Here is a 249,087-nt window from a genome sequence, read left to right as displayed (position 1 = left end):
TGAAGAGGATGATAGCGATGAAGATGATTCTGATGAAGATGATTCTGATGAAGATGATAGTGAAGGTCAGTCTGTAGGTGATGGTAGTGATATATTAATGATGTCATCACCACATATAACATGCTTAGTTGGTTGCTGTCTCTGTTTCATGAAAATATGTGAGCCTTAGATGTCCCATATTTTCATAGTTTATGTGTGGTTCTTATTCTGTTTGTGTGAGAATTTACACTATTGAAGTTAACTTCGAAAAAAAATGAGGAGTGAAATGATAGAAAAACAATGTTGGTGTCCAAGATTTATTACATATTTTTTTTTTTGCATTATCTATTATATGAAGTCACAATATATGAAGTCACAATAAAGATCTGTTGCCAGTTTCCATTTGATTTTTGTTTATGTGTGTGCGTGTGTTTTTTTCCCCCGGTTATTGCAGTTTTGTCCATTTTGTATGCATTGTTTTCTGATATTTTTGCCAGGTCACCTCCATCTACTATCATTCTAATGCATGTTCTAGTTGGGATTGGTGGTACTTCCATTTTTATCAATTCAGAGCAATGGATGATGATACCCTTAAGAAGAAGTCCTTGAGATTCCATAGCATATTTCTATGATACATGTGATAAATTGTCTGATACAAAATGTGTGGTTTATTTATACCTGTATATACAGGAGAGGAAGAAGAACACACACCACAGTATTCGCTTCGCCAACATCGCACTATTACTGACAGATATTCTGCACCTCTTTCAGGTGAGATAGTCTGCAGATGGTTCCATTATTTGTTGTAAAGGTATCAAACAACACATTGGGATGTTCTTTTGACAGTTTTTTTGAAAGGCAATTTAGAAAGGTATTTAATTGCCATACTGTTTATCAGCTTGTATTGTTTGTAGCTTTCCCGCACCCTGGCCTATACTCAGCTATAATTAACAATAGCAAGACATTGCAAAGGAATTCCATAACTTCCTCTTTTGGCCATTTTCACATGACAATGAAGCTTTTTCTTCAAATATCATAGAAAGATTAAATGAGAACTTACCTGTTTAAAATTTGATCTTTATTTACAAGAAGTTGTAGGAAGAGCATACATTGAGAGACCCACTTTTCACACATGCCATCATTTTTCAGAGCATCAAATACAACTGTATGGCTGGTGATAATTTTAAAGATTGTTGAGAACGTAACATCAAGTTTAAAAACTTTGGGAAAGAGGGAATGTATTCTATTTGTACAACTCCTTCATAAAATAAAGATCAAATCAAGCAGGTAAGTTGTCATGTAATCTTTGTATTTTACTTCTGGAGTCTCAAAAAGAGACTACATTGAGATTTTGAAGCCCAGCAATCATATTTGCTACAATAGAAGAAAGAAATGGCTCTTATGATTTGTCATTTACCAATTGGGTAAGTTGTCTACTGTAAAAGTGGTTTCTTTCGCGGTGGTTTTATTTTCCCACTTTTCGCGCTTTGAGGTTGAACCGCGAATTTAACATGTTTAAACATGTTAATGTTTTGAACTCGCCGCTTGTTATATGACAACGCTATTGCGCACATGCACACACGAAGATTATGGTTAACACACTCAGCGATACTGCACAATGTAGGTAAAAGCATGTTATAGGCCTAAAGTACTCGAGAGATGGGATTTCAGGTAAGCCTACATTTAATTTTAATTTCCATTTAATAAATAAAAGAATGACTGGATTATAGTTTGGGTTTTCATGCGCAAAATAAAACAGTTTTTGCTGACTGAATTCACAGATTTTGCCGACCGCGAATTTAAACACACGCGAAAAGTCGGCACCGATGGAAACCGCGAAAGTATCTGTACGCGAAAGAAACCACTTATACAGTACCTTGTCCGGTCATTTCTTTAAGAGAGCAGTTGTGAGATACTTGCTCCCATCATCATGCAAAGGTTTATTACAGAACTTTTTTATAGAACTACAAAGACATGTGGAGAGAGGAAAAAAAAGTAACCCATTTGAAGCTAGAATTAGAATTTTGAGTGTAACATCTGATGCACAAAAACATGCATAAATTAGCATAATTTGCATAATTAAGAGGAAACAACCATGTTTTTAGAAAATAAATGATTCATTTCTAGAGAGGGCAATGTGCATGTTGATTTTTGCCACGATCGCACAGTTGACGGCCGAGATCCAGGGGGAGGCCACTTGCTGTGTGGCTGCGTGCTGTGTCCCCCTGTAAGCGCTGGCCTTTAATTAACTAGGTCGGGCTATAGTAGGTAGATGATAGAGCTGGGGGCCTGGGAGGCCCCCCCTCCAGATCTTGGCAATCGAAGGTGTGATCGTGACAAAAATTGGCACACACATTGCCTAGATGACGTCATCTAAAGTACCATGAAGTTAATTTTTCAGAAAATTGTCATTTATGCTAAATTATGCTAATTTATGCATAATGATGCATTAAATCAGACAGTTTGGTATAAATCACTCAATAAACCTCAAAACAGGCACTTTTTTGTGTAAATATTCTTTTTAGTGTCCTTAGCAACTGTAAGAGAAAAAAATTGCCATCGGAAAAATTTATTAAGTATTTATTGTTTTTTAATTTCTTATGTATTTCTTTGGGGTTTTTTTTTACTTTATTTTTTCATTGTTTTTTTGTATTAAATTTGTCTGCGACATTGTTCCGAACAAGAAGATATGTTATGAATTGATTTTAATCAATAAAACCCCCAAATAATCATGCTTTTATGAAATATGCCTGTAAGCACAGTTTGCATTGAAATTGTACACAAATTCATGTTTTTGAGCAATTTTGGGTATGACATGCATGTACACATTTATGCGTAACTTCAGAACCGTGCGCCCGGGCATCGCAAATTTGGTGTCAAAAAGATGTGGGAGAAAGAAAAATGTCATTAAACATCGCAGCGATAGCTTTTTGCGATGGCGATACATCGCGCGGAACGTCGGCCTAGTTAGGGTTAAAAGGCCTGCTGCTACCGCCAACTGTTGGTCTGTGTGTTGAAGCCCCTGAACTTGCAGTCCAGAAAAGAGAAAGCTGCTGCCCTGTAAGGGTGGTAGGTCTGTGAACGTGACATGCTTTTGATTGGATTTCTCATCAAACCTGATGCGGCTTCTGTTCCTATTTCAGGTCTTTCATCTGCTTTCCCCAGTTCATCACTGAACAGGAATTTAGTAACTAGTGTGGTCGGCTTGCAAAGGTGAAAATAAGTAGCGGCCATGTCCGACTTGATGAGCTCTTTTCTCAACGAACCGAGTTCAAAATTAGCATTGCACAGCAACACCAGTGCATCGTGCTGTGTGTCAGTCAGCCAAGTTGATGGAAAGGAGTGGATTAGGGAACTAAGCCCCTTCATCAATGGCTTCTTCATGCGTCGTAATTTAGCATCTCTGCTGTGAGTGTGTTGCGGTAGATTATCCCATATCAGGCAGTTTACCCTCGGAGTAGCAAGGTAGACACAATTGCTGGGGCTGGGTACATACTTGTATATGCAATCTGTTCCAGCTCTTTTTCCTCTAGCAGATGGCTGATGAGGTAGGTAGAAGAGCTAGCTATGTCCTCATTGACTGGCTGCCCAGTGTCACTCTGCTTTGCAAACTTTGCTGCGAGGACAGGAATATCTAGTATGTCTGCCTTGTTGGTAGCAAATTTGCCTTCTTTCTTGCCAGCTTGGTCTATGACCATGTCGTGCTTGTGTGGCTCCCCGCACTGCTGAAATTTGTTTCCATAGGAAACATCACATGGCCCGGCGCTTTGCGCCTCTTCGTATGCCACAAAATGGCGTGATGCCAGTTTCCACGCATTGATCACTTGATGAGGGATTTTTCCATCTTAGTAAGTCTGTCCTGAACATCTTAGGACTTATTGGCCATCTTTGGGCCGTTCTTTAATACAGCAGATTGTGGCGCTTTACCTGCCCTGTTTGTACATATGTATTCGATTTCGTAGATTTCTTTCTCGGCTTGTCTTTTTGTCTGTCGTAGCTGCCGTTGCGGGAGTAGAATGCTGTGGTTCTTGGTGTACAGTGCTGATTTCCACTTTAGCCGTATGATGCAGTTGTTGTGCCTCCATCACGATTTAGACACCGCGTGACTACGTTGAATGCAACAAGTATAAAGAAGCTCTGCTTACACATTAGCTAAGCACCACGGAGATTGTAGCACGAATCCAGGGAGATTGTGTAAAAATAAATTCCTCTACTGCTAGATCCTTCATCCGTTGGTACCGCAAAAACGTGATAAACAAGCAGATAATTCGACTGCAATAGGGAAGTTACTTCTAATAACTAGCACAGAAAAGCGATATAACTGAGCGTGTGCAAAGCAGGTCTCTCAATGTAGTCTCTTTCGGAGACTCCAGAAGTAAAATGTGATATAACTCTTGAGACATTACATGCCTGAAGAAAAGATTTATGTGGGCAATATGTACCTAGCAACAGGGCCAGGAAAATGTCAGGGATCAATGGTAGTAAAATTATTCAGCTGGTAGCAGACGTCATCTTGTTGCAGGTTCGCGTCAGTTGGATTTTATCAGTGAGTTTGATTTTATCAGTGGTTGTGATGCCAACTTCTGGTATCACTCTGCTTTTCCATTCTAGCTAGCCCACACTACTTGGCCCATGTTCTAAATGATTTTGGAGACATAGTGGTAAGTTCATGATTGCCCTGATAGATTGACAAGATAGAATAAAAAAGGAATGGACAAAGAAGCCTTTAGGGTGCAAAATGATATTAATCTTTCTGTTACAGAGTCTCAAAGGAGGAGGCCCAAGAACTACGAAGAGTTCATCAACCCTCACTCCCCTCTAAGACGTCATAGACTCAAGCACAAGAAACACCTCACACCAGTCAGAAGCCCTCAACTCCAGAGAAGGTAGGGCTTTGTGGTTTAAACAGTTTATCAACTCATAACTGCCTACAATGCATTCAATACAACAACATCAGACCATCAGCATGTAATTTATGGAGTCTGTCTGTCTGTCTCTATATACTTGTACAATGTATAAACTGAATAGATAGGCCAATACATAACAGTGTGTACTATAGATAAACAAATAGAAAGAGAAAGAGCAAGGGGGGGGGGGTGGATAGAAAGATAAGTAAATCATATGATTTTAGACTTATATTCTGTTATTGGTGCTGTTCTAAGTGAGCGAATTGGAGACAGAATAGAAGGTCATAGAAGGTTGGGTACATCCTAAGAGTAGAGTTTTGTCTCCCTTAACCTTATGATGATGAAATAATACTTAGCAGCATCAGGCTAACTATTAAGTTTGCATTCCTGTCATTATCAGGAGAATTTTTGAAATTGGAGATGTTCACTATGATTAGGCCTATGTTAAAGAAAATCTGATCTGTCTCTTACTAGGCAATCATTCGACAAAAGTGAGTGAATATTCATGACCTGTTACCTCAGTACCTTGAAAGATTTGCAGACACGAAACCCACCTCCTCCATTCAAAATTGAGCCAATTTAAATTGTTAAAATGCATGTAATCTAACAAAACCTTAAAACTGATACCTTTCCTATCTGCTGTCTGACTTTCACACTCCAAAAATGTTTTGAAATAACTGTTTTTACAAGAAATGTTTCTTGGGTGTTCTGAATGACCTGTTGTGTTTGAATGCCAAATCCTCAACAAGCTTGAATTCGTCTCAAATCTGTCGTTTTTGTCTAGTGGCTTGGGTCTCGCGGTAGGTTGTTTTGAAGTAGATTGGGACAAATTTTATATCAATGGAACACTTTGGTCTAGAGAATTAGATATTGATGGCTGAAATCAGAAATTCATTGTTTGGTGACTTTTGTCAGGGTGTCATGGTGACTGGCCACATTAGAACTTTTATTGCTAGGAAGAAAAATGGTCAACCCTTTTGTTGATACGCATCTGAATGAAAAATGATATCCTGCAGATCTGAACAATATCATACAGTACTTTGTCAACTTAAGAGGAGTTGCATGAACCAAAGGTGTGAAGGTTGATAAACAGCAACCAATAAAATGGGTGCAGTTGATGACCCCCTCAATTTCTGGTATTTGTGAGCACAAAGGTATTTTGATCTGGTTAAAGTCCCATGCAATAGCAGTTTATTTTGACTGTGAGTTGGTAACGCTTCTGTTCATAATATTATTGTTATGTTTTTATTTCTGTTGTTTTATCTTCTTCTTTTTTTAGTTCATGCAATGCAGGTCAAAGTTGAAGTACAAGAAATCATCAATTTATAAGCATAAATGCATTTAACATATCAATCTCATTCAATATCAAACCCTTATTGATATTTTGTTCATACAGTTGTGCCTGCTTCTTAACTCTTTATGTGCTACGTTCGCACGCCCGACTCAGTCGACGGCGTGCCAACTTCGCATATTTTGCTCAACGCCCCAAACCCACCCAAACCAATCGATAAATCGCCAAAGGCCCCACTACGATGAAAGCGTTTCTCGGATTTCGTTCCTTTCACACATACCTTGCATTTTATATGGTGATTGACTGGCAAGCTGTGTTTCCTACTGAATTTCTGTGTAAATTCTAAGTTTCTGTTAGTATGTTGTGTGCAAAAGTCATTCCTTTTTACAACACAGTAATTCCTCGCATTTGAAAGAAAAGCAATAACAGATTAGTCATAAAATTTACACAAAAGCAAAGCTTGGCATTTTCTGTACAACTTTGTTAACTTCAGGTCCAGCTAAACAGATATGTATAAAAAGTTATATGGATTTGAAAAACAGAATGTCTTTACAAAGCATGACAACGTTGGTGTCTCAGAATAATGTGGCACGCAGGGATTTATACCATGGCACATAAAGAGTTAACCTGATTAACCTGTTGAGGACTAGTCCCAAGTATACTCTGGCAGGGGTCTATGGGAAATGCGTGTTGTAGCAAAATCAGTCCGTCCTCAACGGGTTAAGATTAGTCCTGATTGTACTCGGGCTAGTGTCTATGGAAATGTGTCTTACAGCAAAATCAGCCCCTCTTCAATGGGTTAAATAATAGGTTGCTGTCAGTTTTGTTTATCTTCCTCTGAACACATTTTGTTAGTGAGTTTATAATCACATGCATTATGCAGTATAACACTTTTCAATGCCAATCAAAAAGTACGATGTAAGAGTGAAAGAAGAGAAAGAGGGAGAGAGATGGATGGAAAAATAGATTGATAGATAAAAAATAGATATGCAGACAGACAGACAGAAAGAAAGATAGATAGATAGATGTAGATATATGTAGATATGTAGATATATGGATAGATAGATAGATGGATAGGTATAGATATACATTGTAGAATGATAAAGATGTATGGATAGATGTATGGATAAATGGATATATAGATAGATAGATAGTTAAATAGATAGATAGATGGATAAATGGATTTATATATATATATAGATAGATAGATGGATAAATGGATATATAGATAGATAGATAGATAGATAGATAGATGGATAGATAGATAAATAGATAGATGGATAAATGGATATATAGATAGATAGATGGATGGATAGATAAATAAAGAAAGAAAGAATGAAAGAGCAAGGGGGGGGGGGGGTGGAGACATGTGTATTGATCTATGATTGAAAACCCTCGGCTTATTCATTATTCAACGTCAATTTACGTGTTATAAATTGAACAGGATATCCAAGATAAACTATAGGCCCAAGAATGAATAACATTGTGGGGAGCCTTCTGTATGGCAGATGAATTACTGTAGTTAGTCAGGCTGGATGCAGTATTGATACAGGAATATTTTTGAACACTGTTTTATCATTTCAAAAGCAGAAAAGCCATAAAGGAATAAAATTCTGGTTGCATTAAAGTCTTTGATCACATGATACTGCATACAAGGTTTCAAAAATTGTCACTGATAGAATATCCAAGAGTTATCACAAATATTATTGAAAAGTTAGTCCTAAAAATACCAGCTGAGATTATATAGGTTGTTAACTATTTAGCTATATGGCACATGGTGGGTTGTGTTTACCTTTATTTGCCTGGATGCCATTAGCTCATTTGTGTAACCTTGTTCCCTCAAGAGGTTGGTGTAAACCTTGTGAAGATCAAGATAAACCCCACAACAATTGCCTTTGTCATCGACTGGATTGTGTGAGGTATTTAGCCCCTCTCATTTCCAGAGCCCAGAGTCTTTCACGAGTTTACATCCTGGGATTAATTTGGCTAACTGTTGAATGGATGAGTGGATTGGTGCAGTATTGATTTTACACCAAACTGTGATTGAATGGGAAGAATAACGTTTGACAAGTGCTTTCCTGTTGCGAAGATGAGGAAGAAGAGAAAAGGAGAGAGAGAAAACTCCTCTGTATCTCTTGTCTATCAATAAAAGTGTATAGGAACAATGCCAGTCCTATCAACCCTTCTTCTCTTTGTCTTTGTATTTTTTATCCCTTTCTTGTATACTCTTTTCTGTGCAAGCACTAGCACTAGATGTTTGAAAAGAGTAAAGGAATTTCCCCCTGCAAAGTGGCTAAATTGCTTGAAGATGATCTCGACAACTCTATTCAGTGGAAGTCAGTATTGAATAGCTTGTTACGGTTTATACAACAAATGCCTGGTACTAGATGATCCAGTATTCTGCTGTAACTAGTGCTACTTAAGTATCTAGTCCTGTGATTGATACTAATATACCTCCAGTTTCAGGCCGAGGATTGGATACTGTATCATAAGAACCAATGCATGCATCATGTGCTTATTGTCATGTCATTACTGGGTGAACAGTATTTTAAAGTGAGAACGCATCTTTCAGGAGTGTTTTCTCTATTGCATAGGCAAGAAAAGAGGAGATGTAGAACAGTGCTTCCAATACATATATACATGCATACTCTGTCTCAAAAAATTGTTAATATAGATCCTCTTTATAATGCGGTGCTCCTCCTCAATATTAAACAATATAGAAGGAATTCTTCAATTTGCAGAACTGCAAGACCCCATTTTTTGGCTGTTAATGTTGTGCTACAGTGTTTAAGCATAACATAGACCAGTGAGTAGTTCATACTACTATGTAAATCAAAATGATGCCTAGCCCCATACTGTAAAAGTGGATATTTTCGCTTGACTAAAATGTTTTGCATGTTTTTAATTCCGCGGAATCAAGACACCAAGTACAGGAACGTATGTCAAGCAAAAATATTCGTGTGCTTTTATTTTCGCGCTTCTGGTTGTGCGAAATGCGCGAAAATTTGAACACCGCGAACATTTCCACTTTTACAGTATTTGACGCAAGTAAAATATGGTGCCACCATGCAACAGAATTCCACTTGGATTCCTGCATACACTTTGCCTGTAATTTACCATGACCTTAGCAATTTTCCAGTAATGCGTTCTAGTAATAGAAGTTAGCAGTGCATTTACATGACCCCTGTGTGATTGAGTGGACTCAAGGTGTTGGTGAGAAAGAAATTGTGGTCAGGAAAGGGCACACCTGTGATGGAGGCGAGTTCCGACATCTTTCACAAAGACTTCTCTGCCTTCAAAATCTTTTTTCCATCTCCAGTGTTCCTTCTATACCATTCCCCCATCACCCCTAATTCTGGATTCGGTCACCCTGTAACCCCTTCCTTTCTTTTGCTGCCCCGTTCCTCTTTGCATTGTGCCAATCACTTTCTTCAGAAATGCCCCAAAATGTGTCACAGAAACAGGGGAGTTTCAGCCGTTATTGAAGACCCTTTACAATTTTGGTGCAGGTCATACCCAGGTAGACAGAGGGATAAAGATGTGTGTGATTCAGATCAGATTGTACACCTGTGATTTTGATAAAAGTTTCTTGTATATCCATGTGTTCACATTGATTTTTATAGTTAATAAAAGTATTCATGCTCTCATATTGATTTTGTTGATTCTTATTGCCAACCATGTAGTTTTGAATTTAACTTTGCTGAACTCATCTCTAATCTTCTGACGAACACTTTTGTATCTTTACCAATTTACTGCACAATTTCTTGAACATTTCTAGGTTCACTCTCCATCATTTCTATCATTAGCAAAATCATTAGCCCTATAGGGCCTAGACAATAACAGTTCACAATAATATCTGTGGGGAAAAAAATATGTGGTTAGTTTAGTGTTCCTCTGTAAACATGCTCTGTGAACATCTTTTAATCATTGTAGGTAATTTCCATGATAGAAAAGAATGACATCTAACAGATTTTTTTTTTTTTTTCGTGCATATGCCATAAAAATTGTCCATTTTGAAGCTGTTGGAATTGCCATGTTGCTGTGATCAAGGCAAGTGCCACTTTTAGATTTGAATTTAAGGACATTCTCACAAAAAGAAAAAAAAAAGAATGCTATTATGCCAGTCAAAAAGTTGAGGCAGGAAGTTCAAGTTGATTTAGTTCTAATGTTTGCCTAAAGTGTGGAACTAGTCCCACTAATCTGAGCCCTTTGTTTGTATAACTGTTTGCTGTTTGAGGTAACAGCCTGTGTCGCAGTTCACTCTACCAGGCTTGACAGTACATACACTGGGACTTGGCCGGCTTCAAAACTGAATTCAATTAGCATATAACTTTGTTGACCATTTGATTACTTGTTGGTTCTACACAGTGATCCTCCCCCCCCCCCCCCCCCCACACACACACACACACCAATTTGGTCCTCTCTGGAGCGTACAGAAAATCTATTAAGTGCAGAGTACTTATCCAAAGAATTTCATTCATTTTGTTTTTGTAGTTAACAATTACATATGCCCCAAGGGCAGACCTGTCAAAACCCATTCACCTGTACACAATCATTTTCATGCAGGTCAGACCCCTACAAAGTTCAATTTCTCTCCCTCCCCACTCTTCCATTTTTGTGGCCCCTTAAGGGCTTTTTACACTTGTAAAATTTTGCTTAGCCCCGGACCAACGGTGGGGCTAAGGGGGGGCCTTAGCCCCACCGTTGGTACGGGACTATCCTTAGCCCACTTTCTGTTTACACTCGTTTTTGCCAAAGTGGGCTAGCCCCACCGATAGTACGGTACTATCTGGCCCTGCAAAATAGCAGGGGTTAGCACCGCAATTGCGGTGCCAAGCAAGTGAGTGTAAACAGAACGAAAAAATAATCCTGGGCTAAGCGACGGAGACGAAGTCCGACCCTCACTGACCAATCAGAAACAAGGTAATCAAGTGCTGCCGGTGTGTGCGTGTACGTGTACAGTACACAGCGTAATTATGAATATTCATGTGGTTTGGAAAGTCCGGGGCTAAGAAATACGAGTGTAAAAAGGTCAGTTTTCTCCTTAGCCCCGGACAAGAGATAGTACGGGACTAATTGGCGAGTGTAAAAAGCTGAAAAAATTGGTACGGGACTAACGATAGTCCTGGGTCAGAGAAAGTCCGGGGTTAAGAAACACAAGTGTAAAAAGCCCTTACGAAATGCAATGCTGGATAAGTTTTTTTTTTCTTCTTTAACTAAAAAATGCAACTTTGTGAGAAACATAGTATGAAATGATAATGTTATATCGAGCAGTGATTTATTTTGCAAGAAAAAATATATACATATCGTCACTGGGGTGACAAGACCTTGTATCTGCAATTTTGGTGAAAATGACTTTTTTGGATTGATAGTCAAATAATGGGTTAAGTGATGTCCTGTCCTAATCCCAACTGTCTTACTCCAAAAATGAAGCCACCACGCCTTGTCAAAGGAAAGACTATCGCATTTGCTGTAGTGCTTTGGCCGCCATGTTTTTTGGCTCTCTTGAACATTTGACATTTTGTTTCTGTACAACGTCTTGTCGCCCCAGCGACGATATATATCTAGTGTAATGACATTCATAAAGTTATTCTTTTAGAGAAAAAAAATAGTTGATGACAGTATTTGTCATGAACCGGTAGGAGAATTGGCCTTTTGTTCCTTTTCTTTTCGAATTTGCTGATATTGTGATATTTTGTTTTATGGTAAGGTGTACATTTTGCTCTTTTTAGTATAGTCTTTCCCCAAGAGATGTTTGGGTTATGCCTACTTAGAAAGATTTTTGATTTCATTTTGTCTGGTAGCAACAGGAAAAAGAAAGAAAATAGAAAGAACAAGCAGACATTGATTATGATATCGGGGGAGAGAGTAGTAATAGTGGTAGAGTAGTAGTAACAGACCAAGGAATACTTTTGATTGTAACATCTACAGATCCACGATGTTTTAAATGATTTGTGACCCGCTACAACAAAAGGATACGAAAGTCGGGGGAGGACAATTTTCTAAAAATTGCATGACATTATTCCCTTACTCTTCTACTTTAATTTCATGTATAGCACAACTCATAAACGTACTCGGTTGCGGAGATATTGATGATTTTATTAGCGCAAGTCAAGTGGTTGGGGAAATCAGAGTTTCGAGAAAAACGCCTTCAAAGTTATCCTTCCGACGCTATCATGATCAAGGGGAGGCGATAGAGTTTTCACCGCTTGACAATAGAAGGTATGCTCCTAGCAACCTCTGCGATGTTCATTCAAGCTTGGCGCCAGTGGTCTACGCACGACCAATCAGTAATCAGGATGCCACGCACTGACCAATAAGATCATTCCCTCGTTGCTAGGGGCAGAGTCTAGCTGCGGCGCTAAATCCAAATCTTTGGACACGTTTCTGTTTCGTTGAAAGTCGGAAAATCATGGCCCAGAAAAACGCTGATTTCTTGCCTTTCCTTTGATCATTTAGCTTCGAAATTTCGGCAGATGATAGACGAAACATTAGAGTACAGAATTATGCCAAAAACAGAAATCTGACTGTTTTGACCAATTTTGATGATGTGACTTCAAACTCAATTTTCTCGGCTCAGCCATCAGCGACTTTAGGAACCCTTTGTTGTAGCGGGTCACATTTATCTACCATTGAGAGACTGGGGCATATCTGACATAACAGACATGGTGAGATCATTTTGCTGTGACAGAGGTCCATCAGCTTGCAAAGCCATCTTTCAGTTACTCTTGGAATCATGTTCGAGGAATGTGTTCTTGGAAATGCGGAGCGTTCACCTCTCAACTCCAGGGGACTGCACAGTTCTACACAGGGAGGTTCTGCATGAGCTACAGAGCATCATTGAATGGGTGGGTGTTAGTGGTGGGGGGGGGGGGGAGGGGGAGTAGCCCCCCTTACTGCCCCTGGTGGAGTCAAGAGGCGGGTTACTGGGAGACTAGTGAAGGAATGACATCATCACCTCTTCTACTGTGTATAGTAGGTGCATTCACACTGACAAAATAGCAGGATAACAATCGTGATTAAAAATAATACTGACATTTTTTGCGCATATTCAGTTGGGCAGAATGTTCCACTTATTGCTGACCATGATAATTAGTTTGACCAGACTGTGCATGCTCAAAATCTACTGACATGGTGATCCCTTGCCCTTGTGTCCACGAGCTGTTTAATCATGCATGTTTTGAGTGATGGTATTACAAATCTTGAGACATTTGTGACCCGCTACAACAAAAGGATCCTAAAGTCGCTGACGGGTGAGCCGAGAAAATCGAGTTTGAAGTCAGATCACCAAAATCTGTCAAAACGTTCGGATTTCTATTTTTACATAATTTTGTAGTCTAATGTATCTTCTATCATCTGCCGAAATTTCGAAACTAAATGATCAAAGAAAAGGCCTGAAAATAGAATCTTTCTGGGCCATGCTTGGCTCGCCCGTCAGCGACTTTAGGATCCTTTTGATGTAGCGGGTCACATTTTGTTCCAGTATTCGCACACGCACCGCAGTGCAAATTATTGCCCTATTTCTGAAATTGTCATGATAATTCGAAAATAGGCACAAGATTTCTTGGGATTTGGATCGAGAAGCTGATGATGCTTTTTAATGGGAGCTTAAAGTCCACACTCGTCAGGTAAAAACCTCAAGATGAGGATCGCGATTCAAATCTCAAGATTTGTATACTAATTCGCGTCAGTGTGAATCCCACCTCTGTGGTTTGGACCAGTAACTGCATAATTGAAACTATGTACATGGAAATGCCATGGCTTTATTTTATGTCCACATTTGATTGGCCCTCACTTTTCTGTTTGTCTGATTTAATATATTTCATTGATATAGTAATGGCAACTTGAATCTGAGATGGAATTACTGTATGGTGTATCAAAATCAGTCAACTCTCAAAGGATTATTTGAGATGCACAGAATGCAGCTGTTCAGGTTTCTAGGAAAGGCTTCCAGGTAATGCAATTGTCCCATTATCTCTCTGCATCATGTCTTCAAACTTTTCTCCTACCCTACTGATCACCACACAAGGAGAAAGAAACAGTGCAGACTCCAAGGTGATGTGAAATTTATATTCACACAGAAGTCTTAAGGGAATCCTGGACCAGTTAACTGTTAGAAAGAAAGAGTAAAAAGAAAGAGTAAAAATGCACAACAGTGAACATTTTACTGAAAATGAAATTCAAGGAAGTTATGAAATTATCAAGTTTTGCTAATTTTGGCAAAAAGGATCTCAAATCATTGATATGAATATTATAATAAATGAGCTGGTGATGTATGTCATCACCTCACAAATCTGAAATGATAATGTACAAAAAAAAAATACAACTGATGAAGATTCAATTTTCCTGCTATGAAAGAGTAAAACATAATAATGTTCCTGGCGGAATACTGTAAAACATCATAATTGAATCATATATTTGCGGCATGAAAGTATCGCGAATTTGAGCCGACAGCCTTTTTCATGGCATGAAATTTTCGCGAATTACCACTGGCGTTCAATGCATACAATGTAGACAAGGACTTTCGCATGCATTTTAATTTCGCGAATCTTGGCACTCGCAAAATTCGGGAAATTAAAATGCAAGCGAACTTTTTTTTTTTTTTTTACAGTAATTTCAAAATATGATTGGTCAGATATTAGGATTTGAGACTATGGCATAATTGCATTTGATGAAAGAAACTGGAGATTGACTGGAAGAACAAGAAAATTCCATGTGATACAAACTATATGCAAAGTTGTGAGGAGATTACATCATCAACTCTCTTATTTGCTTATTCATATTGATTATTCAACAACTGTTTTGTGAAAATTAGCAAAACTTCAGTTTCATAACTTCCCTAATTCTTATCAGATTTTTATCGCATTTTCACTGTTGTGCTTGTAGAATTTCCATTCTTCTTACGAGACTAATTTTTATCTAGTCCAGAATTTTCATCAGCCATATACATTCCAGGAAATGATGATGTGTCTGTCAATAATTTGCCTTGATTCTTTTTGATAGGGTCAGCTGAATGATACACCCCACTCCAATACCCTTCTGTTTTAAGGGCAGTATAGTACACATGATGGTCATTCACACTGGTAATGGAATATGTTTGGCATTTAAAAAAAAAATGAAGTATTAACGGGAGTTTACTGAATACTGTGATAGGAAACTTATAAAGTTTCTAATATCTCTTGGATTCTTGCACAGGTCCTTCCAAGACTGAAAGTTATATGTTGGTGCTATAGCATCTGAGAGGGTTCATGTGTCTTCTAATGATACATAATTTGTGTCTTGAATCAGACTGTATAGCTATTGATTTATATAGAAATGTGCTGGTGTCCCACCTGCAAGTTCCAGTTGGCTGTGAATTGGTAGTACGGTTTAAAATAGTGCTGTTCCCGTGAGTGCTTGCATGAAAAGGATATGGTGGTCTTCCGAACTGTGCAAGACTCAAGTAAACTTTATGTACAAGTGATCAGAAGTGATATCCAGTTGGACAAACTTTACTGCCCCCATCCAGGAAGTCTTATTCCTGAGGGCTGCCAGCTGATTTCCTCCTTCAAGTTCAAGGATGGAAATTGTGGTTTTGGTACAGTCATCTTTGATAACCTTTCTTTCTTTCTTTCTTTCTGTCTTTCTTTCTTTCTTTTTCTCCATCCCCCTCTCTCCCACACACTCAGTGCTTTCACACCTGCTAGGAACTAATTTCTAAACACGCTTAAACATGTTTCACGCAAATTAAAGCTTTATCAAATTTGTGTAAGTCTGAGTGTAGATTTCTATCACATTCTTCCAAACTGCATGGTCCCATTCATGTTTAGCCAGTCATGAGTTTGAGGTGTTTCCCACTTGTGTTACTATATAGTTCTACTATATAATTCAGGACATGATGTGTTTGTAATTTGGATGGTTTGACCCTGAAACACAGATTGTTTTTTTTTTAGCATATCGTTATCATGATTCATTTCCATTTTGATTCATATATCTGTGGTTTTGTATGTAATGTGTTTCAAGAGTTGCAGTATTTGTGGTACAGCTATTGTATGAAATGCAATTCACAGTTAGTGGTTAGCACTGAAACCCCATGTTCTATGTGACCTCTCAAAACTCTGAACACATTTGAATACTCATTTCTGACATACATACAACTAATTTATTTATAAGTTTGTATTGTTGTTTTAGTAGGACTTTGTTTATCTGTCTCCCTCTCCCTTTCTGCAGTGTTTCTCATTTTATCCAGGGAGGTGTCTTCTCACCTCCCTATTCTATCCCCTATACCTTTCATCTGGGAGAGTGACAATGCAAATTTCATATAGAAACAAGCAATTTAGTGATGTAAGGGCGATTTCCAGAGGCACAAATTGTGCTGTCCATGCTCCGGCCATGGCCAGGAAAACTTTCATTTGAAGCCTGTCAGCCTACTTCCTTCTCCAGCTTCATGGATGGTGATTGTGGTTTTCCAAAATGTGTCATTTGGGAATAAAGCTTCTCTTATCTCCCCCAATCTTCTCCTCTTGTGACTGTCCCTCTTTATACTTTTCCAACATAAAGATATACACTGTACATGCATATACAATGTATATACAGTAAATACATGTATATGCATGTATATATCTATAAACATACATGGATACATATACCTGCATACAGGCATACTCGGTATACAGGTGTATATGTATACATACGTAAACATACATACATTCATGCTTACATAAATACGCTTATACACATACATACCTACAAGTACATAATTATACAAAGAAACATACAGACATACAATCATACTGTATACACACAATCATATTGTATATGTACATACATAAGCTTACCAGGTACTTGTATACATAAATACCATACTGTAGTTCTCCCCCCCCCCTCCCCATTTGTGCCCCTGTCCGTTCTTTCTCACTGTTTTACTCCTTTTTCTTTCTTAAAGGACAAGTTCACCTTTATAAACATAAGGATTGAGAGAATGTAGCAATATTAGTAGAACACATCATTGAAAGTTTGAGGAAAATCAGACAATCCGTTCAAAAGTTATGAATTTTTAAAATTTTTGTGCAGCAACCGCTGGATGAGAAGACTACTGCAGTGTATGAATAACTTGCGTACAACAATATAAGGAAAATATAAAGAGAATTTCACAAAATTCCATCTTTTGAAAAAAGTACACATTCCCCTGACTCGTTACCGACAAATGTTATGGGCAATATTATTCCCCCTGCCTTTAGAAAGAGGCAAGTCAAGAGCTCTTTTATTATGCGAAAAAAGTGAAAATATGTTGAATTTTCTTTTACATTTTCTTTATACTGTTGTACGCATATGACTCACAAGCTGTAGTAGTCTCCTCATCCAGCGGTTCCAACACAAAAATTTTAACAATTCATAACTTTTGCATCGATTGTCCAATTTTCCTCAAACTTTCACTGATGTGTTCTACTAATATTGTTGCATTCTCTCAATCCTTATGTTTATGAAGGTGAACTTGTCCTTTAACTTCCTTCCCCATCTGTACTGATCAGCCAATATCCTGACAGGACATGTGTGGTTTCTTGATCAAAACCAGCAGAGAAAGGGGGAAATTGACCGGGGTGAATTTTGGAGAAAAAGAACATGTTAAAGATTCAGATTGAGATTAGGGAGAGTGAGAGGGAGGCGAATCCATTTGTATTGATAAAAAACAACAACAACAACAACAAATCTATAGGGGCCTGTAATGTAACTGAATTAAGTTAAAGCTTGAGGGACCATTGTAAAGGTCAGTAAAGGTAATAAAGAAACTCAAAACAAAAAAGGCAAAAAATTATCAAAAACCATACTGAGCAAATCACTAAGTGACACGCACGTATAAAAACACACAAAAAGCTAGAGAATACAAATGAAGGAGGAAAAGAGTTTCTGAAATGTACATGCTTAACCCGTTGAGGAAGAGTCCCAAGTATACTCGGGCAAGCGTCTATGGGAAATGCATGTTGTAGCAAAATCAAACCATCCTCAACGGATTATTTAAAGGATAGTATGAAAATGTAAATAATATCTAAAATACAGAAAACACGTAAGCAGTTAATAGTGATTTCCATATACAAGTAGGCCTACCCAGTACCTCACTTGATAAATCCTTAGTTTTGATTGGTCAAAGGTACAGTCACTTTTTCGTTATACTGTAAGGCAGTCATCTAGCATTTTCTCAAGATGTGCTTGTAATATATCTTGCATGGGTATCTATATTTGCACATTGTGAAATTATACTTCATGTTATTTCTGGGACTGATATCACCCAAATTTCATAGCCATGCCTTAATTGATATTGCATGAATATTGTATTTTAAGTAATATGTGGTATATATGAAACAAATATTGACTGCTTCTTTTCGGGTCATCGTTAAAACCATTTGCCCTTGATGATTTCTGAATACTGCCCCTTGAGGTAGTAGTAATACTTGTATTTATATATCCCATCATCTTTCCTCACTTGAGAATTGGGAAGGAAATTTCAGACAACATTTCTGGATGTCATTACCACAAGCTGAAGTCTATTCCCCGCCCCACCCCTCCGCTTCCCTATTCAGTATCAAGGTACAGGATTTGTTTGCCGTTACACCACATTATTCTGTGTACTGTCATGGTGTATAAGGGGTCTCTTTCTTTGAGTATCCTTCCTACTTTCTGCTATAGCCAATTGTGTTCCCTCACTTGATGTTTGGGAAGGAAAGTTCAGACAACATTTCTGGATGTCATTACCACAAGCTGAAGTGTATTCCCTGCTCCACCCCTCCGCTTCCTATTCAGTTTCAATAAGGAACAGGATTTGTTTGCTGTTACACCACATTATTCTGTGTACTGTCATGGTGTATAAGGGGTCTCTTTCCTTCAGTATCCTTCCTACTTCCAGCCATAGCCCATCGTGTTCCCTCACTAGAGGTTTTGGAAAGAAATTTCAGACAACATTTCTGGATGTCATTACCACAAGCTGAAGTGTATTCCCCGCCCCACCCCTCCGCTTCCCTATTCAGTATCAAGGAACAGGATTTGTTTGCCATTACACCACATTATTCTGTGTACTGTCATGGTGTATAAGGGGTCTCTTTCCTTGAGTATCCTTTCTACTTTCCGCCATAGCCCATCGTGTTCCCTCACTTGAGATTTGGGAAGGAAATTTCAGACAACATTTCTGGATGTCATTACCACAAGCCTGAAGTCTATTCCCTGCTCCACCCCTCAGCTTTCTATTTAGTGTCAAGGAACAGGATTTGTTTGCTGTTACACCATAATTCTCTGTGTACTGTCATGGTGTATAAGGTATCTCTTTCCTTGAGTATCCTTCCTACATAAAACTGTACTTTCTGCCACATTTGTTTACAATTTGTTACATAAATCTCAGATATAGATTTATGGTTCCTGTACCATAGAAACACAAATTAGTCATCATTATGTCTTCATGAAATTTCTGTAAAATTCAAGATTTAAAGAATTTGCTGAAGAGAAGTGATATAAATCAATCTGGTATCTACCTTTTTTTTTCAGTCACCTATTGAACTAGATATAAAGGGTTTTAACTCTTTATGTGCCACGGTGTAAACCCCCTGTGTGCCACATTATTCTGAGACAGCAATGTTGTCATGCTTTGGGAAAACATTCTGTTTCTGAAATCTATGTAACTTTTATAGACATTTGTTACCCTGGACATGTAATGAGCAGAGAAAATGCCCAATTTTGCTTTGATATAAAATTGTGTGACAAATCGATCATTGTTTTTCCGTCAAATGATCAGTAGCTACATTATTGTGGAAGCATGACTTTTGCACACAAAACAGTGACAGAAACATAGAATTTACTCACAAATCCAGTAGAGAGCACCGTTTGATAGACAATCACCTCATGAAATGCGAGCTACATTTAACAGCAATAGAAGAGCGACAATCGCTGTCATTGTACTGTGACATTTGGCAATTTATCGATCGGTTTGGGCAGGTTTGTGCTTTTGAGTACAATATGCGAAGTTGGCACACCGTTGACTGAGTCGGGCGTGCGAACGTGGCACGTAAAGAGTTAATCTGTAGATAGTTTATTATACTTTTGTAGAGAACGTACTGCCATCCACATACACCCGTGTCATGTGTGGCATGGTAATATTTGGAAGGCCCACATGGAAAAAAAAAATGGAGAACCAAACAAATTATAATTTTTTTTTTATACCTGTTGAAGACAGACTGAATTTCCCATGACATCATTTCTCATTCATCCCTGCCCAAGAATATTTGGGACTTGTCTTCAATGGGTTAAAGGGATAGCATAGTTTTGGTTGAGACCTAATTTCAGGTTTCTAACATTTTTTGGTGAGATAATGAGAAACCTCTTATGAAATATGAAAGAGCATGTAATTCTATGAGGAATTTAATGTTTATTTGATGAAAATTGGTTTTGAAATGGCTGAGATATCCAAAAAAAGAGTGATTCTAATAAAGTGTGGGACCCACACTTTATTACGATCGCTTTGTTTTACTTTGTTTTTGGATGTTTCAGTCATTCCAAACCCGATTTTCATCGAATAAACTTTGAATTCCTCTCAAGAGGGTGTGCTCTGTATTACACCATAAGTGTTTTCTTGGTACCTCGCAAAAAGTTAAAAGCCCAATTCTCATCTCCACCAATACTGTACCATCCACTTAAGGAGATGACTCCAATCGAAGGTGACTCAGTGTTGCATGAAATGACAGTAATGTTGCATACATTTTAGAATCAGATTTATGGTTCCTTTTGCAGGAACAACAGTCGGTCATCTTTGCTTCTCCACGAGATTTGAGTAAAATTCAAGATTTCAATACTTGGCTGAATAGAAATGCTATAAATCAAATCCACATTATTTTTTAATCTTTCCAGTCATCACGTAATGATGCAAAGCCGAAGAAGCATTTTCATCTGTTGTCAAAATCTGCCTTCAGCAGAGATCATTTAATGGAAGTGAGGATTGAATATAAAAATACTGTCATGCTTTTGATTCATTAATGTTTTTACTTCAACTTGTAGAGGGTGACACATTTTGCTCTTCTCAAAAGTCTTGTCAACCTTAAAGGAGACCACCACTCTTATATTCTGAAAGAAAAAGCACAAAACGAAATGAAACTCACAGTGATTCAGTGAACGTGAGCTCAGACGCAAATTGCTTAAATCACCAGGCCAAATGAAGGCTAAATGCAGTTTTCCTATGAAGCCAAACAGTGGTGATTATGCCTAATGGCTATGTCACCGAAATGTGCACTGTCAATCCTTTTTTTTTTTTTTTTGTAGCACAGTTAGTCTAACTATTTGAACCTGATATGATAAGAGCCATGCTGTGATGCAATTTGTATTGTGTTTTCTGCTGTAGTCCAATTTTCTCCTCCCTGCATATTGAATGAAGTGACTCAGTCATGCTGCATCGCATTCATCCCGTAATCAAAATCTTGGTAGTCCCGCATGGCTTGGCCCTCTTTAGAGGAGGCTGCCGGAGCCAATTATTGGATAATTCCACCCATAATTGGTGAGATTGGATGTCATCAAGTAATAGAGGGGCGAGACTCCCATCAGATGCCAACTGGAGTGCAAAAAAAAAAAAAGAGGACATGCAAGTCTTTCAGTTCATTATGTGTTTGTGAGTGTTATCTCAAAGGATAGACGCATAGAGCCGGGGTTGTACAATGACTTTGGTGTTGGTAGCAGTGGCAGCTTATTGAATCTCCTCAAGTCATGTCTGTCATGATGTATTCTGGCAGCAAAAATATTTTTATACTTGAACATTTTGCTTGTCAATTGGAACATATGGTGCTGCATGCTGAAAGGGTCTTCAGTAGGAACTAATTCATTGTAGTATAAAACAATGACTCGCATGGTAAGTCATGATTTTATTCAGTTTGAGGTTTTGTCAGTGCTGTGTCAGCCTGCTATTGGTAAGATTTTGTTTTCTCTATATCCAGGAGGGAATTTGAAGAATTCTGGCATTTTTTAGGGATATGCAAACACAAAGAGTGTACTGGTAAAAATATACAGTACATGTATGTAGGTGTCCTCACATAGTTTTGTCAGTTGCCAGTATTTACCAAACTTTGGTCCAACCCTTATATGCCTTCCCAAATAGGATCACAAAGGATAAACTCTAATATCGAAAAGCAACAGATTTTAAAGTTGTATTGATTTAAAAAATTGAAACAGAAATATACATTCAGATGATTTGCATTAGGTTAGATTCTAAGGGATAAGTTGAGAATATTACTAAGATTTAAGTCAATGACTTTGCATGACATCATATGCATCTAATGCAGAGTAGTGGCACTTTTAAACATCTTGAAGATTGTCATGAATGAAAAATAAGATATTAGTTACATATCATTTCCTGGAAAATGATGCGCATCCAGTTGAGTCAGAAAGTATGTAGCATGAGTAAGCGATGTGGGAGTGTGATAATTTTAGATTCCCTATGCTGACTCTTGGGTCCATAAACAGAGAAGTGAGATTAATCTGAGTAATACGACGACGCGGTAGATGAAGTGACCTCCAAAGCCAAGTCAGCACCAACTGTTCCAGCTTGCGCTGGAGCAAACAAAACATCCACCGCGGCCAGCGGGACATTTGCATAGATACGCTCCATCTTCCGTGCTGCCGTGGAAGAGACGGAGTGAAATATTGATCAGCTGACATCTATGGCCGGGAGAGGGATCAGGAGACTGAGTCATTGTTTATTCATCCATTTGTATCGTCGTGACAACGGTGGAGTCTGGTGTATGGGATGATGGCACGGGATGGAGAGAGCATTGTTAAAAACTCACCGGGCCGTTTCCGTGTGATTCCTGCTGTAAGGCATCTCTCTGGAGGGTATGTGTAATGGAAACTCATTGACACTAAGACAGCATTTTGGCCACTTTTGTTGACGGGAGAAACAAAATGTAATTGAAATGCAGGACAGATGGTACATCAGAAAGTGTCTTCTATCTACTCTGAAAAAGGTTTATCGTCCATGCATGGTTTTTATGTTAATGATGTGAATGTCTCTGCAATTTGCAATTTCGTTGTCTGCCATATAGTCGTCTTAATGAGAGTTTGTGTAATTATGTTTGTCTGCTGCTTTTGTTTCAATGCATTCTAAAATATTATGACTAATCGTGAGTACCACAGACATGCAAAGCAGTGGTTCCTCATGAAGGAACAGCTGCATTGTTAATATTGATGAACACTTTACACCTTTTACGGCATGCATGATTTTGGTCATTTTGGGGGTATTTTATATGTTTATTATTGCTAGATTTTGTCTTTATGTTGGTGCCATTTAACCCACTGAGGACGGACAGATTTTGCTACAACACGTATTTCCCATACACACCTGCCCGAGTATACCTGGGACTCGTCCTCAATGGGGTTAAGATGACATGTACAATAGTTTTAAGAGCAGCACTCTTCCGACCTAGAGTTCTATTAGAATATGCTGACCACACAACTATAAACAACACTGGAGCTTTCTTGTCTTTGAACCATAACACTGTACCTGGTACATAATATTTAGTTACTGATTAGCCTTTTATCAAGTTATCCAAATACAATCAGACAGTCAAAGGAGTCACAACCAGAAAACTATTAGTCCAGGTTATTAGTGCACGAGTCCAGTGTATGAGAAACGCATGGCATGTCACCAGGATTGCAGATCAAAACTGAAAACAGTTAGCACACAAAGGGAGGAAAAGCCTGTATTTACATTTTGCTGCCGTCGTCGTGGGATCTCCTAAGTTAAGCCGGTCAGGGATACGTTATGTATCCCTTTTATGAGAGGGAAAGTGTGAGTGATTATTCAGTATTTCCTCCTTTTTTTGTGAGTTCATGCACAGAGTAAAAAGCTAAAACAACAACAAAATAAAGCATAGCAAAACAAAACAAATCCATTACTGTCATGGCATGATTTGTGTGTGTGTGTTTTTTAAATTATTTAATACTCTTGTTTTAGTTGTATTCTTTTAGTTGTATACGTAGCTGTATAGCATTCTAAGAAAATCACGAAATATTTTATAATTTATTGTTAACTACAAAATTGATTGTGAAAGCATAATATGAGGCATATAGCGGCTGTTGTATTCATGTGTGATCTGATGAAAACTATGGCATGCCTCATACTGTACGTATGCTAAAAATATCATTGTTAAACCACTGAATATGAGTCCCGAGTACACTGGGGCAAGTGTCTATGGGAAATGCATGTTGTGGCAAAATCAGCATGTTCTCAACAGGTTAAAATGAGCATTTACTGCTTTCATTATTTATTAGAAGTTGTAAACCATATTTGAGTTGGGATACATCATACGTATATTAGTGTAGCAGGGCTTTGATAAAGTTTGTTTGATGTTATTTGATGTATCTTCATTTTTTTTATTTATTGTTTTATTTTTTGCTTCTTTCTCATTAGTGCACATACAACTGTAGGGTACATTGTAATTCCAAAGGAAGGTTGCTCTTAACCCATTGAGGACGAGACCCAAGTATACTCGGGCAAGTGCCTATGGGAAATGGTCGTTGTAGCAAAATCAGCCCATCCTCAACAGATTAAAGGGATTGTACAGTTCTTGTTGAGACCTATCTTCAGGTTTCTAACATTTTTGGTAGGATAATGAGAAACCTCTTGAGAAATATGAAAGAGCATGTAATTCTAAGAGGGATCCAACATTTATTTCATGAAAATTGGTCTTGAAATGGCCGAGATGTCCAAAACAGAGCAGTCCTCATAAAAGGTGGGACCCGCCTTTTATTGGGACCTCTTTGTTTTACTTTGTTTTTGGATGTCTCAGCTAATCCAAAACCGATTTTCATCTAATAAACTTTGAATTCCTCTTGGAATGGTATGATGTGTATCATTTCATAAGTGGTTTCTTGGTATCTCACAAAATGTTAAATGCCCAATCTTCATTTCAACCAATACTATACCATATCTTTAATGACTGAAATCCATGCTCATGCCATTTTCATACAAAAATTGTAATCATTTTAAAGGAAGGCATTTCCGCAAGGTTCTTAAGTGATGCCTATGGTCCGAGAGTGAGGGCTTTGTAGGATTGCTGCCCAATAGTATGACCCATTTTATTGACCCATCAGAGTGACCTATGGGAGTAAAAGATATAACAGGAAATCTTTGATGACCCCTGACCAAAATAACTGTATAACCATTCCGTGCAAAGCTCTGTGAAAGTCAATGGAGTGTACGGTACGATAAATGTCTGTGACTGAAAAACAACAAAAATCTCTATCTGCCCTTAAGTAGCATTTTCATATGCTTGATAGAGAGGACATTGTACTGTTGACTTACTGTGATAAGACTGAGCAGCGGGAGAGCAGGCTGTCGCCCGTTTTGGCCCTTTGATCCTGTTTTGGGCAAAACTTTGCACGTAATTTCCCCCAAAAGGAAACGACCAGGTTTGAAAGATGGACAGAGATCGTGTGAAGTCAGTGTGTCAAACACACATGTTTATGTTTAGATTGTAGCTGCTGTGTTGTGATTCCATTCCCCAAGCTGGTATATTTGGAATTATATGCATCGATCATCGTCTCAAGTGAGTTTCATTGTAGATAACGTATAGTGAGTAGTCATAAATGTTTCTACCATTTCTTTTTGGAGTGACCAAGATCATGAGGTAAGTGTCATTTTGGAATATCTGACTTGCAATCAAGGATCAGTTCATTATATGTTTGTATTGTTTTCACATATTTTTCTCTACAAAGCTGACTCAAAAAAATGCATTGAACAATGATGCCCAGTGAAGTGCTGTTGTAACTAACTGATTTCTGTAAAAAGTGATTATTGCTATGCATCATATGTCTAATCTCAAGCAGTGCAAGACCTTGGTGTGACACCTGTAAAACATGGTTATTCCTAGCTGCTTATATTAAAGTTTAATTGATATGTCCTCAGAAGGTCAACATCTTCCTCAACAAGCAAGTGAATAACGAAATGTTTTCAATGCAATTAAGGTAGATGATCCGTTTCACAGACAGTAGCCCAGCCGGCATGCAGGCCAAAACTAATAGGGGGTAATGAATCACTTCCAGTTACCCCCTCTGCACTGGTCCTAGGGGAACTCATCTTCCCCTCGGATCTGTATTCTGAGTCCTGGCCATGTACCCAGGGAGGTGGAAATACTCTTTCCTCCTCCCTGGTGTACCTTAAAGGGTGTGTACAGTTCTGGTCGAGGTGAGGATTTAGCTTTTAACGTTTTGTGAGATATTCAGAAATCACTCTATGAGATGTCAAAGAGCATGCAGTTCTAAGGGGTATCAAAAGTTTATTCGATGAAAATCGGTTTTGAAATGGCTGAGATATCCAAAAACAAGGTGAAACAAAGAGATCCTAATAAAGTTGTGGCATGTCGCCTTTCATTATTAGCACGTTTTTGGATATCTCAGCCATTTCAAAACCAATTTTCATCAAATAAACGTTGAATCCTTCTTAAAATTACATGCTCTTTCATATTTCACAAGAGGCTTTTCATTATCTCACTTAGGAATGTTCAAAACATGAATCCCCACCTCAACCAGCACTGTACAGTCCCTTTAAAGGAAACCAAAATCGAAATAAACATGTAGATTGAGTAAAAGTGGCAATATAAAAAAAGTTTGAAGAAAATCAGACAATCCGTTCAAAGTTAATAAATTTTGTAAGTTTTGGCACCATCATCAATGGATAAGGAGATTATCACATTTCATGACATCATTATGAACAACATTATAAAGAATATATTAAGAAAATTCAATGTATTTTCACCTTTCTAGCATAATGAAAGCGAATTTGACTATAATACCTCTGTCAGAAGGCAGAGAGAATAATATTAACCTTAACCTGTTGAGGACAGGCTGATTTTGCTACAACACTCATTTCCCATAGACACTTGCCCGAGTATACTCGGGACTCGTCTTTAACGGGTTAAGTATGTCAGTAACGAGTTGACAGAGACTCCAACCCAAAGCACCTTCTGATCTGGAGATTCTCCCACCTGAAACCCCTAGCAAATGGGGGACTCCAAGTTGATGTGTGCGAAGTGCGAAGTTCCTGGGGTGCTAGATGCTCTCTGGTGCTATCTAAGGCTTATTTTTTCAACATACGATAGCAATAAGTAATATATCCTTTCCAACGGGAGACACAGAGCCAGGGCGGGAGAAATTAAATCTCAAACGGGAGAACGGGATATTTTGCAAAAATGGGTTTTCGGCGGGAGATCTCCCGTCGAAAACGGGAGAGTTGGAGTCTCTGCAAGTTGATGGAATGTGTACTTTTCTTTTCTTTATATTGTTATCATAATGATGTCATGATGTGTTATAGTCTCCTTTATCCAGTGATGACAGCATCAAAACTTTAAAAATTCACCTCTTGCACTTTAATAGGAACCAATCATGTACACTCTACACAATGCCTGAAGTCATATGAATGGACTACTAATAGGTTAACCCGTTGACGACTAGTCCCGAGTATACTTGGGCAGATGTCTGTGGGAAATTTGTATTGTAGGAAAATCAGCCAGTCCTCAATCGGTTAAGAAGGAAGACAGATATTCTAAAACCCAGTAATTAGTATGAAAAAAAAAAATGTTATGGATGCATGTGCATACAGGTATCAGAGACTTAAACTCAACTTAAGGTGTGTGTGTGCTCCACATGTGTTGCTTTTAACCTGTTGAGGATGAATCCCGAGTATACTTGGGCCGGTGTCTATGGGAAATGCATGTTGTACACAGTAGTAAAATCAGCCCGTCCTCAACAGCTTAATTTGAAAGTCTGAATCCCAACTCTCTGTGGAGAATTACGACAATACGGACATTGTGAATAAACGAAACAAAACAAGAACAAACAAAAATGTCTTCACTTTCTCATAACTGCCACAGATAATATACTGCAGGATTGCAACAAAAATTCTGCTTTTAAGGACAGCCAATGATAGAAACAAGGCATGACAATATTTCACTCTCTGTTGCCAGAATGATACAAGCATGTATTTCAGATTTTACATGTAAAAAAAAAAGAGTATGATCATTGCTTTTGCAAAACTGAAGTGTTCAGACATAATATCTCACAAATTAACACACAGTATGCATCTTATTGGGCCATTGCATCACTTTGTGCAAAAGCCAGCATTCTGTACATTCAGTATGTGCTCCATATCAGCCATGTTGCATGTTTTGCTGTGAATCAATGTGGTAGTGCATTTCCTGTGCAAAAAGTAGGAAAACGGGGTGAATACCCTCTGATGTGGAATTGTACTTTGTATCTGATCTGACTAATATTCATTTGACCCTAGAAAGCATGATCTGTCCTAATGACCTTTGATGTCTCACTCAGTGCAAACCTCACTATCAGTGCTCATGAATATCCATTATCTCAAAACTTGGATAGTCAATGTACAATTGTAGGCCTACAGTGTACATGTAGGCCTATTATTCTGAACAAAGGTTAGGATACATATGTCTAGCATTTGATGCTTGGTGCAAATGTGAACTGTCATTGAGAATTGTTTTTTGTTTTTGTTTTTTATTGAGTGGCCATCAATGTCATCACTTCGGTGCTTCCAATATTTCTCAATCTAATATTTGTATACTACTGTAAAATGAGGAATGTTCGCGTGCATTTTAATTTTGCGAATTTCGCTAGAGCCAAGATTGATTAAAGTGCACGCAAAAGTTCATGTTTGCACCTTATGCATCGAATATTAGAGGCAACTCGAGAATATATCATGCCACGAAAAAGGCTGTCGACTCCAATTCGTGAAAATTTCATGCCGCGAAAATATTGTTTTACAGTATCTCAGAAAGATGGGTGCTGTCAGAAGAACACAATAATTAGAGAGTTAGCCTTTGAGTTCAGATACACGTTAAGCATGCAGGAGATAGGACATTTAGAATACAACAGGTTGACTCCAAACATCCTTGCAACACACATCAGAAAGCAAGAGAAACAAAATATTTAAGACATTTGTAGACTTTAAGACTCAGACCAGAAGTACTTGAAATGTCAGATATTTCATAGTTTTCAGCCAAATCATCATACTTGCTGTTTTATGGATGTTATGTCTATGGCCCTATCAAGGTATGCATGACAATGGATCACAAATACACTACAAATTCATGAATCAATTTTGATACAGTAATATGATGTCTGTTTCTTCAAGGTGAGTACTCCCTGTACGCAATTGTATAATTGGTGATGTTAGAATTGCAGTGATTAACTGTTTGATTCTGTTTTGACAGAGCTTTAAGGTAAAGACTAGTAGCCTCCTTTCCTATTAGAAAAATACATTAACCGGTTGAAGACTAGCTAGGCCCGAGTATACTCAGGCAGGTGTCTATGGGAAATGCGTGTTATACTATTGATCAACCAGTCTTCAACGGGTTAAAAAGAAAGTGTCATTGAAATCCATATCCAAAAATCTAAACCTATTGTTAACTGTTGCCCCTGTTTGACATGTTTCTATATAAAGTCCGAAATGAAAAGAGTGCTGGTGAAGTCAGCGTGCATTTTGTAGGATTTGGTGGGTCTAAAAATGGACCGTTCTTTCTGCAAGGGATAAACGATACCATGCACAGTCTGGATGAAAACCTAGTCTGTGATAGATTTGTATAGCATCTTGTAGAGCTGAAGTGTCTATTTCAAACATCAAATCCTCACTAGTGCTTAGATTTTTTAGAGTTCTCCATTGTACATGTACTTTCACTTTGTTAGCACACATGTGTATGTGTGCATTTGAAAGAGAGAAAGAAAAAAAGAGAAGTAGTGAAAGGCTTACAGGTTTTAAAGAAAAAACAGAGAGAGAGAGTTAGCGAAAGAGAAAGTCAAACTCCAGACAAGTCCATGCCTCAGCTCTTCTTAGGGTGATGTAGAATTACTGCTGAAGTGGATGGACTATCCACACCTACCACTGACCCACATTGACCAGTGCATTTCACTTCTTCAGGCTGACCACCACCCTTTGAAGGTCACTGAACCAAAAACCCACACACCTTTGAATAATGGGACATTTGATAGCTCAAGGACCCATTGACAATTGTATCTATATAGTGGCTTGATAGAAAGTAGGGTAGATGTTTGACTTGAAGCTTAGCACACCCGTGGGTGATTCCCCACTGTAAACCAGTTTTTACTCTACCTTTTGAGCAAACAAGTCAATCTCCCAAATGGGCATTCCTTTACAATTTTGTGCTCTGTGTTTGAGATTGTTAGCACTTGTACATAGAACAAGTTGTGAAGGTCTTTCTTTTTTTTGTCCTGATTTGTTTTGCGTTGTTTCTTTTTTGTATGTTCTTTGTCCAGGTTTGCATTTTGCTCCAATGAAAGGCACTTTATATCTTTATGTCATGGGGTGATTGGTAGTATAGTAGTGAAAACCAGGCCTTGCTTTTCAGCTGATCACATGAATCATTTTAAAACTAATCTATAGTGCCACTGACCTGTCTGGAAAGTCCAAATATCCTCTCCTTATCTGTTTTTCTTGTCAATATCTTTTTTTTTCTTTCACACAATGTACTACTTGTATGCAGTCATATTCAGGCTTTGATGATGGCTTGCCAGTTTCACAAAATGTGTTCAAATTTACGACATTGCACGAAATTGATAAATGACCATATGCCACCATGTATTGGAAATGTCATAGTCATAGCTTTTTCATGAAAATTACATGACGTATCATAGCTTGCAATTTTTGTCTATAACTTTGCTCTAGTGCATTTCTAGCATAAAGTTTCTACAAAGAGTAGCATGGTTTTGAAAAAACAGATGGTTCTATGAAAAGTGTCCATGGGTTGTGGTCTCGGAATAATGTGGCACACAAGGGGTTTGCACCATCGCAAACATAATGCTTTATAGTTCAAACAATTTTGTTTTATTTGTGACATGCTACAGCTGAGGGTCATGTCAGAGTCATAGATAACCCTTGTAAGACCACCATGTAAAAATGTCATTGGTAATGTATTCGTATAGGTGACTCATAGTTGTGAAATAGTTTGGAATATCACAATATTTTTTTTTTTCCGTCCATGAGCAGCTTTAGAAATTATGTATGGGTTTTAATGGTCTGTTAATCTTTTTTTTTGTGTGTAATGTAGATATATGACAAGTAAATCACTGAGTGTTTTTTTTTTTTTTGTATCCTCTATGTCACAAATAAGTTATCAGGGTACCAATGTTGATTAGATTTCTTTTGCATACTTTTAGGTAGTTTATCAAAGTATAAATGTGACCCTGCACCTCAAAGCAAACAAAAAGTCGCCAGACATGAATTTTTAGTATAGACCATATTCTGAAAGAGCAGACTTTAAGCTTTAAAATGATGTATAACTCAAATCAAATGGACTCTCCTAACCTATCTAAATATTGGAAAGAAAGCACAAACTCAGGAAAAGTGTGAACTGAGAAAAGGGGATATGAAGTAGGCCCTACAGTGTCTATTCTGAAAGCGCTTAATCTTTACCAAACCGTGCTGGCTGTGCGATGAATGGGACAAAAAATAGGAAGTAAACCACCAGAGTAACAACAATGAAGGGATTATCAGATTAAACTGAAATTAAGCATGCCCCATTAACACATTCTGTCCATAATTAATGCCAACTTTCAAAGCAGTAGCATTATTTTGTCAAAAGTTATTAGAGTTGAAAGTGAAGAATGTGGGCAAGGTTTTTCAGAAATGAAAAAGGGATTCTAAAGACACACCTAATCAAACTATTCTACCAAAAATGTTCGAGATAAACTGCTACAAAAACACACTTTCCTGCCTGTTTTATGATACCAAATTTTAGCATAATGTAAAAGAAGACCCGCTCTTTCAGAAAATATGAAAAAGTCAAGTTCGGCTAGGTTGACCCATTTCACTTATTTTCAGTCCTCACGCAAAATCAGTGTGAGCGAATTTATGTTCGTTTTGAGGTGCACAGTCACAATTATTTTTATACACAGTAAAGGGTATTTCTGTGTCAATCTTTGTAGCTGTTTAAGAGAGCAAATGCATAATGTGTAGATGTCATATGAAATCTTGTAAATTGTGGGAATATCATGTCATTGAAGCCTGACACAGGAAGAGCAAGTCATTGTGACTATGTAGATCAAACAAACTGAGCAGCAATATTTGGGAAATGACAGGAAATTGTTTCTAGGACAGGTCAATCTAATTGCTGGCTGTTTCTGTGTATATTTTTTCTCCTCTCAAGTTTTATTAATAACTTTGTTTGAAGTAGCACCAGCTATATTTAGGTTTTTAGATGACAAATGTATATGCTAGATTAAGACAAACAACTTTAGTCCAAGTTAGAGTAGAGAGCTCCACCTGCTATTTTCAGTTTGTGGACGATATGTCTCAGACTTTTCTTGCAGCCTCATAGAGTAGCAAGCTGATGGGTCTGAGAAACAGCAGATGGGATAAGATGATCTGGTTCATATTCTTGTTTTTTTTCTGTGATTACAGGAATGAGATGCATGTCATAAAAGGACAATTTGAGTATAGTGACCCCTCATTATAACAAGTCAGATACAGAGGACTCTCGTTGTAACGAAGTCCTCGAGACCGACTGTTATCTTTCATTATATCAAAATTTCATTATAACCCGAACAAATAAACAATAGAGATCCATAGAGTGAATAATGTTACTGCCTGAATTTTTACTTTGCTGTAACTGGAATTTCATTGTAACCCTGTTCGTTATAACAGGAGCACATTGTATAACGAAACCCTCGTATAACAAAGTGATCTTGCAGGTCCCAGTTTTGCAGGTTTGATAATCCAAACCGTTCATGTTTTGAACTTATGTGTAAAGGCCTTGTTTTGTGATAATGGATACCTACATGTACACATATTTGTGTGTGAGTGCATTATGTGTCAATGTGTTTTTCTGTTCTTTCTTTGGCAAAAATTTCACCTGATTTTTTTTTTTAATCAAATACACAATGCATGAATCTTGATGGCTTGATTGAAAAAAAAAACACACTTACAATGTATCTTATATGAAAGATGAGCAAATGAGAATCTGAACGGACGCGGAGACCTGTTACTGCAATTTTTGCATCCATAGTTGTGCCTCCAGATGATACGTGCTCACTGCAATACTGGCACATGTTTGTTTGAGAACGCTTGCTGAAGTGACAGAAGTATATCAAGTTGCTTTCTAGAGTCGCCCCTAACCCATTGCTTGAATATCCCAAATAGTCCGAGCCCTATCAAGTTTTTGCTTTACATGAGTGGTAGAGGGAAAGATATTGAAGCCAGAGGTACCCTTATCGTGTATGTGAAAGGCAACTTGATGGGGAAGACCGCTATCTCCATGTGGTTGTATATACCTCTCTGAAACGGCAGCATCAGTGATCAATCAGAGGACTGATCCATCGTCACTATTTTTCTGTGCCTTTGGAGCCTACCACAGCATCATGATTTTGAGTACTCCTCGAAGCACTGAATTGGGAGGTGTGGACAATCACTCTCGCTGTGATATACTGTGTTGTGAAGGAGTAAATAATGTCCATGCTGTTTGCATCCACTTCCATTGAGAGCAAAAAAAGAAAGTGTTTGAGGCATTCATCATAACGTCAGTTCTGTCATCATAGCCATTGATTTTTCTTTTGGAGGATTTGAATCATGGAGACACTTTTTTAGTACCAAGCTTCCAACCAGGTGGCTGTCACTTCGACATTGAAAACTTTGAGATCCTATTTTGAATACATTTTGTGACTCTGGTGGTGTCATTTGAAGGACCAATCAGAGATTAATTGATTTTTGTGATCAAGAAACTTTTTTTCTTGTCAAATGGAGAGGGTACAAAAAAATAAAAAAATGTTTGTGCCACTTGATAGATGTTTTGGATGTCCGACCAAACTGGATGTGTGTGCCCAAAGTATAAAATTCTTACCAAAGTTTCCGCATTTTGTTTGATTTGATTTACTCTCTTGAAGAGGAAACTACTTTTGACATGATAATGGTTACTTACTGTCTTCTGAGGAAGAGGGAGTTTCCTGCAACATCTTGAAACCAGAAGATAAAGACAGATGATGAGGAGATCGACTGCATCGCCAGGGTTGGAATCAATGTGGATATGAATGCAGCCGATTTTGTGCTCGTCAGCAGTGGGGTACCACAAGGATATTTTGCCCGTTCATAACACTACGTACATAATTGAAGAAAAGAGAAGATAATGCAGATGAGCAAAATAAAAAATATCAGTGTTTGGGATTTGACTGAGATCGATGCTGGAAGACTGTCCGTTACCATGACAACTGGGAAGAGAGCAAGATCGTCATTCATGTTTTCAGCCTCTGTAGATTGTGTAATGTGACTTTGACGCTCCCAATCATTTTGCATAAATGTCATGCCAGTGCACAAGGGATGATGCTTCTTTACGCAATTATGGCTCTTTCATAGGCGCCATTCCAGAAGGAATTCCTGAAATTATCATTTCCTTCTTCTTCCTAGTTCTCTTGTGAGGCTAAGCAACAGAGCGAAGTAGTGCATCAAGGTAGCTACCCCCACTCCACCTCATAAACTGAGGGGCGCTGATTTGAGGGGGAAGGGTAACATCAGTCTGCTCCCAATAAACCTCTCCATCATGTCCAATGATGCGAGGGAATCAAGGGAAGTAAGCGATTCCTGCGTAATTGGTTGTAGCTCAGCTACCTGGGCAACTTCTCAGCCCTATGTCTGTTTTAACCATTCTTCCTCCTTTTAGGCTCCTGACTGGGGAGATAAATGGTCTTATGGAGAAGCTCCAGTGCTGATTGAACTAATCAAAGAAGCCCTCACTATATGGGGGAGGAGGATAGTGTTTCCATGGATACCAGACATGTGTAAACAACACTCTCCACCAGGAATAGACATACATCATCATCTTGGGCAGATAGGGACGGAAGGAAGGCTGATGTCACTTAGGTTTTCTGTTTGATGTTTTCTCTCTTCCCCTGCACACCCTTCCCAGATGAAAAGCAAAGTAAACTCTGTATAGTTAGAGGAGATTAAACTGGAACATTGAGGAATACTGAGTTGTGTGTCACATGCTGAAGAAAAAGTACGCCACCACAAACTAAACTTGGAGTGTTCATGAAGTTCCCACTAATTAGGCTCCACACAGCGTTTCATATTTTCTATCTGTGTCAAGTCTAGAAGATGACAACAGACAACTGCATATCAAATATACGAGTTGCTCTGAAGCCAATCAGTGCATGTACTTTGATTTGCATGAGGAATAGCCACCAATGTCTATTAAAGTTGATCGATTGCATGGACGTTTCATTTGGGACTGGTCTTCAAGGCAGTCTTGGGTTCTCAAATTTTATGGGTATTCTTCATTACACTTTCTGAGAAGTATATTCTTTTTGGCAACATTGTGTGACTCATGCACTGCGCATCACAAAAGTATAGTTCTTGAGGTTGCGTGACGCTATGTATTATTAAAACGAGGATGCGTTCTTTTCATTGCTGGACTTTAAATAGCGTGACGTCACTCCGCTCATTTGCAATCGGGCACGATGGTCTCTGATTAATGTGAGTGGAGCGAGGGAGACAAACAGTCGCGTCTCTGGAGGTTGCGCCCACATTGATCAGTTCTTGTGGAGTTATTTTCAGTGCGACTCTCGAGTTTCACCGAGCGACATCGGCTGAGGGAAGAAGAAGTCTCATGAATCAGACAGATTCGCCTGCGGGGCACTGATTGCCCGATTCCCAAACCACAAACCTTAGCCTTTTTTCTTTCCCCTTCAAGAACCTCTAGTTTGCCAAAAAAGAAAAGGAGAAGAAACATGTGACCTGATTACAAATGATAGTAAAGCCTGGCTTTATGTGGCACAACATGATAACATTCGCCATACTCTCTAGATTACCGATAACAATCGTCAAGATGAGAGAGGGAATATCTACATAACCTGCCTGCATGCAAAGTGCAGAAATTCACTGTTTGTCCTTTTTTATGCTTGCTTTTGCTTGGTTATTGCTGTTGTTTTTGAGGGGTCCATGGCATCTACAGTGTGGCTGAAATTCTGAGATAAATCAGAGGTATACCTCCTTGGATAAATTCACATCCGTGATGAAATATATGCCGACTTAGAAATAGACTTTAGCTTGTTCTTTGCCATGAAACTTTGATAACATTCACGTTTCAGAAGTGAGTCATCGCTGTAAATAGATGTCACATGCAAGCATTACTAGGTCGGATGGAATTAAATGATTATTAGTGTATCAGATGTGGTAGGAATATGGGATCATGTGAAAACAATGCACAGGCAATAACAAAATATCACCTTTGTTATTTTGCCCTGTGTATTTACCTATATGCTCTGTAATCTTCAACATATGAATTGATACCACATTATTATCGTTAACATATATCATATTGTCTTTATATCATCTGTCTTTTCTTCTTTTTCATGCTGTGAATTGATTGTAACATGTGAATCGAATAACCAATATATGTACAGTTGTAGATCACAAGAGAAATGATTTTTATTTTGTCATTTCAGTCATTAACTTCTTTACAATATTTTGTTTCAACTGCTGATCAAGAACTGTCTTGTAAGAGCTTTGTTAGAAGGTTGCATGCCTGTTAGGTCTTACTTGATTTGTATGCAAAGACAATTCAAACAATATTACGTTGGTTCTTCATGTGACAGTTGAAGGTCTAGTTATTGCAGTTGTGTTATATTTTAGTATTACTAAATGAAGTGCTGTGTTATGATAACATGATACTTTATCAAACAGTCAAACATCTAATAATGTCAACTTGAGATATTTTGTGGTGTTGCAGAATGAGGTGCTGATAACAAAATATTACAATGCGAACATCAACCAAAGAGTACCCCAGTCACAACCATTAAGATTACACCATTACACCCTGTATGTTACTCAGTAACTAGAGATGCTGTGAAAGATGTTGCAGGGAGAGAGCTATGTTTTACTCGAAAGAGAGTACTGCTCAGCAGTGTACCAGCATTCACTCCCTCCCACATCAAAATACACAGACATGTAATCACCTGTGCTGTGGAAAAGTGACTCCCAGGTGATGAACATTTAAGCATAATATCCGTCCTCTGTTTCCGTGGATACTCAACTGTAGCATCTTAAATGCTGACATATGCAATCTTTCAGTCACTGTTATATGCCATTGGAATCGCATAGACTGCTTTATCTGTTTGGAGAAACTTCTTCTTTTCTTTTTGTTGTTGTTGACGCTGAAGCATTAATGAATATCAAGATGAGTGGAATTACTGTCCTCTGTTTCCATTGATACTCAACCATCACAGCTCTATGACATGTTGCTATGGACTGCCTCAAGAGCTAAAGATGCCTATTCAATTATTTGGAGAACATAAATTTCCTAAGGATGTTATATTTGATGCTGAGATGTTGTAGAGGAGATCCACTTACCAACATCTGTTTCCATGGATACTAAATCATCGCAGATGCTGAAGTCGAATTTTGAGTTTTACTGCAGCTGTCATTAATTTTTGGAACTAGAAACACATAAAGACAGTTCTACTCCTTTATATGAAGAATGGTACATGTAAACCTGATGGTTTGCTCTGATAGTTAATGATTAATGAGGAGACACAATTAAGGGCATCAAGAGAAAGTGTCAACTTGCACCATATGTTTAGCGGGCCTCTGTAATCTCTTGAGATGGGATTAAAAGATTTATGTCAAAAGACAAGTGTACTGAGAAATGTAGCTTCCCAGGAATAAGCTCATCATGTGTCTCAAGAAGAACAAACTACATCTCGGGCAAAAGCAATGAAGTGCTGCCTCATTGATGAAGAACTAATCAACTGCTCAGTGAAGAGAATGAAAAAAAAAAAATGTGCCCTGGCTCTGTGCTGTCTTCCTCATTGGATTAAAGGATTCTAAAAACAGTGACCAACAGCAACAAGATATCTAGCTTCCTTGCATTAACCCTTTCTGTACTGGGGACATTTGATGGTGTGCATAACACTGTGGGGTTTTCTGTGCCAATCGGTACTCAAAGCACACAAACAGTTAACCAGTGGAATGCAAGCTAGATGACATATGTATAGTAGCAATTGATTTTTGCTATCATGAGGTATAAATATGAGAACTGCAAAAAGAATGACTTTGCGCATATGCGAGTATAACAATAATTAATGCGTGACATTGATGAATGGCACAAGATTTCTCTGAGTGACATTCAATTAACTACATTGTAGACCATGGCCGTGCTTGCAATACTGGCCTACCTGTTCCTTTTAGCTTCATGGACCTGGATCTGCGTTCTCGTGCGTCACTTGTGGCAGCGTGGACGTGGTGAGTTGCACCACAGACCTTTCAGTGCTCTCATAATTATGTAGTGCGTCATCATGTCACTTGTATGCATGTAATGTTGGAGATCTTGGCAATCTTTGGCAATAATGCAGATTTCTAACTTCCAGTTTATATTTCGTCATATATTTTCCTTGCAATGAAGTGGGCCAATCGTGTATTGATTTCAAGTTAACCCGTTGAGGACGAGTCCCGAGTATACTCGGGCAGGTGTCTATGGGAAATGCGTGTTGTAGCAAAATCAAACCGTCCTCAACGGGTTAAGCATCTGGGGAATTCAAATCTGCCCAAAACCGAAAGATTATTTTCCTGACATTTTATGGCTTTCATGATGATGCATCACATGTAAGCTTAAAGTAGGGGAGGTATTTGATATACAAAGGTGTACAGTGGCACGTTTCACAGGATTGTCACATCATTCTAGTGTAAGTTTATTGCTTGTAATGGACAATGATCACAATGATGCTGTATTTGACTTTATTTTGTTGCTTTATTGAGAGATGAAAGGGTGTTATTGCAGGAACAAAGTCTGTTAGGATAACAGCCTTCAGACTGTTTGACGTATCATCTGCTCTTCTCTGAAGTGTGCAAACAAGAATGAATAAATTTCCTGTAATGAGAGTTTATCTAGAGATAGAAAAGCTTTTGTATGACAGAACTTCATCTTCGAAAAAAAAAAAGATCTTAACAGGTGCATGTCTATTCTTGTACTTCCTTTGTAGTCCATAAGATTTTCGTCAGTGCCATACACTACACCTGCTCTTTCTATAAGCACCCAATTGGCTGTTTGTGATACTATTTTGTATATCTTTGTATTTACTTTTTTATAAGATACTGCTTCCATTTTTTTTTGAAACTCAAAGTTGTTGATGGCAAGTATAATTCACTATTCTTCTTCCCGCCTTCCCTCACTTTGACCTCCTTGTTTTGCATAGAAATACATTACAAAAAGTGCGATGACATCCTCCATAGGAAACAAGCATTTTTAAATGCACCGCGCAGAGCGCACAATCAGGTATAGGACATTTACACAGACTCTCGACTTTACGAACTCATACGTGTACCTCCCAGAATATGTCTTTTTGCTTAAATGCAGTGGTTTTTATGAACATCTAGATTTCAAGCTTGCTCCACATACCTCATTTGTAGAGTTTTGTGAGAATTTGACATCGGTACCTTTCGAGTTGATAATTAGGTGTCATTTCTCACTCAAACGCAATCAGCTCTACAACAACATGGAATTTTACATTGATGGCGCGGTGTGCCAACTGTGAGCCTGAAGGCCATTTTGGGAGGGTCATTTTACTGCCATACCTGCTGTATTTGTACAATGCACCTGCCTAGCAAGTTGCAGCAAATACTCACGTGTATTCATACTGAGTTTGGAGGAATTTCGTGAAACTTCGCCATTGGTACCTTTTCAATATTCATAAATCATGTCAGTTTAGCCCCGAGTGAATAACCCACCAATATGTTCATACACTAAAGCAATTGCGTGCTTCTCACTTGAATACGCTACGCTGATTGAGTAAATGTCATTGGCCTTATGAGGTCGTATCGGGTCAACGCGTGATCGTGATCTAGCGCGTATGCAAATTCATGACGTGACAATAGGTGCGCGCGTCTTTATTACTATTTAGATTTCATTAATACATTAGCTCAACGTAGCATTTGCGGTGCGTGATTGCATCATGAATATGTATTATTCTTTAACGCTCAACGCACTGTGATAGGTGGTATGCAAATGACGGTTCTACGTCATAGCTCACTATCTGTTTGTCACCATTCGTGTGTAGACTTTTTGTAATGAACATAAAACAATATTAGTTTTAATTCTTGTTATTATGCCAAGCAAAGAACAAACGCCCATACCAGGGTATGAATATACATGTAAAGTACATTCTATGATTAGGATAATACAACAATAAAGTTCTTTTGAAGTATGCAGAGAGATTTCCGATCAAAGTGACGAATATGATTATGAAAGAGAGAGACTCGATAGCAGCTGTGTTTTTATTTTAATCATAAGATATTGATTATAAATCATATGAAATGGTTGGATGATTTACAATATTTGTGCGAATTTCACCAGAAGTTGCTGATGCATAGCAGCTCGTTGTGCTACCATTGCATATTTTTCTTTTTCTAGCTCAGTAGAAGATTTTCTTCTTCTCTTATTATTATAATTTACTTATTATTATCATTTATTTATTTATCTTTTTTTGGGGGGGGGGGGTTGTTTTGAAGTTATGAACACTGTGGAATTGAACTTACCCTAATTGATCGAGAGCAGGATTATTATGCACAAATTAATGTTTGTTGATCGATGCGTGTTCGTCCCATTAGTCACCTGTGTGGTGACCAGTGTCATGATGGATTGGGTAGGCTGGTTCTCAGAGGCGAATGCCCTCCGCTAAATACTTTTGATGCAAGATGGTTTCTTTCATGCTAAGTGTCTAACCCACCCTTCCCCAGGACTAGACTGACATTTAGACAGGCTAGTGTTACCAAGGAGGTACTAGGCGAGCTTAGTACCTCCTTGGTGAAACCATGGTAGCGACATGGCAGCAGCAGACGACACCAGGAATTGCTCTAGGTCCTCTTTTTTTTTTTGGGGGGGGGAACTATTTGTATTGCAGTTGTTTTAGTTATATTATATGCAACCCATTTTGTGCTGTCTGATCAGGGGTTAAATCAGGCTGTGTGGAAAGATCAGATACTGTAAGTTGTGCTGTGTACCGTGTAATGGGAGGGTTTCTGTGTAGGAAAAAAAGGCAATTTGTTCTGCATCGTTTGTCAAAATCTATGTTTAATGTATGGAACATAGATTACCCTCACGAAGTAGCAATTTACCCGATGAGGACGGGGTGATTTTGATGCAACACGCATTTCCCATAGACACCTGCCCAAGTATACTTGGAACTCGTCCTCAATGGGTTAAGGGTCCTTACAGTTTGCATGGTGAGAGGCACATGTTTCATTGTTGTGGTCTGATTCTTTGAAATATATTGTTTTTAAAACAAAGGATCTACCAGAATGAATAAAGGTAGAGTCTTGTTAGGACCAACATTCATCCATAAAAGAAATCTTCACAGAAGACCACAAATAAATGGAGCAAGGCACAGATTGACAGTATACATATGCATTTGATGACTAAGTGCAGAATAATGAAATCAGAAAAGGACTGTAAAATAGTTGTGTAATTTTGTTTTGATATGCATATATTAACTGAGGAAAGGCAATCTTTAATAACTTCCTTCTTGGTGGTTTTCTTAAAACCTGGAATAAATGTATTCAAATGTTGGGAAATTAATTGTAGCACTTGCTTCAAAATATTCTGTTGTTCTGAAATTAATCTTAAAATGCATTTAATGAAGACAGAAACAAACAAAAGTACATTGACTACAGCATCATTCTTCATTATTTTTATTTCACCATCAAGTTTGTTATACAGAATTAAGTGAATGATAAAAGACCAGTTTCAAATCAAGCTTGCTCCTCTTCAAATGGTACTTAAATCAGCTCCCACATCACTTGGATAATATATGTACCAGTAGCACATAGTCTTGCTGAATTGATTCATACAAAATGTTCATACTATTGATACTACTGTAAAAGTGGAAATTTTCACACATTTCGCTCAACTAGAAACTAGCACGAAAATAAAGGCATGCGAATATGTTTGCATGTCATATGTTTCTGTAGTTGATGTTTTGATTCCAAGGAATTGAAAACAAGCACAACTCATTTTAATCGGCCGAGTGCAAAAAAAAACAACAAAAAACAAACAGAATACAAAAACATCCACTTTTACGGTATCCCAATAGCTCACAATGAAAGAGGGACCAAGTGAAGGAATATCAGGGTGTTATACTTTAAGATATTCCTGTGTATCCTCAACTGCTAATTAGACCATTAAATTTGACACAGCTACAAAGGCACCGACTGTGAGCATCTGCGTCACTTTCTGGTGACTGACGTTTAGGCCGGAGTCTCTGCAGACTGTATCGACCTGCAATGTGAGAAGGTTATGAACTCATTAGATTAGCACTGGACTTGAGAAGAGTGTAGCAAGCGAAGGTCTCTGGAGTAGGGTTTCTGCAGGCACATGTCACCTTTGAATGCAGTGAAGTTCAGTACCAAGAAATTGTAGGTGGTACTATCTGCAATGCGGGTGAGATGCCATCAAGAAGAAAAACTTCCACATGGCTTTTAGCATACTGGAGGAAGTAAACTGTAGAGAGTATACAACATGGTAGAACATTAAAAAAAAAAGGAATTATAAGTTTCCAGATATCGGTTCTATTGAAAAGAAAAATATCACCAAACAAAATAAGAAAAGTAGATTGTTGAAATTCCCACTGGAAATAATATGCTTGAATTTTTCAGATCCCAAGAAAATTTTGCATTCCCTCCTTTTGATTCTCAAGTGTCAGTACTGTAAGTTTCCTTTAATAGTTCTTTTGTTGAGGTCACTGACCTTAGTAACTGGCAGTGCAATATTTATAGCCTATCATTTCCCCCTTCTCAATATAAGTATATCATAATAACAAATTTGAACATTAAGAATGTATTCAAGTTGAGTGGGTGTACATTTGTATCCAACATTTGTATTCCTACATATGACATTTGCCTCAAAAGAGGTTAGTAGGAAGTACCATTTGATTTCGAATGAATACCCAGAAAATCATAGAAATGGGTTGGTGTTTCCCTGAATAAACCCTTGCCACCTTTGCAGTTCATAGATGGGATACTCTGTATCTCTTTGAAAAATGAATAGATAAATAAATATAAGGATAAGATGATATAAATGAAAGAAAAATCTCTGATTACTCTCATTCACAAATTCATATCAAAGCATATAAACCTCACAATCTTTTACACACTCACACTCATTCCCACAATTGTGCTTTCCCTACACTCTATTATACATGTATTAACCTGTTGAGGACGGTTTAATTTTTCTACAATATGCATTTCCCATAGACACATGCGTGAGTATACTCAGGACGCGTCCTGAACGGGTTAATGATTATGATTACATTCTTTTTTCCATGATGGTTTACACTCAGCAATTGTCTTCATGCTATTTGTTTAAGTTGTCAGAGATATGATAATGACTTTCAAATTATTAGCTTCAAAAGGAAAAAACATTTGGTGTATCAAAGTGCAGTTTGCAAAGTTTGTCTTATATCTTTGTTAATCAGGACAAATGAATGCGATATGTGAAATCAAAGCTATGAATTCAATTTGTCTTCATAACTGTTCTCATCATCTTGCAGATCTTGAGGTTCCAGACCCCTCTGAACTCAAGTGGGAGACGCCCCTGTCCCACAGGTCGCTGTCTGCAGAGGGCACACTTCATGAAGAAACATCCCCGCAAGAACGATACATCTCACCGCGGTAAGCTGTGTGATACATTATGTGGAAAATGACAATTCCGGATCAGATGGAACCTGATTTAAAAACACAAATGATTTACAGTAGAAACAATAGAGAATACATCAAAATGGCATTACTAAAAAGAAAAAAGAAGTTAAGAACTGAAGGATTAAAGCTGTAATATCACTGATATTTCATATAGATTGAAAAGATTATAAGGTAAAAAGAGAGATAGGCATTTTATTAAAGAGATTTGAGCTAGTAGTGCATATCTTTTTTTTCAAGTTTGGAAGTGGATATGTAAAATCATTGTGTTTAAAAATATGTTGCAGGTGATCAGTTTATCCATTTAGAATCCTTTCACAAAAGACAATGTTTGAAGAAAGCTTTAAAGATACAGATATTCTCATTTCGGTTTCCTCTGTCACCTTAACCTTTTTGTATCGGTTTTATGTTGTCATACTGTACAACATGCTCTATGAAGTATAGTATGTATTTAACCCTCTGTGCACCACAGTAATTTCTTGTCTATATGTGTTTGTGTGTGTGTGTGAAATATGGGCGCATTTGAATCATTGGTGCAGAAAGAGTTAATGCTTATGTTTAGATCAAGCAAAAAACAAACAAATATACAAACAAACAAAAAAACCCTCTATTCTACATGAGGGATATAAATAGCTTAATATCCGTGTATGTGTTTATGACACACTTGCTGGTTTAAATGTATTACATGACTTTTTGTTTTGCTTCCCTAAACTGAAATCATTTTTTGCAAAACCAAATGTTATAAAAATGCATAATTACAATGTATGTGTACATGATATTTGGGAATGAATAGAATGATGCCTTCAAGTTCGCCAGTGAATAACATGGTATCTCCTGGAGCTGTATTTGTGAAGCTAATGACCCCACGTTGTCTGTCATTTAATGGCTTACATCTCCCTCATACCTTCGTCAATCTCTCTATCCCCCTCCTACCCTACCCACCTCCCACCCCAGGAGGTGGGGGAAGGATGCCTTCCCGCTTGATTCATGTCATGCATCCAGACAATGAGCAGGAATAACAGTCTGTTTACATTATGTGACAAATCTGCCATCCATGCACAGTATAATCTATCCAAGCTGGATCTCTCACATTGTGACATCTATTTCTCTCTCTCTCTCTCTCTCTCTCTCTCCTCTCTCACCCTGCATATATATCTATCTATCTTCTCTCTCTCTCTCCTCTCTCACCCTGCATATATATCTATCTATCTTCATCTCTTTCTCTATTCTGTCATTCTGTATGTGGGTGTGTATCTCTCTCTCTTCTTTCTCTCTTTCTATTCTGTCTCTTGCACTCTTTATCTCCCACACACGGTATTCGCTATATCTCTTCTCTCACTTCTGTCTACCCATCTGTTTCTATTTCTCATATCATCCCTCTCCCCTTCACTCAATTTCTCCTCATTTTCTCTTACTGGTAACAATCAGAGTAAGGATGTTTATTTGAAACATGAGCTGGAAAAACATACCATCAGACTATAGTTTCCATGCTGTGGATACATTTGTCAGTTGCTTTACATTTTGATTGTTATGCCTAATTGTGTGCATATGCCAAAGTAGGAATGGAATTTAAACACCACGACTGCCTATGTTTAACCAAGATCAAGAAAATACATTTCAGTTATACTTCATAGCCAGCGTGGAACCATTTTCAATCCCAGTGTTTATTGTATGAGGGATGTATATTGTGCTTTATCAAACCAATTCCTGACAATTCCTTCTGAATCTCCCCCCCCCCCAAAAAAAAGTATATTGCATAAAATTGAATAAAGCGTAGAATAAGCCTGTCTGTAGCTGGGGGGGGGGGGGGGGGAGGAATTATTGTAATCAATTCATAAAGCAGAATCAAGGAAAATATTTCTGTTTTTCTCACATTATTGTTCTTCTTTCAAATGACTTAGTGTTACCTGAGGGTATCACAGCGAAGGTAAAAATATTTACAATTATAGTGGAAGTTTGAGTGTTTAGAATATATCAAGTATCATATACATATGCATATATAACTGATGATATCCATCTATCTTCACCAGATCATTACCAACTGTAGACCTAAAACTTGTACCTTTTTTGTTTCTGGTACAATTATTAACCTGTTGAAGACTAGTCACAAGAATACTCGGACAGGTGCCCATGGGAAATGTGTTATAGCCAAATAAGCCAGTTCTCAATACGTTAAGCACCCTCTTCTTTTCTTGTACTTTTTTTTTTATCTTCCAAACAGCCATTCTCCTGTGATCACCTCAGAAGCCCAGTCGCACCACTTCTTTGGAGACCAAAGGCCAGATGCCACCATGTCAACGAGAGGGAATAGATCGGGTGAGTTCAGAATGGACACTGTGTTCAAAGGGAAAATATCTCTCCTATTCCTAACTTGTTTTCTCTAGATTGAGTTTGCTTTCCAGGGTGTATTGGTCTGTAGATGTTATTTTCATTTTGTGTGGGTGTAATTCCCTACATTTAATCAATTACAAACCATAATATTAAGAATGATGATGATGATGATGACAATGACGATGATGATGATGACGACGATGATGATGATGATGATGATGATGATGATGATAATGATTGGAATACATACAATGAAAAAGATGTAAACATCTTCATTATACTGGTGCTAAAATTCATATCAATAATAATTGATTATGGAAACGATAAATGTATTAATTTACACAATCAACCAGAAGAACCTTTGAAGAAAACACCTCTCTCTGAAGAAACTTTTGGGTAATATTCCAAGTAGATGAATAATATTGTAGAGCTTATTTTGTTCATAGTAATTTTTCAATTTAAGTCATCATGTTTTCAGTATTGCTTTCATTGTCACAATTGTTACTGTTTTTGCTAGTTTTGTTATCATGGTCTTTATGATTGCTTTTATCATTATTATTACAGTGATCATAATCATAAACACAGCTTCAGGAACGGCTATGATAGAATTTTGCCTCAGTAGAGTTCTACAAGATGTCATCCATGCACTACATCCAATTTATTAATCACATTAGTTAGTGGGATGGAGCAGGAAGATGTGAAAAAGAAAGAGATGAATATGAAAAAGAAAGGAGAATAAGAAATAGATAGAGAAGGAGAGAGAGAGAGAGAGATAGAGGTAGAGAAAGATACAGAAAGACATTAGAAAGTGGTAGTTCTCTCTTTAGATGGCAGAGATGTTTAATCTTGGTAATTAAGCAGGATATAATTGAATTAGCACTGCAATGTGTATGGAAGAGCATGCATACATAATCCAGAACGCCGTGATTAAAGTTTGCCCAAATCATTTTGGATATTTCTTGCAGGTTTGTGAGTATAATTAATGCTCTGTATAAAGCTTGCTATGACTCATGCTTCACCAATGCATGGGCTTGTAATGAAAGAGAGAGATTTTCTCATTACATGCATTTACTAAAAAATGTAACTGCCATTAGCACCCTCGAAGCTGATGATGTCATTTGTCATCATTATGATTCATCAATTTATTCATTATATTAACAGTGAAACCACCCTCTCTTCTTTGTTTCACACATCTCCCAATTTCATTTTCCTATATTTGTCGTATGTTCTCAAGTGCTGTAGGATATGAAGGGTTTGTTTGCAAAAACCGATAAGTCCATTTTTGAAGATTTTGAAGTACGATCTCTGTCATAATGTACAAAATAATACCTTTTAAATGATATATTGGTCACTACATGTAAAGGTATACTTTTGAAGTTATCGTCAAAAGAAGCACAAATTTTCTAATTATTCTCTTTATTTTTCTTGACCTTTAATCGCAAATATCTCCATTTGGCAAATATGGACTTATCAGTTTTTGCAAACAAACTCTTCATATGTGCCTGTGTTGATGACAGTTTTATCAGTTGCTGTGAATCTGGAAACACTTTTATCAACTGTGTAGGAATACTATTGAGAAAAGGATTGAGCATTTCTTAATGCTACATTTTGAATAAGATAATTATGGGCTGTCTTCAGATTTTTAATCTGTCATGAAAGGACATGGATATCACGATGCAAAAGCTATATTGTTACAATGAAAGTGTGTTTTTCCTTTTTTTATATTTCTCACTCCTTGAACACTTCTTCCAAGCCAAATATGAACATATGTTTGTAATTTCAAAATTCAACAAAGCATGTGTAAAGTGTGTGTTGGGTCTTTCTCCTGATTTAAAAAGAAGAAGCAAAGGCTAAATTAAACAAAATAATAACTATAAATAAAATCCAGTCACTACTTAATGAATCAGGCAAAATCTTGAGATGCGTGCAATCTGAAAATCTGCTCATAGAATCACCCCAGAATGTTGAAGAATTTAGCCGGAGATCTGCTGAGACTGTTGCATTTCTTTTCCTTTTCACACTGGTACATTATGTGACTAATATTTGCTGTTTGACATATTCAGGTCTTGGGGTGGTGGGTGGAATGTACGATGACAGTCTAATTGTTGTCATCCTCCCCTCCAATCACTATAGATTCACTTCTGATTGCCTCCAGTATTGGCAAGTGAGACGTTATGCCAAGAAACTTATTGGAGGGGGATAAAAATACACCCAGAAGAACAGGTGCCAGTATTCCCCAGTGATCCAGTCATATATTGCCCTATCCGGATCCCTGTCTTTAGTCCTCTGTAAGAGCCGAGGGGGGTAAATTTGGACCGCCTTCACTTGGAGAGCCTCTCCTTTAACCCATTGAGGACGTGTTGATTTTGCTACAAAACGCATTTCCCATAGACACTTGGCCGAGTATGCTCGAGACTGGTCTTCAATGAGTTAAGGGAGAGTATGAGGATGTCCCCATATACTTCCACACACTGTACAGTATAATCCAATGTACAGGGTGTAGCTGCAAGAAAATGTTTGTAAGAAGGGAGCTACAAGTGATATACAGATGATAAGTCTTAACAGAAATCTAATAAATTCACCAAACACTGATATGTTAGGTGAGATTGAAGATTACTAATAAGTACTAAAATTTCTATAGAATGTTGTCTGATTTCTTTCAACAACAACAACAACAACAGCAACAACAAAACTAGCACAAGAAGGAGAAGTCCTACATCCAGATGATATTCAGTTTCATGTTTTTGTTTTTGTTTTTAATTTGTCACGTGTGCTGGAGTTTAGGCATGGCATTGCTAAAGGTCAGTTAAAAACACAAACCAAATTTAGACTTACAATGTAGATTTACACTTACAATGTAAATAGTTGCAAGGGAGGTAATCAGTTTAAGACACATTTGTTGGCCGAACCATTTTTCAATTTTGTATGTCAGAAGAATCCTGAGATATTCTCTCTTCAAATTTATCAGATCCATGTGATGATGGGTATAATTATTACACGTATATTACTTATAATTTGTCAGACTTTGCAGTTTTTCTGGTGAACTAAACACATCAGGTCATTATTGAAAGCCAGAGATAAGCCGCGCTTAACAGAATTAACTCCCACATCGTGACCCGTGAAACAGGAATTGAACTTCTGCTTCATGATTTTGGCAAGGCAGCTGGCCAATATGTTTCCCAAGGTCAGTGGAATTCAATTCACTTCTCTTTGCCAGGCATCAAATAGAGGGAAGAGAATCTTTAAAATGATCAAGTACCTAAGATTATATCAATCCTCATAAAGTTGATACATCCACTCGATCTATGTTCCTGTTTGTTGGTAGTGGGTATACTGGAGATAACCACATAGCATCACCAATACCTTGCATCTCAAGTTGAATCAGGACTAGGTTAGAGGTTAGATATATTTTCTATTATATTCCACATACTAAAAATCTTGCTCTAGGATTCGTTAAGAGCTGATCACGTGATAAAGCGTAGTTTTGCTCGTCACATCACCTAAGAAGAAAAGTTTGTTACACTCTATGATGATAGTCATTTTTTGTTTCGCTGATCTTTTAGTCCACACTATCCTAACGCGTGATATATCTTATAATTTTGAGTACCCGGGAAATAAAAGTGTGTTTTTACCGTCAGTGAGATGATGCCGTGTTGTAATCACCAGCCTACATCTAAATTTGGCCCGTAAGTTAGCGTACTGTGCGTGCACGTTGTCTAGTTGCCTTGTTCATGTTTCAGAATGCTCAGCGTTTTCAGCAACAATTGGTAAGTGAACATAACGTAAACCCCTTAGGCTTGGTCTAACGATACCTAGATCTTTACCTACCTAGGATACGTCTAGACTCTCCGAGTCCTCAGACCTAACGTAGGCCCTACAGATCTGCAGTTTGAATAGTGTTTTTAGACTTGGAGTCTAGTCTAACTAGAGCTAGATAAAAAGTTAGATTTAGCTGTGTTGTTTGCTCCCCCCCTCCCCCCCTCCCCCCCCCCCCCCCCCCCCCCCCCCCCCCCCCCCCCCCCCCCCGCGCTTCCTGTCTTGTTCCCGACAGTTAAAATGATTTCAGATGTGGAATATAAAGCAAATGATAAACTTTTGATTTCAGGCAATACGACAAACTAAAACTTCCTTGGTGATCTGAATGTGTACGCTATCTTTCCTCAGCTGCGCTTTGGAAAGATAGCTACGTCCAGATTGCCTCGGAAGTGATAGTTTGTCCCATCACCTTCATCAACATTGATTATTTGTCTATTACCATCATTATTATTTTTTTATGTTTCTAAACAATTGAAAAGGAATGCTTTCTGGGAGGGAGAGAATGAATTTAAACAAAGGCTCAAACTTTGCTATTTTATTTAGTGATCCTCATGATGATACCCCCTAAGCTGTAGGAGTATAATTGCAAGTTGATTCTTTTCCATGGGCATGAATGTTAAACTTTCTCGTAAATTGTATGGCCAGACACTATATGCTTTAGATTGTAATCATCAAGTTTGGAGGCAACATTTCCAAAAGACGTCATATTTTTCAGAGTGATATATGATATATTTTTGTTTTGTGAAAAGTCTTATATCCCTAGAGAAAGAATGATACCAAAATAAACTGAGAGACAATTATTTTAAACAAACTGCGCTTGCGATACAATCAGCTGTTAGACTGCAGAGAAGACAGAAAAAATAAAAATAGTGTCGAAATGGCTGGAGATAATATCAGTCCTTTACTGGTGAAAGTGGGACTTGAACCAGAGCTAGCTGTCTCCTACCTGAGCCAGAGAAAGGGAAGTGGACAGCTGGCAAGTACTTCCTGTTTGGGCGGAGGTCGGGTCAAGTGAGCTTCCACAGAAATAAAGGACAAGGCTGTGTACTTTGGGGAAGGGAGGTGGAGGAGTTTGATGTTGATGGAAAGTTCAGGCAGACAGTTAAGAGGAAATGATGACACCATTGCTTGGGAGGTGTCTGCGCTTGATACTGTGTGAGGAAGACACAGGCACTTAACCTGTTGCCATGGGGAACCAGGTGTACCTTGTAGCAAGTGCATGAAATATAACCTTGTTTTGGAAGCAACCCCTTTAAAGGAGAATTCCAAACCTGCTTTAAGTTGGTATGATAAGAAAGAGCCAAGTTTTATAAGCACCACAGTGAAAATTTGCCTAAATTCAGATGCAAATTAAGGAAGTTATGGAGTTGTGAACTTTTGCTAATTAAAAAAAAACACTTCTCAAGCAGTCAATATTGACATGCAAATGAGTGAGTGAATGATGTCACTCTTTACTTCAACCATTCAGAATTCTTCTGCCAATTTAAGCCAGTTATTTGCAGTCACAGTTGCATCTACAGAACACTAGAGCAATAAGTGGTAAAAAACTGTTGCAAGTGTTAGTCAATTTTCAGCATTTTGAAGGAAGTCAAGTCACATAAACTGTCTGTTTCTGTGTCTTTACTAAAAGAAACAAGGGAAAAGTGCATTTGTAAAAGTGATTTTGACTTTTATGCAAGGCTGAATCTCCTTGTGACATTTTCCACCCTTGAACAAAAAGAATGAAGGATAGACAGAAAAAGAAAGAGAAAGGGAACAGGTTGCCCTTACTTCACATTTAGAGAGATGACTAACAGTAAGGAATATGCAGAGAGCTGGGGTAATTATATGACAGCTGTTGGCCAAATAGAGATTCAGTGTGAGTAGGAATATGAACAAGAATACAGTTTTGACATCATGTGTAGTTGCACTATTTTGAAAATGAAAAATAGGAACATGTTTTACATTCCAACTCTGATCAATACTAGTGATGCATTCGCCGATCTCTCATCACAGTGAATCAAAGGGTGGGGCACAATGAGGCAGGAAATATCCGTTTTGCACACATGCAACAAGGTTTCTTGCTTTTTTCTTTTAAAAGTTCATGTTCTCTTGGTATTTTTCTATCATCATGCTCATCTGAACATTAAAATGAGGTTATGATAATCATTTCAGCAATGACAGGGATGTTCTATTATTCAATAAAGCACAGCTGAGATGTTGACTTCATCACTTCAGTCTTTAAAAAAAAAGTTTTTTGAGGTAGACTCATGAAAGCCAGTCGTTATGAACATCATCTAGCATATGCCTCTTCTTTGCTTAGCCCGTTGAGGACGAGTCCCGAGTATGCTCAGGCAGGAGTCTATGGGAAATGTGTGTTGTAGCAAAATCAGTCTGTCCTCAACAGGTTAATCATAATTATTTTAGAGTTTTGTTTGTCTTTGTGTATTTTTGTTTCATGTTCTTTTCACTTAGAAAAATCAGATTTTAGCTAGACTAACAATCTCAGTATAAAATGGCTGAAAACACTGAAATTATTATCATTTCTTGGGGGGGGGGGGGGGCTAGAGTAAGAAAGGGCTACATCTACTTATGTAAATATATTCATTATCAATTCATATGAATTTTCTTTTACTACAGGGACCAGCACATTACATGAACTGCTTTTTAGAATAGGTCCCTCCATCCTTTGCTGAACATGTGTCTTAAAGTTACATTCATTGCTATGCCAATCATGATATTTGTCTTTAAAAAATGATATTATTTTGACAATTGATTATACTGTATCACCATCTCATTTGCATACATTTTTTAATTTGTGTTTTTTTCAAATGTGAATGAATTTTCAATGGAATTGAATTGAATTTAAGTGAGGGAGACTGCAGATATACTTGTATATCAAACTGTGGGCAAGGTAATGAAACTGAATGATGCTACAAGAGGAAGTGAATCATTTATCACAGTCCTCCTCCACAAGATTGTGCTTAGGGTATGACAGCTATATCTTTTCTGTTGGGAAGGAGACATGATATAGAGGAGTATGGGTAGGTTTGGAGAACAAGGGGGGAGGATTTGTAATTTGTTGAATAAGGCATTTGTGCCATGTGGCATATTTACTGTTTATATCATCATTGTTATCATCATCGTCATCATCATCGTCATCATCATCGTCATCATTGTCATCAGCGTCATCATCATCATCATCATCATCATCATCATCATCATCATAATCAATATTGTTATTAATTTATCATTGCTAAGTTTCTGCAACCAAGGTTTTTTTTTTTTCTGCTACTTTATTCTTCATTAGCAGTACATATAAAGTCACATCTTGCCTATCAGAAGGATACCGAATGGCTAGACATCAAACTTAACCTTGTACTGAACCCCTCCCCCCCCCCCCCCTTTCTGCCTCCTTCATCCTACCATGTAATCCCCTCCTTTTAATGCACCTGCAGTCACTTTGGTAATGAATCGTAGCTATCTGCAATGCTGGTGACGAGGGGGGGATGATCCAGAACCGTGTATAATTTGGGCAGTGCGAACGAGGTCGCTGACAAATCCCGTAACTCAGCGACCTTGTGCAGGGGACAACTCCCTTCCTGAAGTGCAAGGGATTCGGGGGAAGCCTCCTACAAGGGGGAAACCGTAGCCTCCTACGAGGGGGAAGTATCACGGCAAAAAGTCTAGAATTGCATGTCTCTCTTGGCGGCTAACTCCTCCGTAGCAGTGCAGAATAACCCTCCTTGACATCTGTGTATGATACAAGTCTTCAATCATTTATACCAAAGACTGCAAATCCGAAGCAGCACTTCGCCAAATTGTCATCACGCCCACAATGGATGGAGGGGGGGGGGGGGGGGGGGAGTGGTGGGATGTAGCTTTCTTGATGCTTGTTTTGTACTACCTAATCCACACATACAGTTGTTTAGCCAATTGTAATAGTGGAGTAGGGATAAGAATCATTATTGTACAACCTTTATTCTGGCTGCTGATTGAATGGTATCTTATCATTTATTTGGCACTTCTATGAAAACAAGATGCTAAAATCACTGTATTGGAAAAGAATACCATATTTTGTGTTTATTCCATACTGCTCAGGCTTGACTACAACTTGTGTAGATATAATATAACAAGATAACTGCAGCTTGTGTATAGATGTTTTCAAGCCAGAATGGTATAATTTCATTTGATTTGATTTGATTTAATTTGACTTGATACATGTATCTATCATATCTCATCAAGGATATCTGTCACTAGGATATCTGTCATCTTATTACAATCTTCAAACAAATTACCCCCTGGGAAATTACCCCGGACCCTTTACCTGGCCCTAATCTTTATCTTAATCCTGAACCTAATCCTAACCTGAACCCAACCTCTAACCCCAAACCCTAACCCTAACCCTAACCCTAACCCTAATCTTCACTCCAACCTTAACACTAACCAGTAGTATTTAGCCAGGGGGGTAATTGCCCTCGGGGAGTAATTGCCCAGATACAGATCACAGCAATCCAATCATATATTTGTTAGGGTTCATGACAAACTTAGTTCCTTATTGTGATAATACATTGCAATAATGATTTAGATGAAGGATTAACGAATGAAGTGAACATGTATAGGTACAACTGTTGTATGCTTTTCTTTTTCACTTCAAGAAACTTGTTATGGTTTGTTATCACTAGTACTGTTTTCAAGACTTCATTCTTGCACCCCGCATGTGCCATCTATTTCCATCATTCAGAAGAGTGGTTAATAGCTAACAACTAGAAATACAAATTTGAGGCATTGTTCGGTGTAACCTGAGATCCTACCTGGCTGTTAGTCAAGGGGAACTCAACTCAGTGAAATCATATCTCTCGATATTTGGATGTGACAGTTCCAGAAACACCACATACTCATTGATATGGTGTCATGTCCTTGTTTACACCGGGAAACATCAGGAAGTTATCAATGGATTGATTACTGTCCTTGTTTGTGTCCCAGTAAAGTCAAGTACAAGAGAGTTTGACATGTTATCCAATAGGATCTATTGCCTTTGTGGTATCTATGACATGCTATGATAGTGGGGAGCAAGTGGCTTGGAAGAGGAACAGGTTCTAGAGGGTGGAGGAGAATAGGAGGAAAGGTAGGGGCGATTTATCCGCCCCTAAGTTCCAGCGTTGCTTGGCAGGAAATGAGGTTTCAAAGTTCATTACCATTGTATGTGCAGTGTCACTGTTCTATCTGTGTAGAAAGTATATATGAGTTCTGTGTGTGAGTCGATCTGTGTGTCTGTGAGTGTCGGTGCATGTATTGACTGGAGAAAGTGTGTATGTCTGTGTGTATAAAAAGAGAGAGTGTGTGCATGGGGGAGTTGAGTGTGTGAACGCTTCCCTCCTTGATGCAATAGCCATGCGATGTGTCATTAATCTGACATGTTTGTCATTCTACCCCCTCCCTGCCGCTGCTGCTGCCACCACCAGTCGCCAAGCTGCAGGAGAAGTATGGCAGTGAACGACCTCTCTCCTTCGACTCATCCCACGACCGGCGCAGCGCATACGCCAGCTCGGCCAGTCGCTCCCTTAAAAGTCTAGATTCCGAGCCGGTGAGTAGCTTGCAGGCCCGGTACAGTCAGGACCGTGGTACGACCCACTCCAAGCGGTCTTCGGGTGATTTTCCGTCCTCTCGCCCGCTGACGGACAGCTACAGCTACTCAGCGTCCAGTGCAGTGCCGGACATGAAGCACTCTACTCACCTCTCGGGAATGTCCCACCTCCGACCGGGTTCGGCATCCTCTGACTCGCATCCTGCGGGACGGCAGCGTGGTTTCCAAGACGACCACCGTGGAAAATTAACTGGAGATATAAAGCGGGGCAGTACGGAGAGTGGATATGGAAGCCTTGAGCGGGAGAAAATTCGCCAGGGAACCTATGCGGCTGCACCTGGCAGTGCAGACTCTAACCCTGTGAATGCTATAAGAGACAAGTACCTTGCAAACCGTCCACTGTCTTCAAGTAATGGGGAGTCATCTAGGACAGGTCCCTATAGCAGTAAACCTCACGAGATGAGAGCCATACCAAATCCTCCACCATCTGTCAGTGATGGCCTGGCCAGGGCGCTTCACAGCGGCTCCGAATCGGAGGACTCTGAATCGAGGGCAGCGCGCATCGCCCGCTACAAGGAGCAGCGGAGACGGGAACTGGCCGAGAAGTACGGTCTGGGACCGTCTTCCAGCGAGAGCGACTCGGCGGTGACGCGACGGAAATATTCGACAAAGGAGGAGTTGTCGCCAACCTCCGAGAGGTTGCGGAAACTGTCAAACGCCAGTGACCGGAGTGCTGGCCTTGATGCCAGCCTGTTGCCACGGCGATACCCAAGCAGGGAGTCCCTTTCCAGTATCACAGGAGAAGTGGAATCTGTACATACTAATGGAAATACCTCCCAGGATACCTCTCCATCCACCACACCCAGGCTAAGGTAAGTTCCTCAATAATACAGTATGAGTCATAGTGTAGAAATTAATAGCAATTTTCCATCAGTATTAACCCAATATGCATGCCATTATATGTGCACTTTCATATCTGTGTTAATTTTCACTGAAATACAGCACAAAATCCACCATTAATTATTTCTGAAACTGTGTATCTCAGGCTGAGGAAAACAAAAACAAATGAAGAACATGTACAATGTACAAGACACCCTAAAGGTTAGGTGTACAGTAAGTACTCCATTGAAATGAACGATTAATACAGCTGTTACACAAGACTCCAAACACATTACACGAGCATGTAATGTGCTCACAGAAAGAAGAAGGGAAAGTAGTCTTGCAGAAGGAGAAAAGAATGTCTGGAGGGTGTTTCACAAAGAATTTATGTCGATCTTAAAAGTTAAAATCTACTTAAATTTATGGTATGCTGCATGTGTCTTCATTGTTCTAACTTCCTCAAGGAAATGGCAATTTTGGAGACTTTTTTTTTCCTGCAGCTGTTAATATACAAGTTAAATAAGTTACAGAGGATTTTTTCTGTAAACGTCAGTCATAATTTGAGTGTATCCTTAAAAGCTGATACATTGTGAAATGGAACAAGGAAACCAATGGCATACCATAATTCAAATCAACCTTAAATTTCAATATTGACTGAGCTTCTTTGTGAAACATCCCCCAGGGATATGAAAGACATGACATCTCAGAATGCCAAGATGACTCATATAGTGTCCACCATGTATTGTCACAGTGAATAATTATGATAATGAGGCAGTGGTAATCAACTTACTCTATCAGTGACGATTATTTTATTATCATGAGCTGCAGAGGGTGGAATTCAAACTAAAAAGATATTGAATGGTTTTACATTTACTAAGTCAAACTGGATAACACTCTTCGTGTGACAGCTCTGCTAAAAATATCTTGACATTTCTGTGACAGACAAATAGATAGACATCAATCCGAGAGAGAGGTCTGTGATCCAAAATTATATCATTAATTTGTATACCAAGGTGGTAAGTTCTAGTACCAATCAAAGTTGCCAGAAAATTGTTGAGGAATAGCCATGAATCAGGTAATAATTCAAACCCCTCTTCCCTAATAGAGCAATAACAATATTTCAGACAACAAGAAAGATTACAAGATTTCCTTCTGTTCAGGACAGCGATAGTTTCATTTTGTATCATGGTAATCTACAGTAATTCAGAAGCAATAGCAATCAAGCAAGGCACTCAGTTGAAGAAGAATGCTGTACAATTAAGATATATATTGACAATTTTCTATCATTTATTTCACAATGAAGCTGGCTGTTGGTAATTTTGCTACAATTTCCCATATCTATTTTTTAAAGAGAGCAAAAGCTCACAGCTTGGTTTGCTCTTTTAACTCCCCTAATATGGGTGTGGACCATTATCACAACACTGTAAGGCTGACATCATAGGCCAGCCATTCATGTCGCCTCCTTCTTGCACAAGAATCACTCCACACGATTTAGTTTCAGAATGGCAGGCAAGGGGTAGGGGTATCACCTCCCATCTAGAGCTTATATCAACACAAGTATTGATGACTGAGAGGAATGAAGCATCATCATATGCCCCCCTCCTCCTCCTCCTCCTCCCCCTCAAGCTTTCTTCATTTGCCAACACTTTGTTTTTTTACTTCAGTGATATTTGTTTGTTGATATCACAGCTTGAAATGATTTGAAATCTTTGAATGAAAGCATTAAAGATGTGTCAGTTTACCACAAAAGTGACACATCACTGAAAAAAAAAAATGAAATAACACCATTAACCCGTTGAGGATGGACTGATTTTGCTACAACACGCATTTCCCATAGACAGCTGCCCGAGTATACTCGGGACTCGTCCTCAACAGGTTAAAGTCAAATGGAAGCTCAGAAAAAATGAATCCTTCATTATGGCATTTTGCTAATTCACCAGGCTCTAACCTTTCCTCTGATATAATTTCCCTCTGTACATCTGAAATATCGGAAAGCTAGTCACAATTTTTTAAAAAAGAAATGGGTCTGAAGTGTACAGTGTAGATACAGTAAAGCATCCAGAGGACAGGGCATTTCAACTGGCCTTTTAATTAATGTCAATTAGTAACATGCTCCATAAAATCTGACATGCTTGAAATTCAAATAGGTAAAGAAAGAAAGAAAAAAAAATGCCCCAAAGTCTACAAGGGAAATGACCATCATAGTTTTAGGGAGGAAATGGGGGGGGGGCAAAAATTATAGATGTATGCATGCTGTTTGATTGATTGCTCTTCACAGCATCAAATTTCCATTCATTTGCCTACTATCAGAAATTACTGCGTTGAATATGTATGCATATTTTTGCCTGTCCATTTATTTAGGATACATGCTAGTATGACTTAAACAAAGTGCAAGGGAAAAAAAAACACCAAAATTGGAGTCTTGGACTTTTGAAAATAAAAAAGGGGCAAAAAACAACAACAACAACAGCAACAACAACTTGAGCTTCAAGGAATTACAGTGGGTAGAATCTTTGCTCGCCAAGTTATAAGGAGAGTTCACCCTATGTGGTCACAATATGTTTCTGTCATACTGCCCTCTTGTGATGAGAGTGAGCAAAACGAGTGTGCTTTGCTGTCTGCATTTTAGCCAAAATGGCCAAGACAATTCTCATATTAATCCTGCCTTACGTAGCCATTGTCCTCTCAGTGTTACTCAGATTTAATCTTCAGTGCACAACATAAGCTGTATTCATTTCTAATAATCCCTGATTTTCATTCTTTTCTTTTTGTTAATGCAGTAATGCAGTATTGTGTATAAGCAATACATGAAGCAAAAATGAGATAAGTGCGTGCAATTTTTAAACATTTCAAAGTACACATGTAAGTCCATCGTCAGATAAAATAAAATTAAACCTTTCCATAATACCTCACTTGCGACATAACAAGCATTATTCTAGAAGTTGTGATTGAAAACATCCTGTATTTTCTTATTATTTTCTTTACTTTTTAGCAGCTTTAATCACAAACATCTAACCTTAAGAAGAATGGAGTTAGCTCGTTTTGCGATGAAACTCTTCTCATTATTATCCATTGCAACTTTCCAGGCCTTAGAATTATGAATAGAAAACCCTGCAAATAAACAAATATCTATAAATTAACATTTAGTACTTCTGTGCAATTTTCTTACACATAATGTAAGATTAAAGAGTAGTATTCCTTTCTGTCAGATTCACACAGTACAACACCAATGCTAAACATAACATACTGTACCTGTCAAAGACCAAGTTATCAGTAGATACACTGTAGAGTGAAACATTTTGACATACTTACAGGTGTGCAGTGTTGACTCCAATATCTTTTGGCCATTCGAAAGGCAATGTTGGTACAGACTGTACAAAAGCATGCGCTTGAGTTACAAGCACATCTAGCATCGCACATATGCATGCAATATCATATTTGCCCAAACTATCATTCTGTATCTCAGTAAATGTAGTTTATAAAAGCAATGTGAGGTAGATTCATAGAATATACACTTGTAATTACAAGTATATGGGCCGTGACGCGAGAAAAGGGCCCTTAGCGCCGCTGCGCGCAAACGCCAGAAAACGGCGCGGAAGTTTGACAAAGCAATACGCGCAAAAAAAGATCAACTAGCTTACTGCGTGCACATGCATAGACGCACCAAAAAGTGAAAGGATTTGGACAAAACATGCTTTTTTGAATGACATAATGGGGTCATTTGGGATTGGAATTTCAGAAAAAGGTTTACATATCTAAATACGTCAGAGTTCCTTCCACAATGTGGAGGTAAAAACTCATTTTCGGTATTTAATGCCCCAAGGGCCCTTTTCTCGCGTCACGGCCCATATATAGTTATCATGCATACTTTGTCTCAAAAGTTGTGGCTGCATCATGAAATGTAGCATGTTCATATATCTTACTGTATATGTCTAAAGGTGCTCAAAGGCTCAAAGAAGAGTTTAAATGCAAAAGCTGATATATCCTTTTTCATTAACTTGAGATATTTATGAGATTGTAGGGCACTCTGCTGAAAAACAGAAAGTGGCAATTTTAATATCTTCAAAAATATGCCTTGCTATATGATAAGTACAGTATTGAAAAGATTGATTTTTTTCTCTTATGATTTGATGATGACCTTACTTTTATGCAAAACTTTGAAGATTGTATTTTCTGTTTTCGCATTCAAACTCTTCAAATATATTTATATACATATAACTTAATCTTATTCATATAGTTACTTGCATGGATGTATTATACAAATGACGCACAGGTCTGAGTGCGTCAGTCGGAATTGTGTGCATAAGGTAACTATGGAATGCTTAACCCACGAGGCGAAGCCGAGTGGGTGTAGGCTAAATTCCATAGTTACCGCATGCACACTATATTCCGACTGACGCACGAAAAGACATGTGCGTCATCTGATTTATAGAATGGGTGATTTTCTTGTCAAAAACCATTTTTCTATCGTGTTACCCGATGACAAAATTACTGGATGCATTTCCTTTTGGCTTGCCGTAAACGAGCATGCATCAGTTTTTACTGGACGCACGGCCAGCCATGCATCAGTATTTACTGGACGCATGGCCAACCTGAGTGCGCGAACGCTTGCTTAGTGCGCAAACCTTTGTTACAAGTACGCGTACTCTTGCTACAAGTGCGCGATAACATGTTTACCACTGTGACTCAGCGTACGTAGCGTGCGGCCAGTAAAAATCAACACATAGCTCTCGACCAATCAGATCGCAGGATTCTCGCTACCCATTCTATAAAGCCCTATTAGATATTGTAGATAAGAAACTTTCAGTAAAACTGGGTTAGTTACTCCAAGTGTAGAATGAAACTTGCTATGACCTTGGCATATCTTCCAGTAGAACAGTAATCAGATTTGCATTTTGCTGCACTTGGAATGTGTGGTGTCTGTTACTCTATGGAATATAAATTGATAGTCTGTCTAGTCATAGCCATGACTTCTCTATGTTCTGTTTGCCCACATAATCATGTCTGTGCAAGCTACAGTCACAAGTTCATTGACCCATATAAGTAATAGCCCCCAAGCAGACCAAAAAACATCTCATGCTCCTAACGCACACAGCGAGAGTGAAATACCGTCGTGACACGTCCAATTTGTGCCTACTCTGTAGCCCAAGGTGTATAATTGCTGATGACTCGTCTACTAATTCTCACCCCGCATGTTTTCGTCTCCTCGCAACCCCCCCACCCACCTTTTCACCGTATACCTCCGCCGCCGCCCCCCATCGCCGTCTCATCGTCCCCGCATCTCACATGCTCGCCATCATTTGCTGGCCGGGACTAACCATCAGTCGTAAGGCTCGTAGAGACTCTAACATCTCCCAAGAGACGCAGGAATTCATCGATGCCCTGGAGGCTTCCCGCGCCGCCAGGAGAGAAAGGTAACTCAAAATTCTGCTAGGATATAAACCCTAGCTGTCTCTGTTGTCTTACCTTTAAAGGTAGTTGCCCTCGTCATTAAGGAATGGGGGTTGGGGAGGGGGGTGGGGGCTTGGTTGGAAAACCAGGAATGTCCTCATTAACCCGTTGAGGATGGGCTAATTTTGCTACAACACGCGTTTCCAATAGACACTTGCCCGAATATACTTGGGACTCATCCTCGACGGGTTCAACAAAAATTGCTTATTGCGGAATAAAACTAGTATGCCAAATGACATTTCATAAAAAACACAGTCATAAAGAAACATTTTGTGTGGGGACTTGAACCTTGTCTTTTGATGTTTATTTTGATATAATTGTTGTAAAAAAAAGTAAGACGTTCCAAGGATACTTTTGACAATTAAAAATTGCACACTCTGTGCATTTAGATACCAAATGCCATAAGGGAGGACAGCTCTGAGGAAACTGAAAGAGCTTGAAGCTCTTACGTACCTTTCAAGAATAGCAGAGTTCATATTGCCTTCCATTTCACCTTCTAACATTTGTGAAATTGCATCAGTTTTGATACTTCAAATTTGTGTGCTGCCAGATTTATTAATTAGTATGTGATGTCTGGAGGATGCAAATGCCGATGATGTTTATATACAAATGTACCATATAGTGATGAATGTTGATTGCTAATTAACGACACATTATGTACGTACAAGTATTCTAGATGATACATTATAATGCACATGTATGGTATTTGTATGATATTCATATAGTATTACTCATTGCATTTACATCCTGCTTAAAGCATGGAAGTACTTTGTGTGCATGGGACAAATATCATATATTCTGAATTGCATCGATGTTTATCCACTACCTAAATGTTAGTAAAGTAGACATATCCTACACTTGAGTTGTGATGTTGTATTTACCGTAAATCCAGAAATTTTCGTGTGCAGGAAACTTTTGTGAATTTCACAAGAAGCCAAGATTTGCAAAAGTACAATGCATGGAAAAGTTTTGTCTACACACACTGCATTAAATGTCAGTTTAATACCAATTCTTGAAAGTTACATGCTGTGAAAAAGGCTATTGTCTCCAATTTGTGAAAGTTTCATGCCGTGAATGTTTTGGTTTTATAGTTCTTCATTATACACAGGGTGCTACATAACATTTTTTTTTTTACCACTTGCCCAGTCGGGCAAGCAGGTTTTCAAATTGTTGCAGAACACTTGCCCGAACATGAATTTTACTTGCCCAAAAAGAAAGTCCAAAGACATAAGAAAATGATATAGAAAATCACATGTAAAGAACACAATCACTTGAATAAACAGCACATGTGCGGAGTTACAAACTTGGTTCAATAGAGTGTTGGTGTTGGATTGCATTGGGACTTCTTCACATACATGTAAGTGTTGTAAAATAAAGGTGACTTAAAAACGTTTTGCTTGCCCAATTCAGGCAAGCATTTTTTCTCATTGCTCCAAAACACTTGCCCGACTTTGATTTTTACTTGCCCTGGGCAATTGGGCTTGTACTTTTGTAGCACCCTGATACAATACATTTAAATCACCCCTGTGCTACTACAGGTCACCAACTACATTAGCAGAGGATTTTAAGATACTACACATGATTTGAACTCATGCACACACACACACACACACACACACACTAGGCACACACACACACACACACACATGCAAATTGGTAATGGTGCATTTCTCTCATTATGCTATCAGTGCAATTTATGAATGTATCAGTGAGCGGTGATGTGAGTTGAAAATATCAGCATTTTATCAAATTGGTAAACATATCATTTTTTCCCCTCTGATTTCCAGTTGTCTATTGCAAGTGGATCTAGACTGTGCTACTCTAGTTTGCATAAATTTAGCTCTTAAAATGTCTAAGCTACAGGGGAAAAGTTAAATAAAAGATTAGTAATCTAAATTGAATAGTTGCCAAAAGAAAACTTGAAGTGAAACATGCACACAAACACACAAACTCAATAACTTGAGGAAAATATGATGAGGAGTCAGGAAAGGCAGTATGCTCAATAAAATATTTGCTAGAGTGAAGAAAAAGAGGGAGAGATAGGAAGAGAGATAGAGATAAAGAAAGAGAGGAAGAGAGCAGAAGAGAGAAAGAAGGATAAAGAGGGTGAGGGAGAGAGAGAGACGGAGAGATTAATACCTCAAGAAGAGAGAAGCAATCCAGCAATTAAATTCATCACATGATAATTCTGAAAATTGATGCAGATTATCATCACATGACCATTTCTTGTTGTTGTTGTTGATGGTGCACCAGAAGAACTGCACTCCTTTAAATATCTTGGGAATAGCTTTGCCAGTTCAAATAACTGAGGTGCATCCTGAAAGGGATGTTTTGCATCCGTTAAATTACCAATAAACATGTTTTTACTAACTTATACTGTGGGTCTGGGGAAATTTCATATCATCGAAATAGGACCTGTAAAAGTGTGTATCAAAACATTTGAAGAATTTGTTTCTGATTTGAATTTCCAGAATAAGCTTGCATGCCATTAACAGGCAATTAGAAACTAGTTTGAGACTCTTTTTTTTTATAGTGATTGATGTTAAAGATTGATAACTCAAAGGATACGAGAAATAACGATGCAAGAGGAAGAAGGTAATAGGATTGTTAAGAAAATTAAAAAATGACCTGATCAAATCTGGCATTGCTGATATTGATATCCATAGAATTATCAGGTGAACTATTGTTGATCTTTGTGTAAGTATGGTGGATTATAAATATGCTTCCAAAAACAAGAAAGTAAATGATTACCCCGGCGGGTATCTAAATATATCAGCAAATGCTTTCAAGTGAACATGCAGATGAAACTGAAAGAGGCAAGGGAATGGTAGGGAAGTACTGGGTTGCGTCATTCTGGGTAGATAAAGTTCAGAGCCAACTATCAACCAATGCTGGAGGTGACAGGCACAGCGTTGAAATAACTCCAAATTAGATGAGTGCATTCGCAGCCAATAAATTCTGCAAAATGAAAAACGACATACCCAGGCCTGCGTGTGGGCCGAGCCGTCTGTGGCAGTGACCCAGTATTTGCCAACTCGTTTGCTGAAAACAATTTCTAGGACAGTAATACTCTACAGACGCAGAATTTTGCTGAGCAGAATGCTTTCTGCAGAGAGTTCCCTGGCTGCTGTGGTTACGTATGTATGATTTTTAACTGTTTATTTCATTTGTGTGCATGTATGATTGTATCATCATTCTCTTATACCGCGTGGGTGATACATTTCCATGGAAAGCTAGTTATCATAGTTCTTAGAAAATATTTCCTTTCAATACATATGTAAAAACTGTTCAAATTTTTTTGTATGGTTCATACTGTATATTAATACTATACCATACTTATCAGAAAGTATTTTCTTTCAGTATTTGTACGAATTGTTAATATTTGGGGGTATGGTTCATGTAGGACTTTATTTTTTGTCTGCATTTCTTGAGCTGAGCGATTGTAGGAAGTTACAGACTGTCTGACACTTCTGTTGAAAATTCAAAATAACTTCTTAGCCTCTAGCTGATAATCCTTCAGTGGTGTTAATGTTTCTATTATTTAAACTGTGATCTATGATGGACAGTATTAGATCTATTTTCTTCTGTCCTGCAGGCAAAGACCACACTGTGAATAACTTTTTTTTTTCTAAATTCTGAAACTAGATATCCATGGCATATCATGGTTTCCACAAGAGAGCACAAGATATAATGCACAATGCGTCTTCTGCATAGAGCCATTGTACCACACATGTGCAACCAACATCTTAATGCAGCCTTTAGTCATTTTTGTTCTGATTGGTAGATTCAATCTGCTTGGATTATAGTCACTACCCCCCCCCCCCCTGTAAATTTTACACATCACCAGAGTGAAAAGTTTGAATAGTATATGAGGATGGAATTATAACCCATGGAAAACAAAAGTACTTTTTTTTTTCTTTAGTGAAAGTGAGGAATGCATGTTCATTTGCTATTTATACTTCGATATTTATAATAAGTTTGATTCATCTGTTTGAGTACAAAATATTAGTGTGACCTTTAGTGACAGGATATCGCTAGGTTCCTGAAAACACACACAAAAAAGAGAAGAAATGAGATAAAACAGAAGCAAACCTGTCAAAATATTCAGAGTATGGTCATTACTCATAAAGCAATCTAAGCTTTCATGTACGTAGAAAATTACCTGCTTTTGAACAGATTCACATGGAAGCTGTAGTTTGGGATCAAAAAGAAATGAAGAGTTTGTTTGCAAAAACCGATAAGTCCATTTTTGAAGATTTTGAAGTAAGATCTCTGTCATAAAGTACAAAATAATACCTTTTAAATGATATATTGGTCACTACATAGAAAGGTACATTTTTGAAGTTATGGTCTAAGGAAGCAAAACAATTCTTATTATTCTCTTTATTTTTCTTGACCTTTAATCACAAATATCTCCATTTGGCAAATATGGACTTATCGGTTTTTGCAAACAAACCCTTCAAATACAACAGAAGCCAAGGAGTGATTAATTTTACAAAGCAAATTACATCCATAGTGTGGATAGTGTGGATTAAAAGTCCATCACATGTTCTTTTTTGCCTAACTGTCACAACCTGCTGAAAGGTGTTGTGGCCGAGTGGATAAGAGCTCTGTGCACGTCTCTGAATCACATGTGCGTGATTTGGGTTGGTGGGTTCGAATCCCACGAAGCACGACACGTTTGCCCCTCAGCAAGGCACTTTATCCACGTTGCTGCTCTCCACCCAGGAGTATAAGTGGGTACATGGTAGGATGAGAATGTTTATGTTGGTTGATCAGCATGTGAGCGCCTGTGAAATGGCGACTGGCTGGAATGCTCCCCAGGGAGTGGAGAGTGAGCACTCTTCAGTGCTGGTAGGAAATAATGTATCCAGAGATCGCGGTAATAATAATATGCATGTGCTTTGAACACTCTTGCAGAGTGGATTTAGCACAAGATAACTTCATTTTATTATGATTCTAGTAGTAGTAGTAGTAGTAGTAGTAATAATGATAATAATAATAATAATGATAATAATAATGATAATAATAATAATGATGATAATAATGATAATAATGATAATAATGATAATAATAATAATAATAATAATAATAATAATAATAATAATAATAATAATAATAATATTAAAGAAAATAATAATAATTCTTGTTACTATTATTATTATTATCCTTATTGTTGATAATATTACAATTGTTGTAATTAATACTATTATCATTATTATTATTATTATTATTGTTATGATCATTATTATTATTATCAATATTATTATTATCATTATCATTATTATTATCATTATTATTATAACTATCATTATCATTATCATTGTTACTTTTAACCCGTTGAGGACGGTTTGATTTTGCTACAACACGCATTTCCCATAGACACCTGCCCGAGTATACTCGGGACTCGTCCTCAACGGGTTAAGTTAATAGCTAATCCAGATGTCCCAACAGAGAGGTAAACTGGTGGATTTTTTATGTCTGCCTGTGGTATTTCATTACTCCTGAGCCTTATATCTGCCACAGCGTTCAAAGTGTCTGTTATCATAACAGTTTTAATCATGTTCAGTGATGTGAATTAGGCATTGTCAAGTGATAATGTGATGAGATATGGCGAGGGGCATGTCAAAGGGATGCCATCAGTCAAACAGATACTTCTATCTATATTATTCAATGTGTCTATGTTATGTTTTCTAATTGGAATTGTCTGTGTGGAAGATACTGAATTGGCACAGGTACAGTACATGTAGTAGGGCCTACTATGAAGTGTGAACATGTCAGAATTTGGGGTATTAGGAGAGATTTGTTTTTGTTTTTGTTTTTGTTTGTAGAAATAGAGATAAGGAGAGAGAGAGAGATGGTCAGTAAAGATATGGGGGGGGGGGGGGGGGTGATTAAAATGCCTCTGCATTCCAAAGGGTAAGGGTCCACTGAAGAACCTTCCTTCAGACTCAGGTAGTAAGGTTCCCATACATGCGTGTATGGCAGAAGGAGTCGGGCATATGAATATTCATGAGGGGGAATGGAAAACAGAGAAAGAAGGCGGAGCCTCACACAAGTCATTCCCAGGGGCTACATATATAGCATGCTAGGATGCTTGTTAAAAGAGCAGACCAACTCAGCCTACAATATGTGAGAATGAATATTATGCCCTATATGACTCGTTATAGTTTGCTATTTACAAAGTGCCTGACTTTAGAATATTCGTATTTGTACTGTGTTTACAGTTTAAAGTCAAAATAAAGGTACTTATAATGATTAGCAGTATTATGAAATATGGTAGTGATAGTGGTTAGAGTGATGTGCAAGTCTACTTGTATCTTCAGAATGGATGATGTTGTCACTTTTGAAAAGTAACAGTAAAAAGTAATTCAAGAAAATCTTGAGTAAATTATGATTTCTCCAGTCTCGTGCTGCATTCTTTAAAAAAAAGGGGGGGGGGGAAATGGGCCTGTCTGAGTTTTACCAAAAGAAGCACTTTAATTAGCACTATTATCTGGGGCCTGTTTCAGCAAAAGTTTGTATTTGTCTTATACATCACAGTAATTACAGTTACCATGGTAATATCTAAAATTCTCATGGCTGAGTGGTTGCCTCCAGGTGCTGCCATAGTAACATTCATCATACAATTTGTACATGAGATACTGGTACTATCTCTCATTTAACATACATTATACTTTCACTGTAATGGACAGCGCCTAGGGATTTTTGTTTTGTGCCGAACCCTAGCAATAATTGTAATTTCTACCCAAAGTCACCATGACAGATGCTTTAGATGTTCACAACCCGTCAAAGCTGTTACCTATTTGCAGCCATGGTAACCATAATTATTGTAAGTAACAATGGTTATGGACTGCTTGATGAAACAGGGTCCCTAGATCAGCCTAAACACATGCCGTACCTGCGTCGTATGTTTTAATCGTTGCAACGCCTGCTGCTCTGTGCTGTGATGACTAGTCTTGGGTCGGGCAACCGCACGATCTGCCTTTGTTGTCGGATTCGAGTTTTGTTTTCTTGCCGTGAGTCACAAGAAAGGCAGCAATTTAAATCCCCACGTCAAATATGGAATTTGTGTCAATGATTTCATATCTCATATTGGGGGCTTCGTGAGGGTATTTTATGCAGCTATCAGTGCTGGTTTCTCCATGGACAAAGAGGGTGATATTTCTCAGCTGACCTGGAAAACCTCCCTTTAAGGGTTTAAATGATGTCTCTTGTATCAATTCCATCTAATACCAAATCCAAGTCTGCCCATAAAGAATTTCATGCTGATGCCATTGCTTGGAATCAGAAGAGTGTCAAGTACATTTTAGGGAGGTATTGCTTTATTGAGTTTCATCTGTGTTATCACCCATTTTCTGCATCCTTGTATCCTATGTAACAACAATAAATATCAAAGTTGAATTATATTGTATCCTATCTTTAAGCCTTCTGTTTCAAACCAGTGAAAGAGAGCTACAGCTGCATTAAACTGAAGTGACCCAACAGCTGCTCTGAACATGCCGGTTACTCTTCCATCATGGTGTGTCTTATGTGATATACACACGGCCATATTTAACGTGAAATGCTAGAAATTCTCTGATTGGTTTGATGTGCAATGATATTCATGAAATATATTTTGTAATTTTGCCCCTTTTTGTTTTGTTTAATCTTCAGCCTTACATCAAGTCATTTTGATATATAGATACTTCACTTACATCACAATGACTGAGGTACTTGTTCATCCTTTGTAGAGAAATATTTTCAAAATGTGTGCCACAGACTTCATGCTGTTCAGTCTTAGATATATCTCACTTGGTAAATTAGGTCTTGCTGTATTAACACTTGATAGATATTACAACAGAGTTCCATTTACAGGATAATTGTAAGGAATACATTACCTGCGATTATTTTTTTTTTTTTGTTGCTTATTTTGATTTAATGCTAAAAAAAAAAGAAAATGAAAGGGAATTATTTTGTTCACTGCATTTTGTGTGCAGGAATTTCATGCTATTACAAGTGATATGTTGACTATCAGTAAGATGACAATCACATGGAATTCTTCCAACAAGACTGAGCCCTGGAGATTAATTGCACAAAAACGTTCACTTCTTCTATTGTTGCTGAATATAATTTTGGAGCAAGGTTCGATAGAAGTTGACTCATAATATCTCCCAGTATCTGTAGACAAATTGATCATGAGTTCTGAGAATCACAGAAGGAAAATTATAAATTTGAATTGAAAATGCTAGATTACTGATTTTTACTAGATGTCGATTTAGGTGTGGAGCAGGAATCAACACAATTTGACCAGTGATAAGTTTCACTTTAATATGTATTTAATTGTTAAACAAGATAAAGTGGAAAAAATTACAAAGCAAAACAAACAAAAAGATTACAAAGGATAAAGCTGGGACAGAGATGAGGCGTTGTATGCATGATGGTCAAATTCCACTGACCAGTCCGATACTTTCACCACTCCTGTTTGTGTAAGCGGATCCGTACTTTCAATGTGCGCATTGGTCGGTCTGGCGGCACGAAACATGAGTATCATTGTATCCGTTGTGACCTGGTTGTCGTCTACGTTTGAAGGACATATCTGGAATACCACCGTATTATCATTGTACATATTGTGGTAATGAGTGTAATCAGTTGGCATGTAAGACCGTTCTTGTTGTTGTTTTCTTGGGACTTGTTGTGTAGCCGACTCATAGGGGCTTCCATGTTGCATACCTATCCCAACAGTCACAGACCATAGTAGAGAAATTACATCATCTCTGCTATATGATGTGCACACCAGGGTGCTACAGACACCACATACCTCTTGTCCAGGGCAACAGAAACTTGCTGTAAGGCAAGTAAGATGACTTGGTGCTTGCCACTTATGAAGCCTTCATCCAGGGGGCATTTCATGAAGCGTTTTATCAGATCTTTTTTTTTTCTGACAAAACTGTTATAAGCTACTGCAATCCTTGCATCCGATTGGCTGAAAGCAAATATGTCTGACAAGTTTGTTGGACGAACGCTTCATGAAATTCCCCCAGATATCTAAATCTGGGAAAGTTGAAATATTAAAGATTAGATCGATTTTGTTCACACCTATGTTTATTATCATCCTGATTATTTTGGTATCATGATTCTTCAGAACATACATCAAGACTCTTGCAAATAAATTCAGCAACATCGATTTTAAATGTCAAATATTGTGAGGTCATATATCACCCTTTGTGCATGACAAACTTTAAAACAAATAAAAATTATCTAATAAACAAAATCAAAATAGAAGGATACACCTGTCAATCTCAAGACCAATGATACTCAGCTATTGATGAGAACAAGATATTCAAATTAACATGGCATTTATCTTTTGTAATATTTACCTTCACCTTTTTGAGGCTAGATGTACCTATTCCCCTGTGTGGTATATTTCTGCTTCCTGTAAGCACCAGGTTACTGGCATATCACATACTTTTCACAATACTTAAAAAGTTGGCTATCCACTATTCTGATGTATTCATGTTGGGATATAAAGGGTGAAGCTGATACAGACAAAAGTTAACAATTGTTATCATATCTTTCTTTCTTTCTTTTTTTCAACCTTGTGATATTTGAACATGCTAGTAGGCCCTATATTGTAAAGTGTTTGTGTGAATGAATTGGTCCATACTTATATGGGACATAATCAACCATGAAGGTGAAAAAAAGAGGGTAGAATAATAACTGTGCAGGTCATTAAACAATGATGATTAGGGACATGTACTCGGCTTAGCTGTAAATGGTGCATAAATGCTACTCATGCTACTCGTCTGGACGGGCCCAATAATGCTTAAATACTGATCTATGCAGTGTCCAAGTGTACCACATGTGAGTGTGCAGTGTGTTTGTGTGTGTGCGTGTGTGTGTGTGTGTGTGTGTGTAGACAGTTTGTCTAGACAGGTGTGTATTGCTGCCTTCACGGTAGTATCGCACTACTCATTATACCCTTGAACCGGCCTTCATTGCTGAGAGAGAGAATGAGAGAATGGGGGGGGGGGGGGGAAGAGGGATGAGGGAGGGAAGAATGGAGTGGAGATGGAAAGGGAGACATCAGTGAGTTTGAAAAGAGAGATGAATAGATGAAGAGGCATCAATATGGAAGGAATAAAAAAAACAGCAAAAGAGATAAGAGGAGGAAGTAGAGAATATGGACAAAGTAAGGTACAAACTTTGATAATGATGATAAGATAAAGAAGACAAGAGGCGAGTGGAAATCAATACAGCAGTGGATATGGGAGAAGATTTAGGAACTGGCAGAATGAAAGATATTTAGACAGAGACAGAGGAGGAAGAAAAGAACCTTAAAAATTGAGACACATTATTGCTTTGAAAGAGAAGTTGAGATATAACAGGGAGAGATAGAGAAAGAGAGACAGGGAGAGATAGAAAATAAAATCACAGGTTGAATTAACCCGTTGAGGACGGACTGGTTTTGCTATAATACACGTTTCCCATAGACATCTGCCCAGGTATACTCTAAACCAGTCTTCAACGGGTTAAGAAACAAGTCCAAAGAGACCCAGACATTTTTCTCCTCAGTGGCGTAGGATGTATGTATGTGTCCAGGAGGAATAGCAGAAACCAAAGATGTGATACGAAAGAGGGAAAGCATATATAACTAAGGCAATTATCAAATATAACTGAGGATAGATTTAGTATTGCCAATGCAAATGACAAGCAGAGACTGACATACGAGCATGCAGGGCAAAAACACGATAGAAAAAGATCTGGAGAGAGAAAAGAACGTGAATTTGCAGATTGATTAACAAAATGTACAAACACTTGAGTGTATACATGCAAAAGAGAGGTACAAACATGGAATTAACAGAGGCCAATGGAGCAAACATAAATGGATTGGCAATTTTAAGACAGCAATCAGCAACATCAACTCAGGAAGAGAGAGAGAGGGGTGGGGAGGTGGGCTGGGAGAAAGAACTATATTTTAGACAGACAGACAGACAGGCAGACAGTCAAAGAATGTCTTTGTGTTTGTGTGTGTGTGTGTGTGTGTGTGTGTGTGTGTGTGTGTGTGTGTGTGTGTGTGTATCATTGTGTATGCATGTCTCAGTCTGCAGTGGGAGAGGACACCAGAATGTAATGCCTGGAACCATGTTACAGTGAGGGTGATGTGGTGTGGCCTAAATGGAGACTGGTATCTGGGTTAGATATCAAGTAATTGCAGTGCATTGTCCATAGGGTGTCATTGCGTGAGGATCAATTATGCGAGCCCACTCTTTTCAGGGTAGTCAGTGCGTGGGCAAGGACAGCATGACACATAGATAAAGTATGGACCATGTATTACCACCAATGTGCATCTGTCAAACCAAGGTCAAGTTTTAAAGGAACACTGTGAAACTAGATTGAGGTTGGGTAACCCTTGAGGTACCATTATGCAGTCCAGGACCCAACATTAGCAGTGGCCTGGTAGTCTTGGGTCACTAAAAATCTATATCAGGCTACCATATTTCACAGGAAAAAAAAAAGACTTCTTTGTTGTTCTAATCTGGTACTTGAAATTCAAAATAGGTTGTTGTGTTTCTGCTTATTTTGGGCCACCAAAATGTCAGATGTAAAGATTTTAGTGGCCCAAATGGGCTACCAGACAGAAAAAAAGAAAGTTAGTTGTGAGCCCTGCATTATTCATGTTGTTGCATTGTCAATTTCATGTATGTTTGTACCCCACCGATTTCTACATTCCCAAATTTGTCCAGTTACCAAACAATCTATTGTTCTATTGCCTTTTGTGTTGTCTATAGATGAGATTGCATGCTAGACTGAGAATATTGATTACTGCTCATACTGCTTTTTCCCTTTTTTTTTCTTTTGGTGCTATTTAGAGTAATTTACAATTGTAGGAATATGAGGCAGACATAATGTCTACTGTCTGTCTAAAATTGGGTTGCTGTCTGGGCAGAGAATATTTGCAGCAGCAAAATGAAAGTGTCTTTTGTTGTGTGTTCCTGATGGGATTTTGCAGAAAATGACATCACATATTGGTACAATATGAGCAATTGTGTAGAAACTACACCACATGTGCCTACCTATCTTCTACCAATTGCAATCCGATGACCAGTTAGGCAATGGGGGGGGGGGGGGGGGGATAGGATTTGTCTTAATGTGCGTCACAGTCATATGAACTGGTGTTAGATATCAATATATGCCTGGGAATATCGTCCTACCCTTCGCAGACAGTCCTGCACAACAATCAGCAATTTCGTGATGCGCTTTTTTGTATGTGCATTTTTGTGGCAATAGGCAGTCTTCTTCCACTGGACAATGGCCTATTTTGTTATGATATTGCAATAGTGTCAGAAAAGGCAATATTCTATTGTGCCCGGGAATTCTTTACCTGGAAATTGAAAGGAATGACTGAGATCATTGGGAGTGATTTATTTCACATATACCCCTATGTAGAAGAAAACTTCAGAACTACTGTCTAAAGATGTATGTAAGCAAGTCGGGTGAGAGGTTTAAATTATCTATTTATTTTTTTTATTCCCAGTAAGTAAATCATTTCATCATGAAAGACTTTCCAATGTATTTTTGTACAGGTGAGCTGGAGGAAATAATCTACATATTTTCTTCTTGTTCATCATTAGGTGATATTAATAAAGAGCTATTATGATCTCGCGTATGATTCCGAACTACATTTCTATTTCCCCTAGTGTTATATTACAATTTTCAACACTTCAAATAATGTGATTTGCAGGTTATCAGTTTGTAGATTTTTTGTTTGTTCTGTGGTGTATCTAAAGTTGAAATTATATTGCTTTCATTATAAATGGCATATCTCAAACCATTGATAGTCATATGAACAAAATTGATATATGTGATTTCATGGAATAGAAAACACCCTTGAATATATCTCTCATGAAGATATGAATTCATGCAGCAAAACACTTGTCTATCATTCTTGTTGATTTGTGGAAATCAGTCTGACATCTATTTGCAAAAAAAAAAAAAAAATGGAGATTGAATTATCAATCAGTAGAGAGGGGAAAAGTATTGATGGCATCCAAGTGTATGTTGCTTGGTTACAAGATTTCCTGCTGAATTTTCATGTATAGGGTGCAAATTATTCATCAAATTGATAAATCTATGAATCGGTAATTCCCCAACCTTCCCACCCCCTCCCTCAATCGAGGCACCTGTGCGAGATACAAAATTATAAATCTGGGTAGCCAATATTTATCCTCCGCCTCATTTACACCGACATGCCAGTGTCACCCTGCTATCGCCACGGCGATGGGTAAGCATGAATGCCGAGTGCACTGCATGTAGAGTTTAGCCTTTCCACCAGTGGCTATAATTAGACGGACACTCACTGGAAGGCATTTGCTGTTGGTTTTGTTATTTTCTATTTTTGCCTTGCTTGCCTTCATACTCACATGGCGTAAGCTCATGCGTATAAGCTTGGCTATACAGCGAAATCTAATTTTCTGGTTATATGCCATTACTCACCGCTGGGCATATTGGACTATTGGAATCTTGATGGCATGTGTAGACCAGGTGAGGTTGGAATCAGTGCAGACCATAATTATCGCTTTGCTGATAAAAATTGGATATGTGTGTGTGCTTTGTTTGTTTTGATAATTTGTAATTTTAATTCATTGAGGTCATAGGATAGTGGTTTCATTTTATCATTCATGGATGAGCACAGAATGTGATGTTGAGTGGTTTATCTTTAATCTATAGTAGGCCCTATAGAGAGTGCAGATAGAATGTTCTGTTGAGTAGATTGGAGAATGTATCAGAAATGGAAATGACTTGGTTTTCACGTAGAGAAATGAGTGTATTGATAAAACTGGATATGTGTAAAGGTTGATATTGATTGGTAATAAATGTGTGCAGTATACGATACCATGTACACGTCTGTGTGCAGCACGTATTAATTTGTCAGCGATGTGAACGGAGTGATTTTAGTCATTGCTATTGTACCTCTTTCATTGAACTTACATGTTCCTTTCTTTACATTCATGAAAATACATGTAGGTGATGAGATACAAATTTAGGAAGAAATAGATAAATCATTTCATAGAATTTCTTCTACACTGTGATTTACTTTAAAAAAACTGTTACTTCTAGTGTAGAGGCTTGTATTTCATGAACTTGTATTTTTTGTTTGGTTTGGTAGAAATTGTATTTTCATGTTTCAAATACAGAGATAATGAAGAAAAAGATGTTTTGTAGATTTTATGCTCTTAGAGGAAGTTGTATGGTCAGTACAAAAACTGAAACTATAAATACCATTGTGTCTAGTATTAATTTTTGTATGATATTATTCACTGCACATTGCAATTCAATGGGAACAAGAGAGAGAGAGAGAGAGAGGAGATGAAGAAAGAGAAATAGAAGGAGAAAAGGGAAATATTGATAAAACCTCCCAAAAATGTATTTAATCTGATATGGAAACAATTCATTTACTCTTAAGTGTGCTACAGACATGTTCACATTGTGGGTGCAATAGACTTTATATGCTTTAAGCATCAAATGCCCACAATAGCTATTCAATCAATATTAGCCCTTCTGTCTTATCTGTGAGATTCTGTGTGTTGTGATTGTTTTTAATGTATTTTTTTAACAACCCAGACGATGTTTACAGTAGGGAGAACAGGTGTTTACTCCACGCTAGTTTGAACACAGGGTGCATTTGAGCATTAGTGACCTTTGTATCTGGGATATAGTGATGATACAGCATGCTTGCTGTTTCCCATTACAACCCACATACCTCCAGGCTCATAACTAATGCTGGATAATTTTTATGATAAAATTTAATGTATGGACAGTGCTGATTAAAGCTGGAGATAATTCCTACATTGTGTTTATCAACAGTTTTTATACAAGCACTTTTTTATGTTATTGGCTTATTATCTGTATAAAAGAAAGAAAATCCAGAAGCAATTTAAAAGATGTTTTGATAGAGTACAAATAATTTGTATTGGCCTACATTGTATTTCCTTATGCATTAAAATGCACTGGGAGGCAAAATCAAATCTAGTATTTTTGAGCACCAAACTTTCATTATGCAGATTATTCACTAGTCAAATCATTATTGTTCAAGTATCAACACACTGGGTCGCCTTACTTATTATTTTCTAACACACACAGGCATACACACAAAAGTGTCCAGTGTCAATAGGTGATTATTCATATTACCTATTACCCATCATGATAACTGAAAGTCAACCAAATGTAGTAAATGACAACCAACAACATACATGTACATTTGTACCTTCTTACACTACGCTGCGACAAAATATCCTCCTTATACACTAACAATAACATGTCCAGAAATTGGACATGTGTATGAAATTGTAAACACACAATAACATACTGCCTGACCACACACACCCCTTTCTCCATAGACGGTGCATCAATCACGCCTCCATCCTCATCGAGGGCATCTCATATCTGGAGCACAGTTTGGGGACACAGATGTTCAGCTGTGTGCTCACAGTTGTGAACCCCAGAATTGATGTCAAGGAGATCTCAAAGGAAACGCATGAAATGTTGACCCTGCATACACAGAGGAAATGCACAAATACCGTTGTGTGCATTTTAAGAAGGAATTGTAAATATTTGTGCAAGTTTTGTCACTTGTAATCAGATCGTTTGATCAAAAATGGTTCACATCTCTAAAGTGTAAAGGAGGAATGATAATTCCAGGAATTTTTTTTTGTGTGTGTGTATGACCTCACCTGTAAGATTTTTAAAACTTCTTGCTTGTATGATTAGTCTCCATATCAATGAATGACTTGCATCACAGTCTGTTATTATATTTTGTTTAGCAAACCTCAGTAACTTCTGACAAGACATTGTTACTTTGGTATTATCAAGTAATTTGTCTTTATATCTGATGCACCTGCAGTGAAATTCATATGCAGCAGAGCAAAGTTTGTTTATGCAAACATTGGCTGTAGAAACAAAACAGAACAAACCAGAACAACAACTTTGAACATGAAAAATTTCTGATTCAGTCTTCCATCTTGCTTGATCTTATCTCAAGGTTGTATTCTACTCACCGTCACTTGAGCAATAACGATGGAATTTTTCTCCTGCCGTCCAATCAGGTTACGTCGTTCGGAGACTGAGGAGACGTCTGACGCGGCAGATCGGCTGATCGCCAGGCATAGGAGACGGAAGAGCAGCGTGGATAGCTCCAGTGATGTGTTTGACTCGCCGGGCAGGAGTGGTAAGGAACAATTCCAGGGTTTTAAAGCAATCAGTGTGTTTGAGGTCACAGCCAGAGCACTATTTATGCGCAGTCATGGGACTTTCAGGTAATATCATAATCTAACATGAAGTGATTTTCTCTTTCGTGCATTCTATTCTTTTTTTTTTCAGTTCAATTCATGTATTGCCCATATTTTTGGACTTATTTCTATTTGTTATTTTGTTTGTTTATATATTTATTTGTTAATTAAATAATTCATATATTTATTTATTTATTTATTTATCTATTTATTCATTTATTCATTTATTTCTTTATTTATTTGGGGGTGGAGAGGAAGAGGTAGATACATTTTTTGATACAGATTTGTTTACATATCAAAAGTCACATGAAAAATCCATAAAGATAATAAGGAGAGTTATTGGATGATTATGAATGTAGTATAAATTATAGTGATATAATGGTGGTGATAGTTATATTTGATACATTGTATGTATTAGGTTGTTTGAAGAGTTGATCTTTTTTTTTAAAGCATGATTCTGGAAAGAGAATGTAAAGAGAACATATACCTCAGGCCCAAAACCACTATTTCGGCGCAATTGGTCAAAAATCGTGTCGCTTATGTTCCTACTCACCTAGGAGAGATAAAAAGCTCTTTCAAAATGCTCCGGTGATTTTATGTGATGCCAAGGGACATATAGACAAAAACTGAAATCATTTCGAAGGCGAGATTGTACCACTAAGCCATCGGTGGAGGGTTAAGTTCGGCCAACAGGCTCAAAAGTGCATGTCGCCAACGATGATTTTTTATGTTTTCTCAACTTTGTGGGAAAATATGAGCATAAAGAAGAAGCTTACTCACAATTTCAGAAAAGGAGCCGAACGTTCTATGAAAACCTATCACAACTTTATAAGCTTATCATTCTTTAACAACAAACTACCTGATGGAAATGTGTCGCCAGATCTGCTGAAACATACGTTACCATCTTTGTACTGCAAACTTGGTAATGCTATTACAGTGAATACTACACAATTGTATTGTTTTTCTGACCAAAAGGGGTCTAAGTTTATGTTAAAAAATATTTCATCACTCAGCTTCAAAAGACATGCGACTGCAAATCTCGCAAATATAGATTTTAAAAAGGTAGATTTAAGAGAAGTAACATACGTTACCATCTTTGTAAAAAGTATGAAGGTGCATGGCTCTGAATGATTGTTCTAAAGTTGAGACTTATGGAGTAGATTGTCCTCATACCCATGGGTGGCAAAAGATTCATCATTATGTTGCTAACTTATACGATTTAATCCACAAGTGTAACATACGTGATGTAACTTACGTTACCACCAAATGACAGAAAGCTTAATTACACCATTAATTACCACCTAAATGTATATTTCTCGAATCTGTGCCGTCGATTTGAGGCCATGGGATAGCTCAGCAACCTCTTTTACTGGCATCTTGAGCATTGGCAGCGCGCAAAATACCTTTACATGATGTGTTGAAAAACTGAGTAAGTGTTTGATTGTTGGAAATGTGTTGTTGTTTTTCATAGAATCATGCTTTACTTCTGTTTATTGTGTGTTTATTAAGTCAGTAGGTTTCACCGTAAAAATCCAGTAATTACTTTGCTGTACAGGCTTATTCTTTTGAAATAAATCACTCAATTTATTAAGTAACGTATGTTTCAAATTTTGGTAACGTAAGTTTCAAGATGTTGTCATGTTAATAAAAGACAATCTACGGAAAATCCCATTTAATCTGAGACAATTTAATTGCTGCAGTTATGATGTTGATGAATTTCTACGTCAAAACATATCAAATTCATTTACAGCTGTATGTTCTTGTTTGTTTGGAGGATGCAGTAAAAGGGGACATAATCATAGTATCTTTAAAAAAATCGTTTGGTGGGCGTTGATGTTCAACTTGGCTTTAATGATGTCATATTTCAGGTATAAGCAATGAATTTAACATTGTTTTAAGAAAATTCAATGCATAGCTAATAAGATTAGAGATTACACAGACCTGTAATTCAAAACTAGTGGACCAGGTCCCTGCATTAATGTAGTAACGTAAGTTTCTAGTTTTGGTAACGTAAGTTTCATCAATTCATGTCATTGAAAAAGGATATTTTAGAGAATGTGCGTGGATAAAAATAACATTTAATTGTTCTAGAACTATTGTTGAAGGAATTCTGTAGGGAAATACGTCTTTTCTATTATATTTATCTTTGGTTATCATAAACCAATATGGTGACTTACTCCCTGACTATTTTTGAAGGAGAAAATAAACTCAAATTTCTGTCGTAATGTCGTTGATGATCTCAAAGTGAAGAAACACACATTTTGAATGAAGAAAAGGCAACAAAAATACAGTGCATTAGAGAAATGTAATTTCAACTACATTGTATTACTGTTACCATCATAGATCAGGCCTACATGATAATAATAATGATAATGATAATAGTAATTATAGTAATATATGTTTCAGTAAGCTATATGTTTAAGACATTAACATTTTTTGTTCTTCCTTCTCGTTGAAGTTATACAGTTGCAATGGGGAAGAGCAGTGCTAGGATTAAAACCCCATAATTATAGGGAACGTGTTAGCTGTAATCAGAATGGCAAAAAAGCATATCTCTAAGCAAAGATTCAAGAAAAAAAAACTTATGCCCGTCTCATAGTTAACAAAGAAAAGAAGCAAAGTTACACATCTTTTTTTTTACCCTACCACATCAGGGTAATTATAGGGGAGGGGGTTCAGGCTCCCCCGCCCCTTTGCCAGCAGTCAAAATATAAACAAAAGGAAATAAAAAGAAAAAAAATGAATCGCGGACTCACCCTCCCCCGTTTGAAATAAAAAACAAACAAACATGAAATTGGGCTTGTACTGGCAGCATCGAATTGAGCTGAAGCCTTTTTTTTTTACATTTCTTCAATTTTCTTTTCTTTCTTTTTTTTTCTTGCTTGTCAGTCGATGAAACCCGGCAAAAGAAATGAAACCAAAAAAAAAAAAAAAAAAAAGCATGGGAGCTTTTTATTTTTCTGCCCGTCAGGAGATTAATACTGGAAGTGGTCGACTTTCTCTAACTCCTGACCCCATCCCCAACCCCATAAAAATCCTACTTACGGGCCTGCATGCCTGTAATCATTATCAGTATCTTTGTTGTGCATGCATACCAACTTGTCACTTTTCTTTTTAAAGATTCAAAACATTTTTCCTGGAGACAATTTCAAGATACGGCAAGAATTATTAATGCAAGACTTGTTATTCTTGTTATCCTTGTGGATTATACTGTTTTATGCATACATAACAAGGAAAATCGAGTACATCATTTTACTAATGACAATTTCATTCATCCTACCCAGTATTGTGCAAATGAAACTGTGTAATTTGACGTTATTTCATGGACCTCATTTTGCCAAAGTCAACTTAGTAAAGTGGTCATTTATTTAGTTAACAAAGAACATTTCTCGGTTCCTTCTTTCCCTATCTCTCCTTTACCGAGTTCAGACATTTTAAATACAAGCAATACGGCGTTATTGTTCATTACGAAGCACTTTAACAGAGTAATCATCTCGTTTCTGCCGTTTCTTGTTTCATACAAGTGTTAAAAATTTTGTGAATACTATTTTATTGCAATTGCTATGTTCAAACTGTTCCTGCATAGAGTAACTGTTGCGACAGCTGATGAGTCTGCAAAGTTATGGATTCGAAACATATCTTTCAACAGCATGAAGATAACAAGTTACAAGACATCAATATGAAGATAACAAGTCACAAGACATCAAGCATACGAAAACTTTCATTATGATAAAATTAAAGTGAAACCTACGTTACCCACCACTCGTTTTATATTACACGTACATCATGACAATATTTTCATCCGTTAAGGCACGAAACAGCATGTTCCCAACTCTTATCATTTCAATGCCATAAATTCATAAGTATGAAGCCAATTGTCTTCAAAATATCAACAGTTACGGATTACTGTTCTACTCCAGAGTTTATACGAGGACATGTTATAAAGTCTTGCAGTTTTACAACTATTTTAATTGTTATTTTTGAGAATTGTATCGCCATAATATTGCGACATCGTGTTATAATATTCGTTCACTTAGAGTTGAAGAGAAATTAGTGTAAGAATATATACAAAAACCAAAAAGAAAATGTTCCAAAATTTGCTGCACATGTAGTAGTATTGTCTTTGTAACTTACGTTACATTAACGTGAAACATACGTTACGTGGAATCTAACGACTATATTTTTGCGCATATAGTTTCACATGTTTCATCGATGATACTCAAGAATTAGCTGGCAATTTGGGACTGATAAATGGTGAAAAATATTTTCTGAAGAAAGTCTGATGTCAAATTATCGAGAAAACAAATTAACACTACCTGTCTAAGGTTTAACACAATAGGACATGCTGTGTTCAGTATAGCATACAGGTCATTTGCCATCCTTCCCATCTGCAGGCAGCATTTACAAACATGGCAGCCGATGGTATACTTCACATCTGACGCATAATTATCTCAATCATAGAATGTAGTCACCAATCTTAAAGCATTTGAAATAGAATGACATGGTAACGTATGTTACATGGTGAAATTTACGCCCCATGGAAGAAATTATCACACCTTTAAAATAAAGCAAAACTATGTGTTCATATTTTTCAACTACAAACTTGAATATTTGTCTCGTGGATTGGTATAAAAATGAAACCTATTCTAACAACTTTAATTTTCCCGTTTTGTGATTGTCCAATTGTGCCGAAATAGTGGTTTTGGGCCCTCAGTACAGACGAAATAGAGAAATCGAGCGCTTGTGTGCTTTGAGTGCTGAATGGCACAGAAAACCCCATAGCATTGTACATACTGTCCAAAGTCCCTGGCACAGAAAGGGTTAAAGGATGTGTGATATCTTGCCCTTATTTCTGTGGTAACGTAGTGTTTCACAGTCACTGTGCCGGTGGAGTTTAGTAAGCTGGCACCATCTTGCTTCTGTAACGATGACACACACTCAGATTTTTCTTTTGCTGCTTTGATCATGTTAACCTTCCATTGGCACCATGTGGGCCCTTGAATGTGTCACTCCATGCTAGACAAAATTGCACTTCTTTTGTGATTCAAGGGATTTCCCAGTTCCAGAGAATATCTGCTCTTTTTTCCCAAAGATTTCTCGTCGTTTTTGTTGTTTATTATTGTTCTGTCTCGTCTTTGTGAAACATTAGATTTTGTGATGTTTTAACACAACAGAGGGAAGGACAAAAGAAAATATGCTATTGCTCAAGAAAATTGTGACTTGTGCACTATTTAAGCTAATTAAGCTTAACCCGTTGAAGACGGACTGATTTTGCTACAACACACATTTCCCATAGACACCTGCCCAAGTATACTCAGGACTTGTTCTCAACGGGTTAATCTTAATGACCAAACACAAATGAACAAAGAGACAAACTTCATAAGACTTTCCATGCACCCCTCACTTATCATAATCGATTCTGATCACCAATTCTTAACCCGTTGAGGACAAGTCCCGAGTATACTCGGGCAAGTGTCTGTGGGAAATACATATTGTAGCAAAATCAGTATTTCCTAAACTGTTTAAAAGTCAATGACGAGTAACAGCGCTAATACAATGATTAATTAAAAGCAGAAAAAAAAATGGTTCATTTTTCGTATAGTTCAATGTGTAGGAATATGGAATATAAAATCTATACAGTACTTTCATATCATTCTCAGAAATTGAGAGGTCATTGCAGGAACTTGTTCATCAAGGCATCGAGGAATATTGCTGCAGAAATCATTTCCTTCTCATCATTGAATTAGCACCTCTGAATTTCACTTCATTTAAGATATTAGAGAAAGATTAGATATAACTGGTTAACTTCATAAAAAATCTGCACAGGCTTGGAATGTGAAGAAAAAAATATTACACAAATTTGCCAACTTGAGAGAGAATTGGAACTCTACTTTTCTTAACTGTGTTGCTAATGTAGAAATCAGTTATAGATTTCACAAATAGGGAGGTTATTTCAATACTGTAATGTAACAAAAAATGACAAAAATAAATAAACGAACAAACTGCAATTTGAACAACAAAGTGCTCAATGAAGGATTTTAGTCTACCTTTAGTATTAAGTATTAGTTATTAATAAGAATATTATGATAAAAAGAAGCAGGATAAAAACTACTGAAATGTGGTTATGGGGAACTTGATTGGTTGACTCTTTGCATGCTGTGAGTGCCAACTGGCAGAAGAAAAAAAAATAGCGTGGCAATTTACACACTGTCCAAAGTCCCTGCCACAGAAGTGGTTAAAGGGATCGTACAGTTCTGGTTGAGACCTAATTTCAGGTTTCTAACATTTTTAGGTGAGATAATGAGAAATCTCATATAAAATATGAAAGAGCATGCAATTTTATGAGGAATTCAACGTTTATTTGATAAAAATTGGTTTTGAAATGGCTGAGATATCCAAAAAAGAATGATTCTAATAAAGTGTGGGACCCACACTTTGTAACGATCGCTTTGTTTTACTTTGTTTTTGGATGTTTCAGTTATTCCAAACCCGATTTTCATGAAATAAACTTTGAATTCCTCTTAAAATGGTATGCTCTGTGCTATATCATAAGTGTTTTCTTGGTATCTTGCAAAAATTTGAAAGCCTATTTCTCATCTCAACCAAAACTGTACTATCCCTTTAAAGGGGTTAACAGACTTTCGACACTGAATGCTACGTAATGACTGACATATGCCCAGATATTTCTATACGCAATGACACAAGTTTGCAATTATGTAAATGTAAGTCATAATTGCTCTCTCAAGATTAGATCACATTCCTGTGGAGGTTTAAGCGTCAATATTTTTGTGTACCTTCATCCTAGAGAGTGGTGTGCCAATAGAGTTTGTTTGTGTTGATCTTGGCTGTTGAATGATCTGAGCGTATTGTCAAACAGAGTTCCATCAGCACATGGTTTTGTGCAGATTACAGAAGAAGAATCAAATGTCTGTGGTGAAAAATATGCATCATCCAGATCTACAATTGTGGTGGAATCTTCAGGTTCATTGCAAAGTAAGGTTTTGAAATCTGAGCAGCAATGCATGTTTCAGAGTAAGTAATAATTTTGTCTAATACAAACTTCACTGATCAGCACAATATGTGTCATTCTGGGGCATACTTTCCTTCACCGGCAGGTGTATACAATGTACATGTACAGTATGTAGAGCATCAAACCAAGTACCAGTGAATAGCACAAGTCCGTTGTTCTGTTCTGTTATCCTGTATTAAGTTAACCTGTTGAGGACGAGTCCCTTGAATGCTCAGGCAGGTACCTATGGGAAATGTGTGTTATATAGCAAAATCAGTCCGTCCTCAAAGGGTTAAACATGGTAGGCTCTGTGTGAGATTTGTTTTTTTTTTTTTTGCCATTGCATGATGGGATCATCTAATATATGTTATTACCAGGATCATGAGGGAAAAAGAACAAAATGTCGACAAAATATCTCTACAAATTATGTCCAAGTGTATGGGCAGTTGACTGTTTGACGAATTAATTAATCATCTTATCTTGTATAACATACTTTCAAACTTATTGTTAACATATATCAGTATTATCAAATGTATTACTAATATGTTAGTATGTCTCAGCCCCCGAATGGCCCTGGAAGCATTATGCTTTCAGGTTGTCTGTTTTCTGTTTGAGCAGATATTTCTCTGTATGCCCAGATCTTGATAAGATTAAGAACAGCCACAATAATTAGTTTTTTTTTTTTTTCATCCCCCACACGGTAATTTAAGATATTCAAACATAAATGCTGTTGTCAGAATTCAGACAAAATCACATGAGGTTAAAGGTCAGAGGGCATTGAACTTTGGTTTAAACTGGGATCATTTTTCAGGTGTAACTTCAGGTAAGAATGATTGTGATGTAAATAAATCGGATAGAAATTTGGTAAAGAAGTATACAATCAATTGTATAAAGAGATAGTACATAGTAAAAGCTCAATTGTGAAGTGTCAAAGATTATTGAACTTCCTTTGTGAAATCCTCAAAGTCAATGGCCATTGTCACAAACATTCTTTGTATGTTAATGCATGGCTCGACATTAACTTTTTTGTTTGGTGGCCCGATGGGGCCACCAAAATCCTAAATTTCAAATTTTTGGTGGCCCGAGAGAAAAATTTGGTGTCCCGAAAAAAACCCAATAAAAAACATTTAAAGTCTTTTTTTTTTAATGAGTCAAATATTTAAGATTTATGATAGTAAGAATTAGAAGTTGGACATATCTACTCATAAATAAACTTCAACAAACTTGCAACACTCACTCTCAGGCACTCATTCAGTCCTTTTCATCCATCCTTTGAACAAATTTAACTGCTAATTTCCGGCGCAAAAAGTTACGAATTTATTGACATACTTTTCCAAAAATTGTGGTGGCCCCAGGCGGGCCACCAAATTTGCCCTTTTTAAAAATTTGGTGGCCCGACTTTCATTTTTGGTGGCCCCGGGCCACCGGGCCACCGTTAGTGTCGAGCCCTGGTTAATGTATGTGTTGAGGATGGACTGATTTAAATTTGCTTTAACACGCATTTCCCATAGACACCTGCCCGAGTATTCTCGGGACTCGTCTTCAAAGGGTTAAAGAGTCACATTTGTTGTGGAATACAGTGATTGTTTGAGAAACAGAGGCATCCCTTTATTTGAATTACTCTTGTTTCTTAACCCATTGAATACTAATCCCAAGTATACTCAGGCAGGTGTCTATTGGAAATTTGTGGTATAGCAAAATTAGCTAGTTCTCAACAGGATATTTTCTATTTTTGTTTTAAATTGACCATACAATTGCATATAGAGGGACCAACGGGTGTGACAAATATGGTATTAAAGCTGTTGTGAGGAAAATTTCACATGATACAGACTCTAAGGATGCATTGCTTGAAGAAAATATTACAAGAAAATGAAAATACCTACTTCATGTGGGAAGAGCAAGGAAAATATCTTCACCTCTCTGTACGGCTCCGAAGGAAATGTGATTAAGTGATTAATTAGTTGAGGATGGAGGCTGCAGGCAAAGGAGTTCAAATGGGATTTGAAGTGTCAGTGGGAGATATAGCCAGAATCAGTTTTGAGCAGGGAGGATGATGTGGTATATAGTTAGAGGGTTGAACAACAAATCAACTTGTCACTACCTTAGCCCCGCAATTGAGGTAGGCGTTCTATGAGTAGGGCAGGAAATAACACAATTTTATACCATCAGCTACATATTCTCTCAAAATCTAATGTCACATGAATCTTTTTCTACCTTTCAATATGCAACTGATGAATGTAGTATTCGATAATACTAATAATTATAAGAATGGTCCTACTGATCCTACAACTTATATTGCTGCATAAAAATGATGACGATATCAGAAATGCTAAATTTATAGTGAAGTAACGATGGACATTATAATCATAATAATAAATCGCAGAGGAAAATTAATGTGGTTTTCTACCACTTAATATATTTTCTGCTTATTGAAAGCCTTAAAATTGCCAATTTCACTGTCTGTCTCTTTGTATGCTTCAGTCATATGCCAGACTAACTGGTTTTTGACATCAACTATATTCGCAAATATATTTTGCAGTGGTTTTATGTTCACAATTAGTTTCTGCTAGTCATTTGATCTTTGCAAAAGTAACAACACACCAAAAATTGCTTTGTGTAACATAACTGCAATGTCAATGCTTTCTCTTAGGTAAGAAATTCCTCAATTTGCTTCTTGAAAAACAAAAATAACAATATCCCTCATTTCCAAGCAAAATCTTATGTTGTGGTTGATTAAAGCCTTTTGATATTGTCTGCAGAGTTTTTTCTCACAGTGGAGTCCAAAGGCCATTTTCTCAAAACAGTGTGTATATGGTAGAACATGTTCATACCATTTCTGAGTTTGGTTCTTGGAAGTATAGTATGACAAATTGTGTAATGCTAGAAAGCTTAGAGTCTGGAGAATTTGAAAATACAAAATCAGCAGAATGATGTTTGGCAACTTCACTGTGGCCTTTATAGTGGCTTGTCAGTAATGCAAATGTATCTGTACCTGCAGTGTATAGTTTATGTTAGATGTCAATCTTCAAGTACGTAGGGACTGAATCACTGGGCAAAAAGTTGTCAAAAGCATACGCATCTTCTTTCATCTTGGGAACGTGGATCCATGTTTTTTCTACCGGTCTTCCTATATTGTATGTCCCTCTGACAAGATTCAGGTGATGGATTTGTAAACACTGCGAATCCCTCTACAAACAGAGCAGACAGGCTTTGCCCATCACTGTGTTTATTCCGTGATTAAAGCTGGATACGGTGACTTGATCATGATAGATAGACAGCATCTTCTTCTCTGGCAGCCATTTCACATTGAAGTTTCTGTAAAAGGTCAAGCCACTGGCTGCCAAGTAATCTCATGTGAACTTAAGTCCAACACAGCTGCACATGATACAGAAATGTAAAGGGTTAAAGGCATAATTTACCATTTGCAGATGAAGCAAAAACTCAGCATCAGTGCTTCAAAATAGTTCTAAGATGTGAGTTAGGGATAGAAACAACCACTATAAAAATTTGAGCCAGTATAATCGATGTTAAGTATCGTTAAATATACGAAATGTGAACAATAGTTATGATAAAAATGTTTCCAGACTAAACCGTCTACAGTTATGGTTTATTGAGAAAAATAGTGATATCTCCTTATATTTTACATTTTATTGCAAAATGTTTACATAGTATGATGTTTTGTGATACAGCTGACCTACACATATGCATCAAACGTGATATCGAGAACAGTTTATAAATCACTGCTCCCAAAGGTAAACTGTACCTTTAAGCATGGCATGGTGATGCTAGTTTTATGTGACTTACCAAGAGTCAAGGCAGACTGCCTCAGTGTTAAAACATAACTTTTCATAAATGTCAAGTTCAGTTTACAAGTGTACTACATGTGGTCCCTGCAGAGATTGTGGGGCATTTTTAAGATTTACTGGCTTTTGTTTTTATTTTCAGTTTTGTGTCAAATGCCTGTGCCTTTATTCATGAATTGTGAAGCTGTCTGTGTGTGGGTGGGGTGTGGGCATGGGGTTTAAGAAGAAATGGGTTAGTATGACTTCTTGTAAAGTTACTCTTGAAAACACATTCTCTTTCACAGTTTGATGTTTGCTTTAAATTTTTTTGCGAATGTAATTATGTTTTGTTGTGGTTTATCAAAATCTGATGAAAGGCACTTCATATTCAACTTCATACTTGCCAGTGGTACGTAGGTATAGATTACAGATTAAATATGTTCAAATGAAAGCAATTTTGATGAACTAAAAGATAGCCCATACAAAAGTCTTAGTCTTATCTTCATCAAGCTCATGTATTTTTTCTTCAAGTTAAATTTCAGATTTCTTTATCATCAAATATGAGCAGATGAAACTACATGAAGCATTTGAAGAATATTCAAATACAAACATTTGTAGTTGTTGATACACAAAGTATATGTTTTATACATCATGTTTTAAATGCACATACAATGTACTGTATGTGAATGATACCATAGTTTTGTTTTTGAGAAACCATGTTTATTTAGTTTATCGCTTTCCTCCTCCCTGTATCTGCTGCTGTTCTGACTATATTCTCACATATTTTTCTTCACCCAATTTGTGCAGCATCCCGTGGTCGCCATGACGACTACAGCGATTCAGACTCGGTAACCAGCTCCACTTCCATTGACAGACCAAGCCGTCATCAGAGCCTCAAGTCCGACCGGAGTGGCGTGAGGGAGGCAAAGCGGAATTCTGACACAAGTGAGTATCCATGGAAACAGACTAATCACGCTCCAGGGTATCAAACGAGCACAGTAGTGTGCTGTTATCAGTTGAATGCATCGATGGTGATGCACCTGTGATGAGCAAATGCATTTGATCAGACAGCCTCCTTTCTGACAGCTAGGTAAACAATAGATCGATGATGCAAATGTTGCAATAATCACAATCAAAATGATCCTTGTTTTTGGTAATTTTGTATTTCCTGATCCTCCAAAAGAAACAGATGATGAAATGTGACCCGCTACAACAAAAGGATCCTAAAGTCGCTGACGGACGAGCCAAGCATGGCCCAGAAAAATGCTATTTTCAGGCCTTTCCTTTGATCATTTAGCTTCGAAATTTCGGCAGATGATAGAAGATACATTAGACTTCAAAATTATGTAAAAACAGAAATCCGAACGTTTTGACAAATTTGGGTAATCTGACTTCAAACTCGATTTTCTCGGCTCACCTGTCAGCGACTTTAGGATCCTTTTGTTGTAGCAGGTCACAAATGTAGAATCCCAGGGTCATACCAGGTGTCTCATGCTCACTCCTGTTTACTTTGTTGTACATTTTGATGACATCTTTAAACTAAAAATCAAGCACCCTTTGCTCACCTTTTCACAGATGCAAAAAGTATGTTTAAAAGTGGTAACTGCAAATAAACACACTACATTTTAAGGCTAATGCATATCACACAAACAAATTCCAACTCCAAAGTAAGAATTTTTTGCTGGGATGTAAGATGTGTCTTATATGATGCTATGTGTCACTGTATGGTTGATACAGTGCTTTTCACTCATGACTGCTGTGCAAATGAATAAGAGATATTGGAAGGATAACTTATTCTCACAGTTCCCTTGGTTCATTTGTGTTTACAACATGCATGTTGTGTTGAGTTTGTAACATTCCAACTGTTTGTGGTGCAACTTGCAAATATTTCTGTCTTATAATGAGATTTCCTGCAGGGCATGTTCACATCACTCCCTTATTTCGTGTAATTTTGTGTGCCTCAATGGCTCCTGGTCATTGACTGTATTATACCTGCCATAACATTTGGGAGGAATGTTCCAAATTAGGCCGAAAATGTCTGGAGAGGGTTGACAACTTGATTATGAACGTCAGATCTGGTGAGGACGGAATATTTGACATCTCCGGCTCACTTGTGAAGTCTCCATTAACAGCATCCTGTTGGTGTATTTGCGTGAACTGGATATCGGTTTAGAGAGAAGCTGTGCTGTCTTGCTTTTTTTTTTGCCCTATATTTTCTTCTCTTACTCATTGCTCATGTTATGACGTACAGAGACATGAAAACCAAGAAAAAAAATAATAACTGCGTACTTGCCACTTCTTAGCATCCGGAAAAGAAGCCAGGGATAGCATCTTACTGATGATAAAGAACATAAATAATCTCCTCGCCGCGGCAACGGGTGATGATGCAGAGGACAGGAAGATCAAGCTCGCGCCGGGGGTCAGGAACCCCGATGACAGCGACAATGATGTTGATGACTCCGTCTTTGACGATGACAATACAATATCAAAGGAGCATAAGATTGGTGAGATACCACTGAAGTGGAATCAGATGGTGGTGGTATACTGAGCTGCACTTTGTAAAGAAAACTTTGCAACTGAAATTCTCTTTCTCACATTAATGCATTCTTTCCTCTAACACCTGGATGTGACTAGGGAGAATAGTAGTAGCCTAATAGTCAGGCTTTCACCTCTGTATCCTTTATGTAAATGGAAAAAAAAGAAATGGGTGTGCTTACATCATAACTTAAAGTGGATATGCTAGGGGTTCACTCTTTAAAGATATTGTTTACCATTGGGAGCAGTGATTTTAAAAACGTTTGAGTTATCACATTTGATGCATATGTGTAGGGCTCTGTTGTATCACAAAACATCCTACGATAAAAACATTTTGCAATAAAGCCCAGAATATAAGGAGATATCACTATTTTTCTCACTAAATTATAACTGTAGACAGTTAAGTCTGGAAACAATTCTATCATAACTATTGTTCGCATTTTGTGTATCAAACAATACTTAACATTAATTATACTGATTAACTTTTTTACCTTGGGTGTTTCTATCCCTAGCTCACATTTTAGATCTATTTTGAAGTGCCAAGCTGGGTTTTTGTTTTATGGTAAACAATGCCTATTAACTCTCAAATTAACCAACAATATGTTTCATTATATTGATACTGACTTTAGGAGTAATCTGGGTAAAAAAGGGGATATGTAATACTTAATACTTCGGGAAGTCCTCTAGGGTATGGCCTAATGTTTTCTGGGTTTTTTTCACTTGTATTACCAATAATTTTTTTTTTTTTCAATTTGTTACATCGCTGTCTAGAATGGTATGCAATATCTTCTCACAACTGGCAAAGCTAGGATGTGTTATCATTAGATTACAATATTCTGGTGATAACTATCAAAACACATCACAATGAAAGTGCTCATGAAATGGAACAACTGTGCAATATAAGTTTTATATCAAAAGGGTATAATCATGATTAAAAGTGAAACAGTCTTGAGCAAGTAGATCACTAGACATAATACTCTGGGCTACATTGAGAATGATGGCTGCCTCTGGGGGTTACATGCATCTCCTCTGGACAAGCTCTGTGCACCATCTGAACACATCGCCATTGATGCTGGACCGAGCACGAAGAGATGCGTCAACAATCTTGTCTGCGCCTCATTAACCCAGTTCCGTGAGAGCAGATGGACGGCCGATAACTTTTCCAGATATTACAGTACCTGGTATAAACCCCCTGGCGGGATTTGCGTGAGCAAACCAGCTACTGACTGGAATGTATAAATTGTGGCCGCAGGTATGCAGAGTGGGGTTACATATGTAGCTTGTAGGCTGAACGGGATGTTGCCATGGAAACAGAGGAGACTGAGAGATGTTCAAATCAAATTTTAGGATTATTTTGGGTTGTGTGGTGGCAGACAAGGTGCTGAGTAATCCATGTTGCCATAGTAGAGGCATGCACATTTTTACCTTTTTCTTTTGAGATGTGTAAAATCTTTACTGCTACTGAATGATGTACATGCCAAACCTGTCACACCTTATGCAATTCATGTGTGATAAATGCATGTAGCTATTTGAAGACATACCAAATGCAATGAAACAAATGTTTGGGATAATGCATTACAACAGTGCATGTACACATGTATCTCTACACAGTAACCATTAAAAAAAAACAGACAGGTATTACAGTGCATTCCTGTTATAACAAATATATTTATAATTTGTAGTACAATGTACAATGCAGTAGAAATTCATGTCCCAAAATTTTCATCTATGTATATTCATGAACTTCTGTTTTTGGGTATTACAAAATTTTGATATAGCAAAAGAAAACTATGTGTCCCAAGGACTTGTAGCAGAGGTGACCTGTATTGGGATTCTTTGCTCTTGTAATGAAGAACTTTTAGATAAGAGGGTGACTGCTGATATGTGACCTGCTACAGAAAAGGATCCAAAAGTCGGGGAGGAAGATTTTCTGAAAATGACATGACATTGTTTCCTTTTTCTTCCGCTTTAATTTGGTATATAACACGACTCATAAAGGTACTCGGTTGCGGAGTTATTGGTGATTTTATGAGACCATGTCAAGTGGTCTAGGAAATCAGCATTTCAAGAAAACCGCCTTCAAAGTTTTCTTTGCAACGCAATAGGGATCACCTTTTGACAATAGAAGGTCTGCTCATAGCAACCTCTGCGATGTTCATTCAAGCTTAACGCCAGCAGTCTACGCACGACCCATCAGTAACCAGGGTGCCTCGCGCTGACCAATAAGATTACTCCCTCGTTGCTAAGGGGCAGAGTCTAGCTGTGGTGCTAAAACCAAATCTTCTGACACGTTTCTGTTCCATTGAAAGTCAGAAAATCATGGCCCAGAAGAAAACGCTAATTTCAACATTTCTGCAGGTGATAGGTGATACAATACATTAGACTAAAAAATTATGTCAAAAAGAGAAATCTGATTGTTTTGACCAATTTTGTTGATCTGACTTACAACTCAATTTTCTCGGCTCAGCCCTCAGTGACTTTAGGATCCTTTTGCTGTGGCGGGTCACATATAGTTGCTTAACTTGTTGAACTGTAAGCCTCCATGCTTAAAAATGAATTGGTGTGAAATGAAAAAAGAAAAGAAAAGAAAAGAAACGAAATTCAGTTTCCCTCTGGGACAGGTGTGTAGGCCTACATACAGTATGCTAGCAAATTGCTGCACCATTGTTCTGATATGTCAAGTTGAATTTAGAGTGTACATTGTAGTTTTGTGTTACACCGGACACAACAGTGGGCCAATCTTTGTCTTAGGCAAATCTCTATCTCTAACAGGCAAATCTCTATCTCTAACAGCTATATGAATGTTCTTTTTTTTTGGGGGGGGGGGGGAAGGGAGGCTTCTGTTTCTTTTATAGTGACTCAACAGTTTTTCACTGTATGTGTGTTTGTGTGTGCACTTGTTTAATTGAACCTAACAATCTAGGTTCACTTTTGCTAGGAGAAAAAAAAGAAAGAGGTTGATGCCAATGTTGCCAAAACTTGTACGTTGTCACCTGTAGCTGTGACAAGATTGGCAAAGCTGTCTGTCATTTTATTGCACAATTTTATCTTTCTTTCTTTCTTTCTGAATGTCAGAGACCTGTGTGGTTGTCAGTGTATGACGAGGTCATTTTGAATGCAAAATCATGTCACATGTTATAAAGAGAATTAAAGTAAATATTCGAATGCATAGAAACAGATTGGTTTGCAGGTCTGCAGGGATTTTTGTGTAACTGTGGATACAGGTAGTGTTGCTGCTAGGTAGTATGAAACTGATCACTTGGACATGCTTCATACAACTTGCGCAGATAAGTGTAGTAACAGGTCATACGACTTCTTTCACAATAATAGAAGAACGTTGCCGGAACTATTGCAGCATCATAAAACATATATTGTAGCATAAGAAATATTCTGTCTTTATAAAATACAATTTTCATAATTTTCTTTTTCTGCGAGACACTGATTGTGTACCTTCAAGTATCTCTGGGATTTTTTATATTTGTTGGCTTTTGTGTAACTAACCTGACTTAAGTATATTTCATCTAATCTCACAAATATTATTATCAAGAAAAATTGACATTTTTTGTTTCAAATCTCAGATATATGTTTGCAATTGTACTTATTTTCACTGTGTGTTCTTATTTTGCACCTTTAGCACTATCAATTAAATTCTTCTTTTTCCAATTGATATTTTTCACATATATTTCTGACCACTTCTCCTGTGTTAATCACTTGATGTGTGAATGCCCTAATTACAGGCTTATCTTGGTAATCACTGCATTGAATATGTCAAAAACTTTAATATTAGAGATTTTTTTAATGTTATAGAAGACAATCACCCTACAAATTATCAATAATTTAGACAGAAAATATTGTAGCAAGTCAACTATTGTGTGTGAGATTACCAAGATAAGCTTGAAAGAGGCAAATACATATTTGTTGTAAGTGCTCAAGTTCAGGTTCATACCCTTGTTTCTTGAATTCCGCCTGTTATTACAAATCTGGGTCACATACTCTTTTCTTCTGAAGGGTGCGGCCGCAGATCACAACATTTTTTAAAGCAGAATGGGATCATGCATTACATTTGTGTTGTAATATCATTACAATGTATTCTATGTGAATTATGACAGCAGAGTGTCATGATAATAGGAGAGAAATTTTGTTCAGTATTAAGAACACAGATATGAACTCATGGACAAATCTTTGATACACGTAAATGTGATATGTGATGAAAGTTATTGATCATAATCTCCATAATATTAGGGTTCTAGAATGAAGTCATATTTGACATAAAAAGGCACATAGAATGAGGTTCACTCGCATGTTTTTAGGTCATCCATGGGATAACCCGTTGAGGACGGACTGAGTTTGTCACAACGCGCAATTCCCATAAACACCTGCACGAGTATACATGTACTCAGGAATTGTCTTCATTGGGTTAAGGAAGGCAAACTTCCATCAAAATGTTTCCTCATCTGTTTTGATAAAGTCATATGAGGAGTATATGGATTCACTTTTGAACCAGCAATGCCATGCAATGCTGATGCAAGTACTTTATGTCATTCATTTTATTCAAATCTAACCTCAATATTTTTCAGCATTCATGAGAAGTATTTCTTCTCCATCGTATGAGAGCATCTATTAATATACCTTTAATGTGGCTTTCCTTGATTTTGTGACACAAAGTTCTCAAACATTATTACGGTAATGCCTTTGACAACCTCATTGCGCAACATATGTTTGTCTCCCTTTCCAAACAAATGCTCTCTTTGCCCTAGAAATTTGTAAAATGTTTCGTAAGCTGTGAACATTGTCCAAAGTTTCTGACACACAAAGAGTTAATCGTCCACCTTGCGTTCTACCCACCTTCTGTGTCACCAGAGTCCAAGACACCGGAGCCACCTGCCAGGTCGCTATCAGAGAGCAGTGCCAACAGCAAGCAGACGAGGGATAAGAGAAAACGACACAATCAGACCATCACTGCGGAGGATATTCACAAGGCGAGCCAGCTAAAGGTAAATGCTGCTATGCAAAATGTCTTATGCCAGAGCATTTAGAGTTTACTGTTTTAAAGCAAGTCTTGTAAATGAGGTAAGTCTGTTGAGGGAATATCGCACTTCCAGGCAGCAGCAGACAGCCCCCTGTGTACAGGCCGGCAAATTTTCATCAAATTTTCTCTCTCTTTTCTTATCCAGGTATTACCGATTATTATCACTGTGCAATGAACTCTCTTTCACTTTGTCAGTTTTGAATAATAAATTAATCATATCATTACATGAATAGGATATGATATGAAAACTGCACTCCCATTTTGCTATAATGCCCTAGCACAGAAAAATCTTAGTTATCACAATTCCCTATCAGTTATCAAAGTCATTTTGCACCATTCTCATTTCTACATTCACAGACAACTTCAGAACCGACCACCTCTGCTACAAAAAGTGAACCTCAGGAGAGCAAAAAATCCTCATCACCTTCCCGGAAACCAACACCAAGTCCTCGAGGGATTCCATCCTCACCGAAGCCAGCTCCTAGGATCATCAAACCTCAAGGTGAAACCGAGGCAGAATCTCCACAGGAACCCTCTCCAAGAACTCTCAAACCAGGTACTTTCAAAATAGAGACTGTGACAAAGACTGAGCTTCCCAGCGAAGCGAGTGCACCAAAGAAGCCGGGAGACCAGAGTGCCACAACAAAGAGGGCGCCGTCACCATCGAAGGATGCTGGTAGGAGAGATAGCGGTAGTGCTGACAAGAAGGTAGAGAAGAAGAACACTCTAAGCCCTGCCGCAGCGAAACATTTATCATCATCAGATTCAGAGTTGGATGGAGCAAGCAAGGTCAGACTCAGGAAGCCAGAGATTCCAAAGGTACTGCAGGACGCCACTCAGCAGCGAAAGAATTCCAACAGTAGTGAGTCATCGGTGTCGCCGACGAGGAAGGTCAGAGGGGGGAGCTTCTCACAGCAGTCAACAGACAGCGATAAGAGTGGCAGCATCGAGCGGCCAAAATCAATGCCGCTAAAGGACGTTACAAGAGTGAGTAGTAAAACTGGTCAGGTTAAAACCAAAAGTACTGCAGACAAGACGGGGATCGATAAGGGGGTACCGTCATCTCCAGAGAAGAAGAAGTTGACAAAGACACGGTCCTCACCTGAGCGCAAAGCACACAAAAAGTCTGGACTGCCCAGCTCACCGGAGAGGAAAATGTCATCTGGGTCATCCTCCTCAGCCTCCTCCAAGGCAGGCCAACTTGATAAGAGGAGTTCTTATCCACCTCCTAAAACAGCTTCTCTGGATAAGAAAACGCTCTCCAGAAGGCAGTCATCGCCGGAGAAAAAACTCACAAGGCCTCCCTCACCAGAAAAGAAGGTCACCAAAATCTCTTCCACGTCCTCATCCTCCTCATCGTCATCAGAAAAAAAGCTTGCCAGGCAAGCATCAGTGGAAAAGAAAACCACTCGACCGTCATCATCACCAGAGAAGAAGGCGACAAGAACAACATCCCCAGAGAAATCAGTGAAAAGGACGACGTCTCCCGAAAAGAGATCATCAAAAATTTTGTCGACCGAGAAGAAAGAAGCACGTCAATCTTCGCCGGAGAAGAGGCCATCGGTGAAGCGAACGACATCGCCGGTGAAAAAGTCTTCCGCGATGAAGGACGGGGAGAAGAAGCCTGCGAATGGAACTATGGCAGGCAAGGCTCAAAAAGAAGCAGACAACAAGAAAAGGAGCGAGGCAAAGACAAATGGTGTTATCAAAGAGAAGACGAGCAAAACATCCAAGAAGAAAGACGAGGATCCAGCTCCTGTTAAGGAGGAGATCATCCCGACAAAGGTGGAGGTCGTTGAGGAATCAAAACCTCCGCTTCCAGAGCAACCACCGCCCACAGTGACTGTGACCAGAGTGGCCCCTGCTCCAGACAGGAAACCAAGTCAGGCCAAGCGGCTCAGGAGCAAAACCATTGAAGTGGAATCACCTCAAAGATTTGGGCAAGCAGGTCAGTTACTTGCATACTCCTTGTTAACATTTTTTTTTTTTGCATATTGTAGGATGCAAAAAAAAAATACATACATGAAAGTAAAAGTCTCTACAAGCAAGTACTGCTAGCCTTAACAATGATTTTTAGCATTGATGTGTGTGACTGTACATACAGATGCTATTGTACCATTATCTTTACCTTGATCACTGTATCATTATTGTCATTGGACATATATCAAGCCATGGACTTCTCAAATATGGCACAAAAAACTACTGTAATTTGATATTTTGCTTTTCAAAAGGTATATTTGTAAATAAGAAAATAGATTTGATGGATTGCCATTTTTGTCATTTTCACTTCCTTTTCCTAGTCAATTTTAGATAAATCAGATGAAAACAAAGTATATGTATGGGCAGAGCTTAGTCATTGGTGATACTGCCATATCAAATCAAATATAGACAAATTTTCTGTATTAGGAAATGTTCCTTTTTATCCTTACGTCATTGATAACTTCATCCATCTGCAAGATAACTTGTGAATGTTGTACCTAAATTTGACCAGTCACTGACCTTTTAGTTTGAAATGAGAAAGAACCTTTAATATGGGGAAGATGATGCAGAATCAAGTTTGTATTTTGATTTCAGACCCCAAGAAGGAGGCACTGGCCACCAAAGATGAGGATCTGTTTGCTATGATGCAGCTCAGGGCTCAGCAGATCAAGGAGGAAGAGATGAAAGAAGGGAAAGCCAGCGAAGAGGAGGAGGAGGAGGAGCCAAGCAGCGTCTCCGAGGAGAGACCAGCAGATGTGATCAAAGTGAGGATGAGTTCTCCCTATCAATAATTACCACTTTCCCACTGCAAGAGGAGGAATGATGCTTGACTGAATACCCCCCCCCCCCCTGCTTTAAAGTGGAATATTCTATTAACTATTTATCATAATTTGCAATTTTGCTAGTTGACTGTGTATCAAAGTATTTGTCCATGTATCCCCTTTAACTTCAATGAGAGGAAACATTTTTACATTTTTGATCAAATTAACATGTTCAATCACACTCAGTAGTAAATCAGACGAATGAAGGATTCTAACACATTCATCTTTATAGGTGGTACATTTGTGGCATTTTGATATTTGATATTTATATATTTGATGTTTTAAATTTTGCCAGTAGACTGATTTTGCAAAATTAAGTTGGAGAATATATTCCTCCTGTGCTACAAATACACAGCATATTTCTTCAAATGTTGGTTATCATTGATCCTTCCTTTGAGAAGGATTATACTTTTCTTCTCATTTTGTCGGTCATATTATTTTCAAACATAAATGCAATCATTCTCAAAATTGTCTTACATGTTTTAATTCAAATCAGGAGGTCGTTGGTTTGAATCCATCTGGAGTATGTATGCCCATGATTTTTTTTTGTTGTTGCTATGGCTACTACTAAAACACTGCTTAATTCAGTGTTTATCTATGTTGATGAAGGGCAATTTGTCAATCAGTTGTGACGTTTCAGTGTCACAATATCACACATAAGTAGTACTTTACATCTTATCATAGCAAGCATTAAGTATTTCCTTTGTCTGTCCACCAGTATTCCTTCCTCTGTCCTCTTCAATGATGTGGAGGAAATGCTATTTTGTTGATATTCAAACAAATCCAGGTGGAAAGAATGTGATATTATTCTCTTGAGGTGTTCATACTTTGATTTCAGGTCTCCCTGAAGGACCGGATGCAGTCCTTTAAGGCTAAGGAGGCTGAGAGTGCGGCCATGCCCCAGCCCAAACAGACACCAAAGAAGACTCCCAAGTTTGAGGTCATCACAGACAGGAAGAAGACACCACCTCCAAAGTAAGATATTTGACAATGGGACCCATGAAACCTAGTATGCTTCCAGATGAAATTGTTGAAATAAAGAACAGTGGTGATACAATATCTGTATTGGTTAAAATAAACATTACTTTTAGGTGAAGTTATCTAGAAAAGGCATGTTAGATGAATTGCTTTTTGACCATTTTTGAACAGTAGAACATGTTGTAAAAGATAGGACTTTGTTTCACAAAATGCACAGAAAGTTACACAGGTGGTTCATTCACTTACATTGTTTCCCAGCATCATATGTTTAGAAAGAGACAGATAGATATATACAAACTTATACATAAACTGTATATTTAATGCCTGTTAGTTCTGGGTACAGTGAAGGTGATTGATTTGCATTTCTCACATCCTTAAAAGTAGAAGAATATGAATTACTCTTCAGTCGTCATGGTGAAGATGTGTATTGTAAAATTGGCTAGGGAATTCTTGCAATTTGATTGGTCAATTGTCATGTAATCATTTCTCACTGACTGCATGCATGTTTTTCTTTCAGTCATACCATTTTCCTTCATCATTGGTCCAATAATTATGGGATGTATGATTTTTTTCCATTTACCTGATAAGTACCAGATGCATGATTTGTCCATGCATCCAGTATAAACTGCTGTTAGCATACAGTGTAGCCACAATTTTGGAGTTTTCAATACACTTTATAAAACACATAACTCACTGTTTCATCTTTTTTTGTCTTTTTGTCTTTTTTTTTTTTTGGGGGGGGGGGGGTTCGTGGTTTTTTTTTTCTGTGGGTCAGTAGGAATTGTATATACACAGGTACCTACTTGGCTGCACCTTATGGGTTCAAACAATTCAGAGGTACTTTGAGTACATAATTCTTATCAACCCATTCAAATATGTGAGTCGTATGTGTGGTGATAAATGCAATTTGCATTCCTTTTCTCTTTTACCTATGTTTCCAGAGTTGAATCAAGTGAGGAAACCAAAGAGAGTGAGGAAGAGGCTGACCAACTTGCTAGCCTGAGCCTCTCAGAAAAGATGAAGATGTTCACTCAGATCTCTGCTGCCAGGAAGAAGGCTGTGGAAGAAGAAGCCTCCAGGGTCAAGTCCAGATCGCAGAGGTTCCACCGGACGAGGGGTAGAGAGCGATACCAAACCCAGCCGGTGACACCGGAAGAACTCACCTCAGCCTCATCGCTTGCCAGAGACATGGCAGCGCAGGCAGAGAAGGAGCAGAGAGAGGGGGAGGAGGAGAAAAGCAGCGAGGGAACTCCGGAGAAGAAGGATGAAGATATCGCAAGGGAAATCAAGAGGGAGGAGATTGAGGAACCGATGGATACGCAGGAGAGGATCCGAATGGAGATTCAAAAGGAGAAGCTGAAGGAGAAGGCAAAGGAGGAGGAGTCTGCGGAGTCGGATGACAGCCGACTTCCGTCGATGGCAGAGGAGGAAGAGCAGCCTCCAGATATTCAGGAGGATGAGTACTCCAAGTTGTCACTGTCTGAGAAAATGAGACTCTTTAAAGAGAAATCAGATTCACCCACTGTGCCACCGCCCAAGGTGGAACCTCCGAAGAGAAAACGTCGCAGTGAGTCGCGGTTCAGGACGCAACCCATAACAGTTGAGGAGGTGAAGAAGGCAGCAGTGTCACCACTGGCGAAAAGCTTTTCACGCCCTCCCAGTATGGAGATCTTGGGTGCTCTTCCCCTAGCTGGACAAATTTCATTAGTCTATGGAGACAATTCTACTGGTGCACCCCCTCCAAAAGCAAGTGACAAAGATACAGCAGAAGTCAGAAGGGGCTCCACTACAAATGTTCCCGAACCAAGCCCGACAAAATCAGTACCCAAGGTGTCGGAAAGTTCAGCTAAGCCCCAGTCTTACAAGGAAAGCGTCAAGAAGCAAAAGAATTTGGCTGCTCTGATTGCGAGTGAAATCAAAGAGACATCACAGACAATTGATGGTGAGCAAGATGGGGATGCATCTCATCCGAAATCTGAGGCAGTGGATGAGAGCATCAAGATGGCAAGGTTGGGTCTTGAGATGTCATCGCCTGTTGACGAGGAAACAAGTGTCCATGGAACCTCCCCCACTGAAAAAACAAAGAAAACTCCATCTCTGCCAGAGAAGAAGGTCAAATCACCGCAGTCCTCACCCATCCCGCAGAAGAGGACCGCGAGTCCAAAGAAGCAGTCCAAAGTCTCAAAGGGCAGGGAACCCTCTCCGACATCCAGTCCTGAGCGGAAACCCAGCAAGCCCCAGCCACACCCGAGAAGTCCTCAAAAGATACGCCGCACCAACGGAGCTTCAACGTCCCCGCAGCTCACCAAAGACGCATCGCCCACCTCGTCCCGCAAGGCACCCTCATCTCCCGCCCCACCTCCGAGGAGATCCAAGATGGGTTCGCAGGCATCAATGAGGCACCAGGACTCCAGGGATGGAGACATTTCAAGTGGTGGTGAGGAAGGGAGGTGGATGAAGAATGGCACCGCTGCACCGTCGTCCTCGGAGCAAGCTTCTCCACAGAGGGACAACAAGGTAAGAAGGGTCTTTTGTGGTACTGTTCCAGTGTGTGGGTAGTGATAATATTGATGCCTTATTTGCAAGAACCCTACATCATTTGTTATGAGCATTTAGGAGTTGAAAAGTGCGTCATCACATTTCCCATATAAAGACATAATCATAAGAGGAAGATTACTGTGTGTAAAATTGAGTTTGCTGATCTAATAAGTTTTCTAACTTTTAATCATTTAAAAAGAACATTTTCCTTGCGGTGAAGTAGGCCAGATATGTATTGATTTAAAGGACAAGTTCACCTTCATAAACATAAGGATTGAGAGAATGCAACAATAATAGTAGAACACATCAGTGAAAGTTTGAGGAAAATTGGACAATCGATGCAAAAGTTATGAATTTTTAAAATTTTTGTGTTGGAACCGCTGGATGAGGAGACTACTACAGCTTGTGAGTCATATGCGTACAACAGTATAAAGAAAATGTAAAAGAAAATTCCACATATTTTCACTTTTTTCGCATAATAAAAAAGCACTTGACTTGCCTCTTTCTAAAGGCGGGGGGAATAATATTACCCATAACATTTGTCGGTAACGAGTCAGGGGAATGTGTACTTCTTTCAAAAGATGGAATTTTGTGAAATTCTCTTTATATTTTCCTTATATTGTTGTACGCATGTGACATCTAAGTTATACATACACTGCAGTAGTCTTCTCATCCAGCGGTTACTGCACAAAAACTTCAAAAGTTCATAACTTTTGAACGGATTGTCTGATTTTCCTCAAACTTTCACTGATGTGTTCTACTAATATTGCTACATTCTCTCAATCCTTATGTTTATGAAGGTGAACTTGTCCTTTAAAGCTAAGTACAAGGTGAATCAATGTCTATCCTTCCTCTCCTTTTCCCTGATTTTTATTGTTTGTTTGTTTGTTTGTTTGTTGTTTGTTTGTTTGTTTGTTTGGTTTTCTTTTTTTTTTTCTTTTTTTTTTCTTTTTTTCTTTTTTTTTTCTTTTTTTTTTTGGGGGGGGGGGGGGGGGGTAATCTAAATATCTTGTTAGTTAAAGCCAGAATGAACACACCTCATCACACACCAGCATTGAACAAACTTGTGTACCAGAGTTGACACTGTAGGGATATTTCCAACAGAGGGCGACAAATGTGTGGCCTGTATTTGAGTGCATCAGCACCAACACCAGGAGATTCATACTGTAACTTAACCTGTTGAGGACGAGTTTCGAGTATACTTGGGCAAGTGTCTATGGGTAAATGAGTCTTGTAGTAAAATCAGTCCATCTTCAATGAGTTAGATTTGAACTCAAATGAGCTGCCTGGAAGTACATTGTATTACCTATCACTTCAAAAAAGCTGTTCTTATAATGACTTATAAAGGAGAATGTCAAACACTTAAACTGGAATAGAACTTTGCATTTTTAATGAGTCTTTTTTTTTGATGAATAGCAACATTTTCCCAATTTTATTTGAGTAAATTTAAGTAAGTTAATGTGTTTGTGTGTGTGTGTGTGTATGTGTGGGTGTGTGTATGTGTGTGTGTGCATGTGCATTACGTAGCAAAAGTTTTAGAGAGGTGATGATTTAAAACAGCTATATATATTCAGGACTGGTTGCTTAACAACAGATATGGTGTCTTAAAAAATACAAATAGAAGAAAGAAAATACATGCAGCCAAAATAGAATTAAGGCTCCTGGATTCAAGGAGAATGAGCAAAAGAAAACACAAAAGAAAAAGTCATTTTAATGGTGTATCACAAGAGTTTCTTTGTTTTTCACCAAGAGGACATCTCAGAGTTTGCTTTGTATGTTTGCTTTCTTTTTGCTTATCTATTGTCTTAATCTGTGATAACCATCCAATATAATTTCTGTCACTCCAAAGGCGGACCAAATTACGGAAGATGAATCCAGCTCGGGGTCGGAGCCAGAGGTGCGAGCGCGCGTTTCACCTGTTACGGAAGAACACGTCGCCATCATCAAGAAGAAGCACGCGCAGAGAAATGGAGCGGAGAAGCGGGACAGGTAAGTCCAGCTGTTTGTTTGTTTACTGATTGAATTAGTGTGTATGTTGAAGTTTTTTTCTTTCTTGTGTGTGTGTGTATAAGTTTGTCTGATGGTGTTCCCACATGTTTGTGTGCTTATGCATTTGTGAGTTTTGTTCTTTTCATTTTGAATATTTTCCATGCTTTTTATGTTGTGTGTATTGTGACATCCTTGCATAACGTGTGTTTTAAATAGCAGGGTTAAGATTGATTGCTGCAAATTCTTGAATTTTTCTGAGCCAGTGGAAAATGAAAAATATCAAACTTCTCAAATGCTATAGATTGCTATGGAAACAGGGAACCATACTTATTGAACTGTTTCTAACAAGAGATGGCGCTCTACACCTATGAGTCCAGCAATCTGGCACACAACAGTCTTTTGTATTGGTGTGCTTACTGTGTGATAGGGAGGTAAATATGCAAAGAGCTGAAGTACATGAAGTCTTTTTAATTGTTAATTTATTTGTTTATTTATTTATTCATTTTATTATCTAGTTATTTATTCTCTGCTGATGATTTACAGGCAGGAACATAGTTGGAAACATTTTATCAGTGTAATTTCCCTTTTGTGTTTTCCAATCTCTTACACTTTTGTGCTTTCCAATAAAGAAATGTATTATATCAATTTTCAGCAATTTCTCCATTGCATTGTGAATTCAATTCAATCATAGTTTTATTTCCAATCAAGAAAATCAAAACATAGCACAAAGTATACATGACATGAAATAATATTGTTCAAGCATTTGCAAAAGATTCATAAAGGATCCGAGATAGATAACAACATATAAATATTATATATATATACAATAATTAGGAGGAACAATACATGTATACTTTGTGACCGTGCGGAAAATAGATTCGATTATGGAAAATAGTGATCCACTAAAAAGCAAAGCTTGTGGGACGTGGATCGCTAGATAAATAATGAGTAAATAATATATTATTCGAGGTTTTTTTTTTTTAATAACTATTGTATTTGATATAAATTATTTAAGTCATTTACAAAAATATACATGTAGTTATATTGAGATACGCAGGTCGGGGAAATGCCACTGTCTGTATGAATGCCACTGTCTGTATGAATGCCACTGTCTGTATGAATGCCACTGTCTGTATGAATGCCACTGTCTGTATGAATGCCACTGTCTGTATGAATGCCACTGTCTGTATGAATGCCACTGTCTGTATCATGTGTGCTAACATGATGTGGTGAGGGAGAAACTCTTGTGCAAACTGCTTTAACCACACAAAAGTAAAATGATCCCCAAAAGTTTGTCTGCTTATGAGTGTTTTAGTTTGCAGATTTCTGTGAACAGTGATGCTTAGCAAATGGCTAATGCGTCTCATGCCTAGCATTTTTATGCCTCCGCCCGAAGGGTGCCGGAGGCATTTTTAATTACTATCAATATTATATGTTTCCAGAAATTTCATTTGTTTGGTATACATGATCTTGAGTTGGAGAATGTAGCCAATTGGAATATTACAGTCATAGTTGTAAGATTCAGCATAACAACATATGATTTTTACAAGTTGTAAATTGTAAAAGGCATATGAAAGAGAAAGAAAAGGAAAATGCTGAGTAAGAAAACAAAAACAAAAATATAGGATAAGACAAAATAAAGCAAAAGTCATGATAGCAATAACAACAAATGGAAAAGCTTGAGATATAGAGAAAGGGGTAGAGAAATAGTAAACAATCAATAAAGTGAAATAAATTAAAGCAGAGGAAGACAAAAGTAACAATTACAATACCAACAACAACAGATGAAAAAGCTGGGGGGGGAGGGGGGGGGGGAGGGGTTGAGAAAGAGAACATTCAATACGACAAAAATAGTGATGGTAATATGAACGACAACAAATGGAAAAGCTTGTGAGAGAGAGAGAGGGGGAGGTTGAAAGAGAACAATCATGCAATAGAATTCTCCAGTGTCAATTTCAATTTGAACTGAACCCTGTGATTCATTGTAGGGAGATATTACAGTGCTGAAACCCCCCTTGGTGAATCAATGTCCGCTCCAACATTGGATTTCAGCCAGACGTCATAGAGCGAATCGGTCGGAAAGGACAGAGAAAGTCATGCCCTCTGTTCTACTTTTCAAACCAGTGGTCAGTCACTTGGCTCCTGGCCACTGCTAATGACCAGTAGAGATGTCCAATCATGCACACTTCATTCGTTTCTATTTTTTGTCTTGTTCTGTTTTTGTGTAAAGACCCCGAAAAACTGGTGCAGTGGTGTAGATTTCGTTTCATTTCCAATGTCTGAGAGATTCTTTTGGTGTCATCTCCAAGATTGGCTGGATTGTTCAGCAAATCAGGGGTCAAAGGGCATTTCATGTGATGAATTCTTACATTGTGGTTGTACAAAAGATGAATAGATGGCAAGTATGCTGTATATTCATAATTGTTTTGCACAAAACAGATGCATACAATGAGATGTTTCTATCTGTGGCAGAAATCCAGAGATGAAAATGGAAGAAATAATCAGTATAATGAATTTGAAATGATTACTGCAGTGGATTAATGATAAGCATTGTTTTTAATACAATTTTACCCAAAAAAAAAAAAAAAATCAATATGCAATACTGTATACGCTATAATTTTTGCGTACATAAATTTTCGTGAATTGCCGCTGTCACACATTTTCGCGAGTGGTTAAATTCGCGATTGGGGGACCAGAGAAAATGAAGTGGCAAAGAAAGTGTGAATTTTCAACTTACTAGCAAAAAGAATGATACTAGTTATACACTGCATGAAAAAAAACTTGCCAAACTCTGCTAACTAGTAAGTTAGAATTCAACATTTCTTAAGTGGTTAAGTCCATCGCGCTAGATTTCTGACGAGTGGTCCCCTTGCGATAATGAATGGATTGGCTCTCTACAGTATTCGTAAGTAGACGTGGACGTGCTATATGTAAGTAAACAAGCTTAGCCAGTACAGTATATGGTCTGTTCGGTAAGCATATGACATGGTATACTACTAGTACTGAAATTTTCGTATCATCAAGGCAAGGGATTCATTTTGGAAGGTAATATTTTCGCGTGTTGTTAAATTCGCGAATAGCTCCCGACTCGCAAAATTCGCGAAAATAAAACCCCCGCGAAATATATAGCGTATACAGTATCTGAATGGTATGAGAAATGTCAGTGTAACAGATTGCTTTGCAACATCTGCAATAACCATCTTGTATCTTGATAATGATACCATGGATTGATGATAATAGTGAAAGTGATGATTACAATGTATTAAGTACTTGCTTGTATTGAGTATAGTATATCCGCATTATCTTTATTCTTCATGAGCAGTGCAAAGTGCAAATCATGAATATGACAAAAAAAGTAGTAGATTGAAATGGTGTATCACTTTGTAGAGTTACCTTGGCTGTTGCCAGTCTAGAGTTCTGCTTGTAGAGATTATAGATTCTACATCCATGAGACTAATCTCTCTTTTCAGTCAGCTCAGCTGAGGTAAAGAGATTATGTAATGTGTCTGGGAAGGGGACAGTTTTAGTCTCTTTATTAGTCACATGACCTCATTGAAGATGAGGGAAGACAGAAATGTTGTAATCGCATTTCACTTCTTTTCTTGGCACTGAAGGAGTCTCTAGAGTTAATAAGGTAGTGGGGGGGGGGGTACTTTTCCCTTGCCCAGTTCATATCACCTCTGTATCACACTTCTCATGCACAGTTTAATCTTCACGTGATTAAACCACATTTTGTTTGAACTCATGCAAAATATTGCGAGAAGTATACTGCTTCCACCACTGAGTGCACCGGTAGTGGTTGACATTCTGCGAAAATCTCTGAAGTGATTACGTGGTTAAGTCTGTCCTAATGTTTCTCATGAGGGTGATTCTAGGCACTTTAAAAGTCATATACCCCTTTTGCAAACATCACAACATTTTGCATGGTTGAAGAATATTGTCTTCCAACATCTATAAATTCTTTATGGTATCAGAAAAGAAATGAAAAACTAACCCCATGTCACTCTTGAAGAATACACTCCCACTTTGTAACAAGAGTAATGGTTGGAAGGGGGGGGGGGGTCTGAATATGTTCACTGAAAATCTGCAGTATTTTTTCCCCTCCATCATAAAAAGTTTCAATTTTATCATTCTGATGAAAGGTCTGCATTGCCTACCTCTACAATATAACAGCTTATGAAAGGAATTTAATTTTCAGGGTTGCAAAAGGAACACACAAACTTTGAACACTTTAAAATGAAAAGCTGGTAGGTGTACTAGTATCATCATCTTTTTTCAGTCTTACCACTTGCCCATTAATCATGACTTGGCACAAACACCCATTACCTCACTGATTACCTCATACAAAAGGCATTTCCGTACAGATGTAATTTATGGCATGATTGGTCCCTCTAAACTGTGGGTTAAATGCAAAGTTATTTTTCCTTTCATTTTCTATTGTTTTTTTTATGAGTTTGAAAGACATTAAAGTTCTTTATCTAATAGTGGACACAAGACAAAGTTTATGAGAGATATTGATTTCTTTTGATACATTATTCTCACCTCATTTTATTGGGGGGGGGGTATATTTTGTGAGCCATCAGCTTTCTTTCTTATGTGTTCATTGTTTACCATAGTTTTTAAAGCTGTCATATTTTTTTCTTTGTTTACAAACTGCTGTCATATTCATCCTAATCGTCAGCTCTGTGAACAGTCTCTTTTTAAGAGTTTCCCCCAACCCACCACCCTAGCTCCCCCCCCCCAAAAAAAAAAGAAATTAAAAAGAAATCTGATGACTATTTCAGCATAGATCATCCCCTAATGAGATAACCTGGTTGGGGACACAGCCCAAGCATGCCACTGATGAGTGATAGTAGTCATGGCATGCTGACAGACATGGCAACACTAAAAACTTTTCTTCTCACTCTGGGGTAAAAACACAACTTCAACAATCCATAAATCAGTTTGCCACTTTAAAAAAAAGGAAAAAAAAGAGAGAAAAAAAAAGAATTGTGGATCAGTGTTATAGGCTGATTTTCAGACCCCTTGTAAAGTTTGCAAGATTTTAACGTAAAAGATAAACAATGGAAAGTGCAGACAAAGTGTTTAATGGTTTCACCTTTGTAGAATAATATTTGTTCCAGCAGATAATGATGCATCATCAAAATTTTTGTTTAAAATTTATGCAATTGATTGATATCCAGTTTGATACTCTTCATTTACTGTCAAAGAACTTACAAAACATAGCTCAATGTATTAATTTTCATTGAATTACAAGTATTTCAAATGCACTTTGATAAACACAAACAATGATAGAAACAGCAACAGCAATACTGTAACTATATTAACAAGAACAGCAATATTAATATAGGGGAAAAAGGATGGTGTTAAGTTTAATCCGCACTGAATAGTGGAGCAAGAACTGGAATTTGCAGTAAATCATATGCCTTGCAGATTGACATCTTCAAATGAATGCCCAAGGAGTCAGATGTTTAATAAGCCGTTGGCTATCCACCTAGAGACATGTAATATGTACACCCCTATGGGGTTGGCACTACAAGCACCAGGTGGTAGGGATGTGGTTCATTGCTATCCAAACTTAAAGGTCTTATCATCAAAGTCAAGTCAAGTTTTACATATCTGTGTGCTGCCATTTTCTGTTTTCTTTGTGTTTTATTTTCTTATTATTGTTTTTTTTCCAGAATCTAAAATTTTCAGTAATGTTAAAGCTTTCTACTTTATTTCCATATATCTACAGAAAAACAAAATGTGTGGAAACTAGTTTCTGAAGGAATTAACTTTTGAGAAAATTAGCTTTAAAGTTAGATATGCAAGAGGGTAGAGATGTAAACACAACAGGTCTATTCAAAACACCATAGTAACATGCTTTTGACAATAGGAACGTCCCAAATTGGTAGATGCTTCGATATTAAGACATAAAACTTTTTTTTTCTAATTACACACATATTATATAAAGGCCTCATTTTTTGCATAATTACAAGATTTATAAATTTTCCGGTTTGTACAATCGATGACATTTTTTTGTCAGTTTACAGTGAAATTATGATGTGTTTCAAGTATACTCATTCTACAATATAGCGGTTGTTTAATTCTATGTATGAGGATTTCCTTAAGCCTTGTAGATCAACTAGTGTAGATGTCTATCCACAATTAAAATCACTCAATCTTGAGGTACTGGTATTCTCTCATGCTATGAAGAAATTTTTTCATATTGGAGTTTTATTGAAGGTATCCCATGATTTAATCCAGTACATTATGGAGGGGAAGAATAGAGATATTTACCTAATGCAGAGGAAGGAAGTTTACTGTTGCCTACATGTATCTTGTTTGAGCAATGTGACAAGACATTAGACAAGACTGTGACTGTTTTCACATGAACTGAGAGTGCATAATTTGAAACACGATTGTAATGATGTAACAATTGCAGAGCTACCAAGTCTCACGCATTCTGAGTGAGACTCAAGCATTTACGGGTCGTCTCACGATCTCACGCATGGCACCCATTTTTCTCACGCATCGGGCTAAGTCTGCAATTTGGGCCCATAATAAGGAGCATAGCTCAAATTGAAGGTATATTTTCCTTTTGTCTTTCAAAATAAGTAAAAAATAGTCACTTAAGTATGCACCTGATCGCACCATTAAGAGCTAAAAATTGAAAAAGCTCCCTACCGTGGGAGGCGCCACAGGGGGGAGGCGGGCAGGGAACCCTCCCACACCCTCATTTGCGCGCACATTCGCTCGCCGAGATGCCGAGTCATGAAAATCTCACTCATAGAACTTTTTTGAACTTGGCATCCCTGCAATTGAATCATAATTCAAATTGTGCACTTTTTTTGTGTGAATACAAACTGGAATCACGGAGGGTGATTTAAATCGTAGGTCCAATCGTGATTCAAAAGACTGTCCAGAGGCGTTTTTCAATCACAATTCACCAAAATTACAGAACAAAACCTTCCAACCACTTCCGCAGGAAAAACGTGCTCCTCGAGTGCTCGCACTGCAGTCAAAGCGCACAATACTTTACCACCCAAGAGTGATAGATGGGAACTCGGAAAGAAGTCACACCTCTGCTCCTTGCTCTGAATTTAAGAACCGCAGAATCCATGAAGCCTTCCTCGGTTCAATTTCAATTCGATTTCAATTTTTATTTAATTTTTTGACAAAAACATATCGTCGCTGGGATGACAACACCTTGTATCTGCAATTTTGGTGAAAATGACTTTTTTGGATTAATGGTGCAATTATGGTTTAAGTGATGTCCTGTCCAAATCCCAACTGTCTTACTCCAAAAATGAAGCCACCACGGCATGTCAAAGGAAAGGTTCTCCCATTCGCCACTGTGCTTTGGCGGCCATGTTTTTTGGCTCTCCTGAACATTTTACATTTTGTCGATACAAGGTCTTGTCACCCCAGCGACGATATATAGACATCATTTTTTTTTAATAACAGAAAATAAGGTGCATATGTATGATGAAAAGAGTGTACAATAATTGTAGAACCTTACGATAATTATACATTGTCATAAAACTCAAGTGATCAGAGTGAAGTAAACAATATACAAAATTCAACAGATGGAGGTGGTGTGTATGGATGGTAATTCAAATCGTAATTGTACTCATAATAGTAATTCAGCATTGCAATTACATAAATGTACATTTCTCGACTGGTGTGAAAACGGCCTGAGTAAACTGTATCAAAGTTTGAAGGAGCAGGGAAGGAAGTTGGCCCCAGTGTTCTGGGAATGGAAACCTCCACGTGTACTTGACTCACGACTTGCCATACGTCAGCTGGGCTCGTGCCACTTGGCTAATTGGTTCGACTCTGGGATCGGATCGAGGTAACAGTGGCGGTTGTGAATCATGCGCCGTGCAAGCCCACGCTATGTTAGGGTACTTTTTGTTCCCAGACGCTAAAACTTGAGCCATGGTTGCTGATATGGTTGGAAAGATGTGCAGGAATTTTGCCAGATTGTTTTAGTCATGTATGTCTCCACATCTTTAACTGTACCTTCTGTCCCTGTCATTTCGTCTCAAACATTGTCTTTCTACCTGTATGTATTACTCTGTCTGTCACAATCTGTTTGTCTGTCTGTCTGTCTGCCTGGCTCCGTCTCTCTCTTTTTCTTGTACTGACTTGCTCTTCCATTCCATCTGTTTAAGGGAAATTCTGCACCAGTTAAAGAGACTGTACAGGACTGGTTGAGGTGGGGATTCATGTTTTAACATTCCTAAGTGAGATAATGAGAAACCTCTTATGAAATATCAAAGAGCATGTAATTTTAAGAAGGATTCAATGTTTATTTGATGAAAATTGGTTTTCAAATGGCTGAGATATCCAAAAAAGTGATAATAATAAAAGGCGACAGGCCACGCCTTTTATTAGGATCTCTTTTTTTCACCTTGTTTTTGGATATCACAGCCATTTCAAAACCAATTTTTCATTAAATAAACTTTTGATACCCCTTAGAATTGCATGCTCTTTAACATCTCATAGAGTGGTTTCTGAATATCTTGCAAAATGTTAAAAGCTAAATCCTCACCTCGACCAGAACTGTACACACTCTTTAAAAGTTACTCTGAAAGGAAAGAGTCAAATTTTAGATGCACACTTGTGAGTTTTGAGACAATGACATCATAAACTTTACCTCATTTACATATCAATATTGATTGTTCAAGAACTGTTCTGTGAAAATTAGCGAAACTTCACAATTTACATTCATTACTGTTTATCCTATTATGATGATTGCTTATAAAATCTTACTCTTTCTTTTCAGACTAACTTTAGATTGCTCTAGACTTCCCCTTTTAAAGGGATGATTTTGATGCCAGCAGACATTTTACCAATGCATCAAAATAGAGTTCATGACATCAGCTTTTTCTGTTCATACATCTCTAGGTTTCAGGGGTTAAGGTTACACACAGCATCCATTGTGCCATAAAGGATTCTGAAAGTCTATTATTAATGGAAGCACTGTTGTGGCCAGTATTCATTCAAAGCAATATGTCACATAATGCTGTGAAACCAAGAAATGATGCAATTATATCTTCTGGTATGAGAGATATGGCTACAGAATCAATCAAGCTTTTACTGTATGTGCAGTCATCTAAATCTACTTTCAATCAATGTATATTTCAATGCGCCTTTGTGACTCTAACTTTCATGTTATTGTATTTCACACCTCGTATACCAGATGTCTTCTTCCTTTTGAAAGTTTCTATGGTTGTAAATTGAATGGAGCTGAAGTTAGTTGAAGAGCATGTGTAGAAGTTTATATTAGTAACTGACCATGAAATATCACCACTAGGCTGGACAAGTTTGTATCTTCCTTCAAATGACCACTTTCAATTTCGTATCCATGATATCATGGCAAACTTTAATCGTACAAAATCAAATCAAATCAAATTATGTCTCCCTCTGCAAATGTACATAATCCATACATATAAACACATGAATAAATATATGTAGATGTATTACCATATGCTGAAATGAATGGAGCAATTTATATAGGTATCTGTTATTTTGTTGTTGTTGTTTTTGCAGGTTCTTTACTAATTTTAAGGAAACTTGAACCAGGTTATAAAGATTGGCATGATTTTTGTGAATGATTTCTGTATTGTACTTTCTTAAGGCCTGACAGTTATATCCATATGATATATTACTCATATACCCTTGATAATTCAGAAAAATCTGCCTACCTTTTACGGGGTAAAATTGATAAATTGTGAATCATCTGACTTCCTTAATCGTGTTATGCATACTTGTGGAAAGCAATGCAATAAATTCATAACTTCGGAATGTGGTACGACCCCTCAGAAATATGAGTGTCCCCAGTGTCACTACTTTGGCTCCAGACAGCTGCAAACTAGGGAGAACAAAGACAAACAAAAATGTGTTGTTTTGTTTTGTTTTGTTTAGTTTAGTTTTGTTTTGTTTTGGCTTCTCATTTTAGGAAGCCGTAAAACCATGTGGAACCACGTGTAATGAACCTCTGTCAAAGGTCGCGTAGCAATGTTTTCATCCCTGAGGGAATTTTTTTTGTTGTTGTTGTTGATAAATTCCAAGTATTCTTCTGTTGATTGCTTGTTTGTCTGTTTCTTTGAGTCACTAGAACAATGATTGCTAACATTTCAGAGTGTTTCATCATCACATGATCAAAACCCCACACAAGGACAGTGTCCCAGTTGAGGTTGAATAAGGATATTTCTCAGAAACTCAAACTTTCAATACTTGGGATTTTTCCTTACAATACTGCTTTATTGTCCAAACTTCAAAAGTAATGATTGTTCTCCTACTGCATACCCCTATATTTTTTGTACACTCTTTTCACTCTAGAATATGTGTTTACCATCATTAAGTTGTTTTTTGGTTTGTTTGTGTGGTTTTTTTATCACTTTGGTTAAGCTTGCTCCAATAATCATGATTAAATGGAACTTCACATAATTTGACCAGCAACACACTTTTAGATAGCCAGTTTAATGTGAAAGATAATTTTTTGTCTGTTAGTGAATTTTGCAGAATATTAGATTTCTCATTAAGAAATGGAAAATTAACATTCTGGGACCACTTGTTAATGACTGTGAATAATTTACTTATTCATGTATCTGTCTAGCCATCTTTTAATTCATCTATTCTTCTGTATTCATTGATCCATTTCTTGGATGCTACCTTAAAGTTCTTCCCGACATAATAAGCTAAAGACAGAAATTGATGATAGACCGGATAACTTATGTTTGTTGTCAGCTTCTCCGAAGAAAATGGCAGGCCTTCTTTCTAGAAGTCTTTAAACACCTACTCACCCATTTTTGAGAAACGAGGGAAAAAAGTGATCAAAAGGTGGAGGAGGAGAGAGGTGATGTGAGATAATCATAGGATAGAAACGGGCAAGGGGAAGTTGGCCTTAAGAATTACTGCCACCTGTGAACGAGCTCTGAATGAGTTTTCTTCTGAACCAGACTGATTGAAGGGCTGATGTCATTTCTTCTCTGAATGGCCCAGTGCTCTATCTGAATGGGACAGGCCTTCAAAGATCATCACTTCTAAGTCTATTGATTTCGCAGCGGCTTTTCTTTTCTCTCTCTCGCAGGAAAGCCCCTCTGTCCTCCTGGTTCAAACAATTAAAAGAAGGAGAGAAAGAGGCCATGCCCTTTCTTTTCTTTTCTTTTTTTTTTTTTTTACTTGTTGTGTCTGTCCCTGAGAGACAATGTTTTGGAAGAGTTTGAAACAGCGGTTTGAGGGAGGCACCCCGCTTTAGTTCACTCGTGAGTCATGTCTCAGTATGCATGTGTGCGACAGACTGTGCTGCAAGGGAGCTAGGCACTGACTAGTTGAGGACATTCGTGCAATTGATTCTGTCAGGGTAAAGATATTTGCTTGCCCCCCAGTTCAAGTTCTTTGGTGTTAAGTTTACCCCCCCTTGGGACTGTCACATCTATACATCCATAGCCTTCTATCAAGTTTTGAAAGACTCTTCTTAAGGTAAGGACTTTTGCAATCTTTTCATGAATATATACTTTGTAAACTTGTATTGCTACATCATGATTGTGTATTGTATCACTTTCATGCATGCCCTTACGTCTGTAGAAGATCTGTCTGGCTTCTTTGAATCAGAACTTGCATAATGTGCAAATAGATTGATTTATGTCATCAGGAAAGGATAGTAAAGCAAGAGGCCATATTATTATTATCTTTGTCAACAAAATAAATGGCGTTTTTAATAGCATTTTATGTCTCCAGAGGTCTATGAGGCTAGGGGTCATACACTTGTATGATGAATTTTCTCACAGTAGTTTGAGCAAATTTAGCCTGACAAAGTAAACTTTCAAGTCATCCCTTGACATAAAATGCACAGTATTTATCCTTGCAGCAAAGACGAGATGTGTATGATTATTGAGGACGAGTCCTGAGTGTACTTGGGCAAGTGTCTATGGGAAATGCGTGTTGTAGCAAAATCAGCCCGTCCTCAAGGGGTTAAAGTAGTCCTTTGTGCACCCACGCATGAACCCTAATCTAGATTGAAGTATTGTTCAATGCCTTTCACATATGGCTGTTCTAATGCATCCTTCAGGAAAGGGAACAATGCATTCATGCGCTGTTTTGCCAGCAAAAGCCAGATAATATGTTAAACAATACTTTCGATACAGTCCTTTTTAATATTTGATAAAGCATTATGCGGGGGGGGGGGGGGGGGGGGTTGTTTTCCAAGTTTTACCAAGGCTCTTTATTAGTCGTAGTAGTAGGCCTATATAGCCGTATCACAAGCTCCACAGATATTTGCATGAGTTTCAATGAGAAAAAAAAATAAGTAGAAAGAGAGAGAGAGAGAAGTCTTGCTTTGGGCTTTACTATTATTTTACAATGAATATTGCCATTTCTCACCTGCTAGTATCATCTTATATGAAAATATTTCAGCCTTGACTTGAGGCAAATTTATGAAACATCCATTTGGGAGTATTCCCAGAAGTAAATACACATAATATGATACAACCTGTCTGTCATGTGCTAAAAATATGAGACATCATGAAAAGAGACTGTACAGGTGTAACCAGATCAGTCTTTAAAATAGTCTCAGTATTCAGACCTCACCATTTTTTTGTCCCCTATACCAAGTATCGGATGATCCGTCTACTTGAAACAAGTCCACAGGTATTTTCTTATTAAAGGACAAGTTCACCTTCATAAACATAAGGATTGAGAAAATGCAACAATATTAATAGAACACATCAGTGAAAGTTTGAGGAAAATTGGACAATCGATGCAGAAGTTATGAATTTTTAAAATTTTTGTGTTGGAACCGCTGGATGAGGAGACTACTACAGCTTGTGAGTCATATGCGTACAACAGTATAAAGAAAATGTAAAAGAAAATTCAACATATTTTCACTTTTTTTCGCATAATAAAAGAGCACTTGACTTGCCTCTTTCTAAAGGCAGGGGGAATAATATTACCCATAACATTTGTCGGTAACAAGTCAGGGGAATGTGTACTTTTTTCAAAAGATGGAATTTTGTGAAATTCTCTTTATGTTTTCCTTATATTGTTGTACGCATGTGACATCTAAGTTATTCATACACTGCAGTATAGTCTTCTCATCCAGCGGGTACTGCACAAAAACTTCAAAAATTCATAACTTTTGAACGGATTGTCTGATTTTCCTCAAACTTTCAATGATGTGTTCTACTAATATTGCTACATTTTCTCAATCCTTATGTTTATGAAGGTGAACTTGTCCTTTAAGAAGCTGAACAATACAAACACTTACTCTGACAGTTTTCTTTTTCATAGAAATGCAATGACAACATTCAGAATTTTTAGTGCTTGATATAAGATCTTGTGTTGATTGAAATTCATATTATTGTTTTTGCAATGTTTGTTTTACATCTATGTATGTGGGCTTCCTTGGCAAATTTCCTTCATGTTGACATGCTAAACAACAAGCTTTGTTGGGTCTTCAGCAAAATGATGTAGAACATAACATGAATGCAATATGGACCATGACTTTAGTGGCATACGCACATGACAGAGACGACTATTATTAGGATGCGTGCTGCCAGCTCTTCGCTCTCTCTTATCCATGATTAACCAACATGCCCTCAACCACAGAATGCTAATCTGACTTTGAAGTCTCTTTCCTCGCTCATGTTCTCCATTGTTATTGTTAAAAATAACTCGTCTTTCTTTGGAGGGTCGTTTGCCCTTTTCATGCTCTCTTCAGTGTATCCAATGACAATCATGAGGAAAACATTGGACAGTGGTCAGTTTGTGGTCTGATTCAAGGCTTGACCATCATAATCTTCCAGGACAAGACCTGTTACGTCCAGATTTGACCTCAAGATTATCATATCATAAAAGTAAAGATTAGAACAAAAAAAAAGTGTGTGATGACCTATGCACACTTCAAGTTGAATAGCTGCAATGGCATATATGTTGCTAAATTGTGTCTGTGCCAAGGCAAGGGTAAAGCCTACAAAGTAATCATGATGGGGGCAGTGTTCATAAGTCATGTGGTTTCGCATGGCCATCATTATCAGGGTTTATCCATTCTTTGAAGGTGGATGGCCGTTGATGTGCTTTGATCTTGTGTAATCAGTCATTCGTGGCCTCAATCACGTCTTCAACCTTCAGGGCAAGGCAGCAACATGACTGGCCTTTGACTTGTGCGTCATAAGTGCACGGATTGACCTCCATATACTGTAGGCCTAGTGGTTGGGATGATGGACCCCTGACTGGAAGGTTAGTGGTTCAAGTCCCCATCTGTTACATATCTGTAGCTACAAGGTGATAATCCACCATCACTGACTAGCCCTCTACCTGGGAAGATGAGATGTTATGTGTTTCCACTGTGAGACACAAAGAATTATATGTATCAGCTAGAGTGCAGGAATGAAGCCAATCAAGATAGAATGCTTCTCGTGCAGAAAATTAGAGAGACTTGAAGCAAGATCAGAGTCCTATAAAATAACAAAAAAAAAAAAAACACACACACACACATTTAGAGGAATAGTAGATCCCACATTTTTGAATTCATGTCTAAAATCATAATCATTTTGACTGATCATAGTTTGAGAGTATTTCTACTGAGGTATTGCTTAGTGGCTATTTTTTTTTTTTTTTTTTTGGTCTGAACAGTTTGAATTTGACCAAGTTATACTATAGGAATGTAATGCCTTCCCACTTATGCAGATATCTAGAATATTGTGGGAATAGCCATATCATAAACACCCTGATGTGCAAAATACTCATATGTGCTTCCTCACGTAGATGCATATCATCATGTTCTTGCAAAAGAAAAATAATGACGATAAAACAAGATGACAGCTGGGGCGAATATGGTCAAAGATGACAAAATACCAATCACACCTTTTCCATACACAATGGTTAAAGGACAAGTCCACCTTCATATAATGTGGATTGAGTGAATGCAGCAATATTTGTAGAACGCATCAGTGAAAGTTTGGGGAAAATCGGACAATCCGTTCAAAAGTTATGAATTTTTAAAGTAGATCTGCACAGTCACTGCTGGATGAGAAGACTACCAGAGTGTATGATGTCATATGCGTACAACGTTATAAGGAAAATAAAAAGAGAATTTCACAAAATGTTATTTTTTGAAAAAAGTCCACATTTCCTCGACTCGTCACTGACATACTTTATGTTATGGGTAATATTATTCCCCTTGCCTTCTGAAAGAGGGAAGTCAAGTGTTCTTTTATCATGCGAGAAAAGTGAAAATATCTTGAATTTTCCTTATATTTTCTTTATATAGTTGTACACATGTGACATCACAAGCTGTAGTAGTCTACTCATCCAGCAGTGACTAGGCAGAAACTTCAAAAATTCATAACTTTTAAACGGATAGTCCAATTTTCCTCAAACTCTTGCTGATGATGTGTTCTATCAATATTGCTGCATTCACTCAGTCCACATGTCTATGAAGGTGAACTTGTCCTTTAATGGAGTCTGAACTTTGTAGACTAACACCAGCAGCTACATGGTAAGTGGCAGTAGTTCTTTCAGTGGAGGAAAATGCTTGTATTTCCTTTCGGAAAGCACTACGGAAATCTGCTGTGATATTTGAGCTGTTGATGATTGCTTATTCCCAACAGTACCCCCATAAACACTCAGACTTTAATCAGTCCCACACCTTGGATTGCACAGTAAGTTCTTGTTTCTCTTTCTTTCTACCTCCCCTTTTTTAAATGGTATGGAAGTATCAATTTTTACTCTTTTGACATTCTTATGTTATCAATTTCAATTCATAAGCTTACTTTGCTCATTTTCACAAAACTTTAATTTCTTGTAGGTTTGAGAGAAATTCTGATGATACATACAAAATAACCAAAGCTATGTCAGACACCGAGAGTATTTTTTTCTTCGACCAATTTATATCATACTCTACTAGTTGATATGAAAGATAAGTAACTGTTTGATTAAAAAAACTTTGAATCAATCTAAGAAAAAAAGAGAAAAGATTTCAATATTTCGTCCCTCACTTCTGTGTAAGACCATAAAAAAATGGACTTGATCTCAAAGGGGATATCTGAAGTGGAATTGAAGCTGTTCAGGTTGAAAAAAAAAAATGATAACTTGTAATAGATGTCAGACACAGATAAGGATAAGCTAATTTGGCTGGGGATAATTAGTATAGCTAGAGGCAGAAACAGGGCATATCTCATTTGTTGTAGTCTAGCTGGGAACAGATATATTCATATTTGAGGGACACATGTTTACTAAAATTTCAACAAGTTTTCCCTCATCATTCAATTTACTCTTGGTAGCATGATAAACATGTATTTACAACTTCTCATTTTTTTTGGGGGGGGGCATTACTTCCACTGGGATATATTGCTTAAATAATAATGATAATAATAATCAAAATAATGATAACAATAATAACAATAGTAATAATAGTAATAGTAATAATAATAATAATAATAATAATAATAATAATAATAATAATAATAATGATAATAATAATGATAGTGATTAGCACTTATATAGCGCTTTGTACTGATGTTTCTAAATGCATTAATATGGAACATAATTTCTTACATGACAGATTACAAGTTCGTCGGGTGCCCGTGCATTGGCCGCTAACGCAATACAATTTGTATTGCGTTAGCGGCCTATGCACGGGCACCCGACGAGTTGCAAGATGAGACATTTTTACAGCTCAAAAGCTTGAAAAATAGAAAAACAAAAGGATTGTTTAAGTTCTTTTTTTTTTCTTTGCTCCATGATGTGAAGGGAGTGAGAAGTGAGTCTTTCTTCTCGGCGCTCTCACCCCCTGACCTGCCGTGACGAAAGCCGTCGCCATGCGGATCTAGTTTGGTCTCAGCAAAATCCCTTTTATCTGTCAGTCGGAGAAAATCCCGTCCTTTGGGGGTGGGGGGGGGGTTAGAGCCGGTCGTTGTGATATGGTAACAGGGAGCAGAGTTAAAAAGAGCAGACCGACACACTGCATGATGACGACCCGCTGTAGTAAGCAACTTGGATAGCCCCTAAAATGCCTTTACTGACTAAGATAGACAAAGTAATGTCAGTAATGGAACAATAGATTATGTACTGTACGTACTAAACATTTTTGATTGACTTGTTGAGGGTACAGTTACTTATATAACTCACTTTTGTTGGTAATGAAATTGTTTTTTTAAAAAGAAAGCCTCGCGATAATGTCAAGATGTTGGAATTAGGCATTTTGCTGCAAATAAATGCAAAGTTCTGAAAAACAAAAGGTTAGAAGTGGCCCATCTGCAGTGATTTTCTTTTTAAATTCAAGATAAGCATGAAATCGATGAAGCGGCCAATAAAAAAATGATGTCTGTTCTCATATTTTGAAAAAAAAAAGCAAATTCTTGACAGTGACACACCATCATGGGTCAAAGTTGCATTGTCACAAACCTTTGAAAACTTCTCTAAGCATCTGCTTAACATTTGAGAGTTTTTTTATGAGTGTTCTTATTGCAAAATCTCCCTAAATTGAAAAACAAAAAAGAAAAATCATGCTCAGGTGATTTATTTATTTGTTTATTCATTTATTCATTCATTTATATTTTTATTCATTTATGCTCCAGGTGTCTTTGGCTTAGTGGCCTAGCAACTTTCATTGATATGCTACAATTTTGATAATGACACAACTTTTCTTTGTTCATGTGAATTACTCTGATTCCAGCTATCTATATGATAAGTGAGTGGCATACCTGCTCAGCAAATCATAGAACAACATGAGCACCTGCGGACAATAGTGGGTGCCCTTAATAGTGGGTGTGCATAGAGGAGGTACATCCCCTTTTCCAGAAAAAGGGGGGTTCGGGTGGGGCTGGTTGATGCCAAGTGAGGAAGCTGTTGATGTCAACTCTGGTGTGTCATCCAATGATGCCATTGGGTCTTCCTTTCCTGACCCCCAGGAACTGACAGACAAAATTTTGGAGTTTGGATTTCTCCTGTGAGCTTTATCTTTCCTGCGCCCCTATTTTCGATTGTCGGATTGTCAGGGGAAGTTCGGTGGAGGAGTATTGGGGTCAAAGGGGGGAAATTCCTTATTTGGCAGATGTGGGTGGCTGTCTCCTGGAAGTGGATCCTGGTTTTGGGTCATTGATGAGCGGAATCAGCTGGTAATGCTCCCTTCCCAAGTCCTGGTATGTGTTGATTCAAGGTCATCGCCCTATAGGTTTTGGTCTTTCCTTTTGCTGAAACTGAGGAGAGTTATTTCAAAACTCTGTCAGTACCCTACATTCGGCTGGTTTGTATGGTTTGTTGATTTGATGTGTTATTCAGATTGCAGATATCAGTTGTCTTTGCTAATAAAATACTGTTGAGTATTGATTTGTGTACAACTACAAGAGGCCCTTACATTTCAGCCAGACAGGTGTCATTCTCTGTTTTGCATTGCCAATTGTCACTCTTTTCAGAGAATGTGGCAATGCGTTTTCTATTACACATGGGCAATCCTACCATCAACTCTGCCCGAGAAAGTGATGACGTGTTGCAGAAGTGGTCTATTAGGCCTACAAGGAGACTGACTGAGGAAAACATCCATCATTGTTCTAGGTTTCTACCTTCCATACTTCTTTAGTGAGGAACTTTTTTTCTTAGTATTGTAACATATGTAAAGTCAAGGAGGTACCTAGTACCTCCTTGGTAAAGTAGAAGCCAGTTATGTGAATAACAGATAGTTACATCTGTAGTCAGCAATGTTTGTGTCATCAAAACTCTGGTAATATGCATATCAATATAAAAGGTTTCACTGATGACAGTCTGGTTTACCGAATCATGATGTAAACAGATTCAACAACACATGCACAAGTAAGAAATGGTGTTGGTTAGTAAGGAATATAGAAGGGAGAAAAAAATCCAAACTTGTCCCTCCATTCAGGAAAAGTACACCTCCAGTGGTGTCAACCCCTCTAATCAAATGTTTCCTCCTGTGTTTGGACTATTCCATATCCGCTTGGGGATGCTCAAGTGGGAAAGTGATAAATAAATACACTGGTAGTCTACAGGCACAGACATCACAGTACATACAGTAGAAAAGTGAATTAGTACACCAAGCTTTGCAGCTTGATCTCTGTTGTACGATATCCTATAGTATATTTAGGCGAGATACATCCGTGTACACTGTAGCATGTATTGGGGCGGAAATCCTTTCCAGTTCTGACTTCTCGTCCTTTTGCTTGCCCCCAAAACCGGGCAGTGTATAATTGTTGCAAGACCCTTGCCCTGTCAATTGAGCAAGTTTTGATTTCATAGACAAATGTATCCATATTTTGCTGCTGTTCTATGAACAAATCTCATGCATGGGGCTTCCCCCTATTGCTTAGTATTCTGACCCTTGTCCTCCCAAAGGTAGTTATTAAGTAGATGATGTGTAATCAAATGCAATCAAAACTTGGAGTACCACCCTGACTGAAGTGAGCTATGAAACACAGTTTATATGAGAGAAAGAGAGGGAGAGAGAAAGAGAGAGAGAGGGAGAGCACTTTATGCAACACAAGGCCCATCATATCTCAAACCCTATATTATACATGTACGTGTATCTGAACTCCACAAACCAAGGTCTAAACATTATGTACACTTCCTAGTGCCTGATAGTAAAGGCTGTTATTCTTTTCCCATGAGAAGGTGGGGCTGCGTGTTACTGACTGTACTGTGCTGTTTCAGTGTGTGAGTAAACATTAGTCTCAGACTATATATCTTTTTGTATGGTAAGGCTGTAGCAACCAGAATGAATGCAAGTAGGGTTTTTTTCTTCTTCTTGTCTCTCTCCCCTATTTTCTCTCTTCAATTCAAGTTATTCAGTTGACTGAACACAACACTGGTTTGGCTTATAATTGCCCAGAGTGAGGGTTAGGGATTGAGGGAAAAAAAGAGTGGTTGCTCAAAGGGAGGTAGAGGATCAGAACTACAAACGTAGCAGGGTATACTCTGCTAGCTGCGTGAGTTGACTGGGACAGTCAGTGCCAAGAGGTGAAGTGGTAACCACCGGTCCACACAAGTGCTGCTCTCTGTTCCCCCATTGAATGTGGTGGATGAGCCGCCTAGTTGTCAGGCAGTCAGTCCGCAGAAGCCGGCTGTGCTCGTGCTGAGGGTCTGGGGGACACAAACTGTTTGCCCAGAAGACCAAAACAGCTGCCATTCATAGTACTGCTGGGCATTGCCATTGTCACTGACGGGATTTTTATGCACGGGTTGTAAACACAAGTGAAGCTGGGAGAACACGGATATTCAGTACATGAATGGTGAGTTACAGCATTTTTAGCTAGACTATTTATCAGAGTACGCTACTAGGCATTATAGTTGTTATGTCATACGTCTAGCTGGGCTAGCTCATTATGCCTTATGCGTTGTCCTAATTACTCCTCTAAATTGTAACTCTTCATTACGCAAAATGCATGTATGACATGCTGGCATGGAGACAGGCTATAGTTTATGGTGACATTTTCACTTAAAGTCAGTCAAATAGGCAAGTCCATATGAGCTAATATTTTTTTAATTATTTTTTTAATGTGGTATTAAAGTGGTAGATATGTTGTAGGCCTATCCAACCTCCCTCGATCCTGTGTTGCGCAATCCCAAGTTTACATCTTACAACACACATGACACAGGGAATAGTAGGCAGTACAGTACCTGATAGGCTCCGTTGGAAGTATGTGATCAGGAAAGTGGAAGATCTCCCAGGGTATGATACACGTCTTTGATTTCCATGTTGTGTAAGTTTCAAGCATTATTCCGGTATTTGCATGTTATGCAGGGAATTATCAGGAAACACCACTCATGCTGATGTACAGTTTCTAGAGATCATACCCGGATCTGTGCCATTGTCCTCATTCTGTGTGGTATAATGTATCCATGCTACCTGTAATGGGACCTTAATGAACTGTACATGTACAGGTACAACTTAAATGTGTGTGTATGGTTTTTACATTCACTTCAGTATAATAAGACTGCTCTTTCTCTGTGTGTTTCTCTCTAGCTCCCAAAGCATTCTTAGGGTTAAAGTGCAGTTCCAATTATTCCTTGTTTACTTGTGAAGGTAATTTTGAACATAAGTGAATACTTATGTTGTAAAGCCACAGTAGTATGATGATTAATGATTGTCCATAGTTTATGGGTTTTGATCTCTGTGCCAAAGGTAAAAGAGAAATAGCTACCTTTGTTTGTCATTGAGCAGCAAATATGAGGAAGCAACTGTATTTACCATGATTTTCATCTCCTAATACATCTGTGCTGGGGGAAACATATTTTCTTCGCTGTGGTACATGTATGTTTTTTCTGTTTGTTTGTTTGCTTCTTTTGTTGCGGTTGTTGTTGTTGTTGTTGTTGTTGTTGTTGTTGTTGTTGTTGTTGTTGCTTTTTCTTGTCAGGCCGTCATCCAGAGAAAGTGAAATACCACTGAATGTCAATGGTAGTAACTGATTTGATTGTAGGTGCATGAAAACAGTGTTTTTAGGGCTAATTTGGGAAGACAAATATTTGTTAATAGCCAGACATATAATTTTAAAGAGTTCACTTCAGTGCACACTTTAAGCTCTCTTAAGATGGTCACTACATAGTGTGTGGACTTATACTGCAGGAAGAATGAACGTATCTAATGTTGAAACTTGAATATAGACTTCAAGTGCTGTAAGAGACAGTGACTAATACGGTCATATCAAAGAGTCAACTAATGTTGTAGAGTCAACTAAAGCCCATGTACCACTGATAATCAAAATATTATGGTATTCAATGGCAAACAATCATAACACATATAGATACCGCAGTTTGTCTTTTTACTGCACCTCCTGCATTTCTTGAATAGAGAAACATTATCTGTATTATGAGTCTGTCAGTGTACAATTGTAGCTGCTGAGTAAACTTCCAACTCGTTTACGAGCTTGGAAAGAAAAGAGCTGCTATCATACAAGAATAACCTGTACCTGGTCTTCATTTCAATATGAGCTTGTTCAGGCTAATGCTCAAACATGAAGCACATGGATAAGAATCTGTACGGAGAGAACATCCGATTGAGAGAAAGCATATTGAAGTTTAGGGAAATCACCTGTTGGTGTAGCTGCTATAATATGCTGTAGACAGGGATGCCATTCACTTCTTGAGCATTTCAGAATAAACCATTTCGTAAGGATGTATTAAAATAGCATCGGTGTTCTGCCAAGATAAAGGCATTAAACCACACAAGCACCAGTACTTAATTATGAACTCTCCTTTTTTATATGGATATGTTTTATTGACTGAAAGCAAAATTCTAAAAGAAGAAAATATCAATTTCTAGTCCCATATGTACGTATCTATGTTGGTAAGTTAATGTATTTCTAATTGTGTATTTTGTACAGGAGGATTGCTTACTTATGATAAATGTGTAGCCCTAATTCTTAATGATCCATGTGGACCAAATGAGATTTGTGTTTAGGCCATTTGGAATACCCTGCAGGTCTGTGGTGAAAAAAACTAACTCCGTACCTCAGTCATGCTGCTGCTGCCTTCATGTGGCAGTCAGGAAACTGAACACATGGGGAGTCATTATACTTTAATAGCACACGTGAAATAGTCATGACATGGTTTGCAAGGCGTCTATGCATCAGTGTGCATTGCTTGTGTTGTCATTTATGGCATGCTGGCATTCTAATCAAAACTAAGAGGAAGTTTATGCCTGCATTATTTCTTAAACACCGTATTGTGTACCATGGTCTGTTGATATCTTATCTGTAATTCCTGCTGTGTACAATGGCAAGTGGTGGAATAGTTCTCATGGAACAGATTGGAAAATATACAAATGTGCAGTCAGGGCAAATAGAAGCAACTCCAAAGCTAAAATAAAAAGCAGAAGAAGAAGGGGAAAAAAGAACAGTGATCTCTATCTAACAATGCAGAAAGAAAGAAAAAGATATGGTGGTTTGAAATTTGAGGCTGGTTATTAGGAATATTAGGCATGGTAAAAAGGGGACTGGGACAATAGTATTAGTAGTAAACTAGGGAGATAAATGCAGCCAGGACATTACAAATTTGTAGCTCCCTGCTTGTAAAAACACAGCTTAGTTTATAAACAGGAGGTGATGGCATGATCTTCTATAAAATAAGGAAGCCATCTTTTTTCTTTTTTCTTTTTTTTTTGGGGGGGGGGTGGAAGGTTAAGTAAAAAGGGAGAAGATAAGTACATAGAATAATATCACTGACCGAGCTGTTTCTGTGTTACAGGCACAACTCGTTATTTTCTATTTTTAAATGTAATGCTGCTTTCTGCTTCAAGAATGATCTACAGTGTATCCAGGGAAAGTCCTTGGTGTCAGCCTAATGATGATGTTATCATTGAAACTCTTTGGTATTATCACCATAAAGTAGGGTTTTAAACTGGATTTCTTCTTCTTTTTTTTGTACAGGACAACAAGCCAATTCTTACACTGTATCAAAAGACATACTGGCATTAAAAATAAAATGAGATGGGGCTTCAGGTTTCCAAAAATTTTTCTTCTGTTTTGTTTTTATTTTCGTTTTGTTTGTTTTTTATGACGATTTCTTGAAATAATGAAAAACCTGTTAGGAAAAATGAAAGAGCAAAACAATTCCAAGAGGAATTCAAGGTTTATTATGATGAAAATTGGTTTTGAAATTCCTGAGATATCCAATACAAAGCCATCCTAATAAAAGCTAGTGGGACCCACCTTTTGATATCTCAGCCATTTCAAATCTGATTTTCGTCACATAAAGTTTGAATTCCTCTTAAAATCGTATGCTCTTTAACATTTCATTGAGTACAGTACTGTCTTTATCTTGCAAAAAGTTAAAAGGTGAATCTTCATCTCAACCAACACTATACGATCCCGTTCAAAGCTTGATGCAAAACTTTTCCTAAGCATGTTTTCCACTGTCAGATTTTAGGAAGAAGTGGGGAGGGTGTGAGAAGCAGGATAAGGGGCCAAAAGAGAAATTTACCCTCCACTTTTATTCAAAAGGTTGCTGCATTCCTGAAAACTATTTTGAGAGTAGATTAGCAGGCAAATACCTGAAAATCTCAATTCAATGGAACTCTGTGCTTGGTAAGTCAACTGTTGCAGTCTGACTTCCACCAATGGATGAAAAAAAAAGGTGTTTGCTTCCTTTCTGAGGTTTGAAATACCGTTTGATGAGCACATAAAACCAAGGACAGTCTATGCTTGCCCACTCAAAATGCCGCCAACTTTTATTGACAAATTTACTTCACAGTAAGTAGTAGAGTTGATATCCCTCCTGATTGAAAGAGAGAAATATGAATATATATACTTCATTCCCTTCTTTGACTTTTGTGTAGGATGTAGCCAACTCTTAAGATGGCACACAAGTGCAATAACTATTTACAGTATCACAAAGCAATGCCTCAGATGAAGAGAGAACAGAGAAATAGGGAGATTAAGAGAGAAGACATCTGAGAGAAATAAAGCAAATACATTTGGCTACAGCTATGTTGTCTAGATCCCTATCGCTATGTACACATTATGTGTATAAAAGTGTGCAGGATGTTGAGTTGCTACCATGGCAACATGCTCCAATTAGTAGAATTTGACAATAGATCTTTAAAAGACTTTGTGCCTTCTAGCATTGGGCAGATTCCTTGACCTATCAGCACCCAGTTGGTAAAGTGATATTATGCAAAGAGTCCGGAGTGGACTTTGTGCAGGTACCTATTGACCATTCACAGTCGATGGACCGTGATGAATTACAGGTACCAACATCAAAGCACAAACAAACAACTTGATCGTCTTACGCAGCCGAAAACTCTCAATAATTATTAAATTCCCCTTTAATACAAAGTCCACTCTGTTCATGGACTGAAGAAGAAGAAGAAGAAGAAGAAAAAAATCATGGTCAATGACTAAATTCAATGTAGTTCCAGGACGATGCCCAGGAAAGGCATTCATACAGCCATCAGTTCCAGCATTTTGGACCAGTTGTAAATGTCAGGGGATAAAAAGTACATCTTGGGAGTGGGGTGAGGGGTTGAATAAAAGAAAAAACTAATTCAAATGGTTCATAGCAGCTTCAAAAATTTCCCTCCCTATTCCAGGACTCCATTTTAATAGCATTCAAAGTGACCTGTTTCCAACAATATTGGTTCCACTTCTATCCCATTTCTCACAAGATAGGGCATACCATGAATTATTGTAGTGGATAATGATAGAATTGCCTCATCTCAACACCTATCAGTTAACCATGGATAGATCAAGGAATTCTGTAAAGGGAGGCGCATTTGCAAAATTAAAGGGGGCACTCGCATCCCCATTTTTTTCTTCTTATTGTTTTTTTCTTAAGCAAAGAATAAAGAGGGGGCGCATGCCTGCCCCCCTTTGAGGAAACCAATTAACCTGACCCAGCAAACCACCAAACTTGAATGGATGTGATATTAGATCTCTCTAAATTTGGAGAAGGAAGAAGACAGGCTGTCACAATATTGCCTTCAGGCCTACATGTATGTTATGCAAATACATCGGCATATGGAAAGTCAAGTTTTATGACACCTTGACTGAACATCTACTCATCTTCTGTCAAACATTTCTATTTTCTTCTTGCTTATTACTATGTAATAAACAACATACCAATTACCTATTTACCATGAAATACATATCTGTCTAATAATAATAATTGATAATGATGATGAGGATAAAAACAATAATAATCATCATCACCATCATCATCATCATCATCATCATCGTCATCGTCATTGTCATCATCATAATCATCATAACCATAATAGAAATAGTAACAATGATAAATAATGATAATATATATAATTCATAGCTCCATTTCATACTGTTACAGCATCAATGATGTATTCCAAATACAGTGATTAATATTTCTAGGGAGAAAAATAGCGCCTTGCTCTGCATGCAAAAATGTCTGATGTATACCAGAGGATAAACTTGGGGAAAAGTTGTGGAAACAAGTTGATCTCCATTTGAAGCCCTTTGTAATGGTTCTGGTAAGCTAACAGTAAGTGGGAGAACAAGTAGAGAACACTTGATGCGAGCTACACTATATTCTCTGGTATCTTGGTAGATTACAGACTGTAGATGCAAAGTTGATTTTTAAAAGTTATTTTAACCAGTATTAGTGATAACTAGTGTTCAGCATCATGGGGGAGGGAGAATAGAGCACCTGTATTTTGAGGGAAAGACAAGATTGTCACCTTTAGTCTTCAGCTCAGTGTTTGATGGCTAATATCTCAAGATTGGCAAACTGTGGTATACTAATGAGTATGATCACTTCTGCATGATGAATTGAGATAAAATGCTCGTGACCTCTGCCAATCCAATCCTTGATTTCCTGGAACCTCTCTTGATCTGTGAGTGTTGCCTTACACGTGCCAAGGAAAACATTCACATGCACATGCATGCCTTTCATAGGCTACCTATATTTTGTTGTATTACTAGGAAATGAAACTGATCCGTTGCAGTATGTTGGTGATGACTGGTGAGACAGCTACTGCAATGAAAAGACTTGGGTATTCAATTATCCATTAAAATGTACATTCTCATTGGTGTTCACAGACATTGATTATGGATGAGTCTTTTGTATTGGTCACTATGATTGCTGTCTTCTTCAGTTATGAGTAGCAGAGAGTTGCAGTTTTTGGTCAGTCTTTCTCATATGCAGGGATGGACTTTATACAGGATTGTTGTAAGATCCATTGGTGTTTCCCTGGATTAATGTGCTTAGAAACATCAGTATTTAGCGATATATAAGTGTTATTCATTATCGTTATCATTATCACACCAAACAGTGTGCTCTGAATACTGTAATGCTAATAATTTGCAATTAGAAACTCTTGATATCTACCCTTCCCTTGAAATAAGCAAGAAAAAGGGAATGTGAAGCAATATCTCACAACTTTGATGAGACCAAAACCCAGATGTCAATGGCCAGAAATACCAAGAAGGAATGAACTTTGTACAGGATTGTAACCATCTTTTGGTGTTTCCTTGTCTCAGTTCATTTCTTTTGCAATTGAGTTATGAATGTATTCAGATAGTGTTTATGTAATGCTTTACAAGTAAATACTTTGTTTGTTTGGTTGGTTTTATTTTTTGAGGGGGACTTTTTTCTGAGGATACTTAATTTACAGGGGCGGATCCAGGAATTCTGTAAAGGGGGGGGGGCGCAAACAATATTTCTGGTGCTACTTCAGAGTTCATTTCATGTTTTTTCTTTTGTTTTAACAACAAATAAAGAGGGGGCGTGCACCCGGTGCGCCCCCCTCTGTATTCGCCGCTGCTTTATACTGCCAGCATATCACTTAAGTGTCATGGTTGTTCCATGTAGCAAAGAGAATATCTGTTACAAAAATTTACAATTAGTAGTTAAAATCAAACAGCACTCAAGTAAGGTCTGTCTTAAAAAGTTATTTTCATCATGTGCACGTAATGACATGTGGTTTTTTTTCCAATCTATTCCAAAATAATGACTCATTCCGTGAGATGATTTGCAATTTTTTTATAATTCTTAAAAACCCCAAAGAGATTAATATGATATCATCTGTGCAAGAAACTATCAGAATGCAGTCAGCCTGTGAAGGGAAGCAATTGGCCACAGTGTCAAAGCCCTTTCTTATGGATTGGATAAAACACTGATTAAATTATCGTCCGGGAAGTTACATATATCCTTCCGTAGATTGGAAGCTACAGTTGGCATTGCATAGATCAAGGAGAAATCTTGTATGAGTGAGAGCTCAGACCTGATTAGAGATACCAGACATGTACTGTGTTGTTATCTTTAACCCTCAGATTCCCCAACCACTGTACAGGAGGATGCCCTCCTAACAATTTTAAATCACTGTGAACACATTGGCCTTACAAAAATGTTCTTACATTTTCATGACCAGACTTTTATTTGTAAGAGATGCAAAGCATTTTAACAAGCAATTATATCATAGTGATCAATGAAGAAATAAAGATATAAAGTTAACCAGATTGACAACTGTATTTCTGCAAATAAGATTGCCAATTAATTTTTAAAAAAGTGTTGTTAAAGTTTATGTCCAAAGCAAGTAAAGTATGTTTGCATAAATAACTTGCATGTATGGAAGTCATCTTGCATTGCATAATGCTTAAAGAACCTTAGAGTAGCTGCTTTTTGTAATATGAACATGAAACTGCATGCAATTTCTGTGGAGTATCATTCTGGAGAGTCATACAAATGATATCCTGAGAAAATCTGTATCAAGACCACAGAGAAAATGTGATTATTCCAGTTTGTGCACCCACTATGTGATTAGTACTGAAAATAAAGTGGGGATTGGGATATATTTTTTATTTTTTCCTTCTGATCCACCACTTGAATTTCCTCTGAAAAATTACTCCTTGAAAGATTACTACCTGAAATTCAAAGTGGAAAGTCATATAGTATCATGTGCTTGATTATAATGTTCAAAATGCCATCGATGTTTTACCTTGGTTGCAATGATGTTATCGTAACATAATAGTTCAATGTTGCTTTGAAATGTTTCACCATCCCGTTGCCATGGGTAGCTCACTAACCCAGATACTGATAATCCTGACTTCGTGCAGGTTCAAGGGCAAGGGGTAAAGAGAACTGGTTCAGGGGCCTTTGGAGGTCAAGTGTGTCTTCTGTGACTGTTTTCATTTACCCCTTAAACTATTGGGGGTGAATAATCGACTGGTATCAATTGTCTTAGATCGACAGTCAATTAGTCTGCATTCTAGACCAATTATTTCTCTTGTCAGAAGTTAGTTTCTCAATGTTTAATTGGAATCTTTTCATTAATTGGCACAAAAAGAGATGTTCTGGTAATTATCAGATGAATCAAGACTCAAAAGCATTGTATCTGTTATGAAGCTGCTTCATCTTGTTTCAGAAGAATTCAACACATTGTGGATTTTTTTTTTCAATTGATAACAATAATGATAATGATTAGTATTATTAATTGAACACTTGTTTACACAAACCTGTCAGAAATATGAACATCTCTTTCAGAGTAGGGAGGATATGTTGCTTTTAGAGTTTTGTCTTGTTTCTCTTTCAGTTATGTGGCTTGGTGACAGAGAAACATCGATTTGAATTGCCTTTGATATTTCTTCTGGCATGTGACTACATATATTTAGGCCTTAATGATCTGAAAAGGATCTCAAGCACAAGAAAGGTTAAATATTTTGGTAGATATCTCACAATCTGGGGAAGTAGCTGAGGCTACCTGTTGCACATCCAAGGTCATTCTATTTGCCCAATATGACCTTGTATGTGTATTTTTCTTTTCCTCACAAACTTCCCAAAGATTGATAAGCAAATTATGTGTTTATCTTGTGTTCCAGGATATTTTTCTTGTCATAGACTAGCAAAACACTCTGTAGTCCTAATGAGTTTGCGTTCATTCAGCCTGTCTAGTTGAATGTTTACACATCATTGTTGTCTGCCAGCATGAAAATGATTGGAGAAAAATCCTTTTTGTACTCCATGAGTCCATGTGCAAATGAATGTAGCTCCGGGTGCATTTGAGTCTCTTCATATAAGTTTTTGTCATAGAGTTTTAAAGTATGACCTTTGTGTGAACTTTGAGAAATCCTGTTTTATTTATGAGTAAAGAGTTGACATCATTTCCTAATAGTAATGAGATAAAGCTATGTAACAATGAATACAGGGATGCACAAACAATCTGTGTCTTTTTTTTTTTCTGGGTAAGTTAGTTACTGTTTTATTTTCTGTTTTCTATACTTCCGCTCATGTTAGCTGAACCAAAGATTTGGCACATTAATCAGACGCAGTGAAATGGTTACAGGTGTGGCCAGTTGATAACCTTGCCTTTTGTAATGCCCGCCTCCTTTTTCCATGGCAGAATGGTTCCAAAAAGAGAACCAGAGGAACACATCGACCTCAGGATGTGACTAATCATTTGTTTTCATTTCAGTTTCAATACATGCATGGGACTGTGAATGGAGCATTTTGTCTTACTATGCCCTGTGGATGTGAAGACATGTTTATTGTGTGCCAGTAGTGGTGACAAAATAATTTGAGAGATTGTGACTGCTGATAAATTAGTGATAAAAAAAGATGTAGAACCTGGGCCTGAATGTTATGGAATGTACTTGTAGATTTGGATGATAGTGCAGTGATAAACACCGCTTTCATAACACATCTCATGCTTCTTGTTTTAGAAGCTCTATAATAATAGAAGACAATACTTTGCATGGGTGCACAGTATTCCATCTATAGGCCAATATGTTTGACACCAGGAGAAACAAATGAAACAAAATTAAACTGAAACTAATTGTAAAGTTAACATCAGATTATTTAATGATTATACCTGTGATGAAATTGATGACAAAAAAAGAAATGACGATGTTGAGTGTTGCCTAGTGTCCTTAAGTAGTGAAGATTGGTATAGGGTCCTACAGCATATGCTACGTATTCAAATTTAGATAGGTTTTCTTGTTACCCTGCAAGGTCGTTGTATAGCAAAAACATGGCATTAAAATCTCTGGGAAACGTAGTTCTGGAGATTATGACTGCTGTAGACAATAGACTGGATAGACGCAATTGTTTGGGAGGGCAGACCATTTTGCCGTGTTTGTGCAAATAGGGGTAGAATGTTATCGGAGAGCAAATATTAGCTAAGGATCATTGTCTGCAAATAGGCTAGCTGTTGTTGGACTGTTTTATGATATTGGATAGTGGTTGGCAGATTGAAAACATCAAGATATGAATGTTTAATTATATCTGTTACCAGCAACAACAAATAGCTGCTTTAAAAAAAGGAGGAACTTGACGATTTCTGTTCATAATGTAACACACTTCAGTGTTTTTATAGTGGGTTCTATACACTGTATGTCTTCAATGAGTTTGTTGTCCAGTTTCTTCATAAAGTCAACAGATCCAAGCAAAGATTTGAAATTTTCAGAGAGGGGAAAAAAAAGATGTATAGACCTGTATAGGCATATGACTTCAAATGCCAATCAACAGTTGGCTAAACATTTTGGTAATATGATTTTTGGAGGCAAGATAAATATGTTTGTATATGTTATGTGCAATGTGAATGAGGCACAAAAGCTGCTCTGTGCAAGTTGTACCAGTGTACCTGATGGTGATGCTGCAGACAAAAAGGCTGTTGCATAAAATCCACCATGGAAATATTCAGGCTAAGTGCACCTATGAAAAGTACAGGTGTTAGAATGCTTTTTATCATCAGTAGTGGACAGAATGTTACTACCTCAGGTTTAGAAATGAGACCCTGTTTTATCTTTGCATTAGGAATTATTATCTTCCTCTATGGGGAGTCAAACTCTCCAGGTGGAAGTTCTGGAACCTACTCGTGCAGTATATTCTATCCTTCTCGACAACCATGGTCTGTCTTTGTGTTTACTCCTATGAGGGATGTGCATTTGGTGCATTGAGTGGAAGGTTGATTCATTTGAAAGAAGCTGAATAAATATGATGCGGAATTAGATCCAGTAAGTTCAGTCTGATTTATGGAAGGTCATACATCATTCACTTGTACTACAGTGGACAAGGCACAGTATACACAAACTTTTTCCCCGGATATCAAGTCTTTCCTATGTACAGTCACTTATTGTAGGGTACCCCTGAATGCATGACACGTGCAAGCACAATCTGCAAACTGTGATAGAAAAAAAACACAAAAAACCCCCAAACAAAACAAAACAAAACAACGAAACAAACAAACAAATGAAAAACTTTTATAGGCCACTTACTTTAAAGTTTTAAACCACTGAGGATGGACTGATTTTGCTATAACATGCAATTCCCATATACACCTGCCCGAATATGGTATACTCGGGACTCGTCCTCAGCGGATTAAGCATTCAAGATTTGTTTTTGTGTAATTTTGTCTGGATGTATGTTTGTTGTTTTGAAAGGGGTTGTGTTTCTCCATCCCCACAATGTCCTCACAGCTTTTAATTAAAGATTGGCAGTTACCTTTGCTATGACAAGTATTAAAAGGATTTTTTTGAAAGACAAGGTTGACCATGTCTTGATGCATCATCAATGCAGTTTCTCATTCTGCTAAAGGACTCATATTAAACTTCAACTTGTCTCTCATCAGAGCTGTTATACCATTATTATATCAATCTGTGTATGTATCAAGTGTGAACAGTTGGTTTCACACCAAAGGAAGATAAGGTTGACCATGTCTTGATGCATATGCAGTTTATCATTCTGCTAAAGGATTCCTATTAAACTTCAACTTGTCTCTCATCAGAGCTGCTATACCATTGTTATATCAATCTGTGTATGTATCAAGTGTGAACAGTTGGTTTCACACCAAACCCCGAGCACTTTTCAAACCTGTGAATCACAGAGTTTGACACTTCACAAGGTTTTCTGGCAACATATGTTTATACCTGTCAGTGAAACTGCAATAAACATTGGAACTTGTCATCACAAAATCAACCAATAGTGTTGGCAAATTCTAACTACTTTGTATGCTTCTCCATGTTTTGTATAAACCAAGGTAGTGCATCCCACATCATTTCTAAATCCTCCAAAAGAAGGTCATAGGAATTATGTACATGTAGGTGACATTGTACCAGGTTGATAGATATTGCCTTGGGTAGAAACTCTGTTTATTTGAAGGCCTTGTTCTATTAAAGAGGCATTGAATGCCATAATTATTGTAGTTCACCGTAGTTTACCGTTGTCTCTAATTCACAGTGAACATGTAGTTCACCATTGCATCTAATCTAAGGTTGACTAGATAACATTTAGAGATGGGACATTCAAATGCACAGTGCCCAAAATACTTCGTAAATGACTTTTTTCAAATTGGACACTCAACATCATCACTGAATACTTTCAAGTCAAAGTTGAAAGCTCATCTGTTTGATTAAACACTAGTGGTCAGGATATGAAGTACACATTGGGAGTTCCTATTCAATATATATTTTTGTTTTGTTTTCATTTTCATTTTAAAAATGTTGCTTTTGTATTTTTATAGTTTCCTGTGGATAACATCAGAATTTATGGATTTATATGTCAATATCATGCCTTTCATTGACATTTCTCTTTGCAGCAACTGTCCACTCATATCCATCACTCTAGACCCAGTGAGAGTATAAACATTTTCCCTCTTATTAAAATAAGTGGAGCAATGTACTTTTCCAGAGTGAAACTCTTTTTTTATTTTCAAAGTGATTGCAGTTTAGAGAGCAGAGTTAATTAACTTAAAGGTGGAAATTGCATTGAAAGTGGACGTGGGGTAGGACAGTTAGTATGTTTTAACCCGTCAATAGGATCAGCTGATTTTGCTTATATGTGGGACTAGTCTTCAATGGGTAAACGTATCACATGTTCTCATGCACTGTGACATCGCTTGCAGCCTCATGTGAAAATGGAATGAGGCAGTGATAAAGTGAGACAGAGATTAAAAAATGAATAAATTACTCTCTAAAAAAAAATTGAATGAAAATATTCACTCTTGAAGGAGTGAATACAAAAAAGAGTGAATTTAGAGTGAAATTGGAGTGAATTTCGAGTGAAAATGTTCATTTTCACTCATTTTGGAGTGACGTCAGGGATCACTCGAAGATTTTGGAGTGATCCCTGACGTCACTCTAAAACGAATGAAAATGAACATTTTCACTCAAAATTCACTCCAATTTCACTCTAAATTCACTCTTTTTTGTATTCACTCCTCCAAGAGTGAAAATTTTCACTCGATTTTTTTTTAGAGAGTATGATAAAGATGATGATGAGCAACATCTGTATATCGCCATCGATCTGTAGAAACGTTCAATGGTGCCCACCTCCCACAATGTGTAACACATCCTTCACGAAATTGTTTGAAAAAAAAATAGGTCTTCAGTTCAGATTTGAAAATACATTTAACAAGATATCATCTTCTGTGAATTGAAAGTTTTCAATCTGTCACTGCATTTCTTTTTTTTTTTTCTTTAATTGGTTCACTTAGAATTATAAAGAGTAACCTTAAGCAAAGAATAAGTAAGAGGCTAGATCACATGCACTCATGATGGATGTTTAGTGATGCTGACACACTTCATACACACACTCCCACTGCTCCTGGGGTGCTGCTATCATGACCAAGTTCAGGAAAGTTTTGGGCTGGTCATTCCAGCAACTGTTGACTCAGCAAATAGTATAAATCTTTTCTGTCAATACCTCGACCAGTCAACTGCAAATTATCATTCCACTTTTTTTTTTTTTTTTTTTTTTTTGGGGGGGGGGGGCAGAGATCTGCTAGCAAGTGGTCCCAAATCACCTAAAAGATGGATAGTAAACAGAGAAACAAAGATGGGAGAATTTCAATCTTCTTGACATTACCCTGTGCACTACCACATGTGAGATTTTTCAAGGAAGACTTTTTTTTTCATCATGTTTACCTGGCTGCTTCTGTGTGCTAAGCAATTGACACTGAATGAGAATTTGAGAGCGATGGGGAACGATGTCCTCAGCGATAGTTTGTATATATGGGAAGGTATACATCTGTGTTTACCTTAGCGGCAACTTTCTATGATGCTAATGAAGTGGTGGTTGGCCTGGAAGCAGAGATGTCAATAGGATTATTTTGCATTTCTTCTCTACTCCTTGCGAACTCCAGAAAATTGGGTTTTATCCGAGCCCCCTGGCACCAAATCGAGCAGCTTAGGGCGATATTTGGACCAGAAATGATTGATGTTAATCAATAACAAGATTTCTTAGCTCTTCTGTGGATGAAGGCTCCATTCCCTTAACCTGATCTCTCTTTCTATCTCTCTCCTTCTCTTTCTCTTTCTCTCTCTTTCTATTCCCATGTCTTTTTTTTTTTTACTCTTGGGCTTCAGCATTTTGTGAAATAATGCCCTTCCCTCGTAGGGCCTACCCAGAGAATGGAATCATATCATCGAGAAACATATAACATGAGTTATTGATGGATTAACAGCTTTTTTATTTGAATCATCCCTGTATCTATCTATAGATCTATCTATTTATCTTTCCATCTGTCTATCTATCTATCTTTCTATCTATCTATCTATCTATCTATCTATCTATCTATCTGTCTTTTCTCCATCCATCTATATGTCTGTTTCTCTGTCTGTTTACGTATCTTTCTTTATTCATCTCTACATGTATCTGTCTCTATATCTCACAATATCTCTCTTTTATCTCTCTATTCATCTATCTGTCTGTGTCCTTGTGTATGTATCTGTCTATCAATGTAGGCCTAATTTATGCATGATGTGACAAGACTGTTGCTAAGGCTTTAAAACAGAAGATTTTCTGTATATATGACAACACAAGAATCAACCATAATGAAGTATGTTGTTGTTGTAGTGAATCACGGGGAGCATCAGACATTTATTTGCTAGGGGTGGGCATTCATCGGGTGGATCAGTTTTGGACTCGCTCCCTGGGCTTGGTCTCCATACCTGAGTCCAGGACCCTGCTGGGATCGTGCTGGGCAGCTTCTCATAAGTCGTGCCAGGTCCCCCCACTGTGACCAAGGTGAAGGTCACATGACGAACACTCCTTATATTTGGCAAAAACAAGTTGTTTTCTTGCACACCACTTCTCATTCTGTATATGAAGGTAAAAGTCTCTCTGTAACAGGGCCCCTAAAGTAGTGCAAAATGTGAGTAGTTTATAGAATGAATTGATTAGGATTGATATTGAGTGAAAGTGAATGCTTTGTAGGCACCTGGCTGTCCAGCAACAGCTGTAGCTGACACTGACCTGAATTATCATTCTCATGCAGCCCTCCTTTTGGAGTTATCCCACGTTCTGTCAGAGTTCATTTCAAGAGAACACTAACTGGTCATCATAGGCATCCTACAAGTGCATTAATCTTTTTTGTTTGTTTGTTTACTGTTCACTTAATACTTAACCTGTTGAGGACAAGTTCCTGAGTATACTCTGGCAGATGTTTATGGGAAATACGTGTTGTAGAAAAATCAATCTGTCCTGAATGTTTTAAATCATATATCTTTTTTTTTATATCAAAATATTTTCCTATCTGTCTTAATTTTTGTTCATAATGCATACATACACAAAAAGAGATAAGCTAGTCAATTCTTTGTGATTCCATTTTCATATCTTATGGTATCATCAAGTTGTCAGAATGGTAACTGCATTCTGAAATGTGTTGCATATAACCAAGGAGATACTTCCTTGATGTAAGTGAATGACATTAAGTGACTTTATGCCCTACGGTGTCTGCTAAAGAGCTTTAGCCTAGAGGACTTGTCATTCATAGATGCAAAGAGTAATTTAGAAGTGATAGTCATAATAATGATTTATTAGATGTGAATATATAGCCTAGAAAGAGGGTTGAAAGGGTATCAATGATTTATTTAAGAAAGTTTACATGTAGGGCCTACATTTTCCACAATGAATTTGTAATTAAAAAAGAGACTTTTCACTGAATCATCAGATCCTGAAAGCCTGAGTATTTTTATTGTGATGATGAACCCATTGAGGATGGTCTGATTTTGCTACAACACGCATTTCCCATAGACACTTGCCCGAGTATACTAGGAGCTTGTCCTCAATGGGTTTCAAGTCAAGAACAGTGAGTGAGAGTTATGAGCTTTATGCACAATGCAAAAAAATTCACATAGATTTAGAGTTTGAAGGATTATGACTTAAAGTTGCACCGAATTGTCTGTCCCATTTGTCATTTCTTTTAATGGCGTGACGAGCTGACAGTCTTAGGGGATATCATCCTGTCATGTGAACTCCAATCTTTATATATCAATAGAATTTGTTGAATCATGTTATGATTACTCAATTTACAGTGCAATCCTTACATCGCAAATCTGTGACATATCACTAAAGGGCATGTGACATAAATTAATGATGTCATCTCTTCGCTTGGTGATGTCATCAAAAGTGCATTGACTCAAGCAACATGCTGGTATTTGTGTGAATGGAGAGGAGCATTCCAGATTGATGACTGCATTTAGCCAATCCTGTCCTGAGTTTGAACCCAGCTCTCAGGTATGACAAGATTTATGGCTACAAATATCCATACCAAGTGGATGACTACCTATTAGATTGTAGAGATCAGAGTATTGTATTGGGAAGACTACTTCACAGAGCTCCTGGTGACCCATATGCCATTAATCAAGTATCTAGGTTATCAAGCAATAGATACATTGTTGGAAACAATTGCTTCAATATGCAGCTGGAATTATCATGATGTACCCTCACAACTTTTAATAGTAACCGAAGGGAAAAATATTACAAATGTAAAGGACATACATATAAATGCATGATATAGAAATACACGTGTACGTACATGAGATTCCGAATGTCTCTACTGTGATACAAAATTTCTGGGCCTCACATTTCAATGCAGTGTGACTCATTTAAAGGGATCGTACAGTTTTGGTTGAGACCTAATTTCAGGTTTCTAACATTTTTCGGTGAGATAATGAGAAAGCTCTTATGAAATATGAAAGAGCATGTAATTCTATGAGGAATTCAACGTTTATTTGATGAAAATTGGTTTTGAAATGGCTGAGATATCCAAAACAGAGCAATTCTACTAAAGTGTGGGACCCACACTTTATTGCGATCGCTTTAATTTACTTTGCTTTTGGATATTTCAGTCATTCCAAGCCCGATTTTCATCAAATAGACTTTGAATTCCTCTTAAAATGGTATGCTCTGTACTATATCATAAGTGTTTTCTTCGTATCTCGCAAAAAGTTAAAAGCCCAATTCTCATCTCCACCAATACTGTACCATCCCTTTAAAGTTTGTTCAATATACTTTGCTCACAGAGATTGGAATATCATCTACTGGCACTCAATTGTAGGTTCTGAAAAAAAAAGTGTATAAAACTGCAAGGTCTTAAACATCAGAATATTTATATCATCTTGTTACATAGTAGTATCGATTGTAGAGAGATAGAGTTCCAAAAATATTTCAGCTTTTTTTATGATGAGAATCATCAATAGTTGAAGACAGCAGCTTCTATGAGAAAGCAGGATTTTGACATTATTAAACATATTTCTCTAGCATCTACACACATTGTAGCCTTCTGTCTTGCTGTGATTTGTTTTGTTTTATTCAGAAATGAAGGATCTTCTTTCTTTTATTTCAGGGATTATTGCCATTTTGACCTCTTCTTCTAACCTTTAGCCAACAGATAAAAACGTAAATCAAGATCAACCACCCAGAGGGGTGAGGGATGCAGTATCATCAGACCATGGAAAATATCATGGAAAAAGTTGGTGGGAATGTTTACACTGGGCAGATGCTGTCCGCGGGCGATCAGAGTTTTATGGGCTGATGTGGCTGTGATCCTGCATTCAGTGATTCAAAGGCATGACTTCTGTGAGAAAACTTTCAAACTTCTAAATCGGGACACAAAGCGTCAGAGGAACATGTGACATTTTCCTCTGTCTTTGCTTTTATTTCTCCATCTTCTCTTTCTGAAGGGGAGGTTGTCAATGTGACATGCAGAACACTGAAATTCATCCGTGTCTAGATGGCCACATTTTTGTCTTTTATTTTGCAAAAGGAGACAGTTAGTCCCAAGCCTGGCTGTTAACTACCCCGGTAATTGTCCAAGAACAAATGTAAGAAAATCAGTACTGTCACTGACTCTGTGAAGACTTACTAATTCTTTGAGATGACCGGTTAGAAAAAGGAATTCTGTTGTTATTTGAATCCATTTCATGAGTCAAAGAGTCAAATCAAGTAAAATGTGGTGCATAATTCCATTCATCATTCCACTCATGTGATTGCACAAGCATTTTGTTTTTATTTTTGATTTAAAAAAATGTTTGTTTTTTTTTTCATATGAAGTTCAAAGGATTTCTCTTATTAGGAGAATATATAAAAGCATGACAACATAAGCTGCAACCCCCCTTCATTGATTCTATGATGTTTGAGTTCTGTGATGATGATAGCTGTTAGTTTGTGCTTTCTAAGAAAACTTGATATCATCATTAGTGTAAAATGATTTTTTTTTCCCCAAAGACTGGAATTGGAGTTTTATTGAGAGAGTTCCTCAACCTTTTTTTGTCCTTTAATTATAAAAGAGGAAAGAATCATACAATTGTCACAAAGGTAAAAATGATGTTGCAAATATTGCTTGATCATTTTTATGTTTCAATTGTGCTTGTTGTTTCTATTCACTAATTTAATAACCATGAGCTTCTAAGAGTTACATGGTTGAGAGACCAAGCTTAAAGAGCTCCCACAACTGTAGTGGGAGGAAGTATGAATTGTTGATTAACAAATGAGTACAAACTTTTCAAAAAGAAAGAAAGAAAGAAAAACCTTTTGAATAAAACTGCTCATTTAGACATGTTTACATCCAAAGTATAAACTGTAGTCAAGAGCATCCAGCGTGAATTTAATTAGCAGGAAGGCATGTAGAAACTTAAAGCATTTCCTAAACAGTTAGACATGTAGGTTTGATCTATTCCAGCTAGATTCAGCATTGTGCACGACAGTGAATAAGAAATGTGGAAATACCAACTCAGCTGTATTTGATCTTTTCTATTGTCAGCCTTGTCAGTCAACAAGCTCATTTAATTATTTTGCAGAAGTTTTCTGTCTTATAGCAGAACACATGCTTGGTGATGAGGCCACTCTTGAACTTAAATCTTGAGTATACATGTACATTGTAACTGCACTTCCTGGAACTTTTAGGCATGACTCAGTATATATGATGATTGATACATTGTAGGCCTATATGTATTTCAACAGATTTCCTCAGTAATACAATCACAGCTCACCACATATCATGCTTTAACTCCTAGAGTCCCTTTATTCATTCATCCTATATATGTGGAGGTAGTTTGAATTACAGTCTTTCATATATAATACAGTCTTTTTTTATTCAAACATCTGAAAACATGACTACAACACTAAACACCTCTATTGGAGCCATGCTTAGACAAGATTTATAGTACCAGCAACCAGGCTGTCTATACGTTTTCTATATTTCTGATATAGTGACTGAGTGGTTCATATTGCAAATTCATATATCACTGGCCTAGAGTTATGAACTAAACCTGGTTTAAACCATGACAGTTTGAAAAGGCATTGTATAGTAATCAGAAAAGAAATGTGATGCACCCAATAGGTGTGGCATGATGAAAGAATTATGGTCATTTATCTAATCACGTTTAATCTAATTTTGACTCTTCTTTTCGTACGACAGGATGATGTTTTCATGTGTGTATCTCTGTTGTGTTATAGGCCTTATGCAGTATATGTGTTATGTGTGCATTTCTCTTTCAGGTAGAAGTGTGAAGTGAATGAACATCATGGAAGGGAATGTTCTTTCACAACGGATAGGGAAAAAAATGTTGCAATTGAAAATGGATAAAATCATACAGCTCTTTTTAACCTTGCTCTCTTTTACTTTTGGACTGTTTTGTGTTTGTTTATCTGTTTGTTTGTGCTTACTTCCTTGTCCTACCAGCTGTTTTGTAGCAGTGCGAGGGTAAGGTGATCATCTACAAAGGGCTCAGTCTGTGTCATGTTTATAAACATGTGCTGGTACCAGGGATGCAGTTTAGTGTAACAGCACCCCTGGACCTATGTCTCTTCCCAGATCACTTGGTGTCGATCATCTTGTCAACATCATGTCAACAAATACCTCTGTCTTTTTTGAAACAGTATCAGATTTTCTTGTCATTGTATAATTTTATATACAGGCTTATGTCTGTGTGTGTGAAAAGTAATATGCAAAGCTCATAAATAAGCGCTAAAAGTTTTTACTTTTTTTTTTCAAGTGGGACCCTGAGGAAGGATGGTTTTGGTGTCAGGAGAAAATGTTAGACTATTATGCTCAGCCCTGTCATTTGACCTATCATGGGGAATACATGAGAAGTAATGATGATTATGATGATTATGGCAATGCTGATGATTATAATACTAGTAATGGTAATGATGATAATTATGATATTGATACTAATAAGAGTAATATCAATAATAATTCTTATAAAAATCATAAGTGATTAGGGGATTTAACCTTTTTAATGCATGATTAAAAACAAGCAATGTTGTCCCATTGTGATTTACCTGTAATATTAAATCAACAAAAGATGTGGCATTCTTCTCTCTTAAAGCATTGAGATTAGGCTATACAGTATACATCCACCCACCCACCACCCCCCCCCCCCCCACACACACACACACACACACACAAACAAACACACACTCCAAGGCCAGGCCACAGCATGCAGGCTTGTCTGCCATGGGTAGATATGACACCTGGACGAACCTTGAAAGTTATGATATTTCCCCCTCTCAATTGGCCATGATGGTATCTAATGTCCCAGGCGAGCTGCCTGCTCACTCTGCTCTGGGGGCCCCCAAGGCTAAAACAAGGGACTCACCAGGGCTCCGGGTAGCCATGCAGGTTCCATGCAGTCTGAGTTGTGTGGGAGCTGGTGTGTATTTTAGTGAAGTTACAAATTAAGTATTATCATTATAACCTTATATCATCATTCTTCATACTATTAGTTCTTCCTTTTTTTTTCTTCTTCTTAGTATTTATCAGTCACAATGATGATGTTGATGATGATAATGATGATGATGATGATGATGATGATGATAGTAATGATTATCATCATCAACATTATCATTATTATATTTCATTACAGTATAGGCGTATTACATGTACTGTTACTGTATCTGTTGTTACCACCATTATCAACATTAAACAATATTGGTAATATTCCACACATGTATCAAAATACCAGATGAGAGGAAATATATGTGTAGCAATATTATGTTATCATGAGAAGTTAGGTTTGTTACAATTGGTTAAAACATGATGTGTAAGTTGTCATGAACAGAAGTTAGTAGAACAAAATGACATTATTTCTACCAGCTTGTTGTAACAAAACAGTGAAACTTTAATCTTCATTCATATCAATATAGTCATAAACAAGTGATCATTTGTATGTAGGGCCTCTCTATGAATTGATGATTCATTAGAATGGTATCATAAAGTTCCATAGCTGCCATTTAATTTTAACTACCTTTCTCTTTGTCACATGCTTGTTTATTTCAGTTTTCAATATGTATTTCCTGTTACAGATACATATGATTCAATGATAGTTTGATTACAAATGATTTACAGTATGTCCTCGGGATCGAGAATACATGAATTAACCTTCATATCTAGTGTCTATATAAATCTCCCAAGTGGTGATAGAGAGCAATATATTCCTCACAGCAGCAAATAATAAAACTGTGGATCATGACAGAGGGAGTATTATACAGTACATAATTATGTTGAAATGTAGATGTGAAAGTGTTTTTATCCGGTCTGCACTGGTTGCTCATCATTCCGTGAAGTGATGAAACCTGTCCCTCATGTTCCATCTTCACACTTTCTGCCAGAAAGGTTCGCAAACCCTAATGCCTGTCAACCCTGAAGGGCCGTTTAATCATCACTCCCTCGGTCCCAGAAGCTGTGCAAGTGGATGCAGATACACCTTCTTCTCTTTTTCTTCTTCCTTGAGACAACTTTCACAGGGTGGAGAGGGGGAGGGGGATACAGCTGTCCCCATCTTACACCCATCCAAGTTGTTATAAGATTCTCACCTCACCTTCCGGAAGCAGAATTCATCACCCCACTTAAAGGCCTAATTTACCATTTGCAGATGAAACAAAAACCCAACATTAGTGCTCTAAAATAGTTGTAAAGTGTGAGTTAGGGATAGAAACAACCAATGTAAAAATTTGAACAAATGTAATCAGTGTTAAGTATTGTTAGATACAAAATGTGAACAATAGTTATAATGAAAATGTTTCCAGACTAAACCGTCTACAGTTATGGTTTAGTGAGAAAAATAGTGATATCTCCTCCTATTTTTGGCTTTCTTGCAAAATTTCTACATGGTAGGATGTTTTGTGATACAACTGACCTACACAAATGCATCAAATGTGATATCTTGAACATTTTTTTTTAAAATCACTGCTCCCAATGGTAAACAGTACCTTTAATCCCTAATGTGTATTCATTCCTATGAACTTGCCTCTTCCATAGTCACCACTACATAACCCTTTCATTTTTTACAAAAATTCTGCTCAACTGGATAAAAAATATGTAATTCATTGGATTGCTTGATGTAGGATTTATATCCTACTGTTCTGCATTGAATCAAATGCAATATATGATGAAACACAAGAGAAGATATATGGAGAATTACATTTGTATTCTAAAGAGAAGGTAATGGCATATAGTTCCACCAGCTTCTTAGAGTCTTAGAACTTTTGGATTGTAAATTGTCTTTCAACAAAACCTTACCTTCTCTCTTTTGCATGCTGTTCTTTCCACAGGATCATAGCAAAATGAAATTAGAATGTTGTGTTATTTGGTGGGGTTGCCTAACACTTTGTGTGGTCACAGTCTGTACTAACAACAACAACAACATCATATGCTTCAATAGGCTCTGCTTTATAGAAATTATACCATGTAAAAGCTGGCATCAGCACTAAAAACTCTTGTGTGTATCAGAGAGATAAACAGGTCAATCTGCGGAAATGTTTTTACTGTACACATGAAGTAATTTTCAGTATACAGGCTGCCTGTCTGTTTGTAGAGAAAAACTAACCCCAACTTCTGACCCAGAGTTGGGCAGCATCACAGTAAATTCCCTGTAGATCTTCCTAAATTTTGAGGTCATGGCTAGGTCAAGAACATTGAAACAGACTATTCAGTTTTCCTCTTTTTTGTCTTCTGTCCATATCCCCCCCCCCCCCCCCCACTGCAAATTTTTTCATCATTTTTGTCAACTTTTTTTTTCTATTGCTTCTTTGTGGATTGTAGAGACGTAATATATTGTGGAGCATCGTCACTTTTCCTCCAAATTGAAGGGTGGCTGTTAATGATGTAGGCCTACTCATTGTAAGCCAGAATCACATCTTACAGTACAAAAAGCAAAATCAATTAGGCCTAAAGACTGCTACATACAGAGAAAAGATTTCATTGGACCCAAGACTCCAGTGGAAACAATAAAAGATGTATCATAAGTCAAGATTTTTTGTTCTTGGAAAGAATTATGAGTATTCTAATCAGACTCCATACTGTAAAATATCTGCAGAATTTAAGCCTGTAATCTGGTTTCCATTAGGAAATGCTGGAGATAGTTAAGCATGTTAGTATTTGAAATACTGAATAGGACCTACCAATACTTGGCCAAGTTGGACTTGGACTTGGGAAAGTGACAATAGTCAGTTCTAATTTGAAAGTGAAACCATAAGTAAATGGTCTATTAATCAATCAATGTCTGTGTGATTGGCAGTAGGAGGCAGTCACAATTATTGCTAGCTTTCTGTAGCTCTTGCTCTGCATTATCTGTAGCATGGACAGTAGCTGTGATAAAAACCAGTAAATTCAGCGTTTGATAATTTTATGTTCAGCTTGACAGTCTATTGATAGAATTATTCAATGGCAGGCTAATTTTAAACATTTGGGATGCATCACATATTGATTACACAGTGCACTCCCAGTATAACAAACACCGTGATAACAAAATCTCATTCCAAAGAATTAACAATTCAGGTCCCAAAATTATTATCTATCAGCTTTGCATACATTATATGTTTGGCTATAACAAAATTTTGATATAATAAAAGAAAACTGTCAGTCCTGAAGACTTTGTTAAAACAGGAGTCGCCCAGCTGTACTCACCCTACTACCATGGGAAAGAAAATTGGTATCAGGGGAGTGTTTATAGACAACATTTGTTTGTTTGTTTTCTGCTTTGTTGTATATTCTTTGCAGAGGGAAATAGTGAAATAGTTGGAGAAAATGCCCTTTGGCATCAATCACGTCTCTTGTCTTTCCTCAGTATCACTCAATAAAATGCAAAAGTTCAAGCACCCAATATGCAGTGATATCAGTATTACATGACCTTTGTTATTCTGTTATTCTGCTCTTTCATTCCGTCCAAAGCCCCACCTAGTCCCATCTCCTAGATTGTCTTTTATTGAAATTCTCATGTGTGTTTTCTCCTCCTCGAGCTGCGATATTGAATTCTACCAGACAAGTTTTGGTTCTCGTGTAAGGATTGGGGGATGAAATTGGTGCTACTGGAAGTAGCTATGTATGAAATGGTAAATACACGTAAAGCTTCCAGAAAAGGTGTGGATAGTAGGCCTTATCAATTATCCACACCCCTAAAAAAAAAGAATAGAAAGAGAGAAAAAAAAGATAGCTTAATTACTAGGTACTTTGTCAGAAGTCTTTATATTGAGCAATGTGCGAGACTCATCATTGTGATTAGTGTGTGAATAAAACAAGAGTACTGCATAGTCTAGTCCGGCTATGTGTATCAGTTGCCAAGTCCAGTTGCCAAGTAGAGGAGTAGAGTTCCTCTGTTTGTTTTTGGTTTTGTGTGTGTGTGTTTATTTTTGTTTGTTTTTAAGGGGATAATGATGATAATAAAGCATAAATGACTATGTAATTGGAGTCTAAAAAACTAACAAAAGAAATTAAGTGAAGTAGGCTTGTAATGATGTTTAGTTCTTATTAGATGTGTGCAATTATTATAGGAGTTTACACAGATTTTGCATTATATATGTATATATATATATATATATATATATATATATATATATATATTCTTATATTTGAAGACATCATTGAAGCAGTCAGAGATATTTTTTGACAAATCTTGATGATGATTTGACATTATAATTATAACAGTTTTTCCACATGAACCCTGTCCAGTGTGTGTTTTTGCACTTGTATTATAGAGATTGAAAGCAAGAGAATGAACATACATATGCAGGGGAATGTGAAAAGACAAAGCTATAACTTTCCCTTCACCAAGAGTGCATCCCCCCCCCCCAAAAAAAAAAAAAAAAAAAAAAAAAAACTTTCACTGCTCAAATTCTTTTGTTTCACTGTGTATATACAAAATTGTCCCCTCCCCCCTCCCCCTTGGTCTTTGGTACATTCCCCATCAACATGGATTCTCATTCAACATACAATCTCCTTCAACATCCTTTCTCCTTGAGCATTCTAAAACTTGTTCTCGATCTCTATTTCCATCTTCCGACTCGCTGCATCTGTGTACGGAGCCGTCTCAGCCAGTCAAGATTGACCGTTTTCATAAAGCTTGGCATTTCAATTTGCTCGTCTTTCAATCTTCCCGGGGACTTCATTCCGGTTCTTTTCCTACTAGGATCTGGGCCGGAGGTGTGTGAGGTGTGAGGGGATGGTGAGCGCTCAGCTCCAGTTCAGTGCACTTTGCCATGGTGTCATCCTTTCGCTCTCGACCTTCCTTTTCATCCGCTCATTCGTTCATTTGTTCTTTCGTTCATTCGTTCTCTTGAGATGGCAGGTGCCAATTGGTTAATCTAATCTTGGTTGTGGGGCAGGGAGGGGATTGGGCCTCTTTAGCCCAGATTTGTACTTTGACAGCCCAGCCATACCCAGTAGGCCTAATGTTGTGTGTGATATGATTTGAAAGTGTAATTCATATGTAAAATCACTTTCATAGTAATATTGGGCAAAAGAATAGCTGAATGATCATGTGAATTGGACAGAGAAGAGATTAATCAAGAATGAAGTCATCTTCACTCAGTTTTTCATGTACAAATGTGCTACACTGTATGTACATGTACATGGTATGTGATATCTCTAGTGTATCAAATAGTCTTCACAATTATTGCATGCATATTTCATGCAGTTGTCCTCAAAGTGATGAGAAGTAGGGATTTAAGACTTGTATTCTGCAATTTGTAGCAATGTACAGTAATCTTGTGTTTAGAATTATGGTAAAAATATGACCAAGTACATAATCAAATATTGATCCAACATCAGTGATCAGGGTATAGTTGAATAGTGCATGGGTCATCGCGGATATACAGGCCTTATTTGACACTTGCAATTGAATCAATTCCATATTTCCAGGTTGAAATGATTGTTCAGGAATGTCTGTTATTGGTATTCTGGGAGATATGTTTGGTTCTTTGTTTATGTAGTGCATTTGTGTCATATTCATCATTCATTATCACTTTTTTTCTGCCCTCTTCCACCTCCCCACTCACATACCATCATTCAATTAAAAAAAAAAAAAACATTGGGCAGCTGTGGTACTTTGGAAACTCGGAAACTAACCGTAACTTTCAGGTGGTTGACTTCCAATGAAGTGGAGACAGTAATAACAATAGATACAGGTACCAACAATTTACTCAAAATCCAATCAACTGACATCACCCCCAGGTGTTCTCATCAATCAAATTCCACAAAATCAATCAACCTTAGTGAATCCCTTCAATGCCCCCCCCCCCCCAGTAGATTAAACATCCAAAAAGCCAAACTTTTTGTTGTTCTTGCATATCAAATAGATGACTCTTTTCCCCAATGTATGACTCCACTCAATGTCTAGCAGAATGTTTCGACAGAATTCTACACATCAAAATGTATAGGCCTACTTGTTGTACACAATCCATAGGCCTATTTCCTTTTCAAAGGAAAGTTTGACAAAGGCCTGAACATTTGTAATGGTATAGGCCTGTGCATAGTAATCTCTTTCTTCACAAATGCAGATGAGTGACCAAGGTGTTGGTAGTGACATGATATTGCTTCTAATGCAGATTAAGGTCTTTCAATATACATTGTATGCCTTTATTCAAATAAAGAAACAATCTAAGTAAATCAAACAAAAATAAAACAAAGTCATGGAAACCTACACGTGTAGAGATGAATAAAGGAAACGGCTAACAATGTGCTAATGAGCAGTCTGAAAAATTTTCAAAGGCTTTAAAAAGGTGCTTTATCCTGCCATCCTCTCTTCACTTTGTCTTTTCCTTTCTCCCTGTGTGTGTGTGTGTGTGTGTGTGTGTGTGTGTGTGTGTCTGTGTTTTGTTTTGTTTTGTCTTTAGTGTTGTTTTATTCTTGAACTATGAAAGTTCACTGGAGCAAGATCATGTCTGGTTGATGTGCATCATTTCAAAATGGCAAGCCATGTGACGCTGTGACTTATTACCGCAGCACCCAAGAGCACCCACAGGACATTTACGACAACTGGTGAATGACACTTCTGAGTGTCGGCTCTTTCAAAGAATAAAGCCATGCCAAAGGCGTATGTGTTTGATGGGGGGGGGGATGTGGAGAGACCAAGACAATAGTAAGCAAACATCTTGTGGTTAATGATACAGAGATTGACAAGAAGCTGGAACTTTTCTGATAAGGTATCACAATTTTTCTTGTCTGCTGTAACCAAAGAAACCTGCCGATTACACCTAAACATTTCACAATGCCCAGCCACAAAGGGTAATTCTTCTATTGCAAAGCATGCCACACACTATGCTTTGAAATTCAATCCTGAACAAAGTTATGATTTACGGTCTCTAACCCCATTTAGAATTTGGGCACCAATATAAAGATTGACTCTTGACTTGGCAGTTTAATGTCATCTTTTCTCTCAATTTTCCTCTGAATTGAAATCCAGCATTGCATGTTCAGTGTTTGAACTCATGATCACCTTCAGAGAAAGTGCTCAAATTTGAAAGTGAGTTTTCTAAATGAAGATGAAAGAGCTTGTAAAAAAGTTTGTCTCATTGAAGTTTCAAATCTTTCACTTTTAGTTGCGGTTACCTGCACAATTTGTGAAGCTATTTTTACATATTTGTGGTTGCAAGACAAATGTTTGGTGTAATGGTAATGTAAAAAGAATACAAGCACTCATGCACCCTCACACAGAACAAATGAATGATAATGTTAACTCAATCAGACTTAAGGAATAGGAGGATTTGTCTGAAGTCATAACTTTTCACCTGTCTTGCTCACTGGCACGTTAAAAGTTACCCTATCGTTCATGATGCGCACTTATACCAGACATTAACTAATTTCTGTAGCTAAGTGTGTATTTATGGCACTGTTATTAAGGAAGTGGCTGCCCTGGAGTTTGCTTGTTAGATATTTGTGCAGTCTCCAAAAGAGACGTGATGTCGCAAGCTAGACAGATACAGTGATTGTGTTTGCTTTGTGCTCAGATAGTCTTTGTACTCCGCAATGCTTCACTTACGTTATTCAAAGATGTAGGCTCTAGTGGTTGAGGTTTTCATTAATTGCGGTTTGTCGCATTTGACGCATCTGTGATGAATTTGATATCCCATCAATACTTGAAATAAACTTCCTCTTTTCTCGTATAGGTTTGTAATATGGTGACTAGGTGATCATAAACCTTTGAGTTTCCCGATTGTAGAAAAGCTGGGTTGTGCGGTATGAATGCGTTTTTAACTGCAAGCAAAGACACAAAGGCTCTACTTACATCTTTGCTTGTCAGTTTCGAGATAGTCTAATGAGGAATTAAATTAAAAATGGCCAATATCTATTCTCTGCCTTTCCTGTTTACAACCACAGATACATTTGTCTGTTGACAGTTTAAGTCATGTACTCATAAGATCAACCACAACAACAACCACCTTTTATACCATTCACACCAGCAAAAACGAGCCAAACAGTTGATGGTTTGTGCCAATATGCTGCGAGTAATCCAGTACCAACATGATGGAACATCTTTAGTTTGCTCATCTGTGTTCACATGTTTTCACTGTTTTTGTCATTCAATGACATCAAAATGTGTCCATTTTGGTTTGTTTTCTTTCGCCTTGTTTTGCCTTAGTTCTCTTGTTTTTGTTGTTTGTTTTGTTTTGTTTTGTAATGTTTTATATTGTATTGTATTGTTTTTTTTGGGTTTTTTTGCTTTGTTTTGCTTTGTTTTATTTTGTTCTATTCTGTTCTGTTTACTATGGTTTGGCCTGGGTTTAATGATCTGTTCACACAGCGGACAGGTGTATTTATAATTGCCTGCTTACAGGTATTAGGGTTTCACGTACCTGAATCACATTTGTGAATTCAAGTTTGTGGCACAAGTTCTCTTGGTGCCCCATTATAGCTGGCCAGTGTTAGTGGCTTCCTTTCACCCTTGGTTGTATCTGTAACACCTCTGGTAGAAGTGATAATCCCCCTGTAAAGGGATGTCTGCACTATTAGCAGCTCTGATAAATCAGATTTTCTCACTTTTAAATAGGGATGGGAATTGGGGGGGGGGGGGGGGGAGGAGGCCAGGGGAGGGAGAGAGGGAAAAGTCAAATCTTCAACATAATCATTTTTGTCATGTCTTTGCTGAGATCGGCTGTTCTGTAAGGGTCAAACTCAGGACAACAGACGGACAGATCTGAAATCCAGTCCTGCAAAAACCTAGCTCCTTGTTCAGTGGAAAGAAACCATTCAGTCTGTTACAGTTTTTTGCCACCAGTGCAGGTAACATTTCCTGCATTTGGTAGCAAAAATAACAACATTATTACCCAAGCATATCCTAGCAGCTGATGAGCAATGTTTGACTCTTAGCAGTACATGTGTGTGAACTTGTGTCATGATCATATGTCTGTATGATTGATATTGTTTTACTCCCCTGCTTATCTGATATATTTGTTTTTATTCTTTGGTCGATATTTCATTTTTTGATTGACCTCGTCAAAGTTTCACTTCATATCAGTTGAAATCCATTGTTGCAGCTGCAATGAATTCCACAAAGTGTGCACATCGATGTGTTTCATTCGATTAGAAAATTTCTGTTAAAGTTTACAGGAGGCCACAAAATAACAACAGCAATTTATCTGTGTACTTGACGTGTATATAGCTACATTTGAGTGGCTTTCGATTGTACATTAACATTGACCTCAACAATGCATTGGTGCAGTATTGAAATGAATTAATGTGGAATCCTATTTTCATTTCCTCATTCAACAGAAACAAGACCCAGCCGGTCAGTATTGCTGTCGATGAGCCATCATTTTCAACGCCAAAGAGGCAGCCGTCGTCGCGATCCCTGCGAGCCCAGGATCCGGACCGCTTCAAGACCCAGCCAGTGACACCGGACGAGCTGGCCCAGGTGCGACTGATGATGGAGCCGGTCAAGACGGCAGCATCCATCCAAGACAGGTATCAACTCTCTCTCTGTGCTTGCATAACAGCAGATGGTATACAACACATGTAGCTATCTGATTGGTCCATTGCTCATCACGTGACATGAAGATAAAAGTATCATTGCATGCTGTTGCTGTCAGCTGTGCAGTTTTGTTTGAGCAAAAATGGATATTGCATGGCTGACATCACCAATATCCATTGACTCCCTTGGTAAACTCCAGATCAACTTTTAGTTTTTGTTCCATTGCATGGCTCTGATGTCCAATAAACAAACCTTTGCCATGTGCAATTTTGTCACTCATTCTGTAAACAATAAATTTTTCAATAGATTAAGGTAACTGTGACTGTGCTACTCATTCGTCTTTTATGGAAAATGGTTGCCATTTCTGTTCTATTATTCAAAAATCTGTGTGGACCACATCTGTTGACGTCCAAGGTGTTGTATAAAACAAATAGTGTATGGTTTATACTAGTTGTGCAATGGAACAAGATTTCGCACAAGGTGAAAGATGAGGACCGTGCACTATCAAACTCAGCTTTGCCTCGTTGAATAGAGCGGCTCTATCTTTCCCTCGTGTGAAATTTGTACCATCGCACTTGTGACCATTCACTATTTGTACATTAACCCTTTACCTGCCCAGGTACTTACATTGTAGCTAATTTTAGCCAAGCTTTGTCATTACATAGCATTCAGTCATTCGTCCAAACTTGACCTTATTGGTAGATTAGCACGTCCACTTATAGGTGTAACGACATATTAACAGTAGGGATTAGGGAATTAGGTGATCTCTATTGATTGAATATTAGTTTTCACACATCTATGCCTATCGGTAGAGGAAGGTACTCAAAGGTACATGAGTGCCAGGCAGCATAGAAAGCGCATTGACCCGTTGAGGATGGACTGATTTTGCTGCAACATGCATTTCCCATAGACACCTGCCAGAGTACTGGTAACTGTCCTCAATGAATTAAGAGTTAAGAGTTGAGGGGAGTCCTGAATGTTTTGTAACATTCAGTATCAGATAAGAAGTAGTGAAGTGGATTCTGTATATATCTCTTACAAGTAGTCCCCTGTGTATGGGATTATCTTGTTTGTTTGTACCATATGCTGCATTTCCTTTTCCTGCAAAATTGTCATCTTATTCATTCAAAATGCAATTAAAACTGTTACTTTTTTCTCCCCTTTCTTTCTTGTTGTATCCCAATAATACTAAAATTGGGCTGGAAAATGCAAGATAATTATATGGGCTATGATCATGGACTATCTTTACATTGTATTTCAATGTGTCCAGTGCAAAAATTGGTAATGTCTCTCCAATGTAATTACACCTAGCTACCAATTCTTTGTTTTTTGCACGAAGGGATTCAGTTGATTCAAGATAGTGAGGTGTGCAAGCATACCATTACCAACATAATTTGATAAACTCTGTGATATCACAATTGAAGGTGTGTTCACTTCTTGTCAGAGTAGGGCCTACCTGGCAACATCCCAAAGTCATGCATAATTGGTCCTGTTCATGCATTGCACCCTCAAGTTAATGAGGCCAAAAGGGGATTTTCTCCTTTGTGCAAAAAGAGTTTAAGAAATTTTATTGAAAATATTACCAGTGTGTGGAGGGTGTGTGCTTGTGTTTGAATGGTTATTTGGAATCAAATATATATTATCATTTATTTCATTTTGTACAAAAACACATTTTGTTGTGTATGATTGCTTTAGTGATTTTGTTCGTACTCTTTTTGCTTTCATATTGCATTTCTTTTTTGGAGGGTTATGTGTTGCCTTTTATGGTCACTACTGCTATTATAGCATGTAGATTTTCAATGTTCAGGAGAGTATTTTTATAGCAGCGAAAATACTGACATTGTATTTCATGTATAGCAGCAATAGACTGATAGGTACAACCTTGTAGATAGAAAGATATCTGAACATGCATTTTTTTTTCTTCTAAGAATCATGTTTTTCACTCAGAGTAAGTTACCGTAAACTTGTATAATATTCATGTCTTTGTTGTGATTACTTCTGATTTTTAATGCTTTTAAGAGTTAATGCTATTCTATCTGTTCCACCTCTGACCATGACAGTTGCAGTTATCAGAAACTCCAATTGTCTTTTGCTGGTACAATAAAATTCCTATCAAGCACAGAAGCTGGCATTGGCCATGGTTCTGTTGAATGCATGTATTCACAGTCATTGAGTAGTAATAATCAGGGTGTTCAGACGCAAAAAAAAATTATACTAGAACGGTATAGCTGTACCAAAACGGTATACATTGTAGCTATACATTGAATTTATATGTCTGTATAACACCCTGAGAGCATTGTTTCGAACTGGAATTCGATAATGAATCAGCATTTTATAATGTCCATTATGCGTCTGAACGTATGGCAACCGTAGAATGGTATAACTGGGCAGGGCTTAATGGGAGTGGCATGAAAGGTGACCCTATACCTGTCACTCATGTCCATAACAGCATGTGCAGTGAGAAACTGCACAATAATATATACATTGTATGTACGGCATTTTTCAGAACGGTCAAGATGAGTGTCTGAATGGTCTGTTGGCTATACAGTGATTCTTTATACGTCATTTTGATCTTTACTGATCGAGTTCTGGTATAAACTGGCTTGCGTCTGAACAGGGGGTTTGTCTTGTTGGTATTAGATGGAGTGATATTAGCCTGTAGGTAATTTTTTGTTGTACTTATTCAACATCATGTGCAGACTGCACTTTTGTGGTTTCTTGCTTCCATCAATTCTTGGAACAAACAAACCATTGTGAGGACCTGTGTGTCTCTGTGTTGTCTGTGTATATCCCCACTGACCACTGAGGTCATAGCGAGGTCAGAACACACATGTGTGTGTGCACACACACTCACAAGTCATTACTTGTGAGTATGTTTACTGTATTTATGAATGACTATTTTGTTGGTCTGTCATTTCCAGTTTACTGCTTTCAATTCCTTGCATTAGTCACAGGGAATTAGCAAGAGATTAAACAGAAAGTCTGGAAGGCATGCTAAGTCTTCCTTTAATCTCCTTTCCACTTGGAATGCCTCATTAGTAATCATTTTTTTAGAGAGGAAGCAGATATTCTCGCTGCATAGGCCTGGTAAGTCATCAGCAACAGAATCAGGAAATGCAGTGGGTTCCAGTGTTATGTTGGGCAGGTCTGTGATTTAAAGGGATCGTATAGTTTTGGTTGAGACCTAACTTCAGGTTTCTAACATTTTTTTTTTTTTTTTTGTGAGATAATGAGAAACCTTGTATGAAATATGAAAGTGCGTGTAATTCCAAGAGGGATTTAATGTTTATTTGGAGAAAATATAAAAAATGGCTGAGGTATCCTGAATAGAGCAATCCTAATAAAAGGTGGGATCCACCTTTTATTAGGATCGCTTTGTTTTACTTTGTTTTTGGATGTCTCCGCCATTCCAAAACCAATTTTTTTTTCTAATAAACTTTGAATTCCTCTTGGAATGGTATGCTCTGTATCATTTTATAAGCAGTTTCTTGGTATCCCACAAAATGTTTAAAGCCCAATCCTCATCTCCATCACTACTATACCATCCCTTTAAGTTCCCACATTGATAAAGATGTTTAGATTGGTTTTGGTTATATGATGAATGAATATTTACGTCAGATCATGATCTTTTTTAAATATAGGAACCTGAACATTTGGGGATTAATGAATCAAAGTCCAAATACATTTTAATTTTTCCCATTAAGAGAGTATGATGTAGACCCAGTATGATCTAAAACCATGCTGTGACCTTTTGCACATACACCAAGGGTTACATCTTGCAATCATCAGTTTGATTCTTTTTCCCCAATGCAGTTATTGTTTGCGTGCTCTAGTAATTGTTAGAGATCTACTATAAAGTGCTGTCTTACCTTGCAGTATTCATGTCACTCAGCTGTGTATCTTTTCTTTTCATATCATTTCTTTTGTGGCAGGTTATTTGCTCTGAAGAAAAGTGGTGAGGAAGACTGGAAAAAGAGAATAAGCAAATATGAAGATTCGCCCAAGTCAGGCCTGAAAGAACGACTTAACCAGCTCAACCACAACAGCAAATTCCAGAAGAATAATGAGGTAAGGGGATTCCTTTCCAGGTTCATTGCATCGGTGACTCAAGAATGGGGGAAAGAGATGGAAAAAAAAAACCCAGAGAAACTGAATGAATGTTTAGTGTTTGTATTATCATTGAAGTGCAACGGTTGTGGTTTTACCATTGGGCAGATGCTTGAAGAGAGAATTAGGTAATTCCCTCTCAGCTGTGACTAAAATGGGTAGGAAGGCGTAGTATTTATTTTTTTTTTTTTTGGGGGGGGGGGGGTGTTTTGTTTTTCTTGAACTACATAACTTTTTATGCAGTAAATAAAAATCACTTATCATAAACTGTCACACCAACTATTAACATGATCTCTACCCCACAAGACTGCTGCATCAATCTGTCTTATTGGCATATTCAACTATATTAATATATATATATATATGTATATATATATATATATATATATATATATATATATATATATATATATATATATATATACTAATTATCCAGAAGTTAGAAATGGGGTCACTTTTGCACCTGTCTTGGAACAAAGCTTTGTAGATGGTATTGACATATACCAGCACCCACAGAGTATTCAAGATTCTGTTTCTGCAGTGTTTTGTCACTTTCAACTTCCCACAAGACAACAGTGCCAGTAACCAGTTGCAGTATTAAACCTGTTCATGACAGACTGATTTTCCTGTAATACACATGTTCCATATACCCCAGCCAGAGAATACTCTGGACTAATCTTCACTGGGTATAAAAGAAATGCTCTCCTACATGATTAAACATTCCTTCCAACACAAGAAGATAATGTGATCCTTGGCAGCCAGTCCAGCATCTCACAGAGGCTTCAGCTACAATTGTAGCTTTCCCAGGATCTAGTGATTTTGTCAGTTTCATGAAACAAATATGCACCCCTGTATAATGCTTCTTCCACCATAGGAGGATGACATCATTTTATAAAACAAATGATGCACTCCTGTATAATGCTTCTTCCATCGCAGGAAGATAATGACATCCTTGGCAGCCAGTCCAGCATCTCACAGAGGCTTCAGCTAGCTTTCCCTGGATCTAGTGATTTTGTCAGTTTCATGAAACAAATATGCACCCCTGTATAATGCTTCTTCCACCATAGGAGGATAACATCATTTTATAAAACAAATGATGTACTCCTGTATAATGCTTCTTCCATCGCAGGAAGATAATGACATCCTTGGCAGCCAGTCCAGCATCTCACAGAGGCTTCAGCTAGCTTTCCCTGGATCTAGTGATTTTGTCAGTTTCATAAAACAAATATGCACCCCTGTATAATGCTGCTTCTACCATAGGAGGATGACATCATTTTATAAAACAAATGATGCACTCCTGTATAATGCTTCTTCCATTGCAGGAAGATAATGACATCCTTGGCAGCCAGTCCAGCATCTCACAGAGACTTCAGCTCCCTCAGGATCTAGTGAACTTGTCAGTTCAATAAAACAAATGTGCACCCCTGTATAATGCTTCTTCCACCATAGGAGGATGCCATCTTTTTATAAAATAAATACACTCCTGCATACTCCTGTATATAATGCTTCTTCCATCACAGGAGGATGATGTCATCCTTGGTAACCAATCCAGCATCTCACAGAGACTTCAGCTTCCCCAGGATATAGTGATCTTTTCAGTTCAATAAAACAAATATGCACCCTTGTATAATGCTTCTTCCACAGTACTGTAGGAGGATGAAATCATTTTATAAAACAAATATGCACACCTGCAAAATTCTTTTTTTTTCCACCACAGGAAGATGATGACATCCTTGGCAGCCAGTCCAGCATCTCACAGAGGCTACAGCTCCTCCAGGAAAACGAGACGACGTGGAAGAAACGCGTCGAGGAGAAGGACGTCGACCGCTTCACGGTGACGGGCAAGCTGAAGCAGGCCGGCAAGGTAACAGCAGACGAGGCGGAGACCAAGCCGCAGACGCACCTCCGGCGCTCCGGCAGCAACCGCAAGCCACGAGCAGGTTCATTCCGAAGTGAGTCAAGTCTTCCTTGTGTGATCTGTGTTCACATTTTTTGTATGAGCATGGTCTCAACTTCAGAAATTTTAAGTCCATTTTGTGCAGTTTAGAAAAGAGGAATGATTTGATATCTATTGATAGACTTGTAGAAAAGTGCAAGTGCACAGTTAATTTTGCAGATGCTTAATATGCAATGTGTACTTCCAACTTATTCTATAGAAAGTCATGACATAGAAAGGAAGAAAGGCAGAAATAAATGAGATGGAACAATGATTTACAGTTGGAAAGAAATGTACCACATGAAATGACATGAAAGAAGGATATCATTCAGAGGGGTGAAGGTTTAGGTGTGAGTTTCTTCAATTTGTCTCCCTCTACAAATTAAATTTGTTAAGATCGCAACTGCAGATCTGTAAATTAACTAACATGATGGGGAAAAAGGAACCAGTGGGACTCGAACCTGTCATCTAATGAAATGACATACCGGTATGCACTTGTGAAAAATTCATAACGAGATGTAATTCCTGGATTAAAACATGTTATCCAAGCCAGTCTATTTCTTGTATACTTTTTTTTATCTTGATTATTAATTACTGACATCTCTCTCTCTGTTAAAATGTGAATTGCTTCATTTTCTTTGGTATATATATATTTTTTTTCTACTGGTAACTGATAACAAATTTGTGCTGCATGTGATACCAAAGTGTGTGCCTGAAAATTGCAGAATTGCTTTGTGAAGAATGAACTTTGACTTGAAAAGAATGTGCAGAGTCAGAAAGAAAGCAAGTGGATTTCTGTGTGTGTGGTTCTTTACATTAGTAATTGGTTGGTTAAGGTAACATCTGCTCAAAATATTATCATATTTCTGTAATTTGTTTTCACAACACTGTATTTGAAAGGTAGACAGAATTTGGTGTTTTGAGAGTAATGCTAATGCATTTTCAAATGACAAGTTATTGATCATTCTGATTTAGAAGAAGGGCACATACTAGATTATAATATGTGGCAATGCTATCAAGTTTTGATTTTAACAGGATTTCATAAAATTTTGACAGTGTTTGGTAGTACTATCTCCTACTGTGCATCCCATTGTAATGGAATACGGTTGTAGCAAAACTTTGTCACAACAAAGTAAAAAAAAAATATTATACATATATGTTTAAATACTTTATTTGTTCGGCTATGGCAAAATTTTGATATGATGAAAGAAAACTTACAGTTCTGAGGACTTTGCAGTAATGGGAGTCGCATGTACTCAGTAACAGGTCATTCTCAAACAGCAAACTGACACATAGCACACGTTGTTGTGCAAGGCATGTTTGACTAATTTGGACTTGTAGGTAGTGATTGATGTTGCCTGCTAACCTTCGTCCGTCCGACAAATGTTCTGCCACCTCTCCCTCGTAGTTACCATCAAGAGAACAGACAGTGACGGCAGCTTGAAGAGTGACGACCCGTCATGTGAGTTTTTCGGCCAAGCCAAGACAGTTAATGGACAAGAACTATCTAATCTCATGCTTTCTTTTCCTTTTTTTCCCCTCTTGATCTTTTCTCACTGCTCGACAATATTTTTGCTGTGTGGGATTAGTGTCTTCAATTTGTGCTGTATGTGCTTCTAGCTTTGTCTTGTCAACCAAATCTAAAATGGAATGAAATGGAATTGTAAATTTGTTAATAAATGGCCATGTCATCTCAGTCATAATGTTTAGCATGAAACTATGTGAATGCCATTTGTACATTAAAATCTGAAATTTGTAATTTTGATCATTGCATCATCATTTAACATCTCAATAGAATACCGAAAATTCTCATATGTGACCCTGCACCTCAAAACAAACTCAAAGTCGCCAGACATGAATTTTTAGTTAAGACCATATTCTGAAAGAGCCGACTTTAAGCTTTAAAATGATGTATAACTCACATCAAATGGATTCTCCTAACCTATCTAAATATTGGAAAGAAGCACAAACTCAGGAAAAGTGTGAACTGAGAAAAGAGGTTCTGAAGTACAGTGTCTATTCAAGCGCTTAATCTTTACCAAACCTTGCTGGCTTTGCGATGAATGGGACAAAAAACAGGAAGTAAACCACCAGAGTAACAACAATGAAGGGATTATCAGATTAAACTGAAATTAAGCATGCCTCATTAACACATTCTGTCCATAATTAAGGCCAACTTTCAAAGCATTAGCAATATCCTTTCAAAAGTTATTAGAGTTGAAAGTGAAGAGTGTGGACAAGGTTTTTCAGAAATGAAAAAGGGATTCTAAAGACACACCTAATCACACTATTCTACCAAAAATGTTCGAGATAAACGGCTAAAAAAACACACTTTTCTGCCCCTTTTATGATACCAAATTGTAGCATAATGTAAAAGAAGACCCGCTCTTTCAGAAAATATGAAAAAGTCAAGTTCGGCTAGGTTGACCCATTTCACTTATTTTCAGTCCTCACGCAAAATCAGTATGTGCGACTTTATGTTCGTTTTGAGGTGCACGGTCACATATTATTATAATATGACAAAATACACTTAAATGTCATATTCCTGTACTGTCTTCATGACTATTTCTTATCTAATCTCTCTACAACATGTGTTGATATTTGATAACAAAATCATTCACGAGAGATTTGTTTTAAGGCTAACTACACAATTGTACTTTTGAATGTGCTTTGTTTCCCATGTTGCCTGTATTGATACCAGAGACTCCAACTCTCCCGTTTTCGACGGGAGATCTCCCGCCGAAAACCCATTTTTTCAAAATCTCCCGTTCTCCCGTTTGAGATTTAATTTCTCCCGCCCTGGCTCAATGTCTCCCGTTGGAAAGGATTTCTTACTTATTGCTATCGTATGTTGCAAAAATAAGCCTTAGATAGCACCAGAGAGCATCTATAACCCTAGGAACTTCGCGCTTCGCACACATAAACTTGGAGCCTCCCGTTTGCTAGGGGTTTCAGGCGGGAGAATCTCCAGATCAGAAGGTGCTTGGGGTTGGAGTCTCTGTAATACATATTAAGCTTAAAGGACAAGTCCACCTTCATACACAAAAGGATTGAGAGAATGCAGCAATATTAGTAGAACACATCTGTGAAAGTTTGAGGAAAATTGGACAATCCGTTCAAAAGTTACGAATATTTTAAGTATCTGTGCAGTCACTGCTGGAAGAGAAGACTACTACAGTGTATGATGTCACATGCGTACAACTATATAAGGAAAATAAAAAGAGAATTTCACAAAACTTTACTTTTTGAATAAAGTGCATATTTCTTCGACTTGCTACTGACGTATGTTAAGGGTAATATTATTCCCCCTGCCTTCTGAAAGAGAGAAGTCGAGTGTTCTTTTGTTAAGCGAGAAAAATGGAAATATGTTGAATTTTCTTTATTCTTTCTTTATATCGTAGTACTCATGTGACATCACAAGCTATAGTAGTCTTTTCATCCAGCCATGACTGAGCAGAAACTTCAAAAATTCATAACTTTTTAACGGATTGTCCGATTTTGCTCAAACTCTCACTGATGTGTTCTACTAATATTACTGCATACACTCAACCCACATGTCTATGAAGGTGAACTTGTCCTTTGATATACCATATTGATTTCCTCAGAAATCATGATGTTGGAGTGGCATGTGTGATACTTGCCACTAATATATCTAAATCAACAATGTTTCCCTCCAGCGAAACACGAGAATGGGACTGACACGACAGGGAGTGGGTTAACAACAACTACCACGGAGTCAGAGGACTCGGAGCCAGACTACCGCGTCGTCAAGACGACAGTGAGGGTGATGAAGCCAGACGATGAGGGATTCACCAATTTCTTTGCGAGTTCCTCCACGTACACTGAGGAGTCGGTGACTGTGACTTCGACACCGACGACCTCGCAACCGAAGTCGGTGAAGAAGACGGAGAAGACGAAGGAGACCCTGAAAGTGAATGTGTCTGACTTCGATGCACTGACGGAAGGAACAGGGTCAAGGTGAGACTTTTAAGAGAGACCTTTCAGAGGCTGAGGTCCAGCAACAGTTTGGCTTGGTGGGAATTTGTACATAACATCATTGTGCAAAAAAAAAAAAAAAAAAAATGCACCCTATAAAGTGATGTATTTGTTGAGATTTACATTCTGTAGAAGCTGAGGTATCATTGACCCGTAAGCTTATCATTGGTAGTATACCCTTGACCCCCATTGCACCCCCTCCAACATACACACACACTAAAAAAAAAGTTACAGGGCACCAGGCATATTCCTGATCCTGAATTCAACCACCCTCGAAATTGTCGCAGAACTATGATTCAGGGATAAGAAGTGAATGAGGTTTTTTGTTTTGTTTTGTTTTGTTTTTGTTCTTTTTAAATGATTATTTGCAATTATTTGGGTTTTTGTGTGTGTTCCTCTGCCACAGTGTCACCCGAGGCACTATTTTTTTTTTTTTTTTTTTTTTTGTGCAGCCCTGTGCAATAATATTTTGTGCATGGCTGTACAATCAAATAAATTAAATCTGGGGAAATAACAATATGAATTGTCACATCAAAACATTCAACATAAAAAAGAAGTAGATAGTATAAATGTGACCGTGCACCTCAAAACGAACATAAAGTCGCACGCACTGATTTTGCGCGAAGACTGAAAATAAGTGAAAGGGGTCAACCTAGCCGAACTTCACTTTTTCATATTTTCTGAAAGAGCGGGTCTTTGTTTACATCATGCTAAAATTTGGTATCACAAAACGGGCAGGAAAGTGTGTTTTTTTAGCAGTTTATCTCGAACATTTTTGGTAGAATAGTGTGATTAGGTGTGTCTTTAGAATCCCTTTTTCATTTCTGCAAAACCTTGTCCACGCTCCTCACTTTCAACTCTTATAACTTTTGAAAGGACAGTGCTACTGCTTTGAAAGTTGGCATTAATTATGGACAGAATGTGTTAATGAGGCATGCCTAATTTCAGTTTAATCTGATAATCCCTTCATTGTTGTTACTCTGGTGGTTTACTTCCTGTTTTTTGTCCCATTCATTGCAAAGCCAGCAAGGTTTGGTAAAGATTAAGCGCTTGAATAGACACTGTACTTCAGAGCCCCTTTTCTCAGTTCACACTTTTCCTGAGTTTGTGCTTTCTTTCCAATATTTAGATAGGTTAGGAGAGTCCATTTGATTTGAGTTATACATCATTTTAAAGCTTAAGGTCTGCTTTTTCAGAATATGGTCTTAACTAAAAATTCATGTCTGGCGACTTTTTGTTTGTTTTGAGGTGCAGGGTCACAAATACTTTGAACTCTCTTTCCTCGTACATGCTACCTTTTACTGTCATATTCCACACAGCCTGGGCATGGTGGCAGCACATCGGCGATCATTAAGACCAGCAAGAAGGACCAGGCCCACAACCAACCCGCTTAGGGCCATGAAATCCAGGCCCAACATTGTCTCAGAGTATACAGAGGAGAGAGTAGAACTGCCTGAAGTGGAGACCAAGAAATCAAAGTCAGAAGGTGTGTACTCTGCAGTATGTTTCAAGGACATTTAATGGTCTCTCCATCTCTCCCATCTCTCCCATCTCTCTCTCTCTCTCTCTCTCTCTCTCTGCCTGCCTACTTACCCGTCTATCTACATATCTACTACTCGTATCTATCTATCTATATACCAATCTATCTTATCTATCTATCTATCTACCTACCTGTCTACCTATCTTCCTATCAATTTATCTATCTACTTTCTATCTATCTACCTATTTATCTATCTCTCTATCTTCCAATCTATTTATCTATCTACCTATCTATCTATCTATCTATCTATCTACCTATCTATCTATTTATCTATCTATTTATCTACCTATCTATCTATATACCTCTCTATCTACCTACCTATCTACAGTATCTATCTACCCATACATCTCTCTATCTTTCTATTTGTTTATCTGTCTATCTTTATTTCTCTCATTCTCTGTACACATTCAAATTGAGAGGGGAAGGAAAATGGGGAGGTTTTTTTTAAAGGATTACAAAAGGAGAATTATATCAGTATGTTTTTTTATTCTGAAAGGTAGAGGCCAAGCAGAAGACTGCACAAAGGTTAATTTGAGTGAAGGTGATATATATTCAGCTTTATTAGGCAAAAACAATTTTCAGCGTGAGTCTATGTGCAAGACACCAGTGAAACAATATCTCAGTTGCAGTGATAAATGGACCATTAACTTCTGTGTTACCCCTCCTCGCTTGCAGCACAAAAGGAAAAGGCGAGTAGGACGGCACGAGCCGGCCTGGCCAGCAAAGAGGACATCGCTCAGGGCAAGACCAAATTGACCACGGTCAAGGACGTGAGGGATATGGGAGGCACCCTCTCTGAGCTGCTACCTTACAAGGACCTTATGCTCATTCAGGTCAAAGGTCAGTTAGTTGAATGTCTTCATACTTTCTAATTTATTAGTATAATGAACCCCTGTAGATTTTGATGTTCAATAGTGTACACAGTGTTTGGCGAATATCAGTCAGGAGAACTTGCAAACGAAGGTTTAGGGTTTAAGTCCACAAAAGTATTTGGAAGTAGTATTATTTTTTTCTCTTTTTAGAGAGTAAGACATCATAAGTGAACTTCACAATGAAATGCCGGCTGGGTATCAAAGAGACCATGTTATGCATGTAAAAATACAGAATATTGAGAAAAGATTGTAAAAAAGTAGCAGCTTTTTATAAGCAATGCCACTTGGTAGTCACACTTTGATGAATTAAAAACCTAAGAAATATCATATCTTCATTCACATACTTGACTCCATTACAGTGTGTTGCATTTCATACCCAGGTTTTTGTGATTTGATGAGATCACAGTTTTAAAAAGAATTAAAAATAAAAGATAATGCTTGTGAAGAAATAATAATAATAATAATAATAATAATGATGATGATGATGATGATGATAATAATGATAATAATGATAATATTAATGATAATACATGTAATAATAATGATGATAATAATAATAATAATAATAATAATAATAATAATAATAATAATAATAATAATGAGAATAATAATAATAATAATAACTACTGTAATAATAATAATAATAATAATAATAATAATAATAATACTAATAATAATAATAATAATGATAATGATAACAAGAAGAAGAAGAAGATGAAGAATGAAAAATGACATGTGACCTTACCTTTGGCTGAATGGTGTATGAATAATTCATGCATGATCCACAGGTCGACGATTTGTGCAGGTCAGGCTTGTGGAGCCAAAAGTCACATCCCTCAACAGCGGAGACTGCTTCATCCTGGTGATGCCCAACGAGATCTACCTCTGGATCGGGGAGTACGCCAATGTCATCGAGAAGTCCAAGGTAGGCATGTCAGGAGGAATAAGGAGGATGTCCCACTTCCGGGGGTTTCGTGGGAGGCAAGGGAATGATGAAGAGATGAGATTAGCTGGATGAGACAATTTCCTTAGGTGTAGATGGACATTTTGGAGCTTGCCAACTTAGCTCTTTGAGTGCCAAGACACTTCTAATTGAGTAATCTGCCAGGCTTTTTCATTAGCATTCAGTAGTCTATCTAGACTTGATGTTGTAGTGGTAGATTTTAGGAGCAAGCCCACTCCAGTGTATGTAGCAATGTGCCTCAGTCCAACAAGAAGATAATTGTGACATAATTGGGATGAGGATGATTAGGCAATATTTATTCATTGGCAACTAGTTTCCAGACACTTCTACCAACAGGCGAAGAAAGCATGTCAGGGTGCATACACAAAGCACTGTAAAAGGGTTCATGTGAAATGCCCCTTTGCGTTCAAGCTGATTTTTAGTAAAACACAGTAATAAAATCTGATGAATCAAACAGTACAAGTTTTTTGAAAGTGATTGCAAATACAAACTTAAAATCATGATATCTATTTAAGTTGTCATGCAACAACTAATGGAACAAAATTTCCAGCTGTTCAACTTTCTGTCTGATTGTGATAGACAGTGAGGAAATGTGAAAAAAGACGCTTCTTGAAGACAGCTGCATCCTTTTTCTTTCCTCTGATTACACCGATGCACTACAGGCATCGGAGATTGCACAACACATACAGCAAAAACGAGACCTGGGCTGCAAAGCGCCGACAGTCATAGAGATCCTGGAATCCAAGCAGAAGACATCCCATGCCAGGTTGTGGCAAAAGTTTGCTGAATATCTAGGAGGGGAGGCAAAGTACAGAGGTACATTCTTGTTTCTTTCTTTCTTTCTTTTCGATTGAGATCTGTATGTGACCCGCTACAACAAAAGGATCCGAAAGTCGGGGAGGACAATTTTTTGAAAATGGCATGACATTATTCCCATACTCTTTTACTTTCATTTCATACATAGTACAACTCATAAAAATACTTGTTTGCGGAGATATCGATGATTTTATCAGCCCATGTCAAGTGGTTGAGGAAATCACAGTTTTGAGAAAAACGCCTTCAAAGTTGTCCTTCCGACGCTATCATGGTCAAGGGGAAGCGAGACAGTTATCACTGCTTGACAATAGAAGGCATGCTCTTAGTGACCCCCGCCATGTTCACTCAAGCTTAGCGCCAGCGGTCCATGTACGACCAATCGGTAATCAGGATGCCACGCACTGACCAATAAGATCACTCCCTTGTTGCTAGGGGCGGAGTCTAGCTGCGGCACTAAATCCAAATCTTCGGACACGTTACTCTTGCATTGAAAGTCGGAAAATCATGACCCAGACAAACACTGATTTCTTGCCTTTCCATTGATCATTTAGCTTCGAAATTTCGGCAGATGATGGACAAAATATTAGACTACAAAATTATGCAAAAAACAGAAATCAGATTGTTTTGACCAATTTTGATGATGTGAATTCAAACTCAATTTTCTCGGCTCAGCCGTCAGCGACTTTAGGATCCTTTTGTTGTAGCGGGTCACATATTGTTGCATACATGTACCTGCTAACTGTTTTCTCGTGATATGAACATTCCTACAGATATTTCTTAGGAAAGAAGAAGCTCCATTTAACCTTAAATGTTCTGTTTTATGTTTTCTGTTGTCAATTTGATGAGAGATTGGTGAAAAAATCATACTTGTAACTATTTTCTCCCAGTTATTCCTATTTTTGGAATGTTAGCATGTACAATGTACAATGTATGTTCATGTATTTCAAGGAACTCTTCAATTGTCAGTGTTTATGGTACTTGTACATTTTAACATAGTCAACTAATAGTAAGTTCTCTTCTCTTTTTTCTGTCCAACTAATTAAGTCTTTGTGCCACAAGAATTTCAGAATGATATGATGCAAGATGTGATTAGGATCTTGCAATGAAATAGTTAGCATGAGAGGACTTCAAGTTTATTCTTCTTTATGGCTTATAATGAAATAAGATACATACTGGTAGTTGCTTGGTGGTTTTTTTTTCTCTCTTTTTTTTTATTGGGGGGGGGGTTCCTATAGAGATTATTTTGGAAGTTTTGAATATTTTTGATCAGTTTCCAGAGACAAGGTGAATTCTTAAAAAGATGTACCTCTAATTATCATTGTTCAACCACACTGTTCCTTGAGCAGATTGCTAAGCAGCCAAGGATGATGTTAAATATGTTAAAGGAAATGGAGATTCTTCTAATTCAGGGAAATTTCTACTGTAAACATGCAGCAAACAACATCTGTAGTGAATGAATCCATATTCCATGCTATTTCCTTCTCCGGCATTGTTTGAGAATACTGGTGTGAATCTATTTCAATGCAGATGTCGGAAAACCCGATGAAGATGAACTCCACGAGATCTACATCACAGAGACAAACATGGTCTACAAGGTTGTTGGCGACTCACTAGAACCGTATGAAACGTATTGGGCATCGCCGGGCAAATACAACATGCTGGATACTAATGAGGTAACACACTTTACTCCTTATGCCATATTCTTCCTTGTTTTGATCTCCGTTTGTCCATATTCTTAGCAGTGAAGCTGTATTATCAGTGTTAAATGTTCATTCCATCCAAACTTTGGGCAAAGTGGATGGAACAAACCAGGGAGGTGGGAAGCCCACCTCCCTGAACAAACTCAGCAAGGTGAAACAACACAGTCCCACACATAAGATATTTTGTTATGCTAGGAAGAAGTGAGGAGCTTACACAAATTAAATTTGGGACATCCATTGCTGTATGAGAAGACAACAACAACAACAAAATACCAGGAGATGTGTTGCTTAGAAATTGAACTCATTTAAAGTCTTTCATGATGTTTTTTTCTTGGCCAGGTGTTTGTCTTTGACTTTGGGAGTGAGATCTATGTCTGGAGGGGCAAGTCAGCCTCAAAGAAGAAGAGGAAAGCTGCAGCCCAGCTGGCCCAGTTGCTATGGGAACGGGGCTATGACTACTCAGAGTATGATGTCAACCCAATCCTGCCTCACGACACAAAGACTATGGCTGGCAACGAAAGACCTGAGTGGACATTAGTTGGAAAGGTAAAACCTACATGAATGTAGCAGAGTAGAGAATTCAGTTGTGTTGCCATTCAGATCTCTTTAATTTTGGTGATCATTGAATGAGGTTATGAAGTATATTTCAATAATACATATTTAGTATTTTTAATAGAAAACATATCATTATGTGATATACTGTGCAAAGAAATATGAACCTACAAGATAATTTCTGTGGAGAGTGTGTAAGTATCTGTTCCTGCTGTTGCATAGTCATAACAGCATTAATTTTCTGCACTAAAAATATATTTATGCCTATGTAAAGGTATATCCAGAAGGGTGCCGGAAGCATTATGTTTCAAAGTTCACCGTCTTATATGCATTTACTTGGTACCTGGCTCAGGAATGCTTTGAAGGTTGTTGATGTACTGAGAAGATTTTTAGGAAAATCTCTCAGGTCAAAGGTCAAGTGGCATTTCTCAGTTCTAACTTTGTCTAGGAATGTCCAGTGGTTATATGATGTGGTAGGAAGGGTAGAAATGTATAGACAATAATTTTCATGTATTGATAATGGTCAAAGGTCAGTGGACTCTGAAAAAAAAAATGAAAAATGTAATTTTCACTTCAGCTAGTGATTTATTAAAGTTGGTGTGCAAACTCTCTATTTCATATTGCCAAATTAGCTTAGCTTGAGGAATTGTGAATACCAAATACATAAGGTTTAGTAATACAAGATTGGCACAAATTCCCATCTCCTCCACCCCCCCCCCCCAATACAAAGATGAAGATGAGAACATGGATTTTGTGTGTCTTCCGTTACCTAGGCAACCCAGCACATGGAGACGGTACTCTTCAGGCACAAGTTCATTGACTGGCCAAGGGAAACTGTGGCCTCAAAGAATGAACAAGATGAGCAGCAAAAGGTATAAGACATTATTAGCACTGGGAGAAGAAAAGATTGATTTGATTAGGATGTAGAGGATAAAACCCAGCTTTGAGGCACCTTTTTGACTGCTTGAAAAGTCAAGCAAAGATAACATGCCAGTTATTAAATCTATGTAGCAGAGCATGATTTCCCCCACTATGCTCTAGTAAATTTTGCTTTAATGCATGTTAAAGATTTAGTATTGAAATATACAGTACAGTGAGGATTAAGGAAATAAACCATTCAATTTTCCCTGTGTGTGTTTTTTTTTTCATGAAGATAGAAAAAAGGAGAGGATCTTTGTGGTATACAATGTACATACATAATAGTAAGGTGTAGCATGAATATCTTGATCTTCCAGAAATCTGTGCACAAGCTTCCGTGATTTTTGAAGAATGCACACCTTTTGGTATTCGCAGTCCAGCTGTCTTTCTAATTTTGAAACATGAGAAGGGTTTATTGCCATGATGTGTGTGTCATTCTGGTATCTGTGACTTCTGTCTTGTGTAGAACGAGCAAGCCCCCGAGCTTGTTCCGTTTGATGCAAAGCTGATGATCCAACCGAGCAAGGAAAAGCCGCACCTCATACTTGAAGGCACCAACCTTGGCAGGGGAGATGGTAAGTTGAGAAATTTCATTAGTATTGCATGTAACTGATTATTGATGTTGTTTGAAGTGAAAAAAGAAGAAGAATGCGTGTGTTTTTTTGAAGCAAATGAATGTAATTATCCCTGAAACAGAATGCCTGGAAACATAAGAAAATGAAAGAAAAAAGAAAATGGTTTTGCAACACCTAATACGGCAAAAGTAACCCTGAGTGTCATGTGCATTTTTGTGTTCAATAGATTTTGTTACTTTGTCAGAATGCAACATCATCTAAGAGCTGAAGTATTTCTTCTGTTTAATTGTTTGACCTGAAGTAAAATCTGGCGACTTTTTGTTGGTTGCAATGCACGGTCTTACATAATATGAAAACATGCTTTGTGACATCCTTTGAAATTTGCAAGGATTGTTGTAACAGGTTTTGCTTGTTAAAGTAAACAGTTGATTCTTTATTTTTCACTGAAACAATTGATTTTTTTTTTCTAAGACCAGTTGACATAGTAGCCACACCAGAGAAAAGAAAAATGTTGTTACACGGTTCAGTGATGTGGCATGGATGTACATATGTTTTACATAGGATTTTGTTTTTCAGTGAGTTTGCTAATCTATGCCTAACTTTTGCATCGGATATGGACAGTTATTGTGCTACATTTATTGTTCACTGTTACATACAATTGTAGTCCTGTAACAATCACACAGGTGTGATTCATTTATGTGATCTTTTAAAAAGTTTGAATGGACCAAATTTCACCTGTGATTGTGATTTGAGTGTAGCTGTTTACTTGAGCCATTTCTATGTACCATGCAGACTTACATTCTTTTATGTTTTTTATCAGCCAATTGCTTGATGAAGTTTACTAAAGCATTAGTAATCTAATGAAGGAATATTTAATAAGAGACAAAATCTTTTAAAAAGAGAGAAAGGGGGTTCATCCATAACTCCTTTGTTTGTAGTTAAAGCAAAGGAAAACATACCCTGCTTGGTGCCTATCAAATCCAGTTTTTTGGTCTTTGGTGGTTACGGCAAGAAAGAAAGATTGAAAGGGTATGAAAACTATTTACATAGAATTTCAGGAATCAGGACCCAAAGAGTCTGCACTCATACTCGTAGTAGTGTGTTATCTGTCATGATAGAATTTGGAATATCTTAAAAGAGGGGTTGTGCACAGATCTGTAGGGAACAGTTTTGATTGTTGTGGTCTTCTGTCAATTTCAGAGGAAAACAGTGAACAAGCGGTTTCAAAATTACGATGTAAGACCTGGAGTCTTTTAATAATTTGATTCTTGGTTTTTCACAACTTTATGCATTCACAAAAAGTGGCAAAGCTGCAATGTCAATTAACATTTAACTTGTGAAAAGAAAGTTTGACATTCTTGGATTGGGCAACAGTGAATCTAGCATTGGTGTTTAAAGCCTTCTTTAAGATTTCTACTAATAATTCTCTTTCTTTCCATCATTCTTTTCTCCTCCATCAATTTCTTCTTCGTGTTCTCATCATCTTAATTTTTGTGCATGTTGTATGCGGCACAAAAAAACAAAAAATGCCACCAAACATACAACTTGTGACCCCCCCTTCTAAACACAAACTGAATGTATTGTGTGTGAACGTATGTATGTTAACCAACGTGTGGCTCGCGGAAACATAACCCTCATCAGGACTGGACGCATCTTATGATATTGAAAGGGATATACCAGGTGACTGTACACTAATTTTTCTTTTCATCACACTCGCATCTCAATCCTTTCCGTGCTCTAATATCTCGTTCACGTGGCAAACTTCACAAACATTAATGGTGCAGAATTGATTTCCTTGGCAGGCAAAATGGCATGTTCAAATCCATGGAAGTTCTATTGGTGCATACTGTAAAAGCAGAAATTTTTGTGTGCTTTGTAATTTTGTGAATTTTGCGAGAGCTAAGATTCACAAAGTTCAAAACGCATGCAAAAGTTCTTGTCTACACTATATATGCATTTAATGCCAGTGGCAATATGAACAAATTTCAAGCTGCAAAAGATCCATCAGCTCCAATTCGCGGAAATTTCGTGCTGTGAAAATTTCTTGCTTTACAAAAGTGTGAGAATGATTCAAGGCATTGGCGCTTGAGTTGATATTCTTTACCTGATAAGGGAATGTAATTCTAGTTTTTGTACAAAAATGAAATGGGATGGATTTGTGAGATGAATCTGATACTAAAAAAAAAAAAAAAAAAAAAAAAGGTTTGACCGTTTGCAATCCAAGCAGAATAATCCTCTCTTATTGCTTTCCTGTCTTTGTAATGAGAGGAAATTCTTGCTAAAAAGTAGCTGTGCTTCACTCTCTGTTTTCCACACTTTGAAAGTTAATGATAGACTGTGGCCTTCAGATATAATTCACCATGTAGCATCAACTCAGCTTTGGTATAACAACTTGATGCCATCTGAAACAATTTTCCTCGTCGTATGAAAGTTTCATGGATTTGAACAAATTGCTCGGCCCTGCCAAGCTAATCATTTTTTAGAAGTCATGTTTGTCCGTTCTTTAAACCACTAACTAATTTGTTCGAGTAATGTATCTAACATTCACTTTGTGTCTCGGTTACCGTTACTGTAAACCGCATAATTAGCATAACTACACGTCTCTCTCTTCTCTATCATCTGTCTGCACAACAATGTTGCAATCTTAGCAATCATGTTTCCATGGTAACCCCAAGAAATACCTTTTCACCAGCCAGTGATTGGCTTCTGTGTGATTTATCCTGGCAAAGTCAGTTGCCCTACCATATACACATTCTCATTGGTACAATGATTGCTCCTTTATCTTTTTGTGAACCAGACCATAATGACTATTAAATACCAACTGCACTGACTATCTAAAAGAATTTTATAGGACACCTCATTCAAAATAAAAGACCAACCCCAACCTCCTTTTCTTGTTCCGTAAATGGCAGAAATATGATAGGTGCCTACTGATTTGCAACTCACAAGTGGGATATACATTGTACACAAAATTTGATTTACTTCATATTAAAGTGTCCGCCAAGAATGGCATGAAAAAAGATTACCATTCTTTGATGTCCAAAGAGCACAATCTTTTACATGCCTGAGGCTGAAATATGAAAATAATGCAACCGTGTATCCTCCATAATTTACTGTGCATGTTTTCGCAAACTATTCAAAAGAATGTGTCATCATAAAAGATAAATAATTATATTTTCTTGATACACACACAAGAAATACATGCTCCTTACAGCAAACAGTGCATTTTCTAATAGTTGAGGAAAGGCATCATAAAACACTGCACAATACATACAGTGTAGTTTATGCCCTTTTGCCTCTCAGCTGGTCGATGTATGTCCATGTTTACGAATGTACACACTAGTATGTAGGGGCAACTATTTTAATCTGTTTACCGTACTAATCTGCCCTTTAAGTAGGCATATGGCTGTACTGAGTGTGTGCTGTCATATATTACACAGCAATGCCCAGAAATGTCAGTGCAAGGGCCTATCTGTACATTTGCATTGCATCTCTACAAAAGGCATGTTTCAGAACTATGAATGTTTCTTAACTGAGCATCACAACTATGTGAATTTTTATCTGAATATATTTCTCACAAAATTCATCATTACACTGTAGATCAGATCATAAGAATTTTTTTTTTCTATGGATGAAATGTCCAATCATTCACATACAGTATCTTATCTGGCTGCTTGATTCACTCACTCACTCAATTCATCCATAAAAAGACTATAAAATATTTCTGGTAAATTCACGTTTTCACAAAGGGGAGTTGTATGGTCATCAGAGTTTCAAGGCATAGGCCTACTGGGGATATGCTGCAGGGATGATAGTTGAAAAAGTTTTTTTTTTAATTTCTTCACTATTCACAGTATGTATGTTTCAAAAGGAGTGTATATATTTTGAGAAAAGAAGTGGTTCTCACTAACTTTCTCTTTAGATTAGCTCGATAGTGATATTAACTGTCGAAACACTGCACGTCCACAAATATCAATGTTGCATAATTACGATTGTGTAATATATTGCATTTACCGTGTGTGTGTGTTTCAAAGCCATATAAGAATTAGCACTTTAACTCTCTATGTGTTTTGAGTGCCAAATGGCACTGAAAATCGTATAGCATTGTACACACTGTCCAAAGTCCCTGGCACAGAAAGGGTTAGTGTGCCCATTTAGTTTCCCAGCTACTATAGTATTGGCAAGGTGTTATACACTGTACCGTATGTCCCCCCCCCCCCCCCCCCACCCCCACCAAAAAAAGAAAAAGAATTACAATGGGACCCTCCACAACGATAACTTTGAAAAATTGTGAATCAATCCAAACAAAATTTCAGGGTAAGAAACAATAACTTGTTACCCACATCTTACAGAAAACCCCATCCGATTTGCTTCAGTGGTCAAAGAGAAATGAGGATTTTTGTAGAGCATGTCAGGAATCCTTTCCCTCCAAGTTCTGTCCATTGTGTTCACACATTGATATGTATAGTTCCAAGAGCATCTAAGTGCTAAACTTGGAAGAATAAGACCCATGACATGCTTTACAACAATCCACATTTCTCTGTGACCACTTAATCAAATGGAATGGGGTTTTCTGCAAAATGTAGGTAAGATGTTATATTTTTAGACCCTGAAGTAGCATTCAAACAGTTTAATCATATTGGAAGCTATCAATGCGAATATTCGATTGTATTTTTTTTTTTTTTTTTTTTTTTTTTTGGGGGGGGGGGGGGGACATACTGTATGTTCAGCACCAGCTTATGAAGACTGGGAATAAATAACAAACAGTTCATGACTTTAGCAAAAGCCTTCTCTACAAGCAAATGAATAATTATATAAAATGTAGACATCAAGAATATAACAAATAGGATCAGTACTTATGATAGACAAAATTTTAAGCAGATTGCATAAAAATGTGGATGTGGCATGCTAAGAATTAATGCCTTCTCTGTCCTCTGTATTGTTTCTATTTAATCTGATTATGAATGTGTCATATTCTTATATAATCTCAATCTATGAAGCTGTTTATTAGACATTGTCGTAAAAAATATTGTAAGTGGATTGTGGAAGATGCATTTGAAAGAAGTTAAAAAAAAATGATATGTGCAGGTTGGATTTATTCTCTTGTGGTATATACAAGTACCAGCTCTGCAGTCTTAGAGCAGTGTGCATGAATATTATCTTTGTGAGAAACTCCCAAACAAAGTGATGTGTACCATTGTACGGAATTGTTAGGAGTAGATTGTGAGAGCAGCCTTGTGTGTGCCCTATCGAAAATACAAGTGTATGCCCACTTTGAGTGATTCCCGTAGTATATGTAGCTGATTTTTGCCCTCTTTTCTTACCAAAGGAGTGAGCACCCCTTTAGTCCGGGATGTAGCAGAATGTTCTTTCCTTTTTGTATGGTGGAAGCTGTACACTGTTGTTTGTTTTCTCGTCTGAAACTTGTTTATTTTGACAACTTCCTGTTATTTCTTTCTAGAGATGTGGGGTTGTTCCGGGGTTTTGGATTAAGCTGTAGAATCAATGTTTCATGCTCTTCATTATTAAAAGCACAATTGTTGCAATGTTTTTTTCTTTTTGAAAAGTTGATTTCGGTTGCTTTTATTGTCATCTGCTCTTATTATTTCCTTTCATTTTTGCGTTGCTTTCTAGTGAAATGAATGAAAATATCTCTGCTTGACTGTAAAGATTTTACATTTACCAACATGTCATGAATTCATGTCACGTCCACAATAACTGCATCTACAATGTCAGTACATTGGAATAATGAAGTAAGGACATGCAATCATTCATGTCATCTAAATATAATAGGTCAGTTAATCCTGATTCATTCTTATGTAACCAAAATACATGGTTACTATTGAACCATCTGCAACATTGACAAATTTTGATAAGAAGTCTTGAATACATGGCAGTTGTTTGAATTGTCCTATTTCAAATTTAACAAGTATCTTGACCAATGGCAAGTAACCATAAGAAGCTATTCACAAAAGTTTTGACTTGTCTGTATTGATCACAAGTATAATACTGAAATCAAACAAGGTCTAGATGACCTTTGACCATTTTATTATGATATTGCTATTTTTCCTTCCTTTTTTTTTAGTCCAGGTTTAATGCAAAAACATACAATGTGTATTAAAATACAGTGTAGGTGTCTATATGAAATTGACAAAGAATAACTATGAGAAAAAAAATCTGATTACGTATGTATCTTTCTTTTTTTTATTGAATAACGCTTCTTAGAATGTGAAAGAAAATAAATTGATAAATAGTTTTATGTCACAATGACGTTTTTGCATGTTGTTGCCCACTCTGTAGAAGTTTCCTTTAAAGTATAGAATAATGTTTGGAGTTCATTCTTTTGTTATGTATTTGTGGATGTTCATATTTTTCCCTTTTCGATCCCCTCATGCAGCGTTCTTCAGCAAGGTTGATAGGAAGGGTCAGAAAATAAACACACTTTCCGTCCTGGTGTGGCACGTTCTAGAGTACGAACACAGCGTGGTACCCGAGGAGAGCTTCGGCCAGTTCCACGAGGGTGACACGTATGTCATCAGATGGGTCTATAATGTGGAAAACACAGGTGAGGCAGTGAAGTTATCTAAACCTTTTTTATTTATGTGTTGTTCAATTTTTTGTCTGTCTGTTTGTTTATGTTATGTAATGTACTGTAAAAATTCATAGCAAGTGCCAGCTTACTATACTAGGAATTAGGGGCATTAGGTAATCTCTATAAATTTACAGTTAGTTTCCAGACATTTGTGCCAGTCTTGCTAAGAAAGCTCTTCAGCGTGCATGGTCATAGCTGAACAAAGTACAATAAGGGTTAAAGTCATTTTTTGTCATTATAACCATTTTTTCTTCTTTTCCTCTGAAGGTATGCGTGACCTGAAGGGCAACGTGTCGAAGTGGGGCGGAACGCAGGGCCGCGAGAGGTGTGCCTACTTCTTCTGGCAGGGCCAGCAGAGCACCATCAATGAGAAAGGGGCGTCAGCCCTGATGACGGTGGAGCTAGACGAGGAGAGGGGTCCCCAAAAACAGGTGGTCCAGGGCAAGGAACCGGCAGCCTTTCTACAGCTCTTCCGGGGGCGCATGGTGGTCCACGTGGGCAAGCGCGAGGATGAGGAGACAAACACGCAGGGTGAGGGGGGCTTGGTCCAATGGGTTCTCTCCCAAAAGTTAATGAACGAGAGATAAGATACGATATAATACAGATAGTGAATGGTCATGAGTGCAATATTAATGGTACAGGATATTGTGTGGTGTGACAGATGAAGTGCTCTATGCCTCATTGAATAGAGCACCTGATATTTTAGGGAATGCAAAATCTTGTTCCATTGCATGATGCAGTAAAGACCATACACTATCTGTTCTATACAACACCTCGGATATCAACGAATGTCGTCCATGCTGATTAGATATGAAATTCAATGTAGTAAAGAAATGACAACCTTTTTTATTTTTATGAATGGTGATCGATTGTATTAAGCCTATACAGTTGTAGCTCAGTTGTATGACGAAGCGATCAGTTTTTGTTTAAGTGATCAAGCACACACTTCTAACTCATTGAGGGGGCGCTGAAAAAAAGAAATGTATAATGTGATTTCAGAGGAGTGTGATGGTGCATAATTCTGAGTTTGATAGAGCCCATGTTTATGTACATGGTTGATGATGTCAGGGTGCAATAGCTAAAACTGATGGACAAAATTTGCGCACTGAAAAGCAACAGCATGCAATGGTACTCTGAACCACATGTCATGGGATTAGCAGATAGCCAATCAGATATCAGGAATCACTGTAGGTGTTACATGACTACCATAAAGTGGGACATTTACATTCTGTCAGAGTAAAGTTAGAATTATCTTTTGTGCCTGTATGTGTGATTAGGATTTTGATTCTTATTAGAAATACTTCTTATAGAAGCTGATCACAAGAAGGAATTCAGGAGATATTAGTTTATCTTGCCTATGTAGCTGGTAGGACTGTCAAGAAGAAAGCACTTTGTTGGAAAAAGTAATGCTGTCTTTGTCTACATGTCTGCATTTATTGCGCAAAGCAAACCTTTTTTGAAGGTTCCAATTTGACTTTCTCTTGTTTCTTGTTTTAAATATCTTGCTGCAGAAAGCAAAGAAGTGAATGAACAATCCGTATTGTGTCAAAGGTCCTGTTTACATGTACCTTTGGGAGCACTGATTTAAAAAATGTTCAAGATATCACATTTCATGCATATATGTACAGTAGGTTAGTTGTATCACAAGACATCCTACCATATATCATTTTTGCAATAAAGCCTAAAATAAAGGAGATAGCACTGTTTTTCTCAATAAACCATAACTGTAGACGGTTTAGTCTGGAAGCATTTTTATCATAACTTGATATTTTTAAACTATTGTTCACATTTTGTATATTTGCTTTGGTCGTTTCTATCCCTAACTCACATATCAGATCTATTTTGAAGCACTAATGCTGGGTTTTTTTATTCATCTGCAAATATTAAATCATGCCTTTAAGTTGTTACATTACTAGAGATTGACAGGTGTTGAAATTGCCCCCACCCCCCTCCCATCCCTTTTACGTGTAGGAAGCACCAGATTATACTATGTGAGGGGAGAGCACACCAAAGAGACAAGTCTGGTGGAGGTAGCCTGCAAGATGAGGTCACTCCGGTCTCGCACCTCCTTCATCCTGGTCAACCTGGAGGGAGTGGAAAAGAAGAAAGCTAGCATCCACCTCTGGCACGGTGCCAAGGTTTCCAAGGCAACCAGAGAGTGCGCCAAGCATGCGGCTGAAGCCATGAAGGAGAAGTGAGTGAAATCTTCAATAGCATTTTGCATGACTTCCTTTTTTTTTCAAATTAGGTGCAGATTTTCTATTTCAAGGCTTCGGATTATTGTATATGCCATATTTTCCACGAGTCTAAGTTTTCGCAAGTCTAAGTTTTCATGAATCAGGACTTCCCGAAAATTTTGTAAGTGGCAAAATTTGCTATTGGGGAGTACAGTAATGGACAGAGAAATGTATGCATGCACATCACTTTCATGTCAGGAATTAGAGTTGAAACTTTCACGCGTTGTTAAATTTGCGAATAGCACCCAACTTGCGAAATTCATTAAGATTATAAAAAAAACAACTGCAAAATATATGACCTATACAGTCTATTGTAACTGCAATGTAGTGCAGTTACTGAGGCAGTAGACAGGAAATACCAAGTCAGCCTCTAGCATTTAGCTAAATATTGCACATTGAATGCTTACAGGGAACAAAATTGAGTGATTTTACTTTGGATTAATGTTTTGCTTTAATATCACAAACTATTTCATGCCCCAATGTGCACTATTTCTGTTCTCTTGTCAAAGATTAGTTGGATTGCCTGCCCACACTCTCACAGTTTCCTGAAGAAACATGCATTTGTGACACAGTTCACTTTATTAAAGAGCAACGTAGAAATCATGACAATGTTCCCGATCTGTTCCTTACCATCTTTCCAGCAAACCTCTGGAGGTGGGATTAACGAGTGAGTGCAGTGTCACCCTGGAGGAGATGGATGAGGGCAAGGAGACGGCTTCCTTCACCAAGACCCTCGGCAAAGACCGCAAATCTTATGACAGTGCAATAAGTGGTGAGACCAGTGTGCCTAGAAAGTAAAGGAGATAATGCCATGGGATTTTTTTTTTTAATGTGCTAATCAGTAGTTTTCCAAAGTACATACAAGCGTAGCCATAATGATGTTTATGAGCTGAATTATAATATGAATTTCAATCACTCTGAATATTATAGTGTGAGCTAAAATGTCACTCCTTCATTGATTCAATACATTTGCAGGATTATCATAAACTTTCAACAATACATGTTCCAAATCTAGATGTTAAATGATAAATTAAGGTAGTTGTGTTCAATGATTGAGCTTGTCATAGAACCCTTTGTTGACATTACATTGGATGCATTGTATGAACATGGTATAGGTCAATGTGTGGCAGGTTCATAACCCGTTGAGGATGGGCTGATTTTGCTACAACACGCATTTCACATAGACACCTACCCAGGTATTTTCGGTACTGGTCTTCAATGGGTTGAAATCACTTTCGAAATGAAACTACACCAGTTTTATTGGTATTATGCTTCCCTTTGATCTGTGAGAATTGTCTTTCTGAAATGTGGAAGATGATTCAGACATTTCTCTCTCATCATCCCTCCACAGACCCACTCAAGTATGACTACACCCCAAGACTCTTCAACCTCTCCAGTGCTTCGGGCGTGTTCGTCTCCAATGAGATTCTGTACCCATCCAGATCTGAAGAGCTTCCATCACCGTACCCCTTCCTCCAGTCTGACCTCTATCTCGGGGAGCAGCCATGTGAGTGCCAAAAAGGGTGTCTTGGTTGTTCAGGTTTACCAGTAGTGGCAGTGGAGAAGAAATTCATGATGATTGTGCAATTGCTGCTACTACTGATATTGATGATAATGATGAAGATGATGATGGTGATGGTGATGGTGATGGTGATGGTGATGGTGATGGTGATGGTGATGGTGATGGTGATGGTGATGGTGATGGTGATGGTGATGGTGATGGTGATGGTGATGGTGATGGTGATGGTGATGGTGATGGTGATGGTGATGGTGATGGTGATGATGATGGTGATAGTGACGGTGCTGGTGGTGGTAGTGGTGCTGGTGGTGGTGATGATGGTGGTGATGGTGGTGGTGGCGATGGTGATGGTAATGGCAGTGATGATAGTGATGATGGTTGTGATGATGATGGATGGTGATGGTGATGATGGTGGTGGTGGTGGTGATGGTGATGGTGATGGTGATGGTGATGGTGATGGTGATGGTGATGGTGATGGTGATGGTGATGGTGATGGTGATGGTGATGGTGATGGTGATGGTGATGGTGATGGTGATGGTGATGGTGATGGTGATGGTGATGGTGATGGTGATGGTGATGGTGGTGATGGCGGTGGCGGTGGTGGTGGCAATGGTAATGGCAATGGTGATAGTGATGATGGTTGTGATGATAATGTTGATGATGATGACAATGATGATGATGATGATGGTGATGGCATGGGTGATGATATTGGTGGTAATGATAATGATGATGATGAGGATGATGATGGTTGTGATGGCAATGGTGATAGTGGTGGTGGTGGTGATAGATGATGGGGATAATGGTGATGATGATGGCAATATTGATAGGGTAGTGTAATATCAGTAGTGTGAATGGTCGGGCCAAATGGTAGCTAAGGAAGAAATAAAATCATATGGAAAGCAAATTGATTATAATTTTGACTGAAAAAGAATGACAAAATATTTGAATTCTGGTGTGTTCTCAATTTCAGCCCTCTTCGCTCTGGACAACCACTATGAGATCTACCTTTGGCAGGGCTGGTGGCCAGCAGACCACGAGTCGCCGTCTGGCACAACGAAGACAGGCTCGGCCAAAATTAGATGGGACATCGACCGCAAGCTTGCCATGGAAACCATCATGGCTTATTGTAAAGGTAATCATATTTTCATTCTCTCTCGTTATGTTTACACATACACCCTGTACACGTATATATTATGCTTGCAAACACACACATGATATCTCTACATATATCTATACATGTGTGTATGTTAAAATATTCATAAGAAATTGTAGGAGTAGTAATGGTGGTGGTAGTAGTAGTACTAGTAGTAGTAGTAGTAGGCCCTAGTTGTAGTAGTAGTAGTAGTAGTAGTAGTAGTAGTTGTTGTTGTTGTTGTAGTAGAAGTAGGAGTGGTAGTGGTACTTGTTGTGATAGTTTTGTTATTTTCATTATTTTCATCTGCTGGCAAATATCTTACTTATTATGTTCTTTTCCAACAGAGAAAAGGCCAAAGAACCCACCCAAGGCATACCTGGTGTATGCAGGGCTTGAACCTCTGACCTTCACAAACCTGTTCCCTGCCTGGGAGGTTCAAGAGGAAGTGACGAAGATCAACAAAGAGGTAAAACACAAGATCTATCTTCTTTGTTCGTTTATTCATAGGGCATACTCATTCTTTCATCTATTTTGCTGCTAACTCTATATTATTCCAATCAACTGACAGATCCTAATATTGGAACTTGTTATATATGTCACTATGTCATCCCTTTGAACTCAATTTTGTGTACAAGTGGCTTTTCACATAGTATCCTGGTACACAATGTACACGTCGAAGCAAATCTGCTTTGTGTAACCGGTTCAGGACGAGTCCCGGGTATACTCGAGCAGGTGTCTATTGGAAATGCGGGTTGTGGCAAAATCAGTCCATCCTCAATGGGTTAAGATCCATTTATAGCTTCTGATGGCACAATTGAGGTCAGGTTATCTGTGCCGGCATTGTTTGCAAATGAGCAAGCATTGCAACAAATACATGAAAGCACAAAGCAAACACAAAAATACATAGTGATACATCCCTTGAGAAATAGCCCGGACTTTTCCGAGAAGGTATGTGTGGATTTTCAGGAATTCCCCTTCTTGCCAGGTTGGATGAGTTATGACAGCCGAACAGCTGACTAAAGCGTCCATGAATCCACACAGGAATGTCGACCTTGAATCCACACAGGAATGTTGACCTTGTCAATTCTCAATGTCATTGAAAGAGGAATATGTAAAAGTATATTATATGTGTAACTAAGAATATATGATATATATAATTACATAAAGAGAGAGGGAGAGAAGGAAGGAGGGTGAGAAAGGAAAAGTGGAAAGGACATGAAAGAGAGGGAGATGAAAAGATATGGCGAGACATAAATATTTCTTCACTGTATGACATTATCATGATTTTGTCCAGAATTTGAAGAATATTTTCATAAATGAAAGTTGAAATGCATCTTCATAAAAAGACGATTTCAATGTATTACGAGCAGATTCCAAATGGTGGAAGGTGTTTTTCCAGCATTTCTGTGAATTACAGTGTATGTTTCACTGGTATTTTTTTTTTCAATCTTAATTTTCTATTCAATTTGTAAGCAATTTTCATTTTCTTTATTTACTGTATTTTTGTATGTAACTTTGTATGAAGTTTTGAGTTGTTTATACGTAGAGTCCCTTTGTGAACAAGTTTTTTAACCCGTTTAGGACAGGCTGATTTCACTGCAACACGCATTTCCCATAGACACTTGCCAGACTATACTTGGGACTCTTCCTCAACAGATTAACTGAAATGGCTACGGCCTGTGAAAATAAAACAGAATGAATGAATAAATAATGCTAGAATGTGATAACTATTGAGTGCCAGAGTGTGATGTCATTGTTTTTTTGAATATCACCAATGAAAACTCATTCTGAACAACCTCACTTGGCCAGAATATTATATGTATATTCTGTGAACACATTGTCCCCCACTATGCTCACGCCTGGTACCAACCCAAGCTATGAGAAAAGACTGTGACATCATCAGTTTTCATAGTTCCCTGTGGGTTATTCAAATTCAAGAAATTCTTCTGTTATGAAGTTTTTATGCAACTGATTGACAAATTACCCTACATCAACGTAAAATTGCCGTACATTGACATAAATAAGCACTGAATTGATCAGTGTTGATTTCTTTAATCATGACTACTACTAAAACACTTATCAATTTAGTGCTTATTTACGTCGATGTACAATTTGTCACTCAGTTGCATAAAAACCTCTTGACAGAAGAATTTCATGAATTTGAATAATTACGCAGTACACGCTGCATGCTATAAGGATTCAAACCAACACTTGCTGTCGGATGGGAGCTCAGTGGTCTAGTGGAGATGACGCCTGTCTGGAGATCAGGAGGTCATACAGTAGGTTCGAATCCTGCTCCAGTAGTACGCCCATGATTTCTTTTATCATGGCTACTACTAAAACTCTGATCAATTCAGTACTCATTTATGTCGATGTAGGACAATTTGTCAATCAGTTGCACCCAGTGGGTTATCCCACTGATTTTGACCCTTCTCACACCCTGGGCAACCATTCTACTCCCTTTCCTCCCTGCTCATAGAGTGGTAAGAAGAGTGGTAAGGCTATTCTAGTGAAGGACATCCTGGCCAAGCTGACCCAGGCACAGTTCACCATGGAGGAGCTGAGCAAGCGACCGCTGCCCGAGGGAGTCGACCCCATGAAGCTGGAGACCTACCTCTCAAAGGAAGAATTCAAGGTTGGTAGCGAGGACAAATTGTTCCTGGCCGCCACTGACCGGTCTCTTTTCTACTCAAGGCAGTCTAGTGATCTTGAATGAGAAGTACAGAGTTACTCATAAACTGTGTTTGTCTTGTTCAATATCAGTTGTTTGCTTGCTGTCTGATTCTTGTCAAAGCATTTATTGCCCAATTTTCGTCTAGCTTTATACTGCTTGAGCTGCCTTGAGCAGTCAAATTGGACTGTAGGTAAGGCCAAGTAAAAAAAGAAACCAGTTTCTCGTCCTCGCGCGCATCGATTTTGGCCGCCGCATCGATTTTTTTACTATTTACTATTTTCAAAATGGCGCTGAAAATACCAAGAAATTCATAATTCTCGTCCCAGCCCGCTCCCCGCCCGCATCGATTTTCAGTTGCCGCATCGACTTTTTTGATATTTACTATTTTTCAACAATTCACCTACCAATCGTGATGTCTCATTTCTCATTACGCCTTGCGTCCTCTACTTAGCTGTAGTATAGCTGTAGCTTCCGTAGTGCGTATGTAATAACGCATGCATTTCACACTGCGAGCTCGGCAAGAAGGAATGACCGATAAAAGCAGTCGAACTGTAGTTGGTTAGGCGCGCGCGGGCGAGTGTGGGCTGTGATACGTACAGTGTACTCGGTACGTCGTGAACGCGATAGCGGCAACAGTTTTGCGAACAATCGCTGATATCATATTCCACGCATATTTCGCGCATTGTTCGTATTTTTCCCCGTTTCTCATATTTTAGGCGGATGAATTGTACTGTACAAATGCTTGTGAGGATTGTATCGAGTTTGTATAGATTTTCATGTCATTGTGACTATGTGCATGTGTGTGCAGTGTCGGAAGGTACGGTGCCAGTGCAGTGGCCGTGCCGGCCGCGTATGCGTGTCTGTAGCTGTCAGGGTCCATAGGGCCCATCCCCTGGTCTGTCAGCTGTCTGTACGCACGCGTGAACACAATGTGTAGAGGCCCGTACACTCTGCTCTGTAACGTTGCATCTGCCGGCGATGTATTGTTCTATTTTGAAGAGAAAATGAATGCGCTTTTCCAGCAAATGTAGAATTATTAAATGGGTGTATCTACAAAATAAATAACTTTTCCACGGATTCTGGTTTGTCTCGTATTTCTGCGTGATACTTTTCTTTACGATGTAAATTCACGGACACGGCCGTGAGTCGTATCACCTGTCATAGTGTGGTATACAATCATTCATCATCCAAATGATGAGTGATTATCAAATGTTTTTTTAGAATATGAAGAAACATCTTTAAATGTTTAATGCTATAATGCCATATCAGTATCATTTTTACATCCATCCAAATGTATTTCTGCATGCATGAAGTTTCATTTCAAGTATGGTACATAATGGTTTAAAAATGCACAGAGTGCAGGCAAGACATACACTTTGGACCTGGTCTCTCATAACACAGCTAACAGAGTGATATTTCATTTCATAAATTGGATATAGAAAATAGTAAAGCCCTCTCTCATTACCTTTCTCAGAATTACCGGACGAGAAACACATATTACTTTCATTTTGACAATCCTCGAAAAAATAGTAAGATATCAAATAGTAAGGACCTCCCTCATCGCCTTGCTCAAAAAACCCGGACGAGAAACTGCTTTCTTTTTTTACTTGGCCTAACAAAAATTAGATGCAACGAGAGTCAGAAATCCAAAAATATCTTCTGCAAAGCAAGAAATGTTCATGGCATGAAATTTTCGCAAATTTATAGTGTAGACAAGAACTTTCATATGCATTTTAATTCTGTGAATCTTTTCAAATTCATTTGTGATTTTACAGTACTGTAAACAATCCTTTTGCATATAGATATTTTCCCGAATGGCAGTTTATCAAATAATTTTATAAGTTGTTAATATTTCCCACTTATCATCACATTAATTGCAACAACAACAAAAAAAGAAGAACAGAATGTTGTACAAAAAGTACAAAAGTGTGACTTTCAATGAACAAAAAAAATGTTAAAACATTGTTTGAAGTGAGATCAAAACTCTCTCTCTCTCTCAAAATAACAAACAAACAAAAAAAAATACTTGTTTTCCAAGAAATTTGAGCCAGCAGCCCAAGAGCAGTTAGTTGTTATTTGATATTGCAAGGCTAGTGTGCTGGCCTGGGACAGTGTATTTGGGGCAAATTTTGTCATCGTTTCCGCACGTTGTTATTACGTTACAATCGGCAATATACTTGTGAAGTTATAACCACCCAGAAAATTTGAACATTTCCAGCAGATGTTATGTCTTATGCTTTTTTTTTTCCAGGCAATGTTTAATTTATGTATAGTTCTTTGCTTGATGCACTAGTAAAGTCCATTCCATTTTTGTTTCACGTTTTCTTTTTTTTTCCTTCTCCAGATGGTGCTGAAGATGACCAAAGAGGAGTTCTACACACTCCCAGCATGGAAACAAAAGAACCTCAAGAAAACTAATGGACTCTTCTAAAGAGAAAAAGAAACTCTAACCAGTCACAGAACAGACTGTTAGAGAAAAAAACAAACAAACAAATAAGCAAAAAATGTTCTGTGTTCATCTGCAATCTTGGGATTGTTTGAAAGATGGAGAGGAGGTCAGGTATACCGCTAATCTCTGGTGGATGGACAGGCAGATGTGATGAAAAGAAAGAAAAGAAGTGTCATTGGTGACGTTATTGAAAGGCTGAAATCGAGAAGAACAAAGTGACTTGCTGTTCCCTGGCCTGAGGGTTGACCCGAAGCGAAAGAGACTGAAGTTAAAGGCTAATGGCATTATTGGAGAATTATGATAATAATATTATTTTTAAGAGCGTATTGCTACGTTACCTGAATGCTATCATTGCTCATGAGCTGGTTCTCGAAAGGTACTGTCGTCTGTATTCAGTAGTTGGATCAGGTGCAGGTGATGAGATCCACGTTTTGCCCTTTGACATACACTCACATGCATTCATTATTGACATATCTGTAGCGTATTCTTAAGACGTAATACATTATGTTAAAGACATGCCAAGCATTATTACCTTATGCTATACACTTGTGGGAATCTCAGATACACTATCAGTGATTTTGCCTTAATTGTAGGATCGTCAAATTATTTGATGGTTGTGTATGCAGTCCTCAGGTAATGCACATGTAGCAAGCTTGGTGGTTTTGTTCCTTTGCCAACATCTGAGTTTGTTCAGTGGATGCCTTTAACCAGCCATCCTTTGAGGAAGCATATGAAATGTTTGTGCTACACGTAGTATGAGTCTACGGCTCAACTCACGGCTGTGACCGATTTTGTCTTCCGTTACACTGTCAGTGAAACTGAAATACTTCCATTTGCTCTTCTTTCTTTAAAGTCTTTTGTTAACAGCACGCACGCATTCTCTTATCAACTGCCTCGAGCAATAATGTATATGTATAACTTCAGCACCAAACAAAGATTATCATTTTTGGCATGTGTGCCAGCTCTGATTTCACCTTGGTTCGAGGGCAATGAATCTTGAAAGTTTGAATTGATTTCAGGTGTACGACATTGACAGAGATATAATTATATTCCGCACTCTTCATCACACTTTTTATGAAAGCTATATTTAAATACATCACAGAGGGTTTTTTTTTTTTTTCTTAATGTATTCTACCATGAACAGACAATATTTGGGTACAGTAAACGCACATTTATACACTTTAGCATCTTTCAGAAGTAACAAGTTATTGTTTTCATCATGATAAGAAGAGAGTGGCATTCTATCAACACTTTGATGCATTGAAATGAGTTATATTTGTTCTATCATCTGAATGTCTGCAAGTCACATTGGGTTAGCAAGGAGCAGAATGCAAACATGAACTATGACTATTGCCAGCCACTATGGGAAAATGATCAAGACAGCAAAATTATATGTAAACAGATGCAATATAGTTTTAGAAGGGATTAGAATGAAATGCATATGTACTGATCACTACCAAAGTCAACAACATGAATTTCATCTTCAAAGTTGTCTTGTGTTCATATTACTGTTTAAGTTTCTTCGACCATTATTTTTGCTGCACTCTGTGGGTACATGGGAAAATTCTAAACTGATGTTTACTGCCACAACACAGGTCCCTCCAGATTTGTAAAGTTTATTACCACTGGCAATTGAATTCTGCAATGAATTGTGTATGGCAATGGTGATGAGGAGGTGTGTGATGTGTTAAGCTGCTGCACGGATACCTAGTATGATGCTATCCACCATGAATCATCATGGAAGAGATGAATGGGCACATTATGTGCACCATCTTCACTGCTGAAGGACTCTCGGAGCGATAGACACGAATGTTGAGCATATCACTTCTCTGTTGTGGTTGTATGTAATAGAATCTAACGTTAATAGAATCTAACATTCAAAAAGTGAGATGTCCAACACCTTGTGTATGTAACAGAATGACAGAGAATATGATCCAAGGACAAACAAACAAACACACACACACAAAAAAAAAAACAGAAACAGATTATATTCTAATGTATGTGAAGATGATGACACCTTTTTTCCTCCGGAGTGTGTCAATGAAGAGTGTACATAGCAGACACGCGGCTTTTTACAGCAACCATGTAATGTGATGCCATTGCTGCGAGCAGTAGTAATGAAACCACAGATATATTCTTGTGTAGATGTGACCAGAGTCATGTGCATGAGTGGTTGCTATTTTTTTTTTAAATATATATTATTCAGAGTCTTCTGGTAATTATATTTCATTGCAATGAAATGCTAAGCAATCATCCTGTTAGAAAATGAGATATGTGTACTTACATGAAAGAAGTATATATATTTAACAGTTATACCTTTATCTTGTTGATGCAGTAGGAAATGAAAGCCAGATACTGTTCAGGCTTTGGTACACACACAAAAAAGAGGATAAATGAATAGAGATAGTTTGGTGGAGGTGTTTTTATATATATACCGACTGTACAAACAACTTTTCTGTGTGTTCTGCCTGATTGAAAACAAAGGAAATGTTATATTGTTACCAAAAGTGCAATCTTGTGGGAATAGGTGCTTTTGTCATCATACAAGAACAAAAACATGAAAAAAAAGGAGTGTGAATAAAGCTGTTTTTGTTGTTTTTTAAACTAATGGTAGTCACAATCAGCAAACTCATTGTTGTGAGTTCATTTCAGTAGGAGTTTCCTGGTTTCATTTTCATTTCCCCTTTAGGTTCATAAAAATATGATGGTGTTCTTCCTGTTTGTTTTTCTTTTCTTTTCGTTTCTTTTCTTTCTTTCTTTTTCTCTCTCTCTGTAGTTACTTTGTAACACTTTCTTTAAATGATTGAACCATCTGCTCAATTTCCATAAATTATAGTATCAGATGCTGTACTTCAATATGCCTTGATACCAAAGGATACTGCTTTTGCCAATGACGCATTTTGGAAGATGAGAACCTGCCATTGCGTATTTGATAGCAGAGATCGAGACCGACAGAAACCTCAGTTGAATGGCAGTGTTCGTGTGGTATATCAACTCCCCAGTGTTTGTCTGGCAAAAGAATTTGGTGATGAGTTCCTTAATTAGTGTAGCTTCGTCTTTGGAAGTATACATCATAGCGTGTAGCAAATGAAGTGATGATTAATTGAAGCAAAGATCAATAGGACTGTTAAAGGAAGATTTTTCTCTCTTCTTTTTTTTTTGTTTTTTTTTTTTTGTGATAACAATGGCTAGTAATGATGTGTGAGCCACAAATATGTGTTTTTCCTTCCTTCGTGCTAGCTAATCTTGTGACAAATTGTTGACAAAAAGAGAACATACAGAAGAAAGTTAATTATGTGCTGTTTCAAATATATACTGGATTTTTTTTAACAATGGCAGAATTTCACACCAAAGTAGAGTTTTACAGCCTTCCAGAATTCTGATTTGGATTCAATAAACTGTGCAGTTTAAGACTGTTAATATACCACAACAGCCAAGACTAGCAAATGTGTACACTCGTTGTAGTGTACAGATTAGTGATAATAATCATTTTCTAGTGATCGAGTTTGTCACTGCCATAAATAGATAGCATTGTATTTTGAGTGAACAAAAAAACTTAAGATAACTTAAGATACACTCTTGGAATTGGACGGAGAATCATGTTGCTATTTATTGAACCGAAGTAGTCCATATTTATTTTCTGATTCAGCTATACAATATTTATTTCCAATGCCCAAATATTTATATCCCTCTGTAGAAGCTAGCGTATTAAACGCAGTGCAACAAATACTTATATTTTGTAGTGGTGAGATGAAAGCTTCATTAGCTGTTGGTTTGTGAATGACAGGCAATTTGTCTGAAGAATCTGCAACTCCATTCAATAACCTAATTTGATGATTACGTTATGATTTGGCGAAATTAAGCAATTCTTCGATATTATGCAACTCGATGAAATAATTATGTTTTATAATTAATGATTTTCTGTAATGCCTTGGTGGAGCTTGAATAACACTTGTGTATAATCATCTTGTTGCATAGTGTAACATATTCACATCTTGTATCTCGTTCTAGTTTCCTGTAGAGGAAGGTTGAAAAAAAGTGAAACGGGAATATAACTGTATTTACCAAGCAATTGTTTGTATTTTCTGGATTTTTTCTTATATTCTTTGGTCAACGACGATAGCATTTTTAGGGCTTCTTATTGTATAGCGTTGTCTTTTTTCTTCAATAAAATTCTAGAAACTGTCGTTGAGTTGTCACCGCTATGGAATCAATTTAGTCATTATTTGTGTGTTTCTTTCATCTAGGGATGACCATTATATGCATCCACCAGGGCCCCATTTCATAACAAGTTGATATGATAGCAACTCTTGCTGGAATGGTAATTGTCATAGTAACAACAAGAATCCAGCTTCCTGATTGGCTGTTGCTATGGGAAGTTGCCATTCCAGCAAGAGTTGCTATCATATCAACTTGTATGAAATGGGGCCAAGATGTAATCATGATACAGTGCTCATGTGTTTCTGTCTGTTTGTGAGTGAGTGTGTGTGTGCGTGTGTATGTGTGTGCATGAGTATATATTATGGTGAAGTTTGTTCGAATTCAATTCATGTTTTTTGGTTATTTTTTAAATGGAGGTTAACAATTATCATTTTAAAAATGTATTGTGGTTGCGTGTATTGCCCAAAATTCAAACTTTCAGCTTTCCTTTCCATGTAATATAACTGCCCATACTGAGGCCAATTGGCCAACCATTCGCCAATACACACACAAACACACAAAAGTCGGACACGTGTTTTTCACTATAATGCCAATTAAAAAAAAATATTTCAGACGACTTTTGGTGTAGAAGTCAAACAAATCATCGTAAAAAGTGTGTTTTTTTTTTCATTTAGTGAAACCAACTATGCTTTGCTCATTTACCTGTAATTACAACACAGAAAAAAAAATGAAATTATGGATAGACAGGAAAATAAACAGTAGAATCAAACCACAGTAACAAACACAACACCAACACGCGATGAGATTCTCCAGTAGAATTGATCCACACTTCAATTCAATTCATGGTTTGATTGCATGGTTTCATAGAATACATTGGTACATACAATGCATGCCTAGTTGAACAGGGGTCTCGTCATGTGAAAGTGCGATCCACATTAGGATTGAGTTTGTGTTCGATTGGAGACAAATTCAAGGAGAATTTCGCACCAGTTAAAAGTTAGTCTGAAAATAATCTGTACAACTTTATAAGCACAACAATGAAACTTTTAATAAAAATCAGACAAGAAATAAATAGGGTAGTAAAAAAAGTTTTTTTTTTTTAAAGTTTTCCAACAGTTGATAAAGCTATGCAAGAGTAATTATGGGTCACATCACACTTTAAACCAACACAATAGGGTCCTCCTATGACCTCTGCTAATTTTGTATACCCTGTAAACAGTGTCCTCAGAGAGTGGGCATATGCCATAAATCTGCGCTACGTTTCATCTGTCCCATGCGAGTACACGCATATTAAAAATCTGCCCCCAAAACAAAAGCTCCACATTCCACGGAGCTCCCTTGAACTACTGGCAATTCATGAAACAAGCAAAGCAAAAACAAAGCAAAACAAATCAAGTTGAATAAACCGAACTATACATAAGACCCTCGACAAGAATAAAAATCATATCAAGTGAAGTTCCCATAGGTATCACTCAAAATAATCATTGTCGTTTTCTGCTAGAAAGTGGTCGACAAAGTTCGGTGGGCACACTCCAGTCTATTGTACCCCGTCGATGTACTAGAGCAAAATTGTTCTTTTCTGGATCACTTTTGTCAATCAGGCACATGTTCAGGTGATTGCACGTCCCACTTTTTCACTTGGTACTATGGAGGACTAGAATTCGATGTCCGCTTTGGAGTTTTACTGTTCCTGAAGCTTCCTCTGGATTTTTACTCCATCTATTTGAGTGGATTACATGTACAAACGAGTTGCGTTGTGCCTGCTCTCTCTACTGTCACACGCATATGATTTATTGAATTCAATTCACAAGCTTCATTGGTTAAGAACTTTGCTGATGATTTCGTGAAATCGTTTTTGACAGGGGCTCGAGTTATCAGGAGAACAGTGACATAATTAAAGCATTTTCAAGTACACATCAGTACCATATGTTTCAAGCTGGTTTGTAGAGTTCACAGGAATATGGCAGCAAAACATTCCATCAAGAATAAGTTTTAGACAAATACACAGAACCAACAAGCAAACTGGACATGTTTCCTAACACGATCTTTGTAGCGTTTCCGCTACTGGTGTTCATCATTTACAATCTTTTTAAAAGGGCGCGAAAGTGGGTCAGATTCTACCGCCGCGTCAGCTACATACGCCGCCACTTCCCAGGGCCGACGCCCCACTGGTTTTGGGGAAACGCGCTGGACAAGCCCGGTCTCTTCGACCCCGGTTTAGAATGTCCAAATATCGCCGAGTGCTGGTGTTCTGGGGTCTCTGGCACCCTTGCGTCATCCTCAACCACCCGGACACTCTGCGGGAGATACTCAAGAGCACCACGACCTCCGTCAAGGTAATTTGCATCCTAATAATCCTGTGATTGTTTGTTTATTTGTTTGTGTGTGTGTTTGTTTGCTTGTTTGTTTGTTTGTTTGTTTGTTGTTTTTGTGTGTTTGTTTCTTTGTTTGTTTCTATTCTTGTATTAGCTGATGTTGTTGAGTTTGGATTTGTTTGTTTTTTTTCCCACTTGGATATTTATTATTCTACATCATTATTCATCTGAACACATAATACATCATAATACATCAAATAAAATACTTTGAAAAACAGACAATGAAAATATCGTGACTCAGACAGTCATATCGTACATATCAAGAGAACAGGTGTTTAAACAAACACCATTTTTTTCTGAAACACTTCCAACTTATGATTATTTCTCGCAATATTTATTTTTTTTTTGGGGGGGGGGGGATGGAGAGGCAATTTTATAAATGTTTGCGTTTGTGAAATCTAAAAAGAACAAACAAAAACAAAGTTATAGTTATGGCTAAAATAAGGATATGTCTTCTGTCTCCACTTCCCTCCCCCTCAAAAAAGAAAACAAATCCAAGAATAAAAAACAGAAGAGAAACAACAAAAACAACAAAAGAAAACAAATCCAAGAAACTCACTTGCCATGGACGCAATAACTTATACCAACTTGATGCCTATGTAAATGACACTGTTATGGGTTTTGTTTGTGATTCCCCTATTTCTCTCTATATTTTAGTTGAAAGTCAAGCAATCTAAATAAACTGATGTCCATTAACTTTTCAAGACGAATTTTTCAAACATCCGTCTAATTTTTGTAATGAATTTTCCCCGCCAATTGTCCTTTAATTCCAGCTTAATTATATCGGTAGTACATCGATCAATATCCATCTATTCTTTAAGTGTAAAATTTTCCTGAAATTTGGACAAAGTGATGAAAAGTTTCATGGAGTAATGCCCCTATATGTTAAGCCCTTTTAGCTCTTTTTATTTAATCATATCTCCAACGTTTTTCAATAGAGTGTCTACCTGTGCATCTTTTTTTGTTGTTGTTGTTGTTGTTGTTGTTGTTTCCAAGCTTCCAGATGTAAAAATGCACATAATACGACTAATCAAAACTTACACAAAAATCAAGTAGAGTTGTACCGTCCAAATCTAACATGAAAATGTAACTGTCGCATCGCAATAATAATCAATGACTTATACAGTTCTAATCGGATCAGATCAGATCAAATCATATCAAAATATATCAAATCAGGTACACTGTATGGAGTTTACGAAATCTTTAGAACTGGAATGGTTCAAAATATCCAGACCAGCGGAAGAGTGGACACCATGTGATAGCTATTCGATTTCAGCGGTTATACAAAGCAGGGCACACAGCAGTCTGTTTTGCAGTGCTTGAATAAATTTTGCATCTTTAGAATGCGGTTTGCCACAACAATCTTCGAGGTATCACTTTCTTGGGAAAAACGTTCTTGAAGTTTGAATGAAATTACACGCACGGCGTTGTTTGATGAAGCTGTTTCCGTCTTTGTATTTCAAAGTGTGACTGATCTAGTTCGTATTTCTCAAATTCCTCCCACTATTTCCGCCCATCTAGAGTATGTTTTGTACAGAATTTCGGCACGATGTCCAAGTTGATTGATACATGACATTCTACGTAAAAGCTGACCAACAAAATGGTGGAAATTTCGGGTGCACACTCACGAGTCATGCAGCCAAAGAGTCATACTGCCCACGAGTAAATGTGTATACCTCACGAGTCATACAGCCCACGAGCTAGACACTGAGTGAACAAATAAGGCTCACCAGCTTGACAGCAACAAAATAGATCCACGAGCTATACGTTCCACGAGCGAGACACTATAGGAAAATATTAAGGCACCCTAGCTCTACACGAGGTCAGAAAACGCCCGCGCCTTGGAAATACATCACGGGGATTACGTACCGAGCAACGACGTGGACCTTTTACGCCGAGTTTGTGGACCTTTTTTGCCTATTGTCGAGCTCCTGGTAGTGTTTAGCTGTCTGTTGGTGTCTAGCTCGTGGGCTGTATTGACTCGTCACTGGGTTGTGTGCTCATGTGTGTGTATAACTAAAGGGGTACTAGGTGTAACTCGTGAACTTTTTTTTTTGCAGTAACTAGACTCTTGGGTTTATAGCTCGTGGGATGACCCAGAAATGTCTTATTCATCCGGACAAACAGGATTTCGCAGCGTCACATAGGCGTTTTCACATCAGCCCGATGTATGTTTCGAAATAGCGCGCTATTTTGCTGACTATTTTCTGCGAAAAATATCTCGAGCTTGGATTTTATCAGGCTGATGTGAAAACGCCTTTCATTCACCATTATAGTGAACTCGATCGTAACCACATATTTTACCTACGCAAATCGGTAGAGGCGATGATTTCGTCAGTCTATAAGTCTCCACTTTTACGTTATGGTTTTGGTATTGGTTGATGAAATAATATAAACACACACACACACATACGCACACGTACACACACACGCACATTATTTAATGTTCATTCTCATATGATACTCATGTACCTGCTTCTGTGTTTTGTGATTTTTAGTCTGTAGGCTACCAGCTGTTCAGCGATTGGCTAGGTCAAGGATTAGCCTGCAGTGATGGCGCCCTTTGGAGGCGACACCGCCGTCTCATCACACCGTCATTCCACTTCAACTCCCTCAAGAGATACGTACCTATTGTAAACAAGGTCGGTTTTAAAGGCACTATTCACCATTTGCAAATGATATAAAAAACCAGCTTTAATGCTTCAAAATATCTCTAAGATGTGAGTCAGGGATAGAAACAACCTATGTAAAAATATCAATCAATATAATCAATGTTAAGTATTGTTAAATATACAAAATGTGAACGATAGTTGTAATAAAGATGTTTCTAGAAGACTACTGAGTATATTAAACTGTCTACAGTTATGGTTTATTGAGAAAAAAATAGTGATGTCTCCTTATGTTTAGGCTTAATTGCGAAATTTTATATGCTAGGGTACTTCTGATACACCTGACCTACACATAAGCATCAAATGCGATATCTCGAACGTTTTTTTTAATTGCTGCTCCCTATGGTAAACTGTACCTTTAAGTTCTAAAACCAACTGAAAAACACGGACGTACACTTTCCTTCAAACATATCCTCAATTTCGGCACGTTCCTCTGCAATTCCTAGATCCATTTTGCAACATGTGTCACGTTTGTTATTTTACTAAATTCAGTAAAAAAATCAAAATAACCTCAAGAAGATTATAATTTGTTTAACTTGGCCTTCAATGATTGATTGCCGTTATTTTATATGTACAGCACTGTTTCACTTTGTCCTTTTCTTTTGTGCATGAAGTCCATATTTTGCACAAGTTGCGCCTTGAGCATTTAATTATTAGATGAGCTTGGCGCCTTGTGAATTCCTTTCTTTATTAGTTGTTATCGTGACTAAGAACAGCAAATGAAAAAAAAAGGAAAATAATTTATATTTCTCCGGGTGAGGACTTTACTAAGGGTGTTGAAGGATACATTATAATCACGAATTTAGATACCGGTATCTCTACTCTTTGCCCTTCAAAGAGAAGTGTCACATTTTCAGCATTTTTAGAAGGAGGTTAAACAAAGTGTGTATAAGGTATGGTCTTTCTAATCGGGATGGGGGGGGGGGGTATTTTTTGCTTTGTCTGAGGAAAATGCCCATACATAGGTATTTTCTGAATTATACGTTTTGCTGGTTGTTTTGGTCGATGTGTGGTTTATGGAGTCCTTATTCGCGAGGTGTGGGTAGACGTTTGTCAATAACCACCTCTACCCTCGGAAGACGTCTGTGACATTTTGGAGGGGTGAGAAGGGGTATACGCTTATTCGTTATTGACTCCACTGTTGAGAATAGTTCTTGCTACCATGGTGATAAACGTTGATTAATGGTATTTCTTCCCCATATTGCCACAAAGCTTTTAAAATATTACCCAGATTATGTCCTCGACTGTCGTTTGGTCTTATAATCTGAATTGAATTTCTAAGTGTATAATTTTTGAAAGCAAGAGAATATTAATCAGAGAGGTGAAGGTTGAGGTGAGAATTTTCGTCAATTTTTCTCCCTCTTTAAATGAAATTTGTAAGAGCGCAACTGCAGATCTGTAATTTGACAATCATGTCGGAAAAAAGGACAGCGACACTACCACCATTCTTATTTAATATCATAAGTGTTGTCATGATAGCATGAACTTTCAGTTTCATAAAATTTTTACAACGTCGTGATTCTACAGAATGATGATTAAAATGTATGATTATGTAGGATCTAAACTGCATCTGCAAACAGTCTTACCTGATGTGGAGATGGTGAAAATGTTGACTACGATGATTCTAACCAAATATGCAATGCTCACGGTTACATATTCCAAAGATACATAGTCCCTGCGTTCACATTGCCAGGTTACGACTACCCTTCTGGGCAGACTGTCAATCATCGCTGATTCGGACACGCCCCTAGAAACACATCACGTGATGACGCAATGCTCGGCTGACGCCATTCTCCAGACTGCGTTTTCATACGAGAGCCGCTGCCAGGAGCGAGAGTCGCCGATCCTAGCAGCGACAAGAACGCTAACCGACATCGGTACTAGCAGGTACTTAAAGGAGAGGGAAGATTTACCCTCACACCATTTATCTCAATAATTGTCGTCGTCATGAGGTCCTCAATTCAATTTCTTCTCGATCTTCCGCCTTTTCTTTCCCGTCTTTTTCTTTTTATATGCTGCTATTTCACTCATCAACCCTTCCTCTCTCCTTCTCTCTGTCTTTATCCCATCAACAGTTTTTGGGGTATGTTTCTATGTCCCTCCTACCCCTACCTTCATTTTTTCTCTTAATTGTTTTCTTCAATACATTCAAGTTGGGTGTGCGATGAAAATATTTTATTTCAGGTCACAATATTTTCCTTGAGTACAATGTTGTACTGATTTTGTGTAATCATGTACACTCAAATGCATACTTGCAGTTGTATTCTTGTTAGAAATAAAATTTATATATGAAGTGAAAAATTCAAATACAAGAAAAACAGGTCGCGGTTGACGTTTCCAGATTTTCAGCATAATCATCACTTTACACCTACTCGCATCAGGGTATTCTTTTCTCAAGTTTAAAGTTTGAAGAGCATGTTCAATATCAAACAGAAGAACATAAATCTGTAATCAATTATTTAAAATCAACATGGCATTCAGTTTAATAAACGCCGAGAACAGATGCTTCCTGACATTTCATTTTTTATTTCCGTTGCTATGCCATTATCCCCAAACCTTCCTTACATGCTTTCTTTCTTTTCACTTTGGTCCATCCTTCCATGTTTCACGTTCTTCATTCATCTTAATCACTGCTTGAAACACTAGAAGAATTCTCCATACTTCCATGCCTCACATTATATGCCTCATATATATATATATATATATATATATATATATATATATATATATATATATATATATTGTCTACGTGACCCCCTCCCAAACCCTCACAAACTTAGAGAGATACAAGAAAAGAAGAAACACAAAAGAATTCTGATTTCGCTGCGAAATGGAATATGATATTTTAAGTAACGTGCATTCCCGCACACTTTCGACTAACCGCGTCGAGGCCACAGGTCTAAACGTAAAATCAGGTCTAATGCGTCGTCTGTTATGCATTAACATGGCGAGAAAATGCGATTACAGCTCATACAATTATCATATTTTATCACGCAAACCGATCTGAAGAATAGCGAGCCATATAGATGTAATATTTAAATCCGATAATGGTAAGAGACTCCATACCCTTTTCCTTTTTTTCAATCTACGTTATTAAAGAAGCGAAATTGACGTACAATAAACATGATAAAATGCAAAACTCTGAAAAGTTGATGATATGAATATTGGACACTATCCGCACTTTGCTCCGCAACCCAAGTAATCGTGATAATAGAAATGAAAGGCCGTGAAGACAAGGAGGAGAGATAGAATACGGGAGAGACTTTTTGAGGAGGTAATGGATGCTGGTGGTACGGAAGCCATGCCGGGAAATAGAGACAATTTAAGAACGATAGTGTGCGAGTGAGGTGAAACATACCAATATCATGGCCTTAGCCACTTAAGGTCCAGTGCTCGAGCGTGAGGAGAGAGTGGGTAAGAGAAGGAGAGAGAGACTAGTGGGGAGAGACAGAGAGGGAAATGGGTCAAACAGTTTTTCACCAAATTGGAATAGGCTTATCAATCTTCGTGAAAATAGCAGAAAACGGCCTTTCGAGCGTCATGCCACACTTAGAGGCAATGATACCAGATTGGAATAAGATTCCTCGCTATTTAATGTAACGAATATATTGAGAAAGGCAGAGAAAAAAAAAAACAATTTCCATTTTGAGAACCAGTAAACATAAACAGTAGTCCTGTATTACTGACAGTGTTCTCATAAGACGTCTTAAAGGTGCAAACTAAAACATAAGAAAGGATTGCATAAATCGAAATTTAAAATGAGATTGAATTATAAAACGAAGAGATATATTTAATGTTTACAGCACGCGAATTAGAACTGGACACCACGGGTAATATGGTCAAACAATTCAAATCATATTAGCAAGCAATGTCATGGAAAATATGACTTGGATTTTCAAGAAGTTTTGCTTCTTTGAATTATACTTAAAGTATAACTTAATTCAGAAAGGATTCTAAAGACCAGCACGGATGTTTTCAGAGCCTTTACCATGTTTACATGTGATGTTGCCTTGTATCCTATCAAAAGGTCTAAGAGATGGAGAAACGGTTTGAACCAAAAGATCAAAGAATTACAGTGTGGGACTGGATAAGCGGAAAAGATATATTGACAGTACTGACGAATCATGCTTTTACTCTTTTTATCTTATTACCAGAAAACACCTTTAGAACCTTTAAAACAGATTTAAATTATTCTTATTGGAAAAAGAAAAGTAATCTACACATTCGGGTATTACTCTGTGTTTGTTTGTTGTTTGTTTGTTTTTGTCTCTATGTGTCTATTGTTGAATATGTATTTTCAATCTCTTTGGTTTTAATATCTATGCATATTTATTTGTATATAATTTAATATGACTTTTATTATAAATGCTTTTGTTATGGTGGCAGCTGCTTATAAAACTTTGTTTTTCTTGCTGTCTCCACATTCTGTTACATTTTTATTGTCAATTTGAATTTATTTATATACTTTGTCTGAATGTTTTTTATCTGTTTGAATGAAATAAACGCGAATTGAATTGAACCTGACAGGTAATGCGCAATGGCTACGGAGATTTCCGAATCTGGTATAAAATAGATTAACGAAGGATGAAAATGAGCCAAGCACGTGATATTGGATGTGCGTAATATAACTCTGTAATCCGTACTCACTCTGCAGCAATGGTATTTTCATTCAGGAGACTGCAGGTGTAATTCCTTTGTAACAAGAAAATTATTCGAATATCTTGTGAAATTCTTCTAGTAGGATATTTATGAAATATTATCAATGATTCTCTTTGTTTGCGGCATAAAAAATGAAAGCGATCGTACGTAAACATATGAACTTGCTTGTTCTTAGTGTATTTATTTCTTCATGCCATACACTAATCATCCGGTATAAGTATATTCTTTAATTGATTTATTTATTAATTCATTCATTTATATATTTATTTGTCTATCTATTCATTTATTTATTTATTTATTTATTCATCTATCTATCTATCTATTCGTTCATTCATTCGTTCATTTATTTTTTGGTCTGGTTATCTCCGCTCTGTAACAGGATGCTGAACCCAATCATGGCGTGTTATAGCATATTCCGGCTCTCTCCCGTCTACGGTACTTGGAAAGAAGCTGTACACAAAGTAAACGGTCTCGGAGAGAGGCTAATCCGAGAAAGAAGAGCAAAACTGATGGAATCGGAGGAGAAAACGGTATAGAATGGCCTTCTGTCTCTATCCAGTCGTTTTCTATCTCGTGGCGTAACACCGTTATTATGAACTGTAAACAATGGACGACAAAACGAATCAGTTATACCTACCTTCCAAAAGATATCGACGACAAAAACAACACTAACAACAACAACAACAACAACAACAACAACAACAACAACAACAACAACAACAACAAAGACAACTCAGATCTTTCTAAACCTGCTTCCCCCACCCCCCCCCCCCCCCCGTTTCCTCTCTTCTTTCCATACCTGAAAACATTTTAAAAAAAAGGAAAAAAATGGATGTTCGTGAATACATCAGAAATGTATTTCGGACAATACCAAAATAAGTACACATACATTGTTACGAACATACACAGACAATACAATACAAAGATTTAATTTTGTGTATTATTTTTATTGTTGGTCAAAGTGAGCATTGACATGGGATAAAAATTCCAGAGGTTGTCTATCAGATATTAATGGAAGTTGCGAAAACATTTTTTTTTTTCTTCGTTTATGGTAATTACTACTTCTTGAATCTGTTCTTCAGCACAGATCACACTGACAATATTACCTCTTTTCATACTGTATAAGATGTTTAATACAGTGCAATACATGCATACACATGGATCTGTGCTTACATGGGTATATCAATATGTCAGGAGGAATAGGAAACTAGTGCGTCTGTATCACCCTTGTTTTGTAAATTGATAGGGACCATAGCTTGCTCATGGATGATATTCTCGTCTCCTCAATCCTACCATTCCCTCGTCATCCCCAGGGTGTGGCCACCGACACGAGGGAGATGGATTTCCTGGACTCATTGCTCCTGGCTAGAGATGCCTTCGGCGACGGCTTGTCAGATGCGGAGATTCGAGATGAGGTATACAGATAGTGATGCTTCTCTCTCCTCCCATTCTTCCTCTTTTTCTCCATCTTTTTCTTCTCCTTCTTCCCTCTCCTCGTCTTCTTCTTTTTCTTCTTCCTCCTCTTCTTTCCTTCCTTTTCTTCTTCTTGTTCTGCTGCTTCTTAGTCCTCTTCTTTCTTCTTTCTTCTTCTTCCTCCTCCTCCTCTTCTTTTTTTTCCTTTTCTTCTTCTTCTTCTTCTTCTGCTTCTTCTTCTTCCTCCTCTTCTATCTTCTTCTTCTTCTTCTTCTTCTTCTTCTCCTTCTCTTTCCCTCCTCCTCCTCCTGTTCTTCTTCCTCCTCTCTTCTTCTTCTTCTCTCATTCCTCCTCTTCTCTTCTTCTTATTCTTCGTCGTCTTCCGCCTCTTCTTTTTCTTCTTGTTATTCTTCGTCCTCCTCTTCCTCTCCTTCTCCCTCTTCTTCTTCTTCTTCTTCTTCTTCTTCTTCTTCTTCTCTCATCTCCTCCTTCCTCCTCATCCCATTCTTCTTATCGTTCCTCATTCTCTTCCGCTTTCTCTTTTTCTGTTCTCCATACTTCTCTTTCTCTATTTCCTCCCTCTCCAAAGCCATTCCTAAACTCCTTTCTCTCCTTGTCATTTTCCTTTTATTCCACTCTTGCCTTCCTTCCCTTCTTCTCCCCCTTTCCTTTCTCCGTCTAATTTTTTTACTTTCCTTTTCTTTTTTTGCTTTCCTTTCTTGCCACATCTCCTATCATCCACATCCTCCTCATCTGCCTCCATCTCTCAGTAATCGTCCTCTCCGCCCCCCCCCCCCCCCCGCTTCCTTTTTCTGTCTTGTCATCTGTCAAACATTGGGAGGCCACGGCTGATCACTAATGTATCAAAAAATGCTCTTGGATAAAAAATAAACAAACAAACACGCGCAGAAATCAACACATCGTTATGCGCACATACACAACGTACAGTGTAATAGGCACACCCATGCAAATGTTCACTGAAACAATGCCAAAAGGTATATGAATTTCATTTTAGTGGAAATTGAATCCGGAAAAGAGAAATTGCGACATTTGAGTTGGTTGCTTTACACTTGGCTTACCCATCCAAGGTGTGATGGGCACCTGCGTGTTAAAGTGACTAACAGATACGCCTTCTTCTTTTTTCTTTTTTCTTTTTTGATCTTTTTTTTTTTATGCCACGTTACATTATCCCGTTTAAAAATCACACAAAACATTTCCCTTCCGGGGTTAGCATTTTATTCCTGATGATAAACGCTTTATGCTCTTCGTTCCCGCGAGCAGACACTGTCAAGTAAGCTCTTCATACAGTGATATGTTATAGGCTGCCAATCCATGTTCCACATGGGATTCGTGAACGATTGATGATATCTCCCCCGTTTTAAAGCACCTCTAGAGGGACGTATACCTCTGCTTCATCAATGTCTGCATCTGACAGTGTGAGATTTCACGGAAGATAGATGACAACGAAACGAACATACAGGTACATCCCCCATAGCTGCATCGCAGTAACAGAAACGGTGGCGCATTGCGTCTCAAAATCTAAGACCATTTGGGCGTTCCTGTCGATCGATTTCATATCGAGAAGGCTGACATGATTGCAAGAGGGACTTTATAGTCGACACGACCCCGCCCATAATGTATGATTATAGTAAATAGGCAGGCAACATCGCCAACACCAGCGGTCGGGGCGCGGTCCTTTTCGTAAAAATATGCCGGGGTGTATAAATGTGAGTGTATGTGAGCCCATTGAAGTGTGTATAAAAACGTCGCATAGCGCTGATCGTCTTTACACAGTTTCTGCTTCGAGACTGATATTAATTAAATGGATCCGCAGTCGAAAGAGCCGTATAGCCAGCCTTTCGGATATTTTTTCACTGTGAGTTCGTTTATAGCCCGCAGAGAGAGACACGACATGGTTGTGTAGACGATTGCTTCGGGTTAACTTACAGGTAAAAATAGTTAAATCAATCTGCAGCCCAGACGTAATTTTAAAGGGCAACATCATACCATAACCTTTTCAAGGTTAACCTTTGAAAAAAATCAATTCACCTTCTGACATGAAGGGATGATGACTTCAGCCTGCATGCTTGCGCTCAAAGTTGTAGGGCACTGACCCAACGTTTAGAAGTGCTCTCTATGACAATAATGTATTATGTGGGCCTACTTGGGTGACAATATAGTTCATCCGTGCCAAAGAAAGATATATGGACAAGGCCAGGGATATATCAAACTTCATATTTCTCCATCATAATTATTGTTTGTCATGTTTTAGTGTTCAGTTTAAGAACTTTCCAATGACTTACATGCTTCTTATACAAAATGTTTCATTTCAAACATAGCAATACCCGCACGTACAGCCGCCGTATGTTCATGGAGTTGAATACGTACTGTACATATAGTAGTATACTTCCGGTGTGTTATCACATTAATGAAGGTGCATTATTTCTTCTTTCTATCTTCTCAGTCGAAGAAAGCGTTCCCTTATGCAACCTTGATGCAAAGTACGTGGTTGCTTATTATGTCATGATATATCCTCGATCTTCCGCCGATCCCGATCCCACCCCGTTTCTCCCATCCCCTTCCACGTAATTCCACCTTATATTGTTACCCTCGCTCCTCGGCTTTTGCGTTCGTTCCCTTGACACACCGCTCAACCCGGTCATTGCCACCGACGATCCGCTCATTCTCTACGTCAATGCCATATTTGATGGGCTGGCGCTGAGTGGGTTAATCTGACGGATTGTATTCCCTTCTTTCCTCCATTAACCGCGCAGGTCAATACGTTCATCTTCGCCGGTCTGGACACCACATCCAGCGCTGTCACGTGGTTGCTGCTGGACATGGCCAAGTACCCCGAACACCAGGCGCAGGTTCAGGCTGAGGTTGATGACGTCATGGCAGGAAAGGAGTCAGAGTACATAAGTGGGTGAGCGTTCGACATATCGGAAACGTAATTTCTGCAGTCTGATGCTTTTTCGATATTTCTGCCTTTGATGTATCCCTCCAACCCATTTACGAATATAGCATATTTTTTGAATGCAAGACAGAGGTAGGTACGGTGTTATTCTATGCAACTTCGATAAAACTTGAAAATGCATTTTCATCTACTTCTGATGGCTCCAATTTACTTGCCAGCTGATTAAAGAGAGAGAGAGAGATAGATAGACAGATAGACAGACAGACATACAGAAAGTGACAGGGAGATAGAATATACAGGGGAGAGAGAAACACGTGCTTAGACACGCAATTAAATGAACATATACATATCATTACATGACGTGTGTGTCCCCTTTGTCTGCGTGTGTGCACATATTTAATATGACGCAGTTGATTTTATGTCTAACAATTTTGATTTTCGTCGAGCGGAAGAAAACAACCAAAAAAGCAAAGGAAAAAAAAGGAAAAGGAAAGAACATAAAGAAGCGATCACTTGCAGTAACAAGTAAGGCAGTGAACGATTCAGTAGCATCGCTTTTCCAAGATTTCTGACAAAACTGTTTTGACTGTCAAGGTTTTGTGCTTTCATGTGTATTTGTATTTTCCTGAAATACCTTATGCTCTCTAATCATATCAATTCACAATTCAGGGCTTGATTTGCGATGATTCAATTACATGAACGAATAACTACCGAATATTTCAAAGGATAACTTTGTTCTGGCATTCCTATAATAATTTGCAGGAATTGCGTTTTCTCTTTGTCAGTTTGATGTATACAATTTGATGTAATGCATAAACGTTTTTATCTTGTTATTGATTTGTTTAACCAAATAAGGGTGTGTAACATGGACAACACGAGGAAAAATACGTACATAATTTTAAGCTCAAAATGCCTGTCGTGTTCAAATCTAAGCCTATAATGGTAGCTACTGTTGACCATAGCTATTATGAGCTTTTTCCTGCCCTTTTTATGTATCCTATAGTCATGCCATTGAGTTCATTGTAACTGATGCTACCCACTGTCCAGGCCTATCGTAGTGATGTTGTTTCAAAGCGTTAAAAATTCATGTCCAAAACCGCTGCACTCACAGGCTCAGGAACCGATGAATTTCCCAAGAGTTTCAGATGGCCACTTATAAAACTCACCTGTGACATCTATCACTTCCCTTGTCAATAAATCATGCTGAAATTTTGAAGTTTAGGCCTCTTGCTTTCTTCTTTTTTTTTCGCCTTTAAGGGAAGACCTCCAGAAGTTCAAGTTTCTTCAAATGTGCATGCGAGAGTCGCTTCGTCTGCATGCCGTCTTCATGCCCGCGAGAACGCTGCTGGAGCCGCTCACCGTGGACGGACTGACCATCCCGCCGCGGACCAGCGTCATGCTCAACTTCTACCAGCTCCATCACAACCCGGACGTGTGGGACGACGATCACATGATCTTCCGCCCGGAGCGCTTTGCGCGCGAACGCGTGGAAGCGCGCGATCCTTTCGCGTTCGTGCCCTTCTCGGCCGGGCCGCACAACTGCATCGGGCAGCACTTTGCCATGCAGGAGATCCAGATTGTCGTCGCCAGAGTGCTCAGGCATTTCAGCGTCAGCCTCGTACGCGAGTCGCCGCCCGTTTTCAGCGTCGTGGGCAAACCGAAGGATGACGTCATTCTATCTATAAAGCGCAGGGAAAGTGCACCTGCTAGCAACTTGTAGGTTGGTGGGGTCCGCTTCAGTATAGTAAAGCTATGCAAGCAAACATGACCACAATTGTCTGTGGTGCTTGGCCGACCCTTGAAGATCATACATGCATCATACCCTTGACATGCATAATATGCTATACATTACTATATATTATATGGGTTAGTCAAATACCGGTGAGTGATTGGCTAAACACAGTCACGTGATGGAGGCACATGGGTTATGTTCGCCCATGGGCAGAACATTTTTGTAATGTTCTCCCATGGGAAAACATTTTCACGTAACAAATGGCAAACGATACCAAATGATTGAACGATCCTATTTTTTTTTCACGCAATCGATAGGATAAATTTGCCTATTCCATACAATGTGAAAAAGCAGATTTGACTAACCCATACAATATAACAGATGATGACTTTTGTTGTCGGAAACATGTACCAAACGTTCCACCCTCAGGGTTTGAAATGCTATTTTGGGACGCTATAAGTCTCTCGACTTCGTCTCGGGACTTATAACCTCCCTCAATAGCATTTCAAACCCTTCGGGTGGAACATTCGGTATGTTCCCTCCCCCGCCAGTCATCATCTATATAATGTAGATATAGCATAATTATGTTATGTTATGCTATGTCATGTTACATGATAATCATATTATAAGAATTAATGTCTATCTAGCGTACATTGTATATGTGATGACCTTATAGGTATATAGAATACATGACTTGATACCGTATATTAGGTTTGTCAGAAACTAAACATAATTATTATGCTTGTAGAGAAGACGAGTCACTATTCTAGAGATGAGAACGATTATATGCAATGGTCCGTATGGTAAGAGGAAAATGATGATGATGATGTTCCACAGCAATTGTATAGCGCCATATATCTGTTGTAGAAACATTCAAAGGCGCAGACTCCTCCAAGAGAGTTAGCAATTGAATGCCTGGTGAAAAAAGGTGAGTTTTGAGCGAGGCTTGATGAAGTGCTCCGCCAGTTTGTCAATTTCACGGAGAAAAGATGGGAGGGAGTTCCATAGGCGAGGAGCGATAGAGGAAAATGCCCGGTCTCCCGAAAATGCCCGAACTATTCGGATCAATTCATTTATTCTAATGTGATCACAATCAATGGAACAAATGAAGAGTTTGTTTGCAAAAACCGATAAGTCCATATCTGTCCAATGGAGATATTTGCGATTAAAGGTCAAGAAAAATAAAGAGAATAATAAGAAAATTTTTGCTTCTTTTGACCATAACTTCAAAAATATACATTTATATGTAGTGACCAATATATCATTTAAAAGGTATTATTTTGTACTTTATGACAGAGACCGTACTTCAAAATCTTCAAAAATGGACTTATCGGTTTTTGCAAACAAACTCTTCAAATGTTAAAAAAAAAATCCACAAAAATATGCGTCTCCCTTTTTTTTTGATAAAACACTCTTCAATTTGTCTTATTTTGTTGATCTTTGAAACTGGTAGACCACAAACAGAAAAAGGGTTCAACACGTTTCTGTTCAGTGAGACAAAATCATGTAGTTTGATTTGATATCCTTAAAAGAATGGCAATAAAACAGGACGGGTAGTTATGAGCAAGATCACAAGAAATCTGAATCATAGTATCGTGAGAATAATTTGATCGAGAAGTAATTATGAGATTATACATGAAAGTTACAATTTCGATGGAAGGACTTGCAGTGAAATGAAATCATTAAGAGCAGTGAATTGCGTTTCGTCTCGTTTTTTCTTTCTGTCAGCAAAGTAAATACAATACAAATGGCAGTGTCCTAATTTCTCTACGTTCACGTGGAATGTAAAATAGTATAAATGAGGAGAAATTTCCTAGATTGGTTTGTTACTAAAGTTTCGACTATTCAATTCTTCTGATGACCGGTTTATCGGGCCACAGACCATTACCAAAAACATACACTATAAATATTTCGATTTAATTTATCGGAAGAAGTCAGTCTCTTCACAATGAGAATGCGATATTTCCAGACTTGGATCGTCCTTTACGGAAGGTGCTAGATCGGAAGAAAATTCCGTGGTCTCCAAACGAGCAACGAGCACGCCATCAGAACTTGAATAAAAACACTGCATGCTATTGAAACCGTACAGCAAAGCAGTTCGCAACTAGTGCGGTTCAAGTCTGTGGTGGACTAATAGCTCTGATCCTAGTATGTATAAACGTCCTTTTGTGTTTTGTGTTTTGTGTTTTGCTTTACACCGACGAGCGTCATTAGTTTCCGATTCGAGGAATGCTATATACTGCCCATCCTTTTGGAATAGCCATGCTTACAACCATTAGTGCGAAATCGTGAATTATACGCATTCCCTTTTTACGTTATTCCAAACCAAGTCAAGTATGATGCAGTTCACACCTGACCATCAGTCTCACATGAACTTGTAACCTGTTACCACTATCTGGAACAAGAAGAATATTGTGTAACATTGAATATGTTTTATTATATCCGCGCTGAATCTTCCATACTTCGCATCCGAAAGTATATTATATCACTCCAGGAAACTCCTCGTTAAATTTCATCTGAAAATTTACGACGTGCTCAGTGGAAAGCGGCTAAAATTGCTTGTTTTTCATTTCCTTTAGTAATGAATCACTGTCTTTTGGCATTGATGGAGCTAGGTGTCCTCATGGAATGTGTGTATTATAGTCATCGAATTACGGTCGCATATAAAGTATCGTTATGAATCTATCTCTTTCCATATTTGTAAATGATAACTGTTTTCCTGCCATTATGCATGTAGCCTATGGTACTGTCACACTAAAGGGGAAAGAAAGGAAAAATCCGGCACTGTCTAAAATGTTTTGCAGCACAAAAACAAAAAACAAAACAAAAAAAAAAACCAGCCGAGGACGATTGTGTTGCCGTATGTATCAAATGCAATAACATAATAGAATCAGTAGCATAATGACTTGTCAGTGATGTCATAATCGAAGGTACAGTATGGTGGTGAAGATTATCATAATCATGGGCAATAAAGAAACATAAGGACGAGGGAGTGGGTCACTTTGGAATAGGTTACAGTGACTATGACGATTACTTTTGTGGACCGCGTTTAATAATGATGATGGTAAAGATGCATAAAAAAACTGATTATCACGTGGAGAGGAGTACGGATGCAGATCAACGAGATGAACGTAAAGGGATGTTGGTGAATTGGTAGTGATGATGGACATAACAATGAAGACAATGAATAAAAGGTGGCTGTTTGTGATGATTCAGGCCATAACAAGCATGATGATTAGATTTATACTTTCTGTGTACATTGCCGTATAAATATTATGCTCTGCACGTTTGATCTTGTATAAGCTTCAAATCTGCTTTTCCTTTTTTTTTCCCTTCTTTCTTCAAAAGAGTTCCTTCTTGTCACATTTCGTTCTTTCACATTGATCCTAGAAAGGAGCAACTTTTATACCAATTAAAGATGATGAGAGTTTGAGAATATCATATAAAGTCAAGAAATTGATGTAGAGCGACTTATTCACTTTTTCTTGATTCCTGACCAACAATGAGAAATATTTTATTTAGAATTAGAATTGATACAATTTACTAATGACACTATGAAATCAATTATTCTATAGTGTCCCTACTACCTTCACGCGGCATGTGTGTTTGTTTGTTTGTTTGTTTGTTTGTTTGTGTGTGTGTGTTTTGCGTGGTTGTCTGTATGTATGTCTATGTTTCTTGTACGCGTGTATTCCAATGTCACATTTAGACGAATGCAAATAGAATAATGTTACACAAAGGGTAATTATTTGACTGCAACGTCCGCCGTGAAACGTATCACAACTAACAAAGATGAGAATCGGGAGCGGCCCATTTCGAATAATACGGTAGATTACAATTCGGAGGCTAAGGGTTAAACGTGATCTTAGAGACTCGATTTCGAGTAGACAGACACAGGACGTCTTTTGACAAATACGATTCCTTAATACGTGTTTTTGTCGGGATGATACTTAAAGACCCATTAGCCCACTTCACCCCCCCCCCCCCTTCCTTTTCTCCCGGCTTCTTTACAGTCGAGTTTTCTGGGTAAAGTGAGAGTCCTATACGGATATACCAAGACATTACAGCTATACTGGAACATCTTGGCCATTCGAAAGCAATTATCATTATTGGGCAATACGCTTTAATGTAATGGTTCGCTTTGTATGCCCGGCTTCTCCGCGATCTCGTTAAATCGTCACAAAGAGAAAAGGGCATCATCATTTCTCTTTATGTCATAAGTGAGACTGAAATGGATTTCGGGTTCTTCGATGGTCCAAAGTGGCGTGCTGTAAACTGAAGAAGAAGGAGTGTGCGACATTCCGCACTTTTTGTCACGGTTTCAAGCTATATCGTTCCGCTCACAACATAAACATTCTCTACGTTTGTATGTGTGTCAGCTCAGTGACTGAAAAAACAATTGCTTTGGGGGTCTGTATGTCTACATCTCAATGTCTAAGTAAGACGACGTGTGTTTGGACGAAGTCTGTGTTATCCCACCTTATTCTAGTTGCCCTCCCCCTTTTCTTTCTCATTGTCATGATTTTGGGCAAATATGAGCGAGTAGGTGGTATGTCGGACCATGGAATTCGTTGCGCCAAGGGAAAAACTCAAATCAACGCCGTAACCCAGAGTCACAGTTATGCCCAAGGGAGGCTTTGCCACACTTTTCACCGCCATTGCGGCGGAGAAGTCATAGAGATTGTTATTTCAGGCGGACGAACCAGCGCGTTGGAAGCCTCGAGTAATTTCCCACCTGTTCTGCCCATTCGATTTCGCGTCCCGCTAATCAGTCGCTAATCGTCACTTACAAACACATAATATCCGGAAAAGGAGGTATATGCCTTAACCGCATGTATGAATACACATGTTTTGCGTCGTGTTGTTTTGTGTGATTTCTTCGGGAGTTACGTGTGGGATACAAGTTGAAACAATGTATGATACTCTTGATGTTTGGTCCTTTCTTATCACTATCAAATCTCCTATCTCCTATTATGACAGAGTAAGTTTTGATGGCATGATGGCATATGGATATCTGCCCGCAAGCACTCTCTTATTATTTCTCTCTTGATAGAAGAGTATAAATATATGTATACATATATAATTGCATATCATTATTATACACCTGTAAACACGCTTAAATACGAATGATTATAGTCATAATCTCTCTCTCTCTCTCTCTCTCTCTCTCTCTATACATATATATATATATTATATATATACAAATAATTTGTATCCTAATGAATATCATACACATGTATTGTAAACATATACTTGTATATATATATATATGTATATATATATATATATATATATATATATATATATATATAATATTATATATATATATATACATATATACTTCATTTATCGAAATACTATTATGATTTTTTCTGTGTGTCTGTATGTGATGATGCCCTTGCTGTCACATCAAAATGTAAAAATCAATGTTTGAAATGTCAATAGTAGATCCGTACGTCTCGTCTATTCCAGTGATTCCAAGTTGACCCGATCAGCTGAGATGGCAAGGAAAGTCTGAGTATACTTTGCTAAATTAGCATACTTTAAGATATGTGAATACATACCTGTATATATATATGTTTGTATATATATATATATATATATATATATATATATATATATATATACATATATGTGTATGTGTGTATACATGTATGCATATATACGCATGCTTATTTCTTTTTTATCATTCCCAAAGTAATTGCGTGCGTGCAGTGTATGAGTGTAGCTGATTGTATTTGATTTTTTTTTTCCTGCAGACCTATACCCCCACAAGCATCTACTTCTATGAAGGTTCCCCCGCACATAATCTTAATCATCCAATACGAATGTAACGTACTTTAGACTGATTTAAATTCATGTTGTGTCATGTAATATTATTCTAGTCTTTAGATGAACAAAACAAAAATTATGTGTTACTTTTCATTGTCGTGGATGTATGTTACAAATACAAAAATGGATAATTTGTGTGGAAACTTCATAAATGAAATGAAATGAAATGAAATAATCATTTTGTACAATCAGAATTGACAATGTTACGTTATAACTTCTTTGTAAAAAATGTAGAAATCAAATAAATCCATGTATCGGTATTTACACGCCCTATCCTCGCATCCCGCACCCTCCCCCCACTCTCCCTCTCTCTTTCTCAATCTTCCTTTTTTGACATTCTCTCTATCTATTTCTGATTACTGTAAAAGTGGATATTTTCGCGCTCAGCGGGGAAAGAAGAGTTTCGCGTGTTTTTAATTCCTCGGAAATCAAGCCATCAACTGCTGGAACACATGGCAAATAAAAATATTCGCGTGCTTTTATTTCCTCGCTAGTTTCGGGTTGTGCGAAATGCGCGAAAATTTCAACACCGCGAAAATTACCACTTTTACAGTATCCTGTCTGTCATCTTAGCTCTCTTTTGTTCTGACATTCTCTCCATCTCTCTGTCAGTCCACTGAATGCAGGACGATCTTCCCTCACGAACGCACACACACACACACACACACACACACACACACACACACACACACACACACACACACATACACACACACACACACACACACACACAGACACATGCACCCACTTCATTCGAACTGACATTATTTAGAGCCAGATCATATCGACGAGGCGACGGATTTGACAAGCTGTGATTTCGCTTCGACCAATCACCTCTCATTACCAGCAACATTGCCGGAAAATTCCTTCCATTAGCATGTAAGGACGGATGCAATTACAAGCCATCGTGTAGTAAATAAATGAACACTTCTTTTTTCAATTTATTCATGGGAAATTCTAATTATGAATATACAGCCCTTTCTGAAATATACAGGCATTTACAAAGCAAATAACCATTTATGATGCAAATAAAATTTAAATCAGATTGCCTGCCTCAAGCGCGAATAAACATAATCAATGCTGAAAAAAATGAACTAAATCACAGATTTCACGTGTTCAATATTCGTCGGAAACATTTGGTCTCCAAAATAAGTGAATTGTTCATATACTTCCTACGATTTCTGCAGGGATTCGCACAACAGAATGTGTCATGAGATGACGTAAGATAACGATTTTTTTGCCATTTAATAGTATCACTTTACCTATATTTTAAGTTTGTTGTTGATCACAAACATTGACAATTATGCATTTTCAATTATCGTGCTCCTAGAATAAGCATGCGTCACAATTGTGAGTGGAGCATATTTTCCACGGCTTCTTAAAGTACCAACTCTCTCTCTCCCTTAAAGGGCGAGTGGTTTGCTGAATGAGTATTAAATGAAGAAGGGGAAGAATGCACCAATGCGCAATTGAATCGAGGGGTTACTCTAGGATGAACTCTTTTGAAAAAAAAAAAGAGAGAGAACGAAATGAAAGCAAAAATATCATAGACGCACAGTCCATGAGATTATGCTGTTTGTTCGATGGGAGCAGAGCACACAAACGGAAAGTGGGGTTACTCTAGTATGCACCAGGAAGAAAAAAAAATCATAATTTACAAGAATAAATGATTTTCCCCAAAGGGAGTGAGGGAAAGGGGTGATAAAACAATGGAAACAATTTCCTTAAAAATCGAAAGAGACGTAGGGTTTTCCTAATAATTGGGCATTTTGGCATTTTATGTCGAACAAAATAAATCTCAAATTAGAGATTTTATCTGTACAGGTTGCTTCAGAAGACTGCCATGCTTAGCTTAATTGTTGACGTCATGAACACTAAATCCCCCGTTTATTCAGTTGTTGGCATGTATAACGGCTATGAACCCCTTCCGTATTCGAGAAACTTAATTTCGAAAGGACTTTGTCAGGAATAACCCGAGTTTCCGCAGCTGAAGGATTGCTTTGTTTTATTGGTGCATATCTCATTTAAGCCTAATGAGCATTGAACGGTAACTACGTGCCATTCATTGCGAAATATTTGTTTTTGCAATACATTGAATAATTAGTGAATTATTGAACATAGACGTGAAATCAATTTACCTCATTATGGAACCATGTAAATCCTCACAAATGTCACTCGTATTCTGTAAAAACGAAACTTGACAATTTATATATAAATGACATTTACGACATCGTTATTCACCACAATTTGCAGACTAATAACATTCTGACTATTGACAACATTGATGATTTATGATACTACATAACGTAGCCAATTTTTATGTGCGCATACTCGTATTTCTCCAAAAGTTAATGATGATGATGAATAGCGATACATAATGCAAAAAAAAAAAAAAGAATTGCAAAACTATTTTGAACTTAGTCTCTCGGTTGTGCACATAAAGAATCTCCATACCACTTGGGATGTACGATACGAGCAAGACCATTGTGGATGTCGTTCACACTTAACAGCCAGGTTTACGAGGACTGTAGTTGAATTTGCACCTCTCAATTTCAACGCATGTTTGATGCAAATTATGGATTCATTCAATTAGCACAAGATCTGGAAGAAATTTAAAAAAAGTAGAAAAAAAAAGACCCAGGTATGGAACTTTAATTCTTTGAAATATATTGCGAACCAGGGAATCCATTTTATATTAAGCAATTACAAACGTTTTTGAAACATTGGGAATTTTGCGCCCAAAAGAAGCACATAATTACTTTTCAAAGAGTGCAAAATGGCGGCCGTGCTTTAGTGAATTTTCATAAGGGCAGGCAGGGGCCCGCCGAAATACCTAGAGAACATCATATCAATCATTATTCCATACAATATCTTGCTCTGACAAATACCGCGGCAAACGTTCATATTCATCTTTGGATAACTGGATAGTTCAGTGCGTCATGGAAACATAATGAAGATATCACGGAATAAATGAAATTGTCGCGAGTATGTGCGTGGGAACATGTATCAAGACAATTCTACTCGAGCTCATGTAGACGTCTCGACAACTCCTTATCAGATAACGCCAAAGTTCACTTCAAAAATTATGTATTATGCACTTCAATTTCTGGTGTGTAATGAGGGAATTCAATTTACTTATTGATTTGTTTCATCAACCTATTCATTATCTATGCGTAATAATTTATCTATTCCGTAACTTATATATCTACCTATAAATCCATCTGGTTCTCAATCTAAGATATCCAATTCAGACTCTTCATTACTAATTACCGAACAAACACATTAATTACAAGTACAACGAAAGCTCATACCGATTTCCCTTTCAAAGTCTTTTGGTGACTCTCGTTGCAAGTTAAAGGCATTATTTATCATTTGCAGATGTAACAATAACCCAGCTTTACTGCTTCAAAATAGTTCGAGAATGTGAGTTTAGGGATAGAAACAACCAACGTACAAATGTTAACCAGTATAATCAATGTTAAGTATTGTTAAATATACAAAATGTGAGCAATAGTTATGATAAAAATGGTTTCCAGAATAAACTGTCTATAGTCATGGTTTATTGAGAAAGATAGTGATACCTCCTTATATCTTAGGCTTTAGTGCGAAATTTTTATATGGTAGGATGTTCTGTGATGTAACTGACCTACACATACGCATCGAATGTGATAACTCGAACATTTCTTTTTAAATCACTGCTCCCAATAGTAAACAATACCTTTAAACGGTTTTTTGATAGCTTAAACAAATCAAAGTAAATTTCAAAACTTAACAGCTATCAGCATGACGACGTATTGGAACAGCAGCTGAGAAATCTAAACAGAATGTGTGCAATCACACTTTTAAATGCACACACGTCACAGAGAAGTGAAACCAAATTGAGTACAATCTAGAAAACAAAACAGAATTCTTTGCGCATATATCATCTGCTTCAATTTAACCTCGTTAAGAACATGGTTTCATATAAACCTATATGATCTCTCGCAATCCACATTTATAAGTTCAAACCTAAGACCATAGCTGCTTAGTGATTTTCAATGTTAATCGCTCACATGCATTGAAAGCTATATAAAATAATGATCTCATTTGAATGTATTTATATACATAATCATTTATAATGAGGACAGTTCCATTTCTTAACCGTACAGATAGTAGTACCCCACGTGACTTTGAAACAGCTAGCAAGCGATTAAGATGGCAGCGATTTCATTTCAATCTTTCTCCTTATTTTTTCAAATCTTCTCTATTATTGCCAAGCAAATTTGTCGCTTCATAAATCTTGGGCAAAACTTGGCATCTTGCTAAGATAATCTCGAGAACAATGTTCTCCTCGAGAAATTTTGTCGATTACATTCATCACTCAAAGCAAAGCATCTTTGATAGTTTATTATAATCAATTTTGTGTGTGTGTTCCTTCTTTTACCGTTTACACTGATCTCAAAAGGAATGGTTAAGATATGCTAATGTTTAAGGACTTTTTCAAACTAACGTCGCCTCCTGATCTGCAAAAACAGGTTTGCTATTTCGGATACAAAGTTGTTTGCGGATTTTTATTTTAGAAATTCTAAATCGTACGTAGATACAGAGTTCTAGCACATTCACGTGAATAGTGTGAATATGTACATCAGACAACAAGCGGCTGTCATAAATCTGTTTTCACACACGTTTATAACGTTGAAACTACCGAGCAAACAGTGCGTGATTCTGGCAAAATACAATACATTATTGTCATGGTATGGGACTATCCTCAGTCCGCTTGGTTGCAGAATGTGCTTTTCTACATCATATCTCACGAAGATCGTGAGCCAAATAAATCACAGCTTTAATGCGATTGGGTTCCTGTGAACAGTTAAGTGAGAACTGAAGTGAACTGATGAAAATGAATCTCGAAAGAATAATTTATTTTCCAAGGCCTTTTTCCTATGACTGCTCTGTTCTTATCATTTGCTTTGATCCAAGAGATCTGCAAAATCATTAAATCTTTGCCTTGCCGGAAGTAGACTGCCCTCTTGAGGTGACCTTCGGCTAAAGATGGACCAACCGTAGTCTGACTTTCCCTTGCCCTTGTCCGCTAACGAAGCCAGGAGTCGCTGACGGGTTTCCGGCCTTGGTTTCAGCTCCAGTGCCTCTTCAATTGTCTGGCGAAGGTCCTCGTAGCCATCGCGACCGAGGGGCGTGGCAGTAACCACGTGAACAAGTGTGCATGCGCAGTACAGGACAGCTACCACAACGTGTGCCTTCATGCTGGCTATAAGATCCCTGGAATATCAATGAAAGGAGAAATTGGAATTGAATCACGTTCATCTAAACGAACATTTCTGAGAAGCCCGTGTAGAGCCACAATGGCAAGTTGAAAATATTTCTGTATCGTTCAGTTATATTGTTTTCTTTGTGGCGGGTGTAGGGGGAGGGGAGGGTTGTCAAAATAGATGAGAATGAATTATTTGCCGTAGGAATATCAGTATTCCTTTTGTATCGGGTTGTAAGAATACGCTATATCTATTTAAAGGCTCCCAACGCTGTCTGCCAAGAAAACTGACTTTAGAAACTGTGCTAACATGATACATGTCTGGCACCAGCATTCCCTGCAGCGTTACTTGCGTATTTCTTTTTGACCGATATAACATTTGGTTGGTGGGGGGGGGGGGGTGGAGCAGGGGGTGATGGCGCAATATTAGACCTCTGTTATTAAATCTTCTAGAGGGACTGATCAAAAGCGTCTCTTTGAAATAGCGCAAAAAGGAAAACAAACAAAAAAATAAGAAGAAATGAGGCGAGAATATGGTTGATATGCTGAAGTGCGGTAAAAAAGAAAAATCCCTACAAACTGAGTCTTCCGTTCGGAATGGGAAAACAAATAGGTTAGATTTTCCTTAACTCGGAATCCGGTTGACTGATACAACAGCAAGTCACCGGTCCAAGGTAGATTAGTCAAATGTGAAAGTGCAAGCTGCTTATACCGTCACATCATCACATGGGTGATGGTTGGGGAGGAAAGGGTAGGAATGGTGGATGGGCTCTGGGAGGAGGGAAGTCCAGAAGAATCCTCCAATCAAAGTTATCATGTGGATGAAGGTGGAGCGACTGGCAAGTGTATCTCCCTGGGCGTTTACCCGGTTCAAGTCACTGCGTTATTCAATTAACTCGACGGAACAGAGTGCCGAGCTCGCCTCGATAGAGACGCAGCATTTCACTTTTGGAGGACCTTCTCCGCTTTCCCCCCGCCTGGAAAATCCAATTCGGTCAATTTCAACTTGCATGCAACTAGCCAGTTAATGCGATACGCCTAATCAAGGAATGCACCTCCCTTGGTCAAGCAGCTAATCCCCCCGAGACGCAAACCCCATTGCTCTCGTTTAGAGTTCAGAGGTTGTAAGGAATTTCTTACCATGATGTTTGTGCAACGCAGCAGGAAGAGACGTAAATTTGTATCACAATTACTGTGGTTTAGGTATAAATGACAACAAGATAATGATACAGGGTATTGGCAGATCTGATCTCTGTGGGGTTTTTTTATGTGTGTGTGTTTTGATAAATTAGACACGAATCTGCTATATCTCCAACTTATCATCATGAACATGAGTAGAGTATCAGAGGTTTGTTCGCTTGAATGATAATATCATTCAAGAGGAAATTAGTTGTGAGAAACGCTCAAACAAGACTGATGGGCATCGATGGTCACTTCATGTTCACTTGCCTTCCCATCACATCGGGTTAATCCAAAGTCTGGAACAAAAGGACCAGTTGAAGCGAAAACACAGTGACATTTTTTACGGGGTCAGCAATGGTTAGAAATTCGACAGATCGCAGCATGAAAATTGACAATATTTTCCTGTCTTTATGTTAACAACGACAACTATAGTGCAGCAAACATGGCGCATCTATCTTAGCAAAAAAAAAAATACTTGCATGTTTCTGAAATGAAAGAACACTTGCTTCTGCAAATCATTTCACAAGTTCTTGAATAAGGTACTTTTGGGCATAAAACCGTGTAATGATCCATGGTGTGACTCCAGCAATTCTGATGAAATCATTATATCCGATAATTGTCAGCAATTCTGATGAAATCATTATATCCGATAATTGTCACCAAAATTAATTGAGTTAAATGTAAACTTTCGACATGTTCGAGGTGAACTGAACAGGAATGTCTTCTTTGTTTCTGTTTTTTTTTCTCCTGTCGAGACCAATGTCAGCAATCTACTGGGTCTCATTCATGACATGATAAGTTAATTTGGTGTTTGTTAGTTTGCTTGTTTGTTTATGTGTTTATTATTTGTTGTTTTTTTTTTTCCATACAGGGCAATGAGTCTCATCCAAGTGACCTTTGAGTACTTTACAATCTGTGACGTCATATGAACATTTCCAAGAATAGGCAACTGCTTCCACCCCCCCCCTTTCAAACAAAGGGAGAAAGTCAAACTCGGATTACGTAGTCTAAGTGCATTTCTTCGCGATCGATGCTGTTGGAATTTATGTCGACGTAAGGATTGGTATGCTTTACATGTATACATAATACGTCACCAGGACATCAAATCTATAACTTGACGATAGCTCCCACCACCACGAAAAAAAAAAAATGGACGAATATCTCTCAATCCAAGTATCCCTTTAGATTATATATTTCATCTCTGTTCTCACTAAGCTTTTTCTGTGAGGTTGATTAACCTGTAATGTCGTGTGAATAGATAATGAAAACAAACGAGATTGCATGATTTGCGAGGTAAGTGATGGGCGAGGTAAGAGCAGATTTCATTTTTTTTTTCAATCACCAGCTCTCCAATTTGCAGTGCAAGAATGATATCATGGGTATTAAATTAGCTGTCATGACACATAAGTTATGCCCTGGTGTAAAGATGACATTCTTCCGAGTGTTACCACTTCGGTGGGACCATTTTCTTTTTTTCTTTTTCTTTTTTTTTTTGGTGGAGGACTGCGTGTTAAATTTCAGGAACGGAGCACCCTCTGAGACTGTTTAATGGGATAAGGCGAATTAGTCACGATTTTTTCCTGTAAGTAGCGTTCCAGCCAGGAAACGCGAGTTTGCTCGGCGTACACGCACAATGTTTGCATTGACAAACGTCACGTTGACCTACCCCAATTTTTTGCATTCTCTCCCGCTAAAAACGAAAGTAGAATTCCTTCTGCTGTCATTCCCCAGTTATGTTTCCCCGCAGGAATACTGTATATATACTATTTGATGTCATACAGCTAAGACTCTAATTCATTAAAGTATCATTAGCCCCGCGACAGACTGGGGTAAATATTGCAAATCCAGGGGGATTTTTCTCTGGTAACCCCTGTGTAGTTGCACAATATACTGTGTCAGCGGATGTAGCTGCATGGTGCAGAAAGAAGAAGAAACATACAGCACTTCTTGTCTTGAGAGTCACTTTAAGATGCTTCAATAGTCTAGAAAAATACAGAGCAGTTTTCACTGACCTGTTCCGTTAATATCAATATTCTCAAATACGAGTTTGTATCTAACAACTTCAATTTGTGGAAGGGATCACCATCTTCAAATACAACAAATAAATCACACACACACACACACACACACACACACATGCACACACGCACACGCTCACACAGACACACGCACGCACTCGCACAGACATAAACACAAACATAATCCTATAGATATATATCAAGCTTTTGGACCATTATTTCCTTTTTTTTCAGTAAGTTCATATCATAGGTAGATTGCCCATACTTGTCAACCTTTATCTCTCTTGCTTCCTCCTCTTTCTGTAATTTCTGTAAGAAAAAACAAAACACCCTTTTCATCCACATCCACTCTTCTTAATAAGATTTTCTAAGAAATGGAGTTCATCCATACGTACAGTCAACCCCGCCTTAGCGGCCACCCGTTTACATAGCGGCCATCTGCTGTATACGGCCAATAAAAACAATTCCCCTACCCCTTTTCGTCTTCCTTGGGCGGCCGATATAGAGAAGTTTAACTGTGTACACACACACACACACACACACACACACACACACACATATATATATATATATATATATATATGCATTTTTTTTTCAGGTAAACATTGATAATGAAGAACGCTGAGTGCTAGAGTAATGTCGAACTGATTCTGCCAGAACAGAATCACGCTTCTTTATAATGTAATTACGTCCGCACCACGATTTGCTTTGTAAGATGAACTTGACACACTTTATGGTGCCATAATTGCCAGCCATGGCTATATAAGGGCCTACACCTGGAACTGAAAATAAATAAATAAAAAAAAAGTATGCCTACAAGTGCACTCCAACATATGCCAAGAAGCAAGGAGATGTAGGCCTAACTGGTGCTGCATGACATAAGTGCTAAACATCGCAATCCGTTACGTCACTCTGATACGTCTTCCTCCTCTTTACCTTCGTTTTCAATGTTTACCCTGTCTGTGCTTCACCACATCCCGCCCCACAAACCGAAATCAATGGAGTCGTCTCCGATAACGCCCTGTAACGCGTCACGAGAAACCCGCGTAGATCGGGCAATCCCATTGTGGTGTTACCGTCGTCTGCTAACACTTCAGTCAAACATCGTCCGAGGCGGATCGATAATCTGAAGGCGGACGAGTTTTGTCAGTGTAGTGGGCACTACTATATCATTTTCCCCTAATCTTCCGCATCCTCAATATTTCAAAGTTGAATTTGACCACATTAAGGGAGAAAAATGCGGAGAGAATCTGGTCAATACTCAATTACTCACTCGAGAAAGAGCCCAGGTAAAAACTACATGGGAAAGCGATGATATTTTCTCGCACGACACTACAAACGGCAAGCTGTTAATGCATCACTATCTAATAGTCATTGAGTATCTCTGAGAAGATGAGGTGTTGTATTTTATTGTCGTTCCTTGCGTATCAATCGGTGATCCCTAAGAAAGAGTGCTCATAGTTCTTCATCTTATTTCTCTTTAACTAGCAAAAGGAATTAGATATCGGATGCGTAATTTAGGATAGAGGTACTGATTTCATAGTACAAGTTATTCTGATCAAATTTGAAACGTGAGAGGTTGATTAACCAGTCATTTCTATAAAAAGTTACCATTGAATATTGACAGGAGATAATTGAATGTGGGCAGGTCATTTGGTTTGATTTGACCTTCCTACGTTCGGTTTATCGACGAAAGTAGGCAAATCAATCACGCTGCCCAAGGCAATCGATTCTTTCTTTTCCATAAAGTTGATTACGCCCAGACCACCGCAGCCTGGCTGGCACGTAGAAGTCCTGAACGCACGACGGAAGTACTGGCAAAAATGCTGTGCCCACATGACAAAAAAAAAAAAAAGAATCAAGGACAGACAAGATTCTATGATCTTCCACTCAAGTCACTACTTAAAGTGGCGATCTAAAACGGCTATTTGTTTGCTTTGTTAGGAGGTGCTATTTTTAAAACAAATACTGAAGCATTTATGAATGTATTGCGAGATTTTGTTCGTTTGTTTGTTTGTTTGTTTGTTTGTTTGTTTGTTTGTTTGTTTCAGCTTCCATCTGAGAAGATGGCTGGATAGCCCATATTCAGCTGCATAAGCTGTTCTTCCATAGGATCCAGGTGGATGTGAGGCGGGATCACTAATTTATCGTGCATAACCCTGTGTTTAAATTCAGGAAAACAACTATTTTTTGTTTCTAAAAACGACTCATTCACTATCTCATGGGGTATAAGAAAAAGATGTGCCTACTTTAAATAAGATTCACTCATGTTTACTGTTATTGGATTGACATCATTGGCAATGGGAATAGGGTATCGTGTTAACTCGGTACCCTTGGGATATGTAATACGTTAATTTGTGGATTCATGTTCCCCCTCTACCGTAGCATATTACATACCCTTTTTACTGCGACAAAGAAATCTTGACGTCATAATAAATATTCAGCGCATGCGTGGCAACATAAATCTCGGTCAGTGCTTTTGATACTGAAACGCTCTCGAAGTCTTCTGTACCCATTGGACGTAAGAGGAGATAATGGTGCTTGCGCAAGAATAACATACACACGCAACACACACACGCACCCTATAAACAAAGAAACAAGTAAATGCACAAAACTAACCACTCTCATCTGTAATTACACGTGGCGCTCAATATATCGGTCATGCGGTTAAACTTACATGATTGCGTGCACTGCATGAAATCAGAGTGGTATTCTAACCTATGAAACTCACATGGTGAGGTCAATATCGATACTTATGAAGTATAGACACGATACAACCCACTGCCTTTAGATAGACGCCATGGGAAGTTTCATCATCACCATCACATAATTATGCAGAAGGCTGATTTACCTTAAAACCCCGTGAACAAGTCAATTAAGTATCGCTGGAGTGTTCTAAAATGATATGGCTCATACATCTCACTTGGAATTGGTCAGTAGGGTGAAGGGAAAGAAGGAAAAAGAAAAGAGATAGCACACACAAGCACACACACAAAACCAACCGATAACGCACATGATCCCTTCTCGCTTTGACGCCACCCATCTTGTGGCAAGATGGAGTACCAAAGTACGTAATACATCATGTTACCCGAACACACTGCTATCTATCACACGTACTCGAGTCACCGTGTGTAATAGATGAGACTTTGCTTTAGACATAGACACAAACGCAAACACAAGCACACGCACACACACACACACACACACACACACACACCCAAAAAACCCTCGCATACAAAAACCAGACAATACACACACGAGTCTATTTTGTAGTACTAAGATCGTGCGTATTTTGAGATGATGATCGCATACAATGTTTCTGCAAGCATTGCATTTTCATTGTTTCTTGGCGGTGGTGGTGTTTCTTACGCATGGTGCTTCTATATTTTCAGTTAGGGAAACGTGTACACTTTAAAGAATTCAAATATCAAATAAAACGATTGAAGGGTGTACATTCCTTTACGTGGATAGTTTTTTTGTTTGTTTCCTTTTGAAAACAAAAACATAGTGATGTCTGTTTTAGAGTTAATTGAAATTAATTCATAAGGGTAAAATCAATACAGCACTAGTCAAATGAACTACTCTTTTTTCATATGTTGATTGTTTTGTTATGTTTATGTATACTCATCATTTTCTGCGCTTATTTTATTTTACATAAAAGACAAGTTTTACGGAAAACAATGGATGTCAGCTCTACGACTACATTTACAACTTACAACCTTACACGTGCTGGCCTGGAAAAAAAAAAGTCCAACAGAGAATAGGTAATCGACCTAGCGCGCATGTCAAAGCGAAGATTAGGTATGGAGGGGTGGGGAAGTTGTTCTTTGTAATGAAAGGAGTAAATTATACAAGTCATTATACATGCATGTCCCCCCTGGCTGGAGGAAAGAGCAGAGTTTCATGGAGATACGAGATAATCACGTGTAAGCCTTGATGACACACGACGTATACACCCGTTCGGGAGGCGCTGTTAAATCTAATAAGGATTCACCGCAGAAACCTTGGCCTTTAGTTTAAATGTGAAAGATTCCGTGCCTGGGCTCCTGTTGGGCAAAGTTTTCTGCGCACAGTTTGGAGAGAAGGAGCGTCCATATTCAAAGATCTACCCTCTCGCTCTCCATCTCTCTCCCTCTCTCTCTCTCTCTGTCTCTCTCTCTCTCTCTCTCTTTCTTTCTCTTTCTCTATCTCTTTCAATTCTTTCTCTTTCGTGTTGTGAGTTGATTGATAATCTGTCGCGATCAACAAAATGCCACAATCAGCTCTATCAGCCCTTTTACCTCTGTATCCTCCTTGTTTTCATCTTCTTAAAAAAAGAAAAAAAAAAGACTTGTCCTGTAATTGATACTTTACAACACAAAATAATTGCCTCATGAAGTACGCCATCAATTACCATTTCCGACACCACCGGGAATCAGAAGGCGTCATTTAATATCACTGGATATGAATGCACAAAAAAAAAACTGCATTTCTGATTCTTTCATTAAATGAAAGAATAATAAATGCCTTTTTTTTGGCGCAGTCATATCCAGTGATAAGAACAGTAAACGATGAAAAAAGCACAACCATAGCATTATTATCTTCAGACCTTTTCCGTTCTTTTTTTTTAATGTTTTGTACGTTAGTTTCTGTTCGACGACAATTCTTACTTCGTAGTCAACACATCATAAGTTGGGAAGAAACCGATACATTGAAATTTTGTTTCCTTTTGGTTGTTTTTTTTTTAATTCCAAACAAATCATCGAAGAAGAGTCGACTTCCTTCTTGGATATTACTAATGCCATCTACTGTCATCGCCATCACCACGATCACCAGCATCAATATCAGTATGAAGGAATAAGATAACAAGTGATTCGACAGACTTGCAAAGAATCAGACTGTTCTTATTGCCCCCCCCCCCCCCCCAAAAAAAAAAAAAAATGTTCCTGTTGATGAAAAAGATGAAACGAAAAGCCTTGACACAAATGTTCACTATTGATCAACGGGATGCTTTCGAAGAAGGATTCTGGTAATCAAGATATCCAACGACAGTCAAAAATGACACCAACCAGGCCGCAACAGGTCGGCAAAACGGTCTTTCTTTGTTTCAGAAGAATCTTTTTGGAAATCCCACCCTTGGAAATAACATATTTGATATAGGCCTACAGTATTTGCTGTGAAAACGCTGCGAAACACAATAGACTAATTTTGTCAGATCCGACATGAATCGCGTTCCATAGCACTACAAAAAGAAGATTGTGGGTCATCTCTGTAATTAAAGACAACAACTCTCCTCAGGCCTTGGATTCTAGGTGAAAACGTACCCGAACCTTTAAGGATACAAGCTCAGCAGCAGGGCATCACGATGATGCCTGGGCCGTGGTAAGTCGATCCTCGATGATGGGAGAGGTGCAAGGGTTCGATCGATGGGGTTACCTCACTTTTGAAATCTAACCCTTGTATCCTGAAACAATAGATAGTATCAGGCGAGCAGATGAGCGAAGGCGTTTGACACCCTTCAGCCACTGGAATCCTCCAGTTATACCCTCCTCCTTCCTAGATCATGCAGCGTTGTCACGGCAACTGGTTCCTCGGGGGCACCGTTGCCTCCTGCAATGTATCAATGGCCGTATGATAATTGGAGCTCAGCAACTTTTATATCCTAAGTTGGCCGGGGCAAAGGTATAATGTGTCACAGTACCGCAGTATTTCGAGTCTATTGAGTTGGAAAAGGGGGAAGAGAATTGCAACTCGCGAAGGGCAAATAAGGATGAGATATAATAATGTTCTGTTTTCTTCTCGTAGCAGCAAGACTTTCCCATGTTTGTTTGATAGTCGGCCAAGAGCATGCACCTGCGCCTGAAGCGGTATAAAATTAATTCAATCCTCCGCTAACCAAGACCTTGCTGTAGAATAATGTAAGGCAACATTCTAAAGGCTGGTCCTGAGTAGAATAGAAAAAACCGTGCTCTTCCATTACCAATGTCATTAAACAAGCTTTCTGAGTTTTTGTTTTCATTATACACATATATTATGGAATTCCATCTCACCTGAGCTGAAAAGGGGGTAAAAATATTAGCTCATTTGTTGAATTCATAGCCTTTGTAGATTCCCTAGTTCAAAGAGATCATTGGGAGGGATGCAAAATGGGGAGTGGCTAAAGACAATATCCCCTCACTACAAGGTGTGAACAGACCTGAATCTCCTGAAGCAGGACGTTCTGATTTCAACCATAACAGCATACGATCAGTCACGCACACTGTGCCATACGCTTGAATGAATGAGCATACGATCGAAAATTTTTCATTTTTCTATTACTATTATCAATCTCACTGCTCTAACGTTTCCGTTGCGGTGACGGAAAACGTCGCGTCGGTTAAGGAAATACAGAACTTTCGAAATTCAAAGAATGATTGATGTATGTTCTTTATGTTGATTGCTTCTTCCAGTTATCCTTTCCAAGTGTTAAATAAATGCAGGATTGACAAGAGGCAAGAAATCACCTTGAACGCCGGAGTATGTGTTTTTACACTCTGTAAAAGCAGAGGATTGTTCTTCAAGTTAAAGTGTGTCTTAAACACGAATGAACGATCGATTAGGTAATGCGCAGTGAAACAGACAGTTATTTGATATATGCATGAGTCGCAAAACTTTGAAAAGAAAGAGAGAGAGAAAAAAAAAAGATACGGAAGAAATAAGACCATGAACATGATTACTTAAACATCGCAGAACCAGTGTTAAGCTGATTACCCATTTTCAACGAGATGGGATAACAGACGTAATGCCACTCCGCCCCGCCGAAGGTTTCGGGGCATTGATCCTCTCAATAAAGGGGCGCGAGAAACCTGTTGGTTACCTGCCTCACTTAGCGGGCTAATCAAATTAAGGAGGGGAATCGTTCAGCCCTATGACCCAGTTCTTATCCGTGACACTTTATCGATAACTTTTCCCCCCTGCTGCCAATTGCTTACGCCATCGTGCACTCGTGGGTCACGATGCGGAAATGAGGAAGGGAACTGGTTGAAGGGAAGAAAACACAGAAAGAAAAAGAGAAAAAAGAAGAAGAAAGAATACACTGAAATTATTCCCATTTGTCAGCATGCCAAACATGTCTTTCCAGAACTCGAAGCTCATGGGTCCAACCCGAAAGAAGAGGGTGGTGGCACTGTGTCGATTATCGTACAAGTGTAGCATTGTAATGACGGGTAGCAATAGACCGGCATGAATCTAGGTCGTTTGGGTCTCGACAGGCATGTTGAAGATATCTGATTAATCACTAGATTTCGATCAATCTTGGTAGAACGCATATTGCTCTATAAACGCCCCTGCAATGAACGTGAGAAAAATAAACAGCTTTGCCGTTGCATCTGGTTGGATTTTTTGCTATTATGATGAGGAGTCTACGTGTTGACACCCTTATCCTCTGACGAATAAAATGAATGGCATTAGTGTGAGACAATAACTTAGACTGGATTACGAAACATTCGCGTACGACCGCAATCATGCTCACAGCCTAACTGTTTACTTTCATACAAACGTATGTCGCGAGATGAAAACTTGCAAATCTAAGGCATTGAAGAAAAAAAAAAAAGGTTTATAGAAGTCGAAAACATCTCATTTCTTTTCATAGATATAATCTTAATGGGTAACTTTCTGATTTTCCCTTTATATTTGTTTTATTTCTGGTGACTTGGAAGGAGGAACGACAAGGTATCGAGAAAGCAATTATTGCACTGGGAATCCTCCCTCGAAATTCTGCCAAGACTTGACAAACTGTTACGCAACGCCAACTTTTGTCCCTTGACGTCATATCAAGAGGAGCGTCTTTATCAAAGCAATAAGAACGCACAGCACTAGCATGGCGTGCACTGTGTATAGATTTACGCCAGCGTTTCGATTAACTCCGTTCCTTAGCCATTTTCGACGGTTCTTTTTTTTTCTCGATTATTATGATCAGTTCTTCCTAAAGCAGCAGTGATGATGGAATAGGAAATCGGTCCAGCGAATTCTGACGACTTGTCTTTGTTCGTGAGAAGAGGAAATTTTCCCGTTACCAGTCCCTGCATTAGAACTGTGATCCGAGCCCTACCGCTTTGAGCCAGAAGCTTATGCAATGGCAGAAGACGAGGAAAATGGTGGTCCTCAGTTTCACCCGAAGATCACGAAAAGATGTGGAAAGAAGGCTTGCCAATAGAGGTTAGGAATACAACTTTGTCCTTTCGTGTGTCGTATCAAAAGCAATAGTAATAAATGTCTCAATTGAATAACATTGATTGTTTGTGTTGGCGTTTTCAGCGTGAGAACATCAAGCGGACTGTGCTGATATTTTGGTGTAGCATACGACCATGTATAGGCAGCTCGGCCGTTCCGGCCTGGTACGGACTTCAGCTATATAGGCCCGACCGGAAATTCTGCTGTATAATATGTAGCAATAGGTGTGATGGATTTGTGATTTCTAAAATCGTTTTCCGAAATACTAATGTCACTGTTCCACAAAATCTATTTGTTACAGAAATGACGCCTACATTGTACTTGTCGCTTATTTCTTGGATGCCTCAGGGGTCTGGCTGTCTGAGTCTCTTGTTCTTCTCGAAGAAAGAAATGCAAACTAAGCTTTCGTCCTCGTTAGTTTTGTTACAACTATAGCAACAACACAGCATAGCAGCATTTTTCACCAGGAAATATAAAGACAACTCAAACTCAAAGTCAGAGGTCAGAATACTTCAATCTAGGAATCATGGTGCCGCTAAAATAACCCTCTAAGCTGATCGAAAGAAACGGACGAACAATGCTCTCTCAGTCGCTTTGTTATTCAACGTTATATGGAACACATCGTGTGAATCACAAGACTGGTAAGACTAGCCCACCAAACTCAAGAAACGACTGTGACATTACCCCAGCCAGGGAGGTGGAAGAGCTGCCACGTATAGCTCCCTGCCCCAACCAACAAACTGTCCGCTCGCCCCTTCCCGACGAAGAAGGCACTTTAATGCCTCTAAGTGTTTCAATACGCTTATGTTAGTATAGTTAAATGACGTGGGCCTTTAATTGATACGTGTTGGAAGGAGAAGATGTTCCATGGCAGATGCAAAGTCAGCAGAAAAAAAAAAAGATTGTTACGAACTCATGAATTGTTTGCTGCCATATCCTGCTTAACAAACAAACAAACAAAAAAACATTGTCATAGAGACAAACAAACACACAAACACACAGATACACAGGCACACATACACATGATAAAATCCAGGGTCTAATTTAATGTAATTTTCTCTCCATCCCCCTCTCCCTCTCTGTTTCTGCATATGTTACTGAGGTTTTTAAGATTTTAATTTTACTGTTCTGTAGTACCCATCGATTTTACAAGTTTGTCTATATGCGTACAAATACTCTTGTAATAACGGATCCTAAAGAAATTAGCGTAAGAACCTGTGCCATCCTCTTTAGGGGCGGATCCAGGAATTCTGTAAAAGGGGGGCAACTAATGTTTCTGGTACCACTTCCGGGTTTCATTTCATTTGTTCTTTTTATTTCTTTTGTTTTAACCAAAAATAAAGGAGGGGCGCGCCCGGTGCGCCCCCCTCTGGATCCGCCACTGCTCTCGAACCATTTCCCAACGAAATTATAAAGTTTGTATAATCTTTACAAGATCTACATGGGTTGAAAAACCTGTTATGAAAGATGAAAGAGTATTATATTATAATGTTATTATTGGGATATCTCATTCATTTCAACACCGATTTTCATCAAATACAGTTTTGATTCCTCTTAGAATTGCATGCTGTCTAGCATTTCATAAAGTGGTTTGTAAGTACCTCGCAAAAAGTTAAAAGATGAATCCTCACCTCAACCAATACTATATTATCCCTTTAACATCGAGTGAACCTTTCCCAAAAAGATGTGATGATGACGCGTAACCGAAGAAGTTCAAGTGACTACATTAAAATACCATGGACATTAAGTCCCCTACGGAATAATGCCTTACTAAACTGCTACTTAGGCATATCAACAAGAATGTGAACAAGTGCGGGGGAAAGAACATGTTGCCTTCTTACGGATTTAAAGAAGAAAAAAAAGATGGCAGCTACGCTCTTAGCCTGCATTTGTTCACAGTCCGGCAACAAAAATAATCAGCAGGAAATAGTAAAAATGACTGCAGTGTGAGAGATTTGCTTAAAACGAATTTTACGGCTTGACACTCCTGAGAGAGTCGTTGTACCGGGGGTAAGGCAGCTGGGTAAATAGCCGAACCCTGCTCCCGGTTGCCGTAGCCTCTTGCGACTTTCAAGGCCCGCTGGGTATTGGCGAATTGATATTATGACCGGATTTTGCCAACCGTCTTTTTTCTCCCTTCTCTCTTCTAGATGTTGTTTATGAGCTTCGCAAGACAGGGCACGAAGATAACAACATAAATGCCCGCCGCACACTCTTGCAGGTAACAATATCGCACGGAAGACGGGTAAGAAACTTGCGATGATATTCGCACTCTCTATCAAATCACAATACGGGGGGCGCCACGAGCATATTGGTGGATCAGGGGAGGGGCGGTTTATGAGGCGGATTGCAGGTGATTATATTTACACTTATCGCTTTTCTGTTGTGTCTCTGAAAGGCCAATACGGCAGAAAACAATTGTGTGTGTGTGAGTGTGTGTGTGTGTGTGTGTGTATGTATGTGTGTGTATGTGTGTTCTGTACAATGCAGTCGCCATATCATATTGACAGGTCAGTCATAATTATATTACGTCACACGAAGGAACAACACTGCTTGTGATACGTAGGCCTGTACACTAGTAAATGAACTCTATTTCCCCCTCTTCTCTCTCTCTCTCTCTCTCTTTCTCTCGGTCTCTGTCTGTCTATTCCTCTGTCTGTCTATGTGGATCTCAATGGCAGTTGAAATCTAGCTGTAACATTGACAACCACCACCCCCCCCCCCCCCCCCCCATTCAACGAGAAAGAGAAAATAGAGGTACAGGAACAGGGGAGAGAAAAAAACAAAGAGAATAATTAACAACAGAATAAGAATATTAGAAGAAAAAAACTACTTACATAATTCATTATTATCGTAAAAAAGTCGCTGCATCCGTTTCACAATTCATTCACTGTACATTACACTGAAGGATCCAATTTAAGATAGGTGGAGTATGATAATAGCATCTGCCCCACCTATATATAATATAAATATCTGTATAATTATAATTATTGGTACACGTGTACTTCAAAGGCAGCGTGCAGCTCGGTATTTGAACAATCTTAACCCATTGAAGACGAGTCCCGAGTAAGCTCGGGCAAATGTCTATTGGAAATGCTTGTTGTAGCAAAAATCAATGGGTTAATCTGATGTCATTCGATGAAAAAAAAAAGTTTTGTTTTACTTATAAGACAAACATACGTCACTCTGTCGTGCTCGAAACATACGAATTACGTCACTATCCTTCACTGAATATACACTCTTCTACACGCACAGACACACACAGATACGAAAGAATGTCCTTTATCATGACACACGTAAACGGGAAGAAGTTATGGTGGATGAAGAAAAACAACAATAATGTAGACGCGATGTCTTTTATTAACATAATGTTCGGATGATGGAAACAATCATACTCTGTTGATGCAGCGTAGAGAGTGAATATCTCATTTCCTGTTTTGTTTTGTTTTGTTTTGTTTGGCTTTGTTTTGTTTTGTTTTGGGGGTGGTTTTTTCTTTTTTACATGGCCGTGGGACAAGGCATTAAAGTACACAGGGATAAACTTAATACTTGGGTAAGATGCAATCTTAAAATGTGTGCGTCCAATTAGTTCAATTGTAGTATAGGAACTAGCACGATATTAATTTTCTCAATATTCGTTCTCTATTGTTGGCGCCAATTAGATTGGATGTCTTCGGGCAACAGATTAAAATCCCTGAATCAAATTCGAGAAACGGCGTTACATGTCGGCTAACCCTGGCGACTTTGTACGCCAGCTCCTCAGAAAGAACATAAGAAAGTATTATGCCGCTCCCTGGGCAAAATTGAGCAGACAAGATCATACTAAATATAGGTTTTTTTCTATAGGATAAATTTTATAGTCGGCGTACTGTTTTACAAGGATATCGTTCAATCGTGATGAGTTGACAAAAATAAAAGAGTGAGGTGTGTATTTTTCTTTCTTCATTTTGTTACAGGGAGCAGTTCCCTTCAATGATACGGCAGTCACGACAATTTCTTTCGTTCCACTCTCAAGGATAGTTTCGCAAATTATGCAAAGTCCCCTCTTCATGATTTTTCTTTTTTTTTTCTTTTTTGCTATGAGCAATGAGGTTCTGATCGTAGCGCTTTGACAAAATGAAGGAGTGAGGTATGTATTTTTCTTCATTTTCTTACAGTAAGCAGTTCTCTTCAATGATACGACAGTTACGACAATTTCTTCCGTTTCACTCTCAAGGATAGTTTCGCAAATATTTCTGCAAAGTTCTTACGTCATGATTGTCCTTTAGAGCAGTCTGTGTTTTTTTTCTTGCTATGAGGTTCCATCTTCAAAATCAAGCTTGAAATTGTTTTATATACATTTTGACATATCGAAATCAAAGCATAGCAAACCTCAAATTAAGACATTTATCATTTATCATAACTTGATTGTTTGTTTCATTTCGCCTTTATCAGTTTGTCCCTCTTTTCTTGCTACACTTCCGTTCTCCAAACCGAAAATTTTACTATCATCTATCATGTCTATTACTCGTTAACTGATTATTATCCACCCATCTCCACCTATAACTGTACCTCCACTCCCGGCCCCTTCCCCCTCCGCACACGCAGCCACGTTTATGCTGGTATTGGTTCAAGTTGCAAGCAAATATCTTCTGCGGCCTAATATATAATAGCTAGTCTTCACCATTAACCCGGTGCTTACGAGCTTCTGCGGCCTAATATATAATAGCTAGTCTTCACCATTAACCCGCTGCTTACGAGCTTCTGACTTCTTCAGACTTTGCACAGCTGCCATACATTCCATCACACAATAGGTTTATTCTCTAAAAAAAAAATCGAGTGAAAATATTCACTCTTAAAAGAGTGAATACAAAAAAGAGTGAATTTACAGTGAAATTGGAGTGAATTTTGAGTGAAAATGTTTATTTTCACTCATTTTGGAGTGACCTCAGGGATCACTCGAAGATTTTGGAGTGATCCCTGACGTCACTCTAAAACGAGTGAAAATCAACATTTTCACTCGAAATTCACTCCAATATCACTCTAATTTCACTCTTTTAAGAGTGAATATTTTCACTCGATTTTTTTTTTAGAGAGTAGATTCCCTTCATGACAATGAATTTCTCTTTTCACTCAAACGTCATACCAAAGAAGTTGGTTAAGTCGTTAGATTGTTGTAGGCCTCACATTGTAGAAATATGCAAATACATTATCACCTCCATGACTGATGTCCTGCAGTAATTGTCACGTAAAGTACTCCGTCACATGTGCAGGAGGCTCTCATTTCATGCCTTTGTTTACGTGAAAAATAATTACGGTAATAAATCTGGAAAACAAGCAAAGATGCATTGTGGTGAACATATCAATATACACACAGAGTGTTTAAAGCACCTTCAGCGGGAACAAAGTTAGTAATACCTTCAATCATGGCGCATGCATAATCATTGTTAGAGAAGCCATGGCGGTGCATATGGAATATGATATCCCCTATTTTTGCATGCAGGTTTTGTTCAAGGTTAATGCATTGGTCAGCGTGTTGTACATCCAGGATATGGGAAATCATACTTGACTGTCCAAGCTCTGACTGTGGTCAGAGATGAGCATACATGTCTACCAGAGATTTCTGAGGAGCCCCGGGGGGGGGGGGGGGGGAGGGGGCACGAGAAGTAAGATGAAGGCGGAAATTTCACCATCACGACATCTTAATAACATTAATAATTACATACAGAGAAGTTGATGCGAATTGGAGGACAGAGTCGGGCCGGATGAAAAGGCTCTAATGCAAATAATGAATTTTTCCCAATTCACTGGATATCACGCTTGACAGCACCGGTGCATTACAACGGCACAAGCGCCATCGACTGAAACAGGGACGCCTTGCTTGATGTTAGCTTTTCATCTCCGAAAATTAATCTAGGTTTAATCCGCAGACTCCCTAGGGTTTGGGGAGGTCAGCAACATGTTCTACATATTTGCCTTAACCGAAAGCATTTTGGGCAGGCTGCAAAATGATATTTCGATGTATGAATACGCATACATAATGCCAGACGTCCTAAATCAGAACTCTAGACAGAGTGCAAGATGATACCAAATCTAATGCTGGTCCAAATTAGTAGGGTGCCTTAAAGAGACGCTTGCGCAACGCGTCCATTTTGGCACGGACTTAAAAAGGTCAAACTCAGTACCCTTGCTCTACCAATACCTGAAGGTATAGATCTTACCCATATAGATGAGATTCATCCAGCACGCAATGGGCAAAACCGACAAAAAAGTACAATGCAGACCAATTAACTTAGTGTTTTAATGGTAATTGTACGATGAAACGAAATACTGCGAGTTGGAAAGTAGAATTGTTTTTGGTTGATATTGTAAAAACGATATAGTCGTTAGTCCTAATGAAATTACAAAATTATTATTATCATTAATATTTGTAGGTTTCCTTTCAATTCTCTTCATATCATTGGGGCTGAAAAGTCTAGATATTAAATTGAGGATATTTTCCGTACCAGACATCCCTTTCGTACGATGAATTTATTTTCCTCAAAGTTTGCTGTATCTGAGACCTATTGTATCTTAACTTGAATTTGTTTTAAGGACATTGTTATAGATGTCATTTCACGCGTTAGTTTGAAAGCGTGATTCAGAGTTTTTGAAATACAATGGAGTCAGTATCCTTCTTGTAGGATATCAAAAAGCAATCAGATTAATATTGAGGAAAATGAGGATACTTACATCACCGAAAACAAGTTTGTTTGTTTGTTTGTTGATAGATACTTTATTTTCGGCAAATCAAGATACATAAACTGAATAATCGTGAACATGGGAATATACAAAGTATATTTGAAACAGAGTCGTTTGACTTGCATAAACAATTATATAAAAGGAAATTAATGATATTATAAACAGTATGCATGTCTATGCAGCTGGGATTACAGTAACAATATTATATTTAGGAAATGATAATGCAGAGGGCCGCCATTGTAAGCATTGCTTGAAAAGATGGCCGGCCCGAGGAAAAGGTAGGTAGGTAAATTGGTAAACAATACAAATTCTGCTGCGAGGATAGCAGGGGAAAATAAACTCTGATGTGTGAAGGTGGTGAATGTGCGTGCGAGTGCTTGAGAGTGCACAGGAGCAGATAGGCTGGGATTTGGAATGATAAAAAAAGATGTTGCTACTATCGGGAGACCAGCATAAGTCATATAAATTATTCGGGCTTAATTCGTATTTGAAGTATACTGTGATAAAATATACTTCTTTAAGTTTGCTTTGAATGAAAACAAGGAGGCACACTGTTTCAACTCTTCAAGAAGAGTGTTTCATGTATCCGGACCGTGATGTCTAATCGACTTTTGAGCAAGTAAAAGCTTTGGATTACTTAATGAAAATCATGGGAACGACGGGTAGGGTATGAGTGAATATGATCATTAGTATCTAGGACAATATGGAAAAATGGTAATAAATTTCGAATGTGTTTGTACATAAATATAGCAGTTAAATATGAATGTATATCATGGCCTTTAGAGTTTTTAGGCGACAAAATATGGGATCAGTGTGAGCCAAAAAATTTGAATGTGTGCATATACGAAGAGCCTTTTTCTGAAGAAGAAAAATTGTGTTCAATTTGGTTTTGCTACAGTTGCCCATACAATATTACAGTACATTACATGTGGTAGAAATAAGGTGTTGTATAACATCATTAAAGTTTGATCATTAATTAAATATTTTATTCTCCTTAACACACCAGTTGCTTTAGATATTGCTGTTATAATACTCTGGACATGAGTATTCCAAGTTAGATTGTTATCTAGGGTCACTCCTAGGAACTTGGTTGAATGTTTCTCAGCAATGTTTATATCATCAATAGAAATACTTTGAGGAAGGGTGGGTTGGGATTGAAGCGTATGAAAATGTATAAAACATGTTTTATCAATATTCAATGAAAGCTTATTACTTCTAAACCATTTCGAAATATTACTTAATTCCATGTTAAATGTATCAACCAATGTTACAATATCCTTGTGGAAATAAAAAAAACATTAGTTTGCCTCTTGATTGAGTTCAGACTGAGGATGATTCCTCTTTAGTAAATAATGATAAAAAATTGATGATGACAAAATTCTTACAAAAGAAACAGAAATAGCAGTAGTCCAGGTGACGATTATTAACGATGCGAAACAATACTGCTGTAACAATGACAATATCATTGCGGTTGACATGGAAGACGATGACGACATAAAAGGATTACTTTTCCATCACTGAATTGATCTTACTTTGTTACAAGTGCAAAGTATGCATTCTTTTCTCTTGTTATGTAATCATCCGTACTCATGTTTTGCATTAAACTTACTGATTTGTACAGCTTTCAAATTGTTTAACAATATGTATTAACAAATGTGTACTTTGTATTTTTGGTTTTTATGGAAACAATATACATAATTATAATTGAATTGAATTGAATGAAAAGTTTATTGTAAACACGATAACTATAGCCTTGAATTCTACACGTGAAATTCACAGAGTGGATTGCTGAAGTTATTCGTTTACATCAATAAACTCAGCAGATTGTTGAAATATGACATAAAAATGAATGTCCTTATGATTCACCAGAAATTGAAACAGAGCAAGTACGATATGAGAGGAGAGTTGTGATTACGTCGTCATAATTATAACTTCAAACATTTCAACGACGCAATAGAAGATCCGCATGGTGTGTGTGTGCGTGTGTGTGTGTGTGTGTGTGTGTATGCGTTTCACCTGTGTATATAAACCAACAAAGCCAACAAATGGGTTGTTCATTGGCATGCGATGCCTTAGTAACAGCCATTTTGAAAAAGTCGTAGAGAGCGATGAACGTTTCATAATCTCCCTCGGGATGTCAGGAATAGAGCAGTGCACTCAGCGGAAAGGCAAACAAGTTGGTAAAATAATGAGCACCAAAATTCAATTAAAAACATCACAAAACATGTGTGTCATGCTGTTACAGCACGCATGATCCCTCGGGGAAGAGAGAAAGACAAAAACAGTTACTTTATCTTCCTTGAATGTCATATTGTCACACCCAGGCTTTTATAATTGTCCCCTAATTCCGTTGATGGCATCTATTCTTTTCTTCGGCATTGTGGACACTTTACTTTTGGTACACGCGCCAATTTCTGACATGACGATAAAGCCAGGAAAACTGGCAAGAACGCGTGATGCTACTCCTGTTGCGTTCATTGGTCTCCTAATTAATGTGGCGTCGATAAAAACAGAGCTGTAGAGACAGGGGAGGATGTTTAATGCACTGTTATTCCTGTTTGCTTCCCAGACGTGTCCTGTAACGTCTGTGTCTGAAATGATCACCCTGCTTGTTCATGACCTATCTACTAGCGTTGAGCTACGGCCTGACGGATAGGGAGTTTAAGCGCACTTTAGAAGACGAACAACTTCGGAAACAGATTGGCAAAGGAAACGGATCGATAAAGACGCATGTATTTTGACAGTGGGAGGCACGTCATCGGAGGACGAAATGAAAAAAGAGAGAAAAAAAGAGAAAAGCTTTAAAGAGAGAAATGAAAAAGAAGATGATAAGGGAGGAGAAAGAAAAGCAAATGGAAAGACAGATTGGTTACCAAGTCTTTGCGATTACCTATGGTCGGTTACCTCTGAACTATTGGCATGTATAATATGATGAAAAGCATACAAGTGCTTCCCCTTCCCGGCAAGCAATTGAAGACGTCCAGACCCATATATCTCTCTCGTCCTGTCTCTTCAATCTCCCCCTCCCTTTCAATCTCTTTATCTCTAAATCTCTCTTCCTCTTTCCCTCCCTTTGTTTTTTTCCCTCCTGCCTTCCTTCCGTTCCTGCTTTCTTTCATTCTTTCTATCATTTTCCACAGCCCCTTTCTCTTTCTTCTTTCTTTCCCTCTCATCTTCTCTGAATTGTCTTTCCCTCTTTCAAAATGATCTGTTTTCTTCTCTTTCTTTCTTCTCTCCCTGTGATCCCTTACTATCTATCTCTATATCTCATTCTTGTTCTTTATCTATCTGGCTGATGATGCCTTTACGTAACTTAACTTCCGGTCTTTCATAAAGTCACTTTTTGTTGTTGTTTTTTTCCGTTATTTCTTCCTTTGTTTTTCTGTCTCTTTCTAACACACACTCAGACAAACAAAACGGAGATGGTATCTACCGAAAACCTCCTCAAAAGCTGCGACCCGTATATGGGCAACCTTTCCTTCGTCACATCCTCTCGCAGTGTCAAAAAATTGTGAAAATAGCTTCTCTCGGAAGGGCCAACGTTAGCGATTTCGGTTGGTGAAATCGTTGCATATTCAAGCGGACCAGATTTTGGACTTAGCAGCTCGCCGACGGCAAACCTAAAAGTAGGCTCTGGGATTAGAGAGGCAAATAACGTGTAGCCGCAGAGGAGCTAAACGTTGCCCTAGAAGGCTCATGCCAAAACGTTGATCTATATTAAAGTGAGAACGTGGAATAGTCTGCTGGCCATACAACTTATGCTGGACTATTAAAAGGAAGAAGTGTCTTTGCTCCGAGGATCCATTTTTGGGTGAACTATCAATATTAAGACGACGTGGTATTCCAGACCTCATATTCATCAGTTAATAAGTAAATCCCATTTAGGTATCAGCCACAGAATCTCTGCACATGTGAGATTTCAGAGTGATCCTATCTCCTAAATGTATGTTATGCAAACGTTAAGTAATGACTTGGAATATCTGTAGGGTAGGGTTGTATAAAGGAAGAGCTATTAAAGGAGAAAGATACGAAGAAAGAAGGGGTGGGAGAGAGTGGGAGGGAGGGAGCGAAATGTGTTTGTTCTGTAATAAGTCAACAATTTCCGTTGATTAAGGTTTTTGTAGGCAATTTATCACAGATACAGATGCTTATCTCTGGTATAAGAACACCATTTTGTTTCGGTTAAGAGTATGTTAAAATCAATATACAAATGCTTCATAATGTATTTGATTTCAGTTTGGCTAATATTTCATCCATAATTATTGTAATCATCGTATAGGAACTGTTCCGAAATATGACATGCATGTTGAGTAATGACTATGCAAAGTGATTAACGGCCTCTTTACTTTTTAGAAAATACTTTAACAACAACAACAACATTTTTTTTTGTGAAACAATAAACATTAGAAATTCTCCTGAAGTAAACAAAACAACAGTCATGTGAACAATAATCGTCTTTCATGCCGTTTTGGTTTCATAGTTCACTGACATTCATAGTTTTGGTACTGTATGTTTTTGATACGAAAATTATGTCATCTTTATCCCTGATATTCGCAAGGTGTTCCTCTCTGTCTCTCTCTGTCTCTCTCTCTCTCTCTCTCTCTCTCTCTCTCTCTGAAAACAACAACCTGTATTTACCCCATTAGGTCATCGTCTGCAAATCTGATTATTCTCCGTTTTCGGAAACAAAAAATACTTACAGTTGTATCATCACACTTAAAATGCTTATCATCAGTATTAATTTCATAATTATTATCAATGCATAATATTAAGGACATTTCAAACGAAAATTTTACATAATTTTACATGTTAGGCCATGTTTACCTTGGTGGTCTTCAAATTGATAGATTTTTGTTGCAAGTCTCGAAAGACGGCCTGCAACTAATGAGGCCGGCAACTTTTTTTAAGGTCAGCTAGAAATTTTCCCTTTCGTTCTTATTTGAAGGAGACCCATACAGGGATGTATGACACCGCCGTACACGCCAATAGATACGTGCTAGAGCACATTGTAAGTCAGAGAATCAGGCACACTGACAATAAATTGGGCACACACAAGAAAGGGTTTGTGTGTTGCAAAGGCTGGGGAATATACTCGTTCTAATCAAAGCTATCAGAGCAGCTGATCAGAGCAACATTTGAAACTGCTAATAGCTCATTGTCTTATACATACGTCAACGCTGTTGGAGCTTTAACTACATGGTTCAGAATCTGCGAGTTGATCGCACAAACAATGGATTCAAATAATTTTAAAATTCAAATAATATGTTATTTGATTTGAATTGAAGGCAACAATCAATCGTCACTGCCTTGAAAAACAGGGCCAACTTTTACCGACTCTATATTATATACCTGTGTGGTATATGGTTGAGTCGATCTTAGGATCACCCACCAAGAGAATAAGATTTCCGTGTCTACAGTTTTTTTAGCTTTTTTATTTTGTAAAGTCATTTCAGCGTTGTAATTAAATAGTTCTGTTCAAAAAATATGTTATCTTGATGATATTTTGACATCTGCAGTCACAGTCCCAAACGTTTAAAGGAAATCAATATACCCCAAGAGCAATGTGGATTGGGTGAAAGCAGCAACATTTAGAGCACGTCCGTGGAAGTTTGAGGAAAATCGGACAATCGATGCAAAAGTTATGAAATGTAAACGTTTTGGTGTTGAAACCACTGGATAAGAAGACTACTTGAGTTATGACATCATGTGTGGACATCAATATTAAGAAACAGAAAGAAAATTTAACATGCTTTCATTTTTTCTAGGGTATAGTAATGAAAGAGCCTTTGACTAACCACTTTCAGAAAGCATGAAAAGCAGGGGGATTAATTGCTACCCTTTACATATATATATATATATATATATATATATATATATATATATATAATATACACTGTAAAAACATCGGTGTTACATTTAACACCACGGATGTTAAATCTAACACCGATCAAACTTCAATAAAGGACCACACCCACAGGTGTTAAAAATCCACTGTGATGGTGTTGAAAAGTGTTCACCTGACACTTCGTGGTGTTAATTTGACACTGTACCTGGTGTTATTTTGACACTGTGCTGGTGTTAATTCAAAAATGACACCACATGATGTTGATTTGATATTTGTTGGTGTTAATATCAATGGTTTAACACCCGTCCAGCTTCAATAAGAGACCACACCAGCTGGTGTTCTTTGGTGTAAATTTATTTTCACATTTTTTTAAAAATCTCGTATTTTAATGTAAAATTCTTGATTGTCTTGTTTAAATTAAAAATCAACAGGAAGTGCAGTTACTAACAAACTCTTCTAAAAACAGTTTAAAATTTGGAAATGACACCCGGAGGTGTTAATTTAACACCATAAATGAGCACCGAAAACGTAACACCAGCTCGGTGTTCACTATTTAACACCGAACTTTTTGCAGTGTATATATATATATATATATATATATATATCAGTATCAAGTTGATGGAATGTGTAATTTTCATGAAAAATGAATTTTTGTTGAATTCTCTTTATATTTTCTTTATATTATTGTCCACACATGACGTCATGAACTCTAGTAGTCTCCGTAGCCAGTCATTACAGCACCAAAACTTTAAAAATTAAGAACTTTTGCATGGATTGTCCGATTTTCCTCAAACTTTCACTGATGAGTTCTACTATTATCATGTTCCTGCTTTTTCACTCAATCCACATTGCTCTTTGGGTTTTGGTTTCCTTTAAATAAAGGAGAAAGATGCTAGATGTGCGAAATCAGGATCCTATGTTTGCTGCTTTAATAGCATGAGAGGCGAATTCTGACGCACTCAACATCTTAACCGTTGGATTGTAATTGTTGCGTTAACTCTCTGTCTCCAACATGAACTTAGTGTGTGCTTCTCTGATCCGGTAACAGCAAGAACGCACTTTCCTCGGCACCACGTGTTTCATCGATTTATTTCGCAGGATTGGAAAGCTCTGGTGTAGAGTGCAGCACTTCGGAAGCGGAAGCTATTCTTCGCACCTTTATTTGTGTGTGTGTTTGTGCCTGGTCGTCTGATTAATTCTGCGTTTTATTGTTGAAATTTATCATCCGGATGACTGTTTCCTGAGACGTCTTCTCGGATGGCACTGTGACGCAACTCGCGGCGTAGTTCTTCGCTGACTAACGAGCTATTAACAGTCCATCAGTGACAAGGCAGTTTGGACGTCAAAGGAGATTTTCATCGGCCAATTTGTCCAGTATCTGGCAATCTCTTTGGATTGTTCCCCCATCGCCGGTCTGGTCATTAATCGCCAATCGCCTCGTTGAGACGGACAGAGAATCTCACGCCGCGAATTCTCTCTGCTCGGTTTTCCGAATAGAAAATCTTTATCTTGCTCACAGGAGTACTTTAAAACATTAATTTTAAACAGATGATTATAAAGAGTTCACTTTAATGGAGCTTCTTCTTCTTCTTTTTTTTTTGCCAATGCATTGAGGTACTGATATCACTTCGAAACATATCATTACCCCATTACTAGAACAACAATCACTTGTAGTGGACTGTCTACACACCATGAAGAGCATTTCAGCCTGGATGTACTCTTTCATTTCATTTTGCCTTTTGTTTGATAACCTTTCCACACAGAGTACATTTATGAGTTTTGTAACTTATATCTATAGATCAATAAACAATAACAAAAATGTAAAAATTCTGTGTATACACAGACTAAACTTGGATAATGATGAAAGCTACAAAGTGCATTTAAATCAGTCTAGAGTATGTTAAATTCATATTGGTAAATCATGATCAAATGTGGGGGAAACTACAGAAAAGGGTATACGTGTAGGGGTATATGTACCCAGAAAAAGGTGTACACTCACAAATACACCCACACACGCTCCACACAAGCAATGTGCGATCACGGGAAACACATAATACACCTCTAAAACACTTTGACTTTGGTTTTAACCGGATAGGTAGTTATAATCTCTCATAGAGAGGGCCGCTATGTATTACTGTTATTGGGGTTTTTCCGTTTGTAGCAATGCAAATGTTTAAGGGATATGATTATGAAGTGAAAGTCCCTATACCGAAAATATATCAAGCATTAGCTTAAAGGTCCTGTTTGCCCTTGGGAAGAGTGATTTCAACAACAAAAAATGTCAAGATGTGACATTTAATGTATTATGTGTATGTCTGTTGTACCACAAAACATCCTCTCATATAAAACTTTTTGCGATAAAGCCTAAAATATAAGGAAATATCTGTATTTTTTTCTCAATAAGCCGTAACTGTAAACGGTTTTGTCTGGGAACATTTTTACTATACTAAGTATCTATTGCTCACATTTTGTATATCTAACAATACTTAACATTGATTTTACCGATTCAAATCTTTACAGTGGTTGTTTCTAACTCACATTTTAGAACTATTTTAAAGCACTAATGCTGGGTTTTTGTTTCATCTGCAAATGGTAAATTATGCCTTTAGAACACCCCAAATCGTTCGTCATTGTTATTTTCATGAACATGATAAAAAGTTGATATCTTTGAATAACGATGTTAAAAGAGGTACAATCCGAATGCTTAATGCTTTGTCGTAATAGGTTAGAAAACTTGCTCGTCAATCTTTACGGAAACTTCCAAGAAAGCTAGAAAATGTTCTTTAATATATCACAGTATACGGGAAAGAAAGGTGAGAAACAAAGAGGAGAGTTATATAGAATTAATGTATGAAAAAAGAGCAAAACTATACTTTAAAAAATGATCGCTACAGCTTGCAACTGTCAAGATTCTAATGCTTTGCAATAGCTTATAACGGTAATGGTTTGAGTATTCCAACATGTTTCGTTGAATTGAAGTGAAAATGATTGGCTGATACGTTGATTCTGTTACACACTACTTACATTATTACGTATACAAGTTACGTTAACAGAAATAAATATCAACATTGGAAATTTCAGAATCAAGCAACCTTCAATCTGTTTTTAGAAAGAAGGAAAATACACAGAATTTAAATTGTAATTCTTGTTCTGTCAGTATTCCAGTGTATTTTATGACATATCCAAAGAGCCAATTTAATGACGATGATAATGACAACTTTAAATGGTTCTTCCCTGTTTACTCTCAAAAAAAAATCGAGAAAAAATATTTACTCTTAAAGGAGTGAATACATAAAAGAGTGAATTTAGAGTAAAATTGAAGTGAATTTTGTGACCTCAGAGATCACTCCAAAATCTTCGAGTGATCCCTGAGGTCACTCCAAAATGAGTGAAAATGAACATTTTCACCCGAAAGTCACTCCAATTTCACTCTAAATTCACTCTTTTTTGCATTCACTCCTTTAAGAGTGAATATTTTCACTCGATTTTTTAGAGAGTATAATAATACATATATGCATACATATATTATATATACAAACATATAAAATCTGCAAAACTAGCAATCTTGTTGAGGTTTAGGCCTATACTGTAGTTCTCATTGATGCACACATCTCACAATAGACCCTTTAAAGTACCTCCCAGGTGACAATCTTAAAAACACCCAACATGATCATATATCATGGCTTCATATTTCTTGTCAAGTTTGTGCTGATTACCAGGCTTTGCTTTAGTGTTACCCCGTTGGACTGCACTCATTGTCCATCTAACAAAGGCTGCAGGCCTTGGTCTTAACACATTTATTCACAGTGGTATTTGTTTC

At 37.8% G+C, this 249,087-nt stretch overlaps 2 protein-coding genes across 2 annotated transcripts; both read left to right on the top strand.

Annotated features, from left to right (window-relative positions):
* The first annotated feature begins 43,753 nt into the window (after positions 1-43,753).
* Positions 43,754-194,516, top strand: LOC139738294 (uncharacterized). Its single transcript, XM_071648935.1, has 35 exons — positions 43,754-43,855; positions 46,101-46,195; positions 55,471-56,464; positions 61,796-61,885; positions 78,008-78,129; positions 89,789-89,926; positions 96,377-96,510; positions 96,903-98,493; positions 99,120-99,289; positions 100,185-100,321; positions 101,266-102,841; positions 104,712-104,851; positions 155,526-155,717; positions 159,657-159,792; positions 161,549-161,783; positions 163,176-163,229; positions 165,445-165,745; positions 167,083-167,249; positions 167,979-168,143; positions 168,964-169,100; positions 169,802-169,955; positions 171,483-171,628; positions 171,995-172,201; positions 172,981-173,079; positions 173,592-173,700; positions 175,342-175,380; positions 180,098-180,265; positions 180,560-180,823; positions 182,264-182,486; positions 183,171-183,301; positions 183,881-184,036; positions 185,019-185,180; positions 185,528-185,649; positions 187,663-187,818; positions 190,202-194,516. The coding sequence occupies exons 2-35, from the start codon at positions 46,171-46,173 to the stop codon at positions 190,286-190,288; spliced, it is 8,727 nt and encodes a 2,908-aa protein (XP_071505036.1). The 5' UTR covers positions 43,754-43,855; positions 46,101-46,170; the 3' UTR covers positions 190,289-194,516.
* A 1,979-nt stretch (positions 194,517-196,495) lies between these two features.
* LOC139738299 (cytochrome P450 4F12-like) lies at positions 196,496-210,220 on the top strand. Its single transcript, XM_071648941.1, is given in 9 exon segments — positions 196,496-196,688; positions 196,691-196,803; positions 199,341-199,484; positions 201,205-201,398; positions 201,587-201,594; positions 202,931-202,974; positions 205,508-205,585; positions 208,358-208,509; positions 209,758-210,220. Coding segments are annotated over 9 exon segments (1,389 nt in total).
* Positions 210,221-249,087: the final 38,867 nt, after the last annotated feature.

This window comes from Diadema antillarum, unplaced genomic scaffold, assembly GCF_040938485.1.
Source record: "Diadema antillarum isolate AM-2024a unplaced genomic scaffold, OU_Dant_1.0 seq00000733_RagTag, whole genome shotgun sequence".
Classification (NCBI taxonomy): Eukaryota; Metazoa; Echinodermata; class Echinoidea; order Diadematoida; family Diadematidae; genus Diadema; species Diadema antillarum.
The sequence above is the reverse complement of the archived record's forward strand: the minus strand, read 5'-3'. Positions and strand labels throughout refer to the sequence as shown.

Bases quoted from the DNA above. Each gene is read 5' to 3' on its own strand.
- LOC139738294 (XM_071648935.1), top strand. From the start codon at position 46,171: ATGTCAACGAGAGGGAATAGATCGG. The intron at 96,511-96,902 runs GTAAATGCTGCT...CTACATTCACAG, and splicing joins ACAAGGCGAGCCAGCTAAAG to ACAACTTCAGAACCGACCAC. The intron at 185,181-185,527 runs GTAATCATATTT...CTTTTCCAACAG, and splicing joins CATCATGGCTTATTGTAAAG to AGAAAAGGCCAAAGAACCCA.